Source organism: Rosa rugosa, chromosome 1 (assembly GCF_958449725.1).
Source record: "Rosa rugosa chromosome 1, drRosRugo1.1, whole genome shotgun sequence".
NCBI lineage: Eukaryota > Viridiplantae > Streptophyta > Magnoliopsida > Rosales > Rosaceae > Rosa > Rosa rugosa.
The window spans coordinates 1,669,440-1,932,475 of NC_084820.1; the positions used below are offsets into that span (position 1 = coordinate 1,669,440).

Sequence of the window (263,036 nt, forward strand, 5' to 3'; positions counted from 1 at the left end):
TGCTGGCAATATGCTAAACTCCAATACGTTGTTTACCTAACTGGGTAGTTAGAAGGGCTGCACAATAATAATATATGCTTGGCGGTTAACTCTATGGAGCTAACTAACATAGGTCCTGGTTGAGCATCAATTTCTCGTTATACAAGTAAAAGACACCCCCAATCAATCATGTTAAAACGTAATATGGTTTTGTGCTCCCATTATTATATTTGTTTGTACTTCTTTTTAGTGTTGAGATGATGAACCTTGGTTTTTAACCACTATTTTGTTTCTCTCAGTTCACATTCATGGTTCCTTGATTTAAACTTTATCTGATTGGCATGGCATGAACTACTGTTGGATTGGTGTTGTTGATGTTTCCAACTTGTTTGATAGGTGATTTCATAGTTATGTTATTGTTGGTTTACGGCTTTGTTTCTAAGTGTTCCTAGTTCATTTTACTCTTGTAAGCCTAAGACTTGGATTGGATTTTTCTTTAAAATCGAAATACAATGTTGCTTTGTCGGCTTTGGATCTCATTGCACAAAGTTTTTGAGTGAAGTTAACTAACCTCGTCTGCTTCACAAAAACAAATCTTTGTTACTAACTAATTTAATGCGAACATTGCCTTTGCTTGATTAAGTTTAAATTCCTTGTGCCTCTAGGATTACCTCCATCTTGACAAAACAAGTTTCCTCCTGTTTTGCACATAATGAAGAGCTTGTTTATATTTATTTGGAAACAAAACCTTGGAATCGGAATTATATTTCTATTGCCTGGAAATCCTTTTATGCTTGGCTTGTTACATGTTAGGTTGAATTCTTCATGGAATTGTAGAAGTAACTTTGAATAGGAATTATGTTACTTCTTGGCTTATTAATTACTCAATTATAGTTTGCTATGGTCTTTTTAGATATTCATGATGTCTTGTCAAGGTAGTTATTCAACAAGGCAATTATTTTTCTCGAAATATTCAGCTTCCTTAAGTTTGTCCCATACTTGAAAGAGAAATAGATTTGCATAGTTTTCAGTCTTCTCCATAATAACGCCTTTTAACTAACCTTCTCTCTCCTCTTGTTTTTGTTGAGGATCATACTGTTACTTATTTTATGCTTGGCTTGTTACATGTTAGGTTGAATTCTTCACGGAATTGTAGAAGTAACTTTGAATAGGAATTCTTATTACTCTGTTGTAGTTTGCTATGGTCTTTTTAGATACTCATCATGATGTCTTGTCAAGGTAGTTATTCAACAAGGCAATTATTTTTCTTTATAGAGCTTGTAGCCCTTGATGTCATCAGATGATGCATTAGACAGTCCGATCATTATAATCACAACAGATGAAGGTGTTACTTCCTCCAAGAGAAACATGCAGGCAGCTGGAAGTGAACCTCTGCAAAGGAAGGAAAAGAAACAGAAGCAATCATTCAGGTTTCCATGCATGATGAAGATCAAAGAGCAAGTAAAAGGAGAACAGTTTCCTACCGATCTTCTTGGATCTGCACTACAAACATTGGCCAACATTCATCTGCTTTCTCAATTGCAAGAAAGCAGAGCTTCAGCACATCACCAGCAATAGATAGTCTGCTGACTATCCCACGTACATTAATTGGGCCTAGTTCTGTCTCGAGTCTAGTCTTCGCTTCCTTCACAATATCATGAAGTTCTTTAAACAATTAAACCTTGAAGTTCCATCCAGAAGCCTACAGCTCAAGCATATCTTTTCCCAGAGTACATCAACACGTCGAGCATCCTTTGCTATGAGTAGCTGCTTATTCCAAATTCTGTCAGTATTGATGGAATCACATCAGTCTTATCAGCCGAAGGCTAGAAACTTGAGCAAAACACAGATTTACAAGCTACAGTTGCTTGCTCTCTCTTGTTATATTTGGTAATGTAAAATAGTAACTATGTTTTGCAAAAGGCACCTACAGAGGGGAGAGAAATGTTCTTTTCTTAAAAGAAAAAAAAATGACAAATTGACAAAGACATTATCATACACTACAAACATGAGCAAAAGAGATTTACTAAATCAGAAAAGCAAAAAAGAAAACATGAACTTTCAAATTGGAACTACTGCTTCAACCTACACTCACATATGCAAGAGAATTACTTACCCAAGTATCCCAGAAACTTTACCACATGAAGCACAACAATAACTACAATTTCCCAACATCAACAACTCCCACTTTCTCATCAAAAAAAAAAAACAACTCCCACATTTTCATATCTAACCGCGCAGTTATTGTGACAAGATAACCCACAGGAGTTTCCCTCACCAGATTCAGATGTAAATACTAACCAAAGACTTGGGTCCTTGCTGTCATTAAACAAACAGGAGCATCTTTTGCAGAATGTGTTGTCTATGGATAGAACAGCTCTACAAGCAGAGTTTTTACCGGTCCCGGGCTGCAACTGGAGTCGTTGCAATCGGAGTCAAATCAGTGTGAAAGCAAATGGTCAACCGTAATTGTTGCAAAATGACTGGAATTGTGGGCAAAATAGTCAACCGGAGTCGAGATTATTGGGGGGCAATAATCTTCCTATTGGGGGCCAATAATGTGTCTTAATTGTTGTAAAGTCTCTATAATTGTGTTCAGTGATATTTTGTGTTTAAAGACTGCTTCTAATGTGTTTTGGTATTTCTGATATATTATTGGGGGGCAATAATTTGTTTATTGCGGGGCAATAATATATTTGTTTTGTTATTTTTTGGAGGAATATGGTTGATCCTTTTGTTGTTAGGTGCATTTATTCTTGTTAAGAGGCCACCAACCAACTCTTCATCTTCTAACTCTTCTCTTCTTCCTCTCAATTCACAACTCCCAAGGCTCATTAATCATGGAGCAAATCGAGCAATTTTATATAAAGAGCCCAATTTTTGAATTTTTTTTTTTATATATAAATGGCTCAATTTTATTCTTCGCCCCGGGCCTTGAATTTCTCAGGGCCGGGCCTGGTCTTGAGTTTGACTATATGAAAGATCAGTCTAACCTTCAGATTTGATTGACTCATTAGATAGGTGCTGACCGGGAACTAACAACTATATGAAGGGTTATATACAGTCGCTTTCTTTCGGTCGAGGAGTGCTAATCGACAAGACACAACCCAATTGGTTGTATTTGATTAGCTAGCTGAGCCTTTTTTCAGAGATTCATATCAAAACTGTTGTTTGGGTATGAAAATGGAGTGGCAGAAACTCTGGCTGCATTTGGGCTTTTCTCTTAATATGGACTCTCTGACTTTGGATTCCTTTCCTAATTATGATCTGATTGGGTTTGAAGAGGAGTGACCTCCCACATTGGGCTAGTCCTATTAACATTTGCACTTGGCTTCATTTGGGCTACAGCCCACATATAACTAAGGCTGATAATTTACGATATAACTTTAGTGTGACTAAAAAGCGAAACAGATTGGTTAAGTTTGGCATAACGATGTTCGTGTACGTTGGAAATGTGTCGACCTATTTTAAACAACCGTATTTCAAATCAATCCGCCTAGTCATTTAGCATATACAATCACATAAGTGATCAACTCGCCAACCACATTCTCTGTTAAGTAGGAATGACAAATTTAATTTTGAAGTTATTCGCAACCTAATTTTTCAAGATAAGATAAATGTGAGGCGTTATACATTTATTTTTTGAAAAAGTCCGTATAGTTAGTAGTTGTGTCGTATTAGTGTTTATCTTATCATTTCAATATAGAAAGTCGTCACAACATGCGATCACATATGCCAAAACAAAAACCTCATTCCGCTACTTCCATAACACCAACAAATACATTTCCTTTTTTTTTTTCCAGATGCATACGAACATTATTATTGCTTCTTGTTGGTATTATGGTCACTTCATACTGCACTATTGTTTTTTTGGGACTAGATATGAAGCGATCTTTTGGAACATCCCAGATTCAAGAGAAATTGTCATCAATTAGTTAGCAAAAGATGTGACCCTTCTTGTCACCTTCTTTGGAAAAACATACACAATGAGGTATATGATAGGACATAGATTAGAAATCAGATAAAGGCAGCAAAACTTGAGCCCAAAGCATGCCGTAGTCTCTAAAAATGATAAATATTATTATTTAAAAAGAAATTACTTGATCAAGCGGCCTAACACGAAACTTCCACATTTATTGTGGCCAGCAGGTTTGAAGGGTTTTTGGGTTCGTGCGCATGTGATGGGAATTAGTCTGATTTTACTAAGATAACTTCATAAATCTCGGTTAAAATATTGATTGGGTGAGTATGTTACTAACTCACTAATGGAACCAAAGTGTCTTGTTACTTCACCAGATTCAAAAAAAGTTAATTAAAAAAGAAAAAAGAAAAAAGAAAAAATAAAAGTCTACTTCGATATGAACTAAGTGAATAGACTCTTAACCACCTGGTGCGGTAAGGTTGGTCGAGTAGTCTACCATGAAACTCTCATGTTTAGCGTTCGAGTCCCAACTTCCGCAAGTTTGTGGCCAGCAGGTTTGAGGGGCCTTCGGGTTCGTGGACCTACTACAAGGATTAGTCTAACTTTGCTGGGATACCCTCATGGACTTTAGTCTAGTGTTCGAGTCTTAACTCCCACAAGCTTGTGGCCAGCAGGTTTGAGAGACCTTCGAGTTCATGCGCCTACGGCGGGTGATTAGTCTAGCTTTGCGAGGATACTATTATGGACTGGTCTGAATACTTTTACCTAGATGTGTTACTAATTCGCTAAGAGCAACTCCAACAACTTCCTCATATTTTGATTTTTCTCTATTTTAAGGAAAAATGGGCCTCTTTTGCTCCAACAGATTCTTTATAACTATCCATATTTTAGGGATAGTGAGGAAAGAGAAAACAAAATTCTCTAAATTTACAGCAATCTCTAAAATTTTAAGGAAGATTATGGAGATTTTAGAGATTGGTGTAAAGTAGAGAATTTGTTGGAGTTGGGAATGAAAAATTGTTTAAAGCTTTGACTTTTGCTTCCCTATAAACACAAAAATTATAGGGAAGCTAAGTTGCTCTAACGTAACCGAAGTAGCTTGTTATCTCACATCTAATAAAAAAATAAAATAAAATAAAAGTGAACAGGCTCCTAGGACACGTGGCTCCTAGGATCAAAACATAGTCACCCTTTTCTCGACGCTTGTCCCCGCTCTTTCCTCACCATCGATCTCAGACCACACAATCAAGTGGAACCAGCTCAACATCATGTCATCCACACTCCTCGTCCTCGTCACGTGCTTGGACACGTGACTTCGACTCTTGCTTAGAAAACAGAGCAAAGGAAAGCCAGTTTCACAAGGAAGAGACCAAACCGCCGGGAACTCCAAATGGCAAAGGCCAAGTCATCCTTGTCCTGCTGGCTGTTGCCAATATCACCCACACCTTAAACTCGACCACATCATAAACCAGCTTCACTTCGTTTAAAGCTTCAATCTTGATCGAACCCAGTTTGTCGGTTATTTCAGTTACAAATTATGGTGACCGTTAACGTTAAAGAAGGAACTAGGCCGCCGTGGGTGGGCTTAGGAGCGGCGGTGTGGGTCCAAATAGCCGCCGGAAACGCCTACAACTTCCCGCTTTACTCGCACTCGCTCAAGTCCGTTCTGGGGTTCAGTCAGCGACAGTTGACCATGCTCGGAGTGGCTAATGATATCGGGGAAAACGTTGGACTTGTTCCTGGGATTGCTTCCAACAAGCTCCCACCTTGGATGATACTTTCGATTGGGGCTTTCGCTTGTTTCTTTGGTTACGGTGTGCTCTGGCTCGCTGTCAGCCGTACAGTTCAGTCCTTGCCTTATTGGTTGGTATGTCTTGTTCTTCTTCTTGCATGTTCAAAGTTTTGATCTTTATGTGATTTGCATGATTTTATTGAGCTACTGAGATTTTGTGATTGAGCACTGGGTTTTGAAGATTGCTAGATTTGTTTTTGTGGGATTGATTGGGTTTGAAGTTTTGGTCTTTTTGCTAATTTGATTGCTTAGCTTGGAGATTTTCACTTGGTAGATAGTGATCTGCATCTTGATTTTGTTATGTTGTGAAGCTACTAGGAATTTTGATTTTTCCAGTTGAGGAGTAATAGATTGGTGATTTTGTGAATTGGGTACTAACTTGTTTATGGGATTGGTGATGGTATTGTTAACTATGGAAATTAGATGAGATAAGATATTGGTGGACTAGAATTTAGAGCTTTCTGTTGACAGTTTTCTTTAGATTTGGTTATCCAATTGAATGGTTATTAGTGGTGGAAATGGTTTATCTACAGAGAAATCGATAATTTTGGTTGGGTTTATGATCATGAAGCATTGTTTATGTTGCAGTTATGGATTGCTCTTTGTGTTGCTACTAATAGTAGTGCTTGGTTTACCACGGCTGTTCTTGTGACCAATATGAGGAACTTCCCTGTTAGTCGTGGAACTGTTGCAGGCATTCTGAAAGGTTATGGGGGTCTCAGTGCAGCTGTGTTTACAGAAGTTTATAGCGTACTGCTTCGTAATTCATCTTCTAAGCTTCTACTCTTCCTTACACTCGGGGTTCCTCTCCTGTGTTTCATTATGATGTATTTAGTTAGGCCTTGTACGCCGGCTACTAGTGAAGGCTCGGTGGAGCGTGGTCACTTTCTCTTCATCCAAGCTGCGAGTGTGGTGGTTGGATTATATGTGCTCACAACTACAATAGTGGATGATTCCTTTTCCTTGAGTGCTCCGATTACCTACAGTTTTGTTGTCATAATGGTAGTACTTCTCATGGCGCCGCTTGCTATCCCTCTAAAAATGACATTTTATCCCACAAGAGTCAGCTCTTCTGATAATTTGAATAATGAGGATAGCAATGCAGATGAAACTGAACCACTGCTGAAGTCATCTTTATCAACAACAAGCCTAGGGAGTTTTCGTGAAGGGAATGATTCTTCGTCTGACATAGCTATGCTTCTTGCTGTGGGTGAGGGGGCAGTGAAGAGAAAGAGAAGACCCAAAAGAGGGGAAGATTTCAAGTTTACTGAAGCTGTGATCAAGGCCGATTTCTGGCTTCTGTTTTTGGTTTATTTTGTAGGGGTTGGTACTGGGGTAACTGTTCTGAATAATTTAGCTCAAATAGGTATTGCACAAGGAACGCATGATACCACGATCTTGTTGTCTCTCTTCAGCTTTGGCAATTTCGTGGGACGTCTTGGCGGAGGAGTTGTTTCTGAACATTTTGTCAAGTAAGTAATATCTATCCTTGCATTTATTGATGTCCCCATCCCATGAATCTTTTTACATAGATGACATTAGATAAATATCTTTTCTTTTCAGGACAAAAACAATTCCGCGGACATTTTGGATGACTTGCACTCAAATTATAATGATCTTTATCTATCTGCTATTTGCTTCTGCTATCAAAGGAACCCTTTATGCTGCGACTGCACTGCTTGGGATCTGCTACGGTGTCCAGTTTTCTATCATGATCCCGACCGTCTCTGAACTCTTTGGATTGAGGCATTTTGGCATATTCTACAATTTCATGTCACTAGGGAATCCTCTAGGCGCATTTCTTTTTTCAGGTCTCCTAGCAGGATACATATACGATAATGAGGCAGCAAAGCAGCATGGTCTTAATCATCTTTATGGAACAAATGTCTCCTGCTTGGGTCCAGATTGCTTTAGGGTTACCTTCCTTGTTCTGGCAGGTGTCTGTGGTGTCGGCACAATCTTGAGCGTTGTTCTGTCTACTAGGATAAAGCCTGTTTATGAAATGCTTTATGCCGGTGGTTCCTTCAGAATACCTCAGAATACAAATAACTAGGATCAATGAGCGGTAGTCAGTGGAAGCTCAACTGCTTTCATACTGAAGTACATTTCCGTAGTACTCTACTGGAGCTCTAGTAAGTTTTTGTGTACTTTTTGTTGTTGTTGTAACTACTAGAATGTAAGTATCATTCATGTATAGAATGGTGTGGCTGATGTGGTTTTGTTGTTTTTATATTTATGTTTTTGGTAATCAATGGGAGATGCGGTAGTTGAACTTGAAATCGCTCCTAATACTTTGTTGGAGAGAAATACATGCATTATTAGTAGACTAAATGCTAGTCTTGGTCTTGTGTTAAAAATAATATGGATTAATAAATCTTAAACCAGAAGGAGCTAGAAATATAATCCCAGATTAGAGTTTGGCTCAAGTGGAAAGTGATAATGCAACAAGTTCAGCTAGAATCGATTTCCATTAATTAGCTAGAGTCCAAACCGACCGTGCATTACATGCAAGAATCTTCTTCATCAGAACGTACATAAAATGGAGAAGGACACACGTACGATTAGAGGGTAGTACGTAGCTGTCCATTATTAGCAAATTAAGCAAACTAATTAATCTTCGTGGCTTATTTCATGAGAAACCATCGTTGTTCTGGTCTCTAAAGCTTTGCGTTTCTTATGAGCTTCGGATGGTAGTTTCACATCTTTTTTTTTTTTTTTGAAATAAGGGCCGGTGCGGCTGCCCTTAAGCCTTCATTAATGAAACCATGGAATACATGGGGGGGACATGAGACCTAAACCCCAAATAACAAAGTACATCAAGAAAACTTCCTGAGATAATACCAGGAGCCTCAACTACAAACATGTATCCGAAAAAGCACCAACTAGCAACGAGCGCACTACTGGCATCTCGAATTGCTTTGACATAACGGTGACACGACGGAAAAATAACCTGATCTGTAACTCGATTACAGCTTAGCATAATTTCCATAAAAACAGATTTCCCATCATGTTGCCGCTGGAAAAAACATCCAGCGACACTAGGTTTCCACCTACCACTAGGAGGCAACGACCATTTGACAAAGCAAGTAACTCGCCACCAACCTAGAGCAGACCAGGCATAAGAGATGCACATACCGGCACAGAGGCCACTCCAAACTACCCTTACTCGAAAGAGAAGGGACTTATTTGAGGTCAGAAAGACCCAAAACCTGCAGGAAAGTAAACAACTGAAGCAAACAAACTGAACAGAAAAAACTACACACAACAACCCAAGCAAACCGCGAGGCCCAAACAGATCGACCCGGCCCAACCACCACCGCCCCCAAGGATGCCTCCGGTGACTGCACGCCAGAAGCAGCCGGCAAATTGTGTCCTGCAACGCCCCATCCGTGTCCCAGAGCCACTCCAACTGCCCCAGAAACAACACGGAACCACGCCTGCAGACCCACGTCCTAACCCTAACCCAGATCGAACTCAGATCCACCCAATCCCAGATCGAACCAGTCTCCACCCCCCTTCTAACCCAACGTCGCTGCAACGCCCCAGCCGTGTCCCAGAGCCACTCCGACTGCCCCAGAAACAACACGGAACCACGCCTGCAAACCCACGTCATCGACCTCAGATCCACCCAAACCCAGATCGACCCAGTCTCCACCCACCGTGGACCACGCTTCCAGGAATCCCTGCCAGCACCCACCCACGCACGACGGAGAGAAGGATCCGATCTGGAAGAACCGCCCCGATCCAAGACAAAGCAGTCGACCTCCTTCCCCGAGCCAGATCCCCGCCAAAGAGCCTCGCCGCTAGTCTCCATCCTCATCCCCTCCCGGACCGGAACGCAGCGGCAGGGGGCCCGCCGGCGTTCGGCCGGGAGAAAACGCTCGATCTCTGTTTTCTGTTTTGGTTTCCGCGCGTGAGGCGCATTCTTCAAGTGGGTTTTTTACAGCTTGAATATGTTTGTGAGCGGTAGTTTCACATCTTTTGCCAATCCTAGAGCTTCAAGAAATTTTATGACGTACCAAGTCACGTCAATCTGCCACCATTCGAGGCCTTGTCCGGCTTGTCGAGCCGAGTATTCGAAAGCGTGGTGATTGTTGTGCCATCCTTCTCCTAATCCAAGCACTCCCAACCACCTAATTAGACAGTTAAACATGAAGATACACATACAGTACGTGGATTACTAATCTAAAATCTCAATATTAATGAACCTTGATTACTTAATTAAGGATCCTTATTAAGTTCTTAATTACGTACCAAAGGTTCTTAGATAGATCACCGGTATTCCATGCTTGATACCATCATGTGTGGCAGGCCGAATTTACTAGCATGGTGCCGTGGAAAACAACTAGCATCCTCTCTCCCTGATGAAATATTTAATTAATTAGTTCATGTAATTTAAGAACTTCATAATGATAAATATTTCTCTTTGTCGAAAAAAAGAAAGAAAAGGAAATATGATCTCACGTACCATTCCCCAAACAATGAAGGGAAACCCATGTGGCCACCCAGGGGCATATAGAATTCCTCCAAGAATAAACGAGTGTAGAAGAAACGTATGATGAAGAAACCTATAGAATGGCTGCATTTTCAAATCTTCAACATTCTTCAGTCCTCCATACTGCAAATTATTTATTTAAAAAAACTATTTCTCAGCTTAATTTAAAGAGTAAAAAATAATTTAACCAAAATTAGAGAGTACAAAAAAAAGGTATTATGGACGTATTAGTATATAAAATTTTGGTGTATGCATTTATGTCCGGTAATTCTTAGATGAATACATACTTTTCCGAAGCGCTTATTGCTATCGAGAATCCATCCCATGTGACTAAACCAAAAACCCTTGAGAGGGCTATGAACATCGTTCTCTGTATCCGTGTATTGGTGGTGGTAGCGGTGTGTACTCACCCACTCAATTGGAGTGCCCAGCAAAACAAGAGTTAAGTACTTACATATCAATTTACAGACCTTAAACATTAAACTCACTGAAAGTAATATGGTAGGTAGTTAATCAAAAGTAGGTTAAACCAAAAGTAAATATGATGCAGAGAGGATGGCGGCTCAATTTGAACAACAGTTAGACCGTGCTAAAGGAGGAAAACGAAAAGTGACTAGTAGACAGGAAATGACAGTTCGGTGTCTGATTGGGACGCACCTTACCTTTCCGGAAAGGGAATCACGCCAGAAACAAGACTCATTGCTTTGCTATGAGCTGTAGCATTTTTCGGGCTTTCGGGATCGTTTAGGGCCTCAAAACGGCATTTTTCTATTTTACCCGTTTTTGGTTTTCTTAGTTATTTTTGGATTGTTTTCGTTTTTATCCATGGGCCTTAGGGTTTCGTTGTTAGTCGCCCTAGGATACTTTTCTCTTATTTATGCAGCCGCAAGCGGCTGCAGAACACATATTTCAACTTTTAATCAATATAATAGAGATTTTCTCTTTTATCTCTGGTGGACTCCAGAATCTTTTGCTTAGGTTTATTGCTGGTAAACCTAGTTATCAATCCGACTGCGTCAAAATATATACATTTTTTCCACGTTGAGAAAATGAGATTTTCGATCATGACAATATACATGAAGGGAAAGTAGCAAAAATGGCACACTGCACATAAAACCCTTGAAAGCTGGGTAGGTACCTGAGCCGAAAGAACAGCCATATAGGCAAACAAGTACTCGAGAAACTTGGGAAGCCTGAAACTCCTATGCGCAAGGTTTCTATGGTAACAAAGAGTTACTCCCAAGGTGGTGGCAAAAGCGAGAGCGAATGCCAGGTAAAACGCAGGCCAGTTGAAATGAAACGGCGCAAATAAACAAAGGACATGGATCGACGTGAACATCGCTGCTGTGACTAGGTCAATTAAATTCCATTTCCTCCCCCAGAAATATGGGCGTCATGAGAATAGCCGCCCAGATTCCCACAAACCCCATATCTGAATCTGATAAGCTTAACTCTCACTCAACTTACTACTGCGTGAGAAGCTTGTATAGAACTGACCATTATATATACTGGTGAGCCAAGTGAAAGAGAGTTGAATCGATCAACTCAATTCCAGTCGGGCCATGCATGGTAGGTGAAACCATTAGTTCTTGAAACCATTAGATGCCTTGATCTTCACAGCTACCTCTGCAAGTACATGAAATCAGCCACTATCTCTGTTGTTTTTTATTATTTTTTTTTTTTTTTATCATGTAATGTACTCATGATAGGTATAGAACTGATCAGTTTCTTTGTTTGTTTTTTTTTTTCCCTCTTTTCAAAATCACCACCATCTTTCCGGAGCCCTTGGCCCCTTAAATTTAAGGTTGATAAATCTCCACCATTGATTCTATTTATGCTTTGTCTTTCGAGCCTCTAACAGTTTACGATCTTGCATTTCATTTATTCTTGTCTACCCTATTGGGTGCTATTCTTTTTTATCATCCCATGCTATTTTTGGTCCTGTGAATTGTGAGATAAAGTTGTAGACACCAAAAATTTAATGAAAATAAAATTCATTAAATAATTTGGTCACCACTTGAAATTATGACCGAACAAATTTAGTCAGCATGTGGGTCCCGCAAATTGTCCACGTGGCTTGTGAGTCAGCAAAATCACGCAGACTCAGAGAATGACATTTGACGATACATGAAAAGGCTCGACGGCAATAAATGAATTTGCTCCAGCTAAATCAATTGATATTAAAGCGGATCAATCAAATCAATTGATTCCGAATAAAATCAAGCATTAAATCTCGTCTGCTGATTAGATATCAATTTATTTAAATTGATAATCAAGACAAAAATCAGCCATCAAATTAATTGGCTAATTCCTTAATCGTCGTAATTAAATCAGTTAATTAAAGCTGATTGATTTGATTATGCTATTAATGAAAATACAATTAATTACGTGTCATCAAGACATTCCAAATTGAGAGATACGCCGACACTATAAATACCCCATCTCAAATCAAGAGAAGGACTTCAGCGGAAGGAGAGAAAAATCACTCCCAAAGTTCATAAGTCTTCAAGCGCGTGAAGAGCCTTCAAGCTGCCAAATAGCCGGTTCATCACCAACCTCAAGCCAAAGCACTCGTCACGTGTCAACCCTCGTGGCCATCATACGACTCAAGATCAAGCGTCAATCGCCCTTGAGCCAAGTACACCATCGAGGACGACGACAGACAGAGGGACGCAAGCAGACGGAAGAAACCTCTCTAAAGCTCAGAAGTCTCCCAAGCTCGTGAAGAACCATCAAGCTGCCAAATAGCCGGTCTCTTCACCTCGCCGACTTCAGACAAGCAAGGGAAATCACCTACAAGCTCGGAAGTCGTCAAACACGCGGAGGATCAACAAGCACCAAGCAAAAGTGCTGATTCATCCACCATCAAAAGCCATACCCGCCACGTGACACTGCTCGTGGTTCAAATCTGATCAAGTCCAAGCCTCTACAGCCCTTGATCATCCGTCGTCTTCAAGTCGTCAACAAAGCAAAGCTTCTGCCAAGTTCTTCATCAAGCTCATGGAGAATCAACAAGCACCAAACACAAGTGCCGTTTCATCCACTACCAAAGCCGAAGAACACTCGCCACGTGACACTTCTCGTGGCACAAATCCGATCTGGAGCGAGTCTCTGCATCCCTTGATCGACCGCATTCTACAAGTCGTCAACAAAGTAAATCCTCTACAAGTTCTTCATCAAGCTCGTGGAGAATCAACAAAGTACTAAACACACGTGCTGGTTCATCCCCTACCAAAGCTGAAGAACGCTCACCACGTGACACAACTCGTGGCCTAAATCCGATCAAGATCAAGCTTCTACAGCCCTTGGTCAATCGTCTTCCTCAAATTGTCAACGTAGCAAGAAGCTCACACTACAACCGTTCGATTCAAGATCAAGTGCTCGCCACCCTTGGATCAAATCAACGTCAGAGATCGAATCAGAGGAGAATCTTGTGAAAGAGCATCTACAGAGATTGTAACCCGCAAATTCATTAATAAAAATATATTATTTTGTACACGTGTCCTTCTTTCATTCGTTGCAGAATTTTTCGTGTTTACAAAAGTTTTATTTAATCTGGCACAACTGAAATTCAATTGTACGTTGTCTTTTCATCTTTTTGTATATTTTTAATTTCAAATACATGAGTAGAGTCGTGCATGAACTTGTAACCCTCACATTAAGTGAATGTGATGAACATTTATCATTCAATCGTATAATCAGCAATGGGAAAGCCATTATTAGGTATAGTTAGATATTTGTTGGGTACATTTAGAAAGACGACCCAATATTTTATTGCAGCAAAAATCATGACACTACAAGAGAAAATAGAAAAAGCGAGGAATTTCATTGTGACAACCTAAAATTCGTCGCAAAAGCTTGGCAAATACGAGGAAATTTCAGCTGTCGCACATGATCCCATCGGCGATAACCAATTTGTCGCATAAAGTAGGAATTTGCAAGAAATTGACAGTTGTCGCCCATATGACATTATGCGACACCCAATTCCTCGCAAAATATCAATTAAGCGACAGTTTCTACCAATTGTCGGTTAATGTTTATGTGACAACTTTAACTTCCTCGCAAAAGATTAATTAGGCGATGACTTCTGTGAATTGTCGCTTAATGTTTATGTGATAACTAGATTTCTGTCACTGAATACTAATTTAGTGACCACTTCTGTGAGTTGTCGGTTAATGATTATGTGACAACCTTACATTCCTCACTGAAAATCAATTTGGTGACAACTTTATTTGGTTGTCGCTTAATATTTATGTGACAATTTGAATTTCCTCTCTGAAAATCAATTTGGCGACAACTTTAATGGGTTGTCGCTTAATGTTTATGAGACAATTTGAATTTCCTCACTGAAAATAAATTAGGCGACAACTTCTACTAGTTGTCGATTAATGTATATGTGACAACTTTAATTTTCTCACAAAAGGCCTATAAGGTGACGACTTTTACAGGTTGTCGCTTGATGATTACGTGACAACCTGAACGTCCTCACTGAAAACCAATTAGGCGACAACTTTTACGAGTTGTCGGTTAATGTTAATGTGACAACTTTAATTTTTTAAACTCTATTTGATTTATGATTTAATAAATCTTTTATTATTATTAATAAATTAATTTTTTTAATATTCAAATTATTTTGAAATTTTTAAATAAATAATTATTAAATGAGACAAACAATCCAGCCTCATTTAAAGTCATTTGCAACAAACAATGATTCTTTTGCATATGTTGCAAATCATTATATGCGATCTTGCCTATTATTTTTTTCAACAAATATTTAATCTTGCATTTTATATTTTTGACAACTATGCTAATTTGACATATCTTTATAAAGATATTGGTGACAATCCAGAGTTGTCGTAAAAAGACTAAATTTCTCGCTTAATTAAATATGTGACACATTTAGGTTGTCGCAACCAGTTGTCGCGTAATGTGTTTTACTGATTGTCAAAAGCGACGAAATAACAGGGTTGTCGCTTTTTCAATATGCAACGCAATAAGTTCCTCGACGAAATTATAGGGGACAAATAAGAAGCCTCGCATATAATTTTCTACAACAAATGCATATGTGTCACATATTAATATATGCAACAAAAATGAAACCTCTCAGTTATTTTTGGCAACAAAAAAAGTCTCGCATATAAATTTTTGATCAAACATATAAACCTCGCAGACGGAATATGCAACGTAAACAAGGTCTCCTATATTGGAAATTGTAACAAATATAAAGTCTTGATGATAGCATTCTGTAACACACTCTCTTGTCTTGCAAGATGTCATATGCGAGGAACGAATTGCGTCGCCAATTGAAAATGCAATAAACATCCATATGCGACGTAAACAAAGCCTCGTATATTAAAAATAGTGACAAATATAAAGCCTCGCATATAGTTTTTGGTAACACATTTGTGAGTGTCACAATTTGTGATATGCGAGGAACCAATTGGGTCGCATATTTGAAAAGTGACAACCGTGTAATTTCGTCGCTTTTGACAATCAGTAAAACACATAAGGCAACAACTGGTTGCGACAACTCAAAGTCGTCGCATTTTCAATTCAGCAAGAAATTTTGACTTTTTACGACAACTTTGGGTTGTCACCGATGACATTTTCTCTTGTAGTGTGAAGTTAGTTCACATATTGCACTGTTCGAAGTCTAGAACTGGATTTCTGTGAAGTTGACAAAGCATGCATCTGTGCTATGTACTTTAATACCTCTGAAATTATTTACATAGCAAAATCCCAATTTAACATTTACTTTTATTGTCCAAATTGATCTATATGTCTTTAGTGTAACTGTCCAATTCCTTATCTAACCACATCCTTAAAAAGTTAAAAGCCGAAATTGACAAAAAGCAGGCAATTTTGTGGAGACATTCATAGAATTTTCCCATACTATTTACTAATTAATTAAGCGACCTACGTAGAAGTAGATAATCGTCTATCACAACCCTAAACAACTAGAACGGATAGCTATTAAAAAAAAAAGAACAGATAGAACTGAACTAGCAATAGAACACAGAAAGTACGTATTAAGGAATTAAAATCCATACGTACCCAGCAGATCGAGATAGAACACCCGCATACATAACATGAAGGAACTGAACTAGCTAACAGAAATTGAACATAAGATATAAATATATCAAAAAAATATACAATAATACAGGGAAAATGGACTGATCGCAGCTTGCTGCATGATGTACGTAGCTGAACAGCTTCAAAAACCATAATTTCCAGCCTCTAATCATCAAAAATGAAATAATATATGAACCGCTTCACCAAATATTTCCAGCGTCTTATCTTAAATCTGGGCCAAGTGATGATGTTGGAAAGATTTCAGTCAGGCAGTTTCAGATTATTGGGTTAACGACTGACTCATGAACACGTGTATTCGATCTTCTAACACAGATCAATCAGGGAGGGAATTGAAAGGAAAAGCAGTTGCTACTATTGCTACCCTAAATAAGAGGGTCGTCTTGGGTACCTTGGTGTTTGCCATACCCTTATTTTTTTATTTTTTTTTACTTTTAGTAAATTAATATAGTGGAAACCTACTGAACTGGTCAACAGGTTACCCAATTAAATATCGACATGTGTCATTTTTAAAAATAAAATGTACTATAAATAGGACAAAAGTTACCGCTTTTACATCAATTGTTGTGATTCTGGTAAAATGTGTAGTCATTGTAGTAATCATTTCATTAATGATAAAAACATAAAGATTTACCACTTTGACAACAAATTTGTTGTCATACTTGTTAAAATTGTCTATAAATTAGTACATTAGTTTAGGTTGAGTAATTACTATAAATAGGACAAAAGTTACCAATTTTACATCAATTGTTGTGATTGTGGTAAAATGTGTAGTCATTGTAGTAATCATTTCATTAATGATAAAAACATAAAGATTTACCACTTTGACAACAAATTTGTTGTCATACTTGTTAAATTGTCTATAAATTAGTACATTAGTTTAGGTTGAGTAATTACTATAAATAGGACAAAAGTTACCGCTTTTACATCAATTGTTGTGATTGTGGTAAAATGTGTAGTCATTGTAGTAATCATTTCATTAATGATAAAAACATAACGATTTACCACTTTGACAACAAATTTGTTGTCATACTTGTTAAATTGTCTATAAATTAGTACATTAGTTTAGGTTGAGTAATTACTATAAATAGGACAAAAGTTACCGCTTTTACATCAATTGTTGTGATTGTGGTAAAATGTGTAGTCATTGTAGTAATCATTTCATTAATGATAAAAACATAACGATTTACCACTTTGACAACAAATTTGTTGTCATACTTGTTAAATTGTCTATAAATTAGTACATTAGTTTAGGTTGAGTAATTACTATAAGGATTAAATACTTGTTACTCCTCATACTTTTCCCTGAAAAACAGTTTGGTCCCTCGCCTTTTAAATTAAACTGAATAGTCCTTATTCTCTCAAATTCTCATATAACAAGTCCAAAATGACTATTATGCCCTTAATTTTCTATTTTTATTATTATTTTTATTATTTTCTCTATTTTTTTTAATTTTTCTCCCCTTTTTTTTATATTTTCTCTCTCCCTCCCTCTCTCCTGGCCGCACAGTCTCTCTCTCTCCCTCGACCTCTCTTCTTCTTCTCTTCCTCTGCAACCACCGGATTCAAAATCTGCTTAGTGACCACATGGGTTGTGAGAGCATTGCAATATTCTGTCTCATACTCAAAATTAAAAAACAAATCCAGCAATTTCTTGAAGACAGTATCCTGTAGTCTACAGATCAGGCAAACTCCAGAAGCAAAATACCTTAAACAAATCAAATGAATGCAATACTTTATTCTGAACTAGATTCACACTAAAGAAAAACAAAACAAAACAAAACAAAACAAACAAATCTAAGAGCAAACTAACTAGTTAAGAAGAAGAACATACCAGGAGCACCAGCAGGAGAAACAGACACTGAAATCCAAAATAAAATAAAGATGGGTCAAAAATCTTAAGCCCCAAATCTTCAGAAAAATATAAAATGGAATAGAAAAATAGAAATGGAGGACTGACATCCACAGTTGGTGGCGGAGGGGGCGGAGACTTTGCAAGTGGCGGGGAGGGACATGGCCTTAGTGATGTTCAAGAAGACACCCAACTGGGCGCTGCTCTTGAAGGCCTCACAGAGACAAGCAGCGTCAGCTTTGAGCACAGTCTTGAGTCTAGTGCAGCAACTCCCTTCCGGCTTCTCGGCCTTGCTTTCGTTGGAGACAAACGACAAGCAGTCCGCCATGTTCAGGATCAACGACGAGCAGTCCACCGCCGGAGCAGGGGCGCAGCGGGAGGAGGCGGAGTGGCCGTGACCGAAACCCCAGATGGCGAGGAGGAGCAGAGCGAGGGAAAGGGAGAGTCTTGAAGGTGCCATTTTTCTTGAGTGAATCAAAAAATGGGGAAATGGGGATTGCGGTGGTGGGAGGAAGAGAAGAAGAAGAGAGGTCGAGGGAGAGAGAGAGACTGTGCGGCCAGGAGAGAGGGAGAGAGAAAATATAAAAAAAAAAAGGGAGAAAAATAAAAAAAATAGAGAAAAATAAAAATAATAATAAAAATAGAAAATTAGGGGCATAATAGTCATTTCGGATCATTTTGGACTTGTTATATGAGAATTTGAGAGAATGAGGACTATTCAGTTTAATTTAAAAGGCGAGGGACCAAACTTTTTTTCAGGGAAAAGTATGAGGAGTAACAAGTATTTAATCCTTACTATAAATAGGACAAAAGTTACCGCTTTTACATCAATTGTTGTGATTGTGGTAAAATGTGTAGTCATTGTAGTAATCATTTCATTAATGATAAAAACATAACGATTTACCACTTTGACAACAAATTTGTTGTCATACTTGTTAAATTGTCTATAAATTAGTACATTAGTTTAGGTTGAGTAATTACTATAAATAGGACAAAAGTTACCTCTTTTACATCAATTGTTGTGATTGTGGTCAAATGTGTAGTCATTGTAGTAATCATTTCATTAATGATAAAAACATAAAGATTCATACATGTTCGATTTTATATAATATTTATCACTCTGAGGACTCATGTAACCACTTTGAGGACACATGTGGTAATTAGAAAAAAAATCCTCATTAAAGTAAATAAGGTCTTCATTAGAGTAAAGTAGGTTCTCATTTGAGTAATTAAGTCCTAAAAGTGGTAATTGTAATAGGTTCTCATTAGAGTAAAGTAGATTCTCATTTGAGTAAATAAGTCCTAAGGTAAGTTCTCATTTGACTACATTTAAAACAAATATTATTTATTTTTACACTAATTGTTGTCGTTGTCGTAAAATGCATGTAAAAAGAATTATATTTGATTAAGGAAACTACTCATGATATAATTAATTGGTAATAAAGACTACTTAACTAATACTAATTTTGCGAACTTAGGTTAGAAAGTTTTTGTTTTTAATAAGGAAAAAACATAATTTTCAATTGTGTAATTGTCCATTAATAACAAGCATTAATCAAGCATTAATTCACTAATAATAAAATTAATTAGTAATATAGACTATTTAACTAAAAGTAATTCGGTGAACCTAGGATAGAAGGTTCTTTTAATTTTTTTTGAAAAAGGAAAAATCATAATTGTCAATTGTCAATTGATAATCAAACATTAATTGGCTTTATTGTTTTCACTATCTTTATTGTTTTCAATTCAATTAGTAGTTTGTGTTAACATTTTGGCTTATTGGAAATATGTAGCATAATTAGTGCCTGGGGTTAAATTTTGTTAAGTAGTCATTGCTAGTTCTTGATATCATAAACAATTAGTAATTTGTTAACTTATATTAATTGTTTTCACTATCTTTATTAGAAATGAGTTTTTGTTTTATTTGTGTCTGAGGTACTTATACTATGATTGTAGGCTTAGTTTAGCTTTGTAGACAATTAGTGGTTTATGGAGTTTAATTAGCAAAAGTGTTACTTGGTGTTACTTGTTGTGTATGGTTTCAGCAAGACAAAGAATAAAGTGTATATGGAAGATTTAAATGGACCGACTGAGTTTGGATTGGAGTTGAATCATATATTTAAGCTGTATGCTTAGGTAATACTTTGTGGAATGAAGTTGGTACAAGATTGTTGGCATTAATGTGGCAGAGCTAATAGCCTTGGCACCCCTCAATATCTCCATGATTCCTTATGTGGAGCTGTTCAGACAATACTTAATAGACTTTGAAAGGTTTTGCTTTTTTTTTGAGTAAACTGAGGTCAGCCCTTTATTGAAATTGGAATATTACAATGAGATGATGCAAAAGTACATCAATAACCAAACTAAACAATACGAAAGGAAAAGATGCAAAAAGTGCATCAACATATAAGGAAGAATAAATAAGGCAAGAATAACAGCGCCGAAACGCATGGCTGAATTTGCACTACTGATTACAGCCGTGTAGTGAATTGAGTAGTCGGTGGTTTGACTACCCATCGAACTCCAACGCACAAAGTGACAAAAATCAGCTTGGCGTCGGAATGAAGGCACTCTCCCACCTAAAGATCGAAGCCGGCCAAGGGTGTCAGAACATGGCCATGTTGGCAGACGATCTTTCACGAACAGATACCAAAGATTTGGGTCTCGAATCCAATACCAATAACGCAGAGGAGCCCCAAACCATTTTGGCAAACGATCTCCCAAGAACCAGAACAAATACCATATCAATATGAGTAGCTGTCTCGGATCCAAGATCCGGATTTGAATACGACCCGGGTCCCAAATTCGGATCCAAATCCAGCCTGAATCCAAAATCAACTCTGCCGAGGCAAACTTGACAAAGGCCCAGGCCCAACTTAATCTCATTTGGGCACCCAACCACTTAATCTCATTTGAAAGGTTTTGCTTAATTGGCCCCCTAGAAATAATGTTGATCACTCCAATATGTGATATCACCAAATAAGGAAGGATTTTAGCGTCCAATCAACAGACAACACGTTTTAATTTATTCTCAATAATTTAGTTTCTAATTAGCAAAGAATAAAAGATGATACATTATTACCTAAAATAGAGTACATATCCCATCGGTTTGGATAAAAAAGAAAAGAAAAAAAGAACAAACGAATCTTGTAACCATACATGAAGAGGTTGAAATATGTTGGGGGCTGCTGATGTGAAACTAGTACATGTGCCGAGTTCATGGAATCAAATGTGCACAATTGTTCATGTATATCCATGTTGGCTTCAGTACTTCTTTATATGTAAAGGAGAGAAAACCTTCAATTCTATACCAAAGTAGTTTAAGTTAAGAAATTAAAAAAGTAACCAAAAAAAGAAAAGAAAAAAGAAGAACAAGAAGAAGTCAGAAGTCAAGAATAGTAAAATCTTAATTTCTAGGTATTCACTTATTTTGCTTTTTTCGATTTATTCTTTGAGCCAAGAGGGCGGCCCCGACCCCGTTTTGCAGGTTGAAATGGTAGTTCTTTTTGCAATTTGTTTTCCTTCTTGATGACTTTTCTCTTGTCATTGTTCCCATTAGCATGGTTTTGCAGAGTTTCATCAAGTTGTTGTAGTATCTTCTTCTTCCTATTGATTCTTTTGAAATTTGATATGCGGCTGCGTGCAATATTGCTGGAGATAAAAAAAAATTTGCTTCTTCTTGTTCAAACTTAACCCTAAAGGGAAAAAAAGGAAAAAAAAAAAATTAGAAAGGCTAAGGGCTAAACAAGTTACCATTTTGTTAAATATTTTGAACAATTGGATATATTACTAATCCAATGGTCCAAAATATTTAACAAAATGAGGGTATGACAAGCACCAAGGTACCCAAGAATTCTCCCTTAAATAAGTAGAAACAATCGGGTGGGGGTAGGGCGTAGCTAGCTAGCTTAAATGATGGAGGGGGCTCATTGATTTTCTTCATCAGTTAGTATGATCGAGGCTGAAGTCATCTCTCTGTTTCGATCTTCTAACACAGATCGATCAGGGAAGGAATTGAAAGAGGAGGTATTAGAATTAAGAAGCAGTTTCTACTATTTGGGTGGGGGATGGGGAGCTAGCTAGCTTAAATGATGGAGGCGGCTCAAATTGATTTTCTTCATCAGTTTGTACGATCGAGGCTGAAGTCATCTCTCTGTGTCCATTATGACCTTGGAATTCAAGTTGTAGATAAGTTGCAATTGCTTTTGACAACAACACAAAGAGAAAAGCAGCTCGCTAGATCATTATGAATACCACTTGCATGAGTCTCCATCTATATCGATCAATTGGCTCTATATATAGTAATTGGTTAATTATGCCATTCAATCCATAACTATAAGCTACCTTGCATTGAGAGTGTTTAAATAGAAATTACTTGTGCCAGTTAAAGTTGTTGGGACAGTTGGGGTAGATCTTACGACTCTTGATAGTGTTACATCATCCCAGAATTCCAAAAATTGATTCAAGCTTATAGCTCATTTATAGGGGATGAAATCTGCTGTCCCCAAAAATACTGTGCCAAACCAGTCCCCATGCATTCATTGGTCCACAAAGAATAAAATATGGAATAAAAGATTAAGAAAATATTTTCTTAATCTGTATGGACCAATGAATGCATGGGAACAGGTTTGGCACAGGGGATTAGGGACAGCAGATTTCTTCTCCATTTATAGATGATAGAGTTTAGATGAGCTTATAGCTCATTTATAGGGGATGAAATCTGCTGTCCCCAAAAATACTGTGCCAAACCAGTCCCCATGCATTCATTGGTCCACAAAGAATAAAATATGGAATAAAAGATTAAGAAAATATTTTCTTAATCTGTATGGACCAATGAATGCATGGGAACAGGTTTGGCACAGGGGATTAGGGACAGCAGATTTCTTCTCCATTTATAGATGATAGAGTTGCATCATCTCAGAATTTCAACAATATGCGCGCACCTGCTCAGTTATCGAGCAAGATAATTATGTTTAGTCACCCTTAAATCTAGATCAAACGGTAGAAACTATTATTTTTATTTTTTAAGTTTGAGTTGTTTTATTTTTCTATTATTAAATTTAAATTCAAATATAGTTGAGCATAATTTATTTTTTCAATTACTAAACAGGTGTACACCACTATCCAGAATTCACTCAAGTATACAAATGAATGAGACCTATGGACGTGACCATTATGATTCTATTATTTGGGTTTCAAACTGACCCCCAATCCACCACCAAAATAAGAATACTAGTTCTTGCCACTAGAATATATGAGCAGCTAGGTGTGATGTTTCTTTACTTATTTACTATAATAGCTTCCCCATTAAGTTAGACCTACTTGTCAATAGAAGCAAAATATTATGTTTAAATAACTGCAGCATCAACAAATTTATATATGTATTAGGCTGATAGGCCCAGAGCTCACTCAAAGGTAAACGAATTACAATAATATGGTACTAGTAATCACTAGTCTAATACACACACCAAAAAGAGAGTAAAATTTTAGTGCAATCTGAAGAAAAAGTTTCAAGACTCGTACAAATTTCATGACTCTTTGGAACACAAAACATTTCAAGGAAAGCAGAACCAACCCAAAAGCTAGTACAAAATAATGATCAAGTGGGTTTCATATCCTGAAACATAGCAGTCCAAAGTGAATGGTCATCAAAATCAACGTCCACCCTTCCCTTCTCATATGGAGTGACTTTTCCATCAAGCGGCCCGGACAGCCTCGGGCTCCTATTCTTCGTCACCATCAGCCGATCATATGATCGTCCATCGTACGGTCCGGATGCCTTGGGGCTCCTATTTGCTGCAACCATTAGCTTGTCGGTCACCATAGGACCTGAAGTGAGCCTAGGGCTCCTATTTGCTGTGTACATGAGCCTCTCATTGACCTTTGAGTCTAAGGGTCCTGATAGCTTCAAGCTCCTAGGGTTAGGGACCATCATCAACCTCTCATGAGTCCTCATATCCAACGGCCCCGATAGCGCAATGCTCCGAGTTTTGACCTCCTCATGACCCTTTGGCTTCGACAGACTTCCTCTCCAATGCTCTTGATACTTCTCTGGCTGATCAGCTACATGCCTGGGGGACGATGACATGTCGTTCTCTTGGAAAGCCAATCTTGTAAAGTACTTGCTGAAACACTTCTTGGTTTTGATGAGCGCCCAGCCGAGCCTTGAAATTGACCCTGGGTGGTGGCGGTGACCACCACCGCCACCCTCGTTTTGCTTCTTGGCAAGCTTGAGTATCTCTAGCCTGTGCTTGGCCACAGAAACTCCCATGCTCAGCAGGAACTCATGGTTGAAGAAAGCAACGTCCTCCATTTGAAGCTCGTTGCGAGAGAAGATGATGCCGTACTCATAGACAAGGCTTGGTTCAAGGCTGGTTTTCGACAGCCATGCGAACCAGTCCATGGCTCTGTGACAATGTGAGGCTGTGTTAAGAGTTTGGAAGAGATATAAGAAAGAAGAAGATGATGATAAATATCAAAATTTAATGTGGTGGGTAAGTTGATATCGCTTTGGATAGTAAGGGAGACCCAACAAATTTGTCATTGTGGAAAATTGGGATGGTAGTTGAGGACTGAGTGTGACATAACTAACTTACTGGAAGCTGAGCATGGAATACAAAGTTCTGTGTGTGTTCTTATTATAGGAGCAAAGGGTAAATAATATTGTTGCAGTAGCTAGAGGACTTTGTAGTTTGTATTATACTGGTGGTTAGAGTCATTTACAGACCCAAAGTAAAAAGGGGACCCAAAATTAAGAGGGCAGTTAAGCAATATTAAATTGGTAACAAACCTACTTCCACTTTGGTTGAATGTGACGAGGCTGTGTCTTTTAGCTCCACTAGCTGTTTAGTACTTAGGTCACTTCACTTCTCATGATTTTTGTCCAAAAATTGGGAATGGAAAATGACTTAACAACCCACCAGGACCACTACAAATGCTAAATAGTACATTTATTTGTATCAACTAACTGTTTGCTAGGAAGGAAGAATTGGAGAACTTACCCGATTCTAGAACAAATCAGAAAGAAGGCTTCGAGTTTGGAGGATTGTAAATGGGAATGGATTCCCCGTGAAGCGAATAGGGCTGCTCACATTGCAGCTTCGCTTGCCAATGGGTCGGTGAGTCCTTTGAGATGGGCTACCCAGCCACCACCTTCCCTCACACTGGTTCTAAGGAATGATGGTCTCCCATGTCCTCCCATGGCAGAGGGGTGATCGGAACTGCTGTCGGTTCTTTTCTCCTCTTTCCTACTTCCTGGGCTGGATCTAGTGGGAGTTTAACCTTTATGTTTTTCGCTATGTACTTTTCTTGGCCTGTTAAGCTTTGCTGGGCCGTTGGGCTTGTCCCATAATGAAGTTGTTTCATTAACCAAAAAAAAAAAACTGTTTGCTAGGAATTTTTCTACCATACAGATCGAATCCAATGGAAAAAAAAAAAGATTAATACCATGAAACTGAAAATAAAAAAACGATCGTTTCAATTTTTTTTAATTAATAGATAGGATATCATACCATTCTTAGTTTTAGATTTGTAGGACGAGGGTGAGAGTTGGAAGTATTCTATGACTAGGGCTGTTATAATAGGGATAATATTTTGATATTATTAACTGTTATCAAGTGAATAATCATTCTAATTCGAGAATTTAGAGTGTGTTTAATGCAATTTCACTACAACAAATTAAACTTATTAAGATTTAACGTTAGTGTCTACTTAGTTACGTTACAGAACTCCACATATCTTGAATCACATGCAAGTAGCATTGGTGGGATCTCTCGATCATAATTAGAAAATGCTTCCGTGAAATCCTAACTCCATGAATGAGTTTGTGCCATAGATGGAAGCAAACAATAGAACCACGACAACCACCAACGAACTTTTAAAAAACCGTTAGGAGAAGATTCAGTCAAAGGCTTGAGCTACCACTTTTCCCGCTCCAAAACTAACCGTACACCTCTTCACTGGAAATCAATTCAATTCCGTACCATTCTCTCTTCCTTTCTCCCTCAGTCACATTATAACTTCCACTCATTCTCTTTGTGACGAAGAATTAATCAATCTCTCGCCCATTTTCAGTTTCTGTAAGAATTGCTAGAACTAATTGAAGCTCCATCTTTCAGTAACCAAACCATAGCTAGAGATCGAGATTCATATTATGTTTTCTTGGGCATCTTCAAGAAGATCTTCAGGGGTTGTTTTGGGTGTTCAACGACTCGGCTCTCGCACATTGTTCAGTAAATCACAACCCTCATCATCGCCATCTTCGTCTTCTTCGATCAGCCCATCATGTGGTGGCAGTTTTGTCTGTAATAGTGAGTACAATCACAAGAGTAGATCAGGTTCCTCCAATAAGGGTGGTAAATTTGATTTGATTCAGAGGTCAGTTTCTTCAGGGGTTCTAATTCTCGGGTCAAGCATAGGCTATTCTTATTGGTCATCTTCTACCTTGGATCCAAACGCCTCTGTTTGTTTTGCTGATTCCAAAGAGGAGGCAGCTGCATGGGCAATCGAGCAGGACCCAGAACAATTCAAGTCCCTCTTTTCAAGTACAGTACCTTAATTGTTTCATTCAAAATTCATTTCTAAATTATGAGAGACGTGTACTAATAGATCTTGTTTCAGATACATTTAGGAGAAAGAAGTTCTTTACGTATGAAAAAAAGATAAGAGAGCGAAGTACCCCTGAAAAGGTATAATAATATGCATCGTTGAATAGAAGTTGTCTAAACGAAGGAACTTGCATGAGAAACATGCATGTTATCGTACATATATTCTACTCACACGCACTCTCTTGCTTCTTGTTTGTGTTTTTAGATTTTTAGTTACTTTGCATCAGTTCGAACCCCTAGCGGAGAGTGCTTTATGACTCCGGGGGACTTGATGCGAGCTGTTGTTCCTGTGTTTCCTCCCTATGATTCAAATCGGGTTCGAGAAGGCTCTTTAAGAGGGGAAAATGTTCCTGGAGAATTGCAATGTGCTCCTTCTAAATTCTTCATGCTTTTCGACACTGATGGTGATGGCCTCATTTCATTTCAAGAGTGAGTAGTATTCCAAATTAAATGTCCCCATTATATTACTTATCCTATTATATATTTTACACATACCTATGGCCTATCGCCCATCTGAATCCAATTCAAGGATCAAATGCAGCAGCATACTCATATAAAATCACATTCATCATGAATATTAGGTACATGTTTTTCGTCACTCTCCTCAGCATTCCTGAATCGAGTTTTACTGTGGCTTTTAAAATGTTCGATCTTGACAACAGTGGGTGAGTAACTTAAATATGGCATTTCAATTCGTCGATAGGAAATCCATTTCTAAAATCTTGGTTTCCAAGACAAGGTTGAAAAGTTTGATCTAACTTGTTACATGTATTAACAGAGACATTGATAAGGAAGAGTTTAACAGAGTTATGGCATTGATGCGAAATCACAACAATAAAATCAAGGACGGCCACAGGGTCAAAGTTGGTGTAGAAGAGGGAGGAATACTCGAGTACTTCTTCGGCAAAGACGGCAAAAAAGGCCTCAAGCATGAAAGATTTGTTCAGTTTTTCAGGGATTTACACGAGGAAGTACGTTAATTCTCTCTCTGACTCTCCCAGTCATTTTATGATTGCTATATCTCAGTCGGTTTGATCCCTTTTTTTTCTTCATGTATTATTGAACTTGAAAGATGTTGCGCTTGGAGTTTGCTCATTATGACTACAAATCAAAAGGAACCATAACAGCTAAAGATTTTGCCTTGTCCTTGGTTGCATCTGCTGATCTCAGTGACTTATACAAGTTGCTTGATCGTGTTGACGATATTAACAACGCCCCACGTCTTAACAACATACAAATTACATACAAGGAATTTAAAGATTTTGCAGAGCTACGCAAGAATTTGCAGTCTTTCTCTTTGGCCATTTTCAGCTACGGCGAGGTTAATGGGGTTTTGACAAAATCAGATCTCCAGAGAGCAGCTTCCAAAGTACATTCTCACACACCAATCTATCTGTTCCTTCTGATTAGCTTCTTTCATGTGGATACTAACGATCAACTAATCGACACAGGTATGTGGCATCAATGTTACAGACAATGTGATGGACATAATCTTCCATGTATTTGATGCAAACGGTGATGGTGACCTAAGTGCGAATGAGTTTGTCAAAGTTTTACAGAACCGTGGAGGTGAACCTGTAGAGTCAGGCCTCAGGGGATTCCTAACTTGCTTCTTAAACTGTGCAACTAAAAGCTGCTCCTACGCTCAGACCTGATCACCCTGAAAAACCCATTCTCCTTAGACCTTAGCAATGCCATATATGGCTCTAATCTTGGGTTAAAAGTTGAAGGCTGTACGTACTCAGAATCTTTCTGCTGCGTGATTGAGATAGTATATAAATACCAGCAGGCTGATATTGCATATAGACCACTTATTTCAATTGCAGATTTACTTTGTCACATAGGTGATTGTAACCGTTTAGCTAAATCAGTCGAAACCTATGGTCTTTACAGATCATCTTCATCATTCATGTACAAATATTTTCTGATACTAGGATATATTAGTCTTATATAGTTCTTAATAAATGCAGTTCTTGTTCCCAAATCAAGTATGCTATGCTATTTGAATATATGTAACATTTCGATTTCAGCATCACTTACTCAGTTTATTTACACTCGAACATTTATCCGAAATGGCAAGCGGATCTTTGACAACTAAATAAGCATATATATCATCTCAGATACTCAGCATCATAAACAAGATAACAACGTCATTTGGAAAGACAAAAGAAACCTTGACATTAGTGATCCTCATTCTCTATTTACATTCAAAATCACATATGCATGTCATATACATATATGCAGTGGAAGCAGACCAAATCAAGGTGATCCAAAACACAAAAACTCTCTCCAAATCTAATATAGCAGGAGGCAACAGTAGTGTACGTTCATCTTCTTAGGCTTACCCGGCTCAAGTGCGTGGCAAGCACATCCCTAATCCTCTCGCCACTCTCATCCACCAGTCCTTCGAACACCTGAAGAAGCTCCTCCTCCCTCAAGCACCCCACATTGTCATCCGGCAGCGGCTCACTACACTTGATCAGAAAATTATTCAGCAGACAGCCAGTAACCACCACAAACGGCAAAAACTCCACACACTCTTCCTTCCACTCCCTACTCAGCAGCTGCCACCGAGCCCTCACCCTCGCAAATGCCGTCCCAACCAGCCCCATTGCGCGACCATGCGCCGAGTTAAACGCCTTCTCCTCTTCCTCATTTGATCTCACATACGGAGTCAAAAGCCAAGGCAACAGAGGAAAGCAAGACTCCCCCAATATGTACTGAGGAAGCGCATTGCCATCACTGAGCTCATGAACAGGACCATTCAACAACTCCCTGGACTCCTCCACACCCAAATACAGCTTACTCTGCCGGAAAATCGCTTCCGGTTTCACTGTGCTCGGCCAGCCAGCCGAAACATCCAGAAACCTCCCTTCAGAATCCACCAATGCCTGAACCAACAGCGACCCATTTGGCCCCAGCATTTCACCACTAACCCCAAATCTCCCAAACCCTAACACCCCACAGCAATTCGGCAGCGAAATCCACCCGAAACCCCCAACAATCCGAGCCATATCGGACCGGAGCTCAAACAAGCTCCCTAATTTATCATTCACCCACTTGCAGACGGCGTAGAAAGCCCGGCAGGCCTCCGCCGAGTCCATCCCGAAGCGCCGGCCGACCGCCTTGTAGGTGGCGCCGTGGGCGAGGCGGTAAATCGCGGCGGCGAGGGCGTAGTTGGGCGGAATCGAAGGGATTGCGGAGCTCAGAAATGGGGAGAGGATGGAGAGAAGGATAGAGAACGAGTGTTCGGACATGCGGAAAGCGTGGCGCCACGGCGAGTCGCCGGCGGCGGAGGAGGAGAGGAAGCGGCGGAACCAGCATTCTTGAGGAGGAGGAGGCGGCGGTGGTTGCGGCGGCGGGGGAGATGAGTGGACGAGGAGGGGGGAGAGGGCGGAGGAGGCGGAGGAGAGGAGGGTCTCTAGGGTTAGGGTTTGGGAGGGGAGGAGGAGGAGGTCGTTTTGGGAGAGGAAGGAGTGGGCGAGTGAGGTGGCGGAGGTGACGAGGCTGAGGAGGTTTCGTTGATCGAGCGGCGGAGTGTGGTGGTTCTTGTTCTTCTGCTTGCCGCGTTTGGCGGTGTTCTTGGCTGCTCCGCCAATGCTGACGGCGGCCATCGGCGGTGGAGTTTGGTTACTGGCCGGAGAGTTCAGTGTGAAGTGTTAAAAGAGTGTGTGAATGAGTCAAATGTATAGTAACGACCACTGCTTACGTTGGGCCTCCTCAAGTGTGGGCTTACTTTTGATACTTGGGGCTCTAATTACTACAAAACGGTTTATTTATTTTTTTGAAATGATTTATTATTAAGGTGAAAAAGAAAAGTAAGTATTTAAAAAATAAAACTTCGCACCAAATATCGTGAAAATTGGACCTCAGAGTTTATTTCTTTTTTTATTTTAAAAATTTCTCTAAGATCATAATTTTTTACAAAAAAAATTGTGGACTACAGCACACGATTTTTGGTAAAAATAACATATTCTTATTTTTTTATCAAAATTTTTCTGCCAATGAATAATGATTTAACACTTCTCGCACTGACGAAACTCAAAAATCACAGTGTAGTGAATTTTTGTTCGACATATTGGAAGTGCTGTCGTGCTGCACCGCCACCATATGTCGTCGTAGAGGTTCCACCTCTCAACACTACAACCATAGAGACTGGTTGCACCCACTTCGGTAACCCTAAGCCACCAACTGCTGAAAATGATTGGATTCAGAGTGACGGAGAGAGCACTGGCCTTACCCAGATAACAAATAGAGAAACAAGAGATCGCTGACCCATGGCAGGCCTCCCGTCCATCGCGGAAAACAACCGCATTAGCCTCCACCTCCCTGCACCAACGCTTGTGCTAATGAAAGAAATCTAAATTTCTATCATCCCATCGCATCTCAGACTATCAAGAGGGCAAAGGAGAGAAGACCATTGATTTGATGTTTGAATTTAGCCTGAACCGTCACCAATACAGTCATCGATCAATCGAAGAGTGAGCACTAAAAACAGCAACGACGTAGCAATAGATAGACGCGCAAGCAACGTCGCGTCAGTAGAGAGAGAATGAAAGCTCTGCACTAGGGTTATATGAATATATCGTACAAAATCAATATACCTTCCATAACTTTAAGCAATGTACATATGTATTTTGTTTAACCATTTGCCATATTTATTCAGTATTATTTGATTTAAATTCATGACATTATCGATAATCTGGAAATAAATGCTAAACCGACCTCAATCCAAAACGCAAGCCAAAACACAACTCCACCGATTACAACCCAACTTCCTCCCTCCTCCCTCGTGAGGCCCAACCAAGTCACCAACCGACCCCTGATCCCATATTAGTCAATGAAAATGGAGATACTCTCGAAATAAACCACATTCAATTTAGTTATCTATCCGGTTTGAAAATAGATTTTCACCACCAAAAAAATTAGTAATGTTCGCCTCGTCACAAAGAAAAATATTTTCCCTTTTCTCAATGAATTTATTCTTCTTTGATTTTCTTGCATCAAATATCGAAATGTTTATAGTTATATTATACAGAGTCCTATGAGGCAGGCTATGACCCGTAGTACTCTGTGTGAGACTGTTCACTCTGACACGAAACCCACCGAGATAGTCCAAGTCTTGATCAACAAGAAATTCTTTATCTATCTATAAATACAAAATCCCATCTTGGGTTCTTCAAAATCCCCACATTTCAAGTCGTCTCTATCTCTCTGTGTGAATTGTGATGGCGAAAGTAAAGATTGCAGGGACATGGGCAGGTGTGCTGGAGGTCGAACTGGACAATTGGACGGTGCCCATGTTGAGAGAAGAGGTTGCAAAGCGATCCAACTGCGAGCCCGGCTCGATCAACTTGATATGCGCAGGCCGAGTTTTGAAGGACGGCGATGGCAGCGAGAATTTGACCCAATTGGGTGTTAAGAACAACGCAAAGATTCTGGCTAGTCGGGTTTCTGCTCAGGAGGGTAAGTCTTTGGGTCAGGAGCTGATGGCCGAAAGCGAACGCGCTCAGAGACTCGCTCGGGTCAAGTAAGTGTGATAGTACTGAGTTTCTAGTGATGATGGGTTTGTTTGGTTTTGATGAAAGCATTGACCTTTATGAAAAATTTGGTTGTGTTAGTCATGGGTTTGTTTGGTTTTGATGAAAGCATCTAGCTTTATGCAAACTTTGGTTGTGTTAGTCATGGGTTTGTTTGATTTTGATGAAAGCATTTAGCTTTATGAAGACTTTTGTTATGTTAGTTGGTTTTGGTGGTAGAATCGGTTTCGTTGCATATGAGTTTTTTTTTGTATGATTGTGGTGACTGTTTATGTGATGGACTCTCTATTCCGGGTTTTGTTTCAGATTGATTGAACAAATGGTGTTTTTGGTATTCAGAATAGAATGAGTTTTATCTAGACCTTATAATCTATGAGCTTTTGGTTTCAGAAGGAAAGGATATCTTTCAGACCTGTGTGTTCTGTTTAGTATATGTCTGTGTTTTGGTTTAACCAGGCTGTGTATCTTTTCAATTTATAGGGCTGCTGCAACTGCGCTGTCCAAGAGACACGCTGATGGTTCATTGCCAATTGAAGATTTCAATATAGTACTTGAAGATCAGAGTGGAAAGAAAGTACAAATGGGATCGGAGACTGATCAGCGGTATGATTTCATTAGGTTTCAGTAGTTTCTGTTCTCAAGTTAGATCCTTTTATGAGAAGTTTAGGGGATGCAATCCCATTTTGAGTTTGAAGTAAGATTTGAAATGTTGTTTGACAGGGCAATCATGATGGGCCTGATGCTTCATACCAATGCAAAGCAACTGATTAAAGCACAAAATTATCAAGATGCATTGGAAGTGCTCACCATGGGAGAGGTTAGTCACTGCCTTTTGCAATTGATAGTTTTCTTCATATGAAATTTAGCATGTAACATGGCTTGTCCATGCTTGTTATAGTAGCTTTGAATATGTTTCCAGTGACTAAGAAATCTGTGTGGGATTTTTTTTTTCATTCTTGTAGGAGGCTTTCTCTCTTTGTGATCCGAAGGTTATTGAGGTGAGTGGGTTACTTTATTGAAGACATTGTATTACTATGAACTACGAAGTCCATGTAACTTTGACAGTTAAACTATATCAAGCTTCTTTTCATTTTCTAAGATTTGTTTCAATATGAGTGTATAATATTGGCTGTTTGTTTGCTTTCAGCTGGTTGACAATCCTTCTATACTGCAAATCGATATGGTTTGGTGTTATTTTATGCTTAGAGACATCAACTGGCTCTCAGTGGCAGGAATTCGCCTTGAGAAAGCCAGAGAAGGACTTGAACGAGCTCATGGAAAGGACTCTTCTCGTGTTAGACGCCTTCAGGAAGGTCGCTATCCAGAGCGTGCACTGTGAGTACTTTTACTACATATCTGAATGTTTATCTACACTACGCAGCTCTACTTACTCTGTTGATTCTCATTTTAGATATTTGAGATTGGAGCTGCTGGAAGGGGTGGTGGCCTATCACAGTGGTCAGGTTTATAAGTCAATGAAGGTGTTGACTTCTGCACAAGAGAAGTTCACCCAGGTAATTGGAAAGCAGAAGCCATGTCATGCACTGAATGTTTGCCTCTCTTAGATGGATAGGATTTTGGAGGTCCAAAATAAATTGTACTGGAATTTACCATCAAGTCTTCTCATCATATATATGCAAAGTGCATGAATTTGGGAAAAAAAAAGAAGAAGAAGATGGATTTCCTTTTTCAAGTTTCCACAGTTTATGCTGATATTCTATGTCTCCCACTTTTTTGAGTGAAACCAGTAGTTTCAACAAAATCCAATTAACATGTATTTTTGGTTATGGATTCCAGCTTCAGGTGCCGGATGAATCTCTTTCTCTTGTGATGAGCATGGGCTTCAGAGAAAGAGATGCAAAAAGGGCACTGAGGATGAGCAATCAAGATGTTTCCAGTGCTGTTGATTTTCTCGTTGAGCAGAAAGCAAAGAGAGCCCAAAAACGGGAAGATGATATCCGGCAGGGAGATGAAATTAAGTGAGTGTCCAACTTATATGGAATTTACTTTGGATCTCTCTGTCTGTGTTTTTAATTAGCCCAACTAATTGGCAGGGAGCAAAAGAAGTATGGTACTACACCCCTGAAGAAAGCTGTGGATATCGAGAAATTGAACCAACTGGTCTCCATTGGGTAAGCAAGCCAATATAATACAGTTGTTTCAAAAGGATGGATCACCTGCAGATCTGTCCATTTATTTTGTGTCTGCATAACATCAGCTCTATGTAGTCGTTAGTCATCCTAAGAGTTTCTTGACTTTGCAGGTTTGAAAAGGAGCTTGCTGCTGAAGCACTACGAAGAAATGAGAATGACAGTGAGAAGGCACTGGATGATTTGACGAATCCAGAGACAAATTCTTCCATACAGGTGACTTGAACATTTTTGTTTGAACACTGTGAATTTTATTTAGAGAATGAACACTACTAAATTTATTTACTTGCAGCAACATCTTGAATCAAGGAAAAGTAAACGACAGCGCCAAGCAGTAGATGCTTCAGTTGAAGCTCTTGTACGCATGGGCTTTGACAGATCATCAGGTACATAAAACAGATGTTATTATACTTAGTTTATGTTTGTGAGGCTAAGTCGGGCTCACTCTGATGTTTACAACTTTGTGTTCAGCGGTCGAAGCTTTGCAGGGTGGAGGGACAATGGACCAAGCAATCCGTCGACTGCTCTCGGGACAGGCACCAAACCCCACAAATGCTGCTGACCAACCTGAGGCAATTCCTGCAGTCGATGCTAACAATAATAGCCAATCTGATGCTGCTACTGACATTGCAAATTCTCTTGCTTCAATGCTTGATAATCAAAATGGTGAAGTCGGAGTTCCTTCAACATCCAGTAATGCATCAGAGCGTGATGCAGAAATGGAAAGCGAACTTGCTGAAGAACTAGCACAAGCAGATGCTTTCACTGACTATGACATCGAAGTTACTAAAGAAGGTGAAGCCATAAGTGAGTACTTGGCTCTACTGAATTCAGCGGGAACTAAGTGAATATCACCTTGCCAATAAGAATTGCACGACTTTACAACCGGGCATGTACATATATAATAGACTGTAGGTCATGGATCTAGTTATGGTGATGGCATTCCAGATGATCAATGTCTTTGATCCGTCGTTTTCCCAACTATGTCAACACTAATATTAGTGCCATGTTGTTTATCTAACCTGCCTTTCACCATTTCTGGAATTATAAAAAAGCATATTTGCTGCTTTTAAGGAAATGCGGTATAAACATGGTCAGTACATTCTAATTTACTAGTATCAATTCCGGAAACATAAGGCCAACGAGGTTGAGATGACAATCAATGACTAGGTTTCTATAAACTTGTGAAAGGCGTAAAAGAATACAAGATGACATAAGGTTGGCTATCATTAGTATTCACAAAATTCTCTGAATCTATAAATGTTACTCATCCGAATCGCCATTGGACTGAGATTCATTGTCTGTGACCATATCTATCTGCTTAATTTCAGATACTTCATCCTCAACTTGGGTTTCCTTGTAATCCTTGGGAAGAACATTACAATTAATGGTCTGCCATACCGGTCTCTCTGCTTGGAATAATCTGTTGGTTGAAAGTAGCCATTAGATTCACTAAATAGAGTGGGGGTGGGAAGGGAAGTGGGGAAAGAGATAAAGGCTTACGGATGCTTGCAAAGTGTGGGGCATTGAATTGTAACTGCATACTTGCAAGTGGATATCTCGGTAATTGAACTAATCATAGCTCTCGGCTCTGAGCATACAAATCTCACCTGCAAAATGCATATAGAGTAAGGAGAAGAGGGATGGGAACAGAAAAATGAAAACTAAACAAAGTTCATAGCTTCATACCTCAGTCTCTCGAGGTTGGTTTGTAAGATCACAAGTGGTTCCGTTTGTATATTGATGAGGATGATACCTGTATGAAAAGAGCATTTTGATAAGTCGCATTTAATATATTTGTTCTGATCTGCAGCAAGTTTTCCATGTCCAGCAAATTTTCATAAAAACAAAATCAGACCTTTGGTATGCATCTTTTGAGCGTGGATCTTTAAGCAAAGATATGTCAGAGAGATTCTGGTTGAATGCAGCAGTGGCCTCAGCATCATATACACCTAAAACAAATTCCTGAAGCACCTGTAATAAGAGAGAGAGAGAGTATTGAATCACATAAGTTTCAGGATCAATGAGGTAAAGAGTTCCAATAAGAAATCAATCTGAAATTATGATGATAAACAATGTTACTGGTCATTAGCTGTCCTAACCAAAAGTATGAAAGTAAGAAAATAAATATCTACCTATACCCCAATAACTACCACATATACCACTATAACCACTACAACGATGGAAGAAAGCCACATAATTGAATATGCAGAAAAACCCAACCCTAATACTTCAGTATTGAATTAAATAGACCATATTTGTGTGCCAACACTATGTTAAAGCCCAAGATCATCTAATTAAACACGGTTCCTTTTTAACACACTGGAAGCATATTAGCTTTACTTCCTCTCATCATATGTAGTTTTATACTTCTACTGCTGGTATCATATTAGGAACTAATAACAGAAGATAGTATAGTTGAAAGTGTGCATTTCAGAGGCGCATAAGTGGATACCTTCTCATCTTCCACATGAATTTGTCGTAATTTCTTCTGATAGCAAAATTCATACGACCACCAACCCTCTTGCTGCATAGAAGACTTATTATGTTAGAGTAGTTTAGAATAGATGCACAATCATCAATAGGGCACCAGACAATAGTTTTTAGGTTACATTAGGATGAGAAATAGGAAAAGAATAATTTGCTCCAAGGAGCCATTCAACAAATACTTTTTAATTTTAGAAAAAAAGAAATGTGATCCTTTCTACAGTATATGTAGGGCTATATATATTCAAGCACTAAACCATCACAGACATTCAAGACAGTTTTAGAGTCACAGATCTTACTCTGATAAAGCATTGGTCCTTGAGTATTTCAAGCAGCTCATCTGGCGTCTTCACCTTAACTCGTTTCTCAGTTTCCACAATCATGCTGCTAGTATTCTGCTGGAGAATTGGCTTCCCACTCTTAGCTTCCTCCACCTTAGGCATGTAACATATAAAGTTCTGTCCATTCTTATTGGGCATAACCACAGACTCCTGATCATCTTCCTGCAATAGTTGTAATCCCCATTATTATATATCATAGTTTTGCAAGAACTATGATTTTTCAAAACATGTACCTAGAATCAAATCTTATTGATATGTAGGAACTAACAATTGGCAGAAGTAACAGAAAAAGAATGCACTTTAGCTTACAGGAGGAAAAGGTGACTCTTCAGAATGGAATTCAATCTTGTACTTTGGCTCACGAGAACTGCGACTAAAAGTACCACCTGCTGATGCATATACAGTCATACAGAGCCGAGAAGAAACAAAGAGAACGTAAATTTGCCGCACCAGAAATTTAATTAGGCATCTAAAAATGAATGGTTTCCTACCATAGGTGGATTTCTAATGCCACTTTCTCTAAACTAGTTTCCGAAAACCTTTAACCAACCATTTTCCTTTCACAAGGTTTCTACTTCAGTGCCAGTTCTCTTAGCTCAATTAACAACATCTCTAGCATACTCATATAGTAAACCAAGTATATTTAAGAAAAATTCTAAGTGCCTGACCTATAATCCTACACATTGATTTCATCAAGTCATCTAATCACAGCAAAATCACATCACCATCTACATTACTCAAACACACAGAAACCCATGAAAACCCTAAATTGCCACTAATGATTTCAAAGCTCAGAATAATCAAAACTCAAAAAGATAGTAAATTGATAAGCAAGACATGATTTTGGGATGAAATAAAGAACTGGGTCGATCAAATTCAGAGATGGGTATTGGAAATTTGAGCTCACATGGTGAAATTGGAAGGGTGATTTACCTAGGTGAGCTGGGTTGATCTCGGCCGAGACTAGGTGGCAGAGAACGAGCGCGAGTAGAGTGAGAAGCAGTACTACCTTCATGGCTTTAATTCTTCGATTCTTGAAACAGAGGCATTCAAAATTTGGAGGTGTTTGAAGCTTTGCTGTTTGCTTCGTCAATGGAGAAAGACGAAGAAGAAGAAGAAGAAGAAGAAGAAGAAGTGAAGCTGGAGCTGTTTAAGCCAATGAATGGGAGCCACGTAGATGAGTTGACGTGGCAAGGTGTGGAGGGAGATTGGGTCGGGTTGGGCTCATTGAGGAAAACACCGAGTTGAGTTGGGCTTGGATTGGAGTTAACTGGGTTGTCCGAAGTTTTCCTAATCGAGCCCATTTGGCAGCTTTATGCATCGATACAATTCGAGTTTGATTTGTATTCAGCTCATGTTTATAAGACAAATGAGTCGAGGTTGAGCTCCAAATTAAGCTTTGACAAGAAAGAGACAAATGAGTCGAGGTTGAGCTCCAAATTAAGCTTTGACAAGAAAGTGAGAGTAGCTCGTCAAACTCTTACTCTTCTGTTTGATAAAGCACGATTGCAAAACATATCTTTCAAATAAAAAGTTAAAAACAATTTGTTTCATTGTCTTTTTTTTTTTTTTTTCAATTAGAATAGAATTTGAATATAGCATAGCATATAACAAAAAAAGTCAGCATTGTGCAGTAATTAATACGAGTTGAATCTGAATAAAACTGAACTTATTATACACTATCCAAATGATTCAATCTTAGCTCCTCTAGTAAGATTTGACCACGCGTTACCAAAGTCCAAAGTGCTTATAAAATAGTTTAGAATCTGATACAACTTGAGAAACAAGGCAACAAGTCCTTGATCAAACATAACAAAGAAAAACATTAGGGGGGGTGGGGCATGCCACGCCATCGCAAAAGCACTTGTAAAACTAAAAGTGCTTTTGCCGAACCACAGGCTGTCTATTAACCCCAATGAGGAGGATCCACCTGGTGTTTGGTGGGCGGTTGCCGCCTTGTGAACAACCGCTTCTGCCTTGTGATTGGCGGTTGAGTGGGTCCCGCCAATAAGTTCGTTACTTTTTGGTTCACATGCGCCACGTAGGGAACACTCTCTTTTCTGATTGGTTGGGACATGTCATCACATCTTTGTCCCCACACACAAGCAAACCCACCATAGTCAACAAGTTGACGTTGTCCACTGATCTAAGATTCCAGGCTTTTTTTTTTTTTTTTTTTTTAAGTTTTTATCCCAAACAGACAGATTGTTGTACACATTTTTAACTTTTTTTATATTCATTTTTTCCTTCATTGTGCAGAAAATAAATTAAAAAATATATTGAAAATCTAATAATTTACACTAGTTACATTTTATTGCTACGGTTAAATTTAATATATTAAAATTAAAATTTAAACTGAAAAAGCAAAAGAAAACTGAATAAACTAACCAAAAACAGAAGCTTTGTTAAGAAAAAAACAACCAAAAACAGAAGCACTAGGATCCCAAGTTATGAAACAGATCCAACGGCCCCAAGAAACTTGGAATTCACGGAAACAAAATCTTTTTCAATATTCTAAAACAAAAAAAAATCAGATTATTCTTGCACGCTTTTGTGGCGTTTACGTTAAGCAGTGGACATTACAAAGGAGCCAACGGACATTTTAGGACGTTCTTTTTCTTCTTCCATTTCTGACATCCATTTTTGCTTCACCAGTTTTTGTTCCTCTGTAATATCTGAAGCTTCTTCTTCTTCTTCAGGATAAGCCATTTTTCCAGATAAGTTTCTCTGTCACCAACAATCTTGTTAATTTTTGTGCTTAAGAAAGACCCTGAATTCTGTTTTGTTCAAAGCTTGTTGCTTTTTTCTGTTTAGCTGAATTGGTTTGGTGGGTTGGTGGTGTGGTTTCTCTCTGAATTGGGATTTGGTTGTTATCTAGATTAGGCAGTATCAAATCCTGGTTTAGAGGGAAGAAGGGTTTATTGGTTTGGTTTGTGGTGGCTTGAATTTATGCTGATTTGGTTGATGAAAGAGAACCCAGTTGAGCTTTAAGGGAGTAGTTGAAGAATTTGAAGTTGTTTCACAGCAAATTTGAGCCCCACAGAGGTTGGAATTGGTTTCTTTGGGGAAAGAGCTTTGCTTTTTGTATGTTTTGGCTTGGATTGTACAAAAGGGTGTGATTTTGAATTAGTTGTGTTTGTTGTTTATAGAGTTGATTGGAGAAGCTAGTTTTATAGCAAGATTTAGGCTTAGGCTCTTATTTTGTATGAATTGTTAGAGTGCATGATGGGGAAGCAAAGTGGGAAGAAGAAAAAAAGTTCAGGTGATAGTCCAAAGCCAAGCAACAGTAGCGAAAATAGTCCGAAAACCCAAGATAAGGATACAGAAGTTTTCATTGCAATGGCTCATGAATTGAAGGATGAGGGGAATAAGTTGTTTCAGAAAAGGGACCATGGAGGAGCTATGTTGAAGTATGAGAAAGCCCTCAGATTGCTTCCGAGAAATCACATTGATGTGTCCTATCTTCGGAGTAATATGGCGGCTTGTTATATGCAGATGGGGTTGAGTGAGTATCCGAGGGCTATTAATGAGTGCAATTTGGCCCTTGAGGTTGCACCCAAGTATAGTAAGGCTCTGCTGAAGAGGGCAAAGTGTTATGAGGCTTTGAATAGGTTGGATTTGGCTCTGAGAGATGTTGGTACTGTGTTGAACATGGAACCGAACAATATCATGGCACTGGAGGTTGCAGAAAGAGTGAAAGATGTGCTAGAGAAGAAGGGATTGAGGGTGAATGACACGGTGATTGAGTTGCCTCCTGATTATGTAGAACCAAGTCATAATGTGCTGCCAGGGAAATTAACGAAATTGAAGAGTCGGAAGAAGAAGGGGAACAAAGATGAAGAGAAGAAAGTTCATGAGGACAATACCGGGGGGAATACTGAAGACAAGATTGAGCAGAAGAAGGCTGTGGAAATAGGTGAGGAAAAGAAGTCTGTGGGTATAGAACCAAGTCATAATGTGCTGCCAGGAAAATTAATGAAATTGAAGAGTCGGAAGAAGAAGGGGAACAAAGATGAAGAGAAGAAAGTTCATGAGGACAATACCAGGGGGAATACTGAAGACAAGATTGAGGAGAAGAAGGCTGTAGAAATAGGTGAGGAAAAGAAGTCTGGGGGTATAGGTGAGGAAGATAAGGATCTGGAAATAGCTGAGGAAATGAAGGCAGAGGTCAAGGTAGTTGTGGAGGAGAAGATCACAACAACGGAAGAAGTGCCGAAAAGAAGTGTGAAATTGGTGTTGGGTGAGGACATAAGATGGGCTCAGTTGCCAGTAAATTGCACCCTCCTGCAACTAAGAGAGGTGATCCGTGATCGGTTTCCAAGATCAAGAGCAGTTCTTATCAAATATAGAGACGAAGAAGGTGATTTGGTCACCATCACTACTAATGAAGAGCTGAGATGGGCTGAAGAATCTGCAGAATCAGAAGGCTCTGTCAGGCTTTACATAATAGAAGTTAGCCCTGATCAGGATCCATTCTTTCAGGAACTGAAAGTTGAAGCGCACAAGCTTAACTATGGAGCTGAAAATGGTACATTGGTACACCACAAGGACATGAAGGGGTCATATTGCATTGAGGATTGGATTATTGATTTTGCTCAGCTGTTCAAGAACTATGCTGGCTTTGAATCTGATGCATACTTGGATCTTCATGAACTTGGGATGAAGTTCTACTCTGAGGCTATGGAGGAGATAGTTACCAGTGAAGAAGCTCAAGACATTTTCGACACAGCAGGAGAGAAGTTCCAGGAAATGGGAGCTTTAGCGTTGTTCAATTGGGGAAATGTTCACATGGCCAGGGCAAGGAAGAAGGTATATTTCACAGAAGATTCTTCCAAAGAATCTATCATTTCAAACATCAAAACTGCATATGAATGGGCACAAAAAGAATACACAGAAGCTGGAAGGAGATATGAAGAAGCGCTGCATATCAAACCCGACTTCTATGAAGGCTATCTGGCCCTTGGGCAGCAGCAGTTTGAGCAGGCTAAACTTTCTTGGTATTACGCAATTAGCAGCAATGTTGATTTGGAGACTTGGCCATCCACAGAGGTTCTAAGACTTTATAACAAGGCCGAAGACAACATGGAAAAGGGCATGCAGCTGTGGGAGGAATCGGAAGAGCAACGGTTGAGTGAACTCTCTAGTCCAACAAGTTGTAAAACCCAGTTGCAGAAGATGGGTTTGGATGGGATTGTCAAAGACATATCAGCAGATGAAGCTGCAGAACAAGCTACAAACATGAGATCTCAGATAAACCTTCTTTGGGGCACCATGCTTTACGAGCGATCTATGGTGGAGTTCAAATTGGGGCTACCTGTATGGCATGAATGTTTGGAAGTTGCAGTTGAGAAGTTTGGACTTGCTGGGGCTTCTCCAACAGATATAGCTGTTATGGTCAAAAACCACTCTTCAAATGATAATGCAGTGGAAGGTGACCACACTTCAAACTTTGTAATTTGAAACTTAATATGTTTCCTTAAAGTATTTTAGACATTATGCTTACTTTTTATTGTTACAGGTTTGGGATTCAAGATTGATGAGATAATACAAGCATGGAATGAGATGTATGAAGCGAAGAAGTGGCAAAGTGGAATTCCATCATTTCGGCTAGAGCCATTACTTCGGCGGAGAGTTTCAAAACTTCATTCTGCTTTGGAGAATGCTTTAAAAGACAGCACTGAATAGATACATTTTGCCGCTCCATGGAGCATGTAGTTTTTCATATTGAGGCAGGCATGAGTTTTCGCTCTCATGTGACATACATACTTGATTTCGTTCATCATATTCATGTAGACACATCGTTTTAGCAATTAACCATCAACTGGTTTGCCTCTTGTGCAGGTTTTCTTGGTACTTTCCTGTCAAAGATTCAGGCTTTCAGCTTATGGAACTTTGTAGTTTTACATGCAGTGGATAGTTCCGTGGATACAGTAATTTATTTGTGGTAGTTCGGAGAACACACATTTTTTTCCCTCTCTTTACACGTTAGGGGGTTGAGGTGAAGTTGCAGATCTTCATTTTAGTTAGTTCTGCCTTCATCAACATGGCTTTACAGTTTCTGCTAGAACATTAGTACTTGTAATTGAAGCATCAAGCATCTACCTTGATGTTAGTGTGGCGTGTAACTTAAAATTTTTTTTTTTCTGGGCAATGTCTTTCAGGGTAAGGACTTGTATTCGACTATTCGAATCATCACGGATGACATTTATGTTATTTTTTGGATTAAATACTGTTTACTCCCTATACTTATAGGGTTTCATCGTTTCAGTCCTTGACCTTCGAATTTCACCTAAAAAGTCCATGAACTCTCAATTTCCTCCCAATCGGTCCTTGCCGCCAAAATTTTCTGTTAACAACAAACCTGATCTTTACAATTCCCTTTATTAATGGGGACAATATACGCGAACCCATTAGTTTTTTTATTTTTTGATTAACCAAAAAAGAATTCAAGAACACAACTACAACACAAAACCACAAGAGGAATGCCCATTCTCAGTTGATCCACATAGAAAGTTAGGGACACATAAAGGGGAGCTAAGACAAAAATGCCAATTAAATAGCAGTATCTCTCTCACAAAGATTAAAAAAAGAAGCTAATTAATTTATCAGCTACAAAATTGGCCTCTTGATAGATATGTTGAAAACGGATAAACTCAAAAGAGGAAGCAAGCCATTGGATATCAACAATCAAAGATCAGATGGATACGCCACGGATCGTGCATATCTTGCCCAATAGACAGTCTATCATAACTTTTGAATCGCCTTCCACTCGGATTTTAGGGTACTTGAAAAACTTGGCAGCATTTAAGCCCTCTCGAAGAGCAAAGGCTTCAAATAAGAGCACATTAGCCTCACCAACCTTGTTTGAAACAACAAATAAAGGGGAACCATCAGAGTTGTGCAAAACAAAGCCTATAAAAGCTTGATCTGCTTTAACAGAACCATCAAAATTTTAGTTTAATCTTGTCTTCATCAAAATTTAGTTTAACACAAATTTTTAGATTTCAATCCACCCTTTTCCAATTTTAATTTAATTTTAGATTTTTTCGAGATATTTTATTTTCTGTTTTCCTGAATTTAAGTTATAGAATTGAGTTGTGTATTTCTGTGTGAAAATTTCTACTTGAGTTATTTAACGGTTACGGTGTTACACCTTTACATCCGAAAAAGTTGATTCCATTCGTAGAATAACTTTATGAAAACTGGCCGGATCAACCAAATTGACATTAACATTGGGTGAAGGTAAATATTGTTCATAGTCGGATCTTAAACCCTTTTTGAATGGTCAAGGTATTTTATTAAAAAAAAAAATTATGTATATTAAAAATAACAAGGAACAGATTGAAATTTCAAACGTAATTTTGAGAAAACACAAATCTTGGATTATAGTATCTGCCTTCCATCGGGATTATTTTCCTAATTACTAAACATCTATATATATAAGGTAAAAATGGATACAATGCCATTGCCCATTTGGCCTTTCAAAATATCTTGCTAGATTAGCATCAATGTACATTATCTATATGCTGGGAAATACATGATTACTTGCGGTGTATGAGAATTTATATTAATTGAGTAGTAGTGCTAATTAAGATAGGGCGGTCAACATTAGTTGAAATCATGATTGTTTTGATGATATATATATAGACTATCCTAGAGAAGAAGAAATTTGAAACGCGTGACAAATCTCCTCTTGAACTTAATTACGAGTTTTAATGATATCCAAGCAATGATAAGCCTGCAATTAGCGTCAGAACTCATAAATCTATGTGTTATACCTGCTACACCGACAGATCATAACCTGCAGCCCGGCTGTTGATAGGAAAACTCCAATCCATGCAATAAAAACTGAGCCGCTGTTAACTTTGGCAGATTTGGTGCTACAAAGTTAGACAGGGATTGCAAGTTAGTAAAATCATGTCCCCTAGTTCAAAGTCCTCTAGTTTGTTCTTCAACTTTCACAATAAAATCAATACTCCACGTCTCCACTTGATTCATAATCACAACAAACCCCAAACTTTGATGTTTGCTAGTTGGATCCCATCCCGCTTGAAGCGGCATGCAGATAAATCACAAGAAGAAGCCTATTTAGAGGTTCGGATTGAGAAACAGTTATGAAATTGTTCAAGCAAGATAAAGCATCCATCTTTATTGAAACAAATGGAGTCCGTGCAGATCGTAATACAAAGATATCAACTTTGACACAAGATTAGACTGTTAAATTGGGAACAAAAATTTTGGACTTAGCCCTCATATATTTCATTTCATTCATTCGCTCGAAAGTTTATTTGCTTGGATGATGAGGGTGTAAAGCTAAGAAAAATGTTTTTATCAGTATTGTATAGGGAACAAATGAAAATGAAGAAAAAAAGTTTTAGCCGCGATGCGATGTGATCCGGTAAAGATGCAACTCTTTGATAAGACACTTTGTACTACTCACATGTTTGTAGCTGAGTATCTTCTTTACCAGTCGTTTCGGTCGAGTATTTTTTTGAATACACTTTTGTTAGGTTACTCGTTTTGTATAAAATGTTAACTGTTTCAATAGAATGCAATAATTTCCCTTTTGTATTTTTTTGTTATCATTTATTTACAAACACAAATTTCGCAGCAAAGTGCGGGTATAATTTCTAGTTCTAGCTAAACAAGAACACAAGCTCTAGGTCATGATCGAGATAATGGTTGAGAAACACCCATACAAGCTCTAGGTCAAATACAAATTGAGGTCTATAGATTATAATGCGTAACATGAAGCATCAATACACCAACTGCACTATAAAATTTCCCAACATCATTGTGCTGCAAGCACAATGTGTTTTTCATAAACATAAAACATTTACTTAAATATACAATTGTGCTAAAGAGAGAGAAGCTCGGAAAACTGACATAGGCCATATGTACAATAATCAACTTTGATTTTCCCACCCAGAAATTCTGGCCCATTTATATTTCTATGTGCAATTATTAACCTGTACAAGAAGCTGTCCAAGCTCTAGACAAAACAGTATCCTTTTTTAACAAAGCTTCAAGCCTTCAATCTATTCTGGTCGAAAACTTACAAGATTAGGGAGGGCAGCAAACTGTAGCTTCCTGATTTCAGATGCAGTCACCTTACTGGACTCCAAGGTTAAGGAACGTAGATTCTTCAAAGGCTTTAAATACTGCAATCCCTCATTGGTAATGCGTGAATTTGAAATGTTTAAGGACACCAATGCAGTCAAACCTACATTTTCAGAGGAAAATGAATGTGAGAAGACCCATGAATGTCAACAAAAGAGATGTTAAATTAAACGGTTTTAACATGCGCTCCACTAATTGCCCAAGGGGCTGGAATTTGGCATCAGTTGCAACAAATGATCCCGGAAAAAATACAGCAATTGCCCACATATCCCCCATGCCCCCAATGGATGTCTAATTCAACGACAGTATAAGGAAACCAATTATATTGACCAGAAATTAAGATTATGAAGCTGAATCTACCAGAAATCACTTCCAAGGATTTATCAGTCAAGTTGCAGTTCTGCGACAAATTTAGCCATGTCAGACAGACAAGATCTTTGAGATTCTTCACACCAGCATCAGTCAATCCTCCACCACATATTTCAAGAGATTGAAGGTTCTTGAAGTCTGTTTGCACAGAAACACATAAAAATCTAATACTTCAAAACGAGAAGATTACAAGTTGCAGGAGCAAGTGAACATGTAAAATCAAATTTCCCTTTGAAGCACTGTCAATTTCATCAAACTGAATTAGGAATGGAACAGGAGCAAACTTGACAAATATTCTCTTCCTACCTTCGAGGTTTCTAAATAGGGTTGAGTATTTCACTTTTTTGTTAAGAATAAGGTTTCCTACGCTCAAGACCTCAGTGAATGGAAAGACGACCAGAGAAAAAGTACATTCCTAGGCAAAGGAATGAGAACTTGTTCTATAATTAAAATGAATATCATAACACAATTCTTATAACATACGTTTTAAAGAGTTTGCTCCAGAGTCTGAAATCCGAGCGCCAAAGAGATCCAGATGTGTCAATTTTGTAAGACCTGCAGCAGTACAAGAGCATGAAATACTGGAACAAAAGGTCTGTATCAAAAATACAGGAAGCAAAAAGATTATAACAAGATTCAGAATGTTGGAATTTTGATGCCAAATATGTCTAAAGTTTGCTCTTTAGAAGAATATGATCAATTTGACTGAACTAGTTGCTTAAATCAAAGTATGGCTTTGTCAACAAATGACAAAGCTATAAGCTCAAGGGCTTAAAAATCCTAAGCATAAGCTACATGACATGAAATACCGAGTGCTCACATGAAATGAAATTATAACAGCTAGAAATCTACCCTTCTAAACCTAAATGTACTGGGCAATCGCATGCAAGGGGAACAATGTCCAGAATCCAGATCAGTGCTTCGCAGCCAACACAGATCAGCACAAACACGCAAACATGTTTGTTCAACTAAACAAACTAATAGCCTTGCAAACTCTTGCATCCAAAGGAACTGCAGAATAAAGTACATCAATATCCATACCTGTAATAGCTGCAAGTCCAGCATCAGTAATTTGGCGAGCATCCAGATTAAGTGATTTGAGAGATGTCAGTCCGGATAACTTTTTCAGACTACTGTCAGTTACCAGGGTGAACGACAAGTTTAATTTCTCCAGATTCTTTAACCCTGGAAGTTGCAACAACCACACAATCAAGTGAATCAACTAATCCTTGAAAAGCAATGCATCTGGGAAACAACACGATAATAAGAACAAAATACTACACGTGGATGAGCTGACAAAAGAATATTTCACACTGCTATAATGCAAACAATCATCGCAAACAAAAAAGACATGCATATGCTCAATAGAACAGAGAAATGCATGAGCTGTTGCTAACTGGAAGCCACTATAAATCCAATTAGGTCTGAAGAAGAAAAACCTTCAACAGCATATGACCCATAGAGTTGCATAACAATTAAAACAAGAATACAGCCAAATGCAAGCAGGATGCAATCCTTACCTGAGAGATGACGAATCCCATTGCTTCCAACTTCAGTATCAGACAACTCCAAATTCTTCATGAGTACAAACCCTGAATACAGAAAGAACTAAAATAAGATGGTGGGCACGTTCAATAACAGAGATAACAAGTTGACACCAGGAACTTTTAGTGCTTGGTTAAAGTTATACATAGTGCTTGGAGCGTAAGGAGTGCCAACAAAAATGGTTATATCTTTATCTTTTAAAACACACATTTCATTTTAGATAAAGAACAGGATCGCAATTAAAAACGCACATTCCTTATATGCTAGTGTTAAAACAAAGCACCAGTTCTCCATTTCCATTCCAATTAAAATTTTGAAACAAAAACCAGATGTAAACAATATACTATCATCTCATAGTAAACCTGCCAAGTTTGCAAGCCCCTCGTCACCTATCTTACAAGAATCCAGGTTCAAGCTCTCCAAATTTGTCAAACCTGCAAAAAAAGATATTATTTAGTTATTTATCTATGCCAACTATAAAAACATATTAGATGAAATTATCTAGAGAGAGAGAGAGAGAGACCTTTTAGATGCACCAAACATGCATCTGTGATACTGTTGAATCCCAAGCTCAAAACCTTCAAGTTTGTAAGGCCTGTGAAGCATCATTGGTTTGGCAAAGTCAAAATTACCAACTAATCCAGCCAATTGAAAACAATAAATAAAAGGAGCAAATGTCTATAATCTCTCACCAGAAAACTTATCACATCCTTCATCAGATAAACTGCATCTGTTGAGATTTAAGTAAGCCAGGGCAACAAGAGCTGCAACAGAAATAATTCATTATGAAGATACTTAGAATCCTTCACTTCTTTTTTGTAGGGTAGTCTTAAAGACAACTATGCGTGCTAAAGTCAATCATCAGAAAGCAAACCTGAAATAGATTCCAAACATGCAGAAGTAACATTGCATCCCTCTAAGTTCAACATATTAAGCTTCTGCAAGCCTGTCATGCAGAAAAGAAAACCGAGCAACTGAATCTAAGAGACACCAGGATAAAAAGAAAATATGAGGGATAAACCCAAAGAATCCCGAAATTTGATAGACTTAAGTAAAGAAAGCTAATCAGTATGATAATGCCAGTCTCTAAGTGCCAGATCCTTTTCTTTATAAAAAGGGAACAACAGCAGTTGCTGCGGCTGGACAAATTGAGCTAAGTTGATAAATTTCAACAATATATATTGTCTCTATAGAATAGGTATTTAGCAGGTAGTGCCACTATCCTACGCTTGATTGCATAATATAAGGTTTATGTCTCTCTGTGTGTCCTTACATGGGTCCAACACTCACATACAGATAAAGCACAAAAACTAAGGAGAGGTGAACAATTCAAATGTTGAGGCATCAACATGACAAATAGAAAAGATATGGAATACCTTTCAAATAAGAGATTCCAGAATCAGTAATGTTGCAGTTAGATATCTGTAATTCATTGAGGTTTGTAAGCCCTGGGAAATGCAGAAGTGTCTAGATTAGTTGATTGAACAGTGACATTGGGCAATTAAGAAAAAAGGGGGAAAAATAGCCAAACAAATTCCAGTCTACAAGGAGAATCCTTGAAAATGAAAAAAAAATCTTGCAGCATCCTCTTTCAGAGCAATCATTCTGAGCATAGGGACATTTGAACAAGCAATTTGCCAGCAACATGACCATTGTTATTACACAAGAACACAATGACCTATAAAAAATGTACCTGAGATGGCCTTTAAATCTGAATCTGTGACGCATTTACAACATCTAACATTAAGAGACTTTAGTTTCGTCAAACCTGCAGAATCATAACTCAAATGAGTTTAGGAACAAAATCAAAAGTCTATGGCAAAATTCCACCACTACTTTCAATTCTTGTTGCCATAGAAAATATGGCCAATAAATATAAAAGGAGACGTATCTAGGTGTTCACTTAAGGTGACAATTATGAATATGATGAGAAGTTTTGTTTGGTCAGCTAGACATAATATCACATTTTGAGCAGAAGATACAAAACCAAAAGAATGGAGACAATAAAAAGCAGGTTAAACCTTTAAGATGAACAAAGCCACCATGAATCTCTGGACACCTCTCCAAGTCCAACTTTTCTAAGTTAAAAAGGCTGGAGAAAGTGTGCATCCCTTCAGCACTAATTGCACTGCTCCTTTTAAAACTCAAGCATTTCAAATTTGAAAGACCTACAGCCAAAGACAAAAGTAATCGCATTAGGCAACAAAAGAAACTCAATATGGAGAAGTCAACTCATACAAAACTTAAATGCACAAGCGTCCTTACCAAAAGGAAAAAGATTGATGAAAAACATTTAGCGAACATATGACAAGACTTAAAAACAGAGAAATTACCACTGATGTGCTCAAGTCCATGTTCTGAAACATGGTCACAGTAATTATAAGTTAATGATTGGAGGTTCGAGCAGTCTTTTAGAAGAGCCAATCCAGCATCTGTCACCTCGGAACCAGAAAGATCAACAGATAGTAGAGATGAACCTTGTGAACAGATGGCATCCATCCAACTATCATTCACAGAAGGGTATTCGCCCAAACCAACATCCTGTAATTACATATAAAAGTTTACTAAACGACAAGCTTTTTCCATACCTTAAAACTTTTAACCATCAACGGGCACACATTTACCTCAAGAGCACAATCTCTAAAAGCCTGGAGAGAATCATGAGTGAGAGATTGGGAACAGACCAATTCATTAAAGATTTGCTGACTCACATCCCTAGGCAGCAGCGAAAGCGAACTGTATTTGTCAATGTCCTGCAAAAGAAATGCAAATATAAGACCAGAAGTATCTAAACCGCCACTGAAGGATATACAAATACACAAGCTAAAGGAAGTACCCGGCATATTTTGGAAATGCATAATTCCAAGAGAGATGGGCAAATGCCTGCTACTCCTGGAGACTGTTCTACAGTGGAACGAAAAAATGAAGTTCCTAGCCATTTTGAACTGCTACTTTTACAATATCTTCCAGACACTACTCTACTAACACCGCCTTCTTCAATGACCGGTTGGTCTCTCTTTCTCGAGCAAATACCCCCCATCATCAAACAAATGAAGCTGATTATCAACTAGCCTCACGAATTGTGCCGAAAAATCACATTGCAGCCCATTCTAGCTCCAGAATAGGCCTTCATGTGCCGTGAACTCCACTCCACTCCACACTACAAGCCAAAAGAAAACAAGCAATCAAAAGAGATTCGCACAATAAATATAAATTTAAAAAAAAATGAGCACATTAACAAAGATGATAAGGGAACACGTTAAACACTAGCCAAACAAACAAAAGAGACAAAAAAAAAAAAATCTACCACTGTTTGAGCACAAAAAAATAAAAATTTGCTAAACCAAACCACAGATATTCATTGCTTTCTGCGCGCATCGAAAATTGCTGTTTTCTTTTCTCATACTGAAAAAAAAAAAAAAAAAAAAAAAAAAAAAAGCTCAAAAGCCTGATCAAAATTGCAGTCTTCTTCTTCGCTTTCAGTTCCTAACTTCGTAACTGCGATTCCAGAAACTAAAAATTGAAATTGATTTCGGATAACAAATAGAAACTGATGGAACAGTATCAGATACAACGATCAATTCTCAATTCGTTTGAATTCGATACAAAATCTATGACCGGAAAACTAAACCGATACAGAGAAAAAGAGAAAACCGAGAGAGAAGGCTCACCGATCAACCAGAGAAAACCAGAGCGAGAGAGAGAGAGAGAGAGAGTGTAACTGAGGACTGGGGCGAGGAAGAAGAAGAAGAAGAAGTGAGGTGGTGGGGAGAGAGAGGGAGAGAGGGAGAGGAAGAATCACCACCTGAAATATGCCACGTGTCCTCAGGCGCGGTTGGTTGCGTCACACTTTTCTACTGGGGAGACTCTCTCTCTCTCTGCTCGTGATTAGCTTCTAGTCCTTGAAACAAGGACGATGGTGCGGTGCTGGGAGATGGAGATAAGAACAGAGACTAACTGTGGGTCCCGCTAGAGAGAGAGAGAAAGAGGGGGGGGGGGGGGGTTCCTTTTCGCCTTTTCGGTTTTTATTCGGCGGGAAAAGCAAGGTATTGCCGCGTGGAAGGGGAGACTGGATAATTAGGCCTATTACAAAACGGCAGCGTTCTGGATTCTGTTTCTCAAGGGAAGGGATGGTGAGCTTTTGGGAACGAATCATGATCACGAAATTGTTGAAATATCAGCATGGGGGGCAATGCAGTATAGAATCAATACTGAGTAACCCATCACAGTTATCACACATAGTGAAACGGAATTGTATAGTTATATTAGTGGGAAATTGAACCGTCTGATATATATATATATATATATATAGTCTAATCCTAACTCAATTCTCTATCTTTCATCACCGTTAAGGCCACGTTTGGTTCGCGGAAATAAAGCATCAGGAAAGGAAACTTGTTCCTTTCCTGCGTTTGGGATGCAAAAGGAAAGGAAATCGTTTCCTGAAGGAAGGGAAAATAAGGGGGAAAGTGGTTCCTTCCAAATCTCAAATGAATCACTTTCCTCCCTTATTTCCTTGCATTTATTACTCACAACATATTATTTTATTACATTATTTACAAACTTTTTAACAACTTTCCTGATAATTTTCCTTACGTTACCAAACATCGGAATGGAAAGTTGTTGGGAAATTTCATTTCCCTTCCCATGGGAAAGACAAATGAATTACTTTCCTTTCCGTGAACCAAACGAGAATTGTAATCATTGCTTTAGTTATTGATTTCATGCGTAATTGTGATTGGTAGATCAAACGTGTCACGTGTTATGATCATCCTGTTAAATTTTTCTAATGATTATAAATGCTTGTGGTTGAATTTTATGGAGGAGTAAAGTGTGTAGCAACATAAGTGATGAGGAAGAAAAGTAGAATTACCTTACAAGAAATGCTTTTCCTTTTTTCACCACAATTTGCAACAAAGTATTGGAATAATTATAGAATCATGGGAGCGATAATGATGATTAACAATGATGGTAACAACAAGGAAACTTGCAAGAAACAAGTTGCTCAATTAGTATATAATAACTTGCATGAATGATTAGCAATGTCATTTTCAGCCTCAAAGTTAGTGTTAGGTGGAATCATGAAGTGAACATTGCATTTGGATAGTTGGATACAATTCAATTTAGTTTTATAATGAGCTTCCAATTTGGAAATGACTAAGCTTTATAGGTGGATTAGCAGAAGCCCCTTGTTTTCATAGTACTACTACTCACGAAGAGTCAAGTCAGAAATCCATTGCAAGTTGATGAAACTTAGGTCATGGTGTCAAAATCATGACCTTTTCTGAATGCAATATTCCTATTCATTTACTACCTAATATTAATATTAAGCATGATCAATATCACCCTCAACATCATTAAAGAGATTAAACACCTTGAAAACAAAAATTAAACCTTTCCATTGAGCAAAAAAGGAATGGTAACCTGGATTTGCAAACTACCAATATATACATCAGCTCTGTTATTCACAGTCACACTTCTTTAAGTGACTAATCAAAACTGAAAAAGATCGATTTCAACAAATTTGGAGCAACTTTCGTATAAGGAGCAATAACCAATTAAATTACAAAAGCTGAAAGTGAAGTATGATTATAATACAGAAGACATTTTCAGCTACAATCAGGCCATGAAAAATACCATCACTAAGATACAGTAGGTCGGGAAGCGTTCCGTCCAAGGCCAAGACCCAAGCCTACCGGGACATTATCCGTTTTTGGTTTACCATGATTGTTATGGCTGCAATGGGCAGAATGAACATGACCTTGATGTGCTGATGCATTCGAATTTACGTTGATTGCAACATGACCATTGCCATTTGTGTGGTGAGAATGGGAATCCCCATTCATGTGCCTCATACCAGTCCCCTCAGCACGAGTTGATTCTTCAATCAATTCTACATCTTCATTGTAGCCCTTGATTAAGAAATCTGTGCAATTCTTCTTCATCCCATGATCATATGGGTTTCTGAAGCGACCACCTGGCCCTCGAAGGTAGTTATAGCGCATTGCATTTGCCATTTCATTAGTTGTAATATTTCGCGAGATCTGTGACAAGAGGAACACTTGTGAAAAGAACAAAATTGAATCTCACCCAATATATTGTTACAAACCCCTTTACACGTAAAGATCAATATCCCCACAACAGAAGATTACAGAAGCTGAAAGGTAACACCACTTAACAATACAGAACTGAAAGAAAGAAAGAAATGCTACATTATTAATGTTGAACTTTTTTGTAATCATTTAACAAAACCTTTTCAAAAATGGAATCATTGGCTAGAGAACGATATCCCATTTAAATGGTGCGAGAAAACTTTTGGATCCCACAACTTTTTCTTTTAGTTATTTATTTTATGATTAAAAGAAGACTTACTTGAGAAGCTTGTACAACAGTCAAAACGGCCACACCGAAGAAGAGGAAGAAATCAACAATCAAAAATGATATAGCACCGATATGACTTGTACCAACATGATTAAGCCATGCTCCAAATGAAGATGGACCGAGTGGATCACTCCAAATTCCTGCAATAATTAAAGCATATTCTTTTAGAAGAGGTCACAACAAAATGCTTGTACACAAACATGTTTAAGCAGGAGATACTTCAGTAGAGTCGGCAAATTGGAACATACTCGTAAGAGTGACTCCTCCAGTAGTCAACATTGCCAAAACTTCAAGAACAAGGAAAATAAAGAAATCCCATTTGTTTTTCTGTACAATGATAAGAAAAAAGTCAGATGAAACTATCGTAATATGAAAATGAGATTATATAATTATCAGCTATCCATATCAGGCATAATGATGTTTGATATCAAACAAACCGGAGATCTGCACCCTCTAGTCATAAAATATCCTTGGACACTCAGTACAAAAGAACAAACCAACCACACAGCCAAGAGGTGCATGAAAAGGATATAAAACTCCGAGATCACTCTAGACCCCATTATGATACTTAATATCTAAACAACAAATCTTATATTTTGTTTTGGGAAAAATTCACCAACGGTGTCTGGACACTTAGGGGACTTTCAGAATGATACCTGAACTTACAAAGTTATCAATGTGATACCTGGACTCATTTTTTTGTATCAACATCATACCTATGACCAATTTCCGTAACGGCTCCGTGACGGAAATTGGCCGTAGGTATCACATTGATACGAAAAAATGAGTCCAGGTATCACATTGATAACTTTGTAAGTTCAGGTATCATTCTGAAAGTCCCTAAGTGTCCAGACACCGTTGGTGAATTTTTCCCAATTTTGCACGTACGATGCACGTGAGTCACTTAATGAAGACAAAATGACCGATTTACCCTCAAATTCTTTCTTTCTTTTCTTTTCTTTTTTTCTTTATTCTTCTTTCTTTCTTTCTTTCTTTCTTCTTCTTCTTTTCTGGTTTCTTCTTCCCCTGATTTGAATCATCAAGATTCAAATCATCTTGCTCGTCCGATTCCTACCGCCGATCGCCGATCAAACACCGCCGCTACGTCTCAATCCACCTTCATGCACCACAGATGTTTCTAGTTCCCCCAACTTCAAATCCTATAGCAAATTGAAATTGTGCATTGAGGCTTCACCACTCACTCCGAGTTCATCCCCGCGCCGTCGCCAATGACTTGACCACTACAACCTCCACCACCGCACAACAATGTCGTCCTCCGCTGCTTCTCGATTGGGTTTGGGGATAAGGACTGCTTCTTCCTCCACCGCTAGCAAAATCGTGGAGGCACAATGCCACATTCTAAGGGCCACCGACCGGAAGGACCGCCACAGCAAGGTTTGCACCACCAAAGGCCCCAGGGACCGCAGCATCCGGCTCGTCGCCCACACCGCCATTCAATTCTACGACATGCAGGACCGGCTTGGATACGACCAGCCTAGCAAGGTCGTCGATTGGCTAATCAAGATAGCCAAGGCCGCAATCAACGAGCTTGACTAGCTGCCACCGTGGAACCCAAACTAAATTTATGTTCATACAACATTTTCTCCGACGAGGCCGATATCCGCCGTGCAGGACACGCAGAACGTGAGCCTCAATTTCTCGATGGTGGAGGCTCCGAGTTCTTTGTCTACTAATCGGCGAGGCACAATGGTGGGTAGCAGCGGAGTGGCGAAGCTGGTGAATAAGAACAGCTCGAATTTTCTGCAGGTGAGGATGGTGTGGAGGCCGAAGTTGTTAATCTTTGTCTGCCTAAAATTGCCTCTGATCGAAGTTGGGCTAGAGGCCAAAGTTTTCGGCTAAACCGATGAAGTTGCAGGTGAGGATGGTGTGGAGGTGGTGTTGCATGTCGGGAACGAAGGAGAGGATGGAGGGGTGGGATTGGAGCTGTGATTTGAGAGTGGAAGGCTGGAGGAGTCTGAGTTTCTGATCAATGGTGTATAAAAGGGGGTCGGAGGAGAGAACGAGAGTGGTGGTGGTCAAGTCATTGGCGGCGGCGGCGGGGATGAACTCGGAGTGAGCGGTGAAGCCTCAATGCACAATTTCAATTTGCTATAGGATTTGAAGTTGGAGGAACCAGAAACATCTGTGGTGCATGAAGGTGGATTGAGACGCAGCGGCGGTGTTTGATCAGCGATCGGCGGTGGGAATCGGACGAGCAAGATGATTTGAATCTTGATGATTCAAATCAGGGGAAGAAGAAACCAGAAAACAAGAAGAAGAAAGAAAGAAGAATAAAGAAAAAAAGAAAAGAAAGAAAGAATTTGAGGGTAAATCGGTCATTTTGTCTTCATTAAGTGACTCACGTGCATCGCACGTGTAAAATTGGGAAAAATTCACCAACGGTGTCTGGACACTTAGGGACTTTCAGAATGATACCTGAACTTACAAAGTTATCAATGTGATACCTGGACTCATTTTTCCGTATCAATGTGATACCTACGGCCAATTTCCGTCACGGAGCCGTTACGGAAATTGGCCGTAGGTATCACATTGATACGAAAAAATGAGTCCAGGTATCACATTGATAACTTTGTAAGTTCAGGTATCATTCTGAAAGTCCCCTAAGTGTCCAGACACCGTTGGTGAATTTTTCCCTTTTGTTTTCCATAAATTAATTCTGGGCAATAATTAAAAACTAATCCAAAATTATAAAAAAAAAAAAACGAAAAAAAATAATTCATTAAGGTAAATGCACCTTGCCAATGCAATTGGATACCCAAGGGCAATGGTGGTCAAATTGTTCAACACAACGGTCACAAGTCGAACAGTGCTTTGCGCGAAGAGGCCTGACAATCTGATGACAATGTCAACAAATCATGTTAGAGAATAATCTAAGAAACTAAGTAAGATGATTGTATATAAGCTACAAAAATCAGTACTCAATGGCACCTTGCAAGTTGCACAGAGCTGAGACCAGTTACCAGCTAGCAAGGCTGGATTATTTATCTCAATCTTCAAAAGAGGTTCCTGATTAAACATAATAAAAAAACAAAATTAAAAAAATCAGCATCTTGACCTAACCTTCAGGAACTCTAAACATGGAGTGCATTATAACTATCGTTTCTTATATTATTAACTAAGCCAGGACTATTATACATGAGTTACATCATCACAAACTTCTAGCTAGAAAGAGGGTGGGGAGAAAATAAAAGAGAAAAGGAAGATAGTACGCACATCATCTTTCATATTTTGTGAATCATGGATATTCATTCGGATGTAACCGGGATCTTTACTGCAATAAACAAAATCAACCAAAAGTTTAATTAGGCGCCAGTCCTCCAGTGCTCCACCATATATCATCTACACATTAAACCATAAATATGCATGGTGATAGAAGAAGAAACGAGAGGAGCGGGAAAGGGGGTGTGGGATGCAGCCCATCAGTAAAAGACAGAAAAAATGATGTATTTATGAATAAGAACTGACAACACACCAGCCATTTTGAAAGGAAACTATTATGTCTAACATGATATCAGAGCCACTGATAAGGCCTGTAATTAGCATCAGAACTCATAAATCTGTGTCATACCTGCTACACCGATAGAACATAACCAGCCCTGCAGTTGCTAGGAAAACTCCAAGCCATGCAATAAAAACTGAGCCGGCTGTTAACTTTGGCAGATTTGGTGCTGCAACCAAGTTGGACAAGGATTGCAAGTTAGTATAATCATGACTGCATGGGCACATAATGAGAGTTTAATATAGAGCTTAGAGCAGATACCCATTATAACAGAATGAGTATAGGTCACAAGGAGCACAAAGATTATACACCAAAGTCCTGGTGCAAGTCCTAGTTTTGAAAGTTGTCCAAGACGACTGTTCCCATCACAACGTTTGTCCAGCAGCCTTCGAGCATTCCCCTGCAAAAACATATTTACCATAGCATGTAAGTTCTTGCTAATCTGTCAGTTAATACTTTCTAGTTCCTTAGCAGAACTGAAATATGTAAGATCATTAATATCAAACAACACAACCCCCAATAGGTGTGTATATATGTCTCAACCCACAGAAGAAGCACCAAACTACAAACACACACACACACTAGCTACTTTTAAGGAAGTCAGAAGATAGAAGAACCATATTCGGAAGAGGAAAACAACATTAGTAATGTATGCCATTTGTTAATCAAGCATTTTTAAACAAGAAAAAGGGGGGAAATCATTAACAACACAATGAATCATCACGTTATTAAACGTACGAGAAGTAAACCCTCAACATGAGAGAGGCTTCGAAAGAGGAAGTCAACGAACATACAAGTAACAGTACTATCCAATTTTAAAAATGTTTTGGTTATGGAACACCTACAAGGAAAAAAGCAACTTGTCTGTGGTTTTTATCAGAAGCAAGTTGTGCTGGTGTAAGGCCAGTGTTATCTGTAACCATCAAGTCCTCCTTTTTCCCAGCTTGTACCAAAACTGTGCATGCCTCCAAGTTACCCCTGATAGCAGCCCAATGTAGAGGAGTGCAACCTGAAGTTACACAGATTAAACAAAATTAATAACTATTGCATAATAGGTGAATTACACAAACAATGGAACATAGGTGATACTTACCCTCTTTATCTTGGCGCCCTCTATATGCATCCAGAAACAAAAGAAGACGTATACAATCAGCAAAACCTTTATAAGCAGCCCTAAACCCAAAAGAGAAAAAAAATGTTACAAGGCTACCAAACTAGGTGAAACTGGCTAAACAAGCTTTGTCAGTAGGCCAGAGGAATGCAAAGTCTTTGACTAAATCTTTTCGACAAAGACACAGACCAAACAGGCATTACATTTGAGGATTGAGAGATATATAATCAATCCACTATTCAGAACTGCAGCAATGCTATTAACTGTACAGAACATCGACGGTTTATGGAAAGGAAAGAACTTCTTGCACACAATGATTTTCAAACAACAAAAGGTAGAAACTAGAAAGATAAACCAATCATTTAAATGGTTTTACCAAAAGATGAATCATATGTGATATACTAGGAAATTATTAGGTTTGCCTTCGGAAAAAAAAAAATGAGAAGATGACGATTAACATGTTGGACTTGAATTGGTGATAATGCCATAGTCACTGTTTTAGATTCCTTATAAATAAAATAAAGTAAAGAAATTTAAAAAAATAAAGATGAAAATGTAGTCAATGTTTTCACATACCAGTGCAAAGGGCTTCTTCCATCATTATCAGGAACATCAGGGTCAGCATTCCATTTTGAAACAATATGGTATAGGAAAGCAGTCTGACCATATTGGGCCGCAACATGTGTAGTCTGTGATCATATTAAATTTGCCAGTAAGACTAGCATGTTTCAGCCAACTATAAGTCAAAATGGGTTATAGACTTATAGAAAGCTTTTCTGTAATAAACCAAGCCGTGCAGGATATTAAGAAATTGACCTGTCCATTTTCAATTAAATACTAAACTCATAGTTGTATCAGTAAAAGCCAATTGCAAATTTTCACTATGACTTGCAAGGTTCAAAATTTAGTGAGCAAAGGCCTTGACCTTCATTCCAACTTGCTCTAAGAAATTTTGAATCATCACTATACACTATCAAGATCACTCACTCTATAGTGCATAGTGCATGCTAGCTTTGACTTTGAAATGGTTATGAGCCTCCACCTAGCAATTGCAGGTTCTTAAGATTCGTGTTTTTCCACCCAATCCCTTAGTTTACAAGTCCATAATGTCTTTTATAATTCTTTCCATTAACATTAGTTCATATACCAAAGCATTTGTAGTCTTTGTATCAAATGTATCATTCCCTTTCCACAGAACCTACATAAAATGATTTTTCCCACAGATATAAATTCTACCCTACACCAAACCCACATGGCAATATATCCCTCATGACTAAGCTTAAAGCCGAAAGCTTAAACTTACCAGCAGCATATGTTGACCTCAAAATCTATAACTCGGGAACAACTACTTAAACCTCGCAGATACGAATGCATATATTGCTGTCACAATAACTAAACAAACACAAATGCACATGCGGATGCTTGTCTGTAAACGTAAACCAAAAGTAAAAACTAACCTGATAGCCATACATATCACCCGCATTCACCCTCGCACCCTCTTGGAGTAATAGCTCCGCAACCTGGATAGCACCCCGCACTGCACTCCAGTGCAATGCCGTCTGCCCCGCATGGTCCTTTGCATTCACATCTCCTCCATGCTGCCATTTAAGAAACACATAACAACCCGGTGTCACCTTACATTTCTTCCCTTCCAAACAATAGACACTAACAACAGTAAAAAAGAAAAAATCGGCACGAAACAAACCCAACAGCAAAAACTACCTAATATCAATCCCCAAAATCCTAAATGTCAAAAAAGTTAACATCTTTAATCAACAAAGTAGCACCGAAAGCTTCATATTCATTCATCCAAATCTCAAATTTTTGAGCTTGATCAGAAGAGAGAGTGAAGAACAACCTCTATAATATACTGGGCGGCGGCAGTTCGGTTGTTAAGGGCGGCCCACTGGAGCGCGTAGTAGCCCAGCCCATCGGTCTCGGAAACCTTGCAACCCTCACACTCCACCAATCTCTGAAGCTTCTCCAAATCGCCGTACGCCGCCGCCGTGTACACGTCGTTTCGCAGACTCTCCTCCCCAATCCCATTGGCTTCTCCGCCGCCCGAATTGACCGAACCGGCTACCGCCGCCGCCGCCGCTGCCGATTCGTGATCGCCGCGGGTTTGGACCTCGTCGTCCTCGACGACCTCGATCTCCGACGACATTTGAAGCCCCAAAAAAGTCGTTGGTTTTGGTTTCTGTGAAGGATCAAGTCCGCATTTGGGGTTGGTTGACCTTTAATCTGGAATAAGGGGGAATGCAAGATTCTGAGGGATTTCGATTTCTAGGGTTTTTCTACGAAGCCGGCCATGGTTGACTGGGAAGAAAGAATCCTTTCTATAGAAAAGCCAAAGGATTTGCCTATGGATTATCAGTACTAGCTAGGCCAAATTTCTCTGTTTGGGTTATATATTTTTTAATATTATAATTTCTATTTATTTTTTTATCATTGTTACGTCAGCGAGTTAATAACGCATCCATACCGTCAGTATTTTAGAGCGAAGGTATTCCAGCAAAGTCAGATTAATTCCTCGTCACAGCAGGTGCATGAATCCGAAAGTTCTTCAAATTTACTGGTCACAGACTGATGGAAATTGAAATTCAAATACTGGACATAGAGGTTTCATAATAGGTCGCTCGACCCATATTACCGCAACATGTGGTTGTAACTACTATGTTTTTTAGTGTTATTGAAACTGATTTTAGAGTTATCATCACAATTTATATGGTTCACATTCCAGATCTTGATCTAATTTCGCTGGATTAATCATGGGTACCACCCTCAATATTTCATATTCATTCATATTCATTCAAATCTTTCATTGAAATCATGGCCCTAATATTTAATGCAGTGATGTTTGTTTATGAATAGAAAATAAAGTTGACTTGAAGTCTTCAGCTTGAGACTTTTTAAATAAAAAAATTTAATTTTTTTGAAAATCAACCGTGTTTTTTATTATCGTTGATTTATGGAATAGAAGCGTGTTTCTTTGAATAATTAAACATACCCATCAGTGGATTCAATGTTCTCCCTTATCAAAAGCTTCATTTTTTTTTTTTTCCAAACTTACGCTTAGAGACGACACATGTTTCAATTGATTTAACGCTAAACTCAATGGCTAATGTTGGTAGGGTTCACCCCAAACTTACTCGTTGCATGTATGTGTGACATTGAATAAAGGATAGTCATATAAAGCAAATCACTTTGAACTAGGAAACATTCTTACTCATCCAAACCAAAAGTACGTATCAAAAGGAAAATCCCAAATAAACTGTTATAAAGTTAAACTTTTTACTAATGATAAACTAGAGTAATTGCATATTATTATTCTAATACAATGGCTGCTAATGCTGCTGCTTTGTTTGTCTTTCCTTTCAACACAGGATAGAACTATAGAAGGAAGAAGTGGCCGGCCGGCTGAACACGGTCGAGGCACAATCTTGAACAGATTGTTGCATATATGGCACTGCAACAATCTTTCCCAACGGGAAACTTGTGACGCAAGAACAATGGAATTCATGCAATTTCTCTTGGCTTGTGCTGCTCAATTAGGGGTTTCTTTGATGAACATGTTCATGCTGCAGCAGCCTTACCTAGCATCATTGTCATCGGAAGTTACTTAATGGCTTAATGCAATAGATGTGATTATAAGCCTGCCATAATCTCACGCAAAGCATTTGCATGGATTTGGATTTCGATCACAAGTACTATAATACAAATGAATGCGTCAATACTCGTATTTTAATACGTGTTCAGTTAGCAGCCTGCATATTAAAATGTGTAGGATCGAAGAATATGAAGGCAGAGATTACCAACCACGTCAAAACAAATAAGGAAAGAGATTAACACAACACAACTAAGCAGAAGATTTGATTACTAATTGATAAACATACGCAAATGGAGAAAACAAACCTAACTGATGATATGATCCTAAAACCAAAGAGCAAGAAAACAAAAGAAGCCCTAAAAGTCTAGCCCCTATTGACCTAAACTCGAACATGACCACTTTCTTATGCTTTGTTTGAGCAATGTTTCTTCAGCAACATAATGTAGAAAGGGTTGTTGAACTTGCTGAACACAGTGGATGCACAATCATCGTCAGCATCGGTGATGGCCCTGCAACAAGCTTCTCCAATGGCCAATTTATGGCTAAAATAAGCTGTGTAAATCTCATGGATGCAAGTTCGATCAGCAGAATAGAAAGATGCAATGCAGTTCTGGAAATTCCGTGGCGGGTACGTAATACCATAGCCTCGGTGGGGCTGGTTTCGAATTCGCTGGCCCAGCAGCAGCCAAGCCTTGTCCGAAGGCAAAGAAAACAAGCAAGACCAGCAATGCAACAGCTCCTTTCTTCATCATCTCTGCTTAGTAAGTAAGAAGCCAAAACTTTAAGTTCTTTTACTTGCAAACGATGTGAAATGAGATGATTAGTTGTTAAGTTTGTGGGGACTGTATGTAGGCGCATGGAGAGGAGGACTGGTTGGTTCCAAATTCATCAAGATAAATTGAGTTGTTAATTGTTATCCAAGATATCAATCATTATCGAGTAGAGATAAGAAGTGATGAAGTATACAAAAGTTCGTGCTTATTATCAGGACAAAGCAAAATTATGTTGGGACTTCGAAGTTCAACAGAGTTGGTGCCCTAAAGAGCAATTTCAGATAAGGCTGACTGTCCCAGTATCCCTTATAAACTATATGTAATTGTAAATTATAATTACTATTGTTTGGGGATATTTACCATCAAGTTTTTTTTTACTGGCCACAAGTTTCAACTGAGGCAGTGATGGCAACGTTTTCAGTAGATTAAATAAGCCACCTATTATCGGAAATTCTTAGCGCGTCGATAGTTCACATATTTTTTAAGAAGGGGTCGAGAGGAGAATAAAACATTAGAGCGAGAATGTGGGGATGGCTTTGCTAGAACACTTGTTACCAATGCCTATTCAGGTCCATAAACAAAGTCGAATAGGAACGTAATAACCATCGAACACATCAGAAGAATGTTAATAACACTACATCAAAGAGGTCTACTAATTTCATACGAGTACACTGCAGGTACCATAGATAATCAATGACATTAGAGGATTCATCGAGAACAAGGATAACAATTTCTACACTAGCAAACTGACACACTAAACTCAAATCACTACTCCATAACTCTGACCTAAAGCAGAATGAAACTAGGACACAGGATACAGCCTACTTCTCACTTCCTCTTTTTAGCAGGAGGCTGCGGAACCTCCTCCTCCTCTTCTTCCTCTTCTTCATCCTCTGCATCCTCATCTTCATCATCATCACCATCATCATCATCCTCGTCATCATCGTCATCACTTCCTCCATCACCATTGGCTTCAGGCACATCCTCAGGATCTGCATCTTCCCCTTCTTCGCCTGAGAAGTCCTCATCTCCTGCGTCATCTTCATCGTCAGGCACATCATCATCATCATCTTCCTCGTCATCTTCTGTGTCACTGGCATCTTTGTTTTCCGGACCAGGTTTTTCCAATTTGAATAGTTCTTCAAAAGGAAAGCTGCAGAAGGGAGCAACACTAACCCACTCAATTGAATTTACCCTCAAAGGCCCAAAAGTGCAAGTACAGGATGGACAAAATAAGATTTCTATTACCTTCCGGCGAATGCAGCTAATTTTGGCGACACATTGATATCATTCATCAGCGATCCAGTCTGAAATAACCTCAAGAAATGTTAGTGACATAGTATACAACGAGAAAGATCAACAACTATTAGATTGCTTTCCATTTTCTCATATACTCCCATGGAGACCCTAATCTAAACAACTTGGGCTTTCAAATACATGTTAATCAGACATATAAACTGTACAAGGAAACATTTTCATGAATTGCTTTCAATAGTAAATACGATACAGAGCCGCAAGAAAAAAATGGTGTTGGAAATCAGGTTTGAAGATACGGCACATAATGTGGCAGGGAATAGCCGGTAAAACACCAAAACTTAATCAACAACAAAATAAAGAATAAAATAAAAAAACATCAACACTAGGCTTACATCACTCAAGAATGTAATAAAACAAATAAACTTTAGCTCTGAACTACAACTACCAAAAATTTGGTCCATCTCAGATCTAGTACTAAACCTAGCCATATACAAATAGACATGTAGGGACCAAGTGGCTGATGTTCATTCAATATCTGAGAAGCTGAGACGGAAACACCATTTGATACTAAATTTCTAAGATTTAGAAAAGAAAAAGGAGCAATATCTTTCAATAACATTATGAACTTGAAGAAAACAGGGTATCAGACAAAGATTAAAAACAATATTGCAAAACCGAAACAAATCTAGAAACCAAGAGCAGTAGGACCTCCAAAGCAAAACGACCAGGAATTAGTACTAATCAGTAACAAACACCAAAGAACAACTCTTATATCAGCATAACTGTTTCAACAAGCAAGAAGAAATCAAAACTCATCTGAACCATACTCAACTTATGCATATATGATACAAGGATGTACAGAAGACCCCACATTCTTCAGCACAGTTTTGAAATAAGTAGAGGTATTAAACAACACTCAACCCTGGAAGCCCCAGAAACAAATTGTCTCAAATCACCCCAGAAATCTACAGATCAAGGTAGTCCACATTCTACAAAGCTCCCATAGTTCAGCAAAGCCCTGCTATTCCCAAACAACCAAATCCACAAATCCCACCCCTTAAACTTATCAAAACCCAATTTTCAGAGCTTAAATCCCTAATTACACTACCACAATCCCTAACTCCAAAAACAAAAGTTCAGTACTAAGCACAAGATTTCAAACAGCAAAATCCCAACAAAAAGCATGAACCTTTAACACTCAAACCCTCACACCCAAGTCAAAATCCACCTCAAAACCCAAAAATCACAACAAAAAAGAGCAACATTTACAGAGATTAGATGCTATATACCGCCAAGAGCAACAGAGCAAGAGAGTTGTGAGCAGCAAGAACAGTGTTGACCACCATAGCTTCCAAAACAGAGCCGACCCAGAAGCTGTTTCTCTCAGAGGAGCACAAAGCCTCCATCTTTTGAGCTCAGAAGCACAACCCACAATGCAAAAAATCTCAGAGGTGATAGATAGTGTGTGTGTGAAGGGTTTTCTGGGTTTGGGGCTAAAAGGGTTTGGTCCGGTTAGGGTGAACCAATGTGGGGTTTGGGTCCGGTTAGGGTTTTCTGAATTAATTATTTACTTTGCTATTGCCACCTCCAGTTATTTTTGCGTCCACACCCCACAGTACTGTAAATAGGTATATACTTATTTTATGATATACTTATTTTCATTTAACTAAAACGACTAGTTTTATTGATAGCCTCGTCAAAACCATACTCGGAAATATATTATGAGCTGGGAATTATAGTCATTTTCAAATTATAGCCGTTGAATCTGATGATATTTGATTTTTGGCTTACGGAATTTAGCCTACTGTGGCAGCACTACTTTTTGTTGGTAGGCCAAAAAAGCATATTAGAGGGAATATTCTGTTTTTGGTAGGCTAAAACCATTTGGCTTTTAACCTACCATGGGAGATGCTCTTTGGGAAGGGAAGGTCCCTAACTCCTTATTGGTAAATGTGGTGGCAGTAGTACAAACTGTCGTGGTTATAGTGTTTTTATTGTTTGGGCAATTTTGGAAAATCTTGGGGATCTCGGACCACCTACATAATAATCCACTTTTGGAAAATAATTGCGGAATAATTGAGCTTTTATTTTCTTTCTAAATCCAATATTAGATGCTTGACACAAGTCATGACTCATGAACATGCATCATCATTTTTTTTTTGATACAATGAACATGTATCATCATTGGTAATCATTTGGTTTGATTTCATGAGATGCTCAATGTATCTAGTCCCTTTTTGAATATTTTTTAATATGATATGTGATTGAAGTCAATTACAATTTTGGGTTTCCAAATTTTAAAGGGATATATTAGATATGTTGGAGATACTAATTGATGATTAATTGCAATGCAAGATAAAACCTAGCGCGGTCTAGGGTTGAGAGCGAGGCTAGGGTTTCATCCACCTTTGAAATTTCGACATCGTGATGGCAAAAGCTATGGTGGCAAGATTGGCAGCAGTGCTGGCGTTATCGGACTAAGCGGTGGTGGACTTTAGTGATGTAGGAGCGGCGGCAGTAACTGGTACTTTTTTTTTACCTGGTCTCGGGAGGATGATAATGAGCAAGGCAGGGAATGAGAAGAAGCCGTCTGGGGTTTACCGGATCGACTATCGATCACAACCTTAGAAGATGATGGGTTTTTGTTTCGTTTTCAACAGAGGGAAAATTGTCAGTGCATCCTTCATGGTGACCGGTCCCGAAAAAAAAAAAATACTACATAACTTTGGGTAGTTTTTTACTTTCTTGTGAAAGATAACCTGTGTAATGTTAACAAGGCAACAATTCTCCCTTCCTCAAATGTGAAAAAGTTTATGTCTACGAGATCAAAAAAAGGATATTTTTGTCTAGTGGATCTTGAAGCCTTCTCAGAATGATAGTTCAGAGTGTACCCAAATACGAGAGAATACAAGAACAATAGAAAGCAAAGAAGTTTATTTACGTTAAAGTACCCGATGAAGATAGAATTTAAAAGGAACATGCATCGAAGAAAGATAATAATAGAAAAGATTGGCTTCCATTATCACAATGCTGATATAAACAAGGTGATATGCTTGTTGGGTGATTCAAGGAGTTCTAGACTTTCTGCTCAACTGGCTATCTCTGCGAGCTGATAATGACAAGGGTATAGTAATACAACTCTTTAGGCATTCAACATCTCAATTTTGGAGATCAAAAGAGTCTGAGACTGATCAATGATCGCATAATAACATCGAAAAGAAGCTAAAGGTGTACTTAATCTTCACTAATAAAAAAAACCATTTGGAGAACTGAATATGAATTCACCAAGTAAAATCATCATTGAACCTCAGGTTATCAATCTTAATCTGACAATGATAAGAGCAATCACAAACACCAAATCAACCCCAATACACATCCACAATCCCATTCGATAAAATCAGAAGCCTCCAGCCTAAATCACTTCAAATTCAAAACACATTTGATCCCACAACCACACTGCCCAGCACATCAACAGAAGCTCACTCATGCATCAAAACCAGAACTCAACATAGAAACCAGAATTGAAATGCAAGCCGAATCAACTCATTTGAACATGATCACTAAAACAACATCCCACTAAAAACAGTATTCAAACACATAATCCTACCACAACATTCACCATATCTAGAAACTTCATTCGAACACGATCACTAAAACAACATGCCTTAAAAACAGTAACCATTCAAACACATAAACCTACCACACAATGCACCAAATCTAAAAACTTTATTCAACCAAATTGCACTATATAAAAACTTCATACAATCCAAGTTCTTCACAAAACCGACATTGTAGAAGAAGCATTAGAACAACACACAATTATATCAGAAAATTCACCCCATTGAAGGCAGCTTCCCAGCTCGAAAAGTCGCAAACTTGGACACTTGAGAATACGAATACCTCACCCCATTTTCCTTCAAGAACTCCTCAAGCTTCTCCTTAGCCCCATCAGGATCAGCGCTCTCACACTCAATCTCATAACAAGTCCCAAACTCATACTTAGTCTCATCCACCTCCAATTTCAACCCTTTCCAATCATACACATCCCTCACATTCCCAAACCCTCCCATCCCCACAAACCCTAAAACCCCAAACTCCTCCCTCACCCTCCTCAAAACCCTAGACTCCGCCGCCATCATCTTCTCCGGCTCGGCGGCGCACGCCCGCCCCACCGCCGGGTCCATCTCCTCCTCGTCCTCCTCCACCCGGCTCACGCCGTCGACCAGCACCGCCTTCGCCTTCAGCGTCACGGCGCAGAGGGGGCTCCGGTCGGAGAACCGGAGCCGGAGCACGGCCCGGCGCGCCGAGAGCTCGGATTTGGAGCCGTCGAAGAAGAGATTCTCCTGGCGGTGGGTGCCGAGGTGGAACGGCGCTAGAAGAGTGGTGACCTGGCCGTGGGCGGCGGCGTCCGGAAGCCGCAGCTTGACCTCGACCTCCATTAGGGCTTTGGACATTTTTAATTTCCGATGATGCGGTGCGTTTTGGAGGAGGGGTCTTTGGAGCGGTCGAGGTGGCTGAGGACGGTGGAGGCGGCGGTGGTTGTGGCGGCGGCGCGTTGACGAGCTTCTTCGAGTTCTTCTTTGTCTTCGATTTTGAGTTCGATCTTGGTTGGCTTTCGTCTCAGCATTTCTGCTCTTTCATATCACTTCTTCACCAGAGGAAGTGTTTTTGAGCGTGTATTTTACGGAGAGTTTAGATTCTGCTACTTAATATTGGGCTTAACCTTGGACTTTGACTTTTGTGTCAGTATTGGGCCTAAACTAGATGATTCAAAACCTTGAACTCTAAACCCTAATCTGCAAGTAAAAACACTTTATCCACATTCACCTTTTGCTTTGTTTTGTTTTGGTGAACCTCGATGGAACGAACGGCCGGTATTTATGCAGATAGAAAGAAGTAAGGGTCCTTGATTCAAAGCACTAAAATAGAGTAAAATGATCCCACTTACCCCAGTAAGGATTCCCTGCCACGTGCTCTCTCTCCGTCGTCGTGGGCGGCTCCGTCGTCGTGGGTGGCTTCATCGTCGTGTCCTCTCGCTTCTGTAGGCTCGGTTTCGTAATTTCCGATTGGATTTTGGCTAAGCGCCACTTGCCTGAAGACGTCGTTCGGTGGTCTGCAACCCAGAAGAAGGGGGACGTGGGTGCCCAATCAAATTTTTTTTTTTTTTTGTATTTTTTTTGTAAACTATGGACAGAATGAAAGAAAAAGAGAAAAAAAATGACGTTTTATTATCTCGTAATATAGGGCTATTGGGGGCCAATAGACTTCTATTGGGGGGCAATAGACATTTTGAATTGATGTAATCTCCTCGTTTTTCTTCTTTAATCAAACTTTTATTTGTCTACATTTAGGAGATTAGTTCCCATTCCGGCGACTGAAAGTTCTATTAAGGGGCAATAGACGACTATTTGGGGGCAATACATAGCTGATAATCGTCTATTGGGGGGCAATACATGGCTGATAATCGTCTATTGGAGGGCAATAGATGTCTATTAGGGGGCAATAGACGTCTATTAGGGGGCAATAGATTATCGGGGCAATAGACGTCTATTGGGGGGCAATAGATGTCTATTGGGGGCAAAAAAAACCTTTTCGGTGAGATTTTCAGCAAATTCCGGTGGGCGGAGGCGGTGACAGGATTCCGGCGACCGGTAACCAGAATCTGGCGAAAGTTGGCCGGTGACCGGACTCCTGCGGCCGGTGACGGGGCTCCGGCGAAGTCTCCTATGGTTTCTCTCTCTTCCATTCTCTCTCTCTCTCTCTCTCAAAATTTTAAAAAAAAAATCTTAATGGGGTATTAGGGAATACCTCCTTAGAGTGTTTTGGGTAGGAGGGAATTAAAAAAATTAATGGGGTAAGTGGGAAAAAAATCTCTAAAAATAGGGTAAATGGACAAAAACCCAAGAAGTAAATTGTAGACAAGGAAAATTATACCAACCTCTCAACAACATAACCAACTAAAAACGAGAATTAAGAAGACTCATTCGGTCATGATTACAAAATTTATGAATAATAGGTAGAGCCAAACCCCACCAAACTAAACGTGAGGAAACAGTTTCAAAATTTGCTAATACATCGGCGGCTTGTTTTCCTTAACGAAATGACAAAATATATGAGTAGAATGAAATTGCAATTGAGAAATATGATACAAATAATTACCCTATTTCACATTTTCACACGAATTTGGCAAGGTACAAACTTTCCCTGGCCTAAATTTATGAATAGGGATGGTTAAAACATGCATATATAGGAAATGGTATAGATGATTCGAGCAGTATGTGCTTCAAAACAATAGTATTCGAATCAACATAATATAGCCAAGATATTGTGATAAAAGCCATAAACTATATAAAACGGAAAAAAAAATATCTCAATGGCTGCCCTCATGCCATATCCTGCAAGACCGTAATGCCCTTCTTCAGCTGCTCCGAACTCATATGCTAGAAACACAGAACCGGATGAAGCAACATGCGGAACGCCACCGATCCGAGCGGGAATTCAACACCGGCGACTGGGTGTTTCTTAAGTTACATCCTTATCGTCTTACTCTAAAAAAAAGTTACATCCTTATCGTCAACATTCCGTCGTCAAAAGGCCTTCCCACAAGCTCTCTCTCCCCGTTAGCGAGAGGATTGGCAAGGTTGCCTACAAACTGGCCTTACCCCCGCACTGTCGCATTCACCCTGTTTTCCATGTTTCATTGCTTAAACGTTGTGTGGGCTGGCAACTTCACTTCCGGACTTGGCTGACAATGGGGCACTTTTGTGGACTCTGGCCAGAGTTCTTGACATGGCAGTAGTGCGCAAGAAGAAGCGCAACGTGACTCAGTGGTTAGTGCAATGGTCCGGCCTTCCAGCGGAAGATGCTACTTGGGAGGATGCGCATATCATCAAGCAGCGTTTTCCTACATTTTGTGCCTGAGGACAGGCCACTTCCCAAGGGGGAGGGACTTGATGAGATCAATGTCAACCCCTAGCGGCCTTTATCTAGTTAGCCCAATTGAATGTATTAAGAGCCCAACTTCAGGATCCATTAGCCTTACTTGGACAGCTGGCACCAGTGGTTCAGAATGTAACCTGATGCGAACTCCCTTATAAAAATTCAGCTACCGTCCCTAAACTATGCTGCCAAGGCCAATTTGATACCCGAACTCTCAAAAGTATCAATGTGATACCCAAAGACGTATTTTGACATCAACGTGATACTTCATTCAAAAATCTCTGATGGCGCCGTCTGTTTACTGACGTGGCAAGCACGTGGGTCCCTCTCTCTCTCTATCTCCCTCCCTCCCTCCCTCCTCCTTCTCCTTCTTCTTCCCTTTCTCTCTCTGAATCCACCGCATTATACGGCCGCCATGGGTTTACGCATCCGTGGCACATTGGCTCTCGCCTCTCTCCTCCTCCTCTTCTTCTTCGCCGGAACCTGCTTCGCATTGCCGGAATATCCTCAGAAGCCCTCCTCCTCATCCTCCTCGGCGTCCACTGCTTAGATCAACTCCAACTCCGTCCTGGTGGCCCTTCTCGACTCTCATTACTCCGATCTGGCCGAGCTCGTCGAGAAGGCCCTGCTCTTGCAGAATCTCGAAGAGGCCGTCGGCCGCCACAACATCACCATCTTCACTCCCCGAAACGACGCCGTCGACCACGACCTCGAACCCGACAACCTCAAAGCGCTACTTGCTCGAACTCGGGAACTTCAAATCGCTCCAGAAGCTCCGTCCGCCTGGAGTTGAGTGTGAGGGACATGGATTTGTAGCATGAATTGGAGATGATGATGGCAGCGTTGGTGATGGTTTGGGTGGAGGAGAAGGAGAGGAGAGGGAGGATAACTTCGATGCTAACCTTCAACTCGAGGCTGCAACGGTGACGGAGCTCGGGGCGAATGTGTCACAGCCACCGTCGACATCAAGTTGAGTCTTAGAAATCGACATGCAAAACTGTCGCCCTCCTTCTCTTGTCATTGTGAGGTGAAAACCCAAGAACCCATCTATTTTGGATTTTTGTTTTAAGAGAAATTGGGTTCTGATTGTTGTTAATAATTTCATTGCTGGTGACGACGATGTCGGACTAGATTGCGTACGTTCCCTTGTTCGTGGGCTTTGCGGCAGAAGACCCAGACCTCTCTAAGTTGTAAGGTATACGTCTGGGAAACTATCTGGTGTTTAAGCTTTGATTGTTAAAGCAATGAGAATGTGAATGTGTGTGTGTGTGTTTTAGATTTTGATTTAGCTGAGCAATACCCGTCGGAGTCGGTGAGAGGATGATGCCGAATTAGAGAGGATGATGGCAGCATTGGTGATGGTTTGGGCGGAAGAGAAGGAGAGGAGAGAGAGAAGAAGAAGAAGAAGACTGAGGTTGAAGAAGAAGTAGAAGCCATTTTTCTTTGATTTCTTGGGCGGAGGAGAAGGAGTGGAGCTTGCGGCGGTTTGGCTAGAACAAAATCCCAGAAGAACAAGAAGAAAAAAAGAAGAAAAAGAAATTTAAAAAAAATGAATTAACAAAAAAAAGGGTAAATTGGTCATTTTACTTTTTTTTTTTTTTTTTGGCCCACACGTTTGCCACGTCAGCAAACAGACGGCGCCGTTAAATATTTTTGACGGAAGTATCAGGTTGATGCCAATATAGGTCTTTAGGTATCACATTGATACTTTTGAGAGTTCGGATATCAAATTGGCCTTGGCAGCATAGTTTGGGGACGTGGGCTGAAATTTTCTCTATTTTGTATTGGCTCTCTATTTTGAATTATCAAGGAAAATTATGCATTCTCTTTAGCCTTTCTTCTTCTCTGTTCTTCTGCTGGTTTAGGTTGAGTCTATCAGATTCTGATTGAAGATGAAATCCAGCTTGAATGATCCTTTCGGACTGTCTATTCTGCAACACCTGATATCACTCAGATAACTGAGAGGCCCCTGACCATGTTCTGTGATCTATTCGGGAAACATTTGATGATCAGATGCTCACATTAGTTCAAATTAAAGATAAGCACAAAAAAGGCAAATGGCTCAATAAAATTCCCACCTCCTGAACAAGTATGCTATTCATCATTGCATGAATCCAAAAGCCAGGCACTCCTTTTTCTACGTTACAAGACATATAGCGCAACATTACAATTCAAGTGTAGTGCATGTGACTAGAGCCGTAAGAGATTAAGACTTTTGAGGGGTACCAAATTTGGTGGCTTTCTCTCCTTCTTGATCGATTGAAGCTTCATTGGTTACTCCTTCAACTTCAGTTAAACCATTCACAATCTCATATCTCTGCAATCAACATACAGTCATATATATTTAACTACCTGCATGTACGTACATTCAAGCCAACTCATATCGAGGTCAAATATAAAGAACTAAAAGCCATCATACTGGTGTAATATCAATATTGTAAGTAGAAAATGCATGTTGAGATCCGAAACATATGAATGAGGTGTATTTATGTAACTTTTACCTCAGCTACAACTCATGTGTTGTTTATGTGGCACTAATTTATAAAGTTGTCATTTAGGCAGATATGGTTCCGATCTACAGGGCAAAATATGGGTTCTTGTTTGGGTACCTTGGTTCTCGAAATGGTAATTAACTGCATGATACACACATGTACAACTGAAAAATCTCTTAAGATCCTATACACACACACACCCCTTTGTGTAAAGAGAGTAAGAGACTGACAGCTCTCCCAGTATTTTTCTTCCCATGCAGCTCTCTCCACGACACAGTTTTTTCCAGCTCATCCTGTAAAATATGGACGTAATAAGGCATTGTACAGCATTGATATTACAACACATTCAAGACCGGTACCGATTCAGAAATTAAATCTGATCCTAATGTAATATCAATGAAATATATGAGCTATCAAGGCAAGTATCCTACTTATATACCTTTGTGTAGAGAGGTTCATAGCGTTCACGGAATTTTGCTTCCCATTCAGTTTTCTCTGCAGAAAAGTTCTTTTCTAGCTGGTCATGCTCCTCCTGCAAAATATATATGAATGTGGTCCTATCGTTTAAGGAAGTGTATGAATCGGAACTACAATTATTGTCCCCGTAGTCATCAGATAGGTACAAAAGCTCAGAATAACACCTATGACATATATATGTTTTGAAAAGGGACTAACCTGTATCTTTCTTAAAGCCTCAATGCGTTTCTGCAAAACATATATGTCATAAAATACGACCTTTTTAATACCAAGCCAAGAGAACCAAATATATCTTATTTAGGTCAGGAAGAAAACCGATCAATTCATCATTGTAACATGTTCTCAAACACACTGATCAATTCAACATATTCTGGGTTCACTAGCACAACGTTTTATTCTTTCCTAAAATGATGCATACCAAAACGTTTTGACTTTTACCCATGCCACGACTTGATTAACCCCACCGGTTAATGCCATAATTCTCATTGTAAACAAAGGTTCAACGGCATTGGACCACCATAACTCCTAATTAACTTATATCCTTATGTACAATTTGCATGTCAAACCTTATTTGACGCCTCAGAAAACCTTTGGTCAATTACCCTCATTAGTGAAGCCTATAAATAGTTTCCACTGTCTTCCTCCAATTCTCAGACCAAGTATTCAGTCCAAGTCTGAAAAGAGCTAGCTAGTCCCAACTCCCAATAACCATGGCAATGAAAATTGTAGCATTGTCTTCCCTGCTGCTAGTGACATTACTCATCACCACCTTGCTAACCCAACCAGGATTAGCCAATGCGCAGTTGCCACAGACTCCTCCTTCGATTCCAGGCCTGTTTCCACCAGGAACTCCGCAAGATGCACTTAAATGTTGGTCATCTCTAACCGGCATTAGTGGATGTGTTATGGAAATATTTCAATCTGTTTTCAGCTTGCAATTAGGCACCATTGGTGCCGACTGTTGCAAGGCCTTCCTTTCTATCGAGGAAAGCTGTTTGCCCAAAATGTTTCCTCTGACTCCTTTCTTCCCTCCTTTGCTCAAGAACTTTTGTGCTCTCCAAGGAGGTCCTGCTCCCCCAGCAAGAATCTAGGACAAGGTGTCAGTTGTATCACAATAAATAAAGAAGATGAAATCTACTCGACATTAGTAAAGAAGTCAAGTTTTAGTTTCTTATGACGATTCTTGTAATACTTGAAGAAAAAAAAACCATTTTATCATTCCATCTAATGACTCTAAATTATTTTGGCGTTTCTTTTTAGGAAAAAAAATATATTAGCTTTTTTGTTTTTTCTTTTCTGATGGGTTGAGCGGCGGCGTAGTTCTGAAGAGCTGTGCGGCGGTGAGGATTTGGAGGATCCGGGAAGCTTGTGATTCTGGTTGGGTGCGCGGCGAGGCCAAGCAGTGGTCGTTGTATGCTGGGTCGGGCCGGCGCGGCTAGGTTTAGCATGGTTGGCGCAGCGAGTTACGGCGGATAGGCGGACAGGTAGCTAGTGGGAGCAGACGGCGCTTCACGGACACACGAGGAGATGAAGTTTGGGTCTGCTCCAAATCCTACTGGGCCTTGTGGTTTTGGGCTTCCCCTCTTTGGGCTACCCTATTGGGCCTTTAATTGGGCTAGGGATTTGGCCCTTGGCCCAACTCTATGTTTTTGGCTTTTTATCTAATTACAATAATTTTCTTGTATTAGGAACCTAGATCTCTAGCACCTCCGACGTAGTACCAATGAAAGATCCCCTCTACCTCTACGTATTTGAATGTATAATGAGTAAGTCTATTTTTATGTACCATTGTGGGTACTACCACTATCTTCTTGTCTGTCTAGCTATGTCCTTAAATGACAGCGGAAGGGTGTGTAACGGCCTATTATGGCTTGTGATGAATATACTATTTCCGCCCCAGGGGCTTGATTAAAAAAAAAAAGATTTAAACAACAATTTTTTTCTATTCTAAAAAAAAAAAAAAACAACAATTTTTCTTCTTCAATCAAGAATAGAAAATATTCCATGTAATTCGATCAATAGATTTGCACATACACTCGATCAATAGATTTGAATAACACATGTAAATTATAAAAATATAATGTGAAATATACATATTCATATGAACATTACGGTTTGAACTTTTTTTTTCCTTATATTTAGATTGTAGATGATCTCTAACTAATACGACTGCTGATAACATAGAATATTTTCTTATCTCTTAATTTAGACAATATTTTCTAAATTCAATTTATTATTACTATTTTTTTTTAACAAAATTAATTAATATTTGAAAAGAAAAGTTAATGCCTATTTCCTATCACCTAATTCAATATATTAATAATATTTAGAAAGAAAATTTATAAGAAACAATTTAAATAAATGAAGAAAAATATTGGTAAAAAATTCTGTAGACATATTTATCTATACTATTATTAAGAGAAGAGGTTTTGTTAGCCAAAATTAAAAATTTGGACAAATTTAACCCTAAAAGATTAAAAAACTTGGAGAATACATTAAATTACAAGGATAAATAGGACAATTAAAAAATAGATTTTTATTAAAAAAATTAAAAAGAAATTATTCCACAACCCCCACTATTTTATCTCTGCAATAACTACCACTAAATCTATTTTTTCGACAATAACTACCCACTTTTTTTTTTTTTTTTAACAACGAAATTTTTTTCGTACACATGCAAAGCATGTTATTGCAGACTAGTATCTCTTAATTTAATACATAATTAATGGCTGCTATTAACACCCATATTTTTTTTTTCATCACCTAATTTAATTCATTAATATCATTGATTCACCTCCTAAAATCTAAAAGGAAATATAAAAAGTTAAAATTGGTGTTGCAAGATTATGATTTGGCAAGATATATTATATGTATGAAATTGAACCAATTTTTTGTCCTTGACCCAAAGTACCAAAATAAACAAAAATTATCCCACTTACCCCAGCAACAGATTTTTATTCCTACTAACCCAATTTGTAGTAAAATGACAATTCTGTCCTCCACCTAATTAAATAACTACTTTATGTCACTCTCTCCCTCTCTTCCATCCGATCTCTCTCTCTCTGTGTACTGTTTCTGCAAAGGATGAGGAGCCAGAGCCGGAGCCGATTTCGCTCACCTCTCTCTCTCGTCGGAGTCGGACAGACGACGTTGCTCGGTTGGGATCTCCGTGCTCGACGATGGCCTCCCGAAGATGACGGTGGCCGGCGCGAAGAAGGACAGCTCCCGACGATTTCGGTGACCGGCAACAGAGGAAGAGGATCCACGAGGAGTACGAGCGTCGCCGGAAGCAGCTCCACGATCTCTGCGCTGCCATCAAGGCCGACTACGTCTCTGACTTCAAACTTGGTTCGCACCGTGAAAAAATTCAAGGCTAACTTTGGAGGAGAGATTGTTGCGCTGGAGACTTCTTCTGATTATGGACTGGATTCCAAAGTCCACAGACACCTGACTTGATCTTGCACCAATTCCAGACTTCATAATGGTAATTAGTTTAATATTTTATCAAAATTCTCTTTAATTTGAATTATGAAATCTTACTTCATGGTGCAGATGGTTAAAGATCGAAGTCTTTGACTCTCAATTATGAATAAGGACAAAAGAGTACTGGGTGGTGGGTCATTTGCGTTTTTAGATGAATTGGTTAGCTAGTGGGAGGCTTTCTTTTGCTAAAGCTCTCAGACTCAGTGAACGAATAATGGAGGTTCAGCAAAGAAGGATTTTCTGTCTTTATCTTAATATTTAATTGCTTCTTCTACTCTCTATAAGAAAACATGTCCGATATTTATAGACTTGCTTGTTTGACTGGAAGCATTTTGAAAATGCTAAGGCCATGTCCTTCCTCTTTCTTATATATATATATATGTATGTTCTTTTTTGGTAAAATGAGGGCAAAAAAAAAATTTAAAAAAATATTTTATTGTCTCCTAATAGACATCTATTGGGGAGCAATAGACGGCTATTGGGAGGCAATAAATATTTTGAATTGATGTAATCTTCTTGTTTTTTTTTTTTCTGTAATCAAAGTTTTGTTTGTCTAAATTTAGGGAGATTAGTTCCCATTCTGGCGACTGAAAGTCCTATTGGGGGGCAATAGACGTCTATTGGGGAGCAATACATGGCTAGTAGTCGTCTATTGGGGGGAAATACATGACTGATAGTCGTCTATTAGGGAGCAATAGACGTCTATTAGGGAGCAATAGACTATTGGGGCAATAGACGTCTATTGGGGGCAAAAAAAACATTTCCGATGAGATTTTCAGCAAATTCCGGTAGGTGGCGGCTGGTGACCGGATTCCGGCGGCAGGTGACCAGAATCCGGCCAACTTTCGCTTGGCCGGAATCCCGCGGCCGGTGACCGGGCTCCAGCGAAGTCTCCTATAGTTTCTCTCTCTTCCATTTTCTCTCTCTCTCTCTCTCTAAGTTTCAAAGGGTGAGGGTAAAATGGTATTAAAAAAAATTAAAAAATAAAAAAAAAATCTTAATGGGGTATTAGGGAAGTCCTCCTTAGAGTGTTTTGGGTAAGAGGGAATTAAAAAAACTTAATGGGGTAAGTGGGAAAAAAATCTCTAAAAATGGGGTAAATGGACAAAAACCCATAAAAATTTGTATTTGGTTACATAACATAACACCTAAGATTGATGCCACAAATTTTAGGCCTCATTGAAGCCCTGCTTTATGAAGTTATGAGTATCTTGCGACACTGTTGACCAATGCAATTAATGCATACCAAAATGTTTTGTGTTGACTAAAAATGTAAAACCCACGACTTGATTAACCCCACCGGTTATGCCATAATTTTCATTCTAAACAAAGGTTCAACGGCATTGGACTACCATAACTCCTAATTAACTTATATCCGGCCTTATGTAGAATATGCATGTCAAACCTTAATATGACGCCTCATAAAACCTTGGTCAATTACCCTCGTTACTGAAGCCTATAAATAGTTTCCATTGTCTTCCTCCAATTCTCAGACCAAGTATTCAGTCCAAGTCTGAAACGAGCAAGCTAGTCCCAACTCCCAATAGCCATGGCAATGAAAATTGTAGCATTATCTGCACTGCTACTAGTGGCATTACTCACCACCTTGCTATCCCAACCAGGAATAGCCAATGCGCAGTCGCCACAGAGTCCTCCTTCGGCGGTTCCAGGCCTGCTTCCACCAGGAACTCCGAATGATGTCCTCAAGTGTTGGTCATCTCTTACCGGCATTAGTGGATGTGTTTTGGAAATCTTTCGATCTGTTTTCAGCTTGCAATTAGGCACCATTGGTGCCGACTGTTGCAAGGCCTTCCTTTCTATCGAGGAAAGCTGTTGGCCCAAAATGTTTCCTCTGACTCCTTTCTTCCCTCCCTTGCTCAAGAACATTTGTGAGCTCCAAGGAAGAGGTCCTGCGCCCCCAGCATTCGTGTGAGTTGTATCACGATGAACAAAGAAAGATGAAATCAACTCAACATTTAAGTTGTCAAGTTTTACTTTCTGATGAAGATTCTTGTTCTAGCAATAATAAGATCTGAGAGTTTAGATTTCTTTTCCATCAGGATTGTAATGCACGTTTTGAATTATTAATAAAAAAATTAGAGTTTTTTCTCTATTTTTGGACTCATGTACTAGATTATATCATGATTAGGTTGGAGGTGTATTTAGGTTCGAAAGAAAACGCTCAGCCGAGTTAAAATTTAGTATACAAGCGCAATATCCTATGAGAAATTTTGAATAATGACTTTCTTCGAATCATCAAATTGATTTATAATCTCATTTTCTAAAAATTTAATGTAAAAAAATAACCAGGAGGTAAAGAGTCACAACTATCCTTATCAAATTTTGTTTAATTTTCTACACTTGTACTTTCTCTCGTTCTTTCTACTCGATCACAATTGACTCCCTCGTAATTTTTCTCACCCCATTGTTATTCTTGTTCTCTTTGACAAATGAAAAGTTTACTGCAATTCCAACGACAAAGATTTCCTCAACACATATAAGAATACATTCAGATCATAAATTTTCTATTATGCTAATTACGGTTTAGGTTTCCTTTTCAACAAAATTCTGGTCTAGGGTTTCTGTTGTTTTAGTGTCAAAGATTTTTTTATCACAGTTGTTAATTTCTACTATCTTAATTTTCTGATTTTATTGAGCAGCAATGGATACAAGTATTGTGGTTCATAGTTTTCATTGTTCTTTCATGAGGATTGCATACGAGAAGAGATATTGTACTCGACTACTGCCAAAACTTGAGTAATATCTTGGAACTTCTCATCAAGATGTCAGCGGTCCTTTTGCGATTAAAGTTCTAGTCCACGCGGTGCATGATATGGCATATGAATAACAATACAATAAATAAAAGAACTTAGAAATTTTATGAGGGATGGGCTGGATTTGTGTTTATACTTAAATTCCAATTGTATTGTATATTAATTGAATTGAGTAATGAAAAAGAAACAAAACATTCTTAGGGGAAAAGAGAACAGAAGAGAGAGAGATAGACATTTGGAAGAGAAAAGAGAAAGGGTGAGGGGATATTTAATCAACGATAAATAAAATGCAATACGTTTTGTATAAAAAAAGGGGTGATTCTAGTTGAACCTCTAGATTTGATACTTGACCTCTCCTACTTATTAAACCTCCAATTCATGTTTTCAAATATTTAAAAAGCTATTACCTAAAACTTGCGTCTTCATCTATTGGAGATCCTTTTAAGGAGTTGTGGAGAAAACTTTGGAAGGCTAATGTTCCTGGGAAGGTCCGGATTTGTGTGTGGAGGGCTTGCTACAATTTGTTACCTACACGAGAACGGTTAATGACTAAGGGATATGAAGGTGACCTTCAGTGCCTCTTGTGCAATCATCCAGTTGAAGATGCAGCTCATCTTTTTTGTAAGTGTCCTACGGCCTCCATATTGCTTTCTCAGCCTCCTTTTCACCTTCAACACTCACTGCTTCCTCAACTCCACTTCAAAGAATGGATGTTGGAGCAGGCTATGCACCTTAAAGGAGAAGTCTTTGACAAACTATTGATGCTCATTTGGGGTCTATGGAATAATAAAAACACTAAATTATGGGAGAATACTGAGCGCAGTTCCTCAGATATTCTACTCGGATGTATGACCTGGTTGGAAGAGTTCCAAAGGTCGAGAGCTTCTAATGCAGCACCGAAACACTCTATCACCAAGATTTGGAAGCCAGCAGAGGCACCTATGCTTAAACTGAATGTGGATGGTGCATTTGTGCCTCACCTAACTAAGGGTGGAATTGGAGGTATTCTTCGAACCTCCAGTGGAGCAGTTTGTGCAGCTTTTCAGAAGACTGCTCAATATGTTAGCTCTGCTGTCCATATTGAGCTCCTTGCTATACAATCTGGTTTGGAATTCATAAAGCAACACAATCATCAGTCAGTATGTATTGAAACCGATTGCCAACTTGCAGTCCATGACATCACCAGTTTATGTCCAGTTCTCAATGAGTATGGGCCTTTGATTGACGACATTCAACACACCTGGAAAAGTTTGCAGCAGGTTCAAATATGTTTTTCTCCCCGAACTTGTAATCAAATTGCTCATAGACTAGCTAGTTTGGCATTCGAGTCTGAGCAGTGTGTTGACTGGTTCAACCACACTCCAGAATGTATCCGTGATCTTGTAAACAAGGAGCTACCACCTCCCACTTAACTCAATAAAGTTCAGTCCCTTTTCATCAAAAAAAAAAAAAAAAATATTTAAAAAGCTAAGTATTCCGCCTTAATTTTACCAAAACACTCTTGAACAATTAAATATGTATCTTCAACAATTTGTTTTTTTTTTATCTCTATTAATTCAACCACGAAAAATTTTGTAAACAGTTTTTTATTTTTTTAATGAATTTTATTGTTTCATGACTTAAGAAAATCATAAAAAACAAAAAATTGGTTTATGATTTTTGAGTTCTATCAGTTTGAGAAGTGTTAGAAATCATTATTTGAGAGTGGCAAATTTTTGGTGAGAAAATAAGAACACCACGGTTTTGAGTAGAAATCATGGTCTCGACAATTTTTTTTGTTGAGAACTCTGCCAACAAAATTGTGGTCCGCAAAATATTATTTTCAAACTTTTAGTTCGGGGAAAGCTATACTTGGGGGGGGGGGGTGTGAGATTTTAAAAGATTTTGTTTGAGTTTTTACTGGTATTTGTTTAGATTTTACAAGTCCTTATGATGTTTTTGGTAGGTTATTTTTTTCTTCTTCTTCTTCTTTTTTTTTTTTTTTGAATAATTTTGTTCTTCTTCTTTAAAGAGAAGTTAAATACACACCCCAAATTACTTAATACACACTCCATATTGAATACACCACCCATTTAATTTCTCATTCTAATATTTTACTAAATACACAATCCAAAGTACCTGAAATATCCTTAATCTCAAAAATCATGAAATATCATATTATTTGACTATATTAAGGCTACTATTTAATATGATTAGTATATTATAGTATATTAATTGATGTTTTGTAAATAACCATATTGATTACTTGTGTTAGTTATTGAGAAATCCATAAAGATTTATTATTGTTCCCTTTTAAATAGATGCCTATAAATAGGTTTAATTTGTATTATTTGAGTTCTCATCCACCAAACACCATGTTGATCAAGTATAAAATTCTGAGTTGAACATTTAACCAAAACTATATCAGTAGTTTCTCCACAATGGCGGAACTACAACAGTACAAAGTTGTCATTAGAGGGGCCAAACAAATTAACAATTACAAAGTTTTTTCACCCGTGATGTTTTATATTAGAAAATAAATGGATTAATCATATCTCTTAAGAAAAAAAAAAGAGGAAATTAACTTAAAAATGGGAGTAAAGTGATCCGTTTTAAAAACATTTAATGCCATTGATTTTGAAATTCTAATTATTATGGTTTCTAACCTCACTTAATTACAATTTATTTAAGGAAAATTAAATTAGATAGTTTCTAGATTTATTATTGTATTAAATTAGGAGGCCATGTATAGAAATTTGTTGTGTTTATCTAACTATTTATACATAAATAGAATAATATATATAAGGAAAATATGACTATTTTTTTGTCTTCTAATGCATAGATGTCTATTTTTGTCATTTTACTAATTTACCTTTAATTTCATTTGAAGAAAAAATTATCTTGATCCTCCATATATGAGAATCTAGCTCTCTCCAAAACCTAGCCGCCAGGGCTATGGTGCTTTATTTCGGCGACTGCCTCTGGTCCCCGCCCTAAGTGGCGACTGGTTCTCCACACTTTGCAGTCTCGTACCTGCACTCCAACGCCGCTGTTTTCCATCAACCGCTCCACCATGCCCAACTCCTCGTCCATGGGAACTCCATGTGAATAAGGAGAATGGCCGGACAGGTCTGCTCGAGATCGGAAATTGGAGGACTTGGGATCTGGGTGTGCAAATCAGACCGAGGAGAGGGCGACTCCAATCTCCAGGCATTCGCAGAGAAGTCTGGACGTCTCCTAGGCCGGCTTGATGACTGAGGCGTTGCAGCGTCATGAGTCGACTGAGGGCAAGGCGGCGACATGCGATGTACCAGGTCGTGCAGGGGCAGTGATACGATTGAAAACATCGGCAATGGAATGGCAGGCTGGTCTTGATATGAATTTGCTGCCTGCGATTGTGAGGCGGATCACGGGATGGAGCGTCGAGGCGGCCCACGTTTGTGCGGCGGTGGGGATAACGAAGGAGAGCCTGGTGGATGGGATTGGCATCGCTGGTATTTTTGCAGATGGAGTATCCTTTGGTGGTTGGACCCTGGAAGCGGCGGCATCAGGCACTGCTCTCCGATCAGACCATAAGGTGGAGAGATCGATGACGGCAAAGGGTATCACGGTTGCCGGTGAGAGGAACCCTACTTCTGGTGGGGTGTCCAAATCATTTGGGTGGCCCATTTCTTGTGGGTTGCCTAACTCAAACAGGCATGTTCATGTTGTTGGGTTCTGGACCCAAGTGTGGCCCAAATTGCAAAGTTTGGGTCCTTTAGGGTTTCGTATTTGGCACCCCGGAGAAGTCTTCCACTTCACTAATGGGCTCAGTTCTTTAGGGTTTCGTCTTTGGAATCTAGGAGGATCGGCTCAGAGAATCACATTTACAGTCTTTCCATACCTCCCAGCCCTAACTGTTATGGGAAAGGAGAAATTTATTTTTGTTTTTTCTTTCGAACTTTGCCTAATTACTATGTTTTACTTTCATAGTTCTTAGGATCGCTTTTGAATAAGTGAGCACTGATTGTCTAATGGGTGGTGCTAGCATACCACGTCCTAAACTTGTCATTGGTATGGCAAGGGAAGGTATGTATCCGTGCCATTCGGGCTTGAGTTGAATGCAATTGATGATTTGGATTAAAAAAAAAAGTGATTAGGGGTGTGTATTTAAAATTTCTTTTCTTTAAAAGCAATGGATATATGGATCCAACTATAATGCTATATCTTTTTTTTTTTTTTGAGTTAAAGAAACGTATATTCATCTGAAGCCAGAATAGGGGTATGGCTTCCGCTGTCATTTAAGGGCATAGACAGACAAGAAGCTAGTGGTAGTACCCACAAGTGGTACGTACATATAGTCCTACTCATTATACATTCAAATACGTAGAGGTAGCGAAAACCCTCCTTTGGTACTACTCCAGAGGCGCTAGAGATACATAGAGTGCACCATAGTGGTGCATAGCTTCCTAAAAATAAGGAAATTATTGTAAATTAGACTTAACTAAAAAACATAGAAAAGGGCTTAGGGCAAAAACCCTAGCCTAAATTAGAGAGCCCACTAGGGCAGCCCAAAAAGAAGAAGCCCAAACTCTAGGCCCAACAGGACATGGTTGACCCAGTCCCAGACCACCCCTCAACCACGCCTGCAGTCGCTTGTGCAGCGTCGGCCATGAGTCCCGCCCCGAAACTCACCTCCCCACGATCCGCACCGTCGAACTCCGCTAGAGGCCAGCACCGCTCCGAGTCCCCAAGCCAATGTCATGCAGCGCCTAGACCCGAGACCCGTAAGTCGCACTGCTGCCTAGACCTGAGCCTCACAAGCCGTACCGTCGCCAGATTGAGCCTCAAGATCGCCTCCACCACCAGCTCGCGCCATCCCAGCACAAAAAGACACCACAAACTCCAGAAAACCAGCCGACTTGCATCCAAACAGCCTGCCAAAACCACAGCCGAACATCTTCTCTCCTGATCTCAACCCAGGGCATTGAAGCGCCCGTCTAGCAGCCATCCCAGTGACGGCGCAGCGAAGCCGGCGCTATCCATGGCCGCCGCCGAACAGGGAACTGTTTGGTGGTGTTTTCCTCTCTTGCGGCGCTAGGGCTAGAGAGAGGTTAGAGGTTAATTATCTCCTTTGGGTTTCTACCCTTCGTCAAATTTGGTTGTACCGTTTTTGATTTTGGTCTACTCTAATGCTATATCAGTGACAAAAAAGTGTGTGTGTGTGTGTGTGTGTATATATATATATATTCCTTCTATGCTAAGGAGGTCCTTAACTTAGCTTACAGTACGGATTTCTATATTTTGACCACTTTTTGATCACATATTCACATCTTAACCGTTCAGTTTTTAGGTCCTAATGTATAGATCATCTCTACAAATTTTCAGCCAAATTGATGATCGTTAAGGCATCCAAAACTGCAATTTACATGAACGAACCGAATCTGTCTAACCTGAACCGTTCGTGTAAATTGCAGTTTTAGATGCCTTAACGATCATCAATTTGGCTGAAAATTTGCAGAAATGGTCTACTCATATATACCTAAAAACTAAACGGTTAAGATGTGAATATCTGATCGAAAAGTGATCAAAATATGAAAATTCGTACAGTAAGCTAAGTCAATGATATCCTTAGCAGAGAAGGCCTATATATATATATATATATATATATATATATATATATATATACGGAGGCATTCTAAAGAGGACGTCCGCACTTTCGCTAAAGTGCGGACAGCGCTGCTGCTGCTCGGCTCGGGGCGCGACGGAGCGGCGGGGGTTTCTGGAAGGACGCCAGGGGTCAGGCGGAGCCGTCTGCAGTCGGTGGAGTCGCCGGCGACGTCGTTGGAGGGCTGCCCAGAAAACCTGCAGTTGCAAGTCGGGTTGCTGCCCAGAACCTGCAACCCCGACCTCGAACACTGCCCAGAACAGTCCGAGATGCCTCCGGCCTCCCTCCTGCAAGCCGCGAGCCGCCGCCGCCGCCTGGAACGCCTCCGCTGCGTCGCCGTCCGCACTTTAGCGAAGTGCGGACGTCCGCTTCAGAACGGGCCTCTATATATATATATATATATATGGCAATCTATCATGCTTTATGTTGTGTATAATGATATATGAATAACAAGAGAAAATTAATCAACCAAAATGTTACACAAAAAATAAAGTAGTAAACTAATGGCATAATTTATTTCATATCTAATTTACAAAAGAAACATGTGTATATGTAACGGTCTATTTTGGGTTTAGATGAATATATATCGGCACCCGGCTTTGGGTTTGATTCAAAAAAAAGAAACATGTGTGTATGTATCATCTTAACAATACCATTGAAAGTGAGCTTAATTAGCTAGAAGGATTAAGGCTTCCAGAGCTATTGTGATAAAAATAAAAAAATTATTAGATGAGAGCAGAGGCAGAGGAGGATAGTAGGAAAATAGGTCTAAAGACAAAATGGATGAGTGTCACATATTGACAGTTACTTCTTCTTCTTTTTTTTTTGGTGAAGAGCTTCTTCATTTTTTGAGTGAGAAAGAATCCATCAAAAAAATCTCTTGGGAAGTGGTTGGATTGTTTTTGAGTTTTGATATGTATAAAAAGCACTATAAAATCCTCCAAAATCCAGCATTTAATGAAATCCTTAAAAATCCATATACTTTTGAATATCTGCAGATTTGAATGGATAATTTTAAATCTTAATTGAATACATCAAGATTTTAAAGGATTGTTTAAAATCTCAATTGAATACCCATAGACTTTCAAAATACAAAAAAATCTTGTAGACTCTTAAATGAATACACCCCCCCTTGATGAGTTTTTCGTTACTATTGAATTCATTTTACTAAAAAATATTTTCTTATCTAATAGTTAAATTAGAATTTCACAAAAAAAAAAAAAAAAAGTTTATTTACTGTATAAACCTAAATTTGCAGCTTTGATATTATTAATAAACTTTCAGCTGATCCTTTGGAGCTCAGTAGAAACACTTGTTAAACCCTTCTCTATTCAACTTCTGGTTGCTTCATGTCGAATCAAGCCAAAAAGCGATTTGGGCAAGGTACGTAACTACGACTAGTAATTGGAATCTTATTTTCAGCTTTATTAAGCTAGCTAATATTGAGCAAAGAACTCTTATTGCTAGCTAAATTAGAAAAAAAGAAGAAGACACTTTTGTGTGTGGACCTGCAGTTAGCATATCAAATATTAATACGAAGGCATTCTTATCTTTTTGCTGAACTTCTTTTACTTGTTCTTTCCTTAACTCAGAAGATCGAACCAATCCGAATTAGGCTACGGACTGCACTTTATTCTGTTCTCATGCATTTGTAATTTACTTGATGACATTGATGAGGTATAATTGGAACTACATGAAAGTCGAACAAATTTTTTGGACTGATACTTATGGAAGATGATGTTGATCATGACCAACCTAATCACATGGATCTTATCCGGCTGAAAAAACCTATTCACATGTTAAAATAACCCATAAATGTATTTTCATATCTTTATTTTTGGACTATATGTGTATGAATTTCTGAATTTGAGAACACATTTTGTCTTACACACTGGTTTTGAGTCGGACATCATGGCCATGGATAAAGTTTCATGAATGGTAGCTAGCTACTTTTGAAACCTTGAAAGAGTACTATTGCAGTTGCAGTTGTGATAACAGATCAACCTAAACAAGATACCCTGTTAAGTAAGAATGTAAGATAGATGTATGTTAAGGTTTCACAAAACTTTGCAGCCAAGTAGATAAAAGAGATATGCTTATAGGTCAAATTGGGAGATTGGTCTAATCAAAACCCAATGCTAGCTGCTATGATGGTGTAGTTGGTGAGAGCTGAAGTCCACAAAACATATCTAGCAATATCTAAATCTAAATCTAACGGATTAGGTTAAGGTGGTTCTGTTTTGGTTGAAAACTCACCCGATCCCATTGAAATTAATTAAGCTAGCTAGGTAGAGAAAACGCTTAAAATCTCAGACTAGTGCAGCAAAATAATAATTGCAATTGGACCCAAGCAATTTCTGAAGGTGGTTGAGGTATAGGTTGTGTGATGCATGAAAGTGTGGGGAGATAAGTCTTATTTTACACTCAATTTGGTCTAGATCAAGCCACATGCACATGGATATAGTCATATAGACACTCCATTAACTCAACAAACTTAAATTTTGGTACTTTGGTAGGCTGTAACATCATAGACTCTGATGTTTTTGCTTAATGCTTACTGCAGAAAATACATGATATATATATGGGTATTATATCATTTTATTTTTGTTATTCCAATTAATGCTTAGATCATGAAAATGAGCTATTTTTGTTAAAAAAGAAAAAAGGGCAAATATAAAAAGGATGAAAACAGAGTCTCGATGAGAATTTGTGTTGTCATGAATTAAATAGCTAGTCACCAATTAGTATTCAAATACTATAATCTCATGCCTTGCATTGGTTACCATGCATTCTATATTTCTTTAATTTGTAGTCACAAGAAAAATGAAGGAGACCATCTTTTACCCTTCTGGAACCATTAGTTCAACTTCTTATTTCAAACTCTGAAAGCAAATGAGAGACTTTATAGATCTAAAAGGATAGAAATTAAGTTACAAAGTATTTCCTTTGTACAAAAATAGAAATATCAAAGTAACCCGATTATTATGGGAAATTCAGACAAGCATGCAATACCATGTCAACTAGAATTTCAAAACAGCTTTTTCTACTCAGTCCCATTTCTTTCTGCCCTTGTGCTAGCGAAGTGCACGTTTTCGATTCCAAAACCAAGGCCAAATGGGTGGCTGGCCGCCGCTCTCAGACAGTAAAACCAGGGTTTTATTCAACTCTAATTATTTTGGTCCAAGCCAAAAGCAAAACCCACTTGCAAAAGAGTTGCAGCAGTTGCAACCCACCTCACATTATTCCAACACAGCTACAAAGTTCAATGCTTTTTCAAAAACTGAAAAGAGAAAATAACAGTTCAGTTTGGTAAAATAATACCCAAGTTGTCAAAAGAGAGGACCTTTGTCCTTTTTTGTCCAAGTATCACATGTTCTGTTAAATTGTTACTTCATTATCTGATTCACTTATTACATACACCAAAATTCTGTTTTCCCTCTTAAGTAACCTCAAACTCTTTCACTTTTCATGTATGGGTTCCTATTCCTCACCCATTTATAGAGGGGCAGAGAGACACTGATGAGATCTTGAGCATTCTTGGCGTGTAGGTTTCTGAAAATGGATTCTCAAATCTGGAGAACAGAGATGTGTTTCTGGGTGTGTTTGTTTGGTTTCTTGAGCTTCATTCATTGTGTGAGTTCAGAAGGAGAGGGAATAGGAGGAGGTAGTACTGAAGGTTTGGTTAGAATTGATGGGAAAGAACCCATTGGGAAAATTGATGAAGATTTTGTTTGTGCAACTTTGGATTGGTGGCCTCCTGAGAAATGTGACTATGGAACTTGCAGCTGGGGCAAGGCTACTCTCCTTAATCTGGTATCTCACATTTGTCATTGCTTATAATTAATGATCTGAAATCACTAATCTTTATTATGCTTTTGAGTGCTTGAACATAATTGTATTCACTTTTTTCTATCTTTGATGTTCTATAATAAAGTTTACCAGTTTATCATGATAAAAGAAGAAAACTTTTTGGTAGTACTGTTCTATTCAGATTGAATGTTTATGAGTTAATTATGACCATGTTTTGAAAGTTAATCTCATTATTTGGAAAAGCTTCTCTGTTCTAAGCCAATGTACAAATCTCAAGTCTGCTTTCTGATCTATTTTGTTTCTGGAAAATCCTTTCTGATATTTAATTGATAATTCTTGTGCAGGATCTAAGTAACACTATCTTATCAAATGCCATAAAGGGTAAGAACTCCTAGATATCTGAATGACTGTGACTTAGTTTATAATCTTGTATGAGCCTAAAATTTACTGAATAGAGCTAATTGTGCAGCTTTTTCACCATTGAAACTTAGATTGGGAGGTACCTTGCAAGATAAAGTCATATATGATACAGAAGACAATAAAGAACCTTGCCCAGTTCCTTTTGTTAAAAATACCACAGCTATGTTTGGATTTAATAAGGGGTGCTTACCCATGAAGAGATGGGATGAATTAAACTCCTTTTTTCTGAGAACAGGGTAAAAAATAATCTCTTCCCTATGTTTCTTCATTCAAATTTGGATTTTGAAAACCAGATGTAGTTGACATTATTCCATGGTATTGTTTTAACAGGGCTAAGATTATCTTTGGATTAAATGCCCTCCCCGGACGAACTTTACAGAGTGATGGCTCTGCAACTGGAGCTTGGAACTTTACCAATGCCGAATCTTTCATTCGGTACACTGTCAAACACAACTACTCTATAGCTGGATGGGAGCTAGGTACGAACACTGTCACTCGTTAAAAACTTGTCTGAAAATTTTTGATTTTTGTCATGAATTTGTCTGAAGCTATTTGAATGTTGCTCAGGGAATGAGCTATGTGGGCGTGGAGTTGGAACATCAGTAGCAGCAAGTCAGTATGTCAATGATACAGCTTCTCTGCATAAGATAGTACAGAATGTATACAAGGGTGTTGGACTAAAGCCACTAATCTTATCACCTGGAGGGTTCTTTGATGCACCTTGGTTCAAAGAACTTGCAGATAAAACCACCACTTCATTAGATGCGGTCACACACCATATATATAATCTAGGGCCAGGTAGGTGTTGTTGATTCGACAAAATTTTGAAACTTCCCCTTGCTCCCTAGACCCTAGTTCATGTTTTGGTATTAAAATCATACGTACCTTGTATTCTTAGGGGTTGATCAACACCTTATTGAAAAGATTCTTGATCCGGCGTATCTGGATGGTATTGCTAACACATTTAGCAGCCTTCAAAACATCCTAAAGACCTCTGCAACTTCAGCAAGTGCATGGGTTGGGGAAGCAGGAGGTGCTTATAACAGCGGTCATCATCTTGTCACGGATGCATTCGTGTTTAGTTTCTGGTAACTTTGCTCAACAGTTGATCAGCATTTTGTGCCATCTCTTTTGTTCAGTTTCAAAAGGAAATTACTAATTTGGATGTTACAATAGGTATTTGGATCAGCTTGGTATGTCTGCATCTTATGATACCAAAACATATTGCAGACAGACATTGATTGGTGGAAACTATGGTTTACTCAACACTACTACCTTTGTTCCCAATCCAGACTACTACAGGTGATTGATTGAATCATCATCTTTATTCTACATCTCACTTATCAGATTAAGGCATAATTCTTTCATATTCTCGTAGCGTTCTTTTAACTCCTGCTGGATTTTCGACTTTTTCCATGACAGCGCTCTTCTTTGGCACCGATTAATGGGAAGAAATGTACTGTCAACGAGGTTTGCTGGACCCAAAAAGATACGTGCTTATACACACTGTGCAAAACAATCTGTAAGTCTACTAAAACTTCAGTATAAGATAAAGATGGTGGTGCCATTTTCTTTCTATCCAAGCTAATTACTATTTCATCTTACAGAAAGGGATTGTAGTACTATTGATCAACCTACACAACACCACCATTGTTCAGGCCAAGGTTGCCTTCAACAGTACCTGGAGTTTGCGACATAGACACAAATTTCACAAGTCTCATAGATCACATATGCAGAAGAAGCACCATAGTGGTCTAAGAAGCTCAACAGAAAGAGTGAGAGGTGATACAGAAAGAGAAGAATACCATTTGACACCAAAGGATGGAAATATACAAAGCCAAACCATGCTGCTTAATGGAAACGCTTTGAATTTGGATTCATCTGGGAACATACCTACATTAGAACCTGTTTTTGTAAATTCATCGCAACCGATAATTGTTGCTCCATTTTCAATTGTATTTGTTCACATACCATACGTTGTTCCCCCTGCTTGCAGGTAGGTGGTACTATATGGGATCAAAAGTGGTACCATATAGTGATTGCTTAAATAAGAGATAGAATACAATTCGATGATGGCTTTTTTGGCTCTCTTTTTTCTCTCTTATTCAAATGTAGAAGATAAATCATGAGTTTTCAGTGAATAGTGTGGAAAGTCTCTAAGTCTAATCCCCCAGAAGGGGGCTATTCATAAGAAAAACAGCAATACGATGAGATTCTTATGTGACAAAAATTTTGACCTTTTCAAATCTTTTATACAATTTGAAGCCTTACACAGCTGTACAATATCATATTTCATTTATGTTCGATACATAGTGGCCAACTATGACCACCGAGTCCTGGTAACAAAAAAGACCTATTACATAAGAGATGATTACATACATGTGTAGCTTTCCTTCTAGATGTACAGAATGCAGCCAAATTGCGAATACCAAGTTAATTTCTGCCCTGAGAAACTAGGTAATGCATTGAAAGAAGATTCCCTCAATTTGGAAGCTTCATTCAAGAGAAATAAACCATAGCATAAAAAGGTCAATCTCTCTTTGTAAAGGTTTGAGGCTTACTGCTGGCAAACACCAACCAAACAATTGTACCAGTCAGGTAGAAAAATATTGATGGAATGAACAATGACATCTGCATAATACAAAGTAAATCAAATGATAAACATCATGGGGGGAAAACAAATGAAGGAAATATGCTACTAATAGAGATAAAGGAGTTGAAGATAAATTAAACTGGCACTTACACTCCATGAATGAGTTGAATCAAGTAGATAGCCAGTGAGGGCAACACCTACTATTCCAGGTAGCGCCCCAACAGTATTGGTAATACCCTGAGTAAAATATCTCAACTTGCTAAGCATCCCGAATGGATTTATAAGAAATCTCAAATATGTGATTTTAAAATGCGCAGATATAGTCTGCAGCAACATTTTTAATTGTCAAGTCTGAAGGGCTGGACCTGTTAATGAGTCCTTTTCAGGAAATTACACCAAAATGATATCATTTAATAAAGATAACCATATGATACATAATTACAGAAAACATTGTTAATATGGATTAATTGGAGAAGCTGGGCTAAATTTATCATGCTCAGCAAGAATAAGAGGATGCATAATAACATCCGGCATGAAAGAAAGAAATTTGGACTTTGTGACAACATACCAAAAGTATGCTTGCATATTCGGGTGATATATCTTGATGGGTACAATAAAGTCCTGCACAAATTTAATGATGTTAGTTAGAACTGACAAATAATTTTATCCACGTTCCTCCAGATTCAGGCGCCAGTTTCAAATAGTTCTGTACCTGAAATTGCAAAGCTCGAAAGGGCTAAACCACCAGTGAGAATTCCCACAACTTCCCAATGGGGCAATCCTAGATCAAGAGAAGAAAGAGTCATACAAGCTGCAGGAGACAAAAAGGCAATTGTTTGGCACATTTTTCGGACCTACATGTGCAAAACAAGGTCATCAGACACATTAAGACTTGAAACTCAATGAAATTGATTAACCATTCTCTTCATAAAAGTTTAGCATAATTATTTAATGAGTAAATTTATCAAGCAAAAGTAGGATTATTACAGTTATAAGCTTATTATGTATTTCAGAAGTAATATAAAATAAAAGAGCAGAAAAAAGCACAACCACCAACTAAGAAAAATGCCGACACAGTTTCTTATCTTCTGTTGTTTTCTACTAGATTGAGTTTTTCTGATACCATCTTATAGAACAAAGTAAACATTTTCGACTTCTACGTACCGTAGTGGTTTGAACTCCACTAGAAATCAAGTTATCAGCAATTTGGGATGCAACGCTAGTCACAAATATTGACGCCAACGGAGGAAGGATAGAGACCTGAAACAAATATAAATCCCTTGCTATCATACAACTGAATATTTGATGACACAGTAAGGTAAATGGTATTATTTACATTACCTTGTGCAGAATAGAATGCTAATGATGTATACTGGTGACTGTTCTATTCTTTTTCTTTATTAATAATTCCCATTATGCGACTGTGTAGGATAATTCTACCACTAGTCCAAATACCTAAGTGAGTAAACCATAGAAATTGTACTGGCGAATAAACTGAGTGACGCTAAGGCATTTGCGATATAATATCCCATATTCTCACAGAAGATAATTACTCTCTGTATCTATGGTGGGATATGACACAACATATCAAGATTTTGCAGGCAGGAATGACAATTCTTTCTTCAGTTGCTGAGAGTTAAAATAAACTCACCCACGCCGCTTCGGTCAAATTCAGGTTCAGCTCCTCACTGCATAGCACGTTTGTTGAAAGTTTAGCATCTTCATGATCACATGTATACATAACACAAAATATGAAGTTATGACGGTTACACTAACGTGAACAACAAGCATGAAGAGAACATTTTTCTTAGATAAGAGGTCCTTATCATGATGAACATATAATGTCAAAGAAAATCTTAGAAAACTAGTTCACTATGTCGCAGGTCACCATTTCTGGGAAGTGCTATATAACTCACAATCGCTAAAATCAAATATGGAAAAGAATGGAATAGACAATAGTTAAAGAGTCACATTGATGAGAAAAGAAGATCATACAGCCATATTATTTTTGGAACAAAGTTAACGTATGGACTGCATAAATTACCTAAAATAGGTAGGAAGCCATGCTAGGCAAGTATAATGACCCCAGCTTCCACAAAAATGAGCATATATCATTGCCCAAACAGCTTCACTTTGGAAAAATGCCTTCCACGGTACATCCTACCAAATGAAAGCAAGTACGAAAGTGAGGCCCTGTGTTATAATCGCTATACTTGGTGAAAAGATAAAAACTATAGTAAGACGTGATAGTAATGTGTAAAGCAACAGAATTATGTTATTTCTGAACAAGTCTATCAAAGCCAATCTGTACAATCAGAACTCGTCAGTTAATGACTTTGGGTTTGCATCAGAGGCATTTATATGCTCATTAATAAATAATAACAAGAGTTCCCTAGCATTCTGCGTATGCAAGAAAATGTATCAAACTATTATGGGTAAAAATCATAACAGCTCATGAGTATTGCCCCAGATGGAAAAAGATTTTAAAACAATTGTACTCTGATTTTCTGTGCCCAAAAGGTTTTCTATTCAGTATATATTTTTTTCTTTTTTTCTTTTTTTGAGTAAACTATTCACAATGTTGTGCCTTGGTGGTAATGCCATCCAAAATCTGGCTCTAAACTAGAGCCACATAATCAGACTCTTCACTGCAGGGAATTCTTAACACTGAATGTTAAACCAATCAACCATGCCTTGCTAACTGGTTGCCTATAATGATATTGATGCCACCTTGTCCTTAAATTTGAAGGCTTACTTTACATAAATTAAATATGCTTCATCACAATGTCCAGAGTCACACAACAGAAAAAGAATAATACCTTCAACGAGTCACCCAACTCTTTTGGAGAAGTTTGCTGCGCTGTCTTCATGTCTGAACGGGATCCTATAACCATTTTTTTTTTGTTTATAAAGAAAAGTCATCATCATGCAACTATGCAAGAATGAGTTCCAGTACTAAAGGTGCAGTATGCAGTGAACGAATGAGTTTTATGAAGCCTTCACATATTTCAAAATGAATAAAATTACTTACTTTCTATTCGGAATAACAAGTCAACTGTTTGTTTTTTACATGAGAAAAAAGTAGAGCTCTGTTTTCCAAATAAACAAGAATAATGAAGAAAATAAATCAAATGCTTGGGTAGAATTGACTCACCAACCCATGAGGCTTGTCCTTCAAGAAACTGAAAACCCACATACCTTCAAGACACATATAGTGGGAGACAACATCAATATGAAAATAGTTTTTTGTGAAACTTCACCATAACAGTATTAAATTGAAACAAGAAAAGAGCATCAATATCGAAATGGCCATGTTTAGAACCCAAAAAGAAATGGAGAAGCATGGTTGGTGCTTGGCAGATATCCCAAAAAGAAAAGAAATCTTTCTATTCAGTGGACAGCAATAACAAGACTATTTTCTTTCTTCCTTCGTTTTTTTTTCTTTTCGAAAAATAAACAATAAAACAAAGGTTCCTGGCATATTGCACAAAACAAGTTTTCATGCTGTACTGGAATAATTTAAGGGCATCAATTTTGTGAGTTTGAGACAGCTACTTACCAACCTATCCCCAAAAGGGAAAATATGTAAAAGACAGATTCCCAGCCAAGATTTTGGATAAGGGGAGGAGCCAGAAGAAACCTGCAATGAGTTTAACATTAACAAGTGCAGAGTATACAGTAAATATAGACATATATGTATCTGTGTGTAAATGCAATCGGAAAACTGTGTCCAATTTAGAATGACTAAAAATTAAATCCTTCTTTATACTATGCTTTAAAATTTTAGGATGGAGATAAAATAGTATCATTGGATTTGTTGCAATCCAGGAAGGTTTTACAGATATGCTACAGCAGGGGATAGATCATCTGAGGATCACGTTGACAATCAACAGACCCTGCTGCTATAACCTTCTAAGCTCACATATAAATTGAAGTCATTTCTTTCAAATATATATCACAGGAAAAGACCAGGGAAATGAAATCCTAGTTGCTATTTTAGTGTTCAATTCTTTATATCAGAATTTTGTTTTCAAATCATACTAACTAGTTTTCCAATAAAATAAAATAAAATAAAAAATGCTTGTATACTTAGTTATATACAACAATACATACCCTGCAACACTTCCTACACTCAAACCACCAAAGACAACTGCTACGGCTCGTGAGCGCTCTTCCAAAGGTATTGTTCTGCATGAAATAAAAGTGAGTTTAACGGTTGAGTTCTCTGTAGTAGACAAATTACAACAAGCAGAATATGTATGTGTGTGTGTGTGCGCACATGCGCGTGCGGGTGTGTGTGTATTAGGCCTTACAATATAGTTTACCAAAGATTGTGCCCTGATTACTATAAATAAATGTCATACATGCCTGGCAATAAGGTCAGTTGCAGCAGACGGGGAAACACCTTCTCCAATCCCTACCTGTACTTGGAAGAAAAGAGCCCTCAATAAGTAACAGAAAATTCTATTATACTCAAACCAACAATAGGTTGGTCATCAAACAGAAAAAGGTGTAAATGTAATATATCAGTAGGAAATACTTCTGTAATAAATACACATTACAGATTGCAAACAGTTCCAAATGCAAAAAAAAAAAAAAAAAGGCTTGGCAAAGTAGGACTCGTTCAAGAATTTTTAGCAATAGAATTGGCACTAGATTAGCATACCAAAATTCTTGACACAACTAAACCAGGAGTAAATCCAGCAACGAAAGGAACAAGTGCTGTAGCCAATGACCAAGTTAATACTCCAATCTCAAGAACTTTTCTGCATTAGAAGAAAACAGTAAAAGGAGCATGACATTGCCATCCTTAAAGCAGAAAGATTTCATTATTGAACATTTGCTGTAAATTGGTAACTATTGATAAATATGGAAAATATTGAGCTTTAATAAACAAACCTCCCACCAAATATCTTGGCAAGCCAGCCCCCAGGCAATTGACTCAAAGCATACCCCCAAAAGAAGGACGACTGAACCAATCCAGCCACTGACGAACTCCAACCAAACTGATGCGACATGGGAATTATAGCAATACTCAAGTTCACCTGTCAAATAAAAATAAACCAAATGAAAAATTATCCAACTTTACAGGCAAATGAAACCAAACTTGTAGCTCCTTATCCAAACTAACTCAATACATAAAAGAGAGGATCATCATCACTTTTCACTTTGATTCAAACTCTCTCCCAATCAACAAGTATACACTACATAACATGCAAAAATCTTCTTTCCCCTATTGTCCAATCTCAAACCTTGGATGTTCTACCACCATCTTTACATGCAATACTAGACCAATACCATATTGGCACTTTCATTTCAAAGCACTAATGTAATGAATCCCATTGACATTATAAACTGCCTATACTAATCTAGTATTCAATAACTCACATTAAACATAACTGATGCTAAAGTTGCCAACTTTCTTAAACCAAAAACGCATACATACAAAACCCACAACCCAAAATCCATGTCAAACCAGCACAGCCCCAAAACTCAACCTGAAAATTCAAGACTACTACTAAAGCCGTTGTTACCTTATCCATGTTACAGATAACAAAGGCCAATGAAGTTGTGCCAATGAGCTTATATCTCTGAGGTATGTTCTTCCACGGAGGCCAATCCAAATCAAACCCCACTGCCCCAGACCCACTTTCCAGACCCGACTCGCCTTCAGAATCCGAACCCGACCCGACCCGGTGGACCTTATCGCCGGCGGGGAGCCCATTGACTCTCTTGACGCTCTCCTTCTCCTTAATGCTGCAAAAGACTCTGAATTTCAAGCTGTCCTTCGAAGGGAAGCTCAGCAAACGACGGCGTTTCGGTGCTGAGGTGAAAGAAGAGGGCTGGGAGTGGGAGGTGGAGGTGGTGTGGGAAAAAAGGTAGGAGCTTTCTGCTCGGAGAGTGAGTTTGGCCATTTGGGTGGGTTTGAAATGAGGTCAGGAATGAGAAAGGTGGGAGCTTTGGTCTGAAAATTTGGTGGGTATTTGAAGGGTCGGACTGGTCAGAACATTAGAGGAAGAAGAAGAAGAAGAGAAGTGAGGAAATGAGCTACTGAAGAATAGTACTGGGGCATTTTGCGCCACGAAAGAGATTGGGTTTGTGGCTCTGGATTTGTTTTGAAATTTTGGGATTTGTAATTGGAAATTCTTGGTTTGGTGGGAGCCATAGAGTTGGGTCCCAATTCCCATGCTTTTGGAACCTCAAGTTTTTTGTCATAACAAGACAAGAAGAGTTTGAACCTGTTCAAAGTTCAAAGTTCAAACCATGTAGTTGTGAAATGAAACTTGGCCCAACCCCTTGAAGCCCGGCTAATTGTTTGCTCTTCTCAACCAAAGCTTATCACCATTTTTGTTGAGAAGAGAATCTTAGGTAGGGGTGATGTGTCCCGTTAGTTCTTGGTTCTTTTGTTTTGAAACAAGTTCAATGACTTTTATTAATTCAGGGGATCAGTAGATCACGATGGGGGCTTCAAGCCATAATCTCGAGTCAAATTAAAAAGGGCTAAATACAGATTACTACCTTATAGTTTGGGTCCAAAATCAATTCAGTCCCTGAACTTCTAATTTCATCAAAAACACCCCTGCACTTTCAATTTTGATCTAATAGGTCCAATTTGTTAGTTTTCCGACAATTGAATTATTTAACTTGTTAATGTGGCTCATATATGGTCTATGTTTTATGATGTGGTGTCTGCAGGTCACCTCTAGTCAATTTAAGAGTGAGTCCTACTATTAAAAATAAATAGTTTTTCAACAAATAATTCAACTATAACTTGAACCCATAACAAAATATTAACGAATTTGACCTATTAGATCAAAATTGAAAGTGCAGGGGTGTTTTTGATGAAATTAGAAGTCCAGGGACTGAATTGATTTTGGACCTAAACCACAGGGTAGTAACCAGTATTTAGCCCAATTAAAAACATTCTGGATAATAACAGATGTCTCTTCTATCCAATACTCATATAAATAAGAAAAACTAGCAAGGTATACTAATCATTTACTTCACGACATACATGCCTCACTTGGATGTCACTTATAACATTCAAATAAGACATGCAGTCCTCTAATATCCGTCTAACGTCAGAGTAATTCTCACTCTTGCTTGATAATTCTAAGCCCACAGGTGACCACCCTTGTTGAATTGCAATGAGCCACCCTGCACGATACGCCTCTGCCTCTGTGAGAGGAGTAGAAGTAGCCAACAAGCAGCCACACAATTCCCTTCTTCATTCCGGACAATCACACCAACACCACCCACATTCTTGTCAGCTTGAAAATAATCATCTACATTTATCTTCTAAAGCTCAATTTAAGAAGAGAACGACTTTAAAGAAAGAGAAGATAAAGGTAATAACTCTTGTATATCTGCTTGATGTGTTCATATACAGTAAAAGGCTATTTATAGATGAAGACCTAGCTACTACTAGACAATAGATCACGTGTGCTATCTGAAGGAGTTGTCTGATGTACAATTGAAGTGCGTGATTTGGTGAAGTTTGGAGCTGACATATATCAACAAAACTGGTTTCTTGTACTATTGATTCAGTATTCCAAATAATTACTTTCAGTGAGGATTGTCTAGGTGCATCCTCATTGTTGATGGAGTTTTTTTCACCAATGGGGTCAAAACTTTCATGCACCGGACAAAATGATACCCAATTTTCAAAAGTGATCAAAAGGGTACCTAGACCTTCAAAAATTGATCAACTTGATACCTCCGACTATTTTCTGTTACTGATCTGTTAAATACAAGGTTATATATGTATTTTCACACATCTGTAATTAGAAAAGTGACTTATTTACCCTTTATTATTGTTCTTTCTCCCTTCATTCTTCTTTCCTATTTTTTTGTTGTCTAGGTGCATCTGCAACCCTGATGAACTTTCTCCCCCGCTCCCTTTTGCTTTTGTTCTCTTTCTCTTGAGCTTGGTTTGGTTTGGTCCGCCAGCTCATTTGTAACCTTATTATTTTTCTCAATAAAATTTCGGGGTAGGACGTGGAGTTAGTCCTATTTCCGCTTCCTTAAAATAAAATAAAAAAAATAATAATAAAAATAAAAAAAAACCTGATGAACTTTCTCGATTATCTATCTCTTTAATCACGATCCCTTGCGTACTGGCGTCTCCCTCATTTCTTTATCTCTCTAGCATGAAAATATATATGAAGATAGCTTTTTGGGTTTTGTTGAAGAGAGTGAGAAGCAAAAGGGAGGATCCAAATCCCAGGTGTAAAATGAGAAAGATGAGACACCACCAGAGCAAGATTATCCCAATTCTGATCGATCACGTCATTAGAGAGACACCAGAGCAAGATTAACCCTCATCGATTGGTCGCACAACATCCCAACACTGCGGTAGTACACATCATTTCATTGCAAACTAACATTAGTTGCAACTACTGCAACTGGTTAGTTATCCAACAATGGAATCATCCAATTAAACAATTTTAGCCATGTGTATATACTTTATAGGGTTAAATACTGCTTACTCCATATACTTATAGGGTTTCATCGTTTCAGTCCCTGACCTTTGAATTTCACCTAAAAAGTCTCTGAACTCTCAATTTCCTCCCAATTGGTCCCTGCCGTCAATGATCGGTCAAAAACTCCGTTATCTTCCCCTAAAAAGTCTATTATACCCTCATTTACTTAAAAAATATATATATATATATATATTTCTCTTCCTCTTTTTTTTTTTTTTTTTCTTTTTACCTCTTCTTCTTCTTCCGGCTCTCTCGCCTCCTTCTGTTCATTTCCTCATCAAGATGGTTCCAATCCACATACCTTCAAGAGGTGAAATTAAAAAAAGAAATAAAAGAGAGAAAAATAAATAAATTAAAAAAAACAAAGTAAGTGAGAGCATAATAGACATTTTCGGCAACTTTAACAGAAAATTTTGACGGCAGGGACCAATTGGGAGGAAATTGAGAGTTCAGGGACTTTTTAGGTGAAATTCGAAGGTCATGGACTGAAACGATGAAACCCTATAAGTATAAGGAGTAAACAGTATTTAATCCTACTTTATAATTAGAATTGAACCATTTCAATTCCTGCAGCCAAAAACTTCATAAATATCAAACTGAAACACTAGTTAGCAACATTTAATTATTCTATTAATCATAAAATAAAAACGAGGAATTCCCAATGTACTCTTCTTTCAAAGATTAGTAATAGGGTATATACCCAACTTGCTTGCGAAAACGTTTTACAAACATAAATTGTTGTAAACCCAATCAAGGATCTCTTCAATGGTAGAAGAATAAACGACCACCGTATTATCAACCACTATGGTTTGGGCTCATGCCTGAGAGACAAAGAGAACCAGAATTTGGGGTTTACGGAACACAGAAGGATAAATTAATATTGAAGATCGTCAAGTGAAAGAGAGAAACCTGAGAAATTAGAGAGCGGGAGTGATGATTCTTTGCCAATGCGATGAAGAAGAAGAACAAAACTGAAATTCAGGATTAAGTTCAAAGTATATGAAAATACTAAAATACTCTTGAAAAATGGCTCGCATGTCACACACATGCACATATTTAACGGACAAATAATTTGAGGTATCAAGTTGATTTTTTTTTTTTAATGTTTGGGTATCTTTTTTATCACTTTTAAAGTTGAGTATCATTTTGTCCGGTGCGTGAAAGTTTTGACCCCATTGGTGAAAAAAACTCTTGTTGATGCTACTGTGGTAATTGTCTTGCTGTGAGACTATAGTGTTATTATCTTGAATGTGATGAAATTGTGGCCAGCTCAATGTCTAGTTATTAAACAAGAATGTGCTACATGTAAGTATAATATTACATGAAAAACCCTCCTATCCCGACCAAACGACAACTATGAAACCATTTATCGGAAACCAAATCCACCCCTAGCAATTTCATAACCATTCCATGCAAAACGTGACAAATATGATATGCAAAGAGAGGGACAAGTTGCCGGAAGTTCATCCAAGTTACCTAAAAAACAAAGAAGTAAAGCTCTTATGATGAGCCGGCAAGAACTTAAATATTATATTTCTCATCACGCCCGCTCTTATTGACCAAGACCAAATAAAATAGGGCAATCATTGGAGAAGAAACTTTAGTTATAGGGAGAATAGTCACTTTGGTCACTCAACTATGACTCATTCGACACTTTGGTCACTCAAGTTTCAAATATATCACTTTGGTCACTCACTTCATTCACAAAAGTCATTTTGTTGTGAGAAAAAATGCCCCTTGGGTGACTTTTGTGAATGACAGTGTAATACTTGAGTGACCAAAATGATATATTTGAAACTTGAGTGACCAAAGTGTCGAATGAGTGACCATTTGTGGAATTCTCCCTTAGTTATAAAAGTTTATCTTCAATTCTTTACCAACCCGATTGGAATATCAGTGACAGACATGGCTCTCCTTCATGCTGATAGTGACTCTGTGAAGTTGTCCATGAGTGTCCAAGAGATGAGCATCAAAGGTGAGGAACCTCCCCCTCAGTATATTGTTAAAGAAAGCAAGTTCGGAGCTATAGAGTCTTCCCCAGAATTGGGTCAAATCCCCACCATCGATGTCAGTCTCTTCTCCCCATCATCAATTCATACCAAGGAAGCAGAGATCGAACTGAACAAACTCAAAATAGCTCTCAGCTCATCAGGCTGCATCCAGGTTTTGTATTATTTTTCCTAAATTTTACTAGACTAGTGTTCATCAAGTGACCATGCATGTGAACATTTTAGATATATCACAAGTTATATTTGTCTTTCTTTGTGCATTGTGTTAGTTTGTTGACCTTGATTTTCTCATTTCTTTGGTTGTTAGGCGGTTGGTCATGGGATATCAAGTTCCTTTCTGGACAAGGTACGCGAAGCTGCGACGCAATTCTTTGAACTCCCAGTGGAAGAGAAGGAAAAGTACTCCAGAGCTGTTCATGGTGGCTCTGAAGGGTATGGGAATGATGTCATTGTTTCAGAGAAGCAAGTTCTTGATTGGTCCTATCGCCTAACACTTCGAGTATTTCCTGAAGATCATAGAAGGCTTAACCTTTGGCCAGAAAATCCAAATGATTTTGGGTACATAACTTCAAAAATTGACTAGATAATGTGCTACAGAACTTAATTTTTAGTACATTCATTGATTCTAGAAATACTGTTGTGGATTTTGTGTAGAGAGGTTGTACATGAATATGCAACAAAGGTAAAGTTCATGATGGGGGTTCTGTTTAAGGCCATCGCAAAATCGTTGAAATTGGAAGAGAACAGCTTTTCAGATAAGCTGCTTGGAGAGAGAGCTCTGATGCAAGCAAGATTCAACTTCTATCCACCGTGTTCAAGATCCGATAAAGTTCTTGGTGTGAAGCCACATACAGATAGGTCAGGAGTGACAGTTTTGTTGCAAGACAAAGAAGTTGAAGGTCTTCAAGTTTTGGTAGATGGCAAATGGGTTAGAGTCCCCATTGTGCCTCATGCTATAGTTGTTAACCTTGGTGATCAGATGCAGGTACATAAATCTAATTACTTTAATCAGATGTGACATTTTGTAACCAGTTTTGATCCTATATATGCATTCCTGCTGTAGATTATGAGTAATGGTATATTCAAGAGCCCAATGCACAGGGTTGTGACAAATCCAGAAAGGATGAGGCTATCTGTGGCCTTGTTTAATGAACCGGATCCTGATACTGAGATTGCTCCAGTGGAGAGCTTGATAGATCATGAAACAAGGCCAAGAGTATACAAAACTGTCAAAAATTATGGTCACATCAACTACGAATGCTATCAAAGAGGAGAAATAGCACTCGAAACAGTGAAGATCTAAGTTTTCTTTTCTGTATATTTATTTTATTATGTCAACACAATGAAATTTTAAAGTAACTACAAACCCTGTGATCATATTCATTGGCTATGAAATCTGGTATTTCTTTTCATCAATCGTATCAATAAATCTCTAATCAATTCCACTGATGAAACACTGTCCTTATTTGTTCAAGCCAATTCTAACATTCTCTTCAATGGAGCAGAATGAGAAATTACATTATTACTGCATCAAGAGGCACTAACCGTTTCTGATAACTTTGGCAGTTAAAAGGACCATAATTCTTCACTGCTTTATTTAGTCTTGGTCTTTTGTCATCTACCAAATCATCCACTGGACTAATTTCTTCTTGAGCTGCTGACTTAATAAGAATGGCCACAGATACCTTCATTTTTTCTGTGTTTGTAGTGACTCTGTGCACTGGGCTCTTGAATATTCCTTTACTGATTATCTGCAAGCCCCTCAAATTTTAATAATGGCTTATGCGCGCAGTTATGCCCCAATTAGAAAGACTATACCTTATTTTCTTGTTACTAAGTGAATTTCCTTCAAGTATTCCTAGAAGATCATAGAAGGCTAGCTTCGTCTTTGGTGAGTAAAGCCACATGATTTTAGGTATATGTAACTTCAAACACTGAATGGTGATGAACCACCCCTGAATATAATGCTAAAGAGACCAGACTCGGAGTCAAGCAAATGGGGAAGATCCATTTTAGAAACAAGGTTATCAACCTAGCTAGAGAGGCGGCAAAGTTGTTGAGACCAGTAACAAGCTATGGTGAATGTGATGACTATAATATCCCAAAAGACTTCTGCAAAAGATAACAACAAGCAATAAGACACATTTGCTGGTTCTAGTTGTCCTGCTACTGCTCTATATTGATTATAGTCTTAGAAATTTAATAACATTCCAAGTTAGCTTTAATTTTTTATCGTTCCCATTTGAATATCTGTATATTATTTTTGATTCAAAATCAACCCTACTGGAATATCACCGACAAACATACTCTATTTCGGGCTGATAATGACTCGGTGAAGTTGTCCATGAGTGTCGAAGAAATGTCCATCAATGGTGATGAACCACTCCCTGAGTATATTGTTGAACAATGGCATCTTTGGAGCTATAGATTCTTCCCCATCACTAGGTCAGATCCTGTTAGTATAAGAATTGTATGTTGGCATTCCCCTTATACAAAACTTATCCACCTGTCGGACATGTGCTGCGACTCAACATGCCTTCAGCTTTGCTGCCACCCTCTTGCTGCCCCTTGCTTGCTTTCGGCTGCATCATTGCATGACTGCCTCACTTTTTGCTTTCGGCCCCATGCCTAAGAGTGCTCTAGCTAAAAGTGTGTGAGTGATTTGATCTAAGCATTTGGATCAGTAACACATGACAAGGACCCACTGACTCATACGAAATTTGGGTTGTGCGCTGTGATCTTCTGGTGATTTGTTAGTATTAACATATTGGCAAGGAGAGACAATATCCCATTGAGATGGATCCGGGTGAGGAAGAAAATCTTGGAGAGGTAATTAATATCTCCTTGAGATGGATCCGGGTGAGGAAGAAAATCTTGGAGAGGTAATTAATATCTCCTTGAGATGGATCCGGGTGAGGAAGAAAATCTTGAAGAGGTAATTAATATCCCCTTGAGATGGATCCGAGTGAAGAAGAAAGGTGAAAGCAACCATATCTTTTCCTTGCTGCCCACTTAATTCAATCATGGAGACCTTGCTGTCGTAAATGAAAAGGGAAGGACATGGCACCTAGGTTCTCCATCTTTCTATCATGGAAATCTTGTTGTTAAAGAAAAGGTTTCGATCTAGCCTTGTTGTTAATCTTAATATCCACTCAGTGCAATCATGAAGACCTTGCTATCAAAGATAGAAGTAGGGAGCAAGTGCATCTGGACCTCGTGGTCTTACTCCAACCAAGCTGAAGAAACTTGGTTATTGTTCCTCCTATATATATAGGAGTTCTGTGGTTTTTGAGGGAGTGTGTCTGAGTTCAAAGTTCAAGAGATTAAGTTAGTCATGAGTATATTTCATTCTTGATATTCTCTTGTATTAAACACCGATGAGTTCAGTTGAGAAAATCAACTATGTTTGAGTTTTCAAGACCGATGTTTTCAAGACAAGTGGAGCACATTTAGAAGCTGTAGACAAATTACTGAGAGGTAGTTCAACTGGCTAAAAGAGTTTAGCTAGAGATAACCGAGTCCAGAGTTATCCGAGAGGTTGTAAGTGTACCTTGTATTTTGTTTACTATTTTATAGTGTGTGCTTAAGCACTTGGCCCGAGGCCCGCAGTTGTTTACCTCACTTTTGAGGGTTTTACTGCGTAAACATTTTCCTGTGTTCTTTACTTTTCTGTTATTTATTCTTATGCTTGCATATGGTAAATGCTTTATACTGTTGGTTAGGGATAGATAGGTTTTTCCAATCCCTCAACAACGTCCAGGAAAATTGATTGCAAATAATTGTTAATTGCCTATTCACCCCCCCTCTAGGCCATTCTAGTACTTTCAGATCCCCATCTTTGATATCAATTTCTTCTCCTCAACATCACTCAATTCTAAGCAAGCGAAGAACGAACTCGAGAAACTTAGATCAGCACTAAGCTCATCAGGCTGCTTCCAGGTTATATAAATTTCCATGTTTAGTAATATAAGAAAGGATATTGATCAATGAGCTTTCTGATGTCTTAGAATGAAGGTTGTTTTTTCATTGTTTTTGGTTGTCAGGCAGTTGGTCATGGGATTTCAAGTTCCTTTCTTGACAAGGTACGCGAAGCTGGAACACAGTTCTTTGCACTTCCAGTGGATGAGAAGCAAAAGTACTTAGAGGCAGCTCATGTCGCCGGGAATGATGTCAAAGTCACAGAGAAGCAAGTTCTTGACTGGTGCTACCGTCTAACTCTTCGAGTATTCCCAGAAGATAAAAGAAGCCTTAATCTTTGGCCAGAAAGTCCAAACAACCTTAGGTATATATGTAACTTTAAACATTGACTTGAATACTTGATACTGCATTAAGAATTTGTTCTCTTATTGAAGCAGTTTCTTTGTTGAATTTCTGCAGAGAGGTGCTAGATGAATATGCAACAAAGATAAAGTTAATGATGGGTGTTCTCTTTAAGGCCATGGCAAAATCTTTGAATTTGGAAGAGAACAGCTTTGCACACCAGCTGTTTGGAGAGCAAGCTCTGATGACAGCAAGATTCAACTTCTATCCGCGGTGTTCAAGAGCCGATCAGGTGTTTGGTGTGAAGCCACATACAGATGGGTCAGGAGTGACAGTTTTGTTGCAAGACAAAGAAGTACAAGGTCTTCAAGTTTTGGTAGATGGCAAATGGGTTAGAGTCCCCATTGTGCCTCATGCACTAGTTGTTAATCTCGGGGATCAGATGCAGGTACATAAATATACTCATCACTTGAATGTATTTTCATTGCTTTCAAACCCAATCTGAAAATTCTTAATCAATTTTCATACTATATGAATTCATGTTGCAGATTATGAGTGATGGAATATTCAAGAGTGCAATGCACAGGGTGGTGACAAATACAGAAAAGTTGAGACTATCTGTAGCCATGTTTAACTTACCAGCTCCTGAAACTGAGATTGGTCCATTGGTGAGCTTGATACATCATGAAACAAGGCCAAGGTTGTACAAAAATGTCAAGAACTACGGTCGCATCAACTACAAATGCTACCAGAGAGGAGAAATAGCACTTGAAACAGTAAAGATGTAATCTTTCCTTCTCTGTATAATTATCTTTCTAGCAGTTAAATAGTGATCTTTATCATAGTCTTATGAATTCTGATATTCTCTTCTATCAATCATAGCGTTTACCAATTCCACTGATGTAAACAAACAGAAAATTATATGAGAGGAAATTATAGCATTTATGCAGATAAAGGCAAAATGAGAAAGCAAACAGAGCCACTAACCCTCTCTGGTAGCATTGATAGTTGAAAGCACCATAGTGTTCTTCAGCTGCAGACTCAATAAGCATGTCTACAGATACCCTCATTTTTCTGTGTTTGTAGTGCACTGTCCAGTGGACTCTAGAATATTCCATTACTCATTAACTGCAAAAATATAACCTGTGCCCCGAGAAAAGCTACAACTGTTCTTAACACTGATTGATAATAAGAGCATGGGGTATTATAGCATTGTTCATCTTTGAAAAGCTGAATACAATACCTTCAACTTCTTGGTCTTGCAAGAGGACAGTGACTACTGATTTATCCGAAGCCAAGAAACGAATTCGATCTGGGACAAGTTGGGGTAGAAGTAATATCTTGCTAGCATCACAACTTAATTGGTCTCCAAAAAGATTCACGAAGATATCATCCTCTTCCAGTTTTAGTGACTTTTTCATGGCCTTTAAGCAAACATTCATCATCTTATCTTGGTAGCATATTTGATTAAAATCTCTATGCAACAAAATTAGGGTATTTCCAATCAGTCATAACTCATATCATTAATTTTGTGATTTTATAAAGAGGCTAGGGTTTTTCCCAAAATACCTGATCACACTCCAAGTACAAACATTGTATTAAGAACTTTGAATTGATAAAAGGAGGAACAAGATAATTCTTGGACCCTAATTTCAAATCCTGCTAGACAAATACTGCCTTCAATCCTAAACACAATGTAGCACTATAGCAACATGGAATTGTAAATCTTACTTTAACCACATTCAAACTTCAAACAACATATCATGAAGATGAGGTACCTGGAAGCAACCACAGGAGCTGCTTTGAGTTCCCTAGCCCATTTTCTGAGGTGAGGATCAGACTGATACCAATGACTGGGCTGGAATCTGAAGTAATGGAGGAGAACAGAACCAAAGAAACCTTTCTGAATGGTGGTAGTGGCTGGTCTTCAGTGGACACTTGTTGCACCTTTTTGGGCCCAATGCTGTCACATTAAGAAGAAGCAATCCAATCAATCTGGGCTTTAAGAAGCCCAATTGTCACTCTAAATCTATATATCTAATCTTATTTACTTTGCAGTTGGGCTGTTGCATTGAATATGAGTCTTTAAACGGGAAAATCCAATTCAGACGTCTCAATTCAATTTGTAGTGGGATTGACGCATGGCCTTCACACATTCAAGAACCAATTTCATTGTTTTCGGACTCTTTTTTTTTTTTTGAGAAAGATTGTTTTCGGAATCAAGTTAAAAGATGATGTTTCCTCCATTTAGTTACGCATGCAAAATATCATATTTTGCATATATGATACAACACGTTTTTCCATTTAAATGCATTACTTCTCAAATTGGGTACCTAACATAATGCTCATCTATGCACTAGATGAGTTGTAAACCATATTAAATGAGTCGCTCATACCTCTTACTCGGCACTTGTTGTAAACCATATTACTAGGTCTATTTCTATGTACCATTGTGAGTATTACTACTATCTTTTTGTCTGTCTATGCCCTTAAATGACAGCGGAAAAGTATGTAACGGTCTATTCTGACTTGTGATAAATATATTATCTCGCCCCTTGGGCCTATTCAAAATACAGATTCCCATTTGACAATTTTTTTTTTCCGCAGCATTCCAATATGTTCATAGGGAACTCAAGAAGTAAAGAATGAAAGGTTCCCGAGCATGCTGGGGTGTGTTGAGTAATGAGTATATATACACATGGGAAAATGGGGAACTTGCCTAAGGGAAATGATGGAAAAGGTCACATTACAGAGTGAAATGATAAAAATATCACCTAGTTTCTCACTTGATAAAAATGTCCATAATGAATTGTCAGTAATATTAATTTAGTACTTGTGAATAATGAGCCGATGTTAAAAAATGTCAGTTTTTAGTTTTTTTGATTCCCAGTCTGCCCATGAAGCCATCTCTCTCTCTTCTTCTTCTCTTCCTCCACGAAGACACAGACCGCACCGGAGCTTACTCCGATCTCTTCGTTTTCATCACTGATGGCGAAGCCGATATCGGCTTCTACTGTAGCGCCTCTGATTTGTTATCCACAATCAGAAGCAGAAGACCGCGAAATGAGCCAAGACGCCAAGAGAAGTGTTCCAGGGACTGGGCCGACGAAGCTAAATTTCAACGAGTCGAAACCCTCGCTGGCTGTCACCACCTCCACCGGTAAGCGCGTTTGTTGTGTTAATCACTGGATTTGATTCGAAAATAGGTTTTTCGCTTACAGAATTAGGGTTTTGTTCCGGCATTTGAGACTCATAGCGTAGAGAAGGACGTGGCGGAAGGAGTTCGATTCGAGGTGCGGACCTACTTGGCATTGCATCGTCGTTCGCAATTTCGGTAACTCCTTCAATTTTCAGTTTCATATTCTGGCCTGGTTTTTTTTTTTTTTTTTTTTTTTTTTTCCTATCGAGGTGTTTTGGTCAAGATTTAGTATGTGATAGAATTGAGTGATGGTGAACAAATCTAATGGATAGTGTTGTGCTTTAAGTAGCAATTTTGATGAGAATGGATAGATCTGTTTAAGAAGGAATAGATCTAAGCTTTGTTTGGCAATTTACAGTTTTTTAAATTGACAAGTAGAATGGTCTAATGGATCATTGTACTTGGTTCTTCAAGCTTCACGAGTCTGAAAGTTGAAGATAATTAAATCGTCAGGTCTTTTGATGGGTTCGGGTGCTGATTCGAGTGAGTTTGGATGAATTCGATTTACATTTTCAATTTCTGTTCTTGTTTCTGTTTGGATGGCCTGGAATTAAAGCAAGGAAATTTTGGCGGTGGTTGTAGTCTGCTGGTTTAGTAGTGAAGAAGTTAGCTTTAGTTATTGGTTTTGACTTGCATTTTTGACTAGCGAGAGTTGAGTTTCAAGGATCTTCAAAATTTTGGTTATTGTAGTTGTAGCTGATTGTTTATGCTGGCTTTGATGGAGAATGAGAATAGCTCTTGCTCGTGCGCTCTTTATAGAGCCTGACTTGTTACTGCTTGATGAAGCCACAGTATGTTGGTCATATCCTTTGGGATTTTCATTAGAATTTTTTAATGTTTGCCATGTGTATTTCATTTATAGAGGCAAAATGAACTATTAAGATTACTGAGAATTTAATGAAGGATCTGGTTTTAGCATAATGAAATAACATCACAGCATTAAGTACCTGGGCATGTTTCATGTTTCATGTTTTTTTTTTTTTTTTGAAAACTTGCATGTTTCATGGATTGACGATGTGCACATGCACACACGGATGTATGGCTACTGCTTTGCAATTGAGATTTGTTGAATTGTACCTAATATGTGATACTTACAGTTTAAATGTTGTGGTGTTTTTAATGAACTGTTAAGATTACTGAGAATTTAATGAAGGATCTGGTTTTAGCATAATGAAATAACATCACAGCATTAAGTACCTGGGCATGTTTCATGTTTTTTTTTTGAAAACTTGCATGTTTCATGTATTGCCGATGTGCACATGCACACACGGATGTATGGCTACTGCTTTGCAATTGAGATTTGTTGAATTGTACCTAATATGTGATACTTACAGTTTAAATGTTGTGGTGTTTTTATTCAAAAACTGATCTTGTTGATGCTTACAGTTTACATGGTTGGTCAAGGATCGGCTCAGGTGCCAAGGGAAAATGGATTTTTCCTAAAGGTCAAGGATTGGCTCACTTGTGAGGTGGGGATTCTTGATGTTGCTTTTATTTTCTTTGAATTTATGTATCCAGAAACATGAGTGATGTTAGGATAAAGGGTGCGTGGGCAAGACGATTCCATATGTGGCTCGAGGGGAAATACTTTTACGAGGAAAACCACTCTTTTTTGGAATTTTGCATCTAAGATTGATGCCTTTCAGGTTTAGATCTGGGTTTATGTTTGTTAATGTTGCCTTACACTCCATTAGTTCCTAGCTGTTATCCAAGTATACCCATCTGTGTTTCTTCCTGTGAGAGTGAAGCTTCTGGACCATAAATTCAATGAAGCCATATATCTTTCCTTTTAAATTTTCTGGAAATTTAGAAAGCTGTAGAGCTTCATCTAGTATGTAGGCCAAATAATAACTTTGTATTAAAACCCACATATGCAGTGCTAGATACACAGCCTTCTGTAGTTGGAACCTGGAAACTAATACTAGGGTGACTATAAGGGAATTGAGGGCTAACTGTGTGAATAGTATGACTTGCTACTAGTAGAAAATGATGTTCAGTTAGGTCTGGGTTACACTGAAATGCTCGTCATTCTTTTGCAGATGGTATATGTCAGAAATTGCTGGAGCTGAAACCAAGAACGCCTCATTGTGGAATTTTTTGTATAAATTGTATGATGCACAAGTTGTTCTTTATCATTCAGGAGTACAACAAGATGTTGAAGCCAAGCCATGTGTCCCAATAGTTTATTAATAGATAAAATGTCGTCTTTCTTTACTGACTATAGAGCTCAATTTTGCATCTAGGTTTCAGTTTACTTTTCTCTAATGTATCGTGCTTGCTTTTCATGGCAGATGTATTCTCCACAGAGCAATGCTTGCTCGCACAGCTAGTTTTTCTTATTTATTTATTTTATGATAGTTATGCGACTGTCAAAATACATGACTTTGACCTTCGATCATGCTCATTTGACAATATCATGGTCAGGGACGTGTATGACAATGACATGGTAAGTGACATGCAACTTGGCTAGTGACATGATCAGTGACTTTATCGATGACTTGAGGTTAACAATAACTTGGCAGTAACATAGCCAGTGACATGGCCAGGAAATTGGCCAAGAATTGACAGTGACATGACTAGGAATTGATACTGACATGGTCAGAGACGTGTATAACAGTAACCAGTAACTTGGCCAGTGAAGTCACAGCCTCACAGGCTAAGTCAATGACAACGTCAGTGACATGATCAGTTACATGGTCAGTCACATACATTGTAAGTGACATAATCAGTTACATGTTCAGTTACATGGTCAGTCACATACATTGTAAGTGACATGATCAGTTACATAATCAGTTACATGGTCAGTTACATACATTGTAAGTGACATGGTCAGTTACATGATCAGTTACATAATCTGTGACATGATCAGTTACATAATCAGTTACATGGTCAGTTACATACATTGTAAGCGACATGGTCAGTTACATGACCATTTACATAATTTGTGACATGAGGTTAACACAAGTTGCGAAGGATTTGACCTTTTCCAGTGACTTCTCTGGCCAATGACTTGTCTAGTGACCGAGCCAGTGACCTCACTAGTCAGTTTCATTATATGATCCTATAAAGTATGTATGTGAAATAGCAACACTTCCATTTTAGTAAAGCATACAACCTAAACAGCATCACACACATTCATTATTTCCATATAAATGGCTATGTGATGTGTATAACAATGACATGGTCAGTGATTTTGTCAGTGACTTGAGGTTAACAGTCGTTTGGTCAGTTACATAGCCTATGACATGACCAGTAACTTGGTCAAGAATTGACAGTGACATGGTCAGTGACGTGTATAACAATAACATGGTCAGTGACTTTGTCAGTAACTTGATCAGTGATATGTGTATAACAGTGACATGCAATGTGACTTGGGCAGTGACATGAAATTTGACCTGGCCAGTGACATGAACATAACAATGACTTGACCAGTGACTTATGATTGACAATGACTTGGTCAATGACTTGACTATTGACTTATGACCAAAATTGGACATAATCGAGAGTTGCTACATTTCTTATACCAAGGCAAGCATCCAAGCCCAACTTACTTTGAGAAAGGAAGCAAATACATCATGGAGTGCATATACAGGTGTAAATAAATGAGAATAGAAGTGCAGGGGTAAAGAATTAGAAGTTCAACTATCATTGTGAAAAAAGAAAAAAGAAAAATAACCTAATGACTACATTAGAAATATCCAAAAAAAAAAAGAAATGAAATATGTTGAAGAGAGACAGTTCATTATCTTCAAGCTCTAGCCACACTAGATATGATTCTAAAGAACTACTCAACATATATCCTATATATTATGACATGCCCACAACATCATAAACATAGATTTGACTTGATTCTATGTTGTTTTAAACCAACTAGTATCCATTCTCTCAAAACTGATGACATATACGTGCTTCAAACCATAAAAGCTGAGGGGATGCCACACTTCTTGACAAAAATCCAATGCACTCTTAAGTTTCACCTAGAAGAAAACATGTAAACAAGCCGATCAATATAAAGCATACTAAGTATATTCAATTACCAATTTGATTTTAAAGCAACGGTGATTCTATTCCCATTACCATTTGATGATTAGCACAATCATATCAGACGTTTGGAAGAAGAGCCAGATATAGCAGCTACTCTCTGAGAATGCTGCACTTCACCCTTGTAAAGTCCCTTTTTCAATTTCTTTTTAGCGTGCCATGCCTCACGTCTTTACTCCTTTGACAGCTGCTTACACTCAGATATATTCAAGTTATCATCAAATAACCAACGGAAATTTACCAACACAACTACAAAACAGAATGTACAATTCCTGGAATTATCAAATGCCAAAATCAGTAGCTATCAGATATTTGAATGCAAGTTTTATGCTCACAGTTTACTCTTACAATGACAGTTTTTAGATTTTCATTATCATAAGCTGGCATAGCTAGTAATCTTTAATGGTAAGGCAAGATGAATAAAATATCATGTCCAAGATGAGCTAAAACAAATAGCAGGTCCATACCTTCTGCTCTTTCTTCTCCACCTTTGACTCCTATCCATGTTGCTTCCTTTTATGCTGCTCAGTTTTCAAGTTACCTATATCTTCCACCTTCTCTGAAGCAGCAGATCTTCTATTACGAGGCAAGATTTGAATATGTAGTAAGCATACTCCATACTGAGAGGCTAGACCTAGAGCGATCCTATCCCACACCTGGTCAGATATGTAAAGCCATCTAACTTCAGTAAGCATACTTAAGTGTTAACTGAACTATCCAAGATATAGAAACATACTGTGAAGTACATAATATCATGACTATAGACATTTGTAAAGCCATAAAACCACAAAACCCGAATAACAAAAGAGCTCTTCAGAAAAATAAGATCAAAGCATGCCAAGATCAAAGCAAACCAATTATATATGCATACACAATTCATCAAAGTAAAAAGATTGCTTGTTGCTAAACTTCTCCGAACACACAAGATTTATCTATATGAAAATCCTTATTTTGGACAAAGCAATTACAACAAAACCTCTACATCTAGCATGAAAATCACAAGATAAAACCATCGTTTTGAATTTGGATAAAATTATAGAGACAATCAAACACAACAACTGATACCAATACCTCCTCTAAACAGATTCTACAATAAAAAAAATTAAACTAATTAAGTTCATAATAATCACAAACGAAAAAGATATATTATCTGCTCCTCCAAAACTGACTGAACATCATGAATTTTACAGTTAATAACGAATTTTACATTTCAGAATTGCATTGTTTATACCTTTAAGGCTTTCAACAACTCCAGGAATGATCTCGTGCTCGAGCCCCGAGTACTCACCCTCGGTGTTCTCCCTGATCACTAGAATGTCGACGTTGCCATGCTTGGTCTGTAAGCCACACAGATTGAAGTAGTTGACCAACGAAGCATAGAGATCGAGATCTCGCCGGAGCTGCATGTTCAGCGAGCTAACGCCGCCGCCCATCGGCGTCGCCAGCCCACCTTTCAGACACATCTTGTTCTTCCTGATCGACTCAATCACCTCCTCCGGCACCCTCGGCATGTCGCCGGTGACATCGTACTTCTCGAAGTAGACCGGCCTGCATCGCCTCCATCACCTTCTCGACAGCGTTCGTGACTAGCGGTCTGATTCCATCGCCGGGGATTTTGGTTACGGCACGTGGAGCTCCGTCGCTGGGTGGGGGCATGTCGGTGAGCGATCAGGTTTGGACCACGACGGTGAGGTCAGTTGAGAGAGAAAGAGGGAAGGGTTAATTATATTCTGAAATGGACCGGGGAAGAAGGAGACGATGGCATGAGTTGTAATTTTTGTCATTTGTAGTGTTAGATTGCTAAGGAGTGACCTTAATTATCATGGGGTATTTTGTGTCACCTGAATTATAATAAGGCACTTCAAAATGAACTCTTTTATCATTGGCCCTTAACTCTATCCATTATTAATTGATTTTGGATGTGAAACCAAAATTATTTTATCAATATGAACATTAATATTAGGGAGGAAACTTTACCTATAATTTTTTTTAAAATTTTTTATTAATCTTTTTTTTGATCGGGAAGTTAGGTTAGTAACTCACACACCCATGCAATGGTATCCCAGCACCTGCATCGTCATTGCGACGAAAGTCAGACGTACTAATCCACTGCACCGCAGACGCACAAACCCAAAGGGTCCCTCAAATCTGCTGGCCAGAGGATGAAGTTGAGATTCGAACGCTAGACCTGGGGGTTCCAGACTAGGCCGTTCGACCAGCACACCACACCACGTGGTTAATCACGTGGTTAATTTTTTATTAATCTTAGTAGACTATACTTTGTGTATAAATAATTATTTTTTATTTATTTTTTTATTAATCCTAGACTCCTAGTAGACTATACTTTGGTATAAATAATTATTTTTTTATTAATCCTACTGGACTATACTTTGTGTATAAATAATTATTTTTTATTAATCCTAGTGGACTATACTTTGTGTATAAATAATTATTTTTTCATTTTTTTTATTAATCCTAGTGGACTATACTTTGCTTATAAATTTTTTATATTTTTTATTAATCCTAGTGCGATAGTACGATTCTTTATAAGAGCTAGTCTAGGGGAGTCGGAATATCACAGAGAAACTCAGAAACATGGCTCGACTTGATGATGATAATGACTCGGTGAAGTTGTGCATGAGTGTCCAAGAAATGTCTATCAATGGTGATGAACCACCCCCTGAATATATTGTTAGAGAAGGCATCTTTGGAGCTATAGACTCTTCTCCAGAAATAGGCCAAATCCCTATCATTGATATCAATCTCTACTCCACATCATCACATGATTCTGAGCAAGCGGAGAACGAACTTGAGAAACTTAGATCAGCACTCAGCTCATCAGGCTGCTTCCAGGTTATCAATATATAATTGCTATCTAAAATTCTAAATACTACATAATGACTAATATTTATCTTTGTGCATTGTGTTGGCTTCTTGAAGTTGTTTTTCTCATTTCTTTGGTTTTCAGGCAATTGGTCATGGGATTTCAAGTTCCTTTCTTGACAAGTTACGCGAAGCTGCAACACAATTCTTTGCACTGCCAGAGGAAGAGAAGCAAAAAAATCCACTGGAAGAGAAGCAAAAGCACTTCAAAGTAGCTCATCGAACTGAAGGATATGGTCATGATGTCAAAGTCTCAGAGGAGCAAGTTCTTGACTGGGCCTACCGTCTAACTCTTCGAGTATTTCCAGAAGATCAAAGATGCCTAGATCTTTGGCCAGAAAATCCAAACAACTTTGGGTACATTAACTTTAAAGATTGTCACATGAATATGCATTATAGATTTTATTTTTCTCTAATTGAAGCAGTTACTTTGTTGATTTTCTGCAGTGAGGTGTTACGTGAATATGCAACAAAGGTAAGGTCTATGATGGGTGTTCTGTTTAAGGCCATGGCGAAATCGTTGAATTTGGAAGAGAACAGCTTTGCAAATCAGCTCTTTGGAGAGCAAGCTCTCATGACAGCAAGATTCAACTTCTATCCACAGTGCTCAAGAGCCGATCAGGTGCTTGGTGTGAAACCACATACAGATGGATCAGGAATAACAGTGCTGTTGCAAGACAAAGAAGTAGAAGGTCTTCAAATTTTGGTGGAAGGCAAATGGGTTAAAGTCCCCATTGTGCCTCATGCTATAGTTGTTAACCTTGGTGATCAGATGCAGGTATATAATATACCTATTATTACTTCAATGTACTTCTTTGCTTTCAAATCCAATGTGACATTTTGTAACGAGTTTTGATTGCATATGTATTCCTGCTGCAGATTATGAGTAATGGTATATTCAAGAGCCCAATGCACAGGGTTGTGACCAATTTTGAAAGGATGAGACTATCTGTGGCCTTGTTTAATGAACCAGATCCTGAAATTGAGATTAGTCCAGTGGAGGAACTGATAGATGAGATGAGGCCAAGAGTATACAAAAATGTCAAGAATTATGGTCGAATCAACTATGAATGCTATCAGAGAGGAGAAATAGCACTCGAAACAATGAAGATCTAAGTTTTCTTCTCTGTATATTTATTTTTATTGTGTCAAGACTATGGAACTTAAAAAAGTAACTGCAACCCCTGTGATCATAATCATAGGCTATGAATTCTGGTATTTCCTTTCATCATTCGTATCAATTAATTAAGCACTAAGAAATTCCACTGATGAAACGCTGTCCTTATTTGTTCAAGCCAATTCTAACATCCTCTGCGATGGAGCAGAATGAAAGATTACATTTTTACTGCATCACGAGGCATTAACCCTTTCTGATAACTTTGATAGTTAAAAGGACTTGGTCTTTTCTCGTCTACCAAGAACAATTTCTTCTTCAGCTGCTGGCTCAATAAGAATGGCGACAGATATACCTTAATTTTTTCTGTGTTTGTAGTGACTCTGTGCACTGGACTCTTGAATATTCCATTACTCATTAATCATTATCTGCAAAAGTCCCTTAAATTTTAATAATGGCTTATGCCCCAAGAAAGACTCTACCTCATTTTCTTATTACTAAGTGAATTTCCTTCGAGTATTCCTAGAAGATCAGAGAAGGCTTAGTCTTTGATGAGTAAAGCCACATGATTTTAGGTACATGTCATACATGTAACTTCAAACACTGAATGGTGATGAACCACCGCTGAATATAATGCTAAAGAGAGCAGACTTGGAGTCAAGCAAGTGGGGAAGATCCATTTCAGAGACAAGCTAGGTTGTAAACCTAGATAGAGAGATATTGAAGCTAGCTAGCAAAGTTGTTGAGACTAGTAACAAGCTACGGTGAATGTGATGACTATAATATCCCAAAAGGCTTCTTCAAAAGATAACAACAAGCAAGACACTGTGGCCAGCTTAATTTGCTGTTTCTAGTTGTCCTGCTAGTGCTATATGATTATAATCTTAGAAATTTAATAACATTCCAAGTTAGCTTCAATTTTTTAACATTCCCATTGGAATATTTGTGTATTATTTTTTATTCTATATCAACCCTATTGGAATATCACTGACAAACATACTCTATTAATTCGGGCTGTTAATGGCTTGGTGAAGTTGTCCATGAGTGTCGAAGAAATGTCCATCAATGGTGATGAACCACCCCCCGAGCATATTGTTAAACAAGGCATCTTTGGAGCTATAGATTCTTCCCCATCACTAAGTCAGATCCCCATCATTGATATCAATCTCTTCTCCTCATCATCACTCGATTCTAAGCAAGCGAAGAATGAACTTGAGAAACTTAGATAAGGCTGCTTCCAGGTTATATAAAGTTCTATCAATGAGCTTTCTGAGTTTTAGTTTCTTGAATGAAGGTTGTTTTCTCATTATTTTTGGCTGTCAGGCAGTTGGTCATGGGATTGCAAGTTCATCCTTTCTTGACAAGGTACGTGAAGCTGGAACACAGTTCTTTGCACTTCCAGCAGACGAGAAGCAAAAGGACTTCGAGGCAGCTCATGGCACTGAAGGACATGGGAATGATGTTAAAGTCACAGAGAAGCAAGTTCTTGACTGGTGCTACCGTCTAACTCTTCGAGTATTCCCAGAACATAAAAGAAGCCTTAATCTTTGGCCAGAAAGTCCAGACAACTTTAGGTATATGTAACTTTAAAGATTGACTTGATACTGCATTACAGAATTTGTTCTGTTATTGAAACAGTTACTTTGTTTACTTTCTGCAGAAAGGTGCTAGATGAATATGCAATAGAGATAAAAGTTTATGATGGGTGTTCTCTTTAAGGCCATGGCAAAATCTTTGAATTTAATTAGAAGAGAAAAGCTTTGCAAAGCAGCTGTTTGGAGAGCAAGCTCTGATGACAGCAAGATTCAACTTCTATCCACGGTGTTCAAGAGCCGATCAGGTGTTTGGTGTGAAGCCACATACAGATGGGTCCGGAATAACAGTACTGTTGCAAGACAGAGAAGTGGAAGGTCTTCAAGTTTTGGTAGATGATAATTGGGTCAGAGTACCCATACTGCCTCATGCACTAGTTATTAATCTCGGGGATCAGATGCAGGTACATAAATATACTCATCACTTAAATGTATTTTCATTGCTTTCAAATCCAATCTGAAATTTGTTAATCGATTTTCATACTATATGAATTCATGTTGCAGATTATGAGTAATGGAATATTCAAGAGTGCAATGCATAGGGTGATGACAAATACAGAAAAGTTGAGACTATCTGTAGCCATGTTTAACTTACCAGATCCTGAAACTGAGATTAGCTCAAGAGCTTGATACATCATGAAACAAGGCCAAGGTTGTACAAAAATGTCAAGAATTACGGTCGGATCAACTACAAGTGCTATCGGAGAGGAGAAATATCACTTGAAACAGTAAAGATGTAATTTTACCTTCTCTGTATAACATCTTCTCATTAAAAAAAATATATTTCTAAAAGCTAAATTGTGATCATTATCATAGTTTTTGAATTCTGATACTCTCTTTTATGAATCATAGCATTTACCAATTCCAGACCTTGGTCTCCAAAATGATGCAAGAAGATATCATCCTCTTCCAGTTTTAGTGACTTCTCCATGGCCTTTAAGCAAACATTCATCACCTTATCTTGGTAGCATATTTGATTAAAATCTCTCTGCAACAAAACTAGGGTATTTCCAATCAGTCATAACCCAAGTCATTAATCTGTGATTTTATAAAGAGGCTAGAGGGTTTTCCCAAAATACCTGATCACACTCAAAGTACATAATGTATCTAATTAAGAACTTGGAATTGATAAAAGGAGGAACAAGATGATTCTTGGGCCCTAAAATCCTAATTTCAAATCCTGCTAGACAAATACTACCTTCAAGGCTTCAATCCTAAACACAATGTAGCACTTTAGCAACATGGAATTGTAAATCTTATTTTAACCACAATCAAACTTCAAGCAACATATCATGAAGACGACTTGAGGTACCAATGCTGTTACATTAAGAAGCAATCCAATCAATCTGGGCTTTAAGAAGCCCAATTACCACTCTAAATCTATATATTTAATCTTATTTACTTTGCAGTTGGGCTGTTGTATTGAATATGAGTCTTTAAACGGCAAAATCCAAATTCAGATGTCTCAATTGTAGTGGGATTGACGCATGACCTTCACTTTCCCACTTAATTTTAGTAGGGTTGACACATGGCCTTCACTTTCCCCCCGTGTATTTTGCAGTTTCATTAATGATCAAGGCTTAAAAACAGCCGTACTGGCCCTCTTTCAAAAAAAAAAAAAAAAAAAACCAATTTCATTATTTTCGAAATCAAGTTAAAAGATGATGTTTCCTCCATTTAGTTACGCAAAATATCATATTTTGCATATATGATACAACACATCTTTCCATTTAAATGCATTACTTCTCAAATTGGGTATCTAACGTAACGCTCATCCATGCACTAGATGCGTTGTAAACCATATTAAATGAGTCGCTCAGACCTCACTCGGCACTTGTTGTATTTTCTCCCAAGTCGAACCGTCAGTGCGACACGTCCTGGTCACCTGGTGTGTAGTCTTCTTCTACTCTTCTTCTTCCAAAGAAATTTTGAGTATGTGTTTCAATTTGTTCAATTCAATCAATTTAATTTGGAGAAAATTTTAGGATTTAAGATTGATTTCAATTTGTGGTGTTTGGGTGATTCCAGACTTGATCGTTGTTTTGGGTGTTTTTGTTGTTCAACTATACTATGCTTGTTCTGTTCAACTATACTCTGACTAATCATGTTTTGTTGCTATGTATCAATGGTGCCAATTTCCTCATTAAGATTGCATATCCATTCATGGTTCATGTTACTGATGTTAGAATGAAAACAGATTGCTTCTTATATAGTATCTGTCTTGGTGATTTCAAATTTAAAGAATATTTTTCTTGTTTGAGGACAAGCATAAATTGACAGGAATATAGAGAGAGTAATAATTCAGAGAGAATGGAGATTCATGTGTATTATTCATCTCCCAAAGGAGTGTATTTATAGGAGTACATTTGTAGTGTGAAAGCTCAAAGATAAACTCAAGCTTGATATCAACTTGATTTACAGCTGCAGCTCCACATGGTGGCTGTGATGATGATAATTGCCATGCTTGTTGCCTTTTGGCATAAAGCTTGACACACAAGTCTCTATACCTACATTATACACTCAAGTACCTTATCTATACACTCAAGTACCTATTGTATACATGATATAGACATTTATACTATGACTCATATATACAACATGATGAGTCATATATACTACAACATTTCTGATATTGTTGTTAGGCACAGTGAAGTTGTCCATGAGTGTCCAAGAGATGAGCATCAAAGGTGAGGAACCTCCCCCTCAGTATATTGTTAAAGAAAGCAAGTTTGGAGCTATAGAGTCTCACCCAGAATTGAGTCAAATCCCCACCATCGATGTCAGCCTCTTCTCCCCATCATCAATTCATACCAAGGAAGCAGAGATCGAACTGAACAAACTCAGAACTGCTCTCAGCTCATCAGGCTGCATTCAGGTTTTACATTATTTTACATAAATTTTGTCTAGTGTTCATCAAGTGACCAGGTGAACATTTTAGATATATCACAAGTTATATTTGTCTTTCTTTGTGCACTGTCTTAATTTGTTGAACTTTGTTTTTCTCCTACTTGGGTTTTCAGGCAATAGGTCATGGGATTTCAGGTTCCTTTCTGGACAAGGTACGCGAAGCTGCGACACAATTCTTTGAACTTCCAGTGGAAGAGAAGCAAAAGTACTCCAGGGAAATTTATGTGGCCGTGAAGGATATGGGGAGCTGCGACACAATTCTCCTACTTGGGTTTTCAGGCAATAGGTCATGGGATTTCAGGTTCCTTTCTGGACAAGGTACGCGAAGCTGCGACACAATTCTTTGAACTTCCAGTGGAAGAGAAGCAAAAGTACTCCAGGGAAATTTATGGTGGCCGTGAAGGATATGGGGAGGATGTCATTGTCTCAGAGAAGCAAGTTCTTGATTGGTCCTACCGCCTAATTCTTCATGTATTCCCTGAAGATCATAGAAGGCTCGATCTCTGGCCAGAAAATCCAAATGATTTTGGGTACATAACTTCAAAAATTGACTAGAAATGTGCTACAGAATTTAATTTTTTGTACATTCATTGATACTAGAAGTACTGTTGTGTATTTTGTGCAGAGAGGTTGTACATGAATATGCAACAAAGGTAAAGTTCATGATGGGTGTTCTTTTTAAGGCCATGGCGAAATCGTTGAATTTGGAAGAGAACAGCTTTTCAGATAAGCTGCTTGGAGAGAGAGCTCTGATGCAAGCAAGATTCAACTTCTATCCGCCGTGTTCAAGATCCGATCAGGTTCTTGGTGTGAAGCCACATACAGATAGGTCAGGAGTGACAGTTTTGTTGCAAGACAAAGAAGTTGAAGGTCTTCAAGTTTTGGTAGATGACAAATGGGCTAGAGTCCCCATCGTGCCTCATGCTATAGTTGTTAATCTTGGTGATCAAATGCAGGTAAAATAAAATGACTCATCACTTCAATTAGTCCAATGTATTTCATTGTTTTCAAATCCAATCATGAATTTCGTAATCAATTTTATACTATATGAATTCCTAATGCAGATTATGAGTAATATGAATTCCTAATGCAGATTATGCAATGACTCGATCATCACTTCAATTAGTCCAATGTATTTCATTGTTTTCAAATCCAATCTTGAATTTCGTAATCAATTTTATACTATATGAATTCCTAATGCAGATTATGAGTAATGGTGTATTCAAGAGCCCAATGCACAGGGTGGTGACAAATCCAGAAAGGATGAGGCTATCTGTGGCCTTGTTTAATGAACCAGATCCTGAAACTGAGATTAGTCCAGTGGAGAAACTGATAGATGAGACAAGGCCAAGAGTATACAAAAATGTCAAGAAACAAGAAATATGGTCACATCAACTACGAATGCTCTCAGAGAGGAGAAATAGCACCCGAAACAGTGAAGATCTAAATTTCACTTCTCTGTACCTTTATCATGTAGAAATAAATTGTGTAAACACCATGGAACTTTTCAAATGAGTCAAACCCCTGTGATCAGAGTGAGTGAAACATTGTCCTGATTTCTTCAAGCCAATAAATTACTTTTTTTTTCACTGCATCAAGAGCACTAACCTTTTTCACTGCTGGCTCAACAAACATGCATGGCACATATACCTTTGTTTTTTCTGTTTGTAGTCTCTGTGCAGTTGACTCTTGAATATTCCATAACTCATCATCTGCAGAAACCTATATGAAGTTTTCTTTAATTTTAGACACTGAGACTAGCAATAGGATATGCCAGAACCAGAAAGACATCTACATTATGCATAGTTGCATATTTTGACTGCCTACCAAGATTCAACATATTAAAATAGGATTGACTCGGTTTCTTTTTTTCTTGGCCTATGATATCACCCTCTCTCTCTCTCTCTCTCTCTCTCATCTGAATACAATAAAGTCCAATTCTTCTGTCATTTGCTTATGAAGTTATCATAAGAGCACTCAGCAATTAGCAGCTAAATCTACAAAAAACCTTTACAACATCCACACAGAAAGAAAGACATGGCTGAATCTTCCACTCCTGCCAAGGTCGAGTTATTAGCAACCAAAACTGTGCAAGAGCAGCTCACTGAAGGAGAAGTACTGGTGCCACAGAAATATATTCTCAAAGATGGAATCCCACTTCCAAATGCTTCTGTTGAGTTGATGGATGTTCCAGTTATTGATCTTGGTCTCCTCGCACCTTCCTCATTCAGTATGGAAGAATTTGACAAACTCAGATCAGCTCTTACCACATGGGGTTGCTTTCAGGTATGAATTCAAACAACTTGAGAATCTCTTACAAGTTAGAAATCTAATACCAACTTCTGTGATGGTTGACTTACTATGTATAACAAATTTGAGGCTGCTTATTGTATTTTGCAGGTAATAAACCATGGAATGACTCCTGAATTCCTTGACAAAGTCCGTGAAATCACGAAACAGTTTTTTGCACTTCCACTGGAAGAGAAGCAGAAATATTTGAGGCCAGTCGACAACATTGAAGGATATGGGAATGACATGGTTTTTTCAGAGCAGCAAACACTTGATTGGACTGATAGACTATACCTTACTGTCTATCCACCAGACAAGCGCAAGCTCAAGTTTTGGCCTGAAAATCCCAAATCTTTTAGGTAACATATATGGTCAGAACTTAGAACTCCCATTTTTATCAAGCTATTGAAAGATGGTTTTTCATCCTATAAATGATGTACACTGCAGGGATACTCTAGACCAATATACCAGTAAGTTACAGGTCATAACAGAAACTGTCCTTAAGGGCATGGCGCGGTCATTAAATTTGGAGGAAGATTGCTTTCTGGACAAGTATGGAGAACAAAGGAAAATGGATGCTAGGTTTAACTTCTATCCTCCTTGTTCAAGGCCTGATCGCGTACTAGGTGTCAAGCCACATGCAGATGGAACAATAATCACCCTTCTGTTGCAAGATAAAGAAGTGGAAGGTCTTCAATTTCTGAAAGATGGTCAATGGTTTAGAGCTCCAATTGTTCCCGAGGCACTTCTAATTAATGTTGGTGATCAAGCAGAGGTAACTAAAGCTTTAAAATGTCTTTGTATCTCAATGTTTTGGCTAAGACCAACTAATTGCCATCAAAACCTGTTCTTTGTGATGCACAGATATTGACTAATGGACTGTTCAAGAGCCCAGTGCACAAGGTAGTGACAAATGCCGAAAAGGAGAGGATTTCTTTGGCTACGTTTTGTGTCCCGGATTCAGAGACAGATATTGAACCCTTTGAAAGCCTCATCAATGAGTCAAGGCCAAGGTTGTACAGAAAGATTAAAAACTACGGTGGCATCTTTCTCGAGTACTACCAGCAGGGAAGAAGACCAATTGAAGCAGCAATTATATAACCATGATTATGCATCTCTTATGGCTTGTACCAAAAGATGAATAACTTCAAGTTTTATTGCTGAGAAGATAGTGGCATGAATCCCAAGTAGATTAATTCTTCTAATTTATCTTAATTCAGTTCTAATGGGATGAAGATAGAATTGGAGAAGCATAATCTGTCATTCAAACCAAGCAAGCGATTACTAGACACCAAAAATTGTGTCAGGAAATGCTTCATATTGATGGAAACAAAAAGCAGGAAATAATACATCAGCAATTTGGAGTTCCACGTCTACTAGTCTAATAAAGATACAACATCACCAGTAGTCAGAAGGATCCAGACCCGATTCGATCTTGGTCTTGCAAGAGGACAGTGACTACTGATTTATCCGAAGCCAAGAAACGAATTCGGTCTGGGACAAGTTGGGGTAGAAGTTATATCTTGCTAGCATCACAGCTTGGTCTCCAAAAAGATTCGTGAAGATATCATCCTCTTCCAGTTTTAGTGACTTTTTCATGGCCTTTAAGCAAACATTCATCATCTTATCTTGGTAGCATATTTGATTAAAATCTCTCTACAACAAAATTAGAGTATTTCCAATGGAAAATACTTCAGTACATTAATGTACCGATACATCAAGTAGACTAGGTTCAATATAGAGGTAGACTAGCTCGGTACAAGGGTAGACTAACTCTATGCATGTCTACTGAGCTAGTCTACCTCTGTATTGAACTAGTCTACTTGATGTATCGGTACATTAATGTACTGTAGACGATCCCCTTTCCAATCAGTCATAACTCATATCATTAATTTGTGATTTTATAAAGAGGATAGGGTTTTTCCCAAAATACCTGATCACACTCCAAGTACAAACATTGTATTAAGAACTTTGAATTGATAACAGCAGGAACAAGATAATTCTTGGACCCTAAAATCCTAATTTCAAATCCTGCTAGACAAATACTGCCTTCAATCCTAAACACAATGTAGCACTATAGCAACATGGAACTGTAAACTTTAACCACTTTCAAACTTCAAACAAATCATGAAGATGAGGTACCTGGAAGCAACCACAGGAGCTGCTTTGAGTTCCCTAGCCCATTTTCTGAGGTGAGGATTAGACTGATACCAATGACTGGGCTGGAATCTGAAGTAATGGATCCGGAGAACAAAACCAAAAGTTGTTTCTTTCAGGATCAATGGTGGTAGTGGCTGGTCTTCAGTGGACACTTGTTGCACCTTATTGGGCCCAATGCTATCACATTAAGAAGAAGCAATCCAATCAATCTGGGCTTTAAGAAGCCCAATTGTCACTCTAAATCTATATATCTGTTTAAGGAAAACGAAAATTAACAGAGAGAGAGAGTAATGAATCTGAATTGTGTTTATTCATCTCACAATGGAGGGTTTATATAGAAATACAAAGCTAATGTGAATGCTCTAAGAGAAACTCAAAATGATAACAATCTTCTCTTAGTTGATTGAGGGCTGCAGCTCCACATGGTGGCTGCAATGATCACAATTGCCATGCTTGTTGCCCTTTGGCATAAAGCTTGTCATACAAGTCTCTATACCTACATTATACACTCAAGTACCTATTGTATACATGATATAGACATTTATACTATGACTCATATATACATCATGATTCATATATACTACAACAATATCTAATCTTATTTACTTTGCAGTTGGACTGTTGCATTGAATATGAGTCTTTAAACGGCAAAATCCAAATTCAAACGTCTCAATTCAATTTGTAGTGGGATTGACGCATGGCCTTCACTTTCCCACCCCACCTAATTCAAGAACCAATTTCATTGTTTTCAGACTCTTGTTTTTTTTTTTTTTTTTTTTTTTTTTTTTGTGAGAAAGATTGTTTTCGGAATCAAGTTAAAACATCATCTAGTTACGCAAAATATCATATTTTGCATATATGATACAACACGTCTTTCCATTTAAATGCATTACTTCTCAACTTGGGTACCTAGCTCATCTATGCACTTTATGAGTTGTAAACCATATTAAATGAGTCGCTCTGACCTCAGACCTCACTCGGCACTTGTTTGTTGTTGTATTTTCTCCAAGTCGAACCGTCAGTGCGACACGTCGAGGCTAGGTGTGTAGTCTTCTTCTAAAGAAATTTTAAGTATGTGGTTCAATTTGTTCAATTCAATCGATTTAAGATTGATTTCACCACAACTTGTTTGGGTGATTCCAGACTTGATCGTTGTTTTGGGTGTTTATGTTGTTCAACTACTATACTATTCTTGTTTTGTTCAACTATACTCCGACTAATCATCCTATGTATCAATGGTGCCTATTTCCTCATTAAGATTGCATAACCATTCATGGTTCTCATGTTACTGATGTTAGAATGAGAAAACCGATTGCTTCTTATATATATAGTATCTGTCTTGGTGATTTAAAATTTAAAGAATATTTTTCTGATATTGTTGTTAGGCACAGTGAAGTTGTCCATGAGCGTACGTCCAAGAGATGAGCATCAAAGGTGAGGAACCTCCCCCTCAGTATATTGTTAAAGAAAGCAAGTTTGGAGCTATAGAGTCTTCCCCAGAATTGGGTCAAATCCCCATCATTGATGTCAGTCTCTTCTCCCCATCATCAATTGATTCTAAGCAAGCGAAGATCGAACTAGACAAACTTAGAACAGCTCTCACCTCATCAGGCTGCTTTCAGGTTACATATCTATGTTTATATATATGATATATTTCTATCGAACCAACTATACGATGAGTAATATTTATGTTTATGAAATTGTGCATTGTGTTAATTTGTTGAACTTGGTTTTCTCATTTCTTTGGTTGTTAGGCAATTGGTCATGGGATATCAAGTTCCTTTCTGGACAAGGTACGCAAAGCTGCGACACAATTCTTTGAACTTCCAGTGGAAGAGAAGCAAAAGTACTCCAGAGAAATTTATGGTGGCCGTGAAGGATATGGGGAGGATATCATTGTCTCAGAGAAGCAAGTTCTTGATTGGTCCTACCGCCTAATTCTTCATGTATTCCCTGAAGATCATAGAAGGCTCGATCTCTGGCCAGAAAATCCAAATGGTTTTGGGTACATAACTTCAAAAATTGACTAGATAATGTGCTACAGAATTTAATTTTTAGTACATTCATTGATACTAGAAGTACTGTTGTGTATTTTGTGCAGAGAGGTTGTACATGAATATGCAACAAAGGTAAAGTTCATGATGGGTGTTCTTTTTAAGGCCATGGCGAAATCGTTGAATTTGGAAGAGGACAGCTTTTCAGATAAGCTGCTTGGAGAGAGAGCTCTGATGCAAGCAAGATTCAACTTCTATCCGCCGTGTTCAAGATCCGATCAGGTTCTTGGTGTGAAGCCACATACAGATAGGTCAGGAGTGACAGTTCTGTTGCAAGACAAAGAAGTTGAAGGTCTTCAAGTTTTGGTAGATGACAAATGGGTTAGAGTCCCCATCGTGCCTCATGCTATAGTTGTTAATCTTGGTGATCAAATGCAGGTAAAGTGAAATGACTCATCACTTCAATTAGTCCAATGTATTTCATTGTTTTCAAATCCAATCATGAATTTCGTAATCAATTTTATATTGAATTCCTAATGCAGATTATGAGTAATGGTGTATTCAAGAGCCCAATGCACAGGGTGGTGACAAATCCAGAAAGGATGAGGCTATCTGTGGCCTTGTTTAATGAACCAGATCCTGAAACTGAGATTAGTCCAGTGGAGAAACTGATAGATGAGACAAGGCCAAGAGTATACAAAAATGTCAAGAATTATGGTCGCATCAACTACGAATGCTATCAGAGAGGAGAAATAGCACTCGAAACAGTGAAGATCTAAATTTCACTTCTCTGTACCTTTATCATCTAGAAATAAATTGTGTAAACACCATGGAACTTTTCAAATGAGTCAAACCCCTGTGATCATAATCACAGGCTATTAAATAAGAGTGAGTCACCATGGGGGTAGGAGTGAAATCATTTGATCTTCTTTTTAAAAAGGAAAGAAAAAAAAAAAAAAAAGTGAGTGAAACATTATCCTAATTTCTTCAAGCCAATAAATTACCTTTTTTTTACTGCATCAAGAGCACTAACCTTTTTCACTGCTGGCTCAACAAGCATGCATGGCACATATACATACCTTTGTTTTTTCTGTTTGTAGTCTCTGTGCAGTTGACTCTTGAATATTCCATAACTCATCATCTGCAGAAACCTATATGAAGTCCAACCTTTCTGATCATATCACGCATGTAATTCACAAGTTAATGAATCCTCTGTTTGAGGAAAAACGTAAATTAACAGGAATGTAGAGAGAGTAATATTGCAGAGAGAATGGAGATTCATGTGTGTTTATTCATCTCATACAAGAGGGTATTTATAGGAATACATTATAAGTGTGAAAGCTCAAAGATAATCTCAAGCTTGGTATCAACTTGATTTACAGCTGCAGCTCAATCATGGTAGCTGTGATGATGATAATTGCCATGCTTGTTGCCCTTTGGCATAAAGCTTGTCACACAAGTCTCTATACCTATATTATACACTCAAGTACCTTATCTATACACTCAAGTGCCTATTTATACATGATATAGACATTTATACTATGACTCATATATACTACAATATGATTCATGTATACTACAACACTCCCCCTTGGATATTTCATGTTTAATAGCATTGTCTAGGCCGTGCGCTTCGAAATTGCCTCGTTAAAAACCTTGCCAAGTAATAAAACCCTGTGGGAAAAAACAACCTTGGTCGAAGGAGAAAAAGAGCACAACGCGCGTTGAGTGTGGAGTATGTTTCTGGATACTCCCCCTGATTTAGATACTCCTCCTTGTGTCCACCAGTACAAAATCGAAAATAGACAACGTTACTTAGATAACGGTTTAATGAAAAACGTTGTGGTTTTTTTTTTTACAACGGTATAGTCAAAACCGTTATCTATAGATACTAAAAAAATGTTGGTCCCTTAGTTAGAAGTTTTCTCATTTAACTTGTACAACGGTGTGGTAAAAACCGTTATCTATAAATAGTAAAAAAATGTTGGCCCCTTGGTAGAAATTTGTGAACTGAACTTATATAACGGTACAGTCAAAACCGTTATCGATCTACAAATATTAAGAGTGTTGGTCCCTTGGATAGAAATTTGTAAATTTAACTTATACAACGGTACGGGCAAAACCGTTATCGATCTACAAATATTAAAAGTGTTGGTCCCTTGGTTAGAAATTTGTTAATTTAATATACAACGGTACGGTTAAAACCGTTATCAATCTGTAAATATTAAAAGTGTTGATCCACGATTAAAAATTTGTTTATTTAAAGGATTTTATTCTAATTCATCAAAACTAGGAATGAGAAACAAGATCCCAACAAGATCAATCCCAAGCTGTCATAAAAAAATAAAAAAATAAAATAAAATAAAAAAAACCCAAGCTATTGCGTTTAATTATACATACACACATACATCTAAAGCTGGGTTGCGGTTGCACCGTTACACTGTTCATCACGAATTGTCACTTTTGCCCTCGCTTGAAATTTTTTTGCAGCTCTGCCACTGATCTGGCTGGATATATCGTATCCTTCTTCTACAGTCGTGCAACCGTCTTGATCAGTTATCAAGAAAGATCGAGAGAGAGAGAGATCCGTTGTCGTCGCCGCTTGAATCCAATTGAATCCGGTAATTCTCTCCCCTAATTTTCAGGTGATATTCAGAGGCTTTGCGTCTTTGTTCCGTAGAAGTACAGAGAAGGTGAGCGAGGGAAAGAACGATAGGGAGAGAAGACCTATTTCGATTCGATTTGTTTCAACTTCCGCTAAGCTGCGCTCTCTTTGGTTATGTTTTCAAGTACTTTGATCCATTTCAATTCGATCACTTATCAAGAACGATCCACAGAGGGATAGAGAGATCAGGTGTGTTTGTTTGCTTTGCTTTGCACAAAGACATAGAGAGAGAGACATAGCTCATATTCAGAAAAGGGGGATTCTCACCTCCTCATCTCAGCACGAGGTTAGTTGTTTCTGAGCCGATTTGCTTTTTAATTTCTGAGTTGTTAGTTCTTTCTTTTTTTAAGTTCTGTTTCTGAATTTGTGATTAATTTCTGTTTATGTTTCTGTTTCTGTTTCTAATTGCATTGAAACAAAGAGTATAGCTGTTTCAAATACTATAGAAACTGATAGATTTGATAGATTTTATGTTTAGCTATTTCAAATTGTTTTGGGTTTAGGACTTTGGGATCAGTTTGTATAGATTTGATCCGTTTACTTAGTTGTTTTTCAAAATAAATACAACATCCAACATGTTCTATGTACATCTCAGAAATGGAAATCATATGAAAATACGGTTATGATTCAATGAGATTGTCGTCCCAGGTCCAAATAGAATAAAAATAAAGATTTTGATTGTAAGAGTGACCCCTGCATCGTTGAACGAATGATGGTTCAAGTATGGGAAGACCAAGTCTCTCTTCTTCCAATCTCCTATCTTTCTTTGATTTTCTTCTCTCATTTTTTATGATTATTACGATGTCTGTTTCTCTTAATGGTACATCCTACTATAAAAAGGTATAAGGGCAAGTCTATACTTTCATTTTGGTGGAAACTGGATCATGTATTACATCAAATTATGCTCAAATCTTTCTGGTTGGCCATCAAATTACAGATTTTCTACCAACTAATTAAACATGCAGTCAATTTGAATGTTTTGTAACTACCCTACAATTATTTACTGTTCTCAATGAAAGAAAGTGTATGCATGCTGAAATTATAAGGAGGAACAGAAAAGCCAGAATTGGTAAAGCAAAATGCTTGCTTATGGATTTAAATAGAATAAATAAAGTTCTACATGGTTTAAGCATCTTCGTTGTAGGTGATCCAAGTCCTAGAGTGCTGGTTCAGCATCTGCCTATTTTTGGGTTTTCAAGTTCTCTTCTTTAATACCAATCCGTGACCCGTATTATGTTGGAACAATTCCATCTCCTAATGTCTCTTGACATTGTCTTTTGTGGATATAGACTTCTGCCACCGTACTCTTTGGTGGACTTTATTGATTTAAGGAGAGATCGCGTGATATTTTTGTCCCTACTTTACTATGGCAGTAGTCTCAGTACTGAATGAAAGCTTCTCTATCAATTACGAAATCAACTGTGACCTTTATTTTAGACCTATCCCCTTCCATCTAATCTATATATGAACTTCCCCATTGTTTGACGGAAGTAAATAAAATGTAAGAGCTATGGCTAGTAATAGTGTACCAGTCTTGATAAACCAAAGAGGGATCCCAAATTAGACAATGAAGAAGAAATTAGTATGTGTGGGCATGCAATGGATGACCTACTTGAGACTGAATTGTCTGATACTGATTAACTTAAATGCTTGCTGTAAAACTGATATGCCTGATCAATCCTATGTTTTCGATCTATTCAAATCCTGCTGAAACTAATTGAGAAGTCACATTATGTATTTTGATTTCTTAAAATTATATCATATGTGTTTTGTTTTCTTGTTCATCCTTTAGGTAAACTGCTTTTGAGATTCGAGTACAGTATTGCATCATATCAGTAATTTCTTTTCTGGAAAGTGGATCATGTGGATATGTATTGTGTAATGTCATAGTCGACATCATAGTTAGAGATAAGAATTTGCTTTCCCACAAGGATCCATTTTAAAGGGGCCATGTTTTCGAGGTTTTAAAGAACATTTCTAATTTTTACCTAAAAATTGAAAAGAACTTGTTTAAATGGTGACTTAGGAAGATGGATTTACTAAAAAGTTAACATGTACCATTATGTACTTTTGAGAGCACCTTCAAAAATGAAAATAAGTCCTGTTTAAATGATGATGAGTATTTTTCAAGGACTTTGTGATAATTGATTTGTTTAGTTCAAAATATTTGAGGCTAATCATAGCACACAGGATTGGTTTTCCTCATTTTGTCTAATATGACTTTATGAAAGGCTAAAGGAACCAGCAACAAGAAAACCCTTCTTTTCTTCAGTTTCATTCGCACTTGTCTACAACTGTGAAGGTGGGCTGAGTAATAACCCACTGATATGACTATCTTTTCCATAAAACAAAGCTTATGCATGTAGTTTTCCTATTCCTTTCCAGCTACTCATTTTTCCTGAGTGAACCCTATTGTAGGCTGGTTATCAAGCTATGATTGAATGTGCTTAGATTATGGGCATACAGGTATATGTCTCTTATCCCATCATTGCTTTCAGGTTTCTGGAATGGTTAGAAGTCGTACTTTTTTGATATCATTTATCTCAAAAAAAAAAAAAAAAAGAAGTCGTACTTTTAGATTCAATTTTTACCATAAACATTTACTTTCCTCCCAAGTCATTACAACTATGTTCAACTCTGAAGACTAATGAGGGCAGTAGAAGAAAGTTTTCAATGAAAAATTAATCTAAAGATTCTTAAACATTTAGTGGTTCTGATGCATCCTCAGGTTTATATCCTTGGTACAGCATATTATATATACTCTATTGCATATATATATAGTTAGGATTTAGACCTATAATGATGCATTATGTCCTTAAAAGGAATTTAGTTTAGCTTCAAGGTTTCCAGTTTGAGATTGTAACTTCTGGCATGACTTGATTTTTTTTTTTTGGTAACTATTGCATGATTAATGCATCTTGTTTGAGAATTTTGCATTATGTTTCAATTATATGGACAGATTCCTTCTATTCAATTTTTAGTGAATCACATGACCGATGTGTGCATTCATAATTGAATGTCACAGTACTTTTTTTTATTTGCATATGGTTTTATGCTCCAATGTTTAACAATTTTTTTTTTCCTTAGTGGGAAGGAACTATGGAGACCACATATCTTCAAGAAGAAATTGATGAAGTCCGTGATGAGTGGGCAGAATTTGTTAGCAACTTTAGACTCCTCAGTTCTATGGTTTAACTATTATCTAGTGAAACTTCTTTAATTTGTTGCAAAATTTACCTTTTGTCGCAAAACTTCTTTAATACATTCTTGTATTATTTAAGTTTCTTTTACTTTTGCAAACTTCACTGAAAAAATTTTAACTGCGAAAGCATTGTAAATGTGATTACTTGAAGTACGTACTTCTCTATATATTAATATATTGCAATTTCATTTCAATTTCCTGAATTGATGCACTAGATCATGGTTGAAAAAAATCGTCGTCTCTCTGGCTAGTAGACAATGGATTTATTCTAGAAATCGTTGTAATTTACTATCTTCATCATCACCGACAACGTTGTCAATTTAGAAACCGATGTAACAGTTTCTCAATGTCAATGTTTTTGATGAGAAACTGTTGTGTAATGAAGTTGAAAAATATTTTTCAACTAAAACCGATGTATACAATCCTCGAAGCCAACATTTTTTTGGTAACAACCGTTGTGTATGAAAGTTGTTGAAGGCCAAAGGTGATGTATAAATTATATTACCACATCAATATCTAAGCGAAAACCGTTATTGAATAATTACATACACAACGGTGTATTTAGTGCTAACGGTATGTACAGAGTATATCTACAACGATTTTTGACTAAAAACCGTTGTACTTTATTATGTTCAACATCAGTGAAGTACCGTTGTGGAGTGAAACGTAAAAAGACAACACTCACCTAGACAACGAAAATATATTTTTTCAGACAACGGTGCGGAACCGTTATCTATTTTCGATTTTGTACTAGTGGTCTCCCAAACGTGGTGTTTCTCTCGTTGCCTCATTAAAAACCTTGTCGAGTAATAAAAACCCTATGGGACAAAAATAACCTCGGTCGAAAGGGAAAAAAGAGCACAACACACTCTTCACGTTTCGAGACAATATATGTAGACATCTCCCCCTCTGTTTGATCTTTTAGGAGAGTCTGTTGTTGCTGATTTTATGCTTGATGTTGTCGCTTTTGATGCAGCCTTGCTTCATTTGTTTCAAAACAAGCAGCATTATCTTAAATGCTTGTAGGCTCATCTGTGGTAGACTTCAAACCACAACTGTTCGAACATGCGTAACTATGGATCCAGTCCATATACATTCACGAACTACTTCGTGAAGAGCAATAATCTCTGCATTGTTCGAGGATATAGCGACTAAGGTCTATTCTGTAGACCTTCAAGGTATCGCGGTCTTACCCATGGTGAACACTTTACCAGTCTGGGAAGGCCTTTGTATGGGTCAACAGATACCAATTATCAGCAAAACTTTCCAAAACACTTCTGTCGTTTTGGGGTAGGAATAGAAAATGCAGGCCAGCGTTTGGCGGCGTTTCTGGTGTGTGATGGGTCTGATTCCATCATTTCTTTGTAGGGATAGAATAAGCCCATATCGATCGTACATCTCAAGTTATCGAAAGATATCTTTTTATACCAATCTAATGGCATTGCGTTGGCGCAGAGCTATACCTTTAGCTAACAAGTTTATGGCAAAGTGAGATGTCCAGTCTTGTGCATTGAGCTAAGTACAATAATGTGCTTTATTGTACTTGAGTAAGACACTTCAGCCTCTCTAGCACATCTTCGTCCGATCATCCATTCAGACGAAGAGGATCCTTTTCAGGATCAAGACTACGAATGATCATGGGGTGCTTGAAGGCTTGACCTTGTCAAAATGCCTAAGCATCTATCAACACGGTGCTCAAGTTCAAAAACCGAGGCTTAATCGTGTTTCCCCAAAAATCCTTCATCTCAAACTCGGATTTCAAGTGTTCAACGGTTTCCCTTAACTCTTTAAGGGCTTCTAATGAAGATCATGTTTAACATGAAAACCGTGATAGAATCCGAAACTTGTTATGGAAACGCAAGGGCATATCCCTTCCCAATCAAGTAGTCACTTTAGTGAGCGTTTCAATTCTATTGCAAACGCGCTCCGTGGTCTAGAGCCACTTGATTTGGGTAAATAAAATTTCACTATGAACTTTCATGTATATTCCGTATCTAGATCCCCATAGAGATACGTAGTGACCATATTTATAAGCTGCATGTTCAGTTATTTGGAAACTACCAAACTGAAAGGGTAGTGGATGTAATGTCATCCATTACGTGAGAATATGTCTCATCGTAGTCAATTCCAGGGCATTTTGTGAGAAGCCTTGCGCCATAAGGCGAGATTGCCATCTCGTTTTCTCAACACGCTTTCTAACGAAGACCCATTTAATCAATAGGTTTTATGTAAGGAGGTGTTGGCATCATTGGCTCAAAGACCTTCCTCTTCGTTTAATCTAGATCGCATCTTTCCATTTAGGCTAAATTTCTCTACGTTGGTATTCATGCTTCAACGGAGCGTGGTTCGATATCATCAATCTCAACAAACTCATGCGCATCAAAATGCGCATCTACATCATCAATTATGATGGAGTTTCTATTCCACGTCTCATGTACACTAGTGTAATTTTCATAAAGCTCTATATTCTCAGGAATAGGTTCTGACGTTGAGGCGTCCCCCAACGATAACCATAATCCAGAAGATACTCATGAGACGGATGTTGAGTGTCGATGATCTAAGGATGCCAAAATATCCTTCGAATCCACGGGCTTCCCACGCATCCTAGCTGGGGCCATGGCCTGTAACGCCAGAGTGCCACTTTCTATGGCGTTAGCGCCTTGCCTACCTCTGTGTAGTGTGGCGCTACGTCCTTTTGTAGGGACATCCTTCCTTGCAGGCATTTTTGCAGCAAATGTGTGTGATCTCGTCACTTTAATAGGGATCAAGATGAGACATAGTGGGGACAGACCACGACAATTCCTGTCGTTCCTGCTGAACATTCGTGTTCTTATCTCCCCCTAACGACGGGAAGACTGTCTCATCAAAGTGACATCCGTAAATCAAACGGGAAAGAGATCGCCTTTCAAGGGCATTAAGTGGTGGACGATTGTTGGAGTCTCAATTCCAACTAAGTTGCTCACTTGTTTTTAAGGACCTACCATAGGCGCTGTGGCGTCGCAATTGGCACATAAATGGCTCACATTGGCACATAAATGACTCACTCGAATGTGCGTAAGTACAAAATATTTGTACCCAGTCACGAGCTGTAACGCAGGGATACATTGAGTGGCGGTAGGTCATAGAGGAATTAGCATAGTTGTATGCGATATTGCATCACCCTAAGCGGATATAAAGAGATTGGTGCGCATTGCCAATGTCTGAACTACCATCGTAGTTATTTCCATGAGACCATTTAGGTGTGTATATGGGAATGTGATGTCCAACATCACTCCCTTTGCAATAACCATCAAAAATCTTCGATGTATACTCACTAGCATAGTCAAAATCCAAATGACTAAATAGGATGATCCGGGAAGTGAGCCCGTTGTCATATTATATGTGCTATGAGTATAGCATAAGCAGCTTTTATAGATGGACAATGGCACAACACGTGATTAGTGTGTTTGCGTGTCAACCAACATCATGAGATATTTAAACGTCCGCAAGTTGGTTGAATAGGTCCACAAATATCACCTTGAATTCTTTGCAAGAATGGCATATTTTCTTTAGTGTCCTTTGCATAGGATGGTCTCAATCCTATTTTTGCTAAAATAGCAAGCTTTGCAAAACGAATGATATCTTTTAGAAGTAACTCTTTGGACCAATCTTTGGTTCGTACTTCTTTTCGTTGTGAAGAATGGATGTCCGTGTGAAGTCTTTAATATACGGAGCATCATATCACAACCTGGATATCTCAAACGTTCTTGCCAAAGCCTATATGTGTCAGAATCCCATAAGTCATCTCTTATGACATGGTTTGATTCAATGGCTCGAATAGTGGTTGCATACAACCCACTAGAGTGACACATAAGTTTCTCTAATACTCGTTTATGTCCGTAGTTATTAGAGGTAATGCAAAGGAATTCTTGTCCATTCTCACAATGTGTTTCCACATGAAAACTATTGGCTCTTTATATAAAGTTCGGAATTTAACACATGTCCATGACATTGAATAATAATGCGACACTTTATTAATAAGGAAAATAGTCAATGATTACATCAAAGTTTTCCAAAGTCTATTCCATAATAAAATCAAACTTTAGACAAATTGTAGTTACTCAATCCGTTTGGTAACTCCAATGAATATGACCAGGAAAGTAGAGAGATGTTGGTGGAGCGAGGCTCGCTTAAGTACCCCGATCTCAATTACTTTCCTAGACATCATACTACATTGGATGCGCCACATGAGAAAAAGTTTTAATACAATTGTCATTTGACTAAGGCACATTTGCCATTCTTGGAAAATAGAAAGGACTATTCTAATCAAAGTCTGCGGCATCCTCGTGCTCTTTATCTGCAGCTTTGAAGTCCTCAGTGGTGAGAGTGATATCTTCACCATCTTCATCTTCAGCAAGATTGATATCTTTACCTTCAGCAAGATTTATATCTTCATCTTCAGCAAGATTGGTTTCTTGCTCTCTCAATTGCCTATACTCCTTGTAGCTTGCAGCTAGTTGGGTACTTGCATGGCATTGCTTGAACCAATGCTCAATTGATCCACATCGATGACACATGTCATTGTGGTTATATCCCTCCATTTGAGGTGCAGGTTGTGCACGTTGTGGATATTGCCTAGGAGGGTTGTTGTTACCACCATGTCTCATGGTGCGACCTCCACGGCCCATGGTGCTACCTCCACGGCCCATGGTGTTGCCATATCCACCTATTGCCACCACGTGTGTCCGCTCTAAAGTTGCGGTTTCCTTCTTTATTGGGGCGGTTATATGGACCCATATGTCCTTCATGTCCCCTGTTATTAGGGTACCGCTCCTTGCGCCCTCTTTTGGGTGCATTATAATTCGCCTCACGAACGCTCTTGGTTTCAATGGGCATTGGATTATAATTCTTTACAAGGATGTTGTCGTGCTTCTCAGCTACTGACAAAATATTGATGAGCTCATTGAACCTTGTAAGTCGTCCAGCATTAAATTCAGTGCGATGCTGCTTTGATAGTATAATTGCTTGGACGGGGAAGGTGGAGAGAGTTTTCTCAATTAGCTCTTCTTCTGTGAGAGGTTTTTCACAGAACTTCAGCATGGCCTTTAGGCGAAGAGCTTCTGAATTGTATTCAGCAACAGACTTGAAGTCTGAGAATCGTATATTGTTCCACTGAACCTTCAAGTCAGGGAGGAGGGAATCTTGGATATTACCAAAGCGCTCTTCTAGCGCTGCCCATAGGTCTCTTGCATCTTTGATTGACATGTATTCCAATCTGAGTGCTTTATCCATATGGCGTCGCATCAAGATAATAGCTTGTGCGTGCTTTGTGGGTGTTCGTTGGAACACAAGACCCTCGTTAGGTACCTGGATTATGGGTAATATCCCTCTCGCAGTGAGATGGTTCTCAACGTCGGTTACCCAGCCATGGTATTCCGAGCCTGTTGAGTCAAGTATTGAAAAGTCGAGTCTAGGTTCATTCGACATTCTGAAAAATAAGAAGAGAATATATATTAGTTTCGGAGTTTAAACTTCCACGAAAACTAAAATAATAAGATTTCCGAGCTATGCTACCAAGAAATCAATTTCCAAGAATATTTGGATTAGACCAAAACAATGATGTTTGCGGACGCTCTTAGTCCGAATATTATGAACACTCTTAGTTCATTGATTACGAACGCTCTTAGTTCGTTTAGCGTGAATCCCCACGATTCCGCTTTTAGTTCAAAAATCGATGCTTGCGGACGCTCTTAGTCCGAATATTATGAACACTCTTAGTTCATAGATTACGAACGCTCTTAGTTCGTTTAGCGTGAATCCCCACGATTCCGCCTTTTTGATTACAAGTCCCTGAAAAGAAGAGAAAAGTAATACAAACTCAAAAAACAGGAACTTTTAATAAGAAATACCTTGAAATAGTGTCGCCGGAAAATTTGTCCGGAAAAGGTTGTCGGAGGTGACTTAAAAGTCGCTGGAAAAAATCGAGAAAATTGTCCGAAAAGTCACCGGAAAAGTGTCCGGAAAGTCGCCGGAAAAGTGTCCCGAAAGTCGCCGGAAAAGTGTCCGGAAAGTTGCCGGAAAAGTGTCCCGAAAGTCGCCGGAAAAGTGCCCGACAGATCTGTCAACAGATGTGTCGACAGCTGCTCGGCAGCAGCTCGGCAGCTGCTCGGCAGGTGTCTCGGCAGCTGCTGCGCAGCTGCTAGGCAGGGGCTCGGCAGGTCTTCGGCAGCAGCTCGGCAGATTCTTTCGGCAGCTCTCGGCAGGTGCTGTCGACAGCTTCTGCGCAGCTGCTCGGCAGGTCTCGGCAGATGCGCTCGGCAGCTTCTCGGCAGGTCTCGGCAGGACTCGCTCGGCAGCTTCTCGGCAGATCTCGGCAGGGCTTCTCGGCAGCTTCTGCGCAGCTGTTCGGCAGGTCTCGGCAGCGGTCCGGCAGCACTCCAAATTTTCCGGTGGCCGGTTCAGGTAGTTTCCGGCCGGTTCTTGAGATTCTGAGGCCGGTTCTGAGCTTCTTGAATCAGGGGCTTTGATATTTGCTAGGGTTTGGAGGTTTTTTGTAGGTTTGGAAAAATGACTTTGATTGGATTATGAACTTCCTCTACTCTTGTCAATTTCGATTCTAATTCTAGAGCAATTTCGTGCTGATAACGTGTTTGAGGAAAAACGTAAATTAACAGGAATGTAGAGAGAGTAATATTGCAGAGAGAATGGAGATTCATGTGTGTTTATTCATCTCATACAAGAGGGTATTTATAGGAATACATTATAAGTGTGAAAGCTCAAAGATAATCTCAAGCTTGGTATCAACTTGATTTACAGCTGCAGCTCAATCATGGTAGCTGTGATGATGATAATTACCATGCTTGTTGCCCTTTGGCATAAAGCTTGTCACACAAGTCTCTATACCTATATTATACACTCAAGTACCTTATCTATACACTCAAGTGCCTATTTATACATGATATAGACATTTATACTATGACTCATATATACTACAATATGATTCATGTATACTACAACATCCTCGTATTTTTCTATTAGCTCCGTTTGATTACCGAATACTAGATTAACAACAAGAGCATGGGGTCAAATAAGAATTTTCTGAAATTATTTATATTTGAGTAAAAAAGTACTAGTTGCTCACATCAGAATGTGCAATTTAGTTCCGAGCTAGTCTAGTATGCCGACACCTGTATTTCGTACTGATAATCTTGCATTTTTTATTTTTTTTTGATACAAACTGATAATCTTGCATTAAAACTCCAATATCTGCTTTTCTTTCTTTTTCTTTAATTTTAGACACTGAGACTAGCAACACTTCTAGATCTGCAATACTATTTTTTTTTCGATACAGAACAAATGCAACGACAGTCGACAGAGCAACAAAGTACCTTCCCTAGATAGGCCTGAACCAGAAAGACATCTGGAATATTATTACATTATAATTATGCATAGTTGCATATTTTGACTGCCTACCAAGATACAACATATTAAAATAGGATCGACTCGGTTTCTTATTTTCTTGGCCTATATATGATATCACCCTCTCTCTCTCTCTCTCTCTTTCTCTCTGATCTGAATACAATAAAGTCCAATTCTTCTGTCATTTGCTTATCAATTATCATAAGAGCACTCAGCAATTGGCAGCTAAATCTACAAAAAAAACCTTTACAACATCCACACAGAAAGAAAGACATGGCTGAATCTTCCACTCCTGCCAAGGTCGAGTTATTAGCAACCAAAACTGTGCAAGAGCAACTCACTGAAGGAGAAGTACTGGTGCCACAGAAATATATTCTCAAAGATGGAATCCCACTTCCAAATGCTTCTGTTGAGTTGATGGATGTTCCGGTTATTGATCTTGGTCTCCTCGCACCTTCCTCATTCAGTATGGAAGAATTTGACAAACTCAGATCAGCTCTTACCAAATGGGGTTGCTTTCAGGTATGAATTCAAACAACTTGAGAATCTCTTACAAGTTAGAAATCTAATACCAACTTCTGTGGTGGTTGACTTACTATGTATAACAAATTTGAGGCTGCTTATTGTGTTTTCCAGGTAATAAACCATGGAATGACTCCTGAATTCCTTGACAAAGTCCGTGAAATCACGAAACAATTTTTTGCACTTCCACTGGAAGAGAAGCAGAAATATTTGAGGCCAGCCGACAACATTGAAGGATATGGGAATGACATGGTTTTTTCAGAGCAGCAAACACTTGATTGGACTGATAGACTATACCTTACTGTATATCCACCAGACAAGCGCAAGCTCAAGTTTTGGCCTGAAAATCCCAAATCTTTTAGGTAACATATATGGTCAGAACTTAGAACTCCCATTTTTATCATGCTATTGAAAGACGGTTTTTCATCCTATAAATGATGTACACTGCAGGGATACTCTAGACCAATATACCAGTAAGTTACAGGTCATAACAGAAACTGTCCTTAAGGGCATGGCGCGGTCATTGAATTTGGAGGAAGATTGCTTTCTGGACAAGTATGGAGAACAAAGGAAAATGGATGCCAGGTTTAACTTCTATCCTCCTTGTTCAAGGCCTGATCGCGTACTAGGTGTCAAGCCACATGCAGATGGAACAATAATCACCCTTCTGTTGCAAGATAAAGAAGTGGAAGGTCTTCAATTTCTGAAAGATGGTCAATGGTTTAGAGCTCCAATTGTTCCTGAGGCACTTCTAATTAATGTTGGTGATCAAGCAGAGGTAACTAAAGCTTTAAATGTCTTTGTATCTCAATGTTTTGGCTAAGACCAACTAATTGCCATCAAAACCTGTTCTTTGTGATGCACAGATATTGACTAATGGACTGTTCAAGAGCCCAGTGCACAAGGTAGTGACAAATGCAGAAAAGGAGAGGATTTCTTTGGCTACGTTTTGTGTCCCGGATTCAGAGACAGATATCGAACCCTTTGAAGGCCTCATCAATGAGTCAAGGCCAAGGTTGTACAAAAAGTTGAAAAACTACGTTGGCATCTATTTTGAATACTACCAGCAGGGAAGAAGACCAATTGAAGCAGCAATTATATAACCTTGATTATGCATCTCTTATGGCTTGTAGCAAAAGATGAATAACTTCAGGTTTTATTACTCAGAAGATAGTGGCATGAATCCTAAGAAATAAATATTTTTGTTTTCTTCTATTTTATCTTAATTCAGTTCTAATGGGATGAAGATAGAATTGGAGGAGCATAATCTATCATTCAAACCAAGCAAGCGATTACTAGACACCAAAAATTGTTGGCAGGAAATGCTTCATATTGATGGAAACAAAAAGCAGGAAATAATACATCAGCAATTTGGAGTTCCACGTCTACTATTCTAATAAAGATACAACATCACCAGTAGTCAGTAGCAAAGATCGAGGGAAAGCCAAAATCTTGACAGTTTAGACACATCACAACTTTGGATAATGGCAATGTCTTCTTACTGATCCATTGTCAATTGCTTCTTCATGCAATGCATTCGACTTAAATAACTCAGTTGTCTACTGTTGCTCAAGAACAACCAATCCCACAATCTCTTCCTCTATCAATCTCTTGAACAACTTCAACCACAACGTGCTCCAGAATTCACTTCAGATAAAGCTTATTGTGGAACCAGCGTTAAGCAGCTCGATTGCAGACTGGCAACAACACTCCTATCCCTTAAAAATATAACATTGGATGCTTGGTTCCATATCAAAATTAGCATAATTTGTGTCACACAGTCCTCCCAGTAATCAGGTTCTCTTTGTATTAGTTGTCTAAGTGTCAATTCAAAGGATCATACAATTGGAAGACACAGATTAAATTATTAAACTCATATTTCCCCAAAGAAAAAAAAAAAAAAGGTTTCTGGTCCATCATTCTTATTTTGAACACTACTTTTCTGCTGACTTACGAAGCACAGGCTTCAGATATCCAGATGTGTTACCTTCTAAGTAGAAACCTTCGCCAGCAAATTATTCCTGCTGCAGATACAGTGGTGTAAAGGAGTCCTTCCATGGAAATCATGCCTATTTATGTTGGCCCCAAATTTCAGCAACAATTCGAGCATCATTGCATTGACAGAGTGACAAGCCAGATGCAATAATGAACAAACTTGAAGGCAGTTCCCTTGATCATTGGAAGTCTTGATTCTCTCACATGCTGCTGGATCGTGCTGTTTGCTCTCTATTGGGGGAAAACTCAACTCTGAGTCTTGTGCATCAACATGGTGATATAAATCATCGCCAACCACATCATCATACGTGGTGTCGACAGACTTCTTGTAAGTTACTAGTCTTGACTGCTTCCCATATACTTGCTGCAAGGACAGGTATAGCTACATCTTTAATGACCATCACTTTCTCTACATACTGGTTGGAAAGCGAAGTATTATTCTTCACCGTAACCATTACTTATTATATTTTCAGAAGAACTTCACAATAACCATTATAGCCCCCCCCCCCCCCCCCCCCCCCCCCCTCTTTTATTTACTATACCAGGAAAAAGAAGTTAAGGGTGCCGGTGAACACCACCAAAATTAGAAGGTGACGGGAAGACCAATGCAGAACCATGAACATTGGAAGATAATAGCTACGACATGTCAGAGCAATGAAAAAATACAATGACAAACATTTTACATAAAGTTGGTTCTTTAAGATTCACCACTCCTTTTCCTCTTCTTTTCAGAGTTGTATGCATTTTCATAACACAGAAATGAGGAAATAAATTAATGGATTACCTTTGCTTGAATGTAAATTTCCTTATGCTGAATTGCATCTTGGGGACATGGTTTTGAAATTGAAGCCCTCATGGCATTTGAACCATCCAATCTGCAAAAAGATTTGTATATCCAACTTGAAATTCACAGCAGTATACTTGACTTCTAACACCAGAAAGCACATACATGAAAGGAAAGGAATTAATAAACCAAACTCTTAGCCTTTCATTTGCATCAAATGTTTTTTCATTTGTTATAGTTGCACCAACATAAGAACTAGACCAGAAGGGAGTGTTGTGGAATGTGGACTAGTTAAGGGATAGGATTGATTCCCTTCAGGTGCAGTGATCATAAAGCTCCTCCAACTGGAACCTAATTGTTAATTAATTCATGGATACAATTCAGTTCCATTTGCACAACAAGATTTGTGATCCCCTCAAAGCTGCCATGCAAACAAGGAAAATCTAAATAACCAAAGATCAATAGGTGAATAGGTAATGCATCCTGAAAAGTTGAAGTCTCAGCTCTGTTATTTAGTATCCGATTCCATATATAGAGTTGTTATAATTAAGTTATATCTTGCTTGCATCACAGCTTTGTCTCCAAAATGATTCAAGAAGATATCATCCTCTTCGAGTTTTAGTGACGTTTTTCATGGTCTTTAAGCAAACATTCATCACCTTATCATGGTAGCATATTTGATTAAAACCTCTCTGAACAAAATTAGGGTATTTCCAATCAGTCATAACTCATGTCATTAATCTGTGATTTTATAAAGAGGCTAGGGTACTTTTCCCAAATAACCTCATCACACTCAAAGTACAAACAATATATCTAAGGACTTCTTTCTATTTCTTTAGTCTTTGACACCGAGACTAGCAACTTCTCGATCTGCAATGTTATATTCATTTTATTTTTTCAGAATCAAGCCTCATACTTTTGAATTTAGACAATTATACAAATAACAAACTTGTTTTTGAGTTTCAAGAACCAAAAGACATCACTTACTAAATAGCCTCCCTTTCCTTTGGCTTTTCCTCCTTCCCTGCACGTTCAGCTCTTGACGCCTTGTAACAACCATAGTCCTCGACTGACCAAACCGAAAAAACTACGGTGGATACAGCATAATATTATCCCCTTTCATCTTTGCGTCTCTGCAAAAAAAGCCTTCCACTTTAGGGTTGCTATCTCTTTTTTTTTTTTTTTTTTTTTTTTTTGTGTGTGTGCGGAGGAAATTGGGTGTCAATCTATTAATAGAATGCACAGTGACCACTCCTGTGGGCACGGTCGATTTGCATCACTGCTTAAGAAGCTCTATACCTACATAAAGCTAACCTATAAGAGGAGAAGAAAAGTACGTAAATAATAACCTGACACTACTAGGATTTTCTCCTAACAATTAAAGATCAACCCCTAATTTATTCGTAAACCTTAGGATAACCCTACACCGAGAGACAGGCCTTCCCTACAGTCCCTAACACAAGCCCTAAAGATGAGAACCAAGGCCCAATTCCACCAGAAGGATCCAGACCCGAACCGTATCAGCGCTGCATGGTTTGATTGCTTACCAAGATAAGTTTAGGATAGACTACATCTTTTTTCTTGTCCTAGTCTCTCACTCACTCTCTCTCTCAATACAGTAAAGCACTCGGCAAGTTGCAGCTATATCTACAAAACCCTATACAAAATCCACAAAAAAAGAAAGACATGGCTGAATCTTCCACTCCTGCCAAGGTCGAGTTAATAGCAACCAAAACTGTGCAAGAGCAACTCACTGAAGGAGAACTACTAGTACCACAGAAATATATTCTCAAAGATGGTGTCCCACTTCCAAATGCTTCTGTTGAGTTACTGGATGTTCCAGTTATTGATCTTGGTCTCCTTACACCTTCCTCAATCAGTGTGGAAGAACTTGACAAACTCAGATCAGCTCTTAGTAGAGGGTGTTGCTTTCATGTATAAACTCTTAGAAGTTAGAACATGCAATAGATCTAATACCAAGTTCTGTGATGGTAGACTTGCTATGTATAACATGTTTGGGGCTGCTTATTGTGTTTGACTGTTTTCCAGGTAATAAACCATGGCATGACACCTGAATTCCTTGACAAACTCCGTGAAAGCACGAAACAGTTTTTTGCAATTCCAGTGGAAGAGAAGCAGAAATATTTGAGGCCAGTCGAGGATTTTGAAGGATATGGGAATGACATGGTTTTTTCAGAGCAGGAAACACTTGATTGGACTGACAGACTATACCTTACTGCATATCCACCAGACCAGCGCAAGCTCAAGCTTTGGCCTGAAACTCCCAAATCTTTAAGGTAACATACTAACATATATGGTCAGAACTCAGAACTCCCCTTTTTATCAAGCAATCAAAAGATGGTTATTGATCCTATTATCGATGTACACTCAGGGATACTCTAGACCAATATACCAGTAAGTTACAGGTGATAACAGAAACTGTCCTTAAGGCCATGGCGCGGTCATTGAATTTGGAGGAAGATTGCTTTCTGGATAAGTATGGAGAACAGAGGAAAATGGATGCTAGGTTTAACTTATATCCTCCATGTTCAAGGCCTGATCGCGTCCACGGTTTCAAGCCACATTCAGATAGTTCAATAATCACCATTGTCTTGCAAGATAAAGAAGTGGAAGGTCTTCAATTTCTGAAAGATGATCAATGGTTTAGGGCTCCCATTGTTCCTGAGGCGCTTCTCATTATTGTTGGTGTTTGGCGCAAAAACCAGTTGGCTCGCAAACTGTCTCTTTTGAGCTTGTGTGCAGGCGTGCCAGCACCGTAGGGTGCAGTCGTCGGGGTAGCCCCTTGACCTGACTTCTTCTTCAAGCGTTTGTGGACGAGGAGAGCACCAACCTCGCCACAAGGTTCTTCTCTAGCCTTACGGATAAGGACTTTCTGCCTTACGGATAAGGACTTTGGGTGTGATCTCTTCGTGTCACCGAATTGATACTTAGTATTGCAGACTAAGCAGAGCAATCACTGGGAAGTTTGGAGAAAGCACGAGTTGCGCTAAAGTGTGACGTTAGCTTCGCTGGGTTGCGAGGGCGTTACCCTTGCTTCGCTGGAAGTAACGGTGGCGGTTGCGCTCGCAGTCGGCTCCTGGGGAGACTGGGACTGGAAGTACGGTCGCCGGGTTTCAACAAGATTGAAGGTTTGCTCCGGGGAGGCTTTGTAATCGCTAGGATTGATTGATTTGAGACCTACCTCTTTTCGTCCTTGAAACCTGGTATATATACCTAGGTTTCGACTGTTCCTTGTCATAGAAGGGATATTGATTGAAGTTTCCTATTCAATCCTCGCTACCCGACTCCAATAAGGTTTCGTTTTCCTCATGGATCACGGAATGGGTGAAGCTGAAACCCAAACCCGAGTAGGCTTATTTTTGGGCCGCAGGTATCGGCCCGTTATGCTAAATTCACTAAAGGATCTTGCCAAAATTACTTTTGGGCTCAAACATTGCCCCCCAGGCCCCGATATCAGGCCCATATTTGTAACTGATTGAAGGGGACTAAAACGACACGTCTGATGATCGAAACGATGCAATTAATGAGGGTTGCGTCTATTCGCTTGGCAAAACGTCTTTTCGTCGCATCGTTTCCCTCACAAAATCTTTTATTTAAATACCGCAGCCACTCTAGGCCTGTCACATCAGAAACCCTTCCAGTCTCTTAAACCCAGAAAGACTCCTGCTCCAAACCCACTTTGTAGAAACCCAGAAATGGCTCCGCCAAAGAAGGTGATCATCGATCAGGAAGAAGAACTCACTGATGGCATCGCTCGCACCTGGGGAGTCAAAATCGGTGCCCGCTGTCGCGCTCATACTTCTGTCCAGAGACCTTTGCTTCCCAGGCTTTCAAATCATCACGCCGGGCTGGGTCCGACACCGCGAGACTCCATTCCTGACGACGTCATCGTCCTCTATAGTCTGCCCATTCGTCGACCCGCCCAAGTCCTCCGGAGGACCCCTGCAGATTTCAGCAGTTGGGGTGCACACAATCATCGAGCAAAAATAGGGCATTGGCCGTCCAAAATCAGCCCAGAGGAGCTCTCCTGGTATCGTGAAGTAAAAGCACGAGATTTGGCTCGCTGGGAAAGGGCAGGTATTACCCACACCATCGATTTATGCTTTCGCCTTCCTCGCGGTGGGAATCGCTCACCACTCGCTGCCTTTCTTTGCTTTTGGCATACTGCCACCAACACCTTTGATTTTCGATTTGGCCAAATGAGTATAACATTGTTGGATATCCTCACCATTACTGGATTACCCATCGATGGCGAGCCCTACCTGCATGGCCAATTTGATTCTGACACCTTCACCGCCACCATGGCCCAAACCGGTCGCAGTGCTCATAGCGGCTCCTATCCGCGGTGGGTGACCCACTATCGCAAAGAGCGCAATGCGACTGGTGGTATTGCTTTCCTGGAGTACTGGCTCTGCAAGTTCATTTTCTGTACTTCTGCTTGTAAGCCCACTGGCGCTTGGACTCTTCTAGCAACGGCCCTCTACAACGGCCGCCGCGTGGGGCTAGGACAACCAGTGCTGGGTGCCCTCTATCGCACTTTATACCAGGCCACAATGCATCCCTTCGAGACTAGCATTTCTGGCCCCTTTTGGATTCTTGACTTCTGGATTCAAACCTACTTTCCATTCTTCCGCCGCGACGACATTCCTCTATTACCACCAACTGATGCCCTTCTTGGTCAATGGTTATGTCGTGAGGCGAGGTACATATCTCCACCATATTCTGAGTGCTTCTCATACTTGTACCTCCTGCATGAAATGCCGTACTGCGATTTAATACTTAATAGGAGATTCCCCGCTCCTCTTGAAAATGGGTTCCTTCCTGGAGCACCTGGTTATAGCGATCGCGCGCGCTTGGCTTTTCGCCGCGCGATCTCTTGTTCAGATATTAGGCTCGCTGTTGACGAACTCACCTATGAGCTTTATGCTCCCAATCACTTTGCTCGCCAGTTTGGCCTCGTCCAATTGGTGCCATTTCCCCTCTATGATGCCTGGAACTACAACACTTCTTGGCGCCGGATTGGCCCCTTAACTGGACCTCCGCCCGAACAAAGCATGCTTGCGCTGGTCGATCTCCCTGACTGGGCGGCTGATATCGTCCCCATAGACGGGACCGCTGAAGATTATGATCAATGGTGGAAGGAAGTCTCTGTTAACTGCTGGAGACAAAGAGATGACGAACTCTTCGCGGCCATCTTCAAAGAACTGAGATATCCTTACGATGCTGACACTGAAGAGCTCGCTCGCTTCCATGAAAATGAAGAAAGACCTCCACCACCTGAACCGGCTCCGCGACCCGCGCGAGCCCACGCTTGGTTCAGGCTGGAATTGTAATTCGTGAGCATCCTCCAGAGGTAAGTTCATATTCGTTGTTTCCTTGATCATTTTCAACTTCAAACTCTTAACTCAAAGTTCATAACAGGGGCGCGCACCGCCTTCAAGCCATCGCGCCGTAGGTGTTCCTCCAGCCACTGGCCCGGCTGCTAAACAGAAAGCAAAGCTGAGCAAGCTTAAAGTAGAGGATTCCTCCTCTGATGATGATGATCCTCAAACTGTAAGGACTTTCTTCTCAACACGCATAATTTGGCAGCCTTCTCAAATTCAAAATTGGTTTGTTTGCCAGATCGCTGCTGCTTTAGCACGCAAACGCAGTCGCGCTGAATTCCGGACCGGTCCTTGGGCAACAGATGAACCAGTCGCTGATCGATCGGTAATATTCCTCTCTAAAGTGGGTATTGACACTTTGTTTTGCCATATATGAGAACGTTTCTCTGCTTCAGGTTCGTCGTAGGTTTCCGAGGCAAGTTGGAGAAGGCTCCTCTGCCGCCGGCGAGGGTGTATCTGGCACGCCAGCCCAAGAAAACACTGGTGACCCTCCCTCTGCAATCAATGCTGCAAGCAACATGCAGTTGGTTGTAGTTCCGGTGCAAGTCATAGATGACAGTTCGCATGAGCCTGAAGAAAGGCTGCCACTTCTCCATATTCCCCGCGAGCAACCAATTCTCCTTCTAGAATCAGGAGTACCCGACTCAGGTCCAACTTCCGGTGAGACTGCCCCAATACCAACAGCAGACTCCCGCGAGCTACCAGCTGAAGAGGTACTTCTTTTAACCAGAAGTTTTATCTTTACCTTTGATTTGGTTATTCTGAAGATGTTTCTTTCCAGGGTCCAAATGCAGAAGCGGTAGTCAGAGAAATAGAGGATGAGGCTCCTGCTGAACCTGCTCCCAATATGGTTGGTGAAGAACCTGCTCCTCATGCCCCCCAAGTCATTGAAGTCGAGGAGATAGGAGTACTGCCTGAGCTAATGCCAGAAGCAGTACCTGTTGCGGAGCCTCTTGAGGCCCCTGTTGCTGAGCAACCTACTCCGTCCACTTTAGAACGGTTAGCTCGCGTGCTTGAAGTGACCCCACATGGGGTTGTAGACGACGCCAGAGAAGGTCTTCGTCGCCTCTTGGGCCCTGATATTCTAATCCTTGGGGCGCCCGCGAAAGTTTTGGAATATCTGAGAGTGCTTCTCCGCGAGGGCGCCGTCTCTGAAGATCAATTTCGCGAGGTTGACCAGCTGTTGCAGCAACTCCCGCAAGGGCTCAATGAGAGGGCGGTCGCGAACGCTCAAGCCAGGCAGACCGAAGCACACTACCAGACCCTTACTCAACAAACAGACAATGCGCGCGATTTCTTGGGTGACCAAGCTGACCTCATCAGGGATCTGACGATCGAGAGGAACCATTTAAGGTCCCAGATTCAGTCCTTTCAGGCCCGGTTGACTGATGTCACTGCTAGGCTCGTCCATGCGGAGCCTCAATTAGAACAACCCCTTGCTGCCTTCGAGGTGCTGTCCCAAGAACTGGCCCAAGCTCGAGTAGCTGCCCAACAAGCCGCACAAGCCGCCGCGGATGCTAGTTTTCGCCTGGACGAGCTCTTTCTTCGCTTGACCCATGCAGGTCGAAGACTTTTGGGCCTCTGATATTCTAATCCCAGGCCCATATTTGTACGAACAATATAATTATTAATAATTTAAATATTTAGCCCACATTGCTTGGCCCAAATATCTGTTCAATTTATTTTTCAAGCAATTTAGCATTTAACTTGCTTTTATTGCTTTTGAAACTGTTTTGAAAAGATAATCTCGAAACAGAGCGGTTACCTCCTTGGAAACTGTCTCGCTTCCCACGCACTTTCAATTATCTTCATTTCCGAGATCTTTGCATTCAATTCCAACGATACTCATATTGATGGCGTTGAACATATTCCAACTGCCCAACGCGCAGTTAAGACCACTGAGACTGGTCCTATAAATACCTGCGCTTCGAGAAGACAAACTCAAGCAAATATGGCTCTGACAGTAATAGTTTCACAAACCCTACTTCTCTTCCTTTTGTTTCTGAAATCTTCTCCTCACGATCTTAGCCTCAACCTCAAATCCTTAGGTTTTATGGCTTAATCTCACTGCCTGGGTAGGTCTTATGGCCTAATCTCAGGTCCATCCGCATGTCTTTGGTCTCTGGAAATCCGGATGGAATTCCCCGGTTTCCATTGGGTCGAAGAACATGCGGCGCTCCTAACGCGGCGGAACCTGATTCTGAGGGATCCCTCTCCTCAGATTTCTCGCGTTGGAGCAGGCGAAAGAAGGGAGGAAGGCCACTCGAGGTCGGCTGTTCTTCTTTCGCAGCCTACCTCCGGGAACAGATTGTCAGACTTCTGTCATTCCCCTGGAGGTAGATGTGGTTGTGAGTCGCGCTCTCCTGCAGACCATCTCCATCTCGGAGGGTAATCCACTAGAAGGTTTGAGATGGATTATTTCCTTCCTTCTGCCTCCAGTACAAATGAGAGCAGCTGTGACTCACATCAAAGGAGCATGTGGGTGAAGAGAGGAAGAGTATTCATGACCAAAGCTCAGCCACCCCCTTTGTCACCACAAGATCACAAGATAATGAAATTTTCAGCAGATCTACAACTCTTATGATTATTAAGCCACTTTTGGCCTTGTAAACCGCAAATGTAATTATCTTGATTTGTAATGCTTCTGGCCGCAAAGCCACTTTATGAATGAAAGTTTCTGAATATTCTTTAAAAAACTGTTATAAAATAAGGCCTCATGCATAGGCCATTATATATATATTCTTAACACATATTGTCTATGAATTTGAAAATGTAAACTGTTAAATAAAATAAGGCCTCATGTATAGGCCATTACATATAATTCTCAACACATATTGTCAAGGGATTCTGTAATAAATGTATAGAGTGTTGCCCCCTAGTATTCGTAGGCGAAGCAAATCCATGAAACAAAGGCCACAGGAAAGGCCTAAAGGGATGATGGGAGCCGAGGAAGACTATGGTTGCCCCCCAGTCTGGGAAGAAGGAGGATCTGGAGGGTCCTCATATTCCCAAACACTAGGGTAATACTTCTTCAGGAAGCGCCCGTTGATGGGATTGCGATGGATGTCGCCATCCAAATCTTTGAGGTGAAAAGCCCCGCGCTCCAGAATGCGGTGAACAACAAAGGGTCCTTCCCATCGTGGAGTCCATTTACCGCGACCAGTCAATTTCTCGCCAAAGGGCAGAACTGCTTTCCAAACAAGGTCGCCTTCCTTGTAATTGCGGCCACGCGTCCTCTTATCATAGGCGCGGGCGATACGCTGTTTTTCCATCACTAAAGTGTCCAAAGCCGCTAAGCGCTGCTCGCTCAAGTCCTCATGCTCTTGCCACATTGCTTGAACATAATCTTCGCCAATCAGGTGATGCTGATCCTAGACACGCAAGGATTGAACGTTGAGTTCTAGGGGTAAGACTGCGTCATGCCCAAACATTAGTGCATAGGGTGTTGTAGCAGTAGGGTTTCTCTTGGATGTGCGATAAGCCCAAAGAGTCTCATACAACGTTGTGTGCCACAAGCGAGGGTTTTCGGCAAGCATCTTCTTGATAATGGTGATAATTATCTCCATCTCTTTCTGATATTGCTCAGGTGATTTGACCAACTGCGAAGGTTTGATCAGGCCCTGGTCGAGAGCCTCTAGCGCGTGCTTGGCTTCTCCAAACTTGCGCTGCAGTTTCCTCTTCCTGGAAGGACTTATCTCCACTGCCTTTCCCTTCTCCCGTGTGTACCACTTACCTTCCTTGATGGTGGCAGTGGAAGCAGGTGGAATATAGGGCTTAGTCAGAGCGTCTTGGTGCTTGATCTTAGCCTGCTCCTCTTATTTTCTATCCACCGCGGCCGCTCTCAGCTTCTTGAAAAGATTGGAATCCTTTGGAGATGGCGGTGGTTCCACTTTCTCCTTTTATCTTGGGCTGGCAGGTTGATAGTTTCGCGATGGCGAAGCCCACTTGATGGGCGGGAGAGAACCAAAACGAAATGTCTGCTCGACTTCTTCGTGTGACACTTGGATGCCACACTCTTCCTTGCACCGCGAGCATAGGACCACGGATGAAGCTTGGCCCGCTGGTTCAGCCTTTCTCTTTGTAGGGATCTTATCATCATCAGCTTGGACTCCTTTCCCCTTTGTGCTCAAATCCAGGGTTGGTTTCCTGTGGTGTTGCTTGGCCCAGTTCACATCGACCATGTTGATCCCAGTGTCAGGAAAAGGGTTCAGGTCAACGAGCGCTCCGGCTGTTACTGGAGCTTCCACCTGCAAACTGCCATTTATTAAGCCATACCTGAATCTGGTCTTTGAGCTTCACACAGTCAGCTGTATTATGATTCCATAGGTTGTGAAATTTGCAGTATTTCTTTCCTTTCAGCTGATCTGGTCGCGGAAAAGGTCCGAAGTCGGTCTTCACCATCTTCGCGGCGATCATCTCATCTAGAATCTCATGTGCTTTATTGGCATCATATGTATATGTCGCGAATTCAGGTTTAGTGAAGGCCATTGACTTGAGCTTTACAGGCTCCTTGGAGATTTTCAATTGTTTCAAGGCTGGATTCTTCCTCCCTGTCAGCTCATAAGCAGCGATGTCATTATCCTCTTCTTCATCTTCTTCCTGCACTAGCTCTTCCTCGTGATGATGGTAATAAGGGTCATAGGTAGCTGACTGGTAATGCAGGGCTGCAACTGTGCGATGCTTTCCTGGCACATATGTCCCTTTGGATGCATTCTTTCTTGCATCAGTTTCTCTAAGAAGATGTTCAAAGCTGCCCACTTCTGTGATAAGCTCTCCCATTGACTGGATCATGATGCCATGTTGCTTCTTTCGCTGGCGAGGCTCCAGTCCCATGATCGCCAACTTGATCAACTCTTTCTCAGGCAGGATCACGTTCAGTTTGGCCTTCTGAATCTGGAAGCGCTGAAGGTATGAGACTGCAGACTCAGTAGGTTGCTGGGCCATCTGAGTGAGAGAAGCCAAATCCACCTCAGGCTCGATGGCTCCAAAAGTTTCTCGAAAGAGCTTTTCCATTGCGGGCCAATCTGCCACTGTCCCTGGTCGGAGTTTGGAAAACCACCTAAAGGTAGCTCCAGAGAGAGAGGTGCCAAAGATCCTGCACTTGAGGATGTCATCATTCTGGTACTGGCCGCATTGCACCTTGAACCTGGCCAAGTGGGTTATTGCATTCTTAGTGTCCTCCCCTGAAAAAGTAGAAAATATGATATTTTTATAGCCTCTAGGGAAAGGCGTGAGCATTATATGCGGCGGGAAAGGTCCCTCATAGACCCCATCCATCTAGGCCCTAGGGTTAGCCAGTCTGATCATCTCCTCTACCTCATCTCGTCTCACATATTCTGGACCCGGAGGAGGAGGAGGTGTCGCCACTGTATGGCGAACAGCCTGCATAGGTATTGCTTGGTTTGCAGCTGCTGTCCCTCCTCCTATCTGTACAACGCGGGTTGTAGCTGGTTGTTGAAGAGTCACGGCTGGCATAGGCATCTCTTTTGCCAAAGCTGTTATCTTGACCGGGTTACCAGCTTGGTCAATCCCATAATAGCTTCCTGGCAGCTCTTGATATACGTTCTCTGCCCCATCGTTGTCGTACTGAATGAACACGGCGGAGTCGGACGAAGTTTCAACACCTTTTGATGCCTGCTGCTTCTGTCTAGCAGTCTGTCCACCTGACAACGTGGTCTTTTCTTTGCTGCCGCCAATGACCAGGGCTTGTTCTTTACCTTTCAATTGCGTGGTAGCAGCGGTTGCAGCAGGCGCAGCGGTATTGCTGCTAACCTTCTCGCGCTGATTTGGCGGCACATATTTGCCTGAACCAGATGGTTGGCCAAGGGAGTCAAGGATAGCTTTAGGATCTCCTAACGTCTTATTCAACACTTCTTTGGCTTGGTTCAACTCAACTCTTTGCATGGCCACCTCGGTTGCGAGAGTCGCTCCATCTTTGCGAAGACCTGCCATATCTGACGATGTCTGCTTGGTATGGTTTGCAAGAGCATCAATGATTCTTTTCTGCTACTGACTCTGGGCATATGCGATGCTTGTAGCATGAGCCCTTAATGCACTCTCAGTTTGTGACATTAGTTGCTTAGTTTCCACAGCTTGTTGGGAAATACGCTGGTTTATTTCGTGTAAGATCTTGTCTGTTTTCGCGTTTTCCCTTTCCAGATCAGCAGCCATCTTCCTGCGATGGTTTTCAATATTTTCCGAGATGATCGCGCATGCAACCTCGACGGTCGCTCCCTCTGGAATAGGCTTCTCAACGAAAGCCTCTTCTTCTTCACTCCCCACTGTATTGGAGACAGCGGCGGTGACAGGCTCACTGGCCTAATTAGTAGTGACAGTTTGACCTTCAGCAACGGTCGAGTGACCCTCTCCCTGTTCAGTTGACATATCGGAGAATTGGGGATGAAGAGAGAATCTTTGAGTCACTTGTTCTTCAGAAAGACCACGACAATCCGCGCGAGGATGCGGTTTGTAACTGGAGGTCTTATGCTTGGAGCAGTTAGCGTAGCCCTTTTTGTAAGGGTTTTCGCTTGACTTCCCAATGGCTAACGTTCACGAATAGACACTTAGTTGGTCCCACTGGGCGTGCCAAAATGTTTGGCGCAAAAACCAGTTGGCTCGCAAACTGTCTCTTTTGAGCGTGTGTGCAGGCGTGCCAGCACCGTAGGGTGCAGTCGTCGAGGTAGCCCCTTGACCTGACTTCTTCTTCAAGCGTTTGTGGACGAGGAGAGCACCAACCTCGCCACAATGTTCTTCTCTAGCCTTACGGATAAGGACTTTCTGCCTTACGGATAAGGACGTTGGGTGTGATCTCTTCGCGTCACCGAATCGATACTTAGTATTGCAGACTAAGCAGAGCAATCACTGGGAAGTTTGGAGAAAGCACGGGTTGCGCTAAAGCGTGACTTTAGCTTCGCTGGGTTGCGAGGGCGTTACCATTGCTTCGCTGGAAGTAACGGTGGCGGTTGCGCTCGCAGTCGGCTCCTGGGGAGACTGGGACTGGAAGTACGGTCGCCGGGTTTCAACAAGGTTGAAGGTTTGCTCCGGGGAGGCTTTGTAATCGCTAGGATTGATTGATTTGAGACCTACCTCTTTTCGTCCTTGAAACCTGGTATATATACCTAGGGTTTCGACTGTTCCTTGTCATAGAAGGGATATTGATTGAAGTTTCCTATTCAATCCTCACTACCCGACTCCAATAAGGTTTCGTTTTCCTCATGGATCACGGAATGGGTGAAGCTGAAACCCAAACCCGAGTAGGCTTATTTTTGGGCCGCAGGTATCGGCCCGTTATGCTAAATCCACTAAAGGATCTTGCCAAAATTACTTTTGGGCTCAAACAGTTGGTGATCAAGTAGAGGTAACTAAAGCTTTAAATGTCTTTGTATCTCAATGTTTTGGCTAAGACCAACTAACTTCCATTAAAACCTGGTGTTTGTGATGCACAGATATTGACTAATGGACTGTTCAAGAGCCCAGAGCACAAGGTAGTGATAAATGCAGAAAAGGAGAGGATCTCTGTGGCTGTGTTCTGTGTCCCGGATTCAGAGACAGAGATTGAACCCTTTGAAAGCCTCATCAATGAGTCAAGGCCAAGGTTGTACAAAAAGGTGAAAAACTACGTTGACATCTATTTCGAATACTACCAGCAGGGAAGAAGACCAATTGAAGCAGCAATGATACAACCTCGCTCTGATTATGTATCTCTTATGGCTTGTACCTGAAGATAAATAACTTCAATTTGTATTACTGAGAAGATGAATAACGAAGCAGCAATATTATGTATCTCTTATGGCTTGCACCCGAAGATGAATAACTTCAAGTTGTTTTACTGAGAAGATGGTGGCATGATTCCTACGCAGATTTTGTTATTTTTGTTTTCTTTATTATATCTTAATTTGGTTCTAATGGGATGAAGATAGAATCGGGGAAGCCGGGGAAGCATAAAATTAAGAAAGATCATTATTCAAACCAAGTAAAAGATATAAACTAGACACCAAAAATTGTTGGCAGGAAATGCTTGTTCATATTGATAGAAACAAAAAGCAGGAAACAATACATACAGGAGCTTCCCTTGACAGGAAAATGGAGTTCCGCGTCTACTACTCTAATAAAGATACAACATCACCAATAGTCCGTACTGAAGATGGAGGGAAAGCCAAAAACGTACCTCCAACAGTTTAATCACATCACAACTTTGGATAATGGCAATTTTGTTGAAAATATTAGGTATATGTAACTATGTAAGTAATATATATCTTTCTTTGTGGATTATCTTAATTTGTTGAACTTGTTTTTCTCCTTTTTGGGGTTTTCAGGCAATAGGTCATGGAATTCCAAGTTGCTTTCTGGACAAGGTGCGTGAAGCTGCAATACAAATCATACAATTCTTTGAACTTCCAGTGGTAGAGAAGCAAAAATACTACAGAGAAATTTCTGGTGGCCGTGAAGGATATGGGGATGATGTCATTATCTCAGGGAAGCAAGTTCTGGATTGGTCCTACCGCCTGATTCTTCAATAATTCCTTGCTGATCAAAGAAGGCTCAACCAGAAAATCCAAAAGGATTTTCTGGTACATTAACTTTTTTGGATTTTCTGATACATTAACTTCAAACATTTACTACATAATGCATACGTAATTTTCTTTTAGTGAAGTCATTGACTACTAAAAATACTTTTGTGCAGAAAGGTCGTGCTACTTGTGCATGAATATGCAACAAAGGTAAATTAAGTTCATGATGGGTGTTCTGTTTAAGGCCATGGCGAAATCGTTGAATTTGGAAGAGAACAACTTTTTTTTATTAAGCTGCTTGGAGAGATAGCTCTGATGCAAGCAAGATTCAACTTTTATTCCGCGGTGTTCAAAAGCTGATCAGGTTCTTGGTGTGACGGCACACATAGACAGGTCAGGAATAAGAGTTCTGTTGCAGGACAAAGAAGTAGAGGGTCTTCAAGTTTTGGTGGATGGTAAATGGGTTACAGTCCCCACATTGTGCCACAGGCCATTGTTGTTAATCTTAGTGATCAAGTGCAGGTAAAAAAAAAAAAAAAATACTTTTCACTCTAATGTGTTTCTTTGCTTTCAAATATCTGAAATTTCGTAATAGATTTTGATACTGTCTGACTTCAGTTATGAGTTATGGCATATTCAAGGGCCCACTGCACAGGGTGATGAAGCTAGCTGTGACCTTGCTTAATGAACCAGATCCTGATACTGAGATTAGTCCAGTGGAGAAACTGATAGATGAGACAAGGCCAAGGTCATACAAAAATGTCAAAAATTATGGCAATATCAAGTAATTATCAACTATGAATGCTATCAGAGAGGAGAAGTAGCACTTGAAACATTAATTCTGGTATTTTCTTTCATCCATGTAATTCGTAGGGGTAACAAAAGTAAATATTTTTATCTGTCATATCAAGAGCTAAACAACTCCACTCATGGATCCTCACATTTTTCTAAGATTAACAATAAGAGCATGAGGTAGACACTTAGACTAGCAACACTTATTGATCTGAAATATCATCACATTGTGCACAGTTGCACACTTTGATTGCTTATATGCCCTTGTTAGTCACAGTGTGTGGACAAGAAGTCAAGAACTAGCCAAAATTCCAGGCCCCACACTGGCTGGTGTCATTTGCTTATCATTGAAGCACTGAGCAACTTGCAGCTAAATCAACAAAAACCTTGGACACAATCCACACAGAACGAAAGACATGGCTGAATCTTCCACTCCTGCCAAGGCCGAATTATTAGCAACCAAAACTGTGCAAGAGCTACTCACTGAAGGAGAACTACTTGTACCACCACAGAAATTTATTCTGAAAGATGGCATCCCACTTCCAAATGCTTCTGTTGAGTTGATGGATGTTCCAGTTATTGATCTTGGTCTCCTCACACCTTCCTCATTCAGTGTGGAAGAACTTGACAAACTCAGATCAGCTCTTACCACAGGGTGTTGCTTTCATGTATGAATTCAAACAACTTGAGAAACTCTTTAGAAGTTAGAACAATAGATCTAATACCAAGTTCTGTGATGGTAGACTTACTGTGTATAACATGTTTGAGGCTGCTTATTATGTTTTACAGGTAATAAACCATGGAATGACTCCTGAATTCCTTGACAAAGTCCGTGAAATCACGAAACAGTTTTTCGCAATTCCAGTGGAAGAGAAGCAGAAATATTTGAGGCCAGTCGACGATTATGAAGGATATGGGAATGACATGGTTTTGTCAGAGCAGCAAACACTTGATTGGACCGACCGACTATACCTTACTGCATATCCACCAGACCAGCGCAGGCTCAAGTTTTGGCCTGAAAAACCCAAATCTTTTAGGTAACAGATATGGTCAGAACTCAGAACTCCCCTTTTTTATCAAGCAATCAAGAGATGGTTATTGATCCTATTATTTGACGTACACTGCAGGGATACTCTAGACCAATATACCAGTAAGTTACAGGTGATAACAGAAACTGTCCTTAAGGCCATGGCGCGGTCATTGAATTTGGAGGAAGCTTGCTTTCTGGACAAGTTTGGAGAACAAGGAAAAATGGATGCTAGGTTTAACTTCTATCCTCCATGTTCAAGGCCTGATCGCATCCTCGGTTTCAAGCCACATGCAGATAGTTCAATAATCACCATTGTCTTGCAAGATAAAGAAGTGGAAGGTCTTCAATTTCTGAAAGATGATCAGTGGTTTAGGGCTCCCATTGTTCCTGAGGCGCTTCTCATTAATGTTGGTGATCAAGTAGAGGTAACTAAAACTTTAAATGTCTTTGTATCTCAATGTTTTGGCTAAGACCAACTAACTGCCATCAAAACCTGGTCTTTGTGATGCACAGATATTAACTAATGGACTATTCAAGAGCCCAGTGCACAAGGTAGTGATAAATGGAGAAAAGGAGAGGATTTCTTTGGCTGTGTTCTGTTTCCCGGATTCAGAGACAGAGATTAAACCCTTTAAAAGCCTTATCAATGAGTCAAGGCCAAGGTTGTACAAAAAGATGAAAAACTACGGTGACATCTTTTTCGAATACTACCAGCAGGGAAGAAGACCAATTGAAGCAGCAATAATATAACCTTGATTATGTATCTCCTAAACGGCTTGTACCGGAAAATGAATAACAAAGCAGCAGTAATATAACCTTGATTCATAATCTCTTATGGCTTGTACCCAAAGATGAATAACTTCGAGTTGTATTACTGAGAAAATGGTTGCATGATTCCTAAGCAGATGTTGTTATTTTTGTTTTCTTCTATTTTATCTTAATTTGGTTCTAATGGGATGAAGATAGAATTGGGGAAGCATAAATATAAGAAAGATCAGCATTCAATAAACAATACATACGGGAGCTTCCCTTGACACCAAAATGGAGCTCCACGTCTGCTACTCTAATAAAGATACAACACCACCACATAGTCAGTACCAAAGATGGAGGGAAAGCCAAAAACCTCCGACAGATTAAACACATCACAACTTTGGATAAGGGCAATGTCTTCTTACCAATCCATCATGCCTGTTCAATGTTGATCAATTACTTCTTCATGTAGTGCATTCGACTTAAATAACTCAATTGTCCACTATTGCTCAAGAACAACCAATCCCACAATCTATTCCTTTATCAATGTCCTAAACAACTTCAACCACAACCTGCTCCAGAATTCACTTCAGATAAAGCTTATTGTGGAACCAACTTCAAGCAGCTCAATTGCAGACTAGCAACAATGTCTTCACTGATTGATTCCCTTCAGGTGCAGTGATCAGCAAGCTCCTCCAACAGGAACCTACAAACCGCATGATTGTTAATTAAATGACTAGTAATTCATTGTTACAATTCCAATATTTCATTTGCACTACAGTACAACAAGAATTGTGATCTCCTTGAAGCTGCCTTGCAAATAATAAAGGAAAACCTCAATAACAGATCAATAGGTGAATAGATTAGTTTCCGATTCCATATAGTTGTTATAAGTTATAACACATTAAATAATTTAGAATTGGAGACAACTCCCCTGCTAGCCATACTAAAAAGCAATTCAGAAAAGGCAATTTAACAGGGATTTTAAATTTCATTTTCCATTACTATATTACGAGCAGACGAAATAGCTAGAGTATATTCACAAAGAATAGAGTAGCATTCAAAAAGCTAAATCCACTTACAAATAAGGTGCAAAGATGGTTTTAGTTGTTCTGACTGTTAAGAGCCTCGAAAGAAGGTGTCGCTGCAGATTCATTCTCCAATGGTGTTGGCAACAAATGCTGCTCCTTCATAACTTGAGAATCATCTGCATTCTCAAAAAGTTGCTTCCGAAGAACACCATGCAACCGCCCAAAAAGCTGTTTCTTTAATGCTTCAAATGCAAGATCCAGCCTCTTTAGCTGCTCCATTGCATTTACATTGTACATGAACAATCCATAGTAGAGATCAAAGCTATCTCCTGCTGTATTCTCCACCAAATTCAACAAAGTCTTGTAACCTTTTGTATTGACCGGTGTCGACTCCAAACCCAACTTTTCCAAAACTCTTCCCATAGTGTGTGTGATGAATTGTGACCCTGCTGCATGCTTATCATGCTCTTCGCAAGACATATCCACCATTCGACACCCTTCTTGCACAAAAATATCAAGAAATTGATCACACCTTGACACCCTTGATTCGTCATTTCCAATTCTGACCCTATCATAAACAAAAGCAAGACCATTCCACCCATTTTTACCACTTTCTGGTCCAAACATAGGATGTGTGCAGAGAATATCAAAATCTAGCGGCAAATTCTGAAGAAACAGGCTTCTTGGGAATTCTTTCACGGATAGAACATCAACAAACAAAGTACTTCGCTTCAACCTCTGAAGCGGGAGTGACATCAGAACTTTCTTGGTGGAAAGAATCGATGTGCAAAGGAGTATTACTTCTGGATGCTCCTCGCAAAAATCATCTGCATCCGAGAAGTAAGAAACACCCAACTGTTGAGCAACATCAGAGTAGTCTGACCGAGAATAGGCTAGAACTTTGTGGCCTTGGCGTACAATGGTTTTAGCAAGGAACTGACCAAAGTTGCCAAAACCAACAATTCCAATCTTTAGCCTTGAATGGTCTTCAGAGCTATCCAAAATATCTACTTTAGGGGATCTGAAGGTTACAATTAATATGTTTTGTTACAATTAGGCATTAAACCAACACATTCCACTAGCTAATAAGCTGATAAATTTTACATATCATTATCAAAAAAAAGAAAGCAACATATATCTATACAATAATGATAACCAACAAAAAGCAGAAAACGATGAAATCCAATGCATTGTAAGCTTACCTCACAGCTTTTGAAGAACGCACCAATGCAGCTCCATTCTGATTCACATACTCCTCCTGCAACGTCCTCACCTTTTCAGCATTCCCAAACAACTGGTTCCTCGCAACATCATGCAACCTCCCGAAAAGCTGCTTCTTCAAATCCTCGAAAGCCAAGTCCAACCTCTCCAGCATCTCCAACGCATTCTTATTATACATAAACAACCCATAATACAAATCAAAGCTATCCCCAGCCGTATTCTCCACCAAATCCAACAATGTCTCATACCCTCTAGTATTAATCGGCGTCGACTCCAACCTCAACATCCCAAGCACCCTCCCAACTGTGTGTGTAATAAACTGCGACTCCGCCGCGAACTTATCATGCTCGGCACAGCTCATTTCCACCATTTCACACCCTTCCCTCTCGAAAATGCTCAAGAACTTGTCACACCTCGAAACTCTAGACGCCTCCGATCCAATCCTCACTTTCTCATAAACAAAGCACAGCCCATTCCAGCCGTTCTTGGCGCTCTCCGGCCCGAACATTGGGTGCGTGCAGATCACATCGAAATAGCTCGGAAGGGATTTCAAGAACAGAGCTTTGGAGAACTCCTTGACGGAGAGGACGTCGGCGAAGAGAGTGTTGCGGCGGAGGCGCTGGAGGGGGAGGGAGTTGAGGACTTCCTCGGCGGAGATGATGGAGGTGCAGAGGAGGATGACGTGGGGGTGCTGCTCGCAGAGGTCGTGGGGGTTGGAGAAGAAGGAAACGCCGAGGGCGGCTGCCGTTTTGGAGTGGTCGGAGCGGGAATAGGCGAGGACCGTGTGGCCTTGGCGGGTTAGGGTTTTGGCGAGGAATTGGCCGAAGTTGCCGAAGCCGATGATGGCGATCTTGAGGGTTTGGGAGGAGTGGTATTGGGCGGCCAGCTTGGTTTCGTAGTCGAATAATTGAGCGGCGTCTAGGGATTTGATTTTGAGAGAACGGCGTCGTTTTGGGGACAGGTTAGGGATTTTGGGGGAAAGGTTGAAGCTTTGGGGGTAAAGGTTGGGGCTTTGGGGGTTGAAGAAGGGAGAGCGAGTGAGGATGAGTTTTGGAGGGAATGGGTGGAGAGGTGAGAGGGATAGCATTTTGGAGAAGATGAAGAAGAGAGGCCTGAAGGTTCAGACTTCAGAACCCAGAAAAGAGAGGCTTTCTACATTTTAGAGGTGTTTGAGTTTTGTACGAGTCTCTGTACAGCTCATGTTTTGGTGTTCAAAAAATCGAAAACGGTGGGTTGGGAAACTTCTCTGAGCTCCAAAATTTTTTATAAAGCTTTTTGTGGCCTCCACGTTTGTTTTATTAATATCCTCGGGTTGGGTTTTCGAATTTTCTACATAATAAAATTAGAATATAAAACTTTTTTTTTTTTTTTTGACAACTATGCTCCAACTCAAATCTCCTCGGCGCATATGAAAATTGTGCTACTGTACATTTGCAACAGGTTTCGATCACTTTGACAGTTTTGTTAGTCAAACGAGAGGAGGAGAATCCTAATCAAGACACTCAATCACTAGGCAATCAGAACATAAAAGTCAACCACTAGGCAACTAGAACATGGAAAATGAGAAGGCACGAGCACGTGGGAAATAATGCATAGGCACCTTGGCATCATCGGTAAGCTACACCAATAAAACTTTATAGCTCATATCTCTTTGGATTATCTCATCCATAGATTCATCGATCTATAGCTCAAATGTAAAGAAATATAAACACCTATAAATTCTCAAAAAAAATTAAACCAATAGTTAGAAATAGGAAAATAAGCCCACAAAATATAACAACCAATTTTAAAAAATAAAAATGGAAAAAAAAAAATTCTAGAGAAGGTGGAGAGCAATGTGATCAAAATTAAAAGGAAATTGCAGCTCTCGAGTAGGTTTGATCTATCATCATTATCATCGTCATTGTCAATCATCATTCGACGTTACATCATCAACCCCCTTTCTAAGAAAGGGAAAAAAAATTCCATCAATTCTAATCTTAGAAACTACATGGAAAGCTAGAACATGCCCTACAGACTAATAATAAGAGGGGGGTGAAAGCATCGGCTAATGGAGGGAAGCTTGATGACGACGGACAATCGGGTGAAAGAGGCATTGATGGTGAGAGGGGAACTTGGACTTCTCACTTGTCTGATGTCTCTGTTCTTTTACTTAAAGCTTGAAAAGGAGACCGCCATGTGTGGCGAAGAAAGGTGCAAACACTAGGGACTCGACAGCCATCAGCTTGATGAGGATGTTGAGAGATGGGCCGGATGTGTCCTTGAGAGGGTCTCCGACGGTGTCACCAATGACAGCTGCCTTGTGTGGATCTGATCCCTTGGGACCAAGAGTCCTTGCATGTTCTGAAGCCCCGGCCTATAATAACGTACAGATACAATTAAGTATGGTGTAGAGCCAAAGTTGATTATCTATAGTAACCAAAAAATGACCAGGAAATTGCTTACCTCAATATACTTCTTGGCATTGTCCCAAGCGCCACCGGTGTTGGATGCAGAGATGGCGATCTGTAAATGTGAATGTGTTTAGTTCAAAGGTTATTATATGCATGCAGAAAAGATTATAATCCAGCTAGTGCTGACGAATTTACCTGTACACCAGAGACGAGGGATCCAGCAAGGACACCAGAGAGAGTCTCCACACCAAAAAAGATTCCGACAATGAGGGGTGTTAGCATGACAAGGGCACCAGGAGGGATCATTTCCTTGATGGAAGCATCAGTCGAGATCTTGACGCAAGTAGCATAGTCAGGTTTAGCAGTACCCTCCATAAGGCCAGGGATGGTGTTGAATTGCCTGCGTACTTCTTCAACCATCTTTAGAGCAGCACTTCCCACACTCTTCATTGTCATGGCAGAGAACCAATAGGGAAGCATCGCACCCACTATCAAACCAATGAACACTTTTGGAGTCAACACATCAACTGTTGCAATTCCAGCACGGCTCACAAAGGCACCAAAGAGAGCAAGGGACACAAGAGCAGCGGAGCCAATTGCAAAACCCTATACATAGAAGCACATACAACTCATGAGTAACAACTACATTTTAATGATTTTTTAAACTTTTCTTCAACTACAATGTACCATTTAAAAATAGTACAGAAGCAGCTGGAAACTTAAAGAGAAAGTTCAAACCTTTCCAATAGCAGCCGTTGTGTTTCCTGCAGCATCAAGAGCATCAGTTCTCTCTCTGATTCTGTGGCTCATGCCTGCCATCTCAGCAATGCCACCAGCATTGTCACTGATCGGACCATATGCATCAATGGCCAATCCAGTTGCTATGGTGCTCAGCATTCCAAGGGCGGCTACAGCAATGCCATACATGGCGGCAAAGCTAAAACTAACAAAAATACTAACAGCAATGGCAAAAATAGGAATAATGACAGATTTGTATCCCAATGCCAGGCCAAAAATGATATTAGTAGCAGCTCCTGTCCGGCACGAATCAGCAACATCTTGCACAGGGCTACAACAAAGTTTGAAGCAAGAGTTAAATTAAGAGACAATTAACACCATTTATAAGGAAAAGGTACCAAGTATACAGTTACCTGTATGCATTACTGGTATAATACTCTGTCACAAATCCGATGATAAGCCCAGCCCACAACCCAACACACACACATAAGAACAGCTGCCTGCAAAACCAATTCAGTGCTAGAGACTCAACAATAACTAAACAATCATGAGACTAATATAATATCTGATATAAAGTTAAAATGCTACAAATTCCATATGCAAGTATGTAACAAAAATGATCACATTATGTTTTCACATGGCTTAAACTAAAATTCAATATAAGGCCATAGATATAAATATTTAACCTGATGACACCGATTTTCCAGAAAAAGAAGCAGAGCTTACCAGTTCTTAACAACTTTCTGTGTTCCAAAATTGAAGATGGTGAAGGAAGAAGGAACAGAAATCCATGTAACAATTGCAACTCCAACAGTCATCAGTACTGTGGAAATAATGAGTTGCTTCTTCAATGCTGGCTCAATTTCCTTTACAGCCTTGATCTCAAAGAAATCAGTTGCGAAAAGGGTGGTGATCAGACAAACAATGATACCAATGGAACTGACAATGAGAGGATATAACATTGCAGTTAATTCATGATTGATCCCAAACGAGGAAATTGAAGCAACAACAAGAGCAGCACATGATGACTCAGCATAGGATCCAAACAGATCAGATCCCATTCCAGCAATATCCCCAACATTGTCACCAACATTATCAGCAATCACCTGTACAGATGGAATGACATAAGTTCTGGAAGGGAATAAAAAGCAAATTTTCAATGTTTAGTTAATAATCTAACAGCAGGTAAGCCTTACAGCTGGGTTCCTTGGGTCATCCTCAGGAATATTCCTTTCAACTTTGCCAACAAGATCAGCACCAACATCAGCAGCTTTGGTATAGATGCCTCCACCAACTCTGCCAAAAAGAGCCATGGAAGATCCACCAAGACCATACCCAGTTATGGACTCAAAAAGACCACCCCAATCCTCACCATAGTACATCTTGAAGACGAGGATCACAATGTATAAAACTAATAAACCATTTGCAGCAAGGAGAAATCCCATGACAGCACCTGATCTAAATGCTACTATAAAAGCCTTCCCAACACCTTTTCTTGCCTCCAAAGTAGTTCTGGCATTTGCATACGTGGCAATCTTCATACCAAGGAATCCAGAAACCACTGAAGTTATAGCACCAAGCAAAAAGGAAATGGTACTGAATATGGCAGTTGCAAGAGCAGGTTTGCATATCTTTGTTTCATCATAAGCACATGTATGGCTACTAGTGCTAAATCCCTCCACGGAGCCAAGGAAAACAAATATCAAGACTGCAAAAGCCACCATAAAAGCACCAACATACTTATATTCCGTGAAAAGGAATGATGTTGCTCCTGTGTCACACGAGCATCAGGACGTTAGTAAAACCCAAAAAATCTATCCATTAATCAAAGATATATTGCAATTCAAAGTTGTAATCAGTAGCTTAAATCATACAGACAAATTCAAATGAAACAACAACAGAGGGCAGTTAATCATACAACAAAAGAAATAAGACTACCACAAAATTGATACCAATAAATGATTAAAAAAAACTTGAGATTAAGAAGCAATTAATTTTTAATCACTGTAAGATAACCATAAAGTACATTTAAAAAAATAAAAAGGACAGAAAGAGTACAATTAATTTTTAAGAAGCATTCTCTTGTTCTTTGTTTCTTCTTTTAATACTCTTTACTACATTCAGAGACAACAAAAATCATAATATATTCCTGCTTTCCAAATCCAGAATAAAGTTTACAATGAAACCAGAGAAGTGTTTAATCAGTAGAGGCAATGGGAGAGGCAATACACCCTAATAATAGAAGGCTACAGATTTTAGTGAACAAAAATATTCATTCCAAATAATCATAAGTAATGATTGAACACAAGTACACAACAATAATAGTACTGTAACCATGTAACACTGTATTGATATCCAAAATGACAAAAGGTCCCAACTCTTTAGCACAATTATGGGACACCCATGTGCACTACCTCAGTACACAGTCTAACTATTAAGTATTAACAATCAGAACTCAATCTCAGTCAAATAGTTTTTATGTACAAAAGACAAATGCTACCCACGTAGCTACAATGAATCAATGTTGATATCCAGATAATACTATAATATTAAGAGCACAAAAAATATAATTGTAAAATAAAATTGGTGGGCCTTCATAAAAATAAATAATAGTTTTTTTTTTTTGGTCAAATAAAAAGAAATAATAGTTGGTTCCAGAACTGTGTAAGCATTATTCCAAAGATTCAAACCAAAACGACGTCGTTAGATCTAAGCAGACACCAAGACCTGAAAAAAGACTCGAACTTTACAATACTCTGTTTCCACCAAAACATGAAAGACTCTGTTTCTGCCAAAGCTCAAAACTTTAAAGTATATTAATGCAATTAGAACAAACCCACAAAGCCAAAATCAGCAAACCAAAACGAAGTGGTTAGATCTAAGCAGACACCAAAAACTGAAAAAAAAAAGACTCAAACTTTAGAACACTCTGTTTCCACCAAAATATGAAAGAGACTCTGTTTCTGCCAAACCTCAAAACTTTTAAGTGAATTAAAGCAATTAGAACAAACCCACAAAGCCAGAACCAGCAATCCAAACGACGTCGTTAGATCTAAGCAGAAATCAAATACTCCAAAAAAAAAAAAAAAACTCAAAATTTGAGAACTACTACACAAGCTCAGAACTTTTGGAAAAGTAATGCAATCAAACCAAAGACACGAAACCCAAAACCAAACACTTCAAACAACGTTCGGATCTAAGCAGACACAAAACTCAAGACAAGTTAGAAAACACGGACCTTCAGAGATGGCGTTCTGGATTTCGGCGCACTTCTGAACAACGTTGGTGTCGTTAACACCCTCTTCCTCCTCAATCAGGTAATCGTTGTAACCATTTTTTGCGGCGGAGTTAGAGTTGGAGTCCCTCGCCGGCGAGAGCTGGACGCGTGACACGTACACCCACTGGAGCAGCGAGAACACGATTCCGACCACCGCGCAGAACGGAATCAGAATCTCCGCCCCGAGATCTGGGAGAATAGTTGCCCCCATAAAGCTCCGCCGAACACAACAGAACGTAAGAGAAAGAAACAAAGGGAGAACACAGTGTTTGGTTGGGACTGTGTTTTTTGTGTTTCAGAGAGAATACGAGGAGGTTTGTGTTGTGGGTGATATGGGTTTATATATATAAGAGTGATGAGCTAGAGTAGAAGGGAGGATAGGACTGACCGATTTTTTTTTTTTTCTTGGAATTTTAGAAATTTGAGTTGGATTTGAATATGTGCCAGATCAGTATGACTAAGGATTTAGGGTTTTACTTTGGAAAATGTCTAAATTTTAATTTTTGTGCTTTGAAAGGTAAGAAATGTCAGCTAACTCAGTCAAATCTTTTTGCTTATCTTGTTTTCCATTTTTAGAAAATTATGCCGAAAATTTGTTTTTAAGAAATCGAGTCTCAAGGGTAAATCTATTAAGATCCTAAATATGCTCCTACGGGGAAAAAACCGTCACGACGATGACAGTGGTGTCTATAAACTGAGCTTTGAAAGTGTGATTTAGAAGTTAGAGCATTCAACATTTAACTAGATATTATTTTTGTGGTAACAAAAAATATATTGAAAGGGATCGAACTCTTATCTAGTGCAATTCTAGCTCAATTTCTCACACTTCCTCACCATTTGGTATTTTTTTATTTAACAAGATATCATTATGATTTATGGCAGGACTTTTTTTTTTTTTTTAAGGTAATACCGGAGAGGATTGAACTCGTAATCTAGTTTAATTCTAACTTAATTTCTTGCACTTATTCACTAATTTGTACTTTTTATTTGTATTGTTCGGTATCGATTTAAGAACATTTACACTCATCTCCGAATCTCTAATTTAAGCATTTTCGGATATAAAGTTTCCAATAACTTGTTTATCTCATACCATATAAGGATGTAGCCATTCAGTTCATAATCAAGTCATTGTGGTGAATGAGAGAAACATATCTTATCTTTTACCTTGAAAAATCTTTACTTACTGACATTCCTAAAAACCATATTTTCTTAATCTATGGCATTAACACTAATCCTAACTTAATGACCTAATCAATTATTCCAAAAAAAACATGACCTAATTGATGGAATTTGTGATTTGGCACAACGAATCTGACGAGTGACAAGACACAATACCTTTCCTAGGCTAGGAAGTTTCTAATGGCGACACCTCAACCCCGCTGAAAACGACATCACCACAGAAACACAAACATGTGTCCTTGTTTGTGTAGCTTGACGTGGTGAAATGACCTATTTAGCCTTTCCTTAAGTGAGAAGAAGGTGAAGGGGAACTGATTCTGGATTAGAGGATAACTATGACCCGAGAAGAACCCGCATTCGAGACGCATTTATTTCGTGCCCCAATTGTCTTTTCCACCTTTAGAGATTCTTAGGTATGGTAGCCGTACCACGTAGCGGTAGAGCTGCGCTGTCCAATCAGGATCTTGTAATCTTGTATGGAGGTGTTTTGGATATATTACTTTACTAAAGAGAAAATTTCAGCTCACGTCCCCAAACTATGCTGCCAAGGTCAATTTGATACCTAAACTCTCAAAAGTATCAATGTGATACCTAAAGACCCAAATTGGCATCAACGTGATACTTCCGTCTAAAATTTCTGACGGCGCCGTCTGTTTGCTGACGTGGCAAGCATGTGGGCAAAAAAAAAAAGGGCAAAATCGACTTTTTACCCTTGTTAATTCATTTTTTTTTCTTTTCTTTTCATTTCTTCTTCTTCTTCATCTGGGATTTTCTTCTAGTCCAAGACCATCTCCCTCGCACCTCCTGTGGATTAACGACGATGTTACATGATAGGAACAACAACCAAAAGAAATGAAAAGGGCTGAGTAGCAATTAAGTGAAAGAGAACATTTTGGAAGAAATTGCAGAGTGATTCATGAATCAATCTTGAGTCCAAATCAAGAGTTTAACCAGAGTTTAAAAATCATAATCTTGATCATCTTCACCCTTCTCCAGTTCATCATCTTCACCCCTACTCAATCCCGAAGCTTTGTCTTCATTCCTATGATCAAATTCAACCATCTTTACTCCACCATCTTCAACCATGTTGTCACCTCTAACATCTTCAACCATTTCGTGATGGCGTCTAGGTGTTGGGTCTTCTGGACAATGAGGTTTGGAGGTTTGCTCACATCAATCGGCAAGGATGGAGGTTTCGACATGATGGGAAGGCTGCTCGGATCGTCGCACTGGTCTGGTCGGAACGAAAGTTTGGTGGGAGAAGGATCGGGTTCTGGCGGCGTCGGCTATGGAATCGGATCTGGTTTGGGTGCGAGTCCAGGCTGCAGAAGCGGATCCAATGTTGGGTCTGGGATGGGAGATCGATCTTGGGCGGCTGGAGGCCGACTTTGGGTACTGCAGCGCTGGAGATGGGGTGACATCTTCAGCCCCAAGCTGCTTGGCACCACGAAACCTTAAGAAGAAGAAGAAGAAGAAAATGCCAGAAGAAGAAGAAGAAGAAGAAGGAAGAAAAAGAAATGAAAAGAAAAGGAAAAAAAAAATGAATTAAAAAAAAGGGTAAATTGGTCATTTTACTTTTTTTTTGGGACCCACGTGCTTGCCACGTAAGCAAACAGACGGCGCCGTCAGAAATTTTAGACGGAAGTATCACGTTGATGCCAATTTAGGTCTTTGGGTATCACATTGATACTTTTGAGAGTTCAGGTATCAAATTGGCCTTGGCAGAATAGTGTGGGAACGGTAGCTGAATTTTTCTCTTTACTAAAATATGGCTAATTTTGAGATATGCTAAGTCCTTTCTTAATTTTTATTGGGCTGCCCTACCGCCACATGGTAGGGCAATCCCTACCTAAGAATTTATCTTCCTCCTTTACTTCTATTTTATCCTTTTCCCTTTTTTTTATAACATTCTTTTTCTTTTTCTTTTACTTTTTTCTTTTTTTGTGATTCGAATTTTTGTTACTTTTATGTGAGATTCGTGTTTGATCAAATATCACTTTCATGATCCAGTGAATTGTGGGCCTATAAATGATATTCTTACGTGGGAGAGCAAGTCCATGAAACCCAATGGGCTTTACTATGATGGAGCCTTGTGATTGCTACCAAGAGACATCAACATCAAGAATGTACCATATAGGAGACTAGTGAAAACCATAGTCTTAGTTCATAACTAGCTCAATTATTTGTAGGGATAGCTCGTTTTAGACTCAGATTGGCGTAGCTTATAGAGTGTCAAAAGCTGCTTTACTTATATGTTAAGTAGCAAAAGATGTGATAAACTTTAACAAAAGTTTGAAATAAGTTGGTTATACCATTGAGCTGATGTTTATAAAAGTTGATAAAAGACAGCTTTTATAAATTAAAAATCCCAGCTACTTATAATTTATCCCAAACTAGACCTTATTGTACATGAGCGTGATATTTTTATATGGGAGAATTTTTCGAACAGTACATGAACTAAAGGTCACTGTGAATTAAGGTTCCTCACTTTACACTAATTACATTTCGGTACCTGGACTATAAAACCCGACACAGTTTTGGTACCTGCCGTCAATAACTCTGTTAATTTGCATGCCACATGACATATTTTCAAGGGTAAAGTTGTCTCTTGACTATTCACCTTTAGAAAGTCTTTTTTTTTTTTTTAATAAAAAGGAAAAGAAAATTGATGGTGCGATCTTGACCGTAGATCCACCTTTGGAAAGTCTTTTTTTTTTTAAATAAAAAATAAAAGGTTGGGGTTATTCCACTGCACGTAGATCCATTCTCTTTTCTATCTCCAAACTCAGTTCTCCGATTCCATGGAGCACAACTCGAATCTCCGCTTCAAAGAGATCAAAAACACAAAAACGACAATAGAGGTTCTCATCAGGAACTGAAAAAATGAGTTGGGTGTGACTGTTTCTACCAAAAGAGTAAAGACCATGACCGAGTTGCGTTTTTGACTCGGTGGCCGGGACTCACTACCTGACCGATTCGATACCAGAGATGCTCATTGAACGAAGCAGCTGTTAATATGACTTGAGGGAAGCTGGTGGCGCTGGAGATGGATGCCTTTACCGACGTCAGCGATGCTGTGAAGAGCCTCTGACCACCACTCGTAACTCGAAATACCGAGTCAGGGAATCGGAGGGGCCGAGCTATCAATTTGGAGATTCAAAGACTCAACCTTTTCTTCATTTGTTTATCTCCAATTTCAGCCAAGCTATCAATTCAGTTTTCTGGGTCAGGAAACCATGGATTGAAGATCAAAACTTTGAGAGAGAGAAGAGGGAGAAGAAGAGGAATGAAGGAAGAAGAGAGAGAAAAATTGGGTCGGCCCAGTTGGAGGCTGGGGCGTGGTTGAGACGCAGGCTCGGCTCGGAGAGACTAGGGCGGCTGACGGCGACTTGGCCTGGAGGAATGGCAGCTACGGTTTATCTGGGCTTCTGGGCAGTAGGTGAAGGCAAAGCGGAGGAGATCAAATCATTAAGTGAGAGTCTTGAATTAGGAGATCGGATGAGCACAAGCTATTTTTTGCTTAGATTGCAGAAAGCAGGGAAAGGAGATTGGAGCTGAGATTTGATCATGAACAGAGAGAGCTGCTTAAATTGCAGAAAGCAGGGAAAGGAGATTGAAGCTGAGATTTGATCATGAACGAGAGAGAGACAGAGACAGAGAGAGTGAGTGAGTGAGTGAAAATACCAAATTACCCTTTTGAAAATGAATAATGACATAAGGTTAACGGTAGGTACCAAAAGTGTGTCGAGATTGTTAGTCTAGGTACTGAAATGTAATTAGTGTAAAGTGAGGAACTTTAATTAACAGTGACCTTTAGTTCATGTCCTGTTTGAAAAATTCTCCCTTTTTATATGGTTAGGTATTTATGGCTCAAAATTTTTTTTTTTTTTTTTTTTTTTTTTTTTCCAACAAAGACAAAAATCATAAACAAAAACTACAAAACAACCACCACCTAAAGTATAAAAAAGATGAGCTTGACTAGCTGCTAAAGGGAGAGCACGAAACCATCTTCGAGATTGAGGATGATGACCAACATTGGGTATAGCATCCGCAAAAAAAGTTTGTTTTTTCTCTTAGCATGTCTGAACAAGACTGAATTTAATAATCTTGCCAAATGCAAAATGTCTTGAACCACCGATTTGATTCTCCAAGGAGCCTGAATATGACCCAAAACATTATCGATCAAAATCTTGGAATCCCCCTCAACTTCCACGTTTGAATAACCATGTAACCAAGCTACATACAATCCAACTCTTAAAGCAAGAGCTTCAGTAGTAAGGACATTAGAAGATAAAGGCTAAAAAAAAAAGAGTGTTGAAAATAATTATATCTCAAAAGTATTGGTAACGTCGTTACTTTGCTTCACAGTTGCTGAGACTCTAACCTATAAGGCAATCGCTTTTTCATATTAGTAAGTTGAAGCTCTAGACTAATGTAATTGCATTTCTATTTGCAAGTATAATGTTTTAATTGTAAGGTGTAATGTTGTCATCCAAAAGGGTAGTTCTTAATTGATTTTTGTTCTTGTGATGAAATTGTAACTTAGCTAATTCTGGTCTTTTGTCACCACAATCTTGAAAGTGGCATGGGACAACCATATGTATAGTTGAGATGGGTTGGAGCGTGCCATTATATCAGGCTAGTAGTCAGCATAGTACCCTTATTTTAGCCCATCCCTTAAATCCAAATTGAGGACCAAATCCAGATGGTCTTTGGCTGAATAAACTTTCTTCTTCTTTTACCGAAAGAAGTTTTCAAATGTGAGAAGCAAAGGATCATGTTAGGTTTATCTAGACTGCCACCATTGAAGCTGTGGTTAGCATTGGTGTATCTTAACCCATTTTTATCGATTCATCGTAACGGCCTCTATAAAAGTACGCTGAAAAATACTTTATCATTAGACGAAATACTAATCAATTAGTTTTCGCTACAAAGAATTGACATACTAATGTCTAAGTGAATGATACAATGCATACAACTATACTTTTCTCAATTGCATAGTAGTTCTATAGCCATATGACTAAAATTAGTAATAATCTTAACAATAATATGGAAATTCAAAGATTCGTCTACGGTACATTAATGTATCGATATATTAGATACACTGAATAGATACAAAGATTTACTAATTCAAGATCAACAAATTTACTCTAATCCATTGTATCGATCAAACCAATTTAGTTTGATAATCCATAAAACCAACCTTCTATAGTACTATGTATCGAACTATTATAATCACTGTAATTGTGGTACCATGCAAGGTCCAAATGGTAATGGAAACATTAGAAATGATGACTGTTCATGTTTCCTTCCTCCCAATAACTCTCGAGCACGTGTTGGCTTCCTCTGTTCACCAGAACCTGACCAAAACGACACACACACACAACACATTGACACTGCCTGCCTGCCTCTCTACCTTCCTCTCATGGTTTTGCTTTGATTGCTACATTTTGGGACCGTGCGCTCCGCAAAAGCAACAGTGTCCGCTGAGACCGCAAAGCCACAGATCCATCTAAAACCCTCCCAAACAATTTCATCAATCAGGTTTCACCAAACTCAATCCTTACTTGCTCTTATGGGGAAGAGGAGGCCACGCTCTGATGATCACAGCCCACCCTTTTCTCATCCTCCTTCTTCGGGTACCCTTAATTCTCTCTTCATTTCCTTACTTTTCTTTACGGTTTCTTTGTGTTTGAGAATGCTCTGAAACGAAGAAGAAGATGAAAAGGAAGCAACTTTTACTGAAACAATAGGGAAAGCTTGTGTCTTTGATATGGCATTGATTGAGTTATGTGTGCTTTATCTTTGTTTTTGGGGTCCTGGCTCAAATTGAGCTCAATTTGGTGTCTTAAGAGGTGAATGATGTTGGTTTCTTAGATCAAGTTTTGATCTTTTTTGATGTTGTGGGATTAGTGTGCTACTTTTTCCTTGGTTTCTTGGTTACTAGCCTCATTTGGGTTAATGGGTTTGCTTCGTTTTAGATTTTGAGTATGATTGTTTCTAGTTCATCAATTACTTAAGTAATGGGGGTTCTGTATCTGTTGCCCTGTTGGATATTTTAGAATTAGAATTAGAAGTTTGTTTTTGCTCTGAAATGATGAATTTATGAGCCAAAATATTGTATCCGCTTCCTTAAACCCTCCATTTGGTGAAGGTTCAAAATGTCTTACCCGATTTTGAAATGATGTTCTGCATGTATATAACGATACTGATCAAGTCAAAACCTCCAGTGGTTGAATTAAATTTTAAGTCTTTTCAGGTATTGCATAATTGACTTGGGTTTCAGATTAGTAGTTGACACACATTAAGATAGAATGACATTGATCCCAGTAAGTGAAATTCTAATAATCAGGTTTTTCTTTGGGATATTGCAGACATCATTTCATGTTCTTCAGGAATGGAATTGTTATCAGAAGAGGTTAGCTGTTCCTTTCTTATTAATCTAGTCATATGGTTCCTGCTCCTGATTGGTTATTGTGGTATTGTTGTATGCTACATTATAGATAAGCTCTCATCTTTAATAACCTGATTGATTGTTTAGTAGAAATTGCTGTCACTGTATTCCTATTCCATGTACTGGGAGAGAAATAGTTATTCTTACTTCTTTTAATTTTACTTTTTTTTTTTTCCAGAAACATTTGCACTCTGTTGATTCTGGTAAACAACTAAAGCCTCTGTCATCTGTACTGGATACTACTGGTACTTCTTTGAAGCTACTACATGCCCACCCTTCTGCTGCACAACATCATCAGAGCCTTGGCCGATCAACATTCTTTAAACGTTCACGTCATTACTATGCCCATCAATACTCTCGGCGTAACTCTGGCAATGTTGCCAATGCATCAACTTCTCGTGGAAAAGGGACTCCTTCACGTGAAGAGAAGCTCTCTTATAAGTTGGCTACTCAATGCAGCTCTGACTCTGGACGTCACTCAGGTCTCTTTTCTGTTGTCCTCCTTTATTCTCTTCATTTCTTCAGTAGCATGACATCCTTAATTGATAATTTGGTCACATTCTGCTTGCATTAATTTTACTTATACTTTTTTTTTCTTCCCAGAAGTGAAGGAAAAACCCTTTTTTCGGCCAGCCAGAATAAGGTCTAGTTACTTGGTAATGGATGCTGCCTCAGCTGATCCTATGAAGATGTTATGTGGGATTTGTCAGAAGCCATTGAGGCGCAAACCTTTTTTTCTTGGGATCACGCTGTCTTCTACTGAAGTCTCTGTTGTGGCAGTTTTAGTTTGCGGCCATGTTTACCATGCTGATTGTTTGGAGCAGAAAACAAGCTTTGAAGACAGACGTGACCCTCCCTGTCCTTTGTGTGTTGGGTTGTTGCCCAAGATCGAAGATTCTAGAGGGCAGGTTTAGCGAAGTTGGTATTTGGGATTTGCAAGAATCCTTTCAGGCGGAAACTTGGTTTCCCGAGTTCATGTCATCTTCCTCAACTCTGGCAAGTTAGCAACTTTTATCTGCGGCCATGTTTGTCGTCCAGACTGTCTGAGCGTAATACAAGTTTCAAAGATAGTTTTAAACCCTACCCTGCTCGTTGTTGTGTGCTCCGAAGTTGAAGTTTACAGAGGGGAGTAGTATTTTGTAAAGATGTCAACTTTGCACCATTAATAGCTTGACACTGATTATCTAGATTAGAAGATCCACAGCTAGATGGAAACATTGGAACTGTTAATGCAGGTTGTATTCAGTACTTACTGACTGTTGGAAATTCCTAGCAGATTAGAGGAAGTAACTTTTTTGCGGTCATGTACGTAACAAAATCTAGTTCATGTCATTTTATGGATGCCTATGAATAATAGAATTTCAATTTTCATATTCATCTAATGTACTGTAATCTCTCCTCTTACACACTTGCAGACTTACAGTATTGCCAGTACACATTTTATCAAGAAATTCAAACGTGTATATGGTTTTAACTAAACTCAATAACAAAGAATTCTATGTATTCTAACCATAAACCTAATATAAGTGTTTGAACAACACTGTACGTGCACTCGCAAGAAAACAAAGCCTCCTAGATGATCAAAGAAGTACAGCAGTTCTCAAGTAACTCGCAAATGCAGACCTAAGAGCCTGCCTTGCATGTAGCTTTATTATGTCCTGTTTCCTTGCAGTTTGAGCAGAACACTTCCTTTTTTGCCACACCCTTTGTTTTCTTCTGTTTTTCCTTATCATGGCTTTGTGGCCTGGAGATGGAAGGAGGAAGTACATTCTCGGCCTCTGAGTCAATTTTATCACTATCCAAAGGCTTGAAAGGCACCGCCACAGTGGTTATGGATTCCGAATAAGTTGAACGAAAGTTGTCAACTTTATAATATCTTGAACAAAAATCATACACATTCCTACCTGTGCAGTTGAAGACAGCAATAACATGGCAGCAAGGTAGCCCAGTTGATTTCCAATCCAGACAACTACACTCCCCTTTGTTGAGATCCACAACATTAATGGAATCATTATGAACCTCAAAAAGAGTATCAGTTGAAAATAATACTTTAAGGCGATCCGCTTGTAACATTTTTTGTTGCAGCTTTTCTTCCTTAGATGGAGTAAGTTCTGTAGACCAAGTGCATGAATCAGTTCGACGAGTATTTATCAATTCCATCAGCTTAGAGCTTAACACTTCTATCTTCCGTATTATGGGCAATGCTCGCATTTCCTCTATCCAGTTGGCGTATGTCTCTGCAACATCGACAGTGATATGGTTGTAGTGCTCACCTTTGAAAAATACATTTGTCCAACATTCTTGTTCAATTTGGAGGACCCAGTCGTAAGCATGTGATGAAACCTGTTTAATTTGATCTGTAAAATACTTAAAACCATCAAGTCGGAGTGACTGGGCAGCAGCCACGAAACAACTTAGCAAAGAACCCTTTCCATCTCCATGAAATGGGGGCCTCAAGTTTTTCTTGAAGCTTCTCAGAAGGTGGTGCATAGTGTAGCCATGGTGGCAATTCTCAAATACCTCAGTCACTAATTTCTCCAGTCCTTTCTCTCTATCAAAGACAATAGTTAAGGACTGTGTGGTTGAAACAGCTGATCTTAATTGATCCAAAAACCAATGCCAGTTATCATCATTCTCAGTGTCTACTATGGCAAATGCAACCGGGAAAGCACCATCATCTCCATCCAAAGCAGTAGCTGCAAAAAATGTCTCGTGGTATTTTGATTTTAAGGACATAGAATCAAGAAAAATAATAGGTCGGCAACCATTCTGAAAGCCATGTATTGAAGCATGAAAGCATTCAAAGAGACGCTGAAATCTCCCATCCTCACCAGTGAAAAGCCTAATATTACTACCAGGATTTGCCTCTGCCATTTTCTCACAAAACCAAGGTAACTGGTTATATGCTTCTTTATAAGAACCCATAAGTTGTTCCTTTGCATCTTCAATTCCACGCCGTACTTGAGTATAGTTCACTGTAATTCCAAAATCCTGAAGAATGCTATTGACAATTTCTTTCGGCTTCAGATGTGGGTTGTCTGTTAATCTGTCTTTAATGATACTAACCAACCAATTCTTTTTCGGATGATAAAATTTCCAGGACTCCCCTTCACATGTATGCCTTTTCTCCATCTTCTTTATCACAAACTTTTCGGTAGATGAGTCCCAGGATGCTTGAATTCTCCAAGAACAGGCTTCAGCAATACATATGCAACTTGCACGGTTAGTATCATTCTTTTTTAACCTATACATAAAACGATGAGCAATGGCATATTTTTGCAGTACATCGCGAAATTCATGAACACTGGTGAACTCCTGTCCAACCCCAGTGATACCATCTTTCCACAATGTGACCAACTCTTCAGATGGAACATCATTTGACGGGCCTAGAATAGCCTGAATAGGGTCAATGCTATTACTATCTTTACACGGCACAATCTCTTCTTGCTGATCCTCGTTATCAGTTTCTGGAGCAGTTTTATAGTCAACAGTATTCTTCTTCCGAGACGTAGGTTTTCCTTTATCCCCAATATCATCTTTGACAGAAACAATGGTAGGGCCATCTGGACCAATTTTCCATGCAGCAGTGCGCCTTCGTTTCTTAACGGTATCGGCAGGGGTGCAGTCCATATCAATTATGTCCAAGCTGTGGACACTTGCACCTGCAGCAACAGAAATGGAACCATTTGGACTGGAACTAATAACACCAGCAGGGGTAGAGTCCATATCATTTACGTCCAAGCTGTGGACACTTGCATCAGCAGCAAGAGAAATGGAACCGGTCGGCTTTGAAGTCATAGCAACTGCATGATCAGTAAAGGCAGGAAAAGTGTTTGAGGTGTGAGCCACTCCACTTGCGCTTTGAGTCCCTTCTTTGGCAGATATAATAGAGCCTGCTTGTTGTGGAGCAAGAACAGGGGAAGGGACATCTGGAGTATTATTTGAAGCAGTAGGAACAACTGCGGTATTAACATCACTTGGTGCAATTGGTGAATTAACTGCAACAGAATGATTGGCATCAGCGTGAAAAACAACAGCTGAAGTACTGGAGGCAGCAACGGGAGTCACAGAGTCAGCCAGTTTTATCCCACATGCCCTGCAAAGTGCAAACCATCAACTCATTCTATCAATGCAAGCAAAAGCTGCAAAATATTGCAACATGCTGCAATCACCCGTCAATGTGCTTCATAATACAGCATAGAGGGCATTGTCATCATTTTTTTTCTTTTAAAGCAATGAATCGTGATATCAACGACCTCTTTAACTTAACTGGTTTAGCAGTAACTTTCAGTAAGGTGGACGCAAGTAAACAAATGAAAAAGAAGATACCTTTGAAGTGTGTTCAAGGCTTCTTCGGCATCAAAACCTGCTTTTCCCATGACAAAAACATCAGCAGTTACCACATTCCCGTGGAACTCATACATCCTTTTCAAGTCCTTATCACTGGATAAAGTGATGAGAGTTCGCCTATTTCCTGGGAGAAAATACTTGATGCACAAAGATTTATGCTCTAAATTACACATTTCAGCTAACTTCAACTTGAGATCATCAATTAGCGTTTCATGATTGATATCTACTGCATGTGCATCTCCTCCTGTATATGACAAGGTTCCATCATCCTTCCTGACGAATTCGCCACCACACTGGCAGATTAAGATAAGTTTTGCCCTCGCCATCACACTGAACTCCAACCATTTAAACAAAAGATTGAAAAACTCTGATAAGAATATGTGACATTCATAATTCAGTTTCCAAAACTATCTAAAATTACTACAATCTAATAACAACTATGTAAGTAGAAACCAGCCATGTCTGCAAATGCCAGTTAATCCTGTTATCTAACAATGCAGTGGCAATAGTATTTGTATCTCACATTCAGTTAAAAGCACTTACAATGCTAATATATATAGTTATGAACATAATTTATTATATAAACAGAGCAAAACCCAGTTGAAAACCTTAATGGGAGCACAGAGTAGAGAACTGTCAACATTCAGAATATAATTCTAGCACATGGGTTATCATCCTTGAGCAACCTTATATCAAAATGATGCAATAATCTCAAATGTTCAATGTATTTCATGGTGGGTCAAAGCAAAACAGTGTAGCAACAAAGTCAACAATCCAAACCCAGATGATCATCTAATGTACAATTCAACAAAGCAAGCACCTTTTTCCCAGATAGGCATGAATCCAAAGTCCAAGACCATGACTTTGATAAGTAAACTATTTACTGATTTACTAGTTACATGAAATTGAATTGTTACCAGCAAAGAATTTAACTTTTGGGTTTGGGGAGAGAGAAGAAAGGGTTTACCTGCAGAGAAGGTGCAAGGTGTGATACTGCAATGGATGGAAACCCTAGAAATTGGGGCCTTCTGGAAATAAGGATAAAAGAGGAGGATGATTGCGAAGGGTCGTTTAGAAACGAAAGTTATAAAAATGGGGCTGAAAAGGAAAAAGTCAAGTTTAGGGCCTGTATCAACTGACCTGGGTCTGGGCTTCAATAACCACTCACTATGATTTTCTTTTCTTTTGTAGAATTGGTATGATAATACCATTAAATAATTGTTGTTGTTGTTGTTGTTTTTTTTTTTTTTTTTGAGATAAAAGATAACTATTGTTGTAAATATTATTATCTATGTGGATGTCCATGTAAATACTCATTAGTTATGTACTTTGATGTAAACCCTACCTCTATATAAAGGAGGCTAATGAGACTGAATGATAACACTTCTACTTCCTCTCAACTATTCTCTCTTCATCTTCTCTCTACTTTATAACACGTTATCAGCACGCTTGCTCTATTTTCCTATAAACTCCATGATGATCCTGAATTTTTGGTGCAACTTTGTTGTGTTTTCTACCTTGACTCACGGTCTATGAGTTTTCTCTTATATATCAATTTTTAGTTATCGCATGCTCTTTTTGACTTTGCTATTTTTATCAATTCAATTCACCACAGTTTGCGATACATGTTTATTAACTTTTTGGGTTTTTCTTGCAAGTTGGTTGTATGCATACATGCAGAAGGTTTCGGACCATAAATGGCAGACTTCATGCTTTACGTTTATTCAATTTGCATGCTTACTTAACTATGCACAATTAGAGTCTGTTTTTTTTTTTTGGGTTTTCTTCCTTATCAAATTATATGAACAAACCGGCAGTCCTCAATATATACGCTTTGGTTTGTATAGGTTATAAATAATCCCTACTTTATAATCTCTGATAATCTTTTATTTGGTATTGTAAATTTTTCTGGATCAGTATGGTTAAGAGACCTATATTAATTAGACTTCATCAGTTTGGTATAGATTGGTAGTGGTCCTGGTTTCGGATTTGTGATGGAATAAAAGTGGTCTCCATTTATTAAATTGCTTTGAATATTCTGTTAGTACTCATTCTCATATTTTGAATTCATACCGCATGATTTTGCTAATCTTTGATAATCATTCACATTTTTTGGTATGCCCATGTGTTTGCTTTCTTCATAATTATACCAAATTTTTCATATACTAACGAAAGGCCACTCGCTGATGGTTTTCCAATTTTATTTGCAGCAAATTATCTTGCATTATTCAATATATTGGCTTTATAGCACTGTTAGTCCTCTGGATATCACTACTGATTACATATAATCTTGTAGGCTATAAGAATTTTCAAAAATCCAGTCTTTCAATTGAAAGAATTTCAGGTATGTATTTATCTATTTTGACCATTTGATTCACCTTCTCCTTTCATTCAATTTGGACAATTTATATGGTGAACTCACACCTATATCTACTTGTGAGTTTTGTAATCAAAATAGATTGAGACCTGAAGTCTCTTGATTCGATTACAGAGGGCCTGAAGTTCCTTAAGAGTTACATAATCAAGATTGTGACATGAAATTTTCTCAAAGCTTAACAAGGGCCAGAAGTTCCTCATAATTATACAATGATCAAAATCGCATGTTACTTGAACCATGATCATATGGGGGCCTGAAGTTCCTCAAGGGTAATGAAATGTAAATTAGAAAATTGCGACATGAAGTTTTTCACAGCTTATGCAATTAACGAGGGCCAGAAGATCCTCGACGTTATATAAACGTATATGAAATCATATTTTTCTTGATCCCTAATTATATGAGGGCATGAAATCCCTCTACTTCTTCGTTATGTTTTGGCATGACAAATTGGGTTTCCTCCTCCTTGTCACTATTTGGATTTGAAACTCAAACGACCTTTAGAGTCTGCAGTTCGAAGTTAGAAATTTAATCAAAGCCAGAAGCTTGTGACTACATCTCTATATAAAGAGAATTTGAGGTTCATCACAAGATATATTTTTGTTTTTGTGAATGTGTAAGAAAAAAAGATTATCATATGAAGTTAACCAGACCAGAAGTTCTGTTTGTTTTCTTCATCCATGGAACCAGAAGTTTCCAGTGTTAATTAATTTTTTTTTTCCCCGCAATTTTTCTATTTTATTGTATATCTTCATTACAGTACATATTTTTTTTGTTACTCATACGGACCAGCACCTCGAACATATGAATTTCGAATGTAATATTTTTGAACCAGAAGTTCAAAATTTCATAGTAGAACCTGAAGTTCTAACAGTAAAACTCAAACCCGAAGCTTTGAGTATAAAATATAAATTAGTTAAAAGTGAACTTGAAGCTTCACTATAGTCACCTCGAGCCTGAAGTTTCGAGCGCCAAATTTATTTGAACCCGAAGTTCAAATTACGAAATCTTAGAACTTGCAGTTCATAGAAATAAATTCGAACCTGAAGCTTCGATTACACATATAATTCATTCGTAGTTTATTTGACTTTATGTCAACTTGAACTAGAAGTTTCGAGTAAATTTTCATATGTCGATTGATACATTCTTCTTTATGCTTGCTTAAAGCATTCCACCTTAGAACCTGAAGTTCTAATTGTGCAGACTCGAGCCATAAGTTTTGAGTGAATATATAGACAATTTATCATAGCATTTTAAGTTGGGTTAACCTCAACTCGAGACACTAATTTACAAGTAAGCATATATTCAACTGTTGGTTATTCACTTAACTAACGAGTACAATGAGTATATCTTTTGAACTCAGGTACGTCATTTCTCAAATTGATATCATTTTTTTTTTGTCCTCATCAGTAATTTTGAGAAAGTGATCCATTAAACCCAATTTCGTGATCGAGAATTTTGTAATTAAAAGAGATCAGAACCTGTAGTTTCTTGATCCTTAATTACATGAGGACTTGAAGTTCCTCAATGATCATACTCACTAGATGACAATATAAAGTCCCTCATTTCTAAGTTATGGTCATGAAGATAATATAACAATCATCTAAGATCTTACATATCTGATTGATGGCTCCAGAAGAGCACATATTATTGTCTTTTTGCATCTTGTGCCTCCAATATTACCAGAGATGTATAACCTCCCCCTCTCATGGAACTCATTGATAAGAAAGCCGAGTGACATGGCTATACCATGAAATGCCACTAGAAGTGGATCATGGCAAGAGAAAAATCATGAGTCAATGCAAATACTGCCCTAACATCCACACATGTGAGGAAATTAAAAATTGGGCGTGTGTCACCTATGGTACACATTTGAGTATATCATTCTGGCCTGCAGTTCAAAATGAATTTGGTCCATTCCAATTGTTAATATTTCACAATTGATGTTTACTCAAGCTAAGGTAACACTTAGGCCTGGCAACGTGCGGGTATAGTGCGGGTACGGTGCGGGTTCTTAACGGGCCGGGTTTTTAACGGGCCGACCCGGTAAAAACCCGTTAAGTTAACGGGTTTCGCGGGCTAAACCCGGCGGGTTTGCGGGTTTTCCGTTGGAACCCGTTAAAAACCCGTTAAGAGATTTTTTTTTTTTTTTTTTTTTTTTTTTAAGCAACTTGAATTAAGACTTATGTATATAATTTTTTTTTTCCAAATCCATTAAATCAACATAAAATTCCACATCAACCAAATATATACCATGCTAACGGAAGCTATTATGTTGCATTCTGTACAGTGAATAAGCACTAAAGCAACCACATGTAGTTCTTAAAATTAATTCCCCCTTTAAACAATACATGACGAATTTGGGAAATGAGCAGAAACCATGGAAGGTTGAAATTCCCCCTTTAAAGCAGAAACCATGGAAAAGACCGACAAGTGAGCAGAAACCATGGAAGATTACAAATTCCCCCTTTAAAGCAGAAACCATGGAAAAGACCGACAAGTGAGCAGAAACCATGGAAGATTACAAATTCCCCCTTTAAAGCAGAAACCATGGAAAAGACCGACAAGTGAGCAGAAACCATGGAAGATTACAAATTCCCCCTTTAAAGCAGAAACCACACTCTATGCAGATCATCCATCACGGCAAGGAAACTCAGCACAAAAACTTCAACCAATCTCATAAACTCATCTGGATCCTTCAGTTTCTAGTTCTTCATATAAACAACAAAAACATGCTACAACAGTACAACCATATTCAAATTCCATCTCTTTGTCAACTGGCATGGGTGTTCAATTAACTAAACACGCAGCAACAAAATTCAAATTGCAGAAGCTTTGAAACTGGACATGATGAGATCAGAAACCCAGAAATCTATCACAACAAAAACTCCATCATTCAACAAACTGGGATGTACAAAATCACAAAAAAAAACCCAGAAATCTATCACAACAAAAACTCCATCATTCAAACCCAGATACACACTCAGATTTCAGATTATAAAAAGCAATACCCAGATACAAAAACTGCACGGAATCGAAGAAAACCCAAAGCAAAGACATATCCAATACCTTGAGAAATTGGGCGCGCAGAGAGAGATGAGAGAGAGAGAGAGAGAGAGAGAGAGTTGGGATTTGGGTGACGGAAATGAATGGGAGGCTGCTGTGCTCACTGCTCAGATTCAGGGTTGCGTTCCACAGAGAGAGAGTTGCTGAGTCGAAAGGGTCGGAGTGGGTTTGTTTGGAAGTAAACGGGTTCCAATGGGTTCCAGTGGGCTTAGCACGCAAGGCCCGTTAATTTGCGGGCTTTTTGCGTGCGGGCTTTCTAAGCACGAATTTAATAAATGGGCGGGTTCGTGCGGGCTTTTACCGTGCGGGTTTCGGGCGGGTTTGCGGGTCACGGGCTCAAATGCCAGGCCTAGTAACACTCATATCATGAGTTGTAGATCTTGATTTATGGCTCCCAATGAGCTACTATCATGTTACCGAATTTGAAATATTGTTGCATTAATTGCTTCCTATATGGTTGGAGAAGCCTTTATGCCATCGATCGGATATATACTGTATCGAATTTTCACAATAAATTGAGGCATATATGTAATATCATGAACCAGAAGTTCATTGAACCAAATACACTATTTGGCATGATTGATTACGTCATCTTTTGTCTACCATGTTGCGTGGAATCACTTACAAGTTTGATGACTGCTAATCTTACTCATAAGCAGATTGTTTATTTATCGCATATTTGCAAGTTGTCACTTTAATGAGACATTCCTCTTGCAATGAGGGGGAGAAAGATTGTTCCTGAAGAACGACATGAATTGGTGTGAGATATTTATCCACCATCTCAATTTGATCTTGAGAAATATCTAAGCTAGTGATTTGATAAAAGATAGTGACAAAATTATATGCTAAGTGCAAAGGCATCTGCCTGGGTTAAAGTCCCAGAGACCAACCATATTAATACAAACAATGTAGACTCCATTTGATTTGTGGGATGCAAGTGTATCCAATTGACATGATTCTCCTGAAGAGAATGTCATTAAACAATATCACAACTCCTAATATGGCTACACATACAGAGGGTGTAGGTATGCCATTAGGAAATGATGTCTTAGTGATACAATAATAAATCAATATGGTTGATGCTAATGAATAAAGCATGTTTTGACCTAAATCTTGGTTTGGGCTCGCCACCAACCAATGAGCATCTTCACTTCAAAGAAAGTGATAGATTTTTGAATGCATCTTTTGAGCATGGTCAAAATAAGACAGTCTTCCCGCCATTAGGGGGAGGAAAGACTACTGTCATTTAAATAACGGCGTGAATTTGTGTGGAATGTATCCACCAGGTCTAAAGTTATAAGCTTCCAAAGAGGAAAGTTCATACAAGCCCTATAATGCTCTACAGGAGATTATAAGTAAAATGATCCACATTCTCTACATGATTCATCTATGAGTGATGATTGTCCTAGAAGCGACAATGTATGCCCCAGAAGTGGCATGGGTACCCAATATCAATAAGCTTATTATAGCATGCATGCATATAAGAATGTGTGGGATCTATGATTAATGATCATCGATGATAATTTATATTTGATAGCTACCAAAAATCATTAAGGGCTGTACTGATGCTATACCACGTTTCACCATGAATGTCGACAAAGTATATTATTGGCCAAATTGGAAAGAGGCAATTCCAATGAAATTGAATATTTGAAACGTGATGAAATACTTGGACCTTTAACCCTGCATGGCACAAAAGGGTATTTATCAAAAGTGAAGATAAATCACTATGACACAATGTCTATTTATCGAGACATGAGATTATGAATATCTTCCCTCATACGAATGACAATTTTCTATAAGTACAGTGTTACATATAGCTGTTATATTGACGAGAGATTTATGGCATGTTGTCACCGTATATTATGAAGATCTTAAAGACACATTGCTAAAAGCAAAATCTCAAAAGTAAAGTGTCATTATAAGCGTTTTGCTTATCAAATCCTTGAAGGATTCAAAATGCAAGACCATGAATGGTTGAAAGAGCCTGAAGCTCACTCATGGAATCAAAGAGTCTAAAGCTAGCTCATATGTACTCATTTCGTTCTAGTCAACGAGATCTAAATTGCCTTAATGAGTACTATGACAAGACTACTATCGAATTCGAATTATGATTATAATGTTGCAACATATTCTAACTTTCGAAAAGTTATGAATTATTTAGAGCTCTTGAAGAGCTTAGATGAGACGTATCAATACACAAAGATATTGATGTGTATGGCTAGGTATGCCATGATGATTTTTCAATGTTTTAAACTATACGAAGTTAAATGTGTCAATTTCTTTATATTGTTTAGCTATTACTTTGTGTATGATTTTGAGCATATGAGATTGTTTTCTAACCTTATCATATGAGGTAAGGCTTATTGAAAATCATCTAGCTTTGTTAGTATTGCTTTAACTTTGCAGGTATGAAATTTTGTGATGAGCCCCTATATGCAAAGCACACATGGTCTCACTTCAGTGATAGACACATCAAACTACTATACATGGTACATGTAGCTTATCGCATACATGAATGAGGCTTGCAACAATCAGGGGGAGATTCTCATCAGGGGGAGCATCCAGAAGCATGCTACCTAGGACATATGCGCGTTGTGCTCTTTTTGTCCTTCGACCAGGGTTATTTTTGTCCCACTGGGTTTTTGTTACCTGGCAAGGTTTTTAACGAGGCAACAATAAGCGCGTCCAATACCATCATTCATTGGTGGACATCCAAGGGGGAGTGTTGTAAATATTATTATCTATGTGGATGTCCATGTAAATACTCATTAGTTATGTACTTTGATGTAAACCCTACCTCTATATAAAGGAGGCTAATGAGACTGAATGATAACACTTCTACTTCCTCTCAACTATTCTCTCTTCATCTTCTCTCTACTTTATAACAACTATCATAAATAACTGCCAGAATTGGCTTATTACATCAACTCCACGACTCGGATCATGTCTCTAGATCAAGCAAAATAAAAGACCTGATTAACACTGCTCATTAGTTTCACTAAGCTTGTTTATTTAAAAACAAGCGTATAATTAAGAAAAACAACATAATATCTAGAAAGTTGAAATTAAATCTTGCACTTGCAGCAATTAAACCCTAAATTGGGCAAAGGCTCAGGCCAAAGCAAGGACTAAAATATCAAATATCGATAGTCAAAAAAATAGAAATTTCGATGGAAATATCGATAAAATTTCGATCTAAGTAAATTTTTGAAAAAAATGATGGAAATTTAGAAAGTAACATGGAAATCATTAATGAATTTTCATGAAATGTTTACATGATCAGTTACCTATAATATTTAAAAAAAAGTGTTTGATGAACTTAATTGTATAATGATTGTAGTAATTTGGAGTATATATAATAAGATACACTGACCATGACAAAGATATGAAATTCTACCTGAGAATTCTCAAAAATGATTTAAATAGGAGATTATGAGAGTTAATTATCATTATAATAATATTTTACAATTAAATACATATTAAAAAAAAATTGGTCTTCAAATAAACAAGAAAAGAAGTAGAAAATGGTCCATTGAAATACATAGAAAAGTTTTTTTTTTTTTTTTAATAGAGCCAAAGCCCAAATGTTTACTAGTTAGCAAATTAGATACCTAGAAGATTTATAAGCATGGAGGGAAAAGACACAAACAGCAATACATGACCCTATAAATTTTTAAAGTTTTTCTCTTTAAATGTTATCAGTTTAGTCGGATTGGATAAGGACAATGGCTAGTTTTCACGAGCCACATATCGCAAGAGGTGGCGATAATCTCGGAATTTCACGAAAATTTTGAATATTTCCGGAAATATCGCAAAATTTTTGAATATTTCCAGAAATTTCAAAAATTTCTCCCGATATTCTCTTGGTAAGTCAAAGATATATCAAGACCTTAAAAAAACGGAAATATCGCGAAAATTTCGAGAATATTATCGATTTTTCAGTCATTGGGCCAGAGAGACTCAAACACGGTAGCACCCTAGCAAAACAATCGTTGCCGCTATCACCTTTTCCTCCCTTGTTGGCAACCACCATCGCCGTCATATCTCCCTGAACCGGTCACTGAGCAAACCACACTAACCAAAGAAGAAGTTGCAGGGAAAAGTCTCTCCCTAATGATTGTGACAATGACAGAGTCACTGTCAATAGCAAACCCAGTACAAGCAATCTAGTTCTTCAATGTGTATCCTCGAGTATCGCAACATCATTTGCCAAAAACCTTCAAAATCTCTCTTAGATCCAATCGTGAACGTAGGAGCAAGATTGCAGAAGTGAAGTGGGAGGGCAGCGAAGATTGACAAGATTGACCTGATGATGAAGAATAGCCTGAAAATGCATCACTGGGTTTGTCGTTTTCAAGAGAAATCAAGCCTAGAGAGAGCCGGATTTCTCCCTAGGGTTTATTCTTTTTGGATGCAAGCATACACACATAAATGTTAGAAAAGTGACGAAGTTTCTTTGACTTTGTATCCGACCCTAAATTGTTATTAACATATTGTAATTTTTTAATTGTCATATACACTCTTTTATTGTGTTTAAAAAATTATCTTTCAAAATGAAAATGTCAGAACATTTATGAATCGAACTTAGATAAATGAACCATATTTATTCTCAGAACAATTAAAAAAAAAAACTTCATCTTAATAATAATGCTTAAGAAAAGATACAACCGATCTGCAAATACTTCACCATGGATTAGGAATAATCCAAACAGGTCTTACAGTATAAGGTTTAAACCGTACGCCAAATGACTCTATCGAACGTACTACTTTTGCTTCAAGGTTGTATATTCCATAATCTTTATCCTTTGTGTCGAAGTAGATTGAGTTTTTTTCAGATCCTAAGGGCATCTCCAACGGGTTTCGTCATAAGCCAAAATGGCTTTGGCTTTTGTGGGAAGCATCTCCAACCATTGAAAAGGAAGAGCCATTTTGACGATTGAGCCAAAAGTTGAGTCATTTTGACTCCACTTTGTAGAACGAAAGCCATTTCTGGGAGGGAAGAGAAATGGTGGGCCCCGGCTGCATGTGTTGCAATTGCAGCTGAAGATGATGACGCGCCAGAGGGAGAAGACACAAGCAACTCGCGGATGACGACAAAATAACGGCTTTGGAGTGGCTGACGCGCGAGACACGCGCTGGAGATGCAGCCGACACATGGGGCCCGGCTGTGCAGAACGGGCGGAAGTCTTCCAACGGTAATATATCGAACAGCCCAGATTCAACTTCATTAATTCTATTTAAAATGAAAGGCCCAGATTAAATCTTTCTAAACATAAAAAAGTTAATATATATATATATATACTGAATATCTAATCTGACGGTTCAAAAAATTGTATGGATTAAAATCAACGGTTAATAATAAAGTAAATGTGTTTTAAACCCAAAAAAATTTGAAAAAATAAAAGAAAATTTTCTAAAAAATCAGAAAAATGTTTTTTGCCCGTTGGAACAGTAACTTTAACAACTTCTATAAATACCAACCCTCTTCTTCATAATTTTTCACTCCAAAACATCTCCAATCTCCTCCAAACTTCATTCTTTTTCACGTGGTAAATAAAATCTCAACCGAGATAGAGATAAAATATCGGATCTGAATAGCATTGACACGTGGCACGAATATATAGATTCCCAAAAATAAATAATTTTTTTTTTAATCAATTAATGACGATATATTATATAACATAATTATGTATGATATATAAATTCATATTGTAGTTAATTAATTCTCTAAAATTATTAATTTATTAAATTGGAGATGGAAAAATTGAATGAATAGTGATGACACTAGGGGAGTCAAATTTTGCATATGGCTTTGGCTTATGACTAAATGGTTGGAGATGCTCTAAGAAACATGGGTTCGGCAGTGGCATTAACTGTTTACGAAACAAATATAAACTTTGGTCGCTTAAACTTTGCACATTCTCCCACTTGTCTGCTGTCAAATTTAGTTTTCTCACCAAAAACTGTGAAGTCATACCGATACCACTTTGTTCCAAGCATAAAATCTCACCCATCAATGACTCCACCAAATAGGTACCTGTAACTGATCTGCGAGCAGGAGAGTCCTTAATATACCTAGGTTCCAGAAGTACCCTTTCCCTTAAGTTCCAAATCTCAGTTGACCCTGTGGCTGATAATGCAATTAATTGGTCATCGTGAAACATAATATCCTTATAATGCACATTATCATTCAACTTTGTCCATGAATATTTGTCTCCATGCTTCCAGAATGCTAGTTTCCTGTCATATTTCACTACCACAAAAAAGTTCTTGTTGCTAGACGGATTGGAAGAAACAATACCTTTAGAGATGCATTCTAAGAAGCTGTGCTTATCAAGAGTCTCTATGCTTGGGATTTGAATGCTGGCTCTTGAAATAGGATTAAGAAGATGTGCCGTTGATAATTCTGAATCTTTGTAAAACACGACCATCCACCCATGTGATGAACCCACACACCTTGTACAAGAAAGAAGGTCACCAAAAACATTGCCATTGTCATAGACGTTCCTGAGTTTGTGCATCTTTTTTCCAATGGGATCAAAGAGGAAGGATTGGTAGTTATGAAGTAAGAGACATGGAGTTCGAGGCAATGGAACGTAAGAGCTACAAGATTTTGCAGCGGTTCTCCAGGAATGACAGACGGCTTTAAAATATAGAATATCTCTAAAGCCAAGGATGTCAAATTCAGAAGGTATAAGTTTTTTCAAGATGGACTCTAGAAGCTCAGTAGGAAGCTCAGACCACTTTGCTTCTCTCTTTTTGATACTATTTTGTTTTAGCTCAACAATTTGGTCATGTATCCTGTTCAAATACTCAACGCACTTGGACAGGTTGATCTCGACCTCAGGTATGCCATCGGTCAACCTTGTTAGGTCTTCAGGCCTACTACCACCGTCGACGGCGAACATGAGGCGCTTCATGGCTGCGTGCACTTTACGAGCTCCGTCGACATCATCTTCAATCCTTTTTATTCTTCTCTCTTCTGTAAGGTCGACCTTCAACGTTGTTTGTCTCTTTCTTTCTTTGTTCACGTCGTCAATCACAGGGGAAAATACAGAGAGAAGCGAGTGGCCACAGCCCATTGCGACGTTGAAAGCTAACTGGTGTCGTTTGGATTAGGGTTTAGGAATCTATGGGCACCACAAAATATAAAGGCAAAAGCGACGAGATTTTCATTCGTGGGCTTTGACCCACGTTTTTGCGTGGCTATCGCATACGGCGACGTTTTAAGGTAACGTGGGCATTGCTGCCGTGGCCCGTGGGTATTGTCCCGCAAATTAAAGGCACGAATCCTTTTTTTTTTTTTTGGTAAGCAAGGGGTCAAAAAGACCCAGAAAAACGAAACAGACTAAAGAAACAAGCTATCTTGGCCTATTATTAGGCCTAACAGAGATTCGTCTTTGCCGAGTAACTCCATCAAGATCATCAAGATAAGCAAGAGAGGCATGGATAGGAGGGCTATCAAACTCGATTATCCCATAAGCATGACTGATGCTCTGCTTAGCAAGGCAGTCCGCAACCATGTTACATTCTCTGTAAATGTGCCTTATGGAGAAGCATTGAAAGTTTCTGATCAGATTTTTGCAGCAGCAAATAAGTGAGCCCATGGGGTGAAGAGTAACATCAGTCTCAGAGATTAACTTTACCAGAATTGCAGAATCAGTTTCAACTTCAATATGCGTAATGTGGCATTTAAGAGCTTGTTGAAGACCATAATAAAGACTCCAAGATTCAGCATCTAGGACATCACCTATGCCCAAGTTTATCTGAAAACCCTTAATCCATAAACCATTAGAACATCTAAGAACCCCTCCTGCACCAATTTTTCCAGAAAGCCCATTTCTACTACCATCAATGTTTAGCTTGTAGATTCCATAAGGAGGTTTCATCCAATCCAGAAGGTTAAGACAATAAGATTTGTTCAAGTCAATTTGCAATTGAGCATTATTCCATTCAGAGATAGCAGCAATTATGATCGTACCAGGATAATTGGGTTTTTGAAAGTGAGCCTCAAATATATGCTTGTTCCTCCATTTCCATATGAACCAGCATATGAAAACAAAGGTAGAGCACCACAGATTCCCAGCATTACATTTGGATTTGCAAAGAAGATTAGCCTGCAACCAACCTTCCCAGCTCATGGAAAAAGTAAATCTGACCGACTGAGGTAAAGTGAAAGAATTCCACACATTAACAGCAGCAGGGCAATCTTTAAACAGATGAGAAAGGGACTCACTATTGCTGCGGCATATAGGACAAGTATCATCATGGGTGAGATTCCTTTTAACTCTGTGAGCATTGGTGAGAAGTTTACCATGACAGAGAACCCACAGAAATGTCTTGAGCTTTGGGGGAATTTGCATTTTCCAAATAAATTTCCAAGGAGAGTTACTTTGATCATAGTCCTCAAAGAAAATGTTGTAAGCCGAATCCTTTAATTTCGTGAGACTCTGCAATATCTGGCACAATAGGCTCAACCCTATTAATCACCCTAACCCTACTAGGATTAGAAACACAATTAATCCAATATTTAGGACTAGGTAATTAATTTCAATATTTCCTACGTACAATCAAGGAGCACCTGGGACATGACATGAAGGGTACCAGAAAATCGGCTACTGCGGAGGCGAGACCAGGAGCATGAAGATAGGACATGATCTTTATATTGTATATTTTGTTTTTCATATTTATCTCTGCCTTTAAATACACTATTTAGTTCATTATTACAATAAATTGTTTTGGGAACTCCAATCTTGGTTTCAGTTCTTTCTCCAATTTTGTTATGCCGCAAGATCCGAGCTACATATTCCAGACTTGGCAAAGAACTATTAAATTCGTCTGTCCCAGCTGCTCCTTAATTGTACGTACATAGGAAATATTGAAATTACCCAGTCCTAATTGGATCATGTCTCTAATCCTAGTAGGGTTAGGGTGACTATCCTAGTTTGGTTCAATCTATTGGCTATAAATAACTCCAACATGTAGAATAAGAATTCTGCTCATTGAAGGTATTAATCTAATTCCTAAACCCTAATTCAAACGACACCAATAAACTTGCAACGTACGTGCCAATGGGTAGTGGGCACTCGCTTCTCTCTGTATTTTCCCCTACCATGGATCTGCCTTCTTCAGGCATATATAGTGACTGAAGACCACCATACCAAAAGAAAAGAGAAACGAAGGAGGACTGACGACGTGAACAAACAAAGAAAGAGACAAAGAACGTCGACGGTCGACCACCTAACTGAAGAGAAGAAGATTAAAATGACTGAAGGAAGTACTGACGCCCACCCGATGAAACGAAAAGATAAAAGAACAAGAATGCCTGACGACGACGTGAACAAGGAAAGTAAGAGACAAAGAACCAAAGAGAAAAAGTTTGATCAGGTTCACACAGCCATCAAGCGTCTCATGTTCGCCGTCGACGGTGGCAGTAGGCCTGAAGATCTTGTAAGGTTGACCGGTAGCAATCCTGAGGTGGTGGAGATCAATGAGCCCAAGTGCGTTGAGTATTTGAACAAGATACATGACCAAATTGTTGAGCTAAAACAAAATAGTATCAAAAAGAGAAAAGCAAACTGGTCTGGGCTTCCCACTGAGCTTCTAGAGTCCATCTTGAAAAAGCTTATACCTTCTGAATTTGACATCCTTGGCTTTAGAGATATTCGATATTTTAAAGCCGTCTGTCATTCCTGGAGAACCGCCGCAATATCTTGTAGCTCTTACGTCCCGTTGCCTCGAACTCCGTGTCTCTTGCTTCATGAAAACAACTCCTCCCTTTTTGATCCCATAGGAAAGAAGGTGCACCAAATCAGGAACATCTGTGACTTTTTTCCTCGAGCCACCTGTGTGGGTTCATCATATGGGTGGATTGTCATGTTTTACGAAGATGAAGATTCGAAAGAATCAATGGCACATCTTTTTAACCCGATTTCAAGAGCCAGCATTCCAATCCCAGGCACACAGACCCTTCAAGACTACAGCCTTGCAAACAAAATTTCTAAAGCTATTGTTTCGTCCAATCCGTCTAGCAACAAAAACTTTTTTGTGGTAGTGGAATATAAGGGAAATCTAGCATACTATAAGCTTGGCGACGGAGACAAATCATGGCGAAAGTTGGGCGATAATAACAGACACAAATATATTATGTTTCACAATGACCAATTAATTGCATTGTCCCGGGGGTTAACTGAGATTTGGAACTTCAAGGAATACCCTCCTCGACGACCTCGGCGTATTGAAGACTCTCCTACCGACGGACGGGTTGAAGATTCCTATTTGGTGGAGTCATTGACGGGTGATATTTTACGTGTGGGAAAAAGTGTGAAAGAAAGAGGTATGGATGGGACTTCACAGTTTTCTGTGAAAAAGTTAAACTTAGCGGAAAGCAAATGGGAAAATGTGCAAAGTTTAGGCGACCAGAGCTTGTACTTGTTTCGTGAACATGTAATGTCATTGCCGAACCCATGTTTCTTAGGATGTGAGAAAAACTCAATCTACTTCGCAACAACAAAAGTTGAAGAATATAGAATATACAACCTTGATGAAGGTAAAGTAATTAGGAAGGAGTCATTTAGTGAAAATGTACAATTGAATGCTTGTTGTAAACCATTTTGGATTGTTCCTAATCCATGGTGAATTATTTGTAAGATCGGTTGGTTGTATACTTTATCCAAGTATTATTATTAATTATTAAAGATGAAATCTTTCTGATTTTGATTGCTTTGACTCTTTGAGAATGAATATAGTATAATTAAAAGGACATGAGTTCTATTTATGTTTTCACTGCGTTGGGTTCATTACATATATAACTCGCAATGTTGCCCGCGCTCTGCTGCGGGAATTATTGCTGTTTTTTTAAAGTATATGAATTGGTTCAACAAAAGTGGTGAAACAAATTGACAAACAGATGATTGGAGTATAAAGGTGTTCAAACTTATGGATTAATAATGTAAAATGAATTTTGATTGAAAAATGTGAATCGTTAAATCGAAGTGAAGTCATAAATTGAGTACAATTTATGTCAAAGAAAATGAAGCTATAAATCAAGTACAATATTGCAATTTGTTTGCTTAGTAATTATATGGCTCGTTATACAATCCCATTCATCTGTACTTCATGTTGTTGTTGGTTGCTGGTTTATCGGTTGCAATTTGTTTGAAGGAAGACCCTGTGTTGCTCCGTCAGCAATGATGATTACCATATATTCTGCATTTTCAAACATGAAGAATTGCAGTTTAAGATGAAAGCTGTATAAGGAATCGGAACACAGCTGTATAAGGAAGGAGGTATGATTATACTGAAGAAGAATATGAAAATAGATGCGACATGGGAATTTTACAACTGGTATGCAGTGTAGACAGCAATCTGGAAACATAATGCTATTTACAACTACACATCCAGTAGACAAACATGAGTGATATATATGCTTAGTTTAAGAGTTCAGAAAAGGATTTTACATGCAATGCAAAGCTTTTTTGAAAACGTTTCAGCCTTAGAAAACTGGAAAACTGTGAAATGTCTATCAAAATTACCAATTTCCATACCAAAATGACAATAGCTGAATGTTCAGGTTTAGTAATACAGTACTGATGAAATACATTTTGTTAGCTACACAGATTAAAGAAAGTTTATTCATTCTTTTAAACTTTTTTGTTTAGACAAAGAAAGCAAGAACATAAAGAAGAGCATCAGCAGAACCAATGCTAGGCAGTAGCTGCTTTCTTAAGTTTTTTGTAATGAATTTTTATGCATTGTGAGATGAATATAGAATTTTTATGGTGGACAGAACTAATTCATCTATCTGTGCAATCCAATTTTAAAAGTTAATGAAAGAAAGAAAATACAACTGAAGATTTCTGCTGAAGAAATGAGTCTATATAAAGTGTAAAATGGGGTTGTCAATTCAGATTGTAACCAAACTGTGTGGAAAAAAAAACTTGAAAAGACAATACCTTTAATCTGGTAATACATAGAACAACATGTTGCTCATCCTGAGTTCAGTACCAATTGCAGCTACAATCATAACCGAGAACAATAAGAATCAGGTCCAGAATTGAAAGCAAAAGAATCAGTACGATATTCAAGTGCATTAACATGAAGTATGATATAACTGAATTTTCGTTGGCCTCACAAAAGCAAAGTACAGACTGAAGGTGCAAAAGCAGTAATAGCTGATCAGATTAAAAATTGTAAACCAATGTAGATCCAGAAAAATTACCAAGCAAGAAATACTTTCATTCTTTGTGAGACGACAATAAATTTCGTTTTTTACCAACTGTAAGCTTTCAGGTAGCGGCAAATGCAGGAGAAAAGAGAGAATAGCTTTTGCAAATTTCATGCTCAATAAAACAAATGAAATTAAAGCTATGTTATTTTGTGCTTCTGGCATTTTAGAGTTGGAGTATAGGTGGTGTGCATGTAATATAATAGAAGCAAACATTGTGGTGAGCATCTTCAGTGTGAAATTAACAAATCCAAAGTTGGATTAATTAGATATACAGAATGGAAATGTGTAGATGAGTTTTGTACCAAAGGGAAGTAGATGAAATAATTCAATTTTGGACGCTAGGCTAAACTAAGCATTCAGGAATGTAGGAGAGTTCTAAAAATTGATTGTTTAGATACATGCAGCTATATGTTTAGCCATATATCTATGTTCTGGTTTTCAAGTCAATGGTCAATTTGTGCTAAACTTGTTATATATGCAGATTAATAAGTGTTTGATGGGTCATAATTTGAAGTATGTGGGTTAGCTACGTTTAAACAATGGTGTTTGTGAATTGAGCTGATGAAGAAAAACAGTTGGGATTTTTTTACATCAATGAAAAAGGGAAATTAAGAATAGGTATGAAATGAAAAGTAGAAGGTGTTTGAGCCCAAAAGTGGTTTTGGAGGAAAAGAAGATAACCTGACTGCAAAAAAACCACAGACTGTCAACACAGAAATTGACATCCACCAGTAATAAGCAAAACCTGCAAGAAGAGTAATTGCAAATCAAGAAAACAAAAGATATCATAAGATTGAATGCAAAATGAAACGGGCTATGTAATGTATATCTGATGTGATAGATACGATTTCAAATTCTCATGGTTTTGACTCTACATCATCTTCAAAGCTAATAGTACCCACAGATTCAGGTTAGGAAAAATCCACCCGACGTATTTTCACCAGAAATCCTCCTTCTTTTCAATCTTGATGTAAATCGCTCAATTGCAAACCTCACGATCTTCCCGCGTCTATGCTCCACCCGTCCACAAACACGGAACGAAGCCCTTTTTTCAATCTTGATGTATTGCAAACCCGACAATGATCCTTATCCATACAACAATAGCAACTTCATCTTATCGGAGAAAACCAAGGTCCAAAAAGGACCTTCCAACCCCCTGAATGGCAGCTTCGTATTTTCCTAGACATCGGAGGACGGAGGGTAAAAGCGACTGTTCACTGTACTTAGAACAGTGTAACAGTGCATCCACGCTTAATATATGTACTAGCAATGGCGCCCGCGCTTTGCCGCGGAATTTGTTGTTGCTAACAAATTACAACCATGAAAAACATAACTGAAATTGACTTCATTTTTTATGAAAGTGAGAAATACAGAAAGACAAAGTTGGCTGTTCTAAAAAAGCATTGAAGGTTACTGATATATAATGTAGGCTTGGTTCAAAGCACTGTCGAAATTGAACTAAAAGTCATGAATCTTAATGACAGTTAAGTATTCTACTTTTGAAAATTATGAATGTTGTTTGGAGAAGCGCAAACAGCTTATCAGTCTGTGAAGCCTTCTCAACACTCTGAGGATATAATCTGCAAAAGCAATAGGAAAAGCTACATTAACCCAGACATATGCACACAACTAAGCGATAAAAGAAGATGTAAAAAAAAGAATGGAGTGTGGTCTACAATGTTCAGAGCAGAAGCTGGGAAAAAGGGATAAATCACTAATGTCATTCAAATAATTCAAAAGGCTCCTGGTCCTTTTAGCATTCAAGCACTTAATGATGTCTTACAGTTTCTTAACTCGAAATCCATCTCCATCAATCTAGGTCTTATAGATATGAGAAGATATAACAATCTAAAGTCTCGTGACAATTTAGTAAGGGCAATGGCAGCTTGTTAAACCTGTTTCCAATTAGATTTTTCTCAAACTAAACATATACAGACTATCAGGATCTGATGTGTCTCCCCAAAATCAGAACATCAATGGTTGAAAATAAATCAGAAAACAACTTACAAAACAAAGCAAACCTAAACATTGCTCAGAATCTAAAAACAATAGACCACACCAAGTCTTTTCCATGCAGTTTACTTCTCAAGTTTAGTATGTTGATAAGTTGCTCTACTTCTTGCATAACATGAGAGACTAAAACCTTTATGCACTGTACAGATTTTGAATATATGTGGGAGAACACACCAAATTCTCGACCGAAATTGAAGAAAAGAGAATCAAAGGAAATAGTTGGAAAAAGGGGAGAAGTGTTGTACATAATAGTCACCCTTTCTCATAAAGCTTTATCAATGTCAAGATTTTTAAATTTAAAATAAGTTCAAACAAAATCTGAGATTGGCAAAACTTGCTGAAATGAAGTAAGCAAGTGTATTTTACTTTTAGAGATAACTAATGAAGATGTTTAATTTTTCAGCCCAGTTGTTGCATGTTTAGGCAGATACTTGAGTAATATTATCAATGGAGTTAGAATATAATGCATAACAGAATGCTTCTTGCACTTAATTAAGTTGTTTCTTAACTTTTCTATATGCATACTAAAGGGAAAATTTAAACAACAGATATGAATGAAATTGAAAACTGGGTTTGTAAGCTGTCCCTTGCTCCAGCGGACATATCCTAGTATGAAATTGAAAAATCATTAAAAAAAAAAAAAATGCAAAGGAGAACTGTTTAGTAGCGATAATTAGTCATAAAGAAAAGCAAACATCAAAACAACATTGAAGTTGTGACCATTGTTTGGAAGTTTTTATATCAGTAGCAGCAGATCTTTAGTTTTCATGGGGGATTTAACAAAGTTAACTTTTGTTATTGTGGAAATCTGATCTTGAATTCATTGTTATTAAATGAATACTATGTAAATGAAGTTCTTATTGAGTATTTGAATTTGAATTCATTTGAACCCAAAACATACCCAGAATCAGATCCCTCCTGCTCCTTCCTAAATTATCTCTCCTTTCACGGTTTCTAAATCTAGATCGATCACTCCTTTTTTCCTTTCACAGTCTCTCTCTCTCTCTATAGTCTATACTCTATACCAAAACAATGAGATGAAGCTATTGAGGGAAAGAATCACAACTGATTGATTTGAGGTGAAAGAAAGTAGCAGACAAGGTAGCAGAAGACAAGTCCTCCTTAATTGAAGGAGACAAAGAAAGTAGCAGACAAGAAAATGAAAACCTGCAAAAGGAAAAGAAAAAGGCAGAAAGAGAGAAAAGAGTGCAATATATATTCCCATATCGGCTGAAGCAGAAATAGTAGTGAAAACAACTTCCATTATAAATTTCTTTATGGTATCAGAGCAATCGCTCTTGAGGACCTAGAAACTCATACAAGCAAATACCTCATGGCTGGTGATAATGAAGAGCAGAGACTCATTGAACCCAGAACGGGCTCGAACTCTTCCAAGACTTCAGAACCATGGGAGAATTCCAATCATCCTCTTTTCCTTCATCATTCGGATCAACCAGGCGCTGTCCTTGTTTCACAACCGCTGATGGAAGACAACTATACGACATGGGTGCAGTCAATGATCATGGCACTCACTATCAAAAACAAGAAGGGGTTTATTGATGGAACCCTAAAAAGGCCGACTCACAACCCTAATGAACAACTGCAATGGGATCGATGCAACGTCCTTGTCAAAACTTGGTTGCTTGGAGCTATGTCAAAGGACATCTCGAGCAGTGTCATCCATTGCAGGGATGCTAGAGGTATGTGGTTAGAATTGCAAGAGAGATTCTCTCACACTAATACCGTGTTGTTGTTTCATATAGAGAACGCCATACATGAATGTGAGCAGGGCACCAACTCAGTCACTTCCTTCTTCACAAAACTCAAAAGCCTATGGGACGAAAAGGATGCTCTCTGTTCCTTTCCTCCTTGTACCTGTGAAGCAGCGGCTGAAGTTAAGGATTTCATGGAAACGCAAAAGACCATGAAATTTCTTATGGGACTTAATGAGAATTTTGCACAAACCCGCAGCAACATCATAGGGTTGGATCCACTTCCGAACTTGAACAAAACCTATGCGATGGTGCTACGCCAAGAGAAGCAGGCAGAGACTACTGCCGGCAAATCCACGACACCACCAGAATCTTCAGCCTTTTCTGTGAAGAAAATGACTCGTGATTTCAGGTCTGTAGAAGGAGAAGCCAAGTTTTGTGAAAAATGCAACATGACCAACCATAACACAAAGAATTGCAGAGCTCATCTCAAATGCACATATTGCAATGGGAAGGGACATACCTATGACTACTGCCGAAGGAGGAAGAATGCTGCTGAAAGTGGCCAAGCAAGATCAAAAGCAAATAATGTAGCCCCTCAAGATGATCACAAGGAAGCTGCGGCTAATTTCCCTTTTTCACGAGAAGAGTGCCATCAACTTCTCAATCAGCTCCTAACCAAAACGAAGGCTGCCTCAGCCAATTTGGTCGGTAATGTTCCCAATTATGAAGAGCTTTCAGGTAAACTTCACTCCCTTGCACAGAATAGTAAAGAGCCTATCTGGATATTAGATAGTGGTGCAAGCGATCATATTGTTTGTAATCCCAACTTGCTAACCTCACTAAAATCAGTCTCTAATCGTTGGGTCAAGCTCCCTGACGGTACCACAACACGTGTTACCCATGTTGGCACCGTAGTCTTCTCTCCACATTTTGTTCTTCACAGTGTTTTATGTGTTCCTTTGTTTTACCTTAATTTGATCTCTGTGAGCAAACTAGCATTCGACTCCTTCCATATTACCATCTTTCTAAGGCAAATTTGTGTCATACAGGACCTACAATCGGGGAGGATGATTGGGACGGGAACTGAGAAGGAGGGACTCTACCGCCTCAATCTACCACATAAAGGAACATGCAATGCGGTCCACACCACCTTGAACCTGAATAGCTTATGGCATCAACGACTTGGTCATCCCTCAAATAAAGCATCTTCATTATTTTCGTTTCTTGCAAATAAAGCTTGTGCTTCAAGTACTTGTTCTGTTTGTCCTTTAGCCAAACTTACTCGACAACCATTTCCATTAAGTACTACTCGTAGTACATCTTGTTTTGATTTAATTCACATTGATATTTGGGGAGGTTATCATGTTCCAACTCTTTCTGGTGCACAATATTTTCTCACAATTGTCGATGATCATTCACGAAGCACTTGGGTGTATTTGATGAAACACAAGTCTGAAGCACGCACTCTCCTCATTCATTTTATTCATTTGGCTGCAAATCAGTTTGGCAAAAACGTTAAGGTCGTTAGAAGTGACAATGGTCCAGAATTTAAAATTCCCCAATTTTATTCTTCTAAAGGCATTATCCACCAAACTAGCTGCGTCAACACACCGCAACAAAATGGTGTTGCTGAACGCAAACATCGCCACCTACTCAACATGGCCAGGGCTCTTCTTTTCCAAGCCAATTTGCCAAAACCTTTTTGGGGGGATGCCATACTCACAGCAGCTTACTTGATTAATCGAACACCTACTCCCATTCTTCAGGGTAAAACACCTTTCGCGATACTTTTTCATAAGGAGCCTAGCTACTCTCATTTAAGAGTCTTTGGTTGTCAGTGTTTCGTATCCACACATCCAACCCGTCCTAGTAAATTTGATCCTCGCTCCATGGAGTGCGTTTTCCTTGGCTATCCACACGGTCAGAAGGGGTATAAGGTTTATAACTTGACCACTAAGAAATCCCTAGTTTCAAGGGATGTGGTTTTCTTTGAGAATGTTTTTCCTTTTTCACAAGGTTCGGAGCCCTTTTCATCTCAAAACCCCGATTTGTTTCCTTCTCTAACACGTTTGGTCCATTATGATCATTCTTCTATTCCAACAGTTCCTCCTTCGAGTCCCACACATAACTCTCCACCTACAATATCTTCAAGTCCCCAGTCTTCCGCTGAAAACCAACCTAACACCTCTTCCATACCTTTTTCATCTCCAGAACCCGTATCTTCGGACATCACCATTCCTCCCTCGGACACAATCTCATCCGATCACATTTCATCACCTTTGCCCCCAGGACCAACTCCACCACGACCACGCAAGTCTGCTCGTGCTACCAAGCTTCCTACCGCATTGCAGGACTTTCACATTGATGCGGCCCTCCCATCACGCCTCGCTCCGTCATCCTCTTCCAACGAGGTTCCCACTCCTGGTACAGCTCATAGTCTCTCCCACGTTCTTTCTTATGCCAATCTTTCTTCTCCCCATAGAATCTTTACTGCTAACATTACCATGCAAAGAGAACCCACCTCTTTTTCACAGGCTGTTAAAGACCCAAAGTGGAGAGAAGCTATGAGACTAGAGGTTCAGGCCCTGCAAGATAACCACACATGGAGCCTCGTTTCACCCCCGGCTCACAAACGACCGATCGGTTGTAAATGGGTGTACAAAATCAAGTACCACCCCGATGGCACCATTGAACGTTATAAGGCCAGGCTAGTGGCCAAGGGGTACAACCAAGTGGAAGGCCTTGATTATAGGGAGACATTCGCACCAGTTGCCAAGCTCACCACCGTCCGAGTCTTGCTCAGTCTCGCAGCTCACCAGAATTGGCATCTTCACCAACTGGATGTGAATAATGCGTTCCTCAATGGAGATCTCCATGAGGATGTATACATGCAACTTCCTCCTGGCTTTGAACGAAAGGGGGAGAATAAGGTCTGTAAGCTACACAAGTCATTATACGGCTTGAAGCAGGCCTCCAGGCAATGGTTTTTGAAGCTTTCCTCAGCCCTCAAATCGGCCGGTTTCAAGCAATCATTGTCTGACTATTCCATGTTCGTTCGAAGCCATCACGGTATCTTTACAGCTTTGTTGGTTTATGTGGACGATGTAATTCTTGCAGGCAACAGTTTAGATGACATCATGAGAACCAAAAGCATCCTATCAAGCCATTTCAAACTGAAGGATATGGGAAAGTTGAAATATTTTCTTGGATTGGAAGTAGCGAGATCCAAGCATGGCATTGCATTAAGTCAAAGAAAGTATGCCTTGGAAATACTTGAAGACACAGGATTCCTTGGTGCAAAACCTTCACGTTTTCCAGTTGAGCAAAACATAGCTCTCACACAAGAAGATGGAAGAATATTAGAAGATGCATCTCAATATCGAAGGCTTGTTGGACGCCTCATCTATCTCACAATTACCAGACCAGACCTCGTGTATGCAGTTCATACACTTAGTCAATTCATGGATAAACCAAGACAACCTCACTTAGATGCAGCTCACAAGGTGTTGCGATACCTCAAGCAGACACCAGGTCAGGGTATTCTTCTTCCTTCAAAAGGGCCGTTGGAATTAAGAGCATATTGCGATGCAGATTGGGCACGTTGCAAAGACACCAGAAGGTCAACGACCGGTTATTGTATTTTCCTTGGACATGCTCCCATTGCATGGAAAACGAAGAAACAGACTACTGTTTCACGTTCGAGTGCAGAAGCCGAATATCGCTCAATGGCCACTACTTGTTGTGAGATAACGTGGTTGCGATACATTTTGAAAGACTTGAATGTTCAACATTTGCCGCCAGTCAAGTTATTCTGTGATAACAAGGCCGCAATACACATAGCGTCCAATCCTGTGTTCCACGAAAGGACAAAGCATATAGAAATAGACTGTCATGTCGTAAGAGAGAAAGTGCAAAGAGGATTGATTCAAATGGAGCATATAAGAACAAAGGAGCAGCCAGCAGACATTTTCACGAAGCCTCTAAGTTCGGAACAGTTTTCAGGACTGCTTGGCAAGTTAGGAGTGATCAATATCCACTCTAACTTGAGGGGGAGTATTGAGGGAAAGAATCACAACTGATTGATTTGAGGTGAAAGAAAGTAGCAGACAAGGTAGCAGAAGACAAGTCCTCCTTAATTGAAGGAGACAAAGAAAGTAGCAGACAAGAAAATGAAAACCTGCAAAAGGAAAAGAAAAAGGCAGAAAGAGAGAAAAGAGTGCAATATATATTCCCATATCGGCTGAAGCAGAAATAGTAGTGAAAACAACTTCCATTATAAATTTCTTTAGAAGCAGCAATCGGGGAAAAGGGCATCTTGCAACTGAAATTGAAACAAAAACGAAGGGCAAAGCCGCCATTTTACTGTTAACTGAACAGTGCGAGGAAAACACTATAGATGTATGCATAATAATTGGGCCGAATAACAGTCAAAAGAGAAACTTGTTGACCACGGTCCAAGCCCGATTGTGATCCAATTACTGAATCGGGTGCGAGCATAAAATCCCCAAGCGACCAACTCCTCCAGACCTCAAAATTGTCGTCTCTAATTCTCTCGACTCCAGTACTCACAATGACTGAGCCGCGCAAAAGCAAGAGAAAATGGGATCAGTTTGTTCATGTTTCACACAAGGCTGTCCAGACCCAGATGGAAATCGACAATTTGGGTATTGTACTGTTTTATGTTCTGCTTCCCAAACACATTTCTTAGTTAACTTTTGTTTGTTTTTATTTCCTCTATCTCTACAAGGTTTGAACATGACGGATACTACTGCGGAAAAGGTGAGTAAGTTTCAATTTTTCAGTGAAAATAGGAAATTTTTTTTTTTTTTGGTAAGCAAATTTTTTTTTTTTTTTTTGAAGTACAGTAAATTAGTATTTTGTATAAACGTTATAAAAGAAGTGGATTATGAAAATCATGATATATAAGTATATAATACTGGTCTTCTATTCTCGTTGGGTAAATTTTCCAGTTTACTAATTTTGGGATTTCCTTTTGTCTTTGCAGGAAGATTTGAGAAAGATTCATGTGGGTTTGATTTTTGTCGTAAGTTTTTCATGCATCTCCTTTTGGGTATAAAGTAGATGATCAAATTCATACTGCAGGCCAAGATTGTGGAGCAGGAAGAGATCTTTTGTGAAGGAGAGAGCTAAATGGGAAGCTGAAAACAGGTGTCGCTACAACAAGGTATGCAGGATCATTGAGTAGTAAGTAAGTGTTTCCGAATGGAAGACTAATGTGCCGTAACATGATGCAATCGCGTATGTAAATGAATTCTTTTGGTTGGATGTGTAATCCCATCGTAAATTGAAAAAGTTCTTCAAATGCCTTTAAGTTATTCATGATGCATTGGAGTATGCATCTCTTTTTATTGTGTAGTGAATGACATGTTGCTGTTGTGATCTGTAGTGTCATACTTAGAGACGATATCATTCCACACGCAATATCGTGGTTTAATTATGATGAAGAAGCTGCTATGGATGAAGAAGATTAGACAAGAAAAAGTATACAATTTTATCTAATCTGTTGTCGTTCATTGTAGTTCTCATGTTGTTTGGATTTATATAGCAGACCATTGCTGATATGCTTTTTTGATGATTTCTCTAGGTTTTGCAGTTGTAGAGGGTTCTAGAGGAGAGATAGAGATAGAGTCAAGCGCTTCATTATTGTGAAACCTATTACCTATGTCTATTAGTACATTTTAGTTTATCTCACTTAAATTCCTATTAATCAATATCATATTTAGTTGTCTTCTGAAACGTATTCATGTTAACGTGCGACTCATTGAGCTGATGCTAGATTAACACCAGATATTTATGACTTGATCAAAGGGTTTTGGCTTAAAAAGCATTTTATGTAACATAACCAGAACAGCAACATGTGCTGCTATTATTAGACTACTCAGCTTTGTTTATGATCATTGGTGTGGCTTTATCACCACTTTATGTACTTTTCTGTATTACTGAAAATGACAAGTACATAAGTGCTAGAAGAATTCACAAATGTATCAACAAAGGGGCTTAAGAACCTCCCTTGCATGTAGCCTTATTATGTCCTGGCACCTTGCAGTTTGAGCAAAAGACTTCCTTCTTGCCACACCCTCTGTTTTCTTCTGTTTTTCTTTATCCTCGCTTTTGGCCTGGAGATGGAAGGAGGAAGTATACTATATTCTTAGCCTCTGATCACTATCCCAAGGCTTGAAAGGCAGCGCCACAGGGGTTATGATTCCAAATAAGTTGAAAGAACGCTGTCAACTTTATTGTTCAAGAACAAAAATCACACATTCCTACCTGTGCAGTTGAAGACAGCAATAACATGGCAGCAAGGTAGCCCAGTTGATTTCCAATCCAAACTATACTCCCTATTGTTGAGATCCACAACATTAATGGAATCACTGTGAACCTCAAAAAGAGATGCGAATGTTGAAGCTTGTCAAGAAAAAAAGTTAAAGCCGAAGCATGTATATATGAAGCTTATGAAGAAAAAAGAGAATGGAATGTTGAAGCTCATCGAGGAATAATAAGAGTATGTGACGGATGAAACATGCTTGAATCCTAGCCTGAAGGCTCTTTAAAACAAAAATATATATATATATATGGCATCATGTATCTTCTAGTAATTAATTTGACACTTCCACAACACTTCAACTTCCAAATGTACCAATTAAACACGACAAACTTGCTTAACAAAACTTGTTTAAAACGTAGCTCACCAAACGTTCAATTGCTATTTTCTGTTCTGCAGTTGCTTGTTCTTACAGAAAGGCATAAGCCCGCTTCTTTTGCTGACTTTTAGACTTACGATTTAGCTAAATATTTTGTTTCCTTACGCTCCTCGCAGATTTAGAAAGACGGAATTTGTTGGATGCACTGTGTCTGACTAATTCAAATGTATGATTTGCAAATATTTTGCAGCAAGGATGAAGGGTCTTAGAGATCGGCCGGATTTCGATCTTTCTCAATTGGTATCCTAGTCTGTGTGGTCTCAAATTTTATTTCTGGAGCTGTGGTGGTGTGTTTGGATTTCGATCTTTCTCAATTGGTATCCAAGTCATTATTTCTTGTACAACCATGAGTGAAAGAAGTCATCCTCAGTTTAGGATGAAAGTAAGAACAAAAGTAAATACATGCTAGTGACAACATACACGGCTGGCACAAGAACAAGCTCAAATTAACACAAGGCATTCAGACATAATTTAAAGGGTGGTCACAGTTTAGAGACAGGACCTACACCAAGGAATTGACCGTCAAAAAAATTAATTGACATAATGCTGACAGCATTTTTACCTAAAAGAGAAGGATGGAAGCTATAAGTACTGTTTTAACGCTTGAGAGAAAACAAGCTAGGAAGCTTCATATTTCATCACCATCTTCTTGGTTGCCATCTTCTTCTTCTAGAGGATCTTCTCAGTGTCATCAGAAACTACTTGTTTTGGCCTCAAGTTATGAAGAAGGAATAACTGGATAGTCCTTTCTGAGATCTGGTGAAAGTTCTTTAACTTCAAGCAAAACTCTGTTTGGACACCAGTGGGCCTCATCTCATTCACATCAGGAATAATGAGGGTACATAGAATTTGCTCTTGATGGGTTTTTTTCCACAATGAAAGTTCATGACATTTCTTTATCTTTTTTAAGAAAGAAAAACACAAAATAATTTGGGTGTGGCCCATTTAAAGATCAAACGTGGTGTCGAGTGTCAACTGCATGTGTGAGAGTTCCAGGACCATACTACAACCTCTCTATATTTTATTCTTTTCTCCAGGATGACCAAGAATTATTGACCTGAAAGTCTGAAACAAAAACAATTGGAAGACCAAGAATTAAATAGATTTTGTTGCACAAACATCGCTCCATTCTCTACTTGAACAATATAGTATGGGATTGAAATTTTGGATTCGAAAATCATTAGAATTGTGTGTTTTTAATTTTTAAATTAATTTAATGACTATAAACTTTAAAATATACTCCGAAATACTATAAAACACATTATTTGACTAACTCTAGCTCTCACGGTTCTCACCAAACATTACTTAGTTCCCATGATTTGGTTATGCAAGTATCACAACTTGTTCCTTTCTGCTCTCTTTATCTCTTCATCCTGTTCATGCTTCACATCAGCTCAGAAAAATATGCATTTTGTTGATTTATCCAAACCTTATTCGCATCTTCTTCTCATTACCAGGTCTTGCTTTCTATTGCACCACGCATCCTCCTTGCTTGAAGTAATAATCTTTATGTCTTATTCACTGTTGCACGTCAATTCTTACCTAGGTTTTTCTCTATCTGAAGTAATAAATTTCTCTATCTGAAATTCAGTTTTCTGCTTTAAACCCCCTTTTTTTAATTAAAAGCAAACATTTGGGATTATCAATATCCACCACCAACTTGAGTTGAGAGAATGGTTCTATCCAATGCTTTCTAGTGCAATTCAAGCAAGTTACGAGCTATAGATTATAGTCATCAAATGGAACATCACAAAGGCTAATATGCATGCATGTTTGAGTACACACTTTAAAGTATTAAAACCCTAACATAACATACTAGATCAAGTGTGAGAAAACTAGCGCACTTTGAAATTATGTTGAAGCCCCCAATTCGGAATGAAGAATTCGAACTCAAAACTTCCAGTCATAAGATCAATCAACAATATCATAAAAAAACTCAGAAGCGAATATCTATAATTTAGTGCGATAACTTAAAATAAGTTTGTTGATAATGATTTATCATGCCTGGCTAATCTCATTTTACAGCTATGCGACTACATATGCAACTTGATTATGACCATGATGATGCAATTACCCAAAACCCTTTCTTTTTCTTCCCTTGCATAAAAGGCCCCCCAACTCCAACCAACCATTACCAAGTCTTCTGAAGCCAGAGAGGCGCCGACTAAATTCCAAACCCCAACCTAAGCAAATACCCAAAACGCAAAGCCCCCCATAGCAAAACTCCACCATAACAAGAATGATTTAAAATCGCCAACACTATTACAAGTCACAAAACCTTGTGCAAGATTCGAATCTTCCTCTCCGAACATTCCAACCAAAAATTCGCATCAGCATCTGACGGCCAGAAAATTCCCGTAAAACTCAGAAATTCCAAAGCATAATTCTAGCATCCAATCACCAATATAGTCTCTCCCAAATTTGCCAACTCAGTACTCCGTAAATTCTCCGCAGCCACCTAAATAATAAGTTCGTTGCGTAAAATACCTTTCGGCAACGAAAAACCGTTGCTAAATCTTTCCTCTGTTTCTCCTCCGCGGGAGAAACCCCATTTCCGGTGGCGGGAAAGAAACTCCGGCCGTTATCCTCACCTGGGTGTTTCTTGAATTGCTTCCTCGTCGTCTGGCTGTGGTGGTTCAACGGTCACCGGCACATGATGATGTCCGTTGCGTCGCCGAGAAAGTCCATAACGGAGAAAGTGTTTGAGAGGGTGGGAGGGGTTTCTTACCTGAGCAGTTATCTCAAGAACAACAACGGTCATAACCACCACCATCACAGAGAATTTGAGAGCGACGACGATGAGGGGACTATGGAGCTCGTGCAGATTGGTGCTGAGAGGACCAAGAACGTTTTGATTCTGATGAGTGATACCGGCGGCGGACACAGAGCTTCCGCGGAGGCGATCAAGGATGCGTTTCGTTTGGAGTTTGGAGACGAATACAGGGTATGATTCTATATTGGGTTTTGGATTTCGCATCTGGGTTTTCATGGGGTTTCTTTGCTTTTGTCTCTTTCTTGAGGTTTTGGTGAATGATGTAATGGTTTTGATTTCAAAAGTTTTCAACTTTTTTGAGAGCTGAAATCTTGTAGCTTGACTTTTTGTTTTGTGCTGAGGTAGCATTTGTCTTTTTTTCCTTTTCTTTTCTGTGATTTTGGTGAATGATACAGTGCTTTTGATTCAAAGTTTTGAACTTTCTATGGAGAATAGCTTTAAAGCTTGATTCTTTGTTCTTGAAGTTTTCTGGGTTTTTCTTTTTTTTCTTTTCTGTTTCTGTAATTTCCCTGTTTAATGAGTTGTTTATGTGATGCTTCAGGTATTTGTGAAGGACGTGTGGAAAGAGTACACAGGTTGGCCTTTAAATAATATGGAGAGGTCTTACAAGTTCATGGTGAAACATGTTCAGCTATGGAAGGTTGCATTTCACAGTACTTCTCCTAGATGGATCCACAGTGTCTATCTTGCTGCCATTGCAGCCTACTATGCCAAGTAAAATCTCTCACCTTCTTCCGCTTTTCACTTTCAATGTAACCTCAAACTCATAGATAATTCAGCAGTGATTGTTTATTGGATACTTCTGGTTTTGTCACAAATAGCCCATCAAAGTTGTAATCAACTAAATTGTCACTTTACCACTTTGATTACTTATGCTTTAAGTTTCTATTTTTTTTCTTCCTTAAAATGATTCTTAATCATCCACTTGTTTCCTAATCAGTTGTGAGAGATTAAATATATTTCTGAATGTATATGGTTGTCGCTTTTGGAAAAGCAATGAATTATTGTTCTAGCTGGAGAACCTGATTCCGGTTGACTTACATAATTTCAGAATAGTTAGTGGGATTTGTTAAGTATACTAATGGTGCTGTATTCTGATTGAAGGGAGGTCGAGGCTGGTCTAATGGAGTACAAGCCAGACATCATAATTAGTGTCCATCCTTTGATGCAACATATTCCTCTTTGGGTTCTCAAATGGCAAGGACTTCAGAAGAAAGTGATTTTTGTGACGGTGATTACTGATCTCAACACTTGCCATCCTACATGGTCAGTTTGATCAGAGTTTTTGTTTCATGTATATGCTAATTAGCCTTAGGCAACCGTACAGTATCCAACATTGTAAAATCATCATGCAGGTTTCATCCAGGGGTCAATAGGTGTTACTGCCCATCACAGGAGGTAGCTAAAAGGGCTCTAGTAGATGGCCTTGAAGAGTCCCAAATACGCGTTTTTGGCTTGCCCATCAGGCCCTCTTTTGCCCGAGCGGTTATCTCCAAGGTACATAGCTTCTGAGATTATGTTTGTATTATGGTTCAATGTGTTTGGTCACTTAAGTGACTGAGTTTTCTTATTTGTGCCTTTTACTAATTCTTGGTTCCACAGGATCAACTCAGAGAAGAACTCGAAATGGACCCTGAATTGCCTGCAGTATTGCTGATGGGAGGTGGTGAAGGAATGGGGCCTGTAAAGGAAACTGCGAGAGCTCTGGGAGAATCCCTCTTTGATAAAGAACTGGGAAAACCAATTGGGCAGCTGATCGTTATATGTGGCCGCAATAAAAACCTTGTCTCCACACTGGAATCTGATGAGTGGAATATCCCAGTCAAGGTAAATTGTCCTAGCTTTGCTTGTAGAGACCTGCTGTCTATAAAACTTTGATACACTTTCCGCATTGGGGAAAATATATTTACATCTTTCGAATTTGCAGGTTAGAGGATTTGAGACACAAATGGAGAAATGGATGGGATCTTGTGACTGCATCATAACAAAGGTAAATTGAGACAAGTTTATCTGGTTCCAATCCAAAAATTCCCTAACAATTTTCATATCTTGTGACTAATGAGTTCATCTCATTCCAATCTTCTATAGGCTGGTCCAGGCACAATCGCAGAGGCATTGATCAGAGGGCTTCCTATTATTCTCAATGACTACATTCCTGGACAAGTTGGTGACATTTTCTCTTCTCTTGGATTTGTGTATTTTCTTAGACAATTTGATTAAGTGTAACCAGTACTAACTAATTGACAACCCCAGGAAAAGGGCAATGTGCCTTATGTGGTAGACAATGGTGCTGGTGTCTTCACCAGAAGCCCCAAAGAAACAGCCAGGCTTGTGGCAGAATGGTTCAGCACCAAGCCGGATGAGCTCAAAAGGATGTCTGAGAATGCACTTAAACTAGCACAACCGGAGGCTGTTTTCGACATTGTTAAGGACATTCACGACCTTGCCTGCCAACGTGGTCCTCTTGCAAACATCCCTTACATGCTGACGTCCTCATTTACAAGTATAATCTAATGATCGGTCATTTGCGTCTTCTTCCATTGATTATTTAAGTCTCCCCTGCTAGAATGCCATGTACAGGAAAACGTCTAATATTATCATTCTTTGGCCTCAAAAGCCCCAAAATGGTTGTAATCTGTAAATTATCATAGACAAGCTCCGGTGTTCGGTAAGGTTCTGATTTTTTTCTAGGGTTTTGGAAGATCATATATATAGAGAGAGGATGGTATTAAAGTGGTCATGTTGTAATTAATCTGTCCCATTATTGGTTGCTTCAGATTAGGCTTTCACACACTACATTTTGCTGATAATCAGAAAAGAGTACATATAGTGCCTTAGCTTGAAAGCAATCTATTCCCAGTAATTTAGATTTTTAACCATCGAGTACTCTTGGGTCATAAATAAATTGGTTGAAACTTTCAAACCAAGGTATAGTGCTCTCTTAACTCTTAAGTTTCGACAGAATTGTCAACAAAAAGCATTAAACCAGGTTGAGTGGTAGTTGAACACAAAAATAGAAGAATGTTAGATATTAGCTCTAAGAGTGTGTGTGTGTGTGTCTCTGGTACTATTTCTATGAAGTCACTCTCTGAAGACTTGAATACACAGGTTGATGGGGCCAATATGAATTATGAAGTCAGGCTAATACGAACCTCATTAGAAGTGTCCGCGTAATGGAGGTTAAACACACTATAAGATTTCACTTTATAATGATATTTTAAATTGGAACCGATCTTGGAACTTTGACTTGAGAAAAAGAATTTGTCCAAAATTGTGAAATATAGCACACACTATTGGGTCAAAATTTCATGCTTTTATTTTCTCACCAAATTCTTCTCAATCCCAAACCATAATTTTTAGTTAATTTTGTCATGACTCAAATCATTTTTTCAATGATTTTTCAAATTTTCAGGACTGTAAGAACAAAAATTTCAGTGCCAATCTGATTAAGCCAAGTGTTTGGTGGTTTAGCCAATCCTAGTGGTAAGTGGTTCAATTGAAAGCAACTCATAGTCAATTACATCATCATCTCAGCTTTATTCAGCTACATATCTAAACTTCGGTCCCCTCCTCCAACTTTTGGGACTGAAATTGACACAGTTTAATTTGTTTTAATCGTTGGATCTGCTATGAAGCTTTTGAGGAAGAAAGCATAGTAAAATAAGAACAGTACTTAAAACCAAACAGAACCAAATTATAAACAGAGCCATGAATAAAGGAATTGGATTGAATTATATTTACAAAGGTAATTTCAGAAGCATACAAAACCAAAATGCATGGGTTATCATGCATACACATTCCATTAAATACAATACGTCTTGGTTTTGAGCTTTGCTCATGAGCTTCATCAATCATCGTCCCCATAAATGTAGTCTTCATGTGATATTGTAGAGCCTTCATCACTAGATTCACCATCACCGTTCTCATTTTTCTTCAAGATCAGTTGTTTCTCACACATAACAGTGTCCTGGAAATCCAAGCAATCATAAGCAATGAGAAGATCTGCCTTGTCATCCTCAGTCATAGTCGAAAACCCAATCGAACTACTAGTCCATGTCTTCAGCGCGCTTTGCGCCGAAGGCAAGACAAGCCTCTCGATCCCGGAGTCCCTAAGCCAGTTCTCAATCTCATTCATCAAAATCTTGCACATCCCTTGTCTCCGGTACTTAAATTTAGTTGCCATAAGTGGCAGTTCTGCCACCACACCATGAATCCTCACATTAGCGGCGGTGACCACCTTGTCTTGCTTCTCCAAAACGACTGTGTAAAACTCTCTTTCCCTATTGAAAATGATGTCCTCCGCTACATCTTTGTGGGTCAAAGGGTCCTTAGAAGGCTTAAAACACTGGTGCATGACTTTTAGGGCTTGGTTGAGCTTGAGGTTGTCAATCTTGTTCTCTTTCAAGTCGGACTTTAGTAAAGTCCAAGAAAGATCGCTCCTGCCGTTCACCGGACTTGGCCTTCCCAAAAGCCTGTCAATGCCGGAGAGAAAAAACCTTTCGTCGTTCATTACGTCCTCCATTGTTCTCATCTTTATCTTCCTTCTCTTTCTTGATGAACAAGTCTTCATGCAGAACAAAGGCGACGACGTCGTTGAGTCCACTTCGAGGCTTTGAGAAACTACGCTCTTGAAGGCTGTACGGAGTGAGTAGAAGACTTTTCCGGCCGGTGAGTGGTACATGTAATCGTTGGACTTTCTTGCCCGCAAGAAAGTCCAGCCCGTCGCCAAAAGATGGTTTCTTGCATTTTCTCGAACAAGATCGGAATCTCTGGTCTTGCTGCCACGGCCGGTCTCGCTTGAGGCCCGAACCCTAATCGCTTCCGAGATCGGAAGTGAAGAACCCATAGACATGGACGAGTCAGACGACTCTCCCTTTCGCTTCGGCATTTTCTCAAGCTTGGAAAGATTGAACTGAGAGATTTTCTAGAGATCGATGAGAGTGCGTGGAGTGGATTAGAGAGAACTGGAGGAGCTGGGTGGGTTACTATTTTATAGGTTCGGTGATTTTCGAGTCGAGAAGGCCAGGGTTTTGCTTTACCTTATGAACTAGGGATTGGATTAGGAAATAGTAATTGGGGGTTTTTTTTTTTTGAATAAAAGGGGGTTTTTAATTATTACGAAGGGAATTAGAAACTAATGCTTTTCCAACTAAAGAAAGGATTAGGTTTTCCTTATCAAAGACGGATTAAGTAGTATCAGGCCCATTTTAAATTTTTCTAAATTTAAACAAAGGGAATTAGAATTTTAACTTTTTCTAAATTTAATTAGAATTTTAAATTTTTCTAAATTTCGTTCTTAAATAAAGAATTTAAAAAATAAAAAATAAAGAATTGGGTATCTTTGTTTTGCAAGGAGTAATGACGTCCTTTTTCTCATAGACCTATATAGTGAACAAAGTTTTTGAGTTAATGCAAATGCAGCATTTTGATTAATCAATAATGTAGATTTAGATTTATTCTCTTCCTTGTCTCTCGTTTTGGTTTATATGTTATTTTGCGTTAGAGTGTTATTTAGAAACTTCAATATCGAGAAAAGCTATTGTTTTGCCTCTTCAGAGTAAAAAAGAAAATTTACTCTTTTTCTTTTCCATTTTCTGTTTGAAAAAAAAAAAAAAAAAACTCAGAAATTTTCTTTTTTACATTATTCTTTTTTTTTTTTTTTTTATTTGGTCTCCCTGCTTCTAAATCCAAGAAAGCCAACTTGAACAGGTTCAGTCCTCCCCATCACTTCTGGTCTCTCAGTAAAACGAAATCCCAGCCGTTGGTTCTCATCTCGCCCCATCCATGACCCTTATGCTCTTCAAGCATAGGGTTGCCACCACCACCACCACCAATCTCACCCCACTCTCCTCCACCACCACGATCGCCGTCCATGTCGTCGATGACCAACATCAACGGCCACGCTCTACCCCAGCCCTGCTCTCACCTCGCCGCCTTCCGATCCAAAAACGGCTCCAAACCCTTCCGCGCCTTACAGGACTGCCTCCGCGTCAAGCCCCCCGGCGGCCGCGCCTCGATCCGCCGCGATCCCGACGAGCTTCCCCGATGCGCCGCCTGCGGCGAGTCAGCTCACTCGCGGCTCTACGCCTGCGTCACCTGCGCCGCGGTTCACTGCCACACGCCCTCCGGCGGACTCTCCCACGCGGCGGCTCACGCCGAGTCGCTGCCTCCGGGGCACGAGATCGCCGTCGACGTCGACCGGGCCGAGCTCTTCTGCTGCGCGTGCAGGGATCAGGTCTACGACCGCGACTTCGACGCCGCCGTGGTCCTGGCTCAGACGGCCGCGTCCACCACCGCCTCCTCCGCGATCCAGCAGTACGCGCCGGAGAATCTCCGGAAACGGCGTCGGATCGATTACAAGCCGTGGTCGCCGGATTTCAGAGAGCAGGTGATCGTCGGAAAAAACTCGAGCCTCCTACACGGCCGGACTCCCTCCGATTTGCCTTGGGGACTGCGCGGGCTCAACAATTTGGGGAACACGTGCTTCATGAACTCGGTTCTTCAGGCATTGCTCCACACGCCGCCGTTGCGGAACTACTTCCTCAGCGATCGGCACAACCGCTACTTTTGCCAGAAGAAGAGCAATGCCGATAAGAAAAGCGCGGGTAATAGTGGCGGGAACACGGCGGCCGGGTCTGTGTGCTTGGCCTGTGACATGGACGCCACGTTTTCGGCGGTTTTCTCAGGCGATCGGAAGCCTTATAGTCCAGCCAAGTTCTTGTACAGGTTTGTGAAAGCTCTACAAATCTGAAATGTGGATTTACAGGACAATGTGGGTAGCCTTATATGGAATGTATGCTGTGTAGTTTTTTTTTATTTTTTTATTCACATTGTAATTTATTTTTTGGGTAAATTTGTTCGGTTTGGATTATTTTACTGACCTAGTTTCGTTGGTTTTACTGTAGTTGGTGGCAATACGCTGCAAATTTGGCGAGCTATGAGCAGCAGGATGCGCATGAATTCTTCATTTCGATGCTGGATGGGATTCATGAGAAGGTGGAAAAGGAGGGGAGGAAACCCGGGAGCCAAGGTTAACTCTTTCTCAATCCGAACCTCTTAATAGGCTTCTTCTTGTGATTAATCTGCATGCTGCTTCAGGCGGGATGGGGTACAACTAGCAAAGATCAAACTTTGGTGTTCGTTGTGATTATGAATCATGTGGATTATTGATTTTGATTGTACTGATGTATTTTTGTAACGTGTGTGGTTAACTAATGTTGAGGTGACATGTCTAGTTAACTAGAGGACTTTGAGCTAGGGGACATGTAGCTCTTCTCTGCTCGTTTCTGTACAGTTCAGTTTTAAGTAGATGTTTGGTCACTACTGAAAAGGACTCCATTGTTGATTTTGAATTAGTTGGTGCAGTGTGTCTCTCTCCTAGACAGCTTTTCTAGTTGAAACGGCGTTAGATCCTGTTCATATAATGTTTCTGAGATAGGTGGTATCTCACTGGTTGAATAGTATAGCTCATATTTTGGGTCTAAAATGCTTTTTTGAGATGGTTTTACAATTTCAAAAAAAAATAGTAAATACAGTTCCTTACAAGTTTACAAACAATTTTTAGTTGGTTGTAAAAGTTCTAACTTCCCTCTTCAGCTAGCTTTGGAAATGGTGTATCCGAGTTTAAGCGTATAGGTAGCGGTTTTGTGTAAACGAGTGGTGGAACGTTTAGATGGCGTAAGATCATTTCCTGCTCTCATATCAGAGAAAAAGTTGATGGACTTCTAGAACATAAAGCACACAAAACTTGAAGTCATTTGCATTATTGAAATAAATTAACTCTAGTGTTCTCTGTGAGCAATTGTCATCCCTAGTTTGTGAATATTTATTATTTCTTTTTAGTTAGGATGACTCAGAATACTGTTGTAAGATTAAAGGTGGCTTTCACATCTAAATGCAGGGTGTGAGTCTAGGTTCCTTGCTTTTGCCCTAGGAGTTGACAAGTGCTCACAGTTTAGGGCTAATATTCACCCTCTGCCTGCTGGCTTGATGGCGTTATCCGCTTCACTCCAGTAAGTGTACCTTCACTTAGCTGTCTTGGGTTTGTCTAGGGGATTCTCATCTTTCACAATTCTCACTAAAACTCAACCTTTTGCCAGGTTTAGGGTCTAATTACAAAGAGGATTTGAAAACCCAGAGAATTGGAGGATTCCATTAGGTTGATAAACAGCGTAGATTTCTCGCCAGCACCTGTTGGCAGTTGGGTTATTCATGTTCTTGCTTCAGAAATATCTTTTGTCCATCATGTTTACTCGTCTCATGTTAAGAGTGCTATTCTTCTTAAAAGTTTACATCCTATTCTGATAATCTTCATTATTTTTGTAGTGCAGGCACTGGAGATTGTTGTGTGGCTCATAGAGTTTTTTCTGGCATCTTGCGATCTGATGTTATGTGTATGGCCTGTGGTTTTACGTCTACAACATATGATCCATGCGTAGACATCTCACTGGATTTGGAACCAGGTTCTGCAAAGACAATGTCCACAAAGTCGAATCATTCTTGCAATGGCAATGCAGATTGCATGAATTCTGGCCAAAACTGCGGCACATCTACCCTTGTGGGATGCCTGGACCGTTTTACAAGACCTGAGAGATTGGGCTCTGACCAGAAATTTTTTTGCCAGCAGTGTCAGGTGAGACAAGAGTCTCTCAAGCAAATGTCCATTAGGAAGCTTCCTTTAGTTTCTTGCTTCCATATCAAACGATTTGAGCATTCTTCAATACGAAAGATGTCAAGGAAGGTGGACCGTTATCTGCAGTTTCCATTTTCGTTAGACATGGCACCATATCTTTCGTCTTCTATCTTAAGGAATCGATTTGGGAATAGGATTCGTCCTTTTGATGGGGATGAGCCAGAAGCTCCGAATGAGTTATGCTCAGAATTTGAGTTGTTTGCTGTCGTAACTCACACAGGCAAGCTGGATGCTGGCCATTACGTGACTTACTTGCGATTAAGTAATCATTGGTACAAGTGTGATGATGCTTGGATCACACAAGTTAACGAGGACATTGTGAGGGCTGCACAAGGCTACATGATGTTTTATGTACAGAAAATGCTATTTTACAAAGCAAGTGAGAGACAGGGTTCTGCATAATATGCATTATGCTGAGCAGGAAAGAGTGATGATTAGAAAACAAACAACTTCCTGCCAGTTTTGTTCACCATTAAACAATGTCATCGAGTTGCTCATCTCGGCAGCTCCTTGCTCGTCGCGCCCTGAGGAGATCTTTGAGACTTTAGAGTGGTTATTTATGATTCTCAGATGGAGCAAAGTGAGCCTGAATTTTTGGGGCAGTCTTGCATTTGGGAAATAATTAAGTTCAAAATTGTATTGGTTCCATGAAATTGATCTGATATGAATTTTTTTTTTTTTTTTTTTACCTACCTATTCAAGTGATCATTTTTTCTCTCGTCTTTACAACCTAATGCCGCCAAATGAAGAATAGAAAATGAAAGCTTCATTCACAAGTTATATTTTGCATCAGTGTCTTATTTCAATCATAATATCATATACAGAGACAATACAAGGGAACTAAACAAACAAATGAAACAACTGAATCTTAATCTCGAGTGCTGAGCTTCACTCAATTGCATCTCAAAAACTGAATCTGCTTTGTCGATAAATTAAATTGGAGATCGCAGTACATGGCTGCAGCCTTCTTCTTCTTCATCACCAACATCAACTCCACCTTTCCTGTCAGCTTGGCCGTGCTCGTCAGAGACAAAACTCCAGTGTTCAGATCATTGGCTAGATTGGAATTTTTCAACCCCTTCGAATTCAAACTCACGGCGACATCAAATTTTTTGGTGGAACGCATTCCGGCCTTGCCTTTAGGAACACTAAGTTGTGCCACAGTGTCACCGTTGTACTCAAACGTGACTTTACTTGCATCAAACTTGTACGGACCCCAATTTGTGTTCTTGATTCGGATTTGGGTGGTGAAGTTTATGTCAAATGATGGTGTTGCAGGGACAGCCGTGATGTTTTGGACATTGATCTTGCCCAACCTCACTTTTGGTGTCTTCACTCGCATCACCGTGAGTGCGAAAACAGTGACGACTATGATCTGCACCACAACAAAGACAGTGACATATATGGCCACTTTGATTCTCTTCTTGCGTTTGAGCTCAGCCTGGGATTGCATAGTGGCCGCTTCATGGTCACTTCTGAGGTTTGCATTAGCGGGTGACAAAGGGTTTGCTTGACTATACTTATCAGCCATTCTTCTTAACTTTTCGGAAGGTTTAAGATCAGAATGTTTCTTTTTCTGGTTTCTTTGAATTAGGAAGACGAGAGTATTTATAGTGTTTGTGCTTTCTGACCAAATGGATTGGAAAAGAACAAGTCCTTGTTAACTTGTTAATTCCTGGAAAAAGCCAAGAGGGTAATGGTGGTTTGAGTCGTTGTTTTTTGGTGGAGATTCAAGTCCAACACGTTAAGTTGACTTTCTTGAATTCCAGATTGGTTGCTTGTGAGTTGTGATATGAGATTAAGTGTCACTATTAGGGGTACCTAATGATGCCATTTTATTTATAATTTTGTCCTAATTGGCCCTTGAGAACTATGTGAGGGTGGTTGTTAATCATCTGTCCCGGTCAATCTGCTACTACTCCCTAATAGTCAACGGAGAAGAATATTGAAGAGTTGGGCTTGAGCCAGCAGACCATATTGGGGCAGTCTAGGTGCGGGTGTGCGACCGTGAGAGTAATTGTTCTTAAGTTTCGATTTACAAACTACCAAAAAATATACTCTTTCCATAGGCATGGGAAATTGTAATTCCCAGCAATTTTCCTTTCCAGTGTTTGGAAAGACTAGGAATGTAGTCAGAATACACATTTTAGTTTTCATTGTAGGGGTAGTGCAAAAATCATACAAACAACAAGTACAGTTGGTTATATTAGCAAATAATGATTTTGAGCAAGGACAATTTAGTCATATAATTTTGCAAGTGGGTGGGGCCGTGAGGTTGAGGTGGGTGGGGGAACCAGTTTCCTCATCTTTTTCCTTTCATTTGGGAATCATTTTCCCTTCCTGGGTCATCCCAAACACAGGAAAACACAAGAAAAGAAAGACTTTCCTTTCCCAATACCCAGATTCCGCGAAACAAACACAGCCTTAGATTTTCAGCCAAAGATCTACGTTTTCCAATCATACTAGTAGCACGCCAATCCAATGCCATATCTTGCATACCAAGGATGTCCCATCTTTGCGGCGTGTTTTGGTTTTTGGTTTAGATTGGCAGTGCCAATCCGGCGACTTCTTCTCCATTGGACGTTGTTAGGTTTTACACATGTGGTTAGGCTGGGCCGGCCCTTGTTGATCTTTTGTTTCGTTTTTTATAATTTATAATTTTTTTTATCACGTTTGCACGAGCTTTTAGAGTCCTCTTGTTGTAAACTTGTAATTGAGTTATGTTTTTTTTTTCTTTGTTGAAATGACAATTTTTTTTTTTTATCGGGGTTGAGGTAGCAAGTCCAATGGATTACGGTAGTGAGTTAGTAACACACTCATTTAGTCAGTATCGGGATTGAGATCTACGAGGGTATCCCAACAAAGGTAGACTAATCCTCCGCCGCAGGCACACGAACCCGAATGAGGGGTTCGTGTGCCACAAACTGGTGGGAGTTGGAACTCGAACACTAGACATTGGGGTTCTATTATAGGCTACTTGACTAACCTTACCAGACCAAGTAGTTGGCAAAATATGTTTTGACAATAAAAATCTAATTTTTTTCCTTACTTTTATGAAACCATGGATAGATCGGGAAAGTGATATGTTTTCCTAGTGCTTTTTGGATTAAAACGGAATCCCAGAACATGCACTAAGAAACATAATACCTTAATAAAAAAGGAAATGTTATAAGGATTTTCCTATTATCAAAACGGAACCTCAGAACTATGAAACAATACCTCATAAAAAGGGAATATTGTAGCCCCTCTTATCTTATTTAAAGCCAAAACTTGGAGCAGAACACCACACGTTTCTGATCATCCCCCCACCTAAAAGCTAGACTACCAACTCGGCCCAAGGCCATGGTTCGAAATCCTTCATCTAAACTCGAAATCGAGTTGGAAAAGCGTAGCAAGACGTTTCGAGATGACCCCGTATTGATAGAACATCGGTACTATTTCTCTGCCAATCCTCCCAAATGTGTTAACATTAATCTTGAACGTCATCTTCGATACATTAAACATCAACCCTTCGTAGGGATGGATAGCTTCGCAACTATACAAGAATTCCAAAATCATCTCGATGCTGAAAGACATTGGGAGATTCAAAATAGCTATGACCCAAATTATCTCATACATCCTGATGAAGTGATGATGTGTGAAACACCAAGACTTGTTGTAAACTTGTAATTGAGTTATGTTTTTTTTTTCTTTGCTGAAATGACAAAATCTTTTTTTTTTATCGAGTTGGAAAAGCGTAGCAAGACGTTTCGAGATGACCCTGTATTGATAGAACATCAGTACTATTTCTCTGCCAATCCTCCCAAATGTGTTAACATTAATCTTGAACGTCATCTTCGATACATTAAACATCAACCCTTCGAAGGGATGGATAGCTTTGCAACTATACAAGAATTCCAAAATCATCTCGATGAATGTGTGAGATTCAAAATAGCTATGACCCAAATTATCTCATACATCCTGATGAATGTGTGAAACACCAAGACTAGTACGTGCTGATTTTCCCAAAAATTATTAGAGACTTCAATGGCTGCTGGGTACGTAAATGAACATGCTAAGGGTCGAGTCTCAGACGCAGATATGTGGAAGATATTGAAGAAGATTGAAAAAAAACATGAGATATTTATCCACATAAGCACAGTCAAAACGACCGCATGGAAATCTCCGTAGAGGTGTAGGGATAACAGCCGAGCTTGAAACTTTATTTCTTAATTTGGACGTTGTTAAACACGCAATGATATACTATGAAGATGTTAAGGACTTGCATGGATTTCTTACGGTCATTTTACCTAGTTTGAGGGACTTGTCAATAAGAAGACATGTTGAGAGGTGGATGACATTTTTGTCCGATAGTTGTTTACAAGTTACACCATATTCAACTCTAGTAGATGATTCAGATATGCATCCTCCCTATCATAATCTCCACCATGTTAGATTGATTGTCAATTATCCAAGCTCCTGGGACGTCGATGATCAATGAACTCCAATTTTTGGCAAATATGCATAAACTATGGACGGACATGAGCAAGTTCAATCCTGCCAATTTGTTAATAAGTGAAACTTTTGAAAATCATCTCGTGAATTGTTATTCTCAGTGGAACGAGTGCTTTACTACGGGTAAAAATATTAGTGTCTTAAACGAAGTCTATCAAACTGGTGTTCGTGAAGGGAATTACGTGGACAAGTCTACTGGGATACTATGCTTGCTAACCATTGTTATTTTTGCCCACAATTGTGTCGAACTACATGGAAAGAGTGCAAGAGCATAACATTAGACATCATTCTGAAGATGTTAGGCATCTTGACCATATGACATACCTTACATCAAGTGAAATCCTTGCCGAACTAGATAAAGAATTTCCCCATTTGATCAAGAATATTTATCGAGCCTATTACAAAGCCGTAGCGAGAGGCTACAAACATCCTAACTTCAGTGTTGAGCAAATATTACCCAAAGTATTATAAGATAATTGGATTTTGTATTTTTGTCATATGATAGTATGATGCTTGTTATTTAAGATTAATATTTTGAATGGATGAAATTACTGGAGAGAGATTCTTTCTATATGTCTGTCGTTCCTAATTGACTTTCGTTTTTATTTATTAATGATCGACCATACTGTTGTTGAGAGTGAATATTTTATTGAAAAATGGGAACATTATGCATGTGTTTATAAGGATTTGGGCTTTTTCATATTCCAACTATTAGCCTCGTTTGGTTCATGGAACGGAAAACTTGGGAATTGAAACTTTATCCTTTCTTGTATTTGGCACGTCCAAGGAAATGAACAACTTTCTTGCATGAATGGAAAATATGGGGGAAAGTGGATCCTCCCACACCCCATGGGATTCACTTTTCCTTCTACTTTCCCTTCATTAATTGCACATTACTTGCCTATTTTAAATATTATTTGAAAGATTATTATTACCAATTTATCCAAGAAAATTTAGAATCTTGAAGTGTTTATGTTTTTATATTAAGGATACTATTGAAAATTTGATGTTGCTTACTTTTCTATTCATGCACAAACCAAACATTGGAAAGGAAAGTGAAATACATTTTCAGATTAGGGTCATTAAAACACTCAGACTCTCTCTCTATCTCTCTCTCTCTCTCTTTCTCTATCTCCCTCCCTCCCTCCCCCACAGCACGACGCCTGCATTGCCGCGCCATGGAGGCTCCGAACCCGGAGGACGAGATCGGAGCTCTCTGGTGTCTAGTAAATGCTTTCTGGTCGAACAACGGCTCCGACTAGCAGAGCGATCGGTGCGGGAGCTACAGCCTCAGCGCCGATATGAGTGAGTCCGAGAACTGTAGTAGCTTCTCGTGCCGAAGATTTGATGCAGAAGGCGCTTCCAGCTCGATGACTTCATCTTCGCGACCGGCTGCCAGGAGTTTCTGTGTTCAGGAGCCGGTGATGCTGTCGGTGCTTGGTGGAAAGGATGTGGTGGCTTGGGAGTTGGGATGAGAAGCCTTAGAAATCAAGCACCACCATACCAGTTTCTGTTTGAAGCAACGACCGTGGGATCCGACTCGGGAGGCAGACGTGGGTGCCCATATAAATTATTTATTATTAATTTTTTTTTTTTTTTGTGTGTAAACTGTGGGCAGAAGGAAGTCCGAGAAGGAAAGAAAAAAAGAAGAAAAAAAAGTGTCTATTGAGGGGTAATAGACGTCTATTGGGAGGCAATAGACGTTTTGAATTGATGTAATCTCCTTGTTATTTTTTCTGTAATCAAAGTTTTATTTGTCTAAATTTAGGGAGATTAGTTCTCATTCTGGCGACTGAAAGTCCTATTGGGGGGCAATAGACGTCTATTGGGGGGCAATAGACGTCTATTGGGGGCAATAAACCTTTCCGGTGAGGTTTTCAGAAAAGTCCGGTGGGCGGCGGCCGGATTCCAGCGAAAGTTGACCGGATTCCGGCCACCGATGACCAGAATCCGGCGACTGGTGACGGGGCTCCCGCGAAGTCCCCTATGGTTTCTCTCTCTTCCATTTTCTCTCTCTCTCTCTCTCTCTCTCTCTCTAAGTAACAAAGGTGAGGGTAAAATGGTATTAAAAAAATATATATATATATATATATATATATTTCTAAATGTACCCAGCAAATTTCTAAGTATACCCAGCAGAATAATTTTTATTTTTTATTTTTAATTTAGAACTAATTAAACCAACTCATTTCCCCAAAATGCCCTAGAAGACAATATACCCAGCCAAACAAAACATACTACCCAAATCTTTATGCTCATTCATCCCCATCATGCCCTACCCAGATTTCTGCACAAGCTCAACGGTGGACAATGAACATTCAATTTCAACGGTGGACAAGATTGGACAGAGAGAGAACAAAGAATATGCTCAAAGAAAGGGATGCAATGCTGGGTTTGCAGATGAAGGAGATTGAAAACAAAGGTCAAATCCAGAAGATGGTTAGATGGTTGAGATTGATGTTGATTGGGTGTTCAGATTGAATCAACTCTATTATCGACCCATTGTAAGCTCCAGTTTCTTTTACATTTCAGTTTCATTTCTTAGTTTCATCTTTTGCTTATGCCTCTTGGATTTGAAACAAAGATTTTCTTCAATTCGGTCTCTCAGAGAAAAGGAGCAGCAAAAGAAGGCCACTGGTACACCATCAATTAAGGTAATTCATACATCCCCAAATCTCATAGTTTATCTTCTAAGATTTGAAATGAGATTGAAACTGAAATATCAAATATGGGTTCTTTGTTTCTTGTCTTTCAACTTTTCAGATTGAGAATTTTGAGGAGATGGAGGAATCAGTAGGTGAGAGCACACCACAAGCTGAGTTCTGCTTCCATCGATATCAAAATTGTTACAGCAAGGGATACTATGATTACCAAATCTGTTTAATTTCCCTCAAGAGTGCAGCACTTGATGATTTTTGAGAAAGAGAATAGAATAATACCTCATTATGTTTATGTCCCGGACTCCCGGTTCATGAAATTTGAAATTGAATGTTTATTGTTCAAAGATCTGGGTATGTTGTGGTTTGCAGGGTATGATGTGTTTGGCTAGGTATGTTGTTTTCTAGGGTATTTTGGGAAAATCTGTTGGTTTAATTAGACATAAATTAAAGGTAATAAAAAAAAAATCTGGGTATACTTAGAACTTTGCTGGGTACATTTAGAAAGACCCAAAAAAAAATCTTAATGTGGTATTAGGGAAGACCTCCTTAGAGTGTTTTGGGTAAAAAGGAATTAAAAAAACTTAATGGAGTAAGTGGGAAAAAAATATCTAGAAATGGGGTAAATGGACAAAAACCTTTTTTTACCTTTTTTTTTTTTGAATAAATGGACAAAAACCCTTCAGATTACTTTCCTGACATTCCCACACATTGGAAGGGAAAGTAGTGGGAAATTTAGTTTTCCATGCTCATGGGAAATGTTGGTTTTATTTTATTTTCTTTTATATTTAAAAATTCAAAACTTTTATTATTAATATTATTTTAAATAATATCAAAAGTTATCTGTTTTAGTTTTTCAAGAGTCATGTTCTTTTGAAGAGGCATGAAGAGTTTATATAAACTTGAATTCTTCAGATAAGGAATAACGCAGAATACCTCTCTTCTTTTCCCTATTCTTCATCTTCTTCTATTATCAAAACTTCCTTCTATACCAATTCATATTCTCCATTCTTGGGTAATCAATAAAAGCTTGGCATCCCGTCTACCGTGAACGTGCAAAGGAATTAGACAACCTGTGAGGAATAAGGGTTGTATCTTGGAGTTTGTAGATGACCGCCAACACCTGCACGAGGGGAGGCGTCTACGACTTTAGGACAGCGACTGCTGTGCCTCTTTTTGTTCTCACAAGCCAGATTTCTCTAATCGGAAAGCAAAACAACCACAAGTTGGCTTTGCTATGGGAGTCTCAACACCCACATCAGGAATCTGTTCTGCCTCAATGTTTACTCATTTGGTCCAAGTTCATACTCAATGCTAGCACTGCTATTCCTACTACTTCTAATTAAATTCCCCACTTCTATGTCTAGTCGCTGTTAAATGGATATCGTTCTCTTGATGAGTAGACTGACCAGTTGTTGAATTGTACAGCATGAATGTGAGTTCCGCCGCCGCAGCAACCTTAATCCATGAAGTCATTGAAGAAATTGGAATTAACCAATTTACAACAAATATTTAGTTTTTTTTTATATAAAGAAATGAATGTGAAATTTTATTCACATAAGATACACTCTACATAGGATGTAAAGAGTCAAAATAACAATCCATAACCTAATACGAAAATAAAAAAATAAAAGCGTACTCACTACTAACGAATTGATGCCGGTAAACTTTCACGAATATATGTACTAATCTTTGAATATACACTATTTTCTTCCGTGACGAGAAATTTGTCTCCCACAAATGTAAATACATCAAAATAAATTAAATACTACTCATAGAAACTTTCTCCAAATTTTATTATTTTTTTTCCTTATAAGTGTTTGGTGTCAAATTTCTGTCTCTTTCTTATCCCCATAAGTCATCTTTCATCAAACTCATCATCTTCTTCTTCTTCTTCCCCCAACCTCTCACACCTGGCCTTTATTTTCTCGCCCTCTTTTTGTCTCTCAGTACGGTATTACAGAATCCCTAGAAAACTTTGCTGGTTCAAGTCCCCATTCATTCTAGGGTTTCAGATTCCCATGGCCTTGATTCTCCCTCATCTTCAAACCTTATAGTCCCTGCAGATTCACCCAAGTTTTCTTCATTCCAGGTAGCCCTCTACTTCGTCTTTATCAAATTCATCCATAAATTCTCAAACTTTCGATTAAATATTGGGCTTTGTAATCATAAGCACTAATAAAGTTTGATTCTTTTTGTTTTTGCTCCTGATTTTTCAATTGAATATATACCCTTCAGGTTTTACCGAGTGAAATCCCACATAGAATGGCTAAGAAACTATACCAATTTCCCCCAAGTTTTTTTTTTTCTTTGTAAAATGTATGGTTGGTGTTGAATTTTGACTTTTATCTGCTTATATGGTTGGTCAATGTTGCCGTTTGAGCTGTGGAGTTATGATTTACTTTTCTGTTGCTTATGCAGTAAATTTGTAGTATGAGTTTGATTAATTTAGATGTGTGATAGTGGGTTGTGAATGTTTTGCAGTAAGGATGAAGGGTTTTAGAGATTGGATTCTTTCTCAGTTAGTATCCAAGTCTGTGGTATCGTCTCGGCCGTTATCAGGCAGTGATAGTTTCTTTAGTGTGGAACGTTCGACTAATGAAGTGATTACTGACCAAGGTATTTCGTCCCCTCTGGTTCTTGTGAGTAGTATTTCTAAAGGTTGGTTCTTTAGTTTGACTATGAAAGTTTGCATCAGTGTACAGTTTAATGTAAGCAATGTTTGTAGTTTCCTGTTAATGTTTAAACAGTATTTCTCAGTAATCTGATTCACGTATTCAGTGAATCGTAGTTGTAATGGCTTAGTGCCAGCGATCCAGTTTTTTTAACTCTTGAAGCTGAAAAGTGTAAACCCAATTCTATCTATGGGTTACTTGACCAGGGAAGAGCTAATTGTTTGTGACTTTCAGGTGCTTCTGATTCTACCACTTTGGTAGCACCGCCCGTCCTTGATGAAACTTCCAACTCGTTGAATAGGGATCAGGAAAATCAGTCTAGTCCTTCCCCGCAGGATGTTGAGGTTGAAAATTCTGATCAATCTCGTAGTGGGTCTGATATGAGAAAGAAGGATCCTTTGGTGAAAATTGATGATCTGCAAGCCAAGTTCTTGCAACTCCTCCGGCGGCTTGGTCTATCAAAAGACAACCTCATGGTGGCAAAGGTTCTTTATCGAATTCACCTAGCAACCGTGATACGAGCAGAAAAGTCGGATTTGAAAGGAGTTAATCTCGGAGGTGATGGAAAAAGAGTGATGACAGCAGAACAAGCTGGCCCGCCTGATTTGGATTTTTCTCTGAGAATCCTTGTCCTTGGGAAAACAGGAGTGGGCAAGAGTGCTACAATTAATTCTATATTTGATCAAACAAAAGCAGTAACCAATGCTTTTCGACCCGGTACAAAGCACATTCGGGAGGTTGTGGGAACTGTAAATGGGATTAGAGTAACTGTCATTGATACCCCTGGTTTTTTGCCTGGGGTATGTACAGGTAACTTGCGCAGAAATAAGAAGATTATGCTCTCAGTGAAGAGATTTATTAGAAAAAGTCCACCTGACATTGTTTTGTTTTTCGAACGCCTTGATCTCATTGATACAAGCTATAGTGATCTTCCCCTTTTGAAGCTAATAACTGAAGTTTTTGGGCGTGCAATTTGGTTTAGCACCATTCTTGTTATGACTCATTCTTCCTCAGCTCTTCCGGATGGACCAGACGGGTACCCTGTCAGCTATGAAGTACATGCGAGGCGAAGCACAGATATGGTGCAGCACTATATACATCAGGCAGTGTCGGACTCCAGACTTGAAAACCCAGTGCTTTTGGTTGAGAATCATTCTCATTGCAAGACAAATATCATGGGGGAAAAGATACTTCCAAATGGTCAGGTTTGGAAATCTCAGTTTTTGTTACTATGCATTTGTACAAAAGTTCTAGGTGATGTTAATTCCCTCTTGAAATTTAACGACAGCATTGAACTGGGGCCCCCAGCTGCTACCTATGTGCCGTCTCTACCCCATCTCCTTTCATCTCTTCTACGCCATCCTATTGTTCCAAGTGGAGTGCAAAATGAAGTTGATGAGAGCTTGTTTTCAGACATGGAGGAAGAAGATGAGTATGATCAATTACCTGCAATCCGAATCCTGACAAAAGCCCAGTTTGAGAGGCTGACAAAATCACAGAAAACAGACTATCTCAATGAATTGGATTATCGGGAGACCCTTTATCTGAAGAAACAGTTGAAAGAAGAGTACCTTAGGCAGATGGAAAGTATGCTTTCCAATGAAAAAAATTCAGCAAGTGATGATAACTCTGAGAGTCAGCAGGCCGCCCCAGAGGAGGCTGTTTTATTACCAGATATGGAGATCCCTCTGAGTTTTGGCTCTAATCACCCTGCACACAGATATCGTTGCCTTGTTGCGAGTGATCAGTGGATTGTGAGACCTGTTCTTGATCCCCAGGGATGGGATAATGATGTGGGCTTCGATGGAATAAGCTTGGAATCAGCTGCACATATAAATAGGGAACTCTTTACCTCTGTTATGGGGCAGATAAGCAAGGACAAACAAGATTTTAGCATTCAGTCAGAGTGCGCTGCAGCTTACACAAATTCCAGGGGAACTGTACATTCTGTAGGTCTTGATGTTCAATCTGCCGGTAAAGATACCATCTATACTTTTCACAGCAACAAGAAGCGAGCAAATCAGAAGAAGCTGTGGGAGGATGTTTTTGATGGTGGAGTCTCTTTGACATCTTTTGGGAACAAGTATTACTTTGGTGCCAAGCTTGAAGAAACTGTTTCAATTGGGAAGAGGTTGAAGTTTCTGATGAATGCAGGCCAAATGATGAATGCAAGCAAATTGATTGTGGATCGTGAACAAGTGGCATATGGTGGCTCTGTGGAAGCTACTTTACGGGGTAGAGACTACCCTGTGAGAAATGACTTTGTCACCCTGACAATGTCTATCCTTTCTTTCAATAAAGAGATGGTGTTGGGTGGAAACGTACGGTCTGAGTCCCGGCTGGGCAGAAATTTGAAGGTATCGGTCAATGCTAATCTAAATAGCCGCAGGATGGGGAAGTTGAGCATAAAGACAAGCAGCAGTGATCATTTTCCGTTTGGTCTGGTTGCCGCTTTCACAATTTTCTGGACCCTCTTATGGAGAAAGGGCATAGCAAATTCAAGTAATGAATCAGGGGAGACTGAAGTAGGGGAGACTGGATAAGTCGATAAGTTTTGTTGCTATATTCGTTTTTCCTTTTTAACATCGGAACTGTAGCACAGAAATGCTCACAAGCCGTATCTATTTTTTGGCCATTGTAGGCAGAGGTTATCTACTCAGAGCAGGATATTGAGGCAGCAAAGTGTATAGTTTTTTGCTTTTTGGTCACAACAAAATAAGCTAAATAGAATTAGGAGGTAACCAGTTTGGTTTATGTTCTTAAACAGTTGAAAATTCAAGATGAGTTACATTATGTTGTGTTAAAACAACAGGGTATTCCAAGTTTATGTCGATCTCTTCTTCAGTCTATTATTAATTGGGTTGCTTCATCCAACATTACGTATGCTTATTTTTCAGGTCAATTTCAAATTGAAGCAAGGTATACTTCCCTTTTCTTGCCCCAGATAATTACAGGAAACCTATGGACCATGTCGACAATTGCATTAAGATAATCTACTTTTATAACACTAATATTAATATCACCAGAAGCAGCTTCCAACTGCTTGCATTCGGGGTTTGTTGTAACAAAACATTAAATATATACACATTAAGACCAAATTAGCTTGCGCCATTGACCAAGATCATATTATATCTCCATCTCTCTCTACATCCACCAATTTTACACACACGTGACGTGAACAAACAGATTTCTTAAGTATGATTAGCTTACACTTTGTGTTGTCTAGGTTTGGTAGCATCATGCAATCTTATTCAGATATTCTTTAAACCACAAGCATGAAGCATATGCCAAATACAGATTCTCTCAAGTCCTTTGAAAGTCCATAAACCTCACCGCTTCAACTATGACCCTAAATCCTGTAAAACCCACAAGGAGCAGCGGTCTCAAATCTTTAAGAAACTTGAAGCATATTGCGCTTACTCTCTTCACCAAAAGTTCAAAATGATTCATCAATTTCCTAGCACTATTATTCACATAACATTTACAAAGAAAACTAAACGAATAAATCACTAGTCTTTTTTACATGTCGAACCACATCCATGTTGAATAACTACAAATCACCGGCTAATTCAACGGCTTTCAGGGCACGGATGTAGATCAATGTATAGAACTCTTGAAATTGCCAAACACAAAATGATCTACTTTCTCCCTTTCTCCCCAGTCTGTAATTACAACACATAATCTTGTTCTAAGGTGAAGACCCCCACAAAACCTCAGCAATAATAGTAGCAGCCTCTGCATCAGAAATGGAGGCTTCTCTAACTCTCACCAATATCTGCTGCTTGAACGCCCTCCTCTCTCTCTGCCTCAGCCCCTCACCCACCTCCAACTGCACAGCGAACCTCGCCACACAGCTCGAAAACGGCCGCCTCTCCAACAACCTCTTCTCTCTGCAGCCGCCCTTGTTTTCGCCTTCCTCCTCATCATACATTTCAAGTTCCATCAAATCCCCACCAAGCTCGGACCTCTGTAACTCCACAAGCTTCTCTATCAAACCTTCCTCCAACATTGCGTCAATGGCTTCCTTGCGCCCGAAGTAACCAATTTCGAGCACACAAACAAACGCCATGACTCTCATTCCAATGTCATCCCAATTCAACAGGCCTATGACCTTCGGTATCTGACCATTAAACTCAATCTCATCTACAAGCGGAGACTTAATAGTTCTGACCAAAGTACATAACACTTTGATTGAGTTAGTTGAAGCCGTTGTTAACAAAGCTTGAATGGTGGCACCCATTAGTACTTGGCCCACAAACACATCCTTGTTGAACTTGATCAAAGCAGCTATGGCGAAAGCACAGTGTTCCCTGACTCGCTTTGAGCTATTCGAATCGCAGAGAACAGATTCGAGCAAGTTCAACACTTTGGACTTCAACACCAAATCTTGCAACTCGCGGTTGAAGCCTTGCGAGACTCGGTCCTCGAACTGAGTCAGTAGCTTGACCAACTCGTCCTCGTTGTCAACTGGGTCCTTTTGTTTCAGAGCTCTCGTTAGGGACTCGAGGCTCTCGCGGTCGATCCAGGCCTGGATTTCCGACTCGATCGAACCGGCGAGTCGGCTCAGCGACTGAGCGGAGGCGCGGCGAGTCAGAAAGGACATTATGCTGTGGTGGGTGTTGGCTTTCCGGAGGGAAGCGACGAGGGTTTTGAGGGTGGCGAGGTGTTGGCAGAGAGTGGAGAGATGTGGGTCTCGGGAGAGGAGCGAGTCGGACTCGGTCTCGAGCTCGAGGAGGGCGTTAATGGCGTTGGACTCGGCCGAGTCGGGACTCGGGTGGGTTTGGAGCTCCTGGGAGGCTTGTTTTAGAGCTTCCAGGACCTTCAGGACTCGTGGGCTGTCTTGCCTTGGTAGGTCTTCCATGTCTATCACCCAATCCCGAAGAAAGATTGAGACTTTATGAGCTAAGTTTTCTTGTAAATTTTTGGGGTGGTAAGGCCTCAACGACCGGTCTTCGTCTCCATTGGCATGCCAACCGGTCTTTGTAGAAAGAGTTAAACTTCCTTGAAAAGTTGGAATTGGTTTCTGATAAAATGAGGATTAAAAAAAAAAAAAAAAGGGTTGTGTGTGTTTTTGGAAGATTAACAAGTGTGACTGTAACTTGGGTGTTTCAGAGAAGAGAATGGGGAAGGTGATGACTAAGAACAATGTGGGTCTGGGTTTAGGTGATTTTTGGTGACAACTTAAGGTGGATGAGTGATGAGGTGTATGGCCATGATTCCCTACAACCTTTCTCATCACTTGGCATGAACCATAACTCATGTTACATGCGTCGATGGCCAAATTCTCGTTTTTAATAAGTACCAATATTAGATGCAACATTTAATGTCAAGATACAAGTTTCTTGATGGAGTCGCAATCTTCCCTGTAATGTTGTTACTGCTTCAATTTTTGATCATTTCAATGTGTTTTTTTTATAAGATTTTAGATGCAACGTCTTTCATAATACTTTTCATTCAGTACAATTTAGTTAATTTTGCTTTAGGATTTTGGTCAATCACATATTTTATTGGCCGAGTTGAAAGTAAGTAAGAACTTGTAACTGGTTAGGATTCATGAGGGTTGGTCCAAAGTGCATGTTAGGATTTAATGTAACATGACCAGAAGCATATAAGCTACAGTGTATTGCACTAAGTTTTGTTTCTGGCCAATTAATCAAAGGTGAGGCCTCAATTCACCACTTGTGGTCATTTATAGATTATGTACTACATTATGAATCACACAATGTTCAATAATGAAAAGTGGGTTAGTCCACTAGTATATGCACCTCCATATATAACAAATGTAGCCTACAATATGATAACTATTTATTTCATAAAATTCAATATCATTATATTTCGGGTCAGTTCCACTTTATGTACACAACTACAAGTAACAAGATGCTTTATTTCTTATTTGTTAATAAGTTTTTGGCTCCTTCAAATAATTGATGGGTCCAAATTCATGAACATGAATTGTGGGGTTTGGATTTTCCCTTATAATGAGCACGAGTTAAAAACTTAAAATTGTTTTTATTTTTATTTTTTGCCAACGAGAATTAGATGCGAGCCCGCCTATTTCCTTATAAAGCAATGTTGAATGAATTACCCGATAAACATTCCCAACTTAGTTTGATTGTATCTTTATAAAAGACGTGTTTTCAATTCACCTAAAAATGCTTAGGTTACTCTCTCTGAGAGGTGGGTGGAGGCCGTGGCTTCTTGGCGGCGGCTCTGCAAATTGGGCTGGAGGATATGGGATTTCCCTCTCATCTGGTCGACGGGGGATTAAAGGCGGCGGGGCTCCTCGTTGTCGGCTTCTCAAAATTTTGCTTCTTGTTTTCTTGTTTGGGGTCGTATGCTTTGGCAACAGTGATGGGAATTTCAGGCCGCACAAGGCAGCGGCGGTGGGATGTGTCCCTGGGCAATCTGGATCAATGAGGGTCCCGGGGTCTCGATGCTTGGTGGCGTCTGAGCAGGAAGATTTGGTGGTCGCAGCCGGTTGGGGTGCGAACTGGAGCTTCGGCCGGTGGCCTGGGGTGGATTCTCGACCTCTGTTGCTGGCAATCGAGGATTGCGACGGAGGTGGCGACGTCAACTACCTTGGACTGGGGTTGACTGTGGATTGGTGCGGCGAAGGTTACGGTGGCCTGCTGGGTCAGTTGTCGACCGGCGTCGTTGAAGGGAGGAAGACTGGTGGTTGGCGGCTGATGGCTGGCGTGTCCAAGTGGTTGGGTGGCCTCATCAATTCCAGCTGGGCTTGGTACTCTTTTGGGCTTCCATCTGCTAGGGTTTCTTGTTTGGGTCTAGGCCTATTTCTGTGGGCTTGGATTTTATTTATTTTTTACTATTATTACGTTGTAAGGACTCCGTTTCCTCTGGGGAAGGAGTTCATAGGGTCTCTCTGAGAATATGTCGCCAAAAATGTCCGTAGCATCTGTGCCCCTTTGATTCTCATGGATGCTTTAGGGTAGTTTTGGCTGAGCTTCATGATCTTTAAAAAGGTTGAATTACTTAGGTAGTGACTCTTTTGACAGTCCCACAGGGATGGGTCATTATGTGTAATTTCGCTGATCAATGCAAGAAGTTGACAATTCTCTAAAAAAAAAACTTAGTTTGATTGTAATCTCTCAAGTAATAGAGTAAATAAGTTGCTGTACACAAATGATTGAGAACAAATGAGGTAATTAGGGCTAATTTTTTTTTTCTTAAACCCTTGATGGTAGGGCTAATTATATGTAAGAGTAAGGATGTAGATTATAGTCAGATAACGAAATGAAAGAGATTTAGAGTTTTAGACCGCGAGTCTATAGTGTTACAGCATTTTTGGTGTATTTTCTTGTTTTAATATTGGATAAATGAGTGTAAAGGTTGAAAGTGTTTTAACTTTATTGAGTTTTAAGCTCTCTATTTAAATGACAAGTTTGTCTATATTTTTCTTTGTTCTTCATTTTATCGGCCGGCCCATTTAATTAGGCTGGGATGACTACCTTTAAATTTTGGGTTCTTGTCTTTTTATACTGACTCACAATAACTTAATTTAATAACGACGTACAATAAATTAGATTTCTGAACCTTTCAAACATGAAAGAATTCATTTCCCTTTTCAAAAAAAAAAAAAAAATTCATTTCCTAGACAATTTTCCTTACTTTCCTAGATAATTTAGGTAAGATTTAGGGTTCAAGGAGGAGCTCTCTAATTCTAAAGTTTCGATTAACGTATATCGTGGCCAATTGGTTCTATAGTCCTAAGCACTAACACAACTCGCCCACTCATATATCTTCCTCCCTTTCTTCCCTCTCTAATTCCTTGAGTCACTAACAATGGCAGATGGTGACGACTCCGCGGTTGCAAAGACATCGATCAACGATGACGTCTCCATCGCCTCTTCCGCCGCCGCCACCGCAAGAGAAGCCCACAAGACTCTAGTACGGGCGTGGCTTGTATTCCCAAGCCTACTACAAAGAGATGGATAATAATATCTCACACCTCAGTTTTGAACTATATATTTTAGGGTTAGTTAATTACTATGCGTTATGTACTAATCTTATTTGCAATACGATCTAGCATTCTCTTTAACTTTTTGTTTGTTCTATCTCTACTAGAAAGAACACACCCCTGTATGCATGATTATCTGCGTAGACATAAGGCAAGTTTTGTTTTCATATGATTTTGTTTCCCCCACCCCCAAGAAAGCTCAGGATCATGACCTAGCAGTTTCTACCAGATATATATGCAATTCTCAAGTCTCAACCAATATCTCGTTCGTGGCCTAAAGCTTATGTTCATGTTTAGCTGGAGTCGTTATCCCCTCTCAAACTCTTCTATGTACCAAGTTAAGCTCAAATCTACTACCGTTGATTTCAAACAATTACCTTTTATTAAACACAGCTCGATTTAGCTCAAATAATGCCTTAAAAAAAGTCTCATTGAAAAACGACGAAATCTACTAGACTCAATATATGATACAGAATTCAAACCATGGAAAAGCGAAAAATTATTTGAAAAGCCATAAAATGTAACAAAGAAAAAGAAAAAGAAATCTAACCTGAAGCATAAATCAATTTTGATAATAATTTCATTGCTGGTCTAACAAAAATTAAAAAAAAAAAAAAAAAAAAAAAAACAAAATCCACCAATGTTGACACGTGCTCCTCACTCAGACAAAAATGCTCCACACTCCCCATATTCCCTATCACACTGACAGGCCGCCATACCAGCATGGGTCCCACAACCACTACCAAACAAATCAAGCTCCGCCAGCTAAGCAATCCCGATCTCCAATGCAACCACAGAGAATCGTTACCCGCAAACCCACGCCACGCCAGGCCACGTCAGCGGACCTGATGCTGGTAACTTACGCCTCTTAACTGATTTTTCAGAGCTTCTGGAGATTTCATCTCATCTCTCTCTCCCCTCATCAAGTTGTTCAGGTACCCAAATCAATTTGGTTTTTTCTTTTCTGGGAATAATTTCATATTGAATTTGATGAATGACGATTGTTCTTGTTTCCAGCTCAAACTTTGTTCTTACACAAAAATTTGAATTTTGTGAAACCTTTGTTTCAGTCTGCTGTTCTTCTCTTAAAGTTGATACCTTTGCATTAACAATCTGCACGTACTCCATTTATTTCAATAAAGTTTGATTCTTTATCAGTGTATCTTGCTATAAACAATTTCAGTGTTGTTGGGTTGCATAATTTGTGAGGTGAAATTTGAATTGAATCTATGTTGGTGCTTTAATTCTGGGTTTTCTATGCAGTACGTTCTAGCTTAACTGTGATGTTGTGAGTGAACAACTATGGCTGGGGTTGCTAGGATGGAATCCATGCTGGTTCAATTTGTTGTCAGTTGTTTGGTGTTGTTGAGCTGTTTGAGAAATGGGAATGCAGGAATGACTAGTAGCTTTGTTCGGTCCGAGTATCCATCGGTTGATATTCCGCTTGATCATAAAGTGTTTTCTGTTCCAAAGGGTCATAATGCTCCACAGCAAGTGAGTGATCAGTGTACATAACTCAGTTTGTTTTATTCTTTCGACGCAATTTTAGTGGTTTCTGATTTTGATCAAGGCTTGTTTTTCTCGAAATTTAAGTGGTATATTGGTGCAATTCGTTAGCATTCATGCTTGTGATTATAGTTGATGAATTGGCTGCTATGGTCATATTAACTTTTGAGTCATATAATTCCTTTGTAATTTGTATCATCGCATTATCTGCCGTTTCTCTTTGTTTTGAGTTTTGATGTTCTTGAATACTTTAAACCTTCTTTGCAGGTGCATATCACCCAAGGTGACTATGATGGAAAGGCTGTGATCATCTCATGGGTTACAGCTGATGAGCCTGGGACAAGTAAAGTACAATATGGCACATCAGAGAAGAAGTACCAGTTTTCTGCAGAGGGGACTATAACAAACTACACCTTCTATGAATACAAATCTGGATACATCCATCACTGTCATGTTGATGGCCTAGAGGTAAATATGATCTTTTTTTTTGAAGTAGTACCTTGTTGAGTATGATTTTCATTTATGGCTTAATCTTCCCTTGAGATATATTAATACATGACATGTTGTATGGTGAGATATAAATCGTGCTCCTATTCGCCAAATTAATATTTCACCAGACTTCCTTTTCTCTCTGTTCTTTTATTTTCTTACATTTCCATAAAGCATCAGTTATTTCTCATTTTCAGCATGACACTAAGTACTACTACAAAATTGGAAGTGGCGATTCTTCTCGAGAATTTTGGTTTATAACACCTCCAAAGATTAGTCCAGATGCTCCTTACAAATTTGGAATTATAGGTGAGTTGCTCTATCTGGAAATCTTACGGAAAAAGTTGGTTTCAAATCATTTCTCCATTTCAATGATTGTTGTGTCGTGTTTTTGCTTGCTATTCCAAGCATTTAGGCTGAACTCTGCCAATCTCATCCTCACTGCACTTTTACCTTAATAAATTGGCTTATGCTGTAACCACCGTCTGATACTTATATTCTAAGGTTCTTTTTAATTTAGACAATCTCGAATTTGTGGCTACCATTAATAAATAGTTATTTGTATATTGCAGGTGATTTGGGTCAGACATTTAACTCCCTGTCAACTCTTGAGCATTACATGCAGAGTGGAGGGCAGGCTGTCTTATTTCTTGGGGATCTTTCTTATGCTGATAGATATCAGTATAACGATATTGGTATAAGGTGGGATTCATGGGGGCGATTTGTTGAGCAGAGTACTGCATATCAATCATGGATTTGGTCTGCTGGCAATCACGAAATTGATTACATGCCTTATCTGGTAAAGTATCAAATGGATATATCTAGAGAACTGTCTAATGTCTGAGTTAACTTTTTTCACTCTGGAGTCTTTTTCTATCTTTGCATGTTATTGTTAGTGTCCATTTGTCTAACATTATGGACATACTTATACACCCTGATCTATTCATAAAGTAATATCTTGATATGTTCTTACCATGTCCTTTGCTCTCATTGTGTGGTCGGTGAGCCTGGAAGTTTCTGTATTTAAGGGATTTGCTTTTCATAACCTTTGCATTCTGACATGAACTCATCATAGCTGATGTTATTTTTATGGTTAATTTTTATTGTCTCATTTTGGAAATTAAAGAAAAACCTAAAAACCATTCAACATCATAATTTTGCTGGATTGTTTAATTATAAAATAGTAGATACTTTTCTAAGTGGTTTAACTTCAACATTATCTCAGTCAGACCATATCCAGATTAGTCATTTAGAGAGGTGATGTACAATGTCATGAGCATATGGTCAGTAAACATTCATCTTAAGTTATCTGGATCCCAAGTACCAGATGGTAGGTTGCTGCTTAACTTATGTATCATTCTGCAAAATAAGTAAATAACTAATTAAACTCTTTATTTATGTTGCTAGGAAGATAATGTGTTGTTTAATAAGAATCATCACCTCACACAAAGCTGAGCACACAGTTTGAAATAATATTGTTGTAAACATCCATTGATGTTTAAAGATTTGTCTCTATGGTGTGTAAGCATACATGATATATAACTTACTGTGCTAAAAAACTCCTGCACCTTTTTCATAGTTTAACTTGGGAAATGTTACTTTCTTAACTATTCACTTTTTACATATCCAGGGGGAAGTTACTCCATTCAAAAACTATCTTCAGCGGTATGCTACTCCTTATTACGCCTCCAAAAGTAGCAATCCTCTTTGGTATGCCATCAGACGTGCCTCGGCTCATATAATAGTGCTGTCCAGTTATTCTCCATTTGGTAATTACTTCCCACACCTACATTTTTGTAAAGGATTTATATTTTCTTCGTTGTGCTTGTATTTCTTACGAAAATGTTTATAACTTTGTCATCAGTGAAATACACGCCTCAATGGATGTGGCTGCGAGAAGAATTGGAAAGGGTTGACAGGGAAAAGACACCTTGGCTGATAGTCCTTATGCATATTCCAATCTACAATAGTAATGATGCACATTACATGGAAGGCGAAAGCATGCGATCAGTATTTGAGAGTTGGTTTGTTCATTACAGAGTTGATGTAGTGTTTGCTGGCCATGTCCATGCATATGAAAGATCAGTATGCTTTCTTTACCCTTATTTTCCAGTCATCTCAATGTACAATCTTTTTTGGGGTCAAATAATCTATTCATCTTCATAATGAATAAGATTCATGTTCTTTTTTCCTTTCCATTCTTTGCAGTATAGAATCTCAAATATACACTACAACGTAACAAGTGGTTACCAGTACCCCATACCAGACAAGTCAGCTCCTGTCTACATAACTGTTGGAGATGGAGGGAACCAAGAAGGTCTTGCTGGAAGGTAAGCTAGTTATAGTTCTTTAATTACAGTTCGTGTTTGCTCTAATAAGTAAAGATGAGGCAAACTTCACCATGATTACTTATTCACTCTTTATGAAGTTCTCGTATAGCACTCTAATTCTTGTCTAATAAGTACTGTTCCATGGTTTCTATAGGTTTAGAGATCCACAACCAGAATATTCTGCATTCCGAGAAGCGAGCTATGGGCATTCAACACTGGAGATTCATAACCGGACACATGCACTTTACCACTGGAACCGCAATGATGACGGGAAGAAAATGGCAACTGACGCATTTGTATTGCATAACCAGTACTGGTGAGTGTAGTCATGCATTTTAATTTCTGGTGCAAAAGTAGCATGAAATGCCTGTATTCTGTATCCCTACTACATCCAATTCAACTTGATGATTCGGCAATGCACAGTTTATTTGTTACACAACTTGGGGCTGTTTATGAAATTTAGGAGCTGATGATTATAATTTACATGACATACTTGAGTTTTGGAAATGCAGGGGTACAAATCACAGAAGGCGAAAACTGAAGAAGCATTATGCTAGGAAATATATTGATCGAGTTGCAGCTTATTGAAAGCTCAATAAGGAATCAGACACCACCAGTAACAATGGCTTGATATAATTTCAATGAGAGGGAGGACAGAGACTGGGAATTATTAGACTGGATTTTTTAGTGATTTAAAAGAATTTCTTATCGTCTGAACTTCGTATATATTGAATAAATAATATGATCGTTAATTCTTATTGATTAATTGTTCTAGATATATGGATCTACTTTCCAGACACCACTTTCTTAGAAGACATTTGTCAACAAAATTTCATCAGCAAGAGACTAGTTAAAAAATAGATAGATAATAAAATCTCGTTGAAGAAAATTTTCGTCGTTAAAAGCCTCCCATTTATAAGCATATTTCCAAAGTCCAAACCAGTAATGACTCGGTAGTTTTTTCAAGGTATAAAACCACCATGGAATAAGGAGCCTAAAAATCAGCCAAAAGAAGAAGAGTCATCTAAAGACTCCTGTTATAACTTCTGATACTATCAACTCGGTTTCGATAGTCGAACAAAGAGTTCCTATCCACAGATATGCACTAAAAATAATGGGATGATCACAAAGGGGCCAAAAATACAATATAGGAATAATAAACAGGTAGGCACTAGATAATCCAACAAACCAACTAAGAGTGCCCCATCTACACCATGAGCCTGATTGGTATGCATTCCATTGTACAGCTTTACTACATTGTACGACAGGTGTTATGAAACAGTAATCTACATCCTTCGAGTGCTTGACATGCCGGGGTAACGAATCAACAAACTTGTGCAAAGGTTCAAGCTGTCTTTGGTGTTCTTGTATACATCACCAGCCGGATAATACAACCTCAATATACTGCAGGCCATACAAACAGAGATCCATCAAGAATCACGGAAAATTGGTTGTGGCATCCACTTAAGATGTATATTCAACTTCCCAGATTTTGCCCCGTCTAGCTGTAAAGTGTCTTTGTATTCCCCTTCTAATATGACCCTAGTGAGCGTCAAGATGCATCTTCCCATATAATCCTGCAAGTTACAGATAAGACCTAGTTAGTTGACAAATAACCATATAAGGCCAGTTCCAGATGGACTGTGTAGCCAACGAATGAAGAACTAAGGAAAAATAGTACCTTCCCGAAAGTATCATGGTCATAGACTTCAAGAATGAGCATGTCATGCAATCCATCCTCAACAACAAAGTCAAAAGTTTGATTCCAAACAGGATTCAAGCTGTCGTTAACAACCTGAGAGAAAAAATAAACTTTAAGGAAACTTAAACAAGAATAAGCTTTATGGGAATCTAGAGGAGTACTTTCACAGGCCAATAAGGTAATTGCAGTCTATGGGCATTCAAAACCCTACCCTAGTTTTGTTTCTCGTTTCTGATTTCTTCAAGGTGATAACCACATAAGGATCAGCTTTCCCCATCAGATCAACAGGTGGCAAGTCTTCGGCAGATATTACAGTTATTGAAAGGACACCTCTAATTATAACCTCCTTTTTCTTCTGTGAGGCTTCCTTTTCATTTTCGGTATCTATTCCATTTGCCCCACTTTTAAGTACTTTTTCCAAAGCGGTCATTGAGAAGTTGGGAGTAAACGGGTTGACAAAGCCATTGTCCATGCCATATGGAACATATAGCAGCTCCAAATGCACCTAAAACAGGAAGGAAACCGATAAAGTACTCTTAAAATATAAATTTTCTTTCATGTTACATTCAATAAAATACGTAGTGGGAGCAAAGAACATTATGATCTTCTAATTTCTAAAGTCAAACCACAAAACCATCCACAAAAAGGTGTAAACTGACTAGCTCCAAGTGATGAATTCAAAAGGAGAAGGAGAAGATAGTAGTATAATTAATAGTGTATCATGCTACTACATAATGATCCACAGAATAAAGATTAGTCTTCTAACCTGCCCACGGTTTTTATTATCTCTTTGGACTTCCAAACTTTTAACCAGCTTCAACCACACATCCTTCACTTTACCCGGCTGAAGTTCGCTTAATTGTACCTGAGCACACCCAATGAGCTCGGATGCCCCAAGGCCCTCATCGTCAAAAATTTTAACCACCAAATGTTGAGTGGATTCATCTTCAACAACAAATTCAAAGTGTTCATTCCAAATTGGACTCAAATCATTGTTCTGTTGATTAAGAGAAACATATATCATTCTTTCAAAACCAACTAAATAGAAATTGAAATGAATAAATATAATGCACTAATAAATAAGAGGAGCAGAATATTTACGATAGTTCTGCTTTTCTTCATTCTGTCTTTTAAAGGTCGAACATACAACAAGGCGTACGGGTCTGATTTTCCAACAACGTCTTTATTTGTCAACTCCTTTGCCTGCACAAGCTTCACCTCTAGTATGCCAACTGTCTTTAACTCCAGATCACTAAGTCAAGTAGAAAAGGAACAACAACATTACAAACAGGAACCATGCAATAAATGAAAGGAAACCACCCGCCCCACAGGTCATGCTTATACAGGATTATTCACTGTATTCTGCTGTACCTGTAATCCCCAGGCAAAATGGGAATAACTTTTCGAACAGGCCATGTAATCGAATCTTCAATGGCATCGCGTATAGTCCCCTGTATAAAAAACATGTCTCTTGATTAAACCATAAAAAAATCCAGCATATATAAAATAAGATCTACCTACTCTCATATTGTTAAGACTATCATACATTTATTTCCCCAAATTTCACAAACATTGTCGATCTTATAAATGAAACTTCAAACCTTAACTATGAGCCAGAACATTACAAATGAAACTTTACTCTCGAACCATCATGTAAAATATTCAAAAAAGGACCATGCTACATGACAAATAGAGATCATGCATGAGTACAAATTCAACTGGTGGCGCAAAGTGATGGATCTTTCTCATACCTCAAGTTGATCTTGGAGTCCAGGTATTGCAGATATGTCACCACCCACAACTTTCAGCTTAAAATCCAAATTTTTCTACAATAAAGAAAAAACAGGTTTGCTAAATCAGAAATTAATTATGCACGGGCCTGCATGTATGTGTGAGAGAGAGAGGAAGCTGGACCAACCTATGAGCCCCGTTACCATAATATTTCTAGGCAGAATACTGTTTTTCCAGATTCACTTCCATATTCTTTTTAGTCAAGACAAAGCTTAGCCATGTTTCTCATCTTAAAAATATTCAGGCTAAATAATTTTACATAAAGTTCAGGTAGAAAAACATTGCATACAAAGACCAAATATTTCTAGAATAATGTACTGGATGATTTCATTATAAATAGCTTAGAAAGAGATCTGAATATATTGTTTGGTTTAGGATAAAATTGATCACAGTTTAACTGCATTCAACTAGAACCTCTGTACATAAACAAACCTACAATCCTAGAATATAAAATTGTCACTCAAAACCTACATCTCAATGCAAATTTTTTTTTTTCCATGTCTGACATGCATGCAACTTCTCACTTCCAAATCTTTCAAAAATGGCACTAGAAAGAGATACTGCACCTTTTCTCTCAAGGAAAAGCTAACAGCTCCAAAGCATGGGAACTGGTCAACCAGAGGCTTAAATATAAGCCTGAATACCCCAGTGAATCCGATGTCTTTCACCTGCAAATCGAATACAAATTAATGCACAGTGAAAGCTCAACAAAAACTATGGCACTCTACAACAACAAAACAAACTTCTGAACATTCAAAAAACCTCCACCAAACAGAAGTCAGCAGGCATTAAGTTGTAGTTTACCTGCACAGGTAGTGATACACCAAGTAAAGTCTTAATGGCAAGTATTATACTTGGATTTCCATCCCACTGCATTTCCAACTCCATAGTGACACTGTCACCTCCTCCTTCAATTACAGAAACCCCTAATGCATAGCACCAGCTCATTAATGAAAATCTTTGCAAAACATCAACGTAAAGCTTCCCTTTAATGACATTAAAAACATAACAAACTGGAAACTGTAATCTACAATCATTCATACTGCGCATTCCACATGAAAGAGAATTGGAATACATACTACCATCTTTGCAACCATAATGTGACTAGAAATTCTAAACTAAGAAACCACTTAATGAACATTATCTAACATTATCTATATGATAGAATTATAGTCGAAGAATTGCGATTAGATGACATGATCAAGTTGGCCATAACCGAAGCACAAGGTAAATTTCCTATGCATTTACATAACAGTATAAGCACTGCATTGAATTGAACTGACCTGTAAATTGCGGTGCCACAGTACCAAGAGTGAACTTGGAAAACTTGATTGAGGACAATATCATCGGCGTGTACTGCTCCAGAGTTGGCTCCACTGAAGCCTTAATCAACTCAGAAGCTGCCTACACCACCACATTCACAAAACCAATTCAAACTTTTTTCGCAATCTTGGTTTCGAAAAAAGACACAAACTTTAACACAAACAAAGAAAACCCAGATGGAATTACCTCATTCACATACGGCCAGATCTTCGTGAGGTGAGAATTGAGCCACTTCAACTGAAACAAACCCAAAAAAAAATAAAATAAAAATGACAACTTGAGAGCTAAAACTAGGAAGTGGGTTTGAGAGAGGGTGAAGCTGAAACCTTCTGACGCTGAGAGAAGACGACCCAAGAAGGGTAGTAGTCAGGAGGGAGGAGCTTTCTAGAATCTTCGACGGTCATTCGAGCAAAGGCGGCGACGGTGGTGGCCAGCTGTGACCGGAGCTTGGAGCGGCGGTTCTCGAGCTTGACGAAGCCGACGACGAGAGTGAGCCCGACGACGATGCCGAGAACCAAACCGAAAACGAAGCCCATTATTGGATTCCGGGTCGGAGTTTTGATTCGGTGAAACAAAGTGTGGTGGTGGTGGAGATTGTGGGCGGAGATATCGGTGGTGGGGTCTGAAAAGGAGAGAGAGGATTGCTTTGCTTTGCTTTGCCGACAAGACTATTCTAAGAAACAAAAGAGAAAATGAACAAGAAGAACCACATGGACGAAGAGCTCTTCATTTTCTTTTTGTATTTTGGTGTATTTTCAAATTTCCTTGTCCAAAAACAAGAAAAAACAGAAGGAAACTATTTGACTTCTTTACAGTGAGGAAATGAGCCATGGGTTGAAATATTGTAGAAAAGTGTGATGACGGTTGTATGATTCGGTTGAAATGACGGTGTTACAAGATTAGATCTTACGATAAGATAATGAGTTCGTGGGTGAAATTATAAAAAGATTGGTATCTTGGCAGTTGTACCAGTTGAAATGACGGTAATAAAAGATTTAGTTTTTTTTTTTTTTAATTAGATAAACAATTCGAATGCTATAACTAGTCTTTCGTGAGTCGAACTCACAACTTCCTACTTACGAATGAGAGACTATGCCACTAGACCAGATGATACTTGGCGAAAGATTTAATCTTTGAGAGATAAATTTTGGTACAAATTGACAAAAGATATTGTTCGCCCATAAATGATTGAGAATCGAAATTATTTATTAGTGACATGATAAATTCAGACCGATAAACTTCACTTGATGTTAGAACATTGATTTACGGTTTTATTTGGCTCTATTTCTTTTCAGTGTTAACGCTTGTGACAAGTACAATACTTTACACACCGAATTTGTATATATATCATCCATCAATCCACGCAAGAGTATTTTCGGACAAGGTTTTTTTGTAAGACTTTCTAAACGAAAGAGAAAAAAAGAAACTATAAGAACTTGTGAATAGTTTCTTACATTATTACTCTTGTATTCATTTAAATGGTTTGACCTATAGAATTCACAAAGTACCAAGTCTTCAACCTATAGAATTCACAAAGTACCAATTCTTTACAGAAAATACCATCAATATACATTGACAAACACACAAATATGATGGTCAAACATTCTTCGATGAGGCCAGAGGCTGACACACTCAAATTATTAAGCTTATAACTTGTGTGTTAATTCATTTCAGCATCTCTCAGAGAGGATTTAACATAATTATGTAAATACAAAACAATTGGAGAATATTCAAAGAAACCAATGTTCCATAATCAATTAGAATATTAATTTACTCCTTGGAGATCTGGTACAACAGCCAAAATGCCAATTTTTTTACCAGTGAAACGTTTTACAATTTCACCCCATCGTCTCTGCCTTTCATTCATTTTGTTTGATACAAAAATGATTACTTCCGATCACTTAGTCTGGACTTAGAAAAGAGGTTTCTAATTTTTCATGTGCTGTTACATTAATTGACCTGTAGCAATTGAATGTGTTGCTGCCCCCAATCTCCCTAGCTAGATTACCCATTGGTTTTATGGTCTGTCAAAGATGGGAAAAGCTCGATCTTGCTGCATCTATATGCCAACATGCAAGGTATGTCTGTTCTTGATTAGTAAAGAGAGGATCCATAATTAGCTGATAGCTGTGGATTCTGAATTCTGCAACACGAAATTTCTAACAAATTAGTAGTAAATGTTGTGGGAATGGGTTAAAGCGGCAATGCTTACATCCCTACAGCAAAATTGAGCATATGGCCGGTGTGCTCATCAAGCGGGCAGAATCCACGTGACAGCGAATGGGCAGAGAAGCAAGGGATATCATCAGCATGCAGTAGCAGTACAAGCATTCAGTATGAACTTGCACCAAGTAGGGTCACAGTTAGACACCCCAACAGAATCCCACAATAACGCCAAGTGGTGGCGGTCGCCGTCCTTTCTGATCGATCTGGAACAACTGTGGAGAGAATCTTTGGAACGGAAATGCTTTTGGTAATGGCTGGTAAGCTTCAGGAATCACGGTTCCATCACTCGGGAGACCCTGAACTGGCTCCGGTAGCCATTGACGCTGTTCGAGATCAAAAACATAAATTCCAGAAACCTCCTCCTCTCGAACCCTCCTCGTCATGCTCTTGGCTTCTTTGGGTTTAGGTTTGAGTTTGGGACTCCTAGTGCCAAAAGAAAACAAGTAGCGGTCGTCGTAAAGCACCACGCCGGGTGACCAATCACCCCAGAAGTTGTTGTCAAGCATATCATACTCGTCCCACTTATTGGCTGACTCCAAATCAAAAGAAAGCATGACATTGGCATCATTGACTCCCTACAGTATATATGTAAAGTTTTTTCTTAGTAAGACCAAGAAGACGTCCCCAATATAATAATCCCTTGGGGAATGTAAGGGTTCATCCCTCATTAGTCTTTTGCTCCGCGATTACCTTTCAGCATTAGTTAATGCATGTTTTCCCAATTCAATTTACTTATTAATTTTATGTGCACTTAATTTACACTTTGTTTTGCTGTGCAATTGTTTCATATTTGCAGCGAGCGTATTGTTTAGTTGTCGATCTGAATGATGCCATAATAGCAATGTGCTTCGTATTTTGACTGTACTAATACTTTCATACTTAGAGATGCAATTAAAGTGATCGAAGTTATACAATTACAGCAATCTAGCTAAGTGAATTTCTACAAGTACTTATACTTAGCTTGCACGTCTGTTTTATGTCCTCTCATTCATTCTTCATGTCTATCCAGATAATGAGTAGTGCTTGATGTGAAAGCTGAATGCACTCATGAAGATTGATGGATAGATATTTTCATATTGATATGTAGAGGTCAAAACGGCATATGCAAGTCATGTAACTCATATGTGATTTTGTGGATATATCTATTTTTTCCGTCTTGGCATTCTTGGAAAGCAAGATATGCCAAGTTTCACTAATTTTTTTTTTTGATCGGGGACCAAATTTCACTAATTGATGATATTTCCTTCCTTTTTTTGGCAAAGTGATATTTCCTTCCTTAAAATCAATTATTTCAATAAAGAAAAATTGTTCTCCAAAAAGCAAGATATTTTTTAGTTTTTTTTTTTTTTTTGAGTTAAAGAAATATATTCATCACAAGCTAGAATAGGCCGTTACATACCCTTCCGCAGTCATTTAAGGACATAGACAGACAAGAAGTTAGTGGTACGTACATATAGTCCTACTCATTATACATTCAAATACGTAGAGCTAGCGGATATCCTCATTCGGTACTACTCCAGAGACGCTAGAGAGACAATGGGTGCACATAAGTGCTTAGGTTCCTAAAAACAAGGAATTTATTGTAAAAGACAAGCTAAAACATAGTAAAGGCCTAGGGCAAAAAACCCTAGCCCAAAATAGTCAGCCCAAGAGCATCCAAAGAGTGGTCCACCACCAGAGCCCATCAAGCCCGCCTGGTCTCAGCCCATCCACCCCAGACGACATGTCGTACACACAAGCCCAGCGGCTCCGCCCGACCCGCTCTGCTCCTCCCGACCCGTGCCGCCTTGATCTACGCCTCTGCGACCACCTGCCACTTCAACCCAAACCCGCCGCAACACACGCCGACCTGAAGCACGTCGGACCACCATCGAAGCAGAACCCATACCGTCGTCCTTGCACAACACAACCATGTCACCGGTCGAGATGCGATCGAAAAAACCCAAGCCGAGACTTTTGGCAACTACAGCGAGCGCCACCATCCAAGGAAACCCTCGAACCATATTGGATCGAATACCCGTCCGGCAGCAGACCCCAAGACGTTTGCGAGGCCGGAGGCCAGCACCCATTGGGCGCCGCTGGACGAGGTCGAATTCTCACGGAAGAAAACCGGGTTTTGTGTTTTTAGGGTTTCTCTCTTTGAATATTAATAGTAGAATTGGTACAAAGTCGAGTAATATTAGTTTGTAAAACTCTATGCCACTAATTACGAATGACCTGCAGAAAATTGTAATACCCGGTATTGAGAAGTTAACTAAAACAAATCAAATATAAATTAGTTATTTGTAGTAAATCAAGAAATTGAGTACTCAATGTGTATTCAAAGAAAGTTAAATGATATATATCTAGGTTTCTAAGCCTACAGGTGGTATTATATTTCTTGTTAACACATAGCAAATCTGGAGAGAAAGGGAAAGGTCGAGAGTCTTTGAGGAGGCAAAAAGAAAAGAAAAAGAAAGATAGAAAAAGGGGGGAAAAAAGAGAGAGAACGGGAGAGAAGAGGAGAAGAAGCTTCCTCTCACTTCGGGAAGACTTAGTCTTGTCTCTCTCCTCGCACTGCTGCATTACCCAAACCCATACTCCTAGCTCTCACTGATTAGGCTTGTCTCTCTTTTCCGATAACACCTCACGGCTTTAACATCATCTCTAATTGTTTTCAAGTGAGGAGCTAGTTTTTAAGTTCATAGGTAGAAGAGAAAGGTTGATATCACTCCTACCTTTTCAATTCAAGGGCGTCAGGGCAGGAGATTAATAGATCTCTGGACACCGATTTCCCAACACTTTCTCTTCTCTCAATACGATTATGACGATATTTGATGGTGGTGATGGAAAGGTGTCAATCTTTGTCTATCTGCTAAAATCTAGACAATAGTGTGGTTATAGTTTTTCAATTGGTGTTTATAAGATAATGATAGTGGTAAGAACAATTCCAATTCCCCTCAAATTTTGATTATTTTTGGATTATTTCGGATTGGGTTGTTACAAAAATTGAGCTAAAATATATAAGAAGGGTGAAAGGGAAGTTGGGTCGTGGGCCTATGCATTGTTGATGGGCCTTTACTGGTGGGCTTGTGATATAATTTTTTTTGTAGTAGTTTGTTTAAAGTTTAAGTGTATTTTATGTACAATAAAACCCTACCACCTATGGGTAAGGACATGTGGGCGCTATCCAAGTTTACATACTCAGTATGCCTTGTCTGCCCTAACGAGGCGGCATATCATGAATTGGTTGCAACCTCTTGGTGGTAGGATGAAACAACGTGTCGTCAGATTTCTTTCCGATCATCAGCATATTGGGAAAGCTACTTTATTAATTCTATGACATTGCTTTAACTTTCTGATATGCCACCGTTATTATAAAGTAAATGGAGTAGTCGGTATGACACTCTTTGCTATTTAGTGCATGTTTGAATACATTGTAGTTGTAGAGACTCCTGTTATTATTCGGGAGGTTCTCTTGAGGTGTATTGTAATAAGGGGTTTAGACATTATGTCCCCCCTATGTATTCATCCGTTTCATTAATCAAAATTTGAGAGCAATCGCACAACCCTTATTTAAAAATAATAATAATAATAATAAAGAAGGGTGAACCTTAATATTGTGTGAAAGAAGAAATTACTTAGTTGAGTTGGTGTTGCTGTTTGGTGTATTTTATTTTATTTTTTTGGGCAAAATTTTCTTTCATTTATCATATCAAATCAGCTTAGGAGGTGTATTCAATTTAGATTTTAAATGATTTTGTCTGACTTTTTATAATCATTGAATTCTGTAGAATCTACGGATTGTTTTAATTCCATATGAATTTGAACATATTCTAATTTATTGTATCAGCAAGATTTGTTTGGATTTTAAATCTCATACAAGGATGACCTCAAAGCTAACGTAGCATCAGATTCTACCTCCATCTCGATGGTTACTGGATTCGTTTGGACACATTCATCCTTCAAGAGATCTCTGGCCATTATCCCACTTTGCATTTGTCGAACAAAGCTCGACTTAGCTCAAGCAATGTTTCAAAAAGTCTCATTTCATGATCACTCTTTACATAGTTATACCCAAGTGATACATTGTCACATTAGTGGAGTGCATATGTTTAAACCGTTTAATTTAACATCTCTTTTGTTGACATTCATGGGTCTTCTCACATTCATTTTCCTCTGAAAATGCAAGTTTGACTGCATCGGTATCATTAAACATTTCAAATTCACGCATTATTAAATACTAATGACTTAATGAGGCAATATTTAAAGCCTTTGAAGAGTCTACGTTCGTTAACCTTGGAGTCTAGTAAGGTGACTGCAGCTGAAAGCCTGAAATCACTCAAATCAGGAAGCTACGTACAGTCTCTATATTGCCCTCCCTAATCTAGTAAGCTTTCGACCAGAATAAATTGGAGGCTGAAGCTTTCTAGAAAAAGGATACCATTTTGATACCATTTTGTCTTAAGCTTTGATAGCTTCTTGTACAGGTTAATATTTGCATATTAGAATTATGAATGGGCCAGAATTCTGGGTGGGAAAAACCATTTTGATTATTGCACATATGGCCAATGTCTGTTTTCGATATCATCCCCTTAACACAATTGTATATATTAGTAATGTTTTATGTTTAAGAAAAACATAAATGTTTTAAAACTTTATAGCGCAGTTATATATATGTATTGATGCTTCATGCATGTTATACCCCCTCCTCAATTTATAGTTGACCTAGAGCTTGTGTTCGTGCTTCGTACCATTATTTCGATCTCTAGGTCTTCCTGTTTAGCTAGAATGGTTATCCCTTCCGTCTCTTCTGGGGAAAATTAACTTTTCTGGAGCTTGGTTGTTGGTGTTTAATTATGGTAGATTATATCTATTATTTGATGGCCTAGTACTTTCTACCGAACTTACTTGTCAATGAAGAAAGATCTCATGCAACTCGTCTATGTACCAATATTAGCCATAGCTCATTGAGCTCAAATTTTGAGATGACAGTTCCACTGTCTTGCTGTGTTATCAGAATAATGGTCGGTTTGGTACGTTCGATTTTTTTTTTTTTTTATAGATGCTCGAAACACAGGACCAGGTAAACTAAGTAATATCTTGGAAAAAGAAAAGGTAAACTAAGTAATTATGGAGATAGCATTGGAGAACCTTAATGAAATGCACAGATAAAAAGAAAAATATTTAATGACAAAAGACAAACATGATCGAAACTAAATTTTGATATATAATATCAGTGTTACTATGATCTAATAAAGAGAATATAAACCCTATTACAACAACCAACCCTCTCATCCCCCCTTTTTCTCATAGTCGACGACTCCTTCGATCATTCACCTCTTAACGCTGCAAGAATTCTCACGAGTTTTGAAATACATCTCATATGTAGCCTGTGCAAATAAAGTACTGAATCATCCTACCCCCGATCCACTTCATGCTTCAGTATCTACCTTCCATAATTTGGTCCATCACACGGCACAGTTTATACGGCAAATAATCTCTATGTAGGCAGTAAGTCCCAAGAGCACTCAAAGCTTCAAGCTCTACCTTCTTTTGGTGTAGATCGAATCATATAATTCAGCTCCTTTTTCAACGTCTTATCGTCATCAAAAAATTCTTTCTCCATCAAATCCTCTAATTTCTTCAAATCTTTCTTAGTGAAAGTCTCTGAAGGTATATTAAGATTTTCCAAATCACTTGGCCAAATACCTAACCAATACATCAAGGGGCTGGCTAAATTTTTACTGTCATACGCCATATTCACCGAGCCGTGCCTGATAATAGCTGAAATCTCAATGCCCCATGGATCACAATCTACAAGGCAGAACGCTGGTAGCTTGAAATCATCCATTAGTATTTTCGTGAGTTGTCTGGATACAACATCAGCGTGGCCCGTTCCGGTAATAATGATACAATGATATTTATTGTGGAAGTTTTCTAGTGTCAGTTCTAGAAAAGTAGGAGATTTTTCCACAAATAAGATAAAACAGACATCATCTGCCACATTTATCTCAGTGACTAGATTCATGAATGGAGGGATAATCTGCCCCAGTTTGCACGTAATATCATCAGCCGCTTCAATATTACAATCGACTGGTCTTCCCTCCATCTTGAAAGAAAGGGGACCTATGACGCTTCCTCGGTCTGTTGCAAAAACGTTTAGACTAGAACGGGTGCAACGGAGTTCAGTACATATTTGATTGATCGCTCTATCAGTCCTAGACTGGTCCTTGAAAAGCGGGACATCCTTGTAAAAGAGCGAGCGATGTGTGCGGTACACTTTAAAAAAATCCCCAACCAAACTCTCCGCCTCCTTCTCAAAAAAAATCTCCTCGCCTCCAATTGACAATGGCGGACTCTATCAGTGCAAAGAGGGCAAAGAGATCGATCCAGGATGATGTCTCCGACGACGACGACGCCGCCGCCGCAAGAGAAGCCTTCAAGAATATGGTACGGGTGATGTCTTGTCCCCCAACCCATTTCGAAAAGATGGGTAATATATAATACCTCACACCTCACGTCTCAATTTGTATTTGATTTTTTAGGGTTATTTGCCATGCGATTATGCATTCTCTTAACTGTTTGTTTGTTCTAACTCTAGAACGACTCTACCCGGCCAGAGAAATTTAAGGCAAGTTTTTTTTTTTTTTTTCTTGATTGGATTTTATTGTACTATAGAACGACTCTGCATTATTGTACTTTGTTGATCAATGTTTCAGGATTGGGTTTTATATTTGTTTTTTTTGTTGGCAGGATTTTGTCGAACGCAGGGAAAAATTGAAAGAGATACATGTGGGTTTATTTTCAGAATTTATATCCTAACTCTAGATTTTCAGGAAATCTATAACCTGATCAGTTGTAGCATTTCCTTTTGAGAATAGTGTACATGATCAAAATTCATAATGCAGGCTGACATTGTCAAGGAGGAACACCTGTTTGTTGAGGAGAGAAAGAAATGGGTGGCGGATAACCGGAATCTCTATAGTGACATGGTAAGTAGGTTACTTAGCTATGTGACGTTCTATAGTTTCTTAGAGTACAGATTCGGAACAGTTGAATCTGCATGTCAAGGATGCTACAGTTCAAATGTATGTCTTATTACAAATGTAATTTGCAGAATCAGTTTTTTGTCGAAAGATGTCAATGTGTAGGTACAAGTTTTGATTAACTTGGTGTGTTGGCATTCCATACAAAATGGGAAAATATCTTTGACGTTTAACTTTCTTTATTTAAAGATATTTTCTGTTTATGAAATTGTGTAATTGATTCCCTAGGGTTTTTAGGATTTTGTGGATATCTTAGAATAAAAGCTCTTTCCTAATAGAAGTCTAATTAGGGTTTTTCTGGTTTGTTTGAGGGGTTGCCGCTGGTTGAATATATATTGCAGGAATATACTCGGCAAAACAGTTCTTCACATACGCAAGAATTTTTGGTTTGAGTCTTGCATGTTTGTTTGAGTTTGTGTCTTCACAAAGAGTCAAAACACTTGGTCCATGTATAAGTGTTTGTGATTGTAGTTTCATATGCATAATACTCTCTCGAGATCAGTAGGGAGAATGTGAAGAAAGAAGAACAAGATTTGAAGATCGTTCAAGTGAAGGAGTTCTAGAAGGAAGACAAACTTTGTATTAGATTTTGTGTGAATCTTATAGCCGAGCTAGTGCTATTCAAAGTTTGTAAAAGAACATATCCTTTTCAATATGATGATCTTTATTTTGGGTTCTCAAGAGTAAGAGCCCCGCAGTGTTTTTAATCTCATACTTGAGGTTTTCACTGCGTAACCAAAATCTGGTGTTTAGTTTGTTATCTTGGTTTCTGCTGCCCAGTAAGGATTGATCAGTGCACTGCAATCCTCGTTTTCCAGAAAATCATATTCTGTCCTTGTATTTTCACAATGGGAAACTGAGTTTAAGGAAAACCACTTAAAGCCTCTCTATGAAGAGGTATGCCAAACTGTTTTTTGTAGATCAGAGGTTTAATTTTCTGGATTGCCTTGAAAGTTGTATGTGTTGATAAGCCGTCTGGTTAATGTGACTTCTTTGCAGAGATGTAATGTTGCTAAAGGAATCCCTAGCTTTTGGCATACTGCAATGATTGCTAACAAGATGGTTTCTAAGCAGGTGTGCAATTTTTCATCTAATTTTTTTATCTCCGTTTGTTTTACATATGTTTCTAATCAATTGTAGACGCTTGATCATTATCTTATCTGTTTCTTTCTAATAGATTGCAGAGAAAGATAAGGAGGCTCTGAACTTTCTGAATGATATCGAGTCCCGTAGGACAGCAGATTTGAAAGGATTTGAGCTGGAGTTCACCTTTGACGATCGTAATCCTTATTTTAAGAATAAGGTCTTGACTAAAAAGTATGAGGTGAAGGATGACAACCAGTCTGTTTCATTGAAGGCATTAGGGTAATTTTAGTTCATGATGTTATACACTTGTACTGATCTTTCCTATTTTTTCTTTTTTCTTTTTCTTCTTCTCCTTCTTAAGTGTGTGTTATTTTCTTGTAGGACTAAAATAGACTGGTATCCTTCTCAAAACTTAGCACAGGGTAAAAGCAGTGAAAGTTTCTTCAAGTTCTTTAATTCATATGCTTCTCTCGATCCTCTTTCTTTTGACAAAGAAGCTGTAAGTTTGGATTAGTTTATGGTACCTCTTACATTGTTCAATTTAGTTAATGATGATTTTAGGCCTTTTTTTCTCATCTTCTTAATGGATGCAACTTGTTAGGATGAACTCAAAGGCGACATTCCGATGGATTATGTAATTGGGTAGATGAATATTTTCTTTTGCATTAGATGTCTAATCCTCACAGTAAATCAATAAAGTGACTTGAATGCTTACTTTTTCGTTAGATGCTTAAGCCCTGAAAATTGTTTAAGGATGAGAATCTTTATGATGTACGTATATTTATTGTTATCTGAATGACATATTGCTGTTATGATTTGTAGAACCAAGGTTCGAGACAAGATCATTCCGCATGCTATATCATGGTATAAATTTGCAGAGAAGGATGATAGTGATTATGATGATAGTGATGGCGAATGTGAGCGTTGCTCAAGGTGGTAGATATGGAAGAGGTATAGTATGGCGTAGCTCACTTGAATTATGTTCTTTGGATTAAGTGTCGCGAACCATTGTTGACATGCTTTTTTAACGATTTTCTTGATTTTGCAGTCGTAGAGGCTTCTTGAGAGAGTCCTTCTCCTTCATTTTTTGGCATGCTGACGTAAGTCACTTGGTTGATTCTTCTACTTTTGTAAATCGAGTTTCACGAATCATTCATGGAATTACTTTTGTTGATCTTGTGATCAGGCCATACTCTAGGGCTTGGGTTCATGTTTATCTTTTCATTACCAATTATTTCAATCATGGCTTAAAGCTTATGTTTTCATGTTTAGCCCAATCATGGCTTAAAGCTAGTCGTTATCCCCTCCAAAACCCTCCTATGTACCAAGTTGAACTCAAATCATCAATTGTCATGCATGTAAGATGGAATGTAGGTAATATCTAAAAATGTGATTCACCTAGTATTACTGCTCTATTTACTCTAAGTTTAGTCAATAAATCGTCAAAATGCTTAGCAAGATGACAACATGTGCACATTTAAGTTTTGAATGATTTAAAGCCCAATTCACTATAATCCAATGAAATTCTGGACATTTTCAATGGAGAATAAATTGAAATAAGACTAGTCATAGTGGCAAAAAGCCCTTATAGATTCATTGGAAATTCTAGTTAAACACAAGTTCGTAATGCCAATATACTCAACTCTCTAACTATGGTAAAAACAAATAAATAACTCCATCTGCGAGTAAACTCAATGCCAACCCTCTGACCAAACATTTAGGAACAGAAAAAATCATCTCAAATTGCGTCATCTTTGGGTTCCCCTGCAAGCAGGTCATCATCATATGAAACAGGTACCCTTAGCCTATCATGAACAGAAACTTGCCGACGTCGGGGATTGTCTTGAGTCTGCATTTCAGGCATTTCAGATCATGCTGCAAATCATTTGAAAATTTGGGATGAAGTGGCAAATACTTGGGATGGTTCTTATTTACTTTTGGTATATATATTGGTGGTTGTCTATTATATGGTTTTGTTTTTTTATGACA

At 38.9% G+C, this 263,036-nt stretch overlaps 39 protein-coding genes, 5 long non-coding RNA genes and 3 pseudogenes across 56 annotated transcripts; 28 read left to right on the forward strand and 19 right to left on the reverse strand.

Annotated features, from left to right (window-relative positions):
• The first annotated feature begins 5,237 nt into the window (after positions 1–5,237).
• Positions 5,238–7,923, forward strand: LOC133709384 (protein NUCLEAR FUSION DEFECTIVE 4-like). The gene is made up of 3 exons (XM_062135107.1): positions 5,238–5,768; positions 6,282–7,165; positions 7,257–7,923. The coding sequence occupies exons 1-3, from the start codon at positions 5,439–5,441 to the stop codon at positions 7,744–7,746; spliced, it is 1,704 nt and encodes a 567-aa protein (XP_061991091.1). The 5' UTR covers positions 5,238–5,438; the 3' UTR covers positions 7,747–7,923.
• Positions 7,924–9,633: 1,710 nt separating this feature from the next.
• LOC133726875 (palmitoyl-monogalactosyldiacylglycerol delta-7 desaturase, chloroplastic-like) lies at positions 9,634–11,618 on the reverse strand (annotated as a pseudogene).
• A 6,228-nt stretch (positions 11,619–17,846) lies between these two features.
• LOC133735146 (non-specific lipid transfer protein GPI-anchored 31-like) lies at positions 17,847–18,620 on the reverse strand. Its single transcript, XM_062162560.1, has 2 exons — positions 18,239–18,620; positions 17,847–18,139 (listed from the first exon to the last, which is right to left on the reverse strand). The coding sequence occupies exons 1-2, from the start codon at positions 18,588–18,590 to the stop codon at positions 18,087–18,089; spliced, it is 405 nt and encodes a 134-aa protein (XP_062018544.1). The 5' UTR covers positions 18,591–18,620; the 3' UTR covers positions 17,847–18,086.
• A 4,984-nt stretch (positions 18,621–23,604) lies between these two features.
• LOC133709431 (uncharacterized) lies at positions 23,605–24,626 on the reverse strand. Its single transcript, XM_062135173.1, has one exon. The coding sequence runs from the start codon at positions 24,531–24,533 to the stop codon at positions 23,730–23,732; it is 804 nt and encodes a 267-aa protein (XP_061991157.1). The 5' UTR covers positions 24,534–24,626; the 3' UTR covers positions 23,605–23,729.
• A 1,526-nt stretch (positions 24,627–26,152) lies between these two features.
• Positions 26,153–28,666, forward strand: LOC133709390 (calcium uptake protein, mitochondrial-like). Its single transcript, XM_062135120.1, has 7 exons — positions 26,153–26,673; positions 26,750–26,817; positions 26,942–27,165; positions 27,318–27,401; positions 27,515–27,707; positions 27,809–28,105; positions 28,188–28,666. The coding sequence occupies exons 1-7, from the start codon at positions 26,283–26,285 to the stop codon at positions 28,389–28,391; spliced, it is 1,461 nt and encodes a 486-aa protein (XP_061991104.1). The 5' UTR covers positions 26,153–26,282; the 3' UTR covers positions 28,392–28,666.
• A 231-nt stretch (positions 28,667–28,897) lies between these two features.
• Positions 28,898–30,414, reverse strand: LOC133709398 (protein ALP1-like). Its single transcript, XM_062135133.1, has one exon. It carries the CDS (start codon positions 30,348–30,350, stop codon positions 29,064–29,066), a length of 1,287 nt encoding a protein of 428 aa, XP_061991117.1. The 5' UTR covers positions 30,351–30,414; the 3' UTR covers positions 28,898–29,063.
• A 1,368-nt stretch (positions 30,415–31,782) lies between these two features.
• Positions 31,783–35,461, forward strand: LOC133709408 (uncharacterized). The gene is made up of 11 exons (XM_062135144.1): positions 31,783–32,266; positions 32,757–32,879; positions 32,997–33,093; positions 33,239–33,274; positions 33,424–33,611; positions 33,688–33,790; positions 34,074–34,255; positions 34,331–34,408; positions 34,540–34,642; positions 34,719–34,812; positions 34,898–35,461. Exons 1-11 carry the CDS (start codon positions 31,965–31,967, stop codon positions 35,272–35,274), a joined length of 1,683 nt encoding a protein of 560 aa, XP_061991128.1. The 5' UTR covers positions 31,783–31,964; the 3' UTR covers positions 35,275–35,461.
• A 112-nt stretch (positions 35,462–35,573) lies between these two features.
• On the reverse strand, positions 35,574–38,372 carry LOC133709418 (protein OS-9 homolog). 2 transcript variants are annotated; one of them, XM_062135152.1, is made up of 8 exons: positions 38,188–38,372; positions 37,564–37,643; positions 37,213–37,416; positions 36,882–36,953; positions 36,285–36,400; positions 36,116–36,182; positions 35,930–36,036; positions 35,574–35,849 (listed from the first exon to the last, which is right to left on the reverse strand). In XM_062135152.1, the coding sequence occupies exons 1-8, from the start codon at positions 38,267–38,269 to the stop codon at positions 35,690–35,692; spliced, it is 888 nt and encodes a 295-aa protein (XP_061991136.1). In that variant the 5' UTR covers positions 38,270–38,372; the 3' UTR covers positions 35,574–35,689. The 2 variants fall into 2 exon arrangements, with proteins under 2 accessions (XP_061991136.1, XP_061991145.1); XM_062135161.1 differs by having other exon boundaries at positions 37,564–37,640; positions 38,188–38,371.
• Positions 38,373–39,817: 1,445 nt separating this feature from the next.
• Positions 39,818–43,521, forward strand: LOC133709439 (protein PHOX4). Its single transcript, XM_062135186.1, has 3 exons — positions 39,818–42,685; positions 42,773–42,987; positions 43,096–43,521. The coding sequence occupies exons 1-2, from the start codon at positions 40,477–40,479 to the stop codon at positions 42,937–42,939; spliced, it is 2,376 nt and encodes a 791-aa protein (XP_061991170.1). The 5' UTR covers positions 39,818–40,476; the 3' UTR covers positions 42,940–42,987; positions 43,096–43,521.
• Positions 43,522–45,961: 2,440 nt separating this feature from the next.
• On the reverse strand, positions 45,962–52,253 carry LOC133709448 (uncharacterized). 2 transcript variants are annotated; one of them, XM_062135196.1, is made up of 16 exons: positions 51,960–52,253; positions 51,125–51,448; positions 50,913–51,041; positions 50,622–50,829; positions 50,310–50,456; positions 49,982–50,056; positions 49,665–49,736; positions 49,163–49,234; positions 48,981–49,052; positions 48,812–48,883; positions 48,651–48,722; positions 48,264–48,335; positions 47,785–47,928; positions 47,227–47,298; positions 46,735–46,881; positions 45,962–46,477 (listed from the first exon to the last, which is right to left on the reverse strand). In XM_062135196.1, the coding sequence occupies exons 2-16, from the start codon at positions 51,329–51,331 to the stop codon at positions 46,293–46,295; spliced, it is 1,746 nt and encodes a 581-aa protein (XP_061991180.1). In that variant the 5' UTR covers positions 51,332–51,448; positions 51,960–52,253; the 3' UTR covers positions 45,962–46,292. The 2 variants fall into 2 exon arrangements, with proteins under 2 accessions (XP_061991180.1, XP_061991188.1); XM_062135204.1 differs by having other exon boundaries at positions 52,094–52,252.
• Positions 52,254–53,663: 1,410 nt separating this feature from the next.
• On the reverse strand, positions 53,664–61,670 carry LOC133709460 (protein S-acyltransferase 24). Its single transcript, XM_062135214.1, has 13 exons — positions 61,159–61,670; positions 60,758–60,898; positions 59,877–59,989; positions 59,283–59,362; positions 59,035–59,198; positions 58,451–58,589; positions 58,259–58,358; positions 57,904–57,961; positions 57,619–57,696; positions 57,425–57,523; positions 54,918–54,996; positions 54,661–54,809; positions 53,664–54,332 (listed from the first exon to the last, which is right to left on the reverse strand). Exons 1-13 carry the CDS (start codon positions 61,462–61,464, stop codon positions 53,931–53,933), a joined length of 1,908 nt encoding a protein of 635 aa, XP_061991198.1. The 5' UTR covers positions 61,465–61,670; the 3' UTR covers positions 53,664–53,930.
• A 2,598-nt stretch (positions 61,671–64,268) lies between these two features.
• Positions 64,269–66,468, reverse strand: LOC133726933 (phosphopantothenoylcysteine decarboxylase subunit VHS3-like). The gene is made up of 3 exons (XM_062154572.1): positions 66,227–66,468; positions 64,929–64,987; positions 64,269–64,833 (listed from the first exon to the last, which is right to left on the reverse strand). Exons 1-3 carry the CDS (start codon positions 66,341–66,343, stop codon positions 64,509–64,511), a joined length of 501 nt encoding a protein of 166 aa, XP_062010556.1. The 5' UTR covers positions 66,344–66,468; the 3' UTR covers positions 64,269–64,508.
• Positions 66,469–68,644: 2,176 nt separating this feature from the next.
• LOC133726934 (triphosphate tunnel metalloenzyme 3) lies at positions 68,645–69,529 on the reverse strand. Its single transcript, XM_062154573.1, has one exon. It carries the CDS (start codon positions 69,389–69,391, stop codon positions 68,771–68,773), a length of 621 nt encoding a protein of 206 aa, XP_062010557.1. The 5' UTR covers positions 69,392–69,529; the 3' UTR covers positions 68,645–68,770.
• Positions 69,530–75,555: 6,026 nt separating this feature from the next.
• On the forward strand, positions 75,556–75,936 carry LOC133726876 (uncharacterized). The gene has a single exon (XM_062154514.1). The coding sequence runs from the start codon at positions 75,556–75,558 to the stop codon at positions 75,934–75,936; it is 381 nt and encodes a 126-aa protein (XP_062010498.1).
• A 14,040-nt stretch (positions 75,937–89,976) lies between these two features.
• Positions 89,977–93,031, forward strand: LOC133709466 (heparanase-like protein 3). The gene is made up of 9 exons (XM_062135227.1): positions 89,977–90,541; positions 90,883–90,919; positions 91,008–91,194; positions 91,289–91,437; positions 91,526–91,756; positions 91,857–92,046; positions 92,135–92,260; positions 92,381–92,480; positions 92,566–93,031. The coding sequence occupies exons 1-9, from the start codon at positions 90,287–90,289 to the stop codon at positions 92,956–92,958; spliced, it is 1,668 nt and encodes a 555-aa protein (XP_061991211.1). The 5' UTR covers positions 89,977–90,286; the 3' UTR covers positions 92,959–93,031.
• A 140-nt stretch (positions 93,032–93,171) lies between these two features.
• Positions 93,172–99,651, reverse strand: LOC133709473 (probable anion transporter 6, chloroplastic). Of its 2 annotated transcripts, XM_062135238.1 has the most exons (15): positions 99,086–99,649; positions 98,451–98,596; positions 98,218–98,317; positions 97,920–97,972; positions 97,665–97,739; positions 97,111–97,191; positions 96,706–96,749; positions 96,371–96,435; positions 95,596–95,711; positions 95,203–95,239; positions 94,716–94,811; positions 94,264–94,405; positions 94,120–94,172; positions 93,702–93,788; positions 93,172–93,589 (listed from the first exon to the last, which is right to left on the reverse strand). In XM_062135238.1, the coding sequence occupies exons 1-15, from the start codon at positions 99,464–99,466 to the stop codon at positions 93,488–93,490; spliced, it is 1,578 nt and encodes a 525-aa protein (XP_061991222.1). In that variant the 5' UTR covers positions 99,467–99,649; the 3' UTR covers positions 93,172–93,487. The 2 variants fall into 2 exon arrangements, with proteins under 2 accessions (XP_061991222.1, XP_061991232.1); XM_062135248.1 differs by lacking the exons at positions 93,172–93,589; positions 93,702–93,788 and adding an exon at positions 93,819–93,929 and having other exon boundaries at positions 99,086–99,651.
• A 4,255-nt stretch (positions 99,652–103,906) lies between these two features.
• On the forward strand, positions 103,907–105,472 carry LOC133726935 (protein SRG1-like). Its single transcript, XM_062154574.1, has 4 exons — positions 103,907–104,197; positions 104,351–104,601; positions 104,698–105,028; positions 105,107–105,472. Exons 1-4 carry the CDS (start codon positions 103,940–103,942, stop codon positions 105,344–105,346), a joined length of 1,080 nt encoding a protein of 359 aa, XP_062010558.1. The 5' UTR covers positions 103,907–103,939; the 3' UTR covers positions 105,347–105,472.
• A 930-nt stretch (positions 105,473–106,402) lies between these two features.
• On the forward strand, positions 106,403–109,630 carry LOC133726878 (codeine O-demethylase-like). The gene is made up of 5 exons (XM_062154515.1): positions 106,403–106,513; positions 107,923–107,982; positions 108,087–108,325; positions 108,421–108,751; positions 108,852–109,630. The coding sequence occupies exons 1-5, from the start codon at positions 106,403–106,405 to the stop codon at positions 109,089–109,091; spliced, it is 981 nt and encodes a 326-aa protein (XP_062010499.1). The 3' UTR covers positions 109,092–109,630.
• Positions 109,631–115,124: 5,494 nt separating this feature from the next.
• On the reverse strand, positions 115,125–116,248 carry LOC133711725 (uncharacterized). The gene is made up of 3 exons (XR_009847084.1): positions 116,011–116,248; positions 115,580–115,730; positions 115,125–115,479 (listed from the first exon to the last, which is right to left on the reverse strand). It is a non-coding gene; the product is annotated as an uncharacterized LOC133711725 (long non-coding RNA).
• A 1,862-nt stretch (positions 116,249–118,110) lies between these two features.
• On the forward strand, positions 118,111–119,644 carry LOC133727236 (protein SRG1-like). Its single transcript, XM_062154844.1, has 4 exons — positions 118,111–118,396; positions 118,512–118,783; positions 118,874–119,204; positions 119,306–119,644. Exons 1-4 carry the CDS (start codon positions 118,139–118,141, stop codon positions 119,540–119,542), a joined length of 1,098 nt encoding a protein of 365 aa, XP_062010828.1. The 5' UTR covers positions 118,111–118,138; the 3' UTR covers positions 119,543–119,644.
• LOC133726879 (protein SRG1-like) lies at positions 119,583–121,993 on the forward strand (annotated as a pseudogene).
• Positions 121,994–123,295: 1,302 nt separating this feature from the next.
• On the forward strand, positions 123,296–125,700 carry LOC133726880 (codeine O-demethylase-like; annotated as a pseudogene).
• A 262-nt stretch (positions 125,701–125,962) lies between these two features.
• Positions 125,963–128,085, forward strand: LOC133709486 (protein SRG1-like). Its single transcript, XM_062135259.1, has 4 exons — positions 125,963–126,325; positions 126,440–126,687; positions 126,776–127,103; positions 127,193–128,085. The coding sequence occupies exons 1-4, from the start codon at positions 126,077–126,079 to the stop codon at positions 127,427–127,429; spliced, it is 1,062 nt and encodes a 353-aa protein (XP_061991243.1). The 5' UTR covers positions 125,963–126,076; the 3' UTR covers positions 127,430–128,085.
• A 1,314-nt stretch (positions 128,086–129,399) lies between these two features.
• On the forward strand, positions 129,400–131,650 carry LOC133726938 (codeine O-demethylase-like). Of its 4 annotated transcripts, none has more exons than XM_062154577.1 (5): positions 129,400–129,529; positions 129,874–130,110; positions 130,243–130,493; positions 130,590–130,920; positions 131,025–131,648. In XM_062154577.1, the coding sequence occupies exons 2-5, from the start codon at positions 129,910–129,912 to the stop codon at positions 131,259–131,261; spliced, it is 1,020 nt and encodes a 339-aa protein (XP_062010561.1). In that variant the 5' UTR covers positions 129,400–129,529; positions 129,874–129,909; the 3' UTR covers positions 131,262–131,648. The 4 variants fall into 4 exon arrangements, with proteins under 4 accessions (XP_062010561.1, XP_062010563.1, XP_062010562.1 ...); XM_062154579.1 differs by having other exon boundaries at positions 129,479–129,559; positions 131,025–131,650; XM_062154578.1 differs by lacking the exon at positions 129,400–129,529 and adding an exon at positions 129,596–129,726 and having other exon boundaries at positions 131,025–131,650.
• Positions 131,651–133,039: 1,389 nt separating this feature from the next.
• Positions 133,040–136,543, forward strand: LOC133726939 (uncharacterized). Its single transcript, XR_009854950.1, has 2 exons — positions 133,040–133,433; positions 136,235–136,543. It is a non-coding gene; the product is annotated as an uncharacterized LOC133726939 (long non-coding RNA).
• A 7,297-nt stretch (positions 136,544–143,840) lies between these two features.
• Positions 143,841–145,484, forward strand: LOC133709537 (protein SRG1-like). The gene is made up of 4 exons (XM_062135317.1): positions 143,841–144,269; positions 144,384–144,631; positions 144,720–145,047; positions 145,136–145,484. Exons 1-4 carry the CDS (start codon positions 143,859–143,861, stop codon positions 145,370–145,372), a joined length of 1,224 nt encoding a protein of 407 aa, XP_061991301.1. The 5' UTR covers positions 143,841–143,858; the 3' UTR covers positions 145,373–145,484.
• Positions 145,485–147,334: 1,850 nt separating this feature from the next.
• Positions 147,335–167,025, reverse strand: LOC133709522 (arogenate dehydrogenase 1, chloroplastic-like). 2 transcript variants are annotated; one of them, XM_062135306.1, is made up of 3 exons: positions 165,769–167,025; positions 164,618–165,587; positions 147,335–147,399 (listed from the first exon to the last, which is right to left on the reverse strand). In XM_062135306.1, exons 1-2 carry the CDS (start codon positions 166,872–166,874, stop codon positions 164,639–164,641), a joined length of 2,055 nt encoding a protein of 684 aa, XP_061991290.1. In that variant the 5' UTR covers positions 166,875–167,025; the 3' UTR covers positions 147,335–147,399; positions 164,618–164,638. The 2 variants fall into 2 exon arrangements, with proteins under 2 accessions (XP_061991290.1, XP_061991283.1); XM_062135299.1 differs by lacking the exon at positions 147,335–147,399 and adding an exon at positions 163,743–164,241.
• Positions 148,629–160,288, forward strand: LOC133709495 (codeine O-demethylase-like). Its single transcript, XM_062135270.1, has 5 exons — positions 148,629–148,983; positions 149,098–149,345; positions 149,441–149,750; positions 159,793–159,810; positions 159,899–160,288. Exons 1-5 carry the CDS (start codon positions 148,735–148,737, stop codon positions 160,172–160,174), a joined length of 1,101 nt encoding a protein of 366 aa, XP_061991254.1. The 5' UTR covers positions 148,629–148,734; the 3' UTR covers positions 160,175–160,288.
• On the forward strand, positions 152,972–154,108 carry LOC133709505 (uncharacterized). The gene is made up of 2 exons (XM_062135282.1): positions 152,972–153,166; positions 153,235–154,108. Exons 1-2 carry the CDS (start codon positions 152,972–152,974, stop codon positions 154,036–154,038), a joined length of 999 nt encoding a protein of 332 aa, XP_061991266.1. The 3' UTR covers positions 154,039–154,108.
• On the forward strand, positions 160,536–161,798 carry LOC133726881 (protein SRG1-like). The gene is made up of 5 exons (XM_062154517.1): positions 160,536–160,616; positions 160,769–160,968; positions 161,137–161,173; positions 161,280–161,485; positions 161,619–161,798. Exons 1-5 carry the CDS (start codon positions 160,536–160,538, stop codon positions 161,749–161,751), a joined length of 657 nt encoding a protein of 218 aa, XP_062010501.1. The 3' UTR covers positions 161,752–161,798.
• On the forward strand, positions 162,023–164,241 carry LOC133709547 (protein SRG1-like). Its single transcript, XM_062135328.1, has 4 exons — positions 162,023–162,423; positions 162,545–162,792; positions 162,883–163,210; positions 163,299–164,241. Exons 1-4 carry the CDS (start codon positions 162,172–162,174, stop codon positions 163,533–163,535), a joined length of 1,065 nt encoding a protein of 354 aa, XP_061991312.1. The 5' UTR covers positions 162,023–162,171; the 3' UTR covers positions 163,536–164,241.
• Positions 167,026–167,634: 609 nt separating the features above from the next.
• On the reverse strand, positions 167,635–172,541 carry LOC133709512 (pyrophosphate-energized vacuolar membrane proton pump-like). The gene is made up of 8 exons (XM_062135289.1): positions 172,157–172,541; positions 170,115–170,689; positions 169,645–170,024; positions 169,332–169,418; positions 168,919–169,249; positions 168,376–168,786; positions 168,233–168,292; positions 167,635–168,143 (listed from the first exon to the last, which is right to left on the reverse strand). The coding sequence occupies exons 1-8, from the start codon at positions 172,404–172,406 to the stop codon at positions 167,940–167,942; spliced, it is 2,298 nt and encodes a 765-aa protein (XP_061991273.1). The 5' UTR covers positions 172,407–172,541; the 3' UTR covers positions 167,635–167,939.
• A 6,188-nt stretch (positions 172,542–178,729) lies between these two features.
• LOC133709564 (uncharacterized) lies at positions 178,730–181,203 on the forward strand. Of its 4 annotated transcripts, none has more exons than XM_062135357.1 (4): positions 178,731–179,013; positions 179,749–179,792; positions 180,007–180,310; positions 180,435–181,203. In XM_062135357.1, the coding sequence occupies exons 1-4, from the start codon at positions 178,950–178,952 to the stop codon at positions 180,740–180,742; spliced, it is 720 nt and encodes a 239-aa protein (XP_061991341.1). In that variant the 5' UTR covers positions 178,731–178,949; the 3' UTR covers positions 180,743–181,203. The 4 variants fall into 4 exon arrangements, with proteins under 4 accessions (XP_061991350.1, XP_061991341.1, XP_061991333.1 ...); XM_062135349.1 differs by having other exon boundaries at positions 178,734–179,013; positions 180,432–181,203; XM_062135375.1 differs by lacking the exon at positions 178,731–179,013 and adding an exon at positions 179,033–179,229 and having other exon boundaries at positions 180,432–181,203.
• Positions 181,180–185,281, reverse strand: LOC133709558 (uncharacterized). The gene is made up of 3 exons (XM_062135338.1): positions 185,146–185,281; positions 184,158–184,545; positions 181,180–183,924 (listed from the first exon to the last, which is right to left on the reverse strand). The coding sequence occupies exons 2-3, from the start codon at positions 184,502–184,504 to the stop codon at positions 181,452–181,454; spliced, it is 2,820 nt and encodes a 939-aa protein (XP_061991322.1). The 5' UTR covers positions 184,505–184,545; positions 185,146–185,281; the 3' UTR covers positions 181,180–181,451.
• Positions 185,282–188,766: 3,485 nt separating this feature from the next.
• On the reverse strand, positions 188,767–189,966 carry LOC133726940 (uncharacterized). Its single transcript, XR_009854951.1, has 2 exons — positions 189,622–189,966; positions 188,767–189,424 (listed from the first exon to the last, which is right to left on the reverse strand). It is a non-coding gene; the product is annotated as an uncharacterized LOC133726940 (long non-coding RNA).
• Positions 189,967–198,885: 8,919 nt separating this feature from the next.
• On the forward strand, positions 198,886–200,259 carry LOC133726882 (putative F-box protein At1g65770). Its single transcript, XM_062154518.1, has one exon. It carries the CDS (start codon positions 198,886–198,888, stop codon positions 200,257–200,259), a length of 1,374 nt encoding a protein of 457 aa, XP_062010502.1.
• A 292-nt stretch (positions 200,260–200,551) lies between these two features.
• Positions 200,552–204,701, reverse strand: LOC133709589 (uncharacterized). Its single transcript, XR_009846322.1, has 4 exons — positions 202,753–204,701; positions 202,532–202,595; positions 201,576–201,636; positions 200,552–200,829 (listed from the first exon to the last, which is right to left on the reverse strand). It is a non-coding gene; the product is annotated as an uncharacterized LOC133709589 (long non-coding RNA).
• A 5,352-nt stretch (positions 204,702–210,053) lies between these two features.
• On the forward strand, positions 210,054–211,496 carry LOC133726941 (uncharacterized). The gene is made up of 3 exons (XR_009854952.1): positions 210,054–210,763; positions 210,986–211,080; positions 211,184–211,496. It is a non-coding gene; the product is annotated as an uncharacterized LOC133726941 (long non-coding RNA).
• Positions 211,497–214,465: 2,969 nt separating this feature from the next.
• Positions 214,466–217,849, forward strand: LOC133709596 (monogalactosyldiacylglycerol synthase 2, chloroplastic-like). Its single transcript, XM_062135391.1, has 8 exons — positions 214,466–215,244; positions 215,615–215,787; positions 216,178–216,339; positions 216,429–216,570; positions 216,676–216,900; positions 217,001–217,063; positions 217,162–217,236; positions 217,327–217,849. Exons 1-8 carry the CDS (start codon positions 214,954–214,956, stop codon positions 217,585–217,587), a joined length of 1,392 nt encoding a protein of 463 aa, XP_061991375.1. The 5' UTR covers positions 214,466–214,953; the 3' UTR covers positions 217,588–217,849.
• A 2,919-nt stretch (positions 217,850–220,768) lies between these two features.
• LOC133709606 (ubiquitin C-terminal hydrolase 22-like) lies at positions 220,769–224,462 on the forward strand. The gene is made up of 3 exons (XM_062135401.1): positions 220,769–221,799; positions 221,979–222,103; positions 223,404–224,462. Exons 1-3 carry the CDS (start codon positions 220,946–220,948, stop codon positions 224,165–224,167), a joined length of 1,743 nt encoding a protein of 580 aa, XP_061991385.1. The 5' UTR covers positions 220,769–220,945; the 3' UTR covers positions 224,168–224,462.
• A 195-nt stretch (positions 224,463–224,657) lies between these two features.
• LOC133726883 (uncharacterized) lies at positions 224,658–225,296 on the reverse strand. The gene has a single exon (XM_062154519.1). It carries the CDS (start codon positions 225,294–225,296, stop codon positions 224,658–224,660), a length of 639 nt encoding a protein of 212 aa, XP_062010503.1.
• A 5,241-nt stretch (positions 225,297–230,537) lies between these two features.
• LOC133718623 (uncharacterized) lies at positions 230,538–231,265 on the forward strand. Of its 2 annotated transcripts, XR_009850430.1 has the most exons (3): positions 230,538–230,763; positions 230,868–230,913; positions 231,023–231,265. XR_009850430.1 is itself a non-coding variant. In XM_062145495.1 (2 exons), the coding sequence occupies exons 1-2, from the start codon at positions 230,704–230,706 to the stop codon at positions 231,176–231,178; spliced, it is 366 nt and encodes a 121-aa protein (XP_062001479.1). In that variant the 5' UTR covers positions 230,538–230,703; the 3' UTR covers positions 231,179–231,265. The 2 variants fall into 2 exon arrangements, 1 of the variants encoding a protein (XP_062001479.1); XM_062145495.1 differs by having other exon boundaries at positions 230,538–230,913.
• A 1,497-nt stretch (positions 231,266–232,762) lies between these two features.
• Positions 232,763–236,443, forward strand: LOC133709615 (translocase of chloroplast 90, chloroplastic). 2 transcript variants are annotated; one of them, XM_062135419.1, is made up of 3 exons: positions 232,763–233,008; positions 233,380–233,535; positions 233,826–236,443. In XM_062135419.1, the coding sequence occupies exons 2-3, from the start codon at positions 233,406–233,408 to the stop codon at positions 236,132–236,134; spliced, it is 2,439 nt and encodes an 812-aa protein (XP_061991403.1). In that variant the 5' UTR covers positions 232,763–233,008; positions 233,380–233,405; the 3' UTR covers positions 236,135–236,443. The 2 variants fall into 2 exon arrangements, with proteins under 2 accessions (XP_061991403.1, XP_061991395.1); XM_062135411.1 differs by having other exon boundaries at positions 233,401–233,535.
• Positions 236,444–242,350: 5,907 nt separating this feature from the next.
• On the forward strand, positions 242,351–246,649 carry LOC133709635 (bifunctional purple acid phosphatase 26). The gene is made up of 10 exons (XM_062135445.1): positions 242,351–242,501; positions 242,830–243,060; positions 243,340–243,540; positions 243,759–243,870; positions 244,134–244,360; positions 245,192–245,330; positions 245,426–245,646; positions 245,770–245,891; positions 246,046–246,207; positions 246,404–246,649. Exons 2-10 carry the CDS (start codon positions 242,869–242,871, stop codon positions 246,477–246,479), a joined length of 1,452 nt encoding a protein of 483 aa, XP_061991429.1. The 5' UTR covers positions 242,351–242,501; positions 242,830–242,868; the 3' UTR covers positions 246,480–246,649.
• A 243-nt stretch (positions 246,650–246,892) lies between these two features.
• On the reverse strand, positions 246,893–251,421 carry LOC133709628 (synaptotagmin-5-like). The gene is made up of 12 exons (XM_062135433.1): positions 251,034–251,421; positions 250,894–250,944; positions 250,668–250,788; positions 250,189–250,310; positions 249,951–250,052; positions 249,345–249,419; positions 248,965–249,044; positions 248,695–248,845; positions 248,360–248,590; positions 247,805–248,098; positions 247,573–247,686; positions 246,893–247,468 (listed from the first exon to the last, which is right to left on the reverse strand). Exons 1-12 carry the CDS (start codon positions 251,241–251,243, stop codon positions 247,322–247,324), a joined length of 1,698 nt encoding a protein of 565 aa, XP_061991417.1. The 5' UTR covers positions 251,244–251,421; the 3' UTR covers positions 246,893–247,321.
• A 7,030-nt stretch (positions 251,422–258,451) lies between these two features.
• LOC133726884 (DNA topoisomerase 6 subunit A-like) lies at positions 258,452–259,024 on the reverse strand. Its single transcript, XM_062154520.1, has one exon. It carries the CDS (start codon positions 259,022–259,024, stop codon positions 258,452–258,454), a length of 573 nt encoding a protein of 190 aa, XP_062010504.1.
• A 239-nt stretch (positions 259,025–259,263) lies between these two features.
• Positions 259,264–262,331, forward strand: LOC133726885 (nucleosome assembly protein 1;1-like). The gene is made up of 11 exons (XM_062154521.1): positions 259,264–259,365; positions 259,517–259,546; positions 259,669–259,707; positions 259,824–259,907; positions 260,033–260,056; positions 260,808–260,858; positions 260,961–261,035; positions 261,139–261,326; positions 261,429–261,546; positions 261,649–261,998; positions 262,096–262,331. The coding sequence occupies exons 1-10, from the start codon at positions 259,264–259,266 to the stop codon at positions 261,691–261,693; spliced, it is 756 nt and encodes a 251-aa protein (XP_062010505.1). The 3' UTR covers positions 261,694–261,998; positions 262,096–262,331.
• The last annotated feature ends 705 nt before the right edge of the window (positions 262,332–263,036 follow it).

Excerpts from the sequence above, each read along its gene's own strand:
- LOC133709384 (XM_062135107.1), top strand. The coding sequence starts at position 5,439 with ATGGTGACCGTTAACGTTAAAGAAGGAACTAGGCCGCCGTGGGTGGGC. Across the intron at positions 5,769-6,281 it reads AGTCCTTGCCTTATTGGTTG|TTATGGATTGCTCTTTGTGT; the intron begins GTATGTCTTGTT and ends TTTATGTTGCAG. Across the intron at positions 7,166-7,256 it reads GTTTCTGAACATTTTGTCAA|GACAAAAACAATTCCGCGGA; the intron begins GTAAGTAATATC and ends TTTTCTTTTCAG.
- LOC133735146 (XM_062162560.1), bottom strand. The coding sequence starts at position 18,590 with ATGGCACCTTCAAGACTCTCCCTTTCCCTCGCTCTGCTCCTCCTCGCC. Across the intron at positions 18,140-18,238 it reads CTCCGCCACCAACTGTGGAT|TGTCTGTTTCTCCTGCTGGT; the intron begins GTCAGTCCTCCA and ends TTTGGATTTCAG.
- LOC133709431 (XM_062135173.1), bottom strand. The coding sequence starts at position 24,533 with ATGGACTGGTTCGCATGGCTGTCGAAAACCAGCCTTGAACCAAGCCTT.
- LOC133709390 (XM_062135120.1), top strand. The coding sequence starts at position 26,283 with ATGTTTTCTTGGGCATCTTCAAGAAGATCTTCAGGGGTTGTTTTGGGT. Across the intron at positions 26,818-26,941 it reads AGCGAAGTACCCCTGAAAAG|ATTTTTAGTTACTTTGCATC; the intron begins GTATAATAATAT and ends TTGTGTTTTTAG. Across the intron at positions 27,708-27,808 it reads TCAGGGATTTACACGAGGAA|ATGTTGCGCTTGGAGTTTGC; the intron begins GTACGTTAATTC and ends TGAACTTGAAAG.
- LOC133709398 (XM_062135133.1), bottom strand. The coding sequence starts at position 30,350 with ATGGCCGCCGTCAGCATTGGCGGAGCAGCCAAGAACACCGCCAAACGC.
- LOC133709408 (XM_062135144.1), top strand. The coding sequence starts at position 31,965 with ATGGCGAAAGTAAAGATTGCAGGGACATGGGCAGGTGTGCTGGAGGTC. Across the intron at positions 33,612-33,687 it reads CGCTATCCAGAGCGTGCACT|ATATTTGAGATTGGAGCTGC; the intron begins GTGAGTACTTTT and ends TTCTCATTTTAG. Across the intron at positions 34,256-34,330 it reads CGGCAGGGAGATGAAATTAA|GGAGCAAAAGAAGTATGGTA; the intron begins GTGAGTGTCCAA and ends ACTAATTGGCAG.
- LOC133709418 (XM_062135152.1), bottom strand. The coding sequence starts at position 38,269 with ATGAAGGTAGTACTGCTTCTCACTCTACTCGCGCTCGTTCTCTGCCAC. Across the intron at positions 37,417-37,563 it reads AAGAGTCACCTTTTCCTCCT|GAAGATGATCAGGAGTCTGT; the intron begins GTAAGCTAAAGT and ends CAACTATTGCAG. Across the intron at positions 35,850-35,929 it reads CCCACACTTTGCAAGCATCC|ATTATTCCAAGCAGAGAGAC; the intron begins GTAAGCCTTTAT and ends TTCAACCAACAG.
- LOC133709439 (XM_062135186.1), top strand. The coding sequence starts at position 40,477 with ATGATGGGGAAGCAAAGTGGGAAGAAGAAAAAAAGTTCAGGTGATAGT. Across the intron at positions 42,686-42,772 it reads AAATGATAATGCAGTGGAAG|GTTTGGGATTCAAGATTGAT; the intron begins GTGACCACACTT and ends TTATTGTTACAG.
- LOC133709448 (XM_062135196.1), bottom strand. The coding sequence starts at position 51,331 with ATGATGGGGGGTATTTGCTCGAGAAAGAGAGACCAACCGGTCATTGAA. Across the intron at positions 50,457-50,621 it reads TGGACTTGAGCACATCAGTG|GTCTTTCAAATTTGAAATGC; the intron begins GTAATTTCTCTG and ends CTTTGGCTGTAG. Across the intron at positions 46,478-46,734 it reads ATCCTTGGAAGTGATTTCTG|GTTTGACTGCATTGGTGTCC; the intron begins GTAGATTCAGCT and ends CTGAAAATGTAG.
- LOC133709460 (XM_062135214.1), bottom strand. The coding sequence starts at position 61,464 with ATGTCGTCGGAGATCGAGGTCGTCGAGGACGACGAGGTCCAAACCCGC. Across the intron at positions 60,899-61,158 it reads CCGCCCAGTATATTATAGAG|CATGGAGGAGATGTGAATGC; the intron begins GTTGTTCTTCAC and ends CTTAAATGGCAG. Across the intron at positions 57,962-58,258 it reads ATGTTCTATCGGTGTAGCAG|TAAAGATCCCGGTTACATCC; the intron begins GTATGACACAGA and ends TGTTTATTGCAG.
- LOC133726933 (XM_062154572.1), bottom strand. The coding sequence starts at position 66,343 with ATGGAGGCTTTGTGCTCCTCTGAGAGAAACAGCTTCTGGGTCGGCTCT. Across the intron at positions 64,988-66,226 it reads TTGCTCTGTTGCTCTTGGCG|ACTGGATCGCTGATGAATGA; the intron begins GTATATAGCATC and ends AGGTTATTTCAG. Across the intron at positions 64,834-64,928 it reads TTAGCTGCATTCGCCGGAAG|CTTTCCTTTTGAAGAACTAT; the intron begins GTAATAGAAATC and ends TCCCTTCTGCAG.
- LOC133726934 (XM_062154573.1), bottom strand. The coding sequence starts at position 69,391 with ATGTCCAAAGCCCTAATGGAGGTCGAGGTCAAGCTGCGGCTTCCGGAC.
- LOC133726876 (XM_062154514.1), top strand. The coding sequence starts at position 75,556 with ATGGCAATGAAAATTGTAGCATTGTCTTCCCTGCTGCTAGTGACATTA.
- LOC133709466 (XM_062135227.1), top strand. The coding sequence starts at position 90,287 with ATGGATTCTCAAATCTGGAGAACAGAGATGTGTTTCTGGGTGTGTTTG. Across the intron at positions 90,542-90,882 it reads AGGCTACTCTCCTTAATCTG|GATCTAAGTAACACTATCTT; the intron begins GTATCTCACATT and ends ATTCTTGTGCAG. Across the intron at positions 92,481-92,565 it reads CACACTGTGCAAAACAATCT|AAAGGGATTGTAGTACTATT; the intron begins GTAAGTCTACTA and ends TTCATCTTACAG.
- LOC133709473 (XM_062135238.1), bottom strand. The coding sequence starts at position 99,466 with ATGGCCAAACTCACTCTCCGAGCAGAAAGCTCCTACCTTTTTTCCCAC. Across the intron at positions 96,436-96,705 it reads AGGACAAGCCTCATGGGTTG|GATCCCGTTCAGACATGAAG; the intron begins GTGAGTCAATTC and ends AAATGGTTATAG. Across the intron at positions 94,406-94,715 it reads GTGGAGTTCAAACCACTACG|GTCCGAAAAATGTGCCAAAC; the intron begins GTACGTAGAAGT and ends TTGCACATGTAG.
- LOC133726935 (XM_062154574.1), top strand. The coding sequence starts at position 103,940 with ATGGCTCTCCTTCATGCTGATAGTGACTCTGTGAAGTTGTCCATGAGT. Across the intron at positions 104,198-104,350 it reads GCTCATCAGGCTGCATCCAG|GCGGTTGGTCATGGGATATC; the intron begins GTTTTGTATTAT and ends TTTGGTTGTTAG. Across the intron at positions 104,602-104,697 it reads GAAAATCCAAATGATTTTGG|AGAGGTTGTACATGAATATG; the intron begins GTACATAACTTC and ends GATTTTGTGTAG.
- LOC133726878 (XM_062154515.1), top strand. The coding sequence starts at position 106,403 with ATGTCCATCAATGGTGATGAACCACTCCCTGAGTATATTGTTGAACAA. Across the intron at positions 106,514-107,922 it reads ATCCTGTTAGTATAAGAATT|CAAGCGAAGAACGAACTCGA; the intron begins GTATGTTGGCAT and ends CTCAATTCTAAG. Across the intron at positions 108,752-108,851 it reads ATCTCGGGGATCAGATGCAG|ATTATGAGTGATGGAATATT; the intron begins GTACATAAATAT and ends TTCATGTTGCAG.
- LOC133727236 (XM_062154844.1), top strand. The coding sequence starts at position 118,139 with ATGGCTCGACTTGATGATGATAATGACTCGGTGAAGTTGTGCATGAGT. Across the intron at positions 118,784-118,873 it reads GAAAATCCAAACAACTTTGG|TGAGGTGTTACGTGAATATG; the intron begins GTACATTAACTT and ends GATTTTCTGCAG. Across the intron at positions 119,205-119,305 it reads ACCTTGGTGATCAGATGCAG|ATTATGAGTAATGGTATATT; the intron begins GTATATAATATA and ends TTCCTGCTGCAG.
- LOC133709486 (XM_062135259.1), top strand. The coding sequence starts at position 126,077 with ATGGCTGAATCTTCCACTCCTGCCAAGGTCGAGTTATTAGCAACCAAA. Across the intron at positions 126,326-126,439 it reads CCACATGGGGTTGCTTTCAG|GTAATAAACCATGGAATGAC; the intron begins GTATGAATTCAA and ends TGTATTTTGCAG. Across the intron at positions 126,688-126,775 it reads GAAAATCCCAAATCTTTTAG|GGATACTCTAGACCAATATA; the intron begins GTAACATATATG and ends TGTACACTGCAG.
- LOC133726938 (XM_062154577.1), top strand. The coding sequence starts at position 129,910 with ATGAGCATCAAAGGTGAGGAACCTCCCCCTCAGTATATTGTTAAAGAA. Across the intron at positions 130,111-130,242 it reads CCTCATCAGGCTGCTTTCAG|GCAATTGGTCATGGGATATC; the intron begins GTTACATATCTA and ends TTTGGTTGTTAG. Across the intron at positions 130,494-130,589 it reads GAAAATCCAAATGGTTTTGG|AGAGGTTGTACATGAATATG; the intron begins GTACATAACTTC and ends TATTTTGTGCAG.
- LOC133709537 (XM_062135317.1), top strand. The coding sequence starts at position 143,859 with ATGATATCACCCTCTCTCTCTCTCTCTCTCTTTCTCTCTGATCTGAAT. Across the intron at positions 144,632-144,719 it reads GAAAATCCCAAATCTTTTAG|GGATACTCTAGACCAATATA; the intron begins GTAACATATATG and ends TGTACACTGCAG. Across the intron at positions 145,048-145,135 it reads ATGTTGGTGATCAAGCAGAG|ATATTGACTAATGGACTGTT; the intron begins GTAACTAAAGCT and ends TGTGATGCACAG.
- LOC133709495 (XM_062135270.1), top strand. The coding sequence starts at position 148,735 with ATGGCTGAATCTTCCACTCCTGCCAAGGTCGAGTTAATAGCAACCAAA. Across the intron at positions 148,984-149,097 it reads GTAGAGGGTGTTGCTTTCAT|GTAATAAACCATGGCATGAC; the intron begins GTATAAACTCTT and ends ACTGTTTTCCAG. Across the intron at positions 149,346-149,440 it reads GAAACTCCCAAATCTTTAAG|GGATACTCTAGACCAATATA; the intron begins GTAACATACTAA and ends ATGTACACTCAG.
- LOC133709505 (XM_062135282.1), top strand. The coding sequence starts at position 152,972 with ATGCAGTTGGTTGTAGTTCCGGTGCAAGTCATAGATGACAGTTCGCAT. Across the intron at positions 153,167-153,234 it reads GCGAGCTACCAGCTGAAGAG|GGTCCAAATGCAGAAGCGGT; the intron begins GTACTTCTTTTA and ends GTTTCTTTCCAG.
- LOC133726881 (XM_062154517.1), top strand. The coding sequence starts at position 160,536 with ATGGAGTTCCGCGTCTACTACTCTAATAAAGATACAACATCACCAATA. Across the intron at positions 161,174-161,279 it reads TGCATGAATATGCAACAAAG|TGCAAGCAAGATTCAACTTT; the intron begins GTAAATTAAGTT and ends AGATAGCTCTGA. Across the intron at positions 161,486-161,618 it reads ATCTTAGTGATCAAGTGCAG|GGTGATGAAGCTAGCTGTGA; the intron begins GTAAAAAAAAAA and ends CCCACTGCACAG.
- LOC133709547 (XM_062135328.1), top strand. The coding sequence starts at position 162,172 with ATGGCTGAATCTTCCACTCCTGCCAAGGCCGAATTATTAGCAACCAAA. Across the intron at positions 162,424-162,544 it reads CCACAGGGTGTTGCTTTCAT|GTAATAAACCATGGAATGAC; the intron begins GTATGAATTCAA and ends TATGTTTTACAG. Across the intron at positions 162,793-162,882 it reads GAAAAACCCAAATCTTTTAG|GGATACTCTAGACCAATATA; the intron begins GTAACAGATATG and ends CGTACACTGCAG.
- LOC133709522 (XM_062135306.1), bottom strand. The coding sequence starts at position 166,874 with ATGCTATCCCTCTCACCTCTCCACCCATTCCCTCCAAAACTCATCCTC. Across the intron at positions 165,588-165,768 it reads CGTTCTTCAAAAGCTGTGAG|ATCCCCTAAAGTAGATATTT; the intron begins GTAAGCTTACAA and ends TGTAACCTTCAG.
- LOC133709512 (XM_062135289.1), bottom strand. The coding sequence starts at position 172,406 with ATGGGGGCAACTATTCTCCCAGATCTCGGGGCGGAGATTCTGATTCCG. Across the intron at positions 170,690-172,156 it reads CCAGAACGCCATCTCTGAAG|GAGCAACATCATTCCTTTTC; the intron begins GTCCGTGTTTTC and ends CGTGTGACACAG. Across the intron at positions 169,419-169,644 it reads CAGAAAGTTGTTAAGAACTG|GCAGCTGTTCTTATGTGTGT; the intron begins GTAAGCTCTGCT and ends TTGGTTTTGCAG.
- LOC133709564 (XM_062135349.1), top strand. The coding sequence starts at position 178,950 with ATGGGGAAGAGGAGGCCACGCTCTGATGATCACAGCCCACCCTTTTCT. Across the intron at positions 179,793-180,006 it reads TGGAATTGTTATCAGAAGAG|AAACATTTGCACTCTGTTGA; the intron begins GTTAGCTGTTCC and ends TTTTTTTTCCAG. Across the intron at positions 180,311-180,431 it reads TGACTCTGGACGTCACTCAG|AAGTGAAGGAAAAACCCTTT; the intron begins GTCTCTTTTCTG and ends TTTTCTTCCCAG.
- LOC133709558 (XM_062135338.1), bottom strand. The coding sequence starts at position 184,504 with ATGGCGAGGGCAAAACTTATCTTAATCTGCCAGTGTGGTGGCGAATTC. Across the intron at positions 183,925-184,157 it reads GCCTTGAACACACTTCAAAG|GGCATGTGGGATAAAACTGG; the intron begins GTATCTTCTTTT and ends TGCACTTTGCAG.
- LOC133726882 (XM_062154518.1), top strand. The coding sequence starts at position 198,886 with ATGACTGAAGGAAGTACTGACGCCCACCCGATGAAACGAAAAGATAAA.
- LOC133709596 (XM_062135391.1), top strand. The coding sequence starts at position 214,954 with ATGATGATGTCCGTTGCGTCGCCGAGAAAGTCCATAACGGAGAAAGTG. Across the intron at positions 216,340-216,428 it reads AACACTTGCCATCCTACATG|GTTTCATCCAGGGGTCAATA; the intron begins GTCAGTTTGATC and ends ATCATCATGCAG. Across the intron at positions 216,901-217,000 it reads AGTGGAATATCCCAGTCAAG|GTTAGAGGATTTGAGACACA; the intron begins GTAAATTGTCCT and ends TCGAATTTGCAG.
- LOC133709606 (XM_062135401.1), top strand. The coding sequence starts at position 220,946 with ATGTCGTCGATGACCAACATCAACGGCCACGCTCTACCCCAGCCCTGC. Across the intron at positions 221,800-221,978 it reads CCAGCCAAGTTCTTGTACAG|TTGGTGGCAATACGCTGCAA; the intron begins GTTTGTGAAAGC and ends GTTTTACTGTAG. Across the intron at positions 222,104-223,403 it reads GAGGAAACCCGGGAGCCAAG|GCACTGGAGATTGTTGTGTG; the intron begins GTTAACTCTTTC and ends TTTGTAGTGCAG.
- LOC133726883 (XM_062154519.1), bottom strand. The coding sequence starts at position 225,296 with ATGGCTGATAAGTATAGTCAAGCAAACCCTTTGTCACCCGCTAATGCA.
- LOC133718623 (XM_062145495.1), top strand. The coding sequence starts at position 230,704 with ATGGTTGAGATTGATGTTGATTGGGTGTTCAGATTGAATCAACTCTAT. Across the intron at positions 230,914-231,022 it reads CTGGTACACCATCAATTAAG|ATTGAGAATTTTGAGGAGAT; the intron begins GTAATTCATACA and ends TCAACTTTTCAG.
- LOC133709615 (XM_062135419.1), top strand. The coding sequence starts at position 233,406 with ATGAAGGGTTTTAGAGATTGGATTCTTTCTCAGTTAGTATCCAAGTCT. Across the intron at positions 233,536-233,825 it reads TGAAGTGATTACTGACCAAG|GTGCTTCTGATTCTACCACT; the intron begins GTATTTCGTCCC and ends TGTGACTTTCAG.
- LOC133709635 (XM_062135445.1), top strand. The coding sequence starts at position 242,869 with ATGGCTGGGGTTGCTAGGATGGAATCCATGCTGGTTCAATTTGTTGTC. Across the intron at positions 244,361-245,191 it reads TTGATTACATGCCTTATCTG|GGGGAAGTTACTCCATTCAA; the intron begins GTAAAGTATCAA and ends TTACATATCCAG. Across the intron at positions 245,647-245,769 it reads TCCATGCATATGAAAGATCA|TATAGAATCTCAAATATACA; the intron begins GTATGCTTTCTT and ends CATTCTTTGCAG.
- LOC133709628 (XM_062135433.1), bottom strand. The coding sequence starts at position 251,243 with ATGGGCTTCGTTTTCGGTTTGGTTCTCGGCATCGTCGTCGGGCTCACT. Across the intron at positions 250,945-251,033 it reads TCTTCTCTCAGCGTCAGAAG|TTGAAGTGGCTCAATTCTCA; the intron begins GTTTCAGCTTCA and ends GGTTTGTTTCAG. Across the intron at positions 250,789-250,893 it reads TCTGGCCGTATGTGAATGAG|GCAGCTTCTGAGTTGATTAA; the intron begins GTAATTCCATCT and ends GTGGTGGTGTAG.
- LOC133726884 (XM_062154520.1), bottom strand. The coding sequence starts at position 259,024 with ATGGAGGGAAGACCAGTCGATTGTAATATTGAAGCGGCTGATGATATT.
- LOC133726885 (XM_062154521.1), top strand. The coding sequence starts at position 259,264 with ATGGCGGACTCTATCAGTGCAAAGAGGGCAAAGAGATCGATCCAGGAT. Across the intron at positions 259,547-259,668 it reads CCCGGCCAGAGAAATTTAAG|GATTTTGTCGAACGCAGGGA; the intron begins GCAAGTTTTTTT and ends TTTTGTTGGCAG. Across the intron at positions 260,057-260,807 it reads AGTTTTTTGTCGAAAGATGT|CAATGGGAAACTGAGTTTAA; the intron begins CAATGTGTAGGT and ends CTTGTATTTTCA.